Source organism: Calonectris borealis, chromosome 17, assembly GCF_964195595.1.
Source record: "Calonectris borealis chromosome 17, bCalBor7.hap1.2, whole genome shotgun sequence".
NCBI classification, from domain to species: domain Eukaryota; kingdom Metazoa; phylum Chordata; class Aves; order Procellariiformes; family Procellariidae; genus Calonectris; species Calonectris borealis.
Window position 1 is genome coordinate 12,930,586 of NC_134328.1, and position 288,358 is coordinate 13,218,943.

Here is a 288,358-nt window from a genome sequence, read left to right on the forward strand (position 1 = left end):
AGAGATGGAACGCGAGATTCAATGATGTGAGTGAGATATATGGAAAGCATAGGAGCTGCAGCAACCTGCATACTGTATGTATTCTAGTAATACTGCAGATGTTGATCTTATTGAAACACGCCGATATAGAAAAAAATTCATACAGTGTACTAGATGTAGGGGTGTTATGGTGATTACTACTACTTGGAATACATGTGTACAAATATGATTTACTCAGCTGTTCATTGTTCCATACATCCTAAAGAGTCTCTCTGTTCCATAACAGGGAAAAGACAGAGTATGTAAAAAAAAAAGTCTAGACTGCAACAGTGGATAAACCTAAGTGAAGTGTTAATGTCTAGCACTGATGTAAACAGTTTCATGCTTTGTCCAATAGCGTAGGGGATCACATTGCAGCTTAGAAGGAAGCCTTCCACCTTCTTCCTTCCAAACCACAACTTCTTCCCAGGCATGTACCCTCCTGTTCTTGGGACAAACTGATCAGAATTACTTAAATCAGACTTTCATAAGCAAGTGGCAAGCAGTCATTTTTTTAATAATCCAAAAATCAATTAGTAGCAGATGCCAAGTTTTAGCCATTTGTGAACTTCCCCCACTTAGTATACGAAGTCAAATAGCTTCCATCATTTTTTCTCTTCTTCAATACATTCAAGTGATTTTGAAACATAAATAATAGAAAGAAAATAATATATATAAGAAAAGCTGACAGACATAATTGCTCAATGAAAGCGTTGTGTTAGTGAAAAGCTCAGGTACTTCAGGCATGGCATGCAAGATGACAACTGGCAAAGGAAAGAAAAAAGCTTTGAAACATACTGCAACCAGGCAGAATGAAGAAAGGAGTTAAACGGAACAGCCAGACAGCAGCAACTCTGCCACAGAACCCATTAATGCCCATAACAGTTTCAGGATCACAGCCCTAGAACCATGAAATAGAACACCGTAGTTTTCCTAATGAAGTCTCAATTGGATGCAAATTATTCCTCCCATATTTCTTCTTTGCTAGACATATAAAGTGAGGAAGGTGACTAGCATGCTGTCCACAACGCCTTCCTGACACTCATTTCACTAATACCACCAAGCCTGGACTTAAGAGTACTCGGGCAAGCTAAGACTCTTACAAACCCTTCACTAGCATGTGTTGGCTATTTTTAGTGTGAAGAAAAGTCCATGATTTTTAGAAAATTCAGTTAAGACAGAAATCAAATATTCATCTGTGGATTGCTAGCTAGCAAAGGGCTAAACATAAAATAAATGAGTTTCCAGCTGCTTGGAAATCATTGGGAAAGCAGCCTTCCTTCCTCCCCTTATTAAGGAGGGGAAAAAAAGTCTTTAAACAGTTGATATGATCAAACTATTAACTAACGATACTTATACACTGTTATGTGGGCCTAAAATGTTTTCATAAAATGAGGCTCCTGATTCTGCGGAGCTAAAGTTAAACTCCAGGGTCAAATACCTGCCAAGTTGACATCAATCCTGGTGAACCCTGTCAGGGTTTAAACACGGCGCAGGTCTGGGATTCTCACGTAGAGCCTTTCCTCAGCCTCCACCCAACAGGATGGATGTGGCAAACCCCACGGAAAGCACCAGCCCTTGAGCAGGTTGTATAAAACCCTGGTAAAAGCTTAAACGGAGAGCAGGGAAGAAATCCTGTCAGGCGCGTACCTCCGAAGGAGCTTCCTCTCGGCGCCAGACGCCCCGAGCGCTAGGCTGGGCGCGAGGCAACCGCGGCTCTGAGGAGAGGCCGCTCCTCGCGCACCAACGGCCGTTACAGGCCGTGACGTCTCCGCGGGCGCGGCGCCACCTGCCGCTCGCGCCTGGTGCCGCGGGACAGTAGCGCGGTACAGGCGGCACGGCGGCTCCGCTGCGGGCCCCGCGGGAACCGGCGTCGTTCCCCAGGCGAAAGGCGTTTTAACGGGGGAAATTGCACAGGGACGGAAAAGGACCCCGCGGGAAACGTGACGCTGAGGGTAAAAAGTCAGCGGAAAGTTTCCCTCTCAGGTGAGGCAAGACCTCACCTGTGAAGACACCTCTAGGCCTAGAGAGTCAGGCCAGGTTACACCAATTAAAATGCAGATCAGACATGATCAGGTATTTTTCTCACCCTTAAATATGTCAAAGGACAATTTAGTCATTCAAAGTGGAATTCCCTAACTCCAATGGCAAACTTTTTCTGGGATCTTACAGTGCATTTTTTATATTTACAACAAACACCAATTTCTTTAAGCTATTTCTATTATCCTGAAGTCTAAAACCTCTACCACTTATGTTACAAATGTAACAAGAAATACTTCCTGGGTTTTCCCGTATTAATTCGTAGAGCTTGTGGGGTCTCAGTTACACTGGGCGTGGCTTTCAGATCTCCCACATCTGCAGTTTTTCAGTTTTGAATATCCGAGACCATGGAATACTTCAAGGATGAAAGTGAGGATGATAAGGAACCTCCAGCCACACGCCTTCTTAAGAATACTGTAAACACTGTGAAAAAGAGAAAGGTCTGTATACAAGAATATTCATTCCCCAAAAGGCAATGCAGAGGATTTGGACCTGCTAGAAGCTGTATATACGCCCCTTTTCCTCAGACATACTTAAGTCTAAGGGAAACAAAAAACAGAGAGGAAAATCAGATTTATCCCTTCAGAGTTCAAACTGGCACAAACAATACTTACATGGCACATTACCTCTAGCCTCACTGGCTTTGACAGCGCTGCAGGAGTCCTCCACCGTCTTCCACACAGTTGCCTTTTCCTTGCTTCTTACACACAATTATCATGCACTAATGACATCCCTGTAACTCTCTGTTGGCCTTGGCATGTCACAGATATGAGTTCCCTCCCCATAAACCGATACATTGCTGTTACTATTATAAGCTGCATAATGTGGAGTAACTGACAAAAGAGCAGAAGTTCACCTTCTCATTGTCATTGCACTGCTACCTAGAAGGACTTATGTGAGTGGAGCTGTTTGTCAAGAAGGCAGGCAGCTGAGATGACTGTCTTCCTTTACATTTCTCCCTGCCTCTTCCTTTCCTGTTCCTTCACTTATAAAATGGCAGAGCGAGCACTAGAGCTGTGAGAGAAAGCAAACGTGAAAATCAGATGGGTGATTCCTAGAATAGCTCTTGAGTATCACAGATGTTAAATGTGAATGTGTACATGAAGTCACCAACACAGAAGTCCCTGATGCTTATTCATTTTTTATTTGCCTTCCATAGTAGCAACTACATCATCATGCTTTGGAGAAGACATATTTCAAGGCTTTGTACTTACAAAGTTGTGACTGCTGGATGATACTTATATCTCCTCCCAGTGACATGCATTTATCTTCTTGACAAATAAAGGCTCAAAATAGGCCCTATGTCCTCTTTACCAAGAAAGCATCTGAGGAGAAAAAGAAACACAAACACAAAGTAAATACAGGCAAGAGCCTTTTGAGCATTGGAATGCTCTTCTTTATTGTTACTGTAAGCATACTGAACTACAACAAGCTGGCATAAAATCTAAAAAAATTAGGTTAAGATTCACAATCAACAGAACAAATGCTTTCTGTTGCTGCATCTAAGAAAATTGCTCTAAGCAAGGCTATTTGTCCCTTAGTCATCAAAACAATTTTAACATGAAAGTTGATATTGTCAGTCCAAATGTATCCTGAATTCATTTTTCCAAATAACAGCACAGAAAGATCAGAATTATGCTCAGAGATCACATGTAGGCTTCAGATTAATGAAAATGAGGTGGTTTAATATTCTGCTGATTCGAGAAAAACAGCACTGACATGACTCACCTCTTTTCTTTCTCCTCAGAGAATTACTCCTTTCTAACACAAGTTAGGATTTCTCTTTATATAATTAGATCATGAAACAGGAGTTCAGCTGTCTATCAAACAGAAAGCAAATTAATCAAATCATGCATACCATTTATACAACTGCATTTTAAAAAAATTTATCAAGGGAAGGCATATCAAATGGCCATGCATTGGTTTGGTTGTGGAATATGCATCAAGCTAAATGAATTTTATTTTCTCTTTTTTGTTCCTTCTGTGGATATTTCATTTTAAGAAGCATTTTTCTGCAGCTGAATGGATTCCAACTGCAGAAATATCTGCCACTAAGCTAGAAAAATCCCATCATAACTTTTCATCATAAATATCAAAGGCTAGAAATCCTCTGAGAGAGAAATAAACATCAGATCGTTGTTCTTTCTGGGAAAATGTTGCAAACTTGTTTACCACAAGACTGCTATAGTAAGAAAATAAAGCAAATAAAAGGAGAATCACGTTTCTACTAATAGTCACTCTGATCCTGCAAATATTTTTGTTGGTGACATTTATAGAATTATATCAAGTAGTAAAAGGGAACTTAAGGATAATTTTTCAAGTGTTTAGTACCCACAGCTAGAACCAGGTTTAGTTTCATTCCAGTTTCAGAGGGATTTACAAATCAATATACTTACAATATATTGGTTGGTGCATGCCTCCATCAACTTCTGTTTACTTCTGTGAAAATGCTGTGTTCCTTTTAGCATTGGTCCTTCAACATGAAGAAAAGACTTTGCCTCACATTTATTTTTCCTGTCAAAAGCTTTGCCCCCAGAAGGAATGCAGAGCCTGCTTTATGGTAAGGAAATGAAAAGTGCAAATAGATACATCATCACCATTATACATGAAACTTGAAAGTAAAAGACATACAGATAATCATACTTTTTACATGAGAGACATTATTTAGCAACATAGGTTTAAACAATTTAACACAATTTTTTTTTTCTTGTACCCCCTCCCCCAAACACGATGATGGTTCATTCAGAAATAGGAAGGTGGCCTAAGGACAGCTCCATCAGCTGGCACACACAGCACCTAGGATTCACTCCCAGACTAAGTCTCTTGATGCTTGGTTTGGCAGGAATGAGAGAAAATGAAATGTTTTAACTAAGTTAAAACAGCAAGGCAGATTCCAGCCTTGTTTGACTGATTTCTATCAGACAATATTTTAGGATCTAAAGGAACCTCTAAAGTGTCCTCTATAGAGGCAATCCATGTGAGTTGGTTAAAAATAAGCCAGTCTCATCTTGTGTGCTTTTATAGGGTACTAAAGCTGTCTTGGAGATATTCTTTCTTGGGTTAAAAATATTTTAATATATTCAATCTTGTACAAATGCTTAAATCTGATATGGAACTTTTCAACTATATATTTTATAAAAGAAATCAGTATCATTCTTCATTGCAGAAGGCAGGTATATCAACTAGTACAAACAGACTTTCACAGAATTCACTAGAAACCATCAACATTTTCTAGCATGACCTAAAAGCTATATAGAGAAAAACCATTTAAAACTTGCTACTTCCTCACTTTTTAGGACTAAAACCAGATCTGGCTTATTATTTCACTATGAAGCGGAGATTTCTTACTTGAAAACCGGGGCCAGTACCTATGTCAGACTGTGCTATCTGTTTGCACAGAAAAAAACATCTATCGTAAGTAATTTTTAGAGTTCATGACTCCCTTTCAAAGCTGAGTCACGGCAACTCAAAAGTTGGCTCGAGGTGGAAAGGACTACAAAATACATCCTGATCTCTTTAAAGCATCCCTTAAACAAGTATTTTGGATTTATTTGTTTGTTTGTTTCTTTGGGAATGTTTTATAGCATGATAAAAACGGTTCATTTAGCTTTTTGGAATTACGATGAGCTGTTTGAGTGGCAAGGCTTAGAAGAAATTACAAAAACCGACACTGAAAATGTATCAAGATGGCAATGTTAAGCTCTCAAAAAAACCCAACTTACAGAATGTCTTTGCTACCTTAATTTATTCCATTGCGTTATGATATGGCTTAGATTACACTACCACATGCTACTTTTTCCTTAGGATCTACCTTACACACAACAAGAACGGGTGGTACTCATTGAATGAGAAACTCTCCGATATTTTGCTTTAAACCCTTTGTTCAATTTTTGTTCTCATGACAATATTCAAACTCACTGTTAGATGCAGCAGGTTACCCCAGCCATGGGCAGACATTACCGGAACAGCCACACTCAGGTCTTGTTCAAACGGGGTCTTTGAAGAATTTTCTTATCAAGCTCTACATTAAATGCAGGCCCCCACACTTCTTTTTTTCAAAAGGTCACTAAGTTGACCAAACCTCAGGGAATACATAGCCCAAAGGTGACTCCCAAATGAGATGTGTGCAGGTGGCTAACTTTGAAACTCACACTTAAATTAAAAAAAGGCAAATACACTTCTCAATGTGATATGATGAATTTTGGATTAACCCCCCCCTAAAACACAACAAAGACACAACCCCACAGAACTACTTCATTTGCCCTTGCTTTCAGAAATGGCTAAACCACATTTGCTTTATATAAGATACGCAAAATGTTTTCCATGTATTTCTGTAAAAACGAGTATGTACATGAATGAATGACTGCATTAATGGAAAATTTTCTGACACAAAGTTTCATCCCTAAAATCTGGCATCCCTCACACCTGTCTTATGATAGGAACTCAGTCAGCGTCATGTAAAACCACCGCTCCTGAGTCAGCCTAAGAAATCTACTTGTAGGTATGTGTATTCCTTAATGCTGGCTCCATACAAAGACAAAAGCAATGGTTAATGCCCGCTCCTCAACGCTACCCCCCCATAATAAAAGAGGAGAGATCCTAACAAGCGCTAAACTGAGCATTCTATGGGACTTCACTGGGAAAGCGATTAAAAAGCGTCCTTGGTTTTTACAGGTCCAAACTGCAAGGAGATGCTACCCGGAGCACTGTGTGCACACAAGCAGCCCCTCTGCTGGCACCCACCGCAAGACGAGGAGTCGTCACCTTTCATTTAAGGAAAAAATCCACAGAAACAGTTACTCCCTTTTAACAAATTCCCAAACCAAACTATTTAGTCCGAGTCGAAATGCCCTGCTTCCCCGGCGTCACCGTGAGACACCCCCCTTACCGCGGGAGCACCCCCAGCCTAAGGGGCGACACGGGGCGCGCCCCGCCGCACCCCAGGGGGACCTGCCGGCTCCGCGGAAGCTCCCGCCGAGCTGCGCGGCTGGGCGGGTGCCCCAGCGGGGTGCGGAGCGGACCGCCGCGCCCCGCGCCGGGAAGGAACCGGCGCCTTCTGGTGCGAGGGGAAACAACACCCCCCCAGCAGACCCTCCTTCGGCCCCGGGCGCAGACAGCCAACGGACGCCGAGCCCCGCGGCGGCGGCTGCCCCCGTGCCAAAGGGTCGCGGTGAGCGAAGACGCCCCGAGGGGCGGGGCGGCCCCTCCCCACGCCACCAGTCACGTGCGCCCGGTCGGGGCGGAACCCCGAGGCCGCGCGCACCTGCGGCGGCCCCCGCCTTTGTGCAGTGCAGGTGCAGCGCCCGCCCCCCCGCCGTGACGTCACACGGCCGCTCGCGGGGCACCATGGGAGAATCCCAATGTTTTCCAACGGATGCGCTCAGCACCGCGGCGGCTTGAGGCGACTCCGGGAGCGACGCTCGGGGGGGCGTCCCGGGAGGGGGCGTCCCGGGAGGGGGCGGCGGGGGGCCGGGCCGGCGGCCCGCGCCCCGGCACTTCCCCACCCCGCCAGGCAGCATGGCCCACCCCCCTGAGGCGCCCGAAGCTGCCCCCTGAGTGCCCGGTGCCGGCGGAGCGCCCCGCCGCAGCCTGCCCACGGCGCCGGGGAAGATGCTGCCGCGGCTGGTCCTGCCCGGCTGACGCCCCGCCGCCGCCGCACCCCCGTCCCCATTGTCCCCCGGCCGCCTTCGGCTCCATGAGCGCCTCCTCCTCCCCCCGCCTCTGAGCTTCCCGCCCTCCACCTCATGGCTGCATCGGAAGAAGGGACCGGCTGCTTTCTCCCGCGAGGCAGGTCGCAGAGTGACCCCAGCATCCTCACCGACCCCGCGGGCCCCGGCGCCGGGGAGCACCCAGGTAACGGCCCCGCTCTCCCCGGCAGCGCTCGGGGGAGCGGGCAGGGGCGCGCCGGGATCATCCGCCAATTTGTAGCGCGCCTGTCCGCCACGGCCGGGCGGGGAATTGGGAACATATTTTCTGCAGTAAGCGCTGAAATGATGCAGCGGCTTAGCTCCGAATAGGATTACAGCGGAGCTCTTCCCGCGGCTTTGCGATCGCACCGTTCGCCCGCAAAGTGAGCGTGCGGGGGGCGCGGCTGGCGCTGGGCAGCCGGCGGGGTCCCTGGGGCCGCCCCGCGCAGACCGGGGCGCAGCCGGGCCCCGCGGCCGCCCGCGGGCAGGCGACGGGCTCCTCCGCCCCTGGGTGCCGCGCTCCGGCGTGGCAGCGGTTAACGCTGCAGTTGAGGTTCACACAGAGCTGATTTATTACTTTCGTGGGGCGGGGGGAAATAAGGTCTAATAAAGCTGGCTGTTTGCATGGGATCACCATGGAGACAAGGGGAAGCAGAGTCATAATTAAACGCTTTCTCCCCACAAGAAGGTAATTTTCACTTCATAGAGAGAAGTGTAATCTTCTTATGAAGTGTAGGCACAGAGGGTGGGTGGTGCTGGGGGGACACAGCCGAATCGCTAGTATATAAATAGAATATTGTGATTAGATTTTTTTTTTCTTTAACAATGGCTGATGATGTTTTCAGCTTAACTTCACTTTGAGGAATAATTCTAAATGTCTGTTGGTGACTCAGTAATTTCAGATTGTCAGAATCTAAACAATGATGAACCCTTTAGAAAAAAAAAGAAACAAATAACTACACTTTGATGTGATGTGATTGCATGGAAAGGCACAACAGCAAGTTGGAAGCAAAGGCTAAGAGCCAGTTTACTCTCAGTTTATCTGAATGGGTGGTCATACAAGAACTGGAAGGTTTCCTATGAGAAAAAGAGTAATCAAAACAGTGTAAGACAATGAATGGGGTGTTGATCATCACTGCCCATTACACTAAATTCTAAACTTAGAAATGGGTTTGGGTTTTGGGTCAGGCCCTATCAGCCTGGAAGAGGCAGTCCTTGAATGCAATTTTGGATTGAACTTTAGTTCCGGCCTTTTTCAGATTACTGAGTAAACAAAATATTCCAGGCTCTTTTCATACACCTGCTATACTGCTTCCTTCTAAGCCAATGAGGATATTAATATTTGTAACTATTCTAAGTTCTTCTGTTTATTTGTCTTATCAAGCAATTCTGAGCACCTTGCTCTGGAGTGAAATGCAAATTAAATTAAGGCAAACAATAGATGATTTATCTCTGATGCCCAACTGTTCTGATACCCTAAGTGAAGGGAACAAAGGACTCTTCTAACATGAACTGCTCGACTCCCTCCCAAAGGGGCAATCTTGACTGAAAGAGGAATGTATGTTTCTGCCATTTGATTTCTGGAAGCAGAAGTGACTAATGAAAGAAAGGCATATGCCATCTCAGTTTTAATTCCTCTATATTATTTTCTGCTAATTAATTATTTTGACCTTTGTGAAATACACAACAAAGAAAGTACACAACATGTCCGACATATAGACAAAGATATAAACATTATTACGCTTTTTGTAAGGAGAAAGAACTATCAATACTAAGTAGCATTTTTTTTCCCTTAATGCAGACTTCATCAGATAAGACAGTGTCCCATTGCATGGCAGAAGCTATACTAATATGCAAGAAAAGATGTCTTTTATGGTATTGTGTTATACATACAATATGTGGAGAGGAACAAAAGGTGATAAATACATATGTTTTTTGTCCAGGTAGGTATAAATAGGTAGTAGTAGAGTTAGCACGTTTGGTAAGCTTTTTTAAATTTGTTTATCAAATAGTATTGAAAATCTGTATGCTTCAAAATGATAATAAAATGAACGTAAATTACTTAATTTAAATAATATTTTACCCTACAGTGTTGTAAGTAATCACTTACTATGAGCAATTTCATACAATCGGCTACTCAAAAAACTGAAATACAATTTATACTATTGTAATAATTATGTATGCTAGATGACATAATTGTAATTTATCTTATTTTATTATTCTGGAAAATAATTTTATCATTATCATTATAATACCAACATAACCATTTATGGACTCTAAGTCAAAAGAAAGTCTTAGGAGCGCTAAATGATACATACAAACTTTGTGTTTATGTCCCAACCCTGCTCGCAAACAAACCATGTAGAGAAATAAGTTTGAACGTGTAGGGTTCTTTGTTAATTTAAAAACTAAATTAATTTTCATTATAGCTTATGCATTTAAATTATACAGGCAAATAAGCCAATAACAAACTATGGATATAACTGAAGGATCACTACAGAAACATTCCTACTTTTATATGGCATTTGAATGATACTATATTCCTACTGGAGATCTGGAGATACACTCTTGTTTTGCAACATTTTCTTGAATGCGGTCAGGGATTATTCTGCACCAATTCATTTGGCTATGTCTACTGTGGGAAAGTATATTGAGGTAGAAAATGTGGTAATAGATGAAGCCAGCCTATATTCTAAAGATTTTTCTGGTGTTCATGTGGGTTTATTCAAAGACATAATTTATATTCCTTTTCTTGACCTATACAATTACAGTGGTTTTTTTTTTAGTCCAGCTTTATACAGGAAATTTCAGTGACATAGCTGAGAATATAGAGGTGGCAGCATATAGCTTTTCATGTATTTGCCTAAGAAAATTCTCTGATGCAATGCTTCATTTTCCTTTCCTTCTTGAAACGCCAGCTTAACAGTAGTATTGACTGTACACAGTGTGGTTACAAGACTTGCTGGCTGTCTTGCACAAGTTCAGAAGCTTTTATCACTGGACCATATAATCTCTTTTTGGCTGATACTGAGTAATGTAAACATCAGATTCAAGGAACTCAGGATGAACAGACTGCAGATGGCAAGTGTTAGTTCACTTCCTATTGCTTTCATTCGCAATTTTTTGATGAACTATTGCTTGAGGTCAAATCTCAAAGGGAGTTTCCCATGTGAGAACAAAGCTGAAGTTGTTTTTTGGTGGTTTTTGGTATTTGTTTGTTTGTGGTTTTGTTTTGTTTTGTTTTTAAGAGGAATCCCTTTTCTTCCAGCAAGAGCACAGAATAACCAACTAACTGGCTGGTTCAAATAGCTTTAGGTGTTGATTTTTGAGTAGTTCTTGACACTCTCAATCCTGATGGATGCCAGCAGAACCTGCAATTACTCCAAGCCTTGAACAATCAGGGCTTCACAATAAAGTTTCTTATCTAGTGTGCTTTTCTTCACAAAGCATTCCCTGTAGAAATGAAAAGCTATTTTATAACCTTGATTTACTAGAACAGATGTAATCTTTAGACTACAGTGAATTTTATCACATGTAAAAAGCTTAAAAAATTATCACATGCCACTATGATCTTATTAAATGTTCCTGCAGTAAATAAGATAAACAAGGTGTTCAGTAAACTAGACTAGAAGCAGTTAATAGCTATTTTTTCTAAAACAGAGATACAAATTCACTGATTTAGATCCTTCACATGCAACTTTAGTTAAACAGCAGCTTCTCACAGTGATCAATTAAGACGTCACAGTCGTGGCCGGAGAAGAAAATATGGACTTCAGTTACCTGTGCAGGCTCTACTGACAAATAGATAATTTCCTCCAGCATTTAAATGGTGCATATAGTCCCTATTGGTAGTGTAGAGAATACTGGAAATAGTATAAGAAAGATAAGAAGGAATGAATGTTTCTTTTTTTTTAATTGAATCAGTTATTTTCTCCTTTAAGATAAAATAATGCATTTCAGCCTGTGATTTAAGTGAACTATTTTAAGGCCACTGAGCAATATTTTATGAGAATTAGCATAGTACAGTGAACACTGGACTTCATATTTAAGTCTTTATTTAAGCACGCTGTCACACTGAGTGAGCAAGCCTTAAAAAGGAATATGTCCTGAATTTGAGAAACACACATCAAAATACTTATGTCTTGCTTAACTATAGACTGTCTCTAGACTGTACTATTGTTAAGAAAGTGAATTTCATTTTTCTTATTGTGCCATGACTTAATGCCAGATTCAAAGGAGAAGAAGAATCACACTTAACACAACTTTCATTTGCAACTCTTCAGGAAAGAGTTCTAAAACCAGTAACATCCTTCCCTGCTGCCATTAAGATGCCTGTTCAAAGTCCCATTGTTTTTACTGAGTTTGGGAGAAGGCCAGAATATCCAATTTTGTGTATAAAGACACAACTTAATTGATTGTAGATCTGGGGTTAGCTCTGAGCTAAAAAACTACTCTAGAAAATATCATATCCTGCCATAACATCAAGGGGAATTTTTTGAGGCAGTTAAGAAAGTTAAAAAATGATAAAATACTAGTGAAGTTCTAATTTAAAAAAATATAAGGTGATGGAAAATGATTTGATAGCAAAAGACAGCAATTACTGAAGAAAACATAACGCAAAGAGGGATTTCATTAGTTCCAGAGATCTTTTTTTTTTTCCTTTCCCCTTTCTCTTTCCTCTCCTCCATCTTTCCAGGTAAGGTACAAGAGAGAAAGGAGAGTCTGTAGAGGGAGGGATATGAAATTCAGAACAGATTTCAGTATCACCATCTATTTGAGAGACAGTTGCAGGAAGCCAAAATACTGCTCTCATTATATCCTTCCAGCAGAGCATAGAAAAGATTGACAATCTCATTTGATTCATAGTCATAAAAGATAGAGCTCCACAGACTGAAGAAGAGCACACCATGTCAAAACTCCCTATTACTTGAGGAGATACAGACAACCATGACAATGTGTGAAAATGTCACACACACCCCCCCCTTAATTTTGGGATAATCCATTTTAATTTGCATAAGTATACATTGGTGCCATCACGTTTTGCTCTCTATGCTGCCACCTTTCCTCCCTGGCACCATGCAATTAAAGAATGCTTTTTCAGGATTGGCACTACTGAGTTCTTCAGTGGACCTTGCCAGTGGTCTTCCTTCTCCTCCAGTGTAGGATCTGTACCAAGGCAAGGAGTGGTGCAAGCAGTAGTGTTAGATGTTGTTAACAGCTATATTAGCATAATTTCTTAGCATTCTTGTTGGAGAAGACTGATGAATGGGGCTTCTCAGCCTCTACACTCTTTGCTGTGGTGTGCTTCAAGATCTGACAAGTTAAAGCTACTTCAGAGTAGTTGTGCCAGAGATGTACAACTGTGTCGCTGCCAGACACTAATGCCCTTTTTATTTCTATTGATACCATGTGTAATCAGCAGCACTGTGCACTGAATTAACTCAAGGAGAGAACAACTGCATAAAACTTAAAGCTCCTTCATCACTGTTTCTAGTTCTCATACTTCAAAAGTTTTGCAGCAGGAAACATTCTTGTAAGTATTCTTCTAGAATGCTAAGAAAAGAATTGAAGTGTTATGTTCCTTTTACATTGTCTCTTTTTGGGCTGAAGGATGACCTGTAACCCAACAGAGCCTCACAGGCAATATAAGGACATCAGCCATCTAAGTAATGCCTAGGGGAAGCCATAACGCAATAAAACATCAAGTATAGGAATACTCTATACTAGGGCTTTTTTTTTTCCTCTTTTTTAAAGCTAGAACCTAGCCTGAACAGTCTGCGCCACTCCCTTCATATGCCTACCATTGATTTCTCATAACTGTTTAGGGTTGATTTATGCTGCTAAAGATTTTAATTAACGCTTGTTGCTGACGTGTTTGTTCCTTCAACAAGTTTGCTCAGTTTGAGTCTTGTGCATAGAGTTAGGGGGCTTGTTAGCAATTGGAAGGCTATGCCTTTCCTCCTTAGCCATCAGGACACTACACTGGTAAAGTGCATGATGTTGGAAGCTACTGGCAGGGGAGGTTTGAAAACTGAAAAGCATATTAAAAGTAAAGTATAGTAGGTTTGGCCTGCAGATGCTTGTAAGGAACAAAGGGACGGCAAAGAGAAAGAGGTGTACAATTGGAGTGCAGATAGATTGGTGCCAGCTTTCTGAATTTGCTTTTGTCATTTGCTGCAAATCTATTCATTCCAGGCCCATAATTTAGAAAATCTTGTAACCGTGTGCTTAACTTAAAACGTGCTTAAGGCGCAAGGAAATTGATAGCAGAGTGAGCGCCAGGACAGAAAAAGATGCTTTTGATGCCCTGCCTGTCAGTTGGCTGGTGCAGTCAGTTAGATCACTGCAACTTAAATCAGGGACTTGCAGGCTTATTTGTGATGTTTTTAGTTGTTGCATAAATTTTCAAATTTGATACTAACACTCGAGCCAGGCCACCTATTAAATGGTTTTTTTTTCACCAGAAAGATTTTGGTTTCCATTTAATTGTCCTGTATCAACAAGTCTGTTCTGTTAACAGAGTTTGTTTGCCCTGCATCATGTATCTTCTGAAACAAGAAGTGTACCAGGTCTCCCACATCCTTTCCCAACACTATTAATTTATGACCAAACTTAAATAAGCTAGTCAGTGCTTTTGCTCCAGTTTATGACTTAACCCTATTTTTCATATATATGAAGCTTTGTGATATTTTAAGTTCTCTCACTCAAAGTCAGGATGTTTCTGTTCTAATCCAACCAAAGGGCTCCCAGCAGAAACTTACTGTTCTACCTGTATTCAGTTCCTTGTGTGATACCATGAGGAGTATACACAGGAATACTCAGTGGAGACTAGAAACATGCAGGTTATTAATTTACATTCCAACTAAATATCCCATTTCCTTTTACACTGAAATCCAACTTACAGCCCTATAAGGCTCCCCAAAACATTTGTTATTTGTGGGAAGGTACACTTAGAGTTTTTTGTCACATAGCACCAGAAGAATCATCACCATATCACCAAGTACTGCAATGCTAGTTATCCTTTAACAAATGGGCCATTGTGCTTTTGGGAAGATCTTTTTCTTTCTCATCAAATCCCCAATCCCTTGCTGGTCTGATCTAACTGGACCCCAAGTCCCTGTGATGCAGAGAAACTTCACTGGTAGCACACAACTCCCTTTTTTCCCTCTGTCCTGCAGTAGAGAACCTCGTCCTACCCCAGCAGCTCTCCTCCCTGGTGCATGACTCATCTCATATGCATGGCAGCTCTTTCCAGCATTTTCCAGGAGGGAAGAGTAATCCTTCCATTTCTGGAGAGGAGAATGGGCACAGTGCACTTGGGCAAGCTGCATAGGTGGGACTTACTAGATGTAGATTCTGTTGCTCCGAATGCATGATTTTGGTACTGCATCTATTTAGATTTGTGACAATGGTGTGGTATCATTATGTTGCATATTACTCAAGATGCACGCTTAACACAAACTGCTTTATGCTGGTTGCCTGGGTATTTTACTTACTGAAAATAACTACTTAGTTTATTTTCGGGGATTCAAGAGAGAGCTTGGTGCAGTTATGTTTTAATGTTACTTTTGCAGCAGTTAAATGAGATCAGTTAATAAGTATGCTATTCATGTTGAGGTTTGTTTTTAGGCTTTTCCAAGGTTTGACTGTTCTCAGTGTTTGGAGACTTATATTTAGCCAAATATTAGAGTTCTGTAAATGAAATAGAGACCTTTAATGGGGAAAAAAAAGTGTTTTACAGTTCGCTTTTCTCCAAAATCCCAAGCTGGCAGGTAGTTTGACTGTTGCTGAAAAGATTCTTAAACCATTTAAACCTCTTTACCCAAGAATTGGAAATACTGATTATACACCATCATAACCTGGACTGGATTTATGAGAGTGAGGTCATCATATCGGAAATACCTGGTGTTGTTTTATGAACTTTTTTTGCATCTATAATTACTGCTACATCCTTGAGTAATACCTGAGGGTTCTGTTTTCCTCCTAGCTTTACAATAATTTTCTTCTGAGCCAAAAGATTGGACAGAATCTCACTTGGAAATGCAGAAGCCTAAGGGACCGTCACACAGTGCAAATGTGCACTCTGCTCCCACATTACAGAGTCCCAATGCACTGCTATTCTGATATTCCAGATGCTTGTTGGTTCTCTTATTCTCAGTGCCACTAGCAAAACCCTTGGGTCTAAACTTGAGTATCAGAGTTAGAGTAGGTAGTCTATCTCATGTCAGTGAAACACTTTTTCACTAGTTATCTGATCTAACAGTTTCTATTATCCCTTGTTGAATCAGAATTAATTTATTAGTTCTAGAATGTCTTAAATATCTCCCCTAGTTCCTGGGAATCCTCTCTCATGCACCAGAAAGAACCTAGTTATGTGCACCCAAGTTCTTTTTTCACACTTATGTTGGTTGCAGCAACTATACCCTGGCATTAAAAGCACCAGGGATGACATTGCATTGTGCAAATAATGCAGGATTGATTTTTTTTATTTTTATATCGATATCTAAATAATGCATTTGCATCTTATTTAAGAAATTTTTAGGTCTTAAGTATACAACCATCAAAGCAAGCTGTGAGAGTGAAAAAGGGCTTTTTCAGAGTTGCAGTATCTCATACATCACACAAAGAAGTATTACAGGTCTCTTGTATACTCTCTACAAAGGGCATTTCTGTTTCCCTCCTTAACTCTTCCGATGTTTTCATGCATCATAAAAGAACTATCACAGAATACAAAAAAGATTCAGGCTCAGATTCTCCAAACAGATGTCTGGTCTGAGAAATACCTATGGGCTATATCTGAAATAATGCATGATTGTGTCAGCATATGAAGAGAAACTGTTCCCACTTTAACTAGTTTGCAATCTACTTTGAAAAAGACAGAAAACAGTGGAAAATACCAAGTGTTTCTTATATTTTACATATGGGGAATTGAGCTGTAATTAATTGCCTTCTCTGAGTTTCTGTAGGAAGCCAGTGGCACCACTGGAAGTTGACTCTGGATTTTGTAAGGCTCAGTCCCATATCTTAACCACAGAAATCATACATAGCAGTACTACTGTTGGGATAAATGCTGTTTATGTGTTTAGGTGTTTCGGAGTCTACTAGTCAACTTGTGGAAAAAATTGGAAGGGAGAAGAAAAAATATTTTGTATAGAAAAAGAAATCTGTTCTTATTGTAAGTTTTGAGAACTTTGATTTTTTATTTATTTTTAAAAATAAAGCTGCAGTTTCTTGTTCTATGGCATGCAGTGTTTCATATTACTAATAATGGAGAAAACAGTTTAGGCAAGTACATCTTGGAAATTTGGTGAATTAAGGGGAGAAAAAATTCTGAAACTCTGCTCTTTGCATAATGTTACACTGGGACAATTTAAAATCACAGGCAAGTTTGGTCTCTCACTTGGAGATTTAGGATAAGAATTTTTATTTGTTAAAAGTCTTCAGAGATTCAGTCTTTGTGCTGAATATTGTTTCACGTAATAGGAAAAAAAGGGAAACCATGGGCTTTTTGATGAAAGATGGACAGGGATTTCTAATTACCTTTTAGTACTTCTCCTTCCTCTTTGCAATTGATTTACCTTCTAATGACCTTTTTTGATATGAAGTAGAGGTAGTTGGGAACTTGACAAAGAAAAGTTAAATCAGAAAATATGTATTTGTCCACACCTTCCTGCCCAGCTTTAGGCAGGTATATGTACACTAGTTTCAGTAAGAACAGAATTTAAAGAAAAAAAGAAAAAAAAGAAGAAAAAAAAGATCAGTAATTAGGCAGAATGGGCTCTTGAACAGAATGGAAATGGTTCAGTCAAATCAGCTAGCCTATGGAGTACTGAAACCCTGTCTTATCTTTTTCTCTTTAATGTTACAGGCTTTATTTTAAAACAAAAGTAAACTCCAAATTTGATTGCATACATTAAGTACAAGTACTCAGACTTAATTTGCACACATAATAATTTGTGCACACAATTAGTTGCTTCTCTGTGCAAATAAGATAAACTCATATGTCTGTCAAATAATAAAAAAACTTCACACTTTGGCTATGAATGAAGATGGTTTAAGATTAGTCAGTCAGCTAATGTTTGCACCACACTTTGAAAATGTAATAAGTTACATAATGCTTGGAGTCATGTTTATCTGGAAACGTTAACTGTTTATTTTAGTGAGTAGTTAAGTAACAGTATTAATCTTCAAAAATCTTTAGTTTTGGAACTCTGTTTCAAGACTGCCCAATTTGTGCTGTAATGAGCAGGCTACACCATTCATTTATTTATAACATTATGGAATTTTTTAACCAAATTTGTGGCTTTGTATTTTTAAAATTTAATACATAGAATTAATTACCCTGGCTTCTCTAAGCAGGTCAGATCTGTAAATACCAAAGAGTAAGTAAAGTTAAATATGATACCTTCATTTTGCTTCTAAATGTAGCTAGAGGTTGTATGCTAATACAATGGATTCTTTGTGCCCATTAAATCCCATGCTTTTGTTTGAAATTCAAGGTGATTTATGGTCTAATGTATACACAATTTATACATGCCCTAGAGAGCAAATCATATAACTACTTGACGCAGGCCGGTAGCTTCATGCTTGAGCCTGCATAAATATTTCAGTGAGATGATCTTAATCAAAGGGTATCTTATCTTGCTCTCTGTAGTACAGTAATATCCTGTAATCACACATGGTTCATGCATGTGGACCTATGATTATAACTAAAGAAAGACATGTCCTTATGCATAAAGCACTTCATGATTGTTGCATATAATGAAGAGACAGTTCATGTGTTAACTTCCTTATTCTAATTTTTTTTTAACATCCTCAAACTGTTCTATTGCTGCATAACCAGCAACTGGACATAGATCACTGCATTACATCAAACCAGTGAAGCCTTCAGCCTTTTCCGAGGGCAGCCACACAGTCTTCTCTGTGCCTTGCCCATATTGATCCATTGTGAATGTCTGTCACATTTCATTCAGTTGCTCACAGAAGTCTGCATCTTACCTCTTAACTAAACAGCCTGCACCAAGACTTCATTTTTTATCCTTGTAAGAACATAAGAAATGTTCTACTGGGTCAGAACTGTGGTCCACCCAGTCTGGTACAGTGTTCTTGACAGTGGCAGTAGAAGATGCTATTTAGGGAGAGCATACTTGCCTAGCCTTGAAGCTTGAGACAGGCTGGACGCAAAGCAAAGGGTGGCTGAACGAACACACGTAAACACCAAACGAAATATTCAGGGTCATTCTTCTGTGTTTGAGTTCAAATAACATACACAAGTGTTGATGCTTTGGGCAAGTTTGCTCAGCATCTAGAACAAGCCCTGCTTGCTTGGGGGAACTCAGACAAAACATTAGTAGAAATCAGTCTCAAAGAGGGTTTCTTGGCTCTTGCAAGTACTTTTTAATTCTTTCATCAGGAAAGATATGAATCTGTGTGAAATATTTAGATAGAGCAAACATTCTCAACAGAAAGGTTAGCTACTATTCTATAGAAGAACTATACACTCTTCCCTATTTCCATGTCTTGTCATGTAAGAGATGTGATGAGATTGCTTTGCAAGAAGTCACTGTCTAAGCCAGAATACCTCAGCCTCCAGAGTTAAAATGCTTTCAGTTATATATGATGGGCAGAGTTGGGGAAGATGACAGCAAGTTTAGGACTGGAGTCTGGAAAATTTCCCACACAATACCTAGTGTCGCAACATTATTTCAGCTGGCCTTGAGAACTGTGGTGAGGAACAGAGAAAAGAAATAGTTAAAAGATTTCTTCTCAACCAGCACACATTATGGTCAGCTGTATAATGGCCACTGCTGAACATCCACTTGAGGGATCACTGAATTACTATTACTATACATTACATTGCAATGACTTGTTCTCTGCATTTTGAATGAGCATGGCAGAGTAAGACAGGTGGACTGAGAACCTTAAATCTTACCCATCCCAAGTTATTCCAGCAGCAGAGAGAAAATGACAGTACAAGTGAAAAACACACTCAACAGTGTGCCAGTCACCTCTAATGATGGCTCAGAGCAAGGGGGGATTTCATGAATTACTGCAGAAAAGGGGAGAAAAGTTGTACAGACTTTCACTGGCAGGCCTTGGAAATCACAGTTGTTGAGACTGTTTGGCAAATTTGGTTCGGTATGCTTGCCTTCTCTCCAGCTACCTAAATCCTCAGCCCCCTTTGGGTTGCTCACAACGCATGATAGTGAATGTAACACTGACTTAATTGTGTTTCTCTGAAGTTTATTCTTTGCAGGTCGGACTTCTATAATTTTGTAAGAAAAAATTTGATTTTTTTTTTTTTTTAAATAGCAGCTCTGCAGACTGGGTAGCAGCTTTCTGGGATTGCAGAGGTTTCAAGGGGAAAAGCATCCTATTTTCAGATACAGCAGTTCAGCTTAACTTCAGCTAAAATGTTTACTTCCATAACAGTTGCTTGTTTGACTTTGCTCTATGTTACAATGCCTAGAAGCAGAGAATAAGTACTCATATTAGAATACTAACTATGCAGAGAAAGCTCCAGAAAAAAGAAGATGGAGCCTAGTCTTTCACTCATGCGAATTTTCCACTTGTTCACTATGAGTTTTAAATGCCTAGTTTCTTGTTTAACTCTAGAAAATTAATGGAAAAATCAGAACTGGGATTCTGATTTTCACTTCAGATTTCACACATGAGATACTTAACTCTGGAGAACCTAGCAACCTGTAACACTTCTTCCTGCAAGTGAGGAACATAAGTGAACTTACTGTCATCTGGGAATCCCCTATGTTTAGGAACATAACAGAGGTCCTGAAGAACATTTTACGGTAAACTCCTGATACTAATTCAGAATTGAATGGCATGATACAAAAAAATTATATCCTCACTAAAACCAAGACTCTGTAAGAGGAGCAAATATCAGCCATTGCCTGAGGCTAGTTTACTTGAACCCTCGCAATAGTGGTTAACTTAACAGATGACATGATCAGATGCATATTTTCTTAAGGCAAACATAGGGTATGTGAACAACAGCTGTCAAGATAGATAGCAGATAGACTTCTTAGTGTTATGGTGTACATTTTCTGCTGTAATTCAACCAGAAGAATAAACTGAAAGGAAGCCGAGTGAAAGAGATCATTTTAACAAGTAAAAGTACAAAGAAGTGTCCTTCAAAAATCTGGAATATTGTGCATGAATGAAAATGTTTTAAGAAGGGGCTCTAACTCGTAATAGAAATGTATCCTGTATCTCTCTTCTTTAGTCCAAGAAAGTATCTTTGAAGACAACACAGGCTGATCCGGAAAACTGGCATTCCTCCTATCTCACTGAGTTGGTGCTTTCCTACATTCTCTTGCTCTCTTGTGAAAGAATAGAGCTTGTTGCAACTTTTTTTTACTTTTCAGTCTGTTTTCTGTACAGTTTTTTCACTTTTCTGCCATCTAGTCTGAGTTCACTCTGGTAGCTAGCACTTTTCTTCTGCCTTAGCAAATGCAGGAGCCCCCTGCTCCGGATGCCTTTCTCCCAAATTATTCTTCTGGAAACAGAATGGGTGTTACTACTGTAACAACAGAGAAGCCAGGAAAGCCTGCCTTCCTATAGTTTCATCATTTTCAGACCTCAATTTGATCTTAAACTGTCAAAAATCTCATTTATGACTTGTGACTTAAGATTGGATCCTCTATTGTCTGATGAAGTGTCAGTCTGACTGAAAACTATTCCCTTAGGGCATCTCTCCTGTGTAGACGCTTTGGCGCGTAAGCAAAACTGACCTCACACTGAGGCTTCTCCTAGAGGTAATACTCAATAGGGTCACTAGTGTCTTTTTTCATGAACCATATCCTTTGTTGAAAGTTGCCAGTAAGCTCCAAAGTTACTGTGGGTGACATGAGATGAAAAGTGATTAAATAAACCTTGTTTCTGAAAGAAGAACCTGGGAGCAAAAAATAGAAGAAGCTGTTTTCAGTAACTTGCTGTTCTATTTATATTTTTCTCACTCTTGCCCTCATAACACTACTTCTAGGATGTGTTTAGGCTTTATTCCAACACATCAAAGGTCTCTAGTTCTACCAACCTCTTCGAAAAAACTTGCACTATGACCTGGGGCATTACTCATCTATCTTATTTGGGAAATGATGTTTTATATAATCAGCTCTCTTGTGTCCTGCACCTGCAGAAAATTCATTCCACTTCCCATCCTGGAATTTAATATTTATCTATTCCTCTATTTCTTTGCCTGTTGAGCATTTTAGACATATTTTGCAGTAACTGATTAAAAAAAACAACAACAAAAAACCCCCAACAACATCCCCCACCCCTCAACCCAAACAAAAAACACTGCCAAGAGCTTATGCATTTTGAGATCATGGTTTGTTTGGCTGCTCTAATGAAGTGATTTTAAAAGAGTTAAATTGCTGAATATGCTCTTAGCAGCTTATACATCATGAAAATATCAGCAGAGAAATACACCCTAAATTTTTGAATAGGTATGTATGAGATGATGTTTTCACTCTATTCAAAAGGGCAGATCGCTCAGAAGGAGAATACACCTTTATATATATGTTTTTTTCTTTTTTTTTTCTCATCCTATTAAAAGAAATGGAAGGCTACTTCTGGTGGGTTTAATTAATTAGTTTTTAATTCAGATTCCCCTCCCACCCTCCCTCAAGAAATTCCCCTGCAATTTGCCATCACAGCATTGCAGAAAGCTTTTTTAGATCTTGGTAGCTGATGTAAAGTTGTCTGAGAACAAAAATTACTTTTGAACAGATTAATCTAAATATACATATCCAAGTAGAAAAAAAGTAGGAATAGATACCCTAGATCTTCAAAATTGACTTTCATTTTAAATAGTTTCTTGAAGAAAGAGGAGACCCTCGGGTATTACATCATGTCTTTTCAGAACTACTAATTTTTAAACACCAGAAAACTTTTTTTTCCTGCTTTATGTTAATGAACTGATTTTTAGCCTGATAGTGTCTGTTAAAATGAAATCATACAGACTTAAAAATATCTTTTCTGACAGAAAGAGACAAGTCTAAGCATATCAGAGCCAACGGGAAAGCATGCAGTTTAGGGATTTTATTATTGTTATAGATCATAATATTCTCATAATACAAGAGAGATTACGGAAATATGGCATAGTCTTGTTTTGTCTGACATTGTAAAGAAAGACAGACTTAAAGGATTAGTCTTGGTAACTTAGCTGTTGCTTTGCAATGTATTGTGATATAATAGAAAATAATGCAGTGCATATCCTGAACATGAAAGAGAGCCTCTGGTCAGAATCTCGTTAATGCCAGAAATGATTTAAAGCTAGCTAACAGTCCCAGTTTTCTGTCCCAGAAATGACAACACAAGATTTGACACCTCTTATTCTAATGCTACATAAGAGCATATCATGCATATGACTAAGATATCATTCAACACGACTAATTCCTCAAGATTCACTTCTCTTCATTGTTAGAAACCTGAGGACAGCACAAGAAAGCAGGATTAGGTTTTAGATGCAAGCTGCTACTTTGACAGGGAATGAAACTATCTAGCTACTTTCTTTTCCAATGTCTGTTGAGAGGGACCGGCTAAGAAGGCAAAGTGAACTGTTTTTCACTCAAATAAACTAAGCACCTCATTTACACATTCATTGGACACAAAGCTTCACTCACTGTGCTAACAAATCACCATAATGAAGCATTTGCACACCCACACACATTTATACACATGCTGTTGCTCAGCTTGCACCTGCAATGATGGTGAATAGATGTGTAATTGCATATATAAGTTGTTGAAAGAACAGCTACTAGGCAAGGTCTGTATAGCTATAGTAAGTGGCTGCTTTTTTTCTCCACGTTGCTGTGGTTGGCAACTTTTTGGAAGCTGTTTTACCACATAAATCCCGCTCTTCCATTATACAACTCTCAAAGATTTCCAAGGAGCCTGTATCAGCTCTACAGGTGTTGGTATTGAGTCATGAAAATGTTGGGTAACTGCTCCATGGGCTCATATCTCTTGCAGAGTCAGAGCGAGCTGTGAGTCTCCCAGCTCCTGACTCTGACAAGCTCAGAGCAAGGGCAAGTGCTAGAGGGCCAAAGTTCAAGCATGCTCAGATCTTAGAGCTAAAGGGTGTAGAACAGGTCAAAAACTGGTACTAGAAAATTCCCCTGAGAATAACAAACACTACATGTTGAAATCTGCAAAATTTGTCTTCTATGTGTTGCTAATGGCAGTACTGTATTTCCTGGCTTATAGCTTCCAAGTCAGATCTTACGGTCACTTGATACCACAAATCAGTAATCCCATCTTCAGAGGGTCCACTAAAATGCTGAGGTCATACCACTTCATTAAACATCCAAGTCATGTTCCAAACTTTAAAATCATGACTGTTATTGTGAAATTTTTAATTATACCTTCTCAAAATCGATTTTCTGTTCCCTCATTTCTCATGTAACATACATCTGTGCACAAAACAAGATCATTGATAACTCGGATGTTTTGTATCCTCCAGAGATAGCAGTGAGATGCCTTTGTAGGCATTTTACCATTGCAATAAGCCTGACTGACCCAGTGCTCCTGCCCTCATCTTGTCATTTGGATAGCTTTCAGAAGGTATGACTTCAAAGCAACTGTTCCAAAATAGTATGCCTGGAGTGCTTTTAAGTAGCTGCTTTATTTCATTGTTGTTCTGCCCGTAACACACACTGCCTTCTGAGATGCAAAGAAGGCTTCATCAATTCCACTGCCATCTAAGTCTACTTGAGGTGACAGCCTTGTTATTTAGGATTATTTCTCATGACAGATGGGTTATTTACAGCAATTGTTTCCCAAAGATGTACATAGTATCATTTTCATAAATTGTTGGCAGCTTTGGGATCACAAGTGTATTTGTCTCATCCATTTATCTGCAAATCAGCGAATTCAAAGTGGCTCCAACACCAGATTCCAATAACAATGATGTTTGAATAGTAATTATATTCTTCTTTTTAGAGTTTTGTCTGAAATTTAACAGTTCTAACTATAGTTTTTAATGGACATTTCATGTCTGTGTTTGATACCACTGTCCGCCAGTTTGTTTGACTGAGGATAATGGAAACTCACAGTGGCACATCTAAACCAGTGCATCACTGCAAAACTATTTGCACTATTTAAATGCATGGACACTAAACTCTGTCAGGTCTTGTGCTATCATATAAACCATATCCATTGAAAATTGATTTGATATGCATAATCACTGTTTCATTGTAGTATCTCCTAAGGCGGCTATTTTATGTACATGAAAATAATAGCGTAGGGCAAGTATGTGGTTTTCTCTAATAAGCACGCTATTCTGATTACCCTGTCCTAATAGCATAATTGCATTCTGTATGGTCTCTCCTCAGCAATAACTCTGGTAATTACAGTCTACGTGTGGTCCAGGTCCTGATGGGAGAGGAAGGGGTTTGGGTTTGGGGTTTTCTTGTTGCTGATGTTGTTGCATGAATCTGAATTTTTAAAGTATGTAGCTAGATTTTTTCTGCACTGCAGCTACGGTCAAGCTCTAGGACAAGCTTTAGGATAAGGGAGTGTAGCCATCAGGTTTTATTAATTTTTCAGTTTTTACCATTGTTGCTGAAAAAACAATAATTGCAGCCTTTATTGGTGGGGGGAGGTGGGAAAAGGAGAAATAAGGAGGGGATGGGAGCTGTCACCTGTTTACCTTTATATTTTGGTGCGTTTTCCTGTCAACATATTAGCTGAAAAGCACAACCCAAAGGGTAGTCTAGATATCCCACATTTCCTTTCTTCATGGCTCATGTCACTATAAATCCATCAAGCCTGCAGTCACATCCTCAAACTAGCTCTGAGTGAGCTTAGGAGAGGCCAACTTAGAGCACCAACTTTGGCCCTAATATCCATATAAGAGGTTGCTCAAACTTCAGCTGTATTTAGGACTGAATTTCAGCTGATCAAGTACTACTATAAGAGCTGTTTCTCTAAAACAATTTAGAATGCAGAACCAAGGATGAAGCCATTTGGCCATCATAAGAGATGAGAACAAAGCTTTTAGATTCAAGAGGATTTAACTGTGGAACAGTCTTTTAGAAGTGCCTGGGCAAATCTAGTCTGATAGCCCTTAAGAAATATTACATAACCATCCTCATTTTCCAGTTTTTTCCACCAAAAATTACATTTACAGTTTTAACACCCATTCTATTTCCAGAATATTCTTATCCTCCCCTCCCTGAAAAAGAGTCCAGAAAACCCAACCGCAACCAAAGTTTGGCCCCTCAAAAAAGAGAAAAGCCAGACAAATATGTCTGTAAGTAACAAAGTTATTGCTAATGGATTTATGCAGAAAGTGCTCAAATACTTGGGTCACAGACAGCATTAAAAAAAAGTGTATAACAGCCCTAATAGAACACCCAAGGTTTGAAGGGCCCCAAATAACCCATCCTGATGATGTGAGTAAGCCCTGATGGGAAGGACTGGAAGGGCAATTTCACTGCTATTGCATATGGAATCGTTGTTCTGTGAACAACAGAACCTCAGTTCTTCTGGGAATACTGCAGTCACTTCAAGAAAAAATATAGTTTGCAATTTGTTAGTTTATGATATGCACTTTGTTTACTATACAATAAGAGATTTAATGAAATGGCTTGGGGACTGAAATAGAATTTTTGAGCTATTCATAATTTTGTAGCTGATTTAACCATTCACCTGGAGTTGTGATGCAGAGCAAGTAATTGCACACGTTAATGGCAATTACAATAACTAACAGGCATAATTAAGTGGTTTGCATATGTACTCATGGGATTTTTGCGCATACAAATGATTTGTATATTTCGGCATCTGATTTTACAAATTTTCTTCATTGTATGTAAAAGAATTCTCTTTTATATATTGTTGCCATGCCTATTTCATTTTGCACAATATATTATACTAAAGTAAACATTCAAAGCATTTAAGCACACAATTACTACTGATATGTATTTCAACCAAATGATTGTAATTGACTGACTGCTTAACTAGATTGGATTAATAATGCTTTTTTTTTAATCAAAGACTGATTCTTATGTGTTTGTCTGGTTCTCTGGTAGATCAAGAACTGTCTTATTTACTAGAAATATATAAATTTTAGGAACATGGTTTTGTAACTGAACTTTGAAAAATCCCTTTATGTGTCTTTGGGGCCTTTCTTGAGAATCTACCTGTGGAAGAACCTAATTACTCAAGAGTTGATAGCACAGAGGCCAGAATTTGCCAGACTGCTTTTCTCCCTTTGGTTTTGTTTCATTACTTCAATGTTCCTTTTTTTATTTTAATTTTTTTTAAGACTGAGTAAGTCATGCTACTAAATGATTACCCCATCCCTGCTCTTTAAGTTCTGTTTTCAGTTTCTCAACATTCACTTTGTTTAATCTTGTCACAATGGTTTTAAATGTGGCAATGGCACCGATCCTGAATCGGTAAAGATAGGTTATTGCGCATTGGTTAAGACAGGGAGTGCTTATTCTGGAGCTGCATACCTCTAGGGTGTGATCATCTCCTCAGGAGCAGAAGAGAACAAAGTCTTCTCATTCCCATTCACAAAGGGCCAAATCTTAGTTTGAGTGGCACCCAGGTTGTCTGAATGAACCAGAAACACAAGAGCTGTCATTAAGCTTATCCACTTTCACTTACTCCTGGTTTCTCCACACCTAAGACGTTCCTTTCCACAGTAAGCCAGGTAGAGTCCTCCAAGAGACCATAGCTGATATGACTGTTTCATAGGATAAGGGTTTTTCTCTGTGTATCTTCACTTTTGGAAAATTCTGCTGGGATTAGCATTGAGTTATCTGCATAACCTATTTCACCATGAAATGGAAAAAAAGAAATGGGAAAGAATCCCCTAAATTCAGAGAACCAGCTTACATAGGAGGACAATCCAGAAAATTTTAGCTGTATCAGTTGTATGGTTTGGCAGTTTTATAATGCAGCTAGACTTTTTTCAGGGAGCAGAATGACTCACTGCAGAAGAGACAGAGCTAATGATGGTTGAAGAGTTCTAATGATGCCTTTTGTGTACAAAGTACAAATCCATTATATTCTGCTTTCATTTTATTAATTAGTCATTCATTACCCAATGCACTATCAATTAAGCCTCTCCGAAGAAATTCTTAGTATCCTCCCATTCCTTTTATTCATAATAAATATATTAGTCTCTGATTCATTAGAACAGGTTTAAAGGATACAACATAGTCCACCTCTTTACAGTATGATCCAAGGCTCCAATGGCATAATTAAAGCATGCTGTAGTGGACAGACCATCTACTCACAGTGTGCATCCTCAGGGGTCTTGTCCAAAGTCATAATGGTTATGGTTCAACCTAAAATCAATCCCCAGGAGTGTCTTGATATACACCCTACAGGAGTGTCTCAACATGCATATGTCTCAGAACACACTGAGTCAGCTTGTGCTGGAATGAAGCATGTAGTAAAATCCAATAACAATCCATGTTAATATTTAAATTCTCACAAGCAAGGTATACCAAATGGTCATGTTAGTCTGGGAACATACTCAAATGGTTCAATCTATTCTAATTTAGCTAATTTCTCCTAAAAGTTATAGTGGTCTCCCCCATTTAACAAAACTAGGCAACATCTGTATAAAACAAGGTTTGAATAACCAAGCATATGTTTTGCACACATGCAAATAACTTAATTAAGAGTTGCACTCAGTCATAGAGTGAATTGACATAAGGTATTGAACTAGAACTGAGCAATGCCACTTGTATTTGGCTGCTGAACTCACACAATATGCATTTTGAACACTGCAGAAATAATCTAGCAAGTACAAGTTGATGATAGTGTCAGGAAAACTGTAATACAATCAAAGGGAATATGCAGATAGAAAGTAAGAAGGTGCAAATATATTACTCATCAGGAATTATTTGCTCACCTATAATGGATATCATTGCATCTAACTAAAACAGTAAGGGCTGTAAAAACAAATTTGGGTCACTCTATAACCTTAATTAGTAACTACTAATCTTCCTAAATTTATTGCCTTCTCAACCAGTCAAAAACCCCCAGACTTTTGCCTCCAGTTCCCCAGATGACCTATACAAACTTTCAGATTGCATTTTACTTAACTGATGTTGACTTGAAACATGAACAAGTTCTATCCTTCTCAAAAAATATGGAAATAGCTAAAAATGAGAATTAGAGAGTAAGCCCTCCTTACTTCTTTTTATAGTCACAGTTTGAATTTCATGCATGGCAGTAGCTCTAAGGCATTGAAGCTATTAGATCATTTTTACTTCTACATATTATGTGAGTGGTTTTAGAAGAGAGAAAAACCTGCTCAAATATATTTAAAGATAAAAGCAAAACATGAAACACAGCATTTTGAATGTATGCCAGCATCTGCATCAATGACATTCATGAGCCAACTGCAGTCTAAAACAATCACACAGAGCCTGAATTCACAGCCTGAACTATTACAGCAAAACCTGCCAGTTTTAATGTATGCAGTTGTTTAATCTCCATTGTAGTATTGAAAGATGGCAATCATACATCTCAGCCGCAGTGCTTTTTTTTTGTCATTAGTTTACAACAGTTTTTACCAGTCACAACAGCCTAGTGCAAAGGGTGGCTTTATATTCAAATGGGAGAAAGTTGTTGTAAGGGAAAGCCACTTAGTTACATGCAGTGTGACTGGTACCAAACACACTTGGCCACCTGCGATTTCTAATGGGCTAGATTTTCAGCTGGTGGAAAATGGCTGTCTTCAGTGGAATTGGGATAGTTAAGCTGAGGAACTGGTGTGTTCTCTTTTCTTATCTTTCACTTTCTCCCACATACACCCCCATTATCTTTAAAATGCTTTAACTGCTTCTACTGGGCAGAGGAGGAGAAGAGAAGCAAGGTAGCTTCTTGTCAGAGTAATTGCCTTATTCTCTGTTTTAATTGAGATGATAGGCCTATATACCCTCACATTTAGGAAAGCAATCTTGAATTGCTGCTGAAGAACCAGCCTGGAAAAGTCATCCAAATATGTATAATGAAACATAAACTGAATGGGGTAGCATAAAAACCTCTAGTCTATTACCTTTGCAGAGGACCATTAATTCTTAGAACGCAGTCATGAGTATTGTGTCCACACCTGAGCTTGTAAGCATTGCAATGCCTGCTGCATTTTCTGTGGAGGTCTGGGATAACAGGACATCCTCCTGAAATAATGCTTGTTAGTACAAGCTCCTGGGCAGTGGGAAATACCCACATCAAATGACAAAGTTGTCTAGCTACTTATTTTCTTCTCATATACTAGAGGCAAATGTTTACCTAATAAAGTAAAGAGACAGCCTGTTTTTTTTGTCTGACATCTCTAACAGTATTTGAACCTGTTGTGCACCTTTTTCTATTATATTTGTGCTTCCATTTATTTCAAAGGGATTTGGGGGTGCTTAGTGCTTCGCAATGTTTCGAACACAGTGTATAAGAGGAATGTGGAATTCAGACTTTGGAAACTACTCCTGCACAGAGTCCTGTGAAACTCAACAGGAGATGGTCTTAGAAATAACCACTGCGTATTAACATTCTACTAGAAGGACTGCTTGTGATCCAATATGCTATCGAATTTTTTCTTATGCTTTCATAACCTGTGGGTATATAGGTTGTACATATTTTATATACACTGACTACTACTTTTAGCCAAAGGTATTTTTGCTTCTAGAAGCTCCCATAGCATTCTGATTGGCCTTTTCCTCTGATCTGTCACAACCTCTGGGTTGATGTCTTCCTGAGATACTTCCTTTACCTAAGTTACACATTTGTGAAACAAGAAATTGAAATGTACAGGGACTCTAGTGAAGATCCAAAGAATCCATATGTTAAATTTCATTTTTCAGTACTGCTATGCAAGTAAGAATAGAAAAATATTTTTGCCTGTCCTCTGAATCACGTGATTTTAGAGACAAAGACCTTCATTCTATAGATGTAGTAGAAAGATGGTAAAACAGATTTCTTGTTAAAAATTACCATTCACTCTATTTTTCTAATATAAGAACATGTGTGTTTTCGTGAACAGAAGTCACATGTTGCTAAAGTAAAAGCTGAAAAGATCTTTTAGTTTCCATTGAAGAAAACAGTTGAACTTCCATCTACCTCAGAGAATCTCTATATGTACTCCTGGCCATTTTAATGGTTCTCTCTAGTAAATCTGAAGGCTAGAAGATCAGTTGTCATGGGAACTGGCAACAGATGACTCAAGAAAACAAAATTAAATGTTGGCTTGATGTCAACAGCTAATCTAGTGCCCTGCCAGCTGAAATCATAGTTAACACGAACTATGCCTAACAAGCTGTGATTTGAATGGAGTTGCAGCCAAAGATAGAGTTTCTCACCCCATGAACAGGAGAACATTTTAAAAATTTAAACTAATGAGGGGACCCAACAAGTTTGGGAACAATGAAACTTAAAAAAACATTCTTTATTACTGTTGAATTAGAGCTTTAACAGGTATAAATCAGAGTTTCTTCTTTGACATCAAAATCATGATATCAAATTAATTACAATTTCAAGATCTGTCTTAGTGTTTTCAGAACCCATAAGATTGATTTGTGCTGGGACACAGTCCAAAAATTGTTCCAAATTGTGGTTTTAGCGCATCTGTTATCTAGAAAATCCAATTCTTATGCTATAAGCTATTTTGCAAAGGAACATCTTTAAGCATACCATTTTTAGACTTGGAATTTAAATAAATACTCTTTTTTCTAAAGAATCATACCTAGCTTCTTTTGTTCATCATCAGTAGACTTTAAGGCCTAAAGGGCAACGTTAAGGACTGTAATTCAGAGAATATATAAAAAATTCTTTTATATACAGTGATGGAAAATACAGTCTCAGTTAAGAACAATCCGCTAATACTCGGCTCCTCCTAGTGACTGTTAAATTAGCCCATATGGAGTGTAATAGAAAATAGAACAGCCTTGAAATAACACAAGAGTGTGTTTAGAGCTTGTTTACATAAACACGGACTATGAAAATCCATGCAGTTTAACTTATGAAAGTACAGTGGATTAATTAATTATTAAAATCTTTGTGGACACTCATGTCGAGAATTAAAGTGAGCTCAATTTAATTTAGCTTTATTCTTTTCCAAAGTAAATGAACCTAAATTGAATTAAGATTACTTTAATTCTAAGAGAGAGTATTCATGCAAATTTAGTGTGGTTTAATTAAGCTACTCCAAGCACACACAGTTAGATAATTTGGATTAGATTTTGTAAGCATTGCCATGTAAAAAAGCCTTTAGATTCATGTAAAGGACAACTTTTAGGCTGAAATGTCTTTGTGTGCAATACAGTATCAGTCTGGTTGCTTAGGTAAATGTACAGTGATTGACTTTTCTCTTTGTTTTGGGATTTCCCATATGCATTATTGCCATGTTCTCTCTAGTGATACTACATATTCCAGGCTACTACATTGGGAACGTTTTCTAACCTTACTGCAGTGTTGGCTTTTTGGACTATGTACCAGAATTGTCTACTACCACAACACAATAATCTACACAACCACTTTGAAGTTTTAGAAGTTTTATATTGTCAGTGTAGCTTTGTTGTCACTGGTGGATTGCCAAAGTCTTGTTCAGAACCTATGACAATTTGTTCTTTAAAAATTAAAGCACTCTTTGGCTTGATACATAATAAATCCAGTAGGACCTCGTCTGCCTTTTTACATGTGTAAAATATATAGAGGCCTTCTGAGTTAGCATTTCACATGCATCTAAATCAATTTAAGGTCAGGAATAGATTCATCTCAATCTACCCAATGCATCTCCATGTTTCAAGTCCACGCTCAAAGGAAATGTAAGTCAGCTAAACCTACACAAAAAGAATCTCAGGTTTGTGAAAGACTACATACATCTGTTTAAGGGAGTGAAAATGTATGTCTGTCTCAGTCATACAAGGGGGCATACATGCGATCTGTTACCTATGACATCTTTCTTCTCTGGAAGATGAAGTTGAGGAGTAGACAAGGAGAAGTGGAAGGAGAAATAGTCTTCTGTTGTAACAATGCGATGCCCTGGTTAGTGAGTGCGTCTGAGACATTGTAGACATGCTGTAGACTGCTTCTGAAAAAGTTAATTTGTGGCTGGCCTATCATGAAGCAAAGAGGGAGTTGTGCTACAATATCATGTCTTCTGAGATGATCTTTGTTCAAGACTGTGCCTAAAGGCACGATTTAGCCCATATTTTGTACATAGGCAATTAAAAAAAAAATAGATGCGAGTGCAGTGCACAATTCATCTGGCTTTTCTTCCACCACACATACCGGTAGCTGCATTGTGCATTACTAAGAGTAAATAATGTTACAAACTGTATCTTGCATCTAACCATGTGCATTATATTCCATATAGAATGTTCTATAAAGAATATAGCTAATGAATAAAATTTAAGGTTTAGATATTTTTTTAGAAAATCTTCTCTATCAGGATTGCTTATTTCCAACAAGTGTTTTATTAATTCAAGATTGCTTTATATTTTTGATGGGAGTTTTGACTTTTTAATGAATCAAGGTCTTTTTCTAGAGGCTGTGTGTAGTCCTGAGCTGACCTTGGTGCTGAATATTGGAGTGGTCTCTGGTATGCATTACTATATCACTGGTACTCCCAGTGCTAGAGAAAGATGTATGTTTGTGAGGATATATATCATGTTGGTATTTCTTACTCTTATTAGCTGATTAATGTAGAGCCAGTCTCAAATTCCTATAGTGATTTTTGAGGGAGGCTAATGAAGACAGGCCCAAAACAGCAGTCCATGAAAGCATTATTAGACAAAAATTCAACAACTCATGACATGCTGATTTGGATCTATGTATATGCATAAAAATATTAGCCACTTTTAGTCCTCAGAGCAATGAAAATATGGTTTCAAGGCTATGGCCTGTGCAATGTACAGTATGCTTATATTCAGTTGTTTAATGATTTATCCTGTATAGGATAATCCATGAATCCATGGTTTCAGAACTGACTGCGAACAAAATACATACTTTTACACAGTGTGCAAATTGCCTTCTCATTGATTATTCTCTTGAAAAATCATCACGATTTCAAATGAAAAGGCAAGAGAGATTGTGAAGTAAGGCTCATATAAAGTCAGAAGAGATAGGAGAAAAGGGGGAATTGCAGTTCAGTGTTACTGCTTTTTGACATCGCTCTTTTCACTTTCTTTTATGTTGGCTGGTGAAAAAATGGTCACCTATGTTTCAAGTGATGAATTCTGCAATGATGAATGTTAGAAGTTACAAGGATCTTATTTTAACAGGTGAGAAGAGAAATACACATTGTGTGTGATAGTAGGTAATATCTGTAAAGCTTCACGCAAAAATTTATTTGGAGCTCAAATTAGCAAGTTCAATTGCAAATACAAAAATTCAACCCAAGAAGTTAAACAATACCAGCTGTTGGTTATCAACAATTGTTCCACGTCTGCTGGTTGTATTTTTTTTTACTGAGCCAAAATGAACCTGACTTACTATTTCTTGTTTTACAAAAGTTACTCTAGCAGTCTAAAATAGTGGATAATTTATAGGCTTCTAAGCTTTTCCAACTTTAGTCAAGTGGAATTTTCTATTGTGCTTCAGTGTTTCTGCCTGAAGGTCAAAAACATACATTTGGGATATCTGTAAAAATACAGGTAAATAATTGATGGATGTGGACATGGATTTTATTTGTAAGGGTTACATAAACAGATCATAGGATCATAGGGTGGGTGATTCAGGTTGGAAGGGATTGCAGAGAATCATCTAGTCCAATACAAAGGTTCTTTGCAAGGAAGAGTTTCTAGTTTCTCAGAGGATGCTATGGTTGGAAAATAAACTGAATTATGAAGTTATATCTTGTGATTGCAGAAACAAGTGTATAGCATGATTATATTTCTTTATTCTGTCAAATACCTTAAGATGAGCTCTTATTCCTGTGGAAATCAGTGCCAGTGAAATAAAAAAATGCAATGTTAGGTCTTTCTCTTCTTTTGGAGTCGTACTTATGTGTAATCAGTTTAGAGTCAAATTATCCAGCTTTCATTCATAGAGTAATGCTTTGATGTGTAGATGATCACAACAATGGTCAACAGAAATATGTATGATTTAGTGACGTGAGTAATACTGGCAGAATCTGCCCTTTGCATTAATTGCAGCGATCCTCACATCTGAATAGCTGTATATACTGTCACAGTAGCTAATAAGCTGTATCAATGACAGCTTTACCAATTGATAGTATTTCCCATCCTCTGTAGTCATTTACAGGATTATAATGAGTATTGACAGAAAGCCCTTGAGTTCTGACATCAGTGCAGTTGGAATACTGCATTTATCATTCTCCACCTACACTGTTAAGACCAGGCTTAATGATTTTAATAATAGCTCAGCATTACACTGAGTGGCTTCTGTTTGAAAAACTAACCATGAAATGGAGCTAGCAATGGTATACTGTTGAAATAATGATTTCAGACCTATGTAAAACAGATCTGGTACTACATATTCCCCATTGGCTAAATTATGACTCTAGAGTCTTGATGGTGCTGGAAATAGGCAACAACTATCTACTCCTGACCTCTCAACATGAGGTACCTAATCTTCCATTCCCTCTTACACTCACAGGGTAACAAAGAGAGTAGCTATACAAAATCACTTATATAAAAGATATAAATACAAACAGAAAACATATTTAAATTCTCAGCCTTTCACCATTTTGCTGTTTCCCCCTTACACTAATTTCTGGGCTTGGACAGGATTTTATACAATTCAGTTGCATAACAACCTTTCAGTGAACCATTAAATTGCTTACACGTACAACAAATCTTTATGACAGATGATAAAAATAAAAAATTACAAAAGGCTTTATTGAGAAAACAAAAGGAACTTATTGCCACATTTAAAAACCAAAAATATCCTAATTAAGGCTGATGAAGGGACACAGGGATAGTGGTATATGAATTTTGTATCTTTTGAAAATACTTTTTAGGACATTTTAAAGATACTTTCAGGAATATATTGGAATATCTGGTCCATCTTTTTCTACTAACTATAACGTTAATGCCAAATCAGAAAAGGTTACAAATGTTAATTATTGAAGTAGTAACAAAGTACTCCAAGCATGTTAAGTTTATTCAAATGAAAAAGGCTTTAAAATAAGAGGGATTTCTTCAGGTTCATGATAATAGGAGAACAAATGTTTCATTCTACAGTATTTCTAAACCTAATCTCAAAGTTTCTGGTTTAAAGAGTAGTTATTTCCAATTTTTATGAATATGCCTCTTCTGTGGGTATTCATTAAGTCTGATAGAAGAAAGTCTCAAAATTGAGTCCAAACACAATTTATGAGTATTTAAGAAATACTGAATAAGTATAGTCCTAATTTCACCTAATTTAAAACCTGTTTAAGAGGGATTCCTCAAATGCCAATTTTTCTTCAGTATGAGTGTTTCAAAGAGTCTACTGATTCTATTTGAAGAGTTCTAAAATTAGCACTCAGCATTCTGATACACAGACAGATTTTCACACAATCATTTTTTCTTGAGAAACAGGAATCGGAAGCAAAACACCTTGGATTTTCAAGAGGTAACCTAGCCAATTTGTCCCCATCCACTCCTTCCTCAGTGGGGAGACAAGCTTTAGTATCCATATAGGGGTATGTATGCCAAGTTTGTGCTACGTCAATTGCTCAAGTCATTACCTGGTAACTTTGACAATTTAATCTCTTTTTATTGAAAGACTTTTAAACAAACTGCACAATAAAACATTGGAAGATGGAATGTTGCCCAGCTTTAATGAAAGGGGTCACCATTTGGTACCATCAAAGAATATCTTATATTTTAGCTGTAATCCAAAGATCATCTATGATCTCATAAATAAATGAATGTCTTCTAACACAGAAATGCACTGACAGCTGAAATGTCGAATATTATATCCAAGACAATTACCACATGCACACAATTTTACATGAAACATTTAGGATGCTTTACAAAATTCACATACTTGAAGTATGTTAGCTAAGAAATGCTTAACAAAAACTTAGTTCTCCAGTACATGGAGAACACCAAAGTGTACGAAGGGAGTTCAGATTCTTAAAGAGATATTTTTAAAAGGCATAAATTCACTGTAGAGATTATTCATTCCTGCAGTGTGCATTGCTGGAGGTGCTTCGTATATGGAAGTGTGAAAAGGAGAGTTCTGTGTCTCATGCAAAAAGGCAAGGGGTCCCGCTAAGGGTCCTGTTAAGGAGGAAAAGTTCTGTTTTATTTATGGCAATGGAAAATCTGAATCTGAAGTTAAGCCATTCCAAGCTTTTGGGGAATTTTGCCCATCAGCAAGAGTATAAAACATCAACTTTCTCAATATGTTCAGTGCAGTCATGTATCAAAAGTTTCGACTTGCCTTGGTCACTGCAGTCAGCTTCAGAAGCTCTCCAACATTACCTGTGTGACCATGACACAACTCCACTGGTTAACAACCAGTTCTGTTGGCCCAAAGAGTAATGACTCATATAAACTTCTAAACCAGAAAAGATCTGTTTTATTTTTCAGCAAAACGTTTAAGAAACTTTTGCCAGATTTTCAAACTTGTGTGCCTAGATTTCAAGTATTTAGAAGCTTAGCAAAAGTGGTTTTAAAACTCAGAGAAGCATGTTTGCGCATAAGGCATCTCAGTGACAGCTGAATCCTATTAACCCTGTTAAGACTACATACTTAAATTTAAGCACATGTTTGGGAACTTTGCTGGGTCAGAGTCTTTAATTTTTAATAGAGAATTTGCTTATTATTTTTTATTTACATTTGAAAGTTAGGCCTTTGGTTGTCATAACTTTTTCCAGAACTTCAGTAAGTAGAAGAATGAATTCTGTACACAGAATGGTGAGATAGTCATTGTCTTTTTTTTTTAATTAACTAAGGACTTCAATACAAGCAAGGAATCACACTTTTAGATACGAGGATGTTTGTCCTTTTCCTTGTTCGGCTTTATCTTACACTTTTCCCTTCTTTACCCTGCTGTCCAGTATTCTGATCAGAGCCTTATTTACCTGCCCAATTTTAGCATTCCTCCATTCAGGAATCATTCAGAAAAGGCTAGTCTTGCCAGCAACAAGGTGAAGAGATTTACAAGATGACTCAACATCCTTCTTTCTCTTATGATACACCACAGAAAGATCATTAGACTTTGCAGCACATGCCTGAGAGATTATAATAGGAAGAACCTACTGAATAACAATTAGATTAATGACCAGATACCAATTGATGGATCGGGATAATGCTCACTAGCAAACTTCTACTAAATACTAAAAGAAAAATTGAGAAATTTTTTTTCAACTTCTCATTGCATTTAATTCTCTAAGATATTTAATCTCTTGTCACATTACAGATGTAATTACATAAAAACAATCAGGAAAGCCAGATTTATCAAATAGCAAAGTTCTGAAATTTCTAGGCTGGCTCCCCCACTAGAGAGAATCAGATACTTCTGAAATGCAAAAATTATACTGAGAAAAAGTAAGGAAGTCCTTAGCTAGAAAATATATATATATACATTATATATATATGTACACAAAATTTTTTACCTAAGTTATGCCACTGACATTAATTAAAAGACTCCCAATGATGTAAATAGTCATTGAAACAGTACTTCATTCAACTTGTTCCTTAAAGTATCCCTCAGGGAATAAGTAACAGACTGTCCATTGGAGTCTTGTTTATGACTGAAAGTCTATGCCTCTGTTTTACATATGTTCAGTAAATTAAAATAAATCAATCTTATATTATTCATATAATTAGTGCACTTTTTTCAGAACAAGCAGTTTACCTGAGTTGCAATGGATCATTCAGTCACTGACTAAACTATTCTAGAAAATAAATGTGGGTGGTTGTAGAAGATGCATAAGAAGACTCAATAAGAGAAAAAACTGTTAATATATATTTCACGGGGCAAAAAAGACTGATTTAGTTTAAATTAATGAGATTTTTTAAAAATTTGTTTAGATTTCTCCCTGGATTTTGGAAGCTCACTAGCCATTTTAAGAGCAAGAGGTATGCTCAGTGCTCCAAAGTGGAATTGTTTGCCAGAACACTATTTCAAGAATTACATGACCTAATATCTACAGAAGCAGACAGTGCTCGGTTTATTTTAAAAATATTTTCTTTTAGAACTGAAAAATTATAACTTTGGAACAATGGTTTAATGCCGAACATTTCAATCTACTAACAGATGTAAAATAATACTGCTCGATAGTAGGGACAAGATATTTCTAAGCAGTCAACAAAGAGCTGAAGCAGCTGCAGAATGAGATTTCAACAAAGAACTGTGAATAGTGATTACATTTGAAAGTATACAAGAATTCGTGTACCTGTGGTTTTGGCCAGTTCTGTTCAGACACCTTGCAAGCAAAGAAGATCTCAAACAAGAACTGTTTTTCACTTTGATCTTATTTTCTGCATCATCGGCATAGAATACTTGAACAGAACAGTCATTGTGGTTTTAAGTCTGCTTTTGCCTTCATGCAAGAAAGCCAGTGTTTTTATATTTAGATAGTAATAATATGTTCCCAGTGACAAAATAATGTACAAAACCATTCTGAGATATGGCTTGCTTGAAGCTGAGAGCAATGCAGCTGTTCACTGAGAGTCCTCTCTTGTTTCTTTTAGATCTAGAGCATCTGCCTTTCCAAAACACTTCAATGTTAAGTTTCCCTAATGAAGGCATTTAGAATTGCAGGAAGGAAAAACTGTTTTCCTGCATTCTGGGAAGTATGGTTAAAACTGGGTGGGGAATAACATGAAATTTAAATATTCTAGAAAAAATAGTAAGGGAAAAACCCAGAACAGGCTTTCACTACTGTAATTTAAGCTGGAATCTTTTCAACCAGTGCTGAAGCAGTTTGCTGACAGTGCTATAAGACAAAATTGCCTTGGGAGAAAGGAATCACAGGTTTGGTGTGGTAGCTGACTGAAAGTTACAGTGGGGTTAGAGGCACTTTAATGACCAAAACATCTCCAATGTGTTTGTTTCTGGTATTAAACCAAAACTAGAGGTCTCCTCCAGCATTTCCAATTAAAAATCCGTATTGGTTAAACAGTGACTTCCAGTTTTTTCTACAGCAGAGAAAAAGAGAAACTTTTGCAACAAAGAGAAGTGGATTTGCAGATTTTCATCTGGTTCTTCATTTAGAAAACTGAGCCCATTACGTGGGTTTTCACAGTTGCATACAGTATACTATTAATGATCCAGGCGCCTGTCAGTGAAGACATGATTTTCATGGTTAAAAAAGGAAATGCATTCATCTGTTCTACATAATATAAACAGACCTGGATAGAGCCCAAAGGGTCCATTCTTGTATTCCTATGCAACTTGAAAAGAAAAAAGTGAAGGAGTTTCAAGGAAGAACAGTAACAGAGGGTGAAAGGAAATATCCATTTTCTTCCTCGGATTGAGCTGCTGCATTCTGTGTGCTCCAAGCAACAGCAGCACTCAGAGGTAAGTAGCAAGGAATAGAATAAATGAATAGAAAAATGGATAGATACTTACTTCCTGCTACTGATGCCTTATCTTGTTAAGCTGATCTATCATATTTACTTGGAGTTTCAACTGAGGTGAGTGGACATTATGTACCCTAAAGCTTTGGGCATTTTTTTAATATTTCTGAGATTCTATATTGAGGGTATGCAGCTAGCTTTTAACACTAAGGAATTAGGACTCCTATGATATTTTGCTTGTGATACAATGTGCAAGAATGTGTTATATCTGTGATCATTAGGAATATAGGAAAAAAAAATCCATTGGCTATCTTTTAGCTGAAAAAGTAGGATTGTTCTTTCATACTTTGTGCTCTGAAAATCGTACATTTCATAACGATGAATGTATTCTTCCAAAACTAGGAATCAGTGATGGTGCTGGCAGATTAATTGCATAACTGTCTATTACACGTGCTTCATTTCAATATTGATATATACACTTTTCCAATAGGGAGACGGATTTATGTCTACAGTTGTGTTGCAGAGAAGCTGGGGGGGGCAGGGAATGAGGAATTTTTCCCACTGCAAGTGTCACAATGCTTTTTAGTTTAAACGTGTATTGGATAGCTGGTCCCTTCCCTCCTGGCACTGATGAGAAAAAGAGTTTCTCTAAAAAATCCAACAGTGTAAGAAAGTTTATTTCTATGAAACCTTTAAATCTGGTCAGGTAATCTAACAGTTGTCCAGTATGCCTATGATTACATTTTGCTGTATAGTTTAAAGATGCAGAATGTTTTTATGCTACCTAGTACTTAAGACATTGATATATATTAATTTTCAACCTACAATTGAAAAAATCAGTTGAAAAGAAATGTATTATTTTGTAAAATATGAACTTTTTCAATAATGTATAAAACAACATTGAAGCATTCAGGAGGAGATCCTTTTTTTTATAAATTTGGATGTGCATTATGATTGAAATAAAGTGCCTGGTGAAATTAAATTCACATACTTAAAAAAAAAAGTCATCAATTCCCTTCCTCTCTCACTCTTCCTACACATTATTCATCTGGTATGTGAAAAGCTGTTCTGTGGTTTCCACACAAAAGCAAAGCGAAAAGAAAGCCAAAGATGTTTTAGTTAAATAACGATTATTCTTTGGGATCCTTTTAGAGCACAAACCAAAATGTTCTCCAGATACTGAGGAAAACATCACATATGTAGTTTGAAGTAATTGCATGTTATATACAGGAAAGCCAGTATATTAAGAGCACGTTATTAAGATTTTAAAGACAAGCACTAAAAACTTAGGTAATGCAGAATTATGGTTGCCTATGCAACCTTCATTTGGTTCCTTGTGCATATGCATTATGATGCAGCCTTTAAGTGCATGATCACACACTGCAGAGAATAACAGGGTAACTGAACTGAGCCAGCAGACAGGAATGAAGATGAAACCTTTACCACCACCCATCAGATATTTTCCAATAGAGAAACAGTGGTCCGAAATCTTGGATTCCGTTTGAGGCTTTAGACAGCAGTGTGCTTTGAGTTTAACTTTTTTCTTTCCCTTTAAATCTCTCCAGCTGAGTTTTGTCTCTATTGAAATTTTTGGCTCCGGATCTTTCTCTCTTTCGTATTTCTAATCCTACACTTCGCCACTCCCAGGCACAATTTTTCTTCTCTTAAATCTAAGCTTGGGACAGAGTTTTAGGACATTGCTTTGAAGGCAAAGCCAATTAAGAAGTTGTTCTGCCTTAGCTATTTGTTTCCATTCCCACATGTAGTTCATCATCCTGCACTCAGCTGCTTGTCTTTCATTTTTGCCCATTGAATGGTTTCTGAGGCAATGTGAAGTGTAGCACTGAAATAACCCAGGTTAAGAGCACCCTTTAAAAAAGAAGTTAAATTATACATATTAAAGGGCTAAGGAGACTTTTCAGTGGCTCTTGGGGGTAACATCTTTTTTAGGTAAACCTAGATAAAATATTTTAATCTCCCTTTAAATGAACAATATGTTTTTTGCCATTGGATTTATAGTGTTAGTCAATAGATTGAATCTATAATGTGTAATTCCTAGTAGCACCAATCCTCATACCTGTAATAATATAGAGTGGCTATGTTGTAAGCATTAAATGTTATACACAAGAGCATGCTATGAATGCTATATTATCATTGATATTATGAATTGATAAATTATACTTGATTAATTTATGGATCTCAAATGTGTGGTAATATTTTGTCCCTTGTTTTTGCTGGAAATCTGGCACTACTTTGCAATTATAAAGCAACCCTGAGTTAACAGAATGTGATTTATGTAGGTTTTAGAGGGTTGAAAGGGAGTTGATTCATAGTAGACCTCATATGGGTAGCATCATGCTATTTTCTTCAGCATGGTCTTGTCACAGTGACAACTACCCAATACAACTTCAGACCTGTGTGACTGGAACACTTTTCCTCACTCTCCTTGTGGTGTTAGAGGTGAACAAATCTAAACTGAGACTGGATAAAAGATTTCCAATTTTGCTTTAGTATTTTCCTGTTCTGTGGTTTTGACCTAAACACTTAACAGGCTCTTGTGGTAAAGAGAGTGAGTGGAGTACAGAGCTGTTTGGAGGAAGAAATCTACTAACCTGGGGAAATAGAAATGTTTTTCTTAATGAATGGACATCATCTGAAATCTGATTAAGCACATAAGGTATGAAAATCCCCAAGGCCCATGTGGTGAACTGAATTAGATTGCTGTTTGATTTGTACAGTCACTTGACCTTATTACTGCAGTTTGCTTTTTCTATTTCTAATTTCCGACAGTGATGTCTATGAGAGGTAACTTGCAATGGTATGACATTTTCCATCCTTTTTTGCACTTCAGAATAAAGACTCACTTTTCACTAAAGCAGCTGGTAAGGAACCTAATAGTGAAAATGCTTTAACTGAATTAGATGAATGACTGATCCGATTTAGACAACAATTCCTACTGTGACCTGGGAAAATTTTCTCATTGTTTCTAAGAATTGAAAAAAAAAGGTTCTATTTTAACATAAAAATTTTGAAAATTATGGAATTTTTCATGGCACAGGAAATCTTGTTACTATCTATTTCTAATGTTTATGAAAACATTTTCTTTGATGTATATTTTTTTACTTATTTTTTACTGGAGAGTCCTGTGGCAGATCCTCAGTTGATATAATCAATAATAGATCAAATGATTTCATACGAGCTGTAACAATTTATAACACTGATTGTGAATCTGTGCTTGAAAAATTATTTTTGAAAGTGCTTAGTTCTCTGTGGTAGGAAAAAGTTTTGTGGTTAGAATACTGGACTAAGAAAAGGATCTGTTCTATACCCAGTTCTTCAAAACTTTGGAAAAATCATTAATATCTGTGCCTCACTCTGGCTTGTAAAGTTTGACTAACCCTTTTTTTTGAATATTTAAATTGAAATCTTTCCAGAAAGACACTCTTATCTTTCAATTATTTTCTTGGTTGTTTTTACTGCTTGTATCTTGGAGTTGTTATATGGCTCCAAAAAAAACACCTGCCCTGCAATTTTTACAACAATAATTTTTTAATTCTAAGAGGCAAGTTGCAAAAAAACCAACCCAACTCCTTATTTGGCATGATCATAGAGCCCATCACTGTAGATAAGCCTGAGCCATATACAAATAGGGGCTGGTTTGCTGCGAGTAGTGATCACACAATAATCATGTTATGACAGAGATCTAAAACAAGAATGAAGATGTCAGAGCTACCTAGCAGCAAATGTAAATTTAATCTTAAGATAAAAGCATATCAAATATACCCCCAAGTGTCTTATTGCCAGAGATGCTAATTAGAAAAAACTGTATTATGCACACAACCATTTGTTCCAAATGGCTCTTCAGGGACCAGGTTAAGGAGGCGTTTCTTGTGTGTGGTTTGTTCTTGTTTACAGAGGTTGTTAATATTTGCATAACCATCTCAGTGAAAAAATATGTCAAGTGAATAAGATAGATTTAAATGTGACTCTGGAAATGTCAGTTTTTAATGAAAAAAACTTGCAAGAATTCAAGAGCTGAAATTTCAAGGAAAAGCTGTGAATTATAGACAAGTATCCATAGTAGAAGATTTCAGCTCTCCTCATATAGCCTGGATCACTGCCTCTTCAAGACAAGATGTAGGGATAAATAATTTTGGACACAGTAAATGACTGCTTCATCAAGCAGCTAATCTTAGAACCCACAAGAAAAGATATCATTCTGAATTTAATCTTGAGTGGTGCTCAGGACTCAGTGCAAAAGGGTTTAAGTGGGTAACAGCCAAAATACAATCGTAGGGGGATAGGAGGCCCAGTGCATCCAGCATACAGATACTTAATTTCTAGAAAAGGGACTACATAAAAACGAGGTGATTAGGTAAACAAGGAAACCATAAAATAAACAATCCAAAAAGCAAGATTCCTACAAGATGCCTTTAAGTCGATAAAAACATACTATGTTTGAAACCCAGGTGAAATATATGCCCATAACTCAGGATAAAGCTGTCCTAAAATAACACAAATGGCAATGGGAAAGTTAAGGAGATACTGTAGGGAAAAGGCTGGCATTCAAAAATTAAAGTTTGCCCAAATGAGGAGAACAGGATCACCTTAGAAACTCTGTGCATCTTTCTCATTTTCCCCTCACTAGCACTGTATGACTCTAAAGCCATCAGATTTCTCTTTGCCTAAAATGGTGCTGAATAGTTCCTGTCAGGGAAGGCATCCTCCTGCCAAAGCAACTGCCAGGAATGTCCTCTCTATTAAACAGACGCCCATCCATTATCATAAGAATCCAATGGACATTGCAAACGATAGTCATACCTTTCACAGTAAATTAAATTACTTGTGTCCCTTTTACTCAAAGAGGATAAATGAAGCCTAGAGGGAGGAAACAGGTTGCTCAAGGCCACCAGTGGCAGGACTGCAGTAAAAAAAAAAATCAACAGTACCCCCAGGTTGCGGATATCTTGGCCCATGCACACAGACAGGTGTTATGAAAAGAGAGGCAGGAAATGTAAATAGTGTCCAATTTATGGATAATTGTCTGAAAAAATCCCACACTGAAGCGCAAATACCACAAAACTTGGGGTAGAATCCTAAGCTGGCAACACTGGGTGTGTTAGAAGAATAATTAATCTTTCCTGATAAGGATTTACTGAAAAACAAGTGAGCTGCCCCTTAGCAACATTTTTTCCTGATATATTCACCAAAGCTAGTTCTGCTAGGAACCACTCTCAGTCATAGCAACGCCATAATTATTTTTGCTTAAGCATTTAGCAACTGTGTTGCCACTTGTCATTACAAATAAATAAGGCATCTTTGAAGTGACAAGTAAGGGAAGTGTGAATGGGGAGTTGTTAAAATCATTTCACCTGGTCGGCAGGCGACCCAACCTGGGCGAGGATGTTGCAAGCTGTCATTGGGGACCGTCACAAACAGAGCAGCTTCCAGCCCAGAATGTGCTGGAAAGATGATTAACTTTGTCAGAGAGCTTTTGCTTATCAAAAGCCAAAGGAACAACACAAACCTGATAGCATAACGGCATCTAGCAGAGAAAAAACCTGTTAATTCCCTAATAAAATAATGAACCATAAATGTTAGTAGACTGAAAGCCCAAGAGGAGGCTCTGCACATCAGCTGAGAACAACCTGACATTACCCAGCAGAACGAGTGGGCAGGGCAGTACAGTCTACACAGGTCTCTACTGCACACTTACGATTTCAGCTGCCTGCATTACAGATTTGTTTTCCCACAAGCTCTCCCGGGCTTGCAACACCACCCATTGGATAGCCGTACTGCTTGGGGAAGCACATTGCTTGTGAAGACCGCACCATAGCCATTCCCCACTCAACTAGCCAGTCACCACTAAGCCATGCAGGTCAGGGGAGCTATACTGCTGGCATTTCCTAAGATGAGAAGTCGCTGAAACGTCAGGGGCAGTTTTACCACATCCTTTCTGCCTCTTATGCAATGCAAAACCACCAAGCGCTGAGAAAGGGGATCCATGTACCTTGAGCCACAGCAGCTCCTGGAAGCACCTCTCTGCTTTTGCCCTGGGCTCTCGCTCACGTTCTCCTACTCGGCGTCACTCAGCTCCTAATAGGGCCAGAGCAGAGGAGTTCTTTCTCCCCATTCTGCAATGTAGGTGCACATGATGCTTTATTATACCTATCAAGGCTGTCTGTAACATACTTGCTCTTATATATCCAACTCCAGATTTACAGAGAAGCTGTGCAACCAGATGCCTCAGAGCAGTTTATATATACAGCTGTGAATCTACCCCATGGGCACAGTTATGACAATTATGCATGCAAGCTGGATAATGAAAAAACAAAAATATCTAATTAAACATGAATTTGCTATTATGCAGCAAGTAGAACTGTGTGAGTTTATAAATAGTGTAAATAGATCTCCCTTCCTGGATGACATAGGATTACTGCTGTGAAATTTTTGCAAACCTTTGAAACCTTTGCAAAATTAAGCAGCATCAGGCAAGTATAGAAAGAGGTGACAAAAAAAGGAGGAGCCTGAGTAGAGACAGTTGTGATAGAAATACGAGACTGGCCTTATTAATAGCTGAATTTTAACCTTTTGCAGAAGAACTGCAAATGTGATCTCCCATTATTTAAATACATTGTATCACAATCCCTTCTTCAGCCACACTACCTTCAAAGATGTTTCAGTTTTAATAGATTATCTGACATTTAAAAATACAAGTGTGGAGAGAGTTGCTAATGTATTTAGACTGGGGAGCTTCGTTTTGGTCATCTCTGCTTCTAGTTTCCTCTTAAAACATTTAATAGCAGCTTCATTACTCTTGGCTTCTATGAAGTGGGGATTTTAATTTATTTATGCTGATGAGGAACTTTTCAATATCCTCTTCCCATCTTGTCGCCACTACAGAGAAGAGGGCAATGATTTTTAAAGGAAACTGTTTTTTATCTTAAGCATGCAAAATTAAAAAAATACTGGAAAATGCAGCGTAATTCAGGCTTACAGAACTCTAGAGACCTAGTTAAAGAATACCTGTTAATGGAATTAATTTTTCATGCTCCACATACGCAGAGGAATGTATTTCAGGGAATGTATTTCAGGGAATATATAGGCCTATAATATAAAATCAGAGTCAATTTCAAAAGTGATGTAATGAAATGGTAGAAAGTTGACCTGATGATTTGTTTAAATATCCTGTGACTTGTTAATTGTACAACAAATGCGCAGCTTCACACGTTGGACAATGGTTGAAAAGGAAAATGCCACATGTGACTAATCTGACAGTTCCTTGTAATATTTAATGCAGCCAGCCCCCTCTCAGCCTTCTGGTTCTGGTTAATTTATTTATTTATAACTTTGCTGCCAAATATTGCTTTAAAACTAAAACAAAGGACATGATTCAAATATGAAGTATGGGTCACTGCCATCCCATCTTCCCTTGAGACTGCTTGTGCCGGCGTTCTCCAGATTTTGTGCACTAAAGTCCTTCGGAATTACTTCCCCTGTTCTTCCCTGTTCTTTAATTTGTCTTACAGAAAGTTCACCTTACTCCCCAGAAAATCTTGAGATTTTCTTAGAAGTCATGTAACTTAAATTAAACCATGGGTTTTTGAGTCTTTATGACTCACTTTACCAAGCCCTTCTGAATAACCATGTGGGCCAGAAAACTGATTAATTTCTATTGTCTCTTTCCAAAATCTATTAATATCAATGTCCTTTAAGAAGAAATAAGCTCTGTCACTCACAGAAAACTGAACTACCAGACCGTAATGTTATTTTTGCAGCACTAAATTTTTCCCTAAAAGTAGATCTCGACCTATTGCAAGATTATCCAGGCATGATCACCAAGCACCATACTATCTGGGCAGCACTTTGGAAGATGAACATACATATTCAAGTATTAGAAACTTCAAGAATGCAAATTTCTGATTTTCACTTTTGGAGAATAACCCTTGAAAATTTGATCCATGTGCTCCCTAATGGTTCAAAAACCAGACAGCCAAGGAGATCCCAGAATTTTCTCCCTTTCCCTTGCCCCTCTCCCACTGAAAAAAAAAGAGGGGGGTGCAAGTTTCAAGACAATGTTACAATTCAGTCACCTAGCAATAGTAATACAGGCAAAGGACTCTTTCTCTCCCCATGTCAGCAAGCCAAAAGTCTTCTCCCTCATTTTTAGTGCCAGAGAAATAGGACTGGGCCTATTTGTGTGGCACAGGCACAGTGCCCTTTGCAGACTGTAACTGGCGTGTTACGCCTGCACTGCCACTGGAAGTCAGCTATAAACAGCTGCACAAAGTAGAGAAAAACAGCAGGATCCTCTCAGCTCTTCCATTATCCCAGATAATGACAACTTCTCCCAGTTTTTCTTATTCCTCTCAGGAGGATGGAAGATAGGTGATAATTCCCTTTCAATACAGCATTTAACAATCATCTGGAAGGCGATAAATGCTATACTCCAGAGAGATTAGCACAGTGAAACCCAATTATAATGAATAAAATGAGACAGCAATTGCAACAATCTGCAAACGCAGAGATCCTTGGAGCTGTGTAAATAACTGATATTTTACTATGCTGGCAGTTCTGAAAAAGTATTTTAAAAATTTTCATTTGAAGGAAATGTTCAGCATTTCATATTTTGATAAACTGAAGGAAGTTGAAACAAATAGTTTTGTAACAAAAATATTAATCAGAGGTTTTTTGGTGGTGAATGGTAAGGATCCTCTTCAACTCAAAGATGTCACTGAAAAATTTTATCCAGAATATTTCCTCCAGCTCTAGCTTTTGCTGTCTCCAATGAACTGATGGCATAGGTAAAAAGCTTTTGGATCTGCAGAGTTGTCAACTAGTGTAATTTTATAGTGAGTATCACATTTGGAATTTGGGATTATAAAATTCTGGAATCAGGAAGTTGCAAAGAATCTTCAGTTTTCATGTAAAAAGCTGAACATTTTTTTAATCTTCCTGGTTGCAGACAAGAAATGAGGAGGCAGCCATTAGGCTAGAGAGTCCCTGAAGGCAAAATAAAATCCCAAGTCAATCCATCAGTCAATCAATCTTGTGATTCTGGATCTCCGACTCATGATTTTAAATAGTTTGATGTGAAGAAACTGGCTTTGGCCTTCCTTAGTACAGATGTTTACTGTGGATATGCACTTCTGTGATTATTCAGAAGGCAATTTGTGTCAAAAGACACACCATATTATTTTCTTCCAAGCATACAACAGAATGGCAACTTACCAAATGCCATTATGAATGCCAGTTACTGTTATTTGCACATGTATCAAGACGCACACATGTATCTGTCATTCCATAACTACTAAAACACAGTTTCAGGCTTTTCCCACCGGGCTATTTTTTTCACGAGTAGTTCATTATTCAGTATTCAGAATTCATAATAGAAGGCAACAAATCCCTGAATAACATTTACATTTTAGGAACCACCTGTAAATGAGGGGCTAATATATAAATTACCCACGGTGCAACTATATTCTGGTCTACATAGCTCTCACTTTTCTCTCAATTGGGAATGGAGCTGGATTCATAAGCAAACCAAGAAACAACCTTTCCCCCTGCCCTGGAAAACAGAGCCCTGTTTGAGAGGGGAAAAAACCCCAGGAAATTTGCATTCCTTTTCAGTACACAAATGAACATTGCTGAAGCTTCAAAATAGCATTTGGAAGATGCTTGTAAAGTACTTTGAATGAAATATTATACAGGGGTCTAAAAATGAACTCTGGTTATTCGAAGTAAACAGTGTAGGAAGAAAATTAGTATTAGTATTATTGTAGAGGAGAAAGGAACTGTTTACTTTTTATGTTTCTGCTCATTAAAAGTGTGATTAAATGGAAGAAGGTGAGATGAGATAGACCATGTGTCATGTATTTCCACTGAAGACAGCCAGGCAGCATCATATTTGACTTCAAAATAAATTCTCCTGTAGCTATGCATGCTAGTAGGGCTCGATTTTATTAAATGTCATGCTAGAAACTATTACTTTGCTGCGTTTGTATGAAGTAACTACTGGTGCCATCCCATCTGTGCCTCAACCCTCATTAGCCTCTGCTCTCATTTTCTACAAAGATTAATCTATTTTGAGAAACATCATGGCAAGACATTATGTTTGTATAGCAAGGTCTCATTCTGCAAATTGTGAGAACTGTGAAGTTGTCCTTCTGTTTGCACTGAATCTAAGGCCACAATGTCAAAGAGAGATGATTAAATGAGTCTGCAAAAAGGCGTATATTGACAACCCTTGGTTTTGCTTGTGTAACTGGGTGGTTACATGTACGTAGTCAGAACTGGCCAAAAATATAGCCATTATATGATTCATACATACAGCTGTGGCAACTATATATCAAATTAGGTCTAAATATGCACATACTTCGTGTACAGCTGCACACTACAATCATTGAATACATTTTTCTGTGCCTGTCAGTGCAGTCATTCTACACACCATTCAGGTCTGTTTAAAAAAACAGGTACATTATCCATTTGTGCACTGTCAGCTTGCACTCACTCCGGGTAGTACTGACCTCAAAGCTTCTGAATTCTTTCATGTTTATAGCAAGATAAGATATATCATGCCACTGGGCCACTCTGTAGAACTTCCTCAGCCTGTGACTGCGGTCAGAATTTGCTGGGCTGCAAGATTTAGCTCAAGAAGCTAAACGGCAGAGTGCTGGACCAATATTCAGAGGTGAAGGTTCTCTTTCTGGCACTGGTTCAACCTGAGACATGTCACACTACACGTTGTGTTTTAGCTTTCCTCCTTTGTAAAGCACTCGGATATATACTTACAAAAAAGTATTATGTAAGACTTGGCTGTTATATTAACATAACGATTGGAAAACATGATACTAATACATGATACTAAGCTATTTCATGTGGGGTTTTTATCATTTTTAATGACCATAGAGTATCCAGGTTAGTCTGTAGAACTAGATGCCTAGGACCACCTTACTGAAAAGTTTGTGTGTCTCAAGTGGCTTTACAGTTGCCATGGTAAAATTTATTTGCTGAGTGCCAAAGCGCATTGTGGTGGAAGAGAGTTGTTTTCCTTCCTAAATGGTCAAAACATAAGTTAAATCTGCCTTTAGGCAGGCTCAGTGTACCCTGCAGCCACCCTGGAACATTTTCAACAAATAAGAAAAGTTTGCAGTTTGAAACAGGAACATTTGCTGGTTTTTTTCAGCTGGCTTTGCCAGTTTTGGCTTGGGAGATGCTTAACTGTCAAAACTTTTCACTTTTAATGTTGACTAAATACTAAGTAGCACTACCCTTCTCCCCTTACCCTTCTGCCAACCCCAGGGGGAAAAAAAACCCAAAACACAACAAAAAAACAAAAGGAAACACAAAAATCAGAGGAAACAAATTAAGGAAAAAAATACCAGGAGAGGTGAGGAGAGCTAAAGAACCCTTTAACGGGAACTGCAGTTCAACTCTGTTCACAAACCTTTCACTGTGCATTTAGGCACTCAAGTGTTATAAATATGAACATTCAAGACAGCGCTGTAATAGATGCCAAAATTTAACTTCTAACTTCTGCTTCTATCTTGTTTTATTTGAAAGTTATCATACATGCTGGTAGGATGAATTAGGTGCATTATTGAGAATGGGTTAGAAACAGCATGGCTGAGCTAGTCAAACTTTGCACTGGGTTCTGCCAGGGCACATCTGCTAAGTAGCTTAGTTGGATTTAGAAGATACCTGATGCTGACTATGCCACCCTAAAATCAAGCTCCCAAACCCTCTCTCACTCTGACCTATGTGAGAAGTAGAATCAAATCCATATTACCAGCAGACTTCTTGATATTTTGGGTAGACTTTTAAAATGTAATTAAGTAATATAACGCATAATATTGCATGCATATGTACATACTGTATAGATATACTATGTAGATACAAACACATCCACCGAATTCGGAGAGGGTGGAGCATGCATACAGTAGTGCATAAGCAAAAAGCCCAAAGCCAAAACCAAAGAAAAGCAAACATGAGGAAAAGGGTGGTCTATTTTGCTCTGAAAATGGAGCTGTTCTGCATCACGCTGCTGCCTTGCTGGATACAGCTGCACAGCATAGGCTCATCCCCTGCGAAAATAACTCTCCTTGCTATTCATGTAGCACGTAAGCTGCTGTTGAAAGTTGAGGTCATTGAGCAGAAGTGATCTGTACAGAGGCTAGAGCCACCATGTGATGTCTCATTTTGCTTCTTGCCACCTAGACCTCTGTGCTGGGGCGGCAGGCAGAGACGTTCCATTAGTTTCACGTCACCTTCTGGCACCGACAGGCTCTGCTGTCGTACGAGAGGCTGATGTTAGCACCAGATCTGTGCACGATTGTCTTTAACAGCAGTACAAGTTTCATCCAGATCAGGCATGGGCAAATGATCATATTTCTGTCAAATCAGCCAGAGCTGCGATACAGAGTTTATGCCAGCTCTGTGCTTTTATGCCAGATTGATGCCAACTGTGGGAAGACAGACAATGCTTGATATGGCATAAAGTGCAAGGTGGCGCAGACAAATGATACCTGATCTAGCAAAAAGCTTGCAGGAGTATTTTTTAAACACATTTGAGAGGGCAGAATGAATTTCTACTGGATCTGCACTTTGTATCCTTGGGGCCATGATAGTTTTGATCTCATACTTAAATGCCCTAAAACTAGATTTATTGGATACCAGCCCAAGACTTTGTAAACCAAGGCCTACTTGTTTGTGTCTGTGTCTTCTAAGAGTTTATCTACCATATGGAAGAGAAGCTGCATTAGGGAATCTGAACTTCTGTATCTAATTCAATGCCATGCGTAGATCATGGAAATATGTAACTCCTTCCATCCAGCACCCCACTGACAATGCTTCTTAGCTCTCCGTTTTAGAGCTCATAGCTATATAAATGCTGCAGTGATATTTAAGCACCCTGGCTTGTTTTGATTACTCAGACATCTAGCACAATGCTTCACTGTACATTTTACAAATATCTCGTTTCCATTTCCTTATTAAACAAAAGAAAGAACAAAATCATAAGATGTGTTTTATTTTCAGCTTTAAGCATTTTGTTCTGGTTTTGGTGGTTTTATTGTGAATCACATGTTTTGGGTAACATACCCATGTGTTTTTGCAAATACGATCTCCGAGTGATCCCACCAGAATGCTCAAGACACGTAACACTCATAACTCTGGAATAAATTGTTAGAACAGCACCTGGGCCGTGTGATCCGCGTGTGAACAAAATCACTGAGCACCAGCACATGTCAAAGAAGTAAAGCCTAATGGATCAGGTGCCTGGAAGCAGGATATGAGCTATTCGGTATAAAATGTCCTCTTTAAACTCCTGGGGAGGTATTCTGTTTGCTGATTTATTGCGACAGGTATTCTTAGTCCTGTGCCCACACAAAATGTCATCACAGCTAGTATCAATTTCGTACCTCTGCAGGAAGATCACAGGGACAGACAAACACCTGCTCTGCTAATCATGGGCCATTTAGGTCAGGGCCAGGCTTCACTGATCAGCAGCGTGGGGAAGTTATGCTGCTTCATGAGCTGTGCCTATTTCTGTGCATGAAGAAGAATCTGTGTTTTTCAGTGCTGTCAATCCGATACCCTCAAATTTGCTTCTCTCAGCACTAAGGGACAAGCTGCGTAGGCTTCTAGCAAGTATGCAGCCACTGCATGCAACTGTGTGGAGAAGGGATGTCTTGTCGATCATTCTGCCTTGTTTCCAAATAAAAGTATTTATTTTAGAGCCACTATCTGAACTCATCATCCAAAGGCTATACCAATAGCCAGATGTCAGAATCATAATTTTTTATTCTTTCAAGCTTTTCCCCAGTAGCTTTAAATAGAAGAATAAATTTTCCACAGAGAAAGAATCTTCTATTAATAGCATTAGATCATTTCAGCACTTGAAAGGAAGAAATTAGTTGAGTTTTTTATGGTGGTTTTTTTTTAATACTTTTAAAAATATTGTAAGTTCTTTTATTGTGCAGGCAAGAGTGTCCGCCTTCAGAGTTTTAATTACTGGAGAAAAAAATTTTCTCTCTCTTTCTCTGAGTTCAAAACCCAAAAATGGTAAATGAGACTATGTGAAATGGCTTAAAAGAAACATCTTCAAACAATCTGGTCCTATGTGTCAGTTCTTTCTCATGCTTTGATAATCTCATCTCCGTTGTTGAAACAGACTTACACAGATTGCACAGGAGGCTTGAAGATGATTGAAAGGATTTCTGCTTATCCAATGCAGTGAATTGCCAATAAGAGGTGGTGTTCTGAAGGGCAGTCTCAACAGATTTCCTCACTATATTTTCTCATAACAGAGAGAATTTGGCCAGTTACACTTCCGTGATCTCACATTCTAAGATCTCTCCTCATTCATTTAAGAAAATGAGAGGAAAACAAGCCGTAGGCTTCTCTGCATTTTCCAAATAAACTTTGTTATCCTCTTATGTAAAACACTAAGAGGATATTCCAAGTGGCAAAGAGCTTTATACACAGCTTCACTTAAAAGCAAAAACATAAACCATGTTTTGTTCTGCAGTCACAGAAATTTCAGTCATTTATTTTAATGAATGGGCAATGTCAAAGGAACATATGGTATTTTTAGCTCTGCTTCATTACCCAATGTGGTAAACCAATCCTGAATACTTGTAACGTCTAAAAGCTTTCTCTAAGAAGAAAGGCTTTTCCTGCACAGTCTTGATTAAAGACAGACTGTTATTGTCCAGAGGATCAGTAAACTGTCCTGAGCAGGAAGAGAAGGCTGCCTGCAGGATAAGTAGTACAAATGGTGAAACGATAGCAAAAACCAGAGCTGGGTGTAAAAGCAGAATGTGTATAGAGAAGAGGAAGGGTAGCCCAGTGAGAAAGGGAATAGTCTCTGATGGGGACATGTCATTTCAGTGTGACAAACTCCTTGTCTGACCTTATGTTCAGGAATTTAGGACCGAAGCTCTATGTTAGAGGCAGAGAAGCTCAAGCTAACGTGACTGAAACAGGGCAGTATAAGGCATAATAATACATGCCTATAAATGCAATAGAGCTGACAGGCACATTTGATACCAATATCCTTTGTTAATGTGTTTCACAACATTTTTTTACTGTTACATTTGCTGTATGAATCCATTTGACCTGCCAATGAATTTGGCTTATGCTTGAGTAAGTTGACCTTTCTTTCTTTTTCGTCTCTTACTGCACAAGATCCTTGACCTGGTTTGATATGCTCTGCTCAGTCTAGACATGAGCCAAAGTATGAGGGATCTGGCTTATTCTAAACAAAGTTATGGGATTTCAGAATGAAGAATGTTTTTCTGCCATGAGCGTCCCCTGTTGTTTCTAAATACAGTATTATAGGTAGCTTCAAACAGAGATTTGGACATATCTTACACTGTACAGGAAGGAGCAGGCAATGATGAACATGTTAGCTTGGAATAGCACGGATCAGCCTGGCAAGTACTGAACACACTTCCAGTTCTCATGAAAGCCCATGGATTTTATAGTTTCTTGGAACATCACAGGATCAAATCCAAATTATGCCTAGACCAGTGAAATTCAATACCATCATTACACAAGACAATCTACAAAGTCAACAGCAGTCTGACATCTCTGCAAATGTCAAAGAACAATAGCATAAATTTCAAGACAGAGTGATACAGAAATCTTAAAATATCTCAGTTTTCATTACACTTATAAGTAATCAGTTTTTGCAGCTAAGATACTTCTTCTGTTAGCTCCCATGTAGGTTTCTGGCACAAAGAAGCTTCCAGGAGATTTTTGTGGCTTTTTAGTGGTATGCCCCAAAACACACACAGGCCTCCTCATGAGGAAGCAGTTATTATAATATTGTGGGGGGGGTCTTGTTTCCAGCTCTCCATGACTCATGCAAGCAGCTGAGAACACAGTTAAAATATGAAAGTTGAAAAGAAGCTGAGAAGAGGGAGTAGTTATTCCACTTCTCTTTCTCTTGGAAGAACTAAAAAATACATAAATTTAGGTCAGACAGGGTAAAAATATTTCATGCTGTTTTTCCTTCCATGCTATTTGGGCTTTGTGAGACTTATGAAAACAGGCCCAGGATATGGTTGAAATGAACAAGACTATTATTTACTTGTTTAATAAAAAACTCACGCATTGAAATAGAAATTCAGTTCATATTCTATGGTGGTTTTAAAATGATAGTTTTGTCACAGGTCTGGTTATCCATTTTGTGTAAAAAATAATAAAATAAAAAAAAAAAAAAAAAAGAGAAGGAAACAAGAGGAAAAAGTCCAAATATTCTTGCTAATGAAAGGCAAATGGTAGAAAAACATTCATTAGATGATTCCTTCTCAAAAACATGACCCAAATGAAAATCAAGAGCTGGAGACCAAAGAACTATCTGGGATTGTTAGTCTTAAAAAAACATGTGAATTTAAAACCTGTTACCAGTAAAATTAACAAAACTTGTCTCTACCGAGACAGAAGCTCTTGACATGCTTTTAATTTTGAAAACGGTAGTTATTTTTTGTTCTTTTGCATAAGCGCTGACCAGCAGAATAGGAGTGTAATCATGTGCTCCTTAGACACTTCTCAATATTGCAGAATCTCATCAATTTTTTTTTTTTTTTTTAAACACCATTACATTATAAATTAAGTCTGTAAATGTAGAACCGGGGCACTCTTTCCTGTTCAGACAAAATGTGCAGAACAGGATTTTGATCAGCAACTTCTGTATGTCTGTGAAACATGGTACAGAGAGGGTTTGTATACCAAGGCAGATTTAAGCTGCTCCACATCCACCATGCTGGCTCTGACCACTAAGTTGCCTTGACAAAGCCATGGGAAAATTTTTTAGTAGGAAATTCTTGTGCAACTCAGAGTTGCTACAGCCTCTCCTGTTTCATCTGCAGGCTGGTCTAGGGTGAGCAGGACAATGCCTGACGTATTAGCCACATGGTGACACTTATGGAAACCTTCCAGGCACATAAAGGCAGATGTGGGGAACCTTTACCAATGCTGCTATAGACTTTTAAATGCAAATGCTGCTAGTAGACTTTTAAAATATCAAAAAAGCCATTTCTCAGTAGTTATCATTTACATTTTAGTTTAGCTCATGGCATTCTTTGTACCTGCTTTGAATATGTTTGTGTGCTACCTCCTTCCTCCTCTGTTTATTTCAGTTTAAGGTGTAAGCACTGTAGTCATTAAACATCACGCTTGTACATACTATTGCCTAATATTCCTAGAGATAGTAACCATCTGCAAACATGTTGTTGAGGTTTATTATGTGATTTGCAGTTGTTGTAAGCAGTACAACCTAACTAGGCCACAAAGTTTCTCCTTGAAAAGAACATGAATATTAAAATGGTATTTAAGGCATATCTTTCCCCTTCTTTCAAATGTAACCATTTCAAGAAATTATTATTATGCATTTTCTGACTTGTTTTTAGCAACAATTGTCTAGTTGGTGTGGAAAGAATGTTTTATGAAGTCAAAAATTAATAAAAAACTCAGTTCTTGCACTGAACTGCATAAAGACTCATTCCAATTAATGAAATCAGTAGAACTCTGGTTAAATGCAAAGGCCTTTCTCCACTAAATTCAGTGCACTATAAACCTTAGAACAGAATAAGCTAAAAGAAACTCGTCCATCTGTGCGTTAGAGTAAATTTGCTTTTTCTGTCACAACTATAGCATCATTCTAGCAAGTTTGAAATTGTCATTATATCTTCTTCATTAATTTATGCATAGCAATTTCATTGATGCTAAAATGTCTTGCTGAAGGAAGATATATTCCATTCTGGACATAGGGATATAAAACAAACAAGTATAGTATATGGACATTTCATCTAAGCTGTAATATGAGCTAAAACACAATAGAAGGGAATTTTTACTTTACCAAAAATTTAAAGGCCAAAGTCTTAATGACAGTTAGTGACTTTCAGTACCAACAACTCACAGGAATTTGCATGTGTGTTTAGGGGCTTTTGAATCTCATAATTTAGTAAGAGAAACAATGATCTTTATCCTTCCTCTGGAAAGAAAATACAGGAGTTCTTAGTTCATTTTTGGAAGGATGGTTGTTTAGTTTGGTTGGTATTTTTGTTTTAAAGAAGAATCTTGTTTCCTTTGCACTTTGTAAGGAAAGAGCTCGTTCTCTGTCAAGTTAGGGTCATAAGATCACACTACTTAACAAATGTTGAGTCCTCAGCACCAGCTGCTCACAGACCCACTTCTAATGGGCTGCATTACTTGCTAATGTAGACACAGACAGTATATTACATTAGCAAAAGGAATAGCAGTTACTTTCATAGTTGTTCTCCCTGCTTGGCTGCTGGGTGACATAGAGAGTTAATGGACAGACATCGCTGTTCTGCCAAATTCTCATTTTGTTGTTGCCATGTGGGACATTGTCTCTCTATTCTTCTATTTCTTACACAGGGCAAGGATTACAACTCAGTAGTTTATTTTTCCTAGCTCCTATAATACAAGAAGAAAACAACCTGGAATGGAGTCATTCCAAGAGCTGCAGAGGAGAGAGCTTTATGTATTTTGAGTAATTTCCATGCTCATTCCTTGCCCTGAACATCCTGCCATTCCCATTAGGAATAGCTTGTGATCTTGTTTCAGACAAACAGTGATAATCACTACAGTAAATTTGATAAGCAATTATTTCTCTTGGCCCTCAACCAGTAAAGAATTTCATTTTAGAAGGCATATCGCTCTATTAGCACTTTAAAGATTGTTACCCAGAGCCCATCTATTTGGAAGCAGAATCTCAATTTTTAGAGCATGGACCTCCCAGGAACTCATTAATTTTTAAAGATACTCAGATCTCTACAGTTAAGCATGTTGCAGTTTTGTTAGATCAGTGCTTTAAAGCCCTTATCTGAGCCTTGAGATAGTGCTATGGTAAGGAGCAGGTAATACTAACTTTAACACAAGATTTAACAGGTGAGAAGTGCCATTGCCCATGGAGACTTTGTACTGCCTGACCTTCTGCTCTGTGTGTATGCACATGTGTGTGTGTGTCTTTTCAAGTATGCTGAGGACAACAGAGGGTTTGTCTTTTGAAGACTGCTGAGTATTTAGTATAATTGCCTCTTTGGAAAATACCAGTAGACAGTGGGACAAGTGGATCTTTAAAAACAATGCCCCCCTGAAAGCATTTCCTACATGTGTCTCATATTTACAGAACATTATGTGCAGCAGACCAAGCCATCTCTAGAAAGTATTTGACCATTCATTCAGGTGATACAACCTCCTAAGAAGGGTTTAATCAGAATTTACATACCAGCCAAATGTAGAAATCACTGGCAGCTTTATAACAGTTTAACAAGGAGCCAAATTGGATGCATAACCTTTAGACAAAAGTTGAATTCAGTCACTGTGGCTGTTTTCTATCTACCTTTCTCTGTAGCTGTTCTGGTTTATGTTATATTTTTGTTGTCTAAGTATTTCTTCCTCCAAATCTCTGTCCTATTCTGTATAGCAGACCTGGAGCAATCACCAGAGACTGTTGACTAATGTGTATTTGTTGCCAATGGCTGTAAGGAAAGTGAAAGTGCAAAGCAGCCGAAGTGATACAGGAAAAAAGAAAAAGGCAGATGTTCTTGCATTTCACAAAGCAGAAAGAATGTTTTCTATCTGCAATAGTGGCATTGAACAGTAACAGAGCACCAACAGAGAGCTGTGGTGCGTTCGAGGGAAGAAGGAAATGATGCATTAAATTACAAGGACGTAAAAGCGCATAGGACATGAGGATTTAGTTATTTCTCTAATATACAAGTTTGGATGGATATGAAGTGAGAGCTGATTGCTTGTCTGACAGACATAGACTCCCATAAACAGAAGAAACTCTAAACAGATAAATTCTGGGGCATGAATCCCAGAAAAAAGCAATGCATAGTTCCCTGTTAGCAAGCATGGTGCTCTTACACCGATGACTTCCCTGGGTGTTACATGTCCCTCTAAATGTAACTTCTATCAGGGAGTGAAATAGATTTGAAGGTGCCTCTTGGAGACGGCACAGGGTGTGTTTCAGTCTGCAGACTTTCTGAGGAAGCTATAAAAAACATCCTTTCAACAGGTTTGCAGCAAGGCTACAGCTAATTAAACAACTGCAGGTGATGAAACAGTGGTCCTGCAGTGCAGACAACAGCTTTACTACTGCAAGTGTATGGAAAGCCTAATTGAAGTCATTCCTGTATCTCTTGGGCATGGCCTCCCTTTGTTCCGCAAAGCAGCACCTCTCCAAGAGGCGTGGGGAAACTGCCTGGTCCTGGGAATTTGTAATGCCTGTGTGGTACAAAACCCTTTGCAGATGCAGGGTGGACAAGGCTGGGTGCACAGTCTGGCTCTTGGCCCTCTGCAGATGCAGTGCTCATTTAATTTTATTTGAATAGATTTTTTGTGAATCTCAGGAGATGCTGCTCTGTCTGGTGCCTGAGCAAGCTCTCACTGGGTGAGAGGCATGCAAATGTCAAGCGTCGCCTCTCGAAAGAAGATATTGTACAGGCTCGGGTAACTGAATTGTGATTATACAGCAATCCTTCATTAGTCTCATTTTCTTACTGTTATTTAGTTCTTCCTTATCCAGGTAAGGCTTGTTGTGGGTTCCTTTACGCAAACACTGAAAAACTTATTTTGTTAATGAATTGCTAATGTCACACTGTGCATTGTAAATCATGGGAAGTGCTATTGGGACTTGACACAATGATCCAAAAGCATGAAAGGTTCCTGATTAATTTCTTTACACCTTGGCTCATATGGCGGTAATGCTGTTAGGTGATATGTCAACTTCCCGAAAGAACATTTTCTGGAAGAAATCACAAACCTCAAGCATATAAAACATATTTTTATCTAAGAGATTTAGCTGGAGTTGCCACTTCCCTGCTCTCTTTCCTTTGATAAGTATAATCTGTTTCCCCGTTCATTTCAGTTAAAGCTCGTTTTAAAATCCAAATACTTTGAAGGGAGGCTCAGCATGACAGAATGGAAATAAATTTCCTTGGCAAGCACAGCCCCCTTCTACCACCCACAAATTATGTTTTGGGTTTTTTTTCCCTCCTTCAATTAAAGAAAAATGTTAAATCAAAATTTAACATACTAAAGAGCAGCGGAAAATACAGAACAAGGATTACATGGCAAACATTTGAGTATGAAGTGAAAATGGAAGCTCAGACTCTGGAGACCACACGAAGGGTAGAAAGAAAAGCACAGTAACTTGCATTTTCATTCAGGGAAGTATAAAAACCTAATCAGGATTCATACTACCTGGCTAAAAGAAAGGTGATACAGACCAAGAACAGCCTGTACTGAGTGGAAGCTGAACCTAGAGCTGTTTTGGGTATGGTGCTCATAAAGGACTCTATTCCCCTTTGTCATTCTGCCATTTATCTTAGTATTTTCACCCTGCCTTCATGTATCTCCATGAGTCTGAAGTCTGCACAAATTTACTGTGCCAGATTTTCCCCCCAAGGTAACTCAATGAATGACATGGTTATTGTGTGCATGAACCTGGCCCACTATCCATCTGCTTCCTTACAGGATTAAAGTATTGGGTGAGATGAAATCCAAGGTGGGAAATCATGAACATAAAGGATTACAATTTTGAGAACAGAGAGATGAGAATTCAAGCCATTTTTACCTACACCGTGGATCATATAAAACCTAAAAATTTGGATAAGTGCCTGAATTTGCACCTCAATCCTGTAATTTTCCCTACTTTGTTTCAATATTTTTCTGGTGTAACAAACATAATGTGTCAGGGCAACAATCTATGTCATGTCAGCAGCTGTGCATCCAAAATTAGCTTATGATTACATCCAATAATATACTACAGGTACCTTGCCTTTTCTAAATAACTAAACCGTTAGGAACTAGGTTTTCTGTTTTACAAAGGATTCTGTGTAAATTTTTCCAAACCAATGCAAAATAATACTGAAACATTCACAGCTTCAAATACAAACAAAGTCCTTCAAAAAATAAATAAATTTCAGGTTCATCAAAAGCTTTTTTCTCATTTCTAATTTTAATTTCTAATTTCTAACAGCCATTCAAAATTGGAAACATCAAAATACTATATGTTCAAAAAACTGAAATGGAGACTTCAAACTGGAACATTCCACTGCAGTTTTCTTTCAAAGAGAGTCAAGAAAGAGAGCATGTCTGCAGAAATGCAGGTGACAGAAAACATTTTTAGAACAAGGAAGAGCTCCATCACAGGAAACATCTAACTAGTGCAATAAAAAAGCTCTTCAGTTTGAATTCTGCTTCTCGGGAACATAGCAGAAATGTTCAAAGGTTCCTAGACACAAACAATTTACCCCTATCCCGCAGATTGAATTATTGTGATCAGTTCTTCCTCTTTTAGGATGCTAAACTAAGGAAAAAGGCGTTTGTTCCTGCTGCTAATTCTCTTTCCTAAAGCTCAGGATAGTCCCCACTCTAAAACCAAGGCAACCTTTCTGCCTTCTTTCCCCTGCAGGTTTCTCTCACTAGATAAAAAGTACCCTCTGTATAGAGAGAAGTGCTGTTTCTTGGCTAACCCCACAAACGTCTGGCTTGCGGGATTCAGGACTGACCAGTAGTAGACATGAACCCTTTAAAAGCTCAGCTCTCCCTGTGACATCCTCCTTAACATCCTTTTTAGAGGTAGACACTAATTCTAGGCAGCACTGAAAGTTTGTAATGGTAAAGGCACCTCTATCCTAAAAGCTGAAAAGGTCATTTTGATTCTACTCACTGTCTCTATGCTCTGGAGTGGACCAAAGGGAACCTTTTTTTGCTCTTTTAACTCTCTGAGTTGCAAAGACAGGTGCAATGACAACAAAGGGGAGAACACGCAGAGCTGCATTACAAACCAATTCATCATAAAGCAGAGCACGCCTGCTTTACAAATTTGCCTGCAGCTCTTGTCTGCTGTGTTATTTTTAAACTGCCTGCAGGTTGCAGATTTTTCAGTGGTCCTCCTCCTAACAGTGTACACAGAGGATTTAGCAAGGCACAACTTCCATTGCCATGAATTTAAGTTACCAAAATTCCCAGCACATTAAAATTCAGCATTCTTCATCATCCCATAAACTTCTTGCTGCAATTTGCGTCTTCACAAGAGGGCATCCCAAATCTCTTACAGCCTCTCTCTGTGGCAAGGTCAGTTATCTTGGCTCTGCATTCCTGATGTTCCCAACTGCCATACATCAGCTTGCAGAGTGCAGCCTGCAGTTGCAATAATCAGCAACCCAGGCATCAAGCTACAGCCTTTTTTGGCTCATCATGAAAAACCCAAGAGGATAGACCCAAGTGACTGAACCCAATGCTCAATTTCATGACACTGTTATCACCCAGACATGATCATCTCAGCACCAAAACCATCTGCTGTACAAATGAAGGCTGTGTGCAGGCATAGGGCACTCGTCCATCACACATCCAGGACTCAAACTTCACAGTAGTCCCAGCAAACCTACCCCACTTCTGTGGGAGGCTGGATGGGATAGAGTCAGGACTCGATATTTGTAAATGGGAGAGCTTCTATGTGCAGAAAAACTGCACGATCTATGCACAATTCCTATAGAGAAAGGACTAACAGGAATAGTATTCTATTTATGCCACCACAATATTTTAAAGAAGAAAGCAATGGAGCATTTTTCAGAAACACTGATCACCACAACTGCTGTTGATGTAAACAGAAGCTGCAGATGCTCAGACTTTCTGCAGGGTCAGGCCCTGCAGCCAAATGTAATGCATATTATGGTTTGTTTCCTTCTCTGTTGCCTGGTTTATTCTGCAGCCTGGAGCAGTAATGCAGAGCAATACCTGTCAGGTCAGAACCTGTCCTCTCATCTGATTTGGGATGTCTCAAGACATCAAACCATTCACACTCTTGACCACTCTTGGGAGCTCTAGAAATTACCCCAGCTAGCACTGTAAGAAGCACTTGCACAGCATCATCAGCAGGGGCACAGCCACCTTCATTTCCACGCCTTCGACACACACAGAGCAGATTACAACTATGTGATATATGAGGGGTTTGTTTTGGATCTGGAGCTCCAGCACAGAAGCCTTTGCCCTTAATAGGGTACAGTAGCAATTTGAAAGTAGCTTCTATATAAACAGCCAACAAGCTTCAATCGGAGCAAAATGCTCTGGCCCTGCAGGGCTGATGATTGTCTCCTTGTGGGACAGTGTGGGACCACTTGGTCTGTCTCAGCAGTGATGGCCAAGCAGAACCTGGCCTCGCTGTGTTGGGTAGGGTTAGGTTGCTGTGCTGTGGATTAAGCTTGTGCTCGCTTGACCCTTTGTAACGACTGCCCCTCATCCTTCTACATTACACAGCTAGTTAAGCTGTTGCTCATTTCTCCCTGCTGATAATGGAGAGTCTCGATTTGGCTCTCGGCTGTTTACATTTTGCAGACATCCTCTATGTAGTTGCATGGCCTGGCCCCAGGCTATCAGGCTCTGGGAGAAATAACCACATTATTCCACAGAGCAGTTAGCATAATTAAAATATTGTCTGCAGATTAAAAAATGTGCTGAATATTTCACAGAGTGGTTGGAGGGTTGGCAAGACTTGGCAGCTTGTTGGCTGCAGGAACTGGCTGATATTTAGGTGCACCTTCTCCTTCAGTATTCATTGCTGTACGTGGGAACTGCTTTTTGTGCTATCAACTTCTTATCTCCGAAGCAGCCAGCCCACAACCAAGAAGAAATGAACTGACTGGAAATGAAGAGCTCCAAGGGCTTTCTTGTGATTCTTATTGCCAGTGAGACCATTTCCTTGTTATTTATGACTTCAGGACATCTGTCTTACTGTGTCTCTATCTATTTTTATTTGTGTCCATCTCTCCAAATGAACAGTGTAGAAACTGCATATGGTGAGAATATACCAGGTGATAAAACCATTTGCTTAAGGACTGTCTGTACTATATGAGAAGCATTAATAAAGTTTAAAAGCCCACGAAAACCTCCACTGGAACATTTGTTTTAACTACTATTCCTTCTTTGACATTTGATTTCTATCTGTATTTCATCTGTAACCAAATTCTAAGGCATAAAACCCTTACATTTCCACAACCAAGAGGGCAGAAGGGGATGGAAGAAACCCAGTTGACAGGGCTGGTAGAAACTACAGAAGCACTGATCACTACAGGGCACTTAGGGAATTCTTAGTGGCTTTGCAGTATCTCCCCATTCTCTTTCTTAGGGGAATATCTGGGATAATAAACATTGCTAGAGACACACAGGTTTGGGTTTGAATGACTTCCTGGTTCTGTCTACATCCTCTGCTATCTAGCAAAAAAGGTAAAATTATCTCATGCTACCAATGTTAAACAAAACATGTGGATGATGCCTAAACCACTTTGCAGACACCTACATCCTGAATGAAACACAGTAGGATCAGTAACTTGCCAAGGTACTGCTTGAAATCAGCTTCTTATTTAATCTTCACTTACATGCTTGAGAAATTCCTGGGATGGCAGGAAGTGTTTGAGCACCAGTGCAGTCTCCACTGGTCTCCAGGGATGGCTAAGCTAAGGCTGTCCTACTCCTCTGTAGCTTCCAGAAACAAGGGTCTGATTTACAGTCTGATCTACAGCTCTTCTGAGATGAGCTGATTTTGTGAACATTTCCATTCCCACTCAAGGGATGTCACAAGAAATGGCCAAATGCTATTTTCTGAGGCTTCTATTACAGCTTTAAAGTAATCATAATAGCAAATTAATAGCAGATCTACTCTGCCATTTTCCATTCTCATTGCCATCTCTGTAATCAAGAGCAGCTCTACTTCTTCAAAGCTTATTTCTGCGATACTTCTCATTTTTGAATATGCAATTAAGAAAGGAGCATGATCTCTTGGCACTCCAGCTGTGGTTTGTAGGCTACTGCCCTCCTTCTGTGCTAGGCTCATTGCTAGTTTCTGCTCTCAACTTAACAGTGACCTCTAAACTGTAAATCATAAATATCACCTTGGGTAGACACCATTCTTTCAAAGGCAAAAATATATTTGCATGTACATTTTAAATCTCTTCTAAATTAAACCCCAAGATAAACTCTGTGGAATGAGACAAAAGATGCTCTAAATTCAGTACATAGGAAGAGAAATTCACTGCGCACGCACAATGGGGGAGGGCGGGAATTGTTACAGCCTTTTCTCTGCTCTGATGGCTCACGTGGCCAAGTTTTTAGTTTGTCTCCACTGAATGATTCATCTTTATTACTAGTATTTCCAAAATTAAATGGAAGAGGAGGAATGTGTTCATTCCCCTGCTGTGTTTAATAATCTTCCAAAAATTGTTTCCTGTTTACTTGGAAATCCCCACCTCCATGCTGTGATTTAAGCATTTTTACCCTGTTAACGTAAAACAAAGCCTAGAAGATGCTGTATAGTTTTTATCTGGCAGTCATAAAGCAATTTATGATAAATGTTGTTGTTCCAGAGAGAAATTACTTGGAAATGTGCACATGTTCATAGCGCCACATTGCTCATTTAAATCATAACTGATGGTTGAAAAAAAATACAAATTGTCATTCAGTTTTTATTCCTGTAACATGTCTGATAACTGATGGCAGCTTCTCTTTTAACAATCACTGTATTGGTGCTCAAATACAAAGCTCAGTAAAGCCATCAATAACCCCATTTATGGAACTGTGCTACTTTCTTTCATGGTACTGGCTAGCACACAACTGTGAATAGTCAGTATGTATTGTTTCGTGCAAAACTTGTCTATAAGCAAAACTTACAGTGTATTTTCAAGACAAAATATTAAAAATACCTAAATTGCTTTTCCAGCTGAAGCATTATCTCTGAGCTCCTGTGGCTTGGCTGAACAAAATGGAAAGAATTTTCCCTTTAGCTTCCTCAAGGAATAAATTTGCACAATAGTTCTAGGATTTTAACTTACGTAGCACATATCAAACAGACTATTCTTATATAAAAGATTTGCATTAGCTCACACAAGTCAGTGTGTTCTGTGTTAGCTTATGTGAAAGAGTTCATTTAAAAGGCAGCAATATCCTGTGGCCTGAGAACAGAACTGGAAGCTGGGAATTCAGAAGGGACCTGGGCTTTCTCACACTTCCTCTCAGCTTTTCATAAAGTCTAAATTTTTCTAAATGAACATTACATTTATGTGATTAACTGGAGGCCGCATGGGCCTGATTTACAGATGTGTTAAATTTCTACTGCTCCTATTAAAGCTATTGGGAGCTCTCAGCTCTCCTCGTTTCAGAAGGCTGTAATGCAGTTACACGCAGCCCTTGGGAGGGAGAGTAACACCATTACCTTGGTGAGTACCAGGAATGGACAAAGGTAGGAAAGCGATGGAATAAAGCATAGGGTGTACAAAATCAGCACATCCCCCTCTCTATGGGCCTAATAGCCCCGATTAAGGCATGAGGAAAGCAGCAGTGGAGATACTGAAATATTTGGCATCCAGACAAGTACTGTGCAAGACCGGAGTCAGGAGAGCAGCTGGTAGGAAGCACTGGGCTGGCACAGTGAGGTTGAACGCCTCTCTGGCTGGCGCTCCTCAGCCTGGCTGCTGGCTCCAGCAACGCAGAGACTTTCTTTGTAAGTCTTGCACTGCTTACCTCGGTGACTAGACTGAATGCTTGTTAGCTGGTGGGCCTCCATTTGTCTCTCCTTTTTAAGTCTATGCTGAAGCTTTTTGTCTAACAGTTGGCTTTCCTCTCTTCCCCTCCCAGATGAGATGGAGCAGTCCCCTGCAATGCGTTCTGATTACTTGGTCTCAGGGATTCGAACTCCACCAGTGAGGAGGAACAGCAAACTGGCAACACTGGGCAGGATCTTCAAACCGTGGAAGTGGCGGAAAAAGAAAAACGAGAAACTAAAGCAGACATCTGCAGGTAGGATGAGAACAAGAGAGTGATGGTGCACAGAGCAAAGCTTAGCTTGGGCGAACTTTGCTTACATAGGAAATGTTAATGGTGACCTGATCTAAACCTAATTCAGAGATTTCAGCATGTTACAGATTAATAACGTTTAAGGCTAGAAAGAGCCCATATAGGCTGACTTCCTAGATAACACAATATAGTACATTTAGAAGAAAAGGTCAAAATACGAGAGTGAAGCACAAGCCTCGACACAGACTGCTTTTCATGGGCTGTTCTTTTTTCAAAATAGGCTACATTTATGGCCCCAAGTATCATCACCCCTTTTATTTGGGGTGAAGATTATATAGGTCACAGTAACATTATGAAAAGTGACAGGAGGGAGCCACAGCATGTAAAATGCCTTCCCTAAAGCAGCTGTCTCTGCAGTGAAGGAGCCCAGCACACAGCACTGCATGCTCTCGCCAGTCTCCAGGGATGTCCCAGGAGATCAGTAAGGAGACAAACTCACTTGCCTTCTCCTAAGATAGGATGGTGCAGTTCCCTCCATTTGCCCCAATATCCTGTGGAGTGTCACAGTGAAGGACAAGGCATCCTGAGGCAGCTTCAACGTGCTGTATTAAACAGCATGAAGGCTCTAATATCCCAGTTACTCTGCACTCAGTGTGATCAGACAGTAGGTTAGATCATAAATCTCAGCTCTACATGTGGGTGATTTTACAGCTGTTTTAACAAAGGAAAAGGCACAAACAGGCTGACCAGTCCATGCTCCCCAAAACAAAATCCTTGCAGTTCTTTCCAAACACACAGTAGTTGAGACTAGAGGGAATTTCCACATTGCAACTTTCTCACTCCATTATATGAATACTCTGTTGTCGACTGGTGCTGTGTTATGCTACTACTTTGTGCAGTGCTGGAGAAGAAGATGACAGCACGACAAGGTCGGGATGAACTCATTAAGAAAGGCCTTCTAGAGATGATGGAACAAGGTAAGTAAAAATTCTTCATCTTTTTTATCAAAGTCTTTTTCAAGACAATAGGAAACAAATAACCAAAAGAAGAATCCTAACAATCAAATGAATAAAAAGGAAAACATTCAATCTAAACAGAGAGGAAAATTCAATAGCTGAATTAAGCACGTCTTTCTTCAAATTCCTCCCTGCTGCAATCAATCCATGCAGTTTAATTGTTGATGTTTTACCATCTTGAATGCAACTCCATCTTCGCTTGATTTATACATGGTGCAAATCTGAGCTGGTACGTATGTTTTATGCAATTGCTCGAAACCTACCTAAATCCTACTGTCAAGAAAGTCAGCTAAATCTGGTATAAATATAAACTTAAACATACAGATACATTCAGCTAACATGTACAACCCATGAATTCAAATCTTATTAAATGACACTAATCTGATGTTTTCATTTGTCTTTCCAGTAAACCAAGTTTGTGACAAAACATATTACCATTCTGCCTGTTTTTCATTCCATGGAAAAGTGAAGCATTTGGTAGTGTCATTTTAAAGCTTTCCTGAGTACAGGTTCAGTCATTGAATGAAAGATGATAAAATGTCAGAAACATGCACAAAGGATTGTGGTTCTGTATATCCCTGGTCCAAAGCCCTGACAGATGCTCAAGGGAGACAGAGATCTGTCTGACTGTTCTGCGAGATCAAGCGAGCTCCCAATGTTACGGACAACATCCCAATTGCCATTTCCACATAAAAAGAGATTAAAAAAAAAAAAATCCATTTTTACTTTGAAAACTTTATGGCAGAAAATACTGTCATGAAGAAAGATTGGCCTTTTGAATTTGACCAATCTGATAGATAGAAATTACGTTCTTTGAAACTAATAATTGAGTTTCTTTGTATAAAACAAATGCAATGCCTATAAATAGCCTGTGGGACAATACTCAGTGATGCTATGCTGGAGTGTAACTGAGCAACTGCAGAGTCAGAAAAAGAGCATTTTAAACAGGATTTTTTTTTCATTGCAGTAAAGCAATCTTCATATTATTTTATTGGATATATTTTAATGAGTTTCATGTTCAAGTTAAAAAAAAAATGTATCAAACCATTAGTTTATTCTAAAATGGGGAGTTTTTAGAAAGCTCATTTTTAATTCTGTCCATTGAACTCTTTGTCTCTCTCATAATTTTAGATAACTAGTTGCCCTATTAGCATATTAGCGCTATGGGATAGAAAAATACACCCCATTTCTGCTAGAGGTATGGAAGTTCCCCATAATGCATGAATTTGAAGACATAGATATCTAAAGCTTTGCCAAAGCACAGTAAAATAAAACTTCTGTAGAGCACATTAAGAGGTAATAATAATAATAATGAATCAATAAACTTCTTGTATGCATACAGAACTGGCTGAGAGGAAAACAGATGATGCTAAGTTGCAAGATCATTTTAACAAAACTAAAATAGTTTAAATAAATACATATTTATTTATGTATAATACATAGTCCAGTGAGAAGTGATGACAAGCTGTGCTTTCAAAAAGGCAGCTGCAAACAGCTCACCTGTCTGCAATAAAGTTGCATAGAGCTCCTATAAACATCAAACAAATTTTCAGTACCACTCTGCTGCCCAGAAAGGAAAGAATGGTTAACAGTCAGTTGAAGGACATTGCAGCTGCCTGCAAGTTATTTTTCTTCACAGTGTTGTGAATCTCCAGGGTTATTTTATTATATTATTAGTAGAAGCAGCTTATTAACTGGAATCAAAAATTGACCCAAATAATTCTCAGTGAATGATGAGTGCCCTACTTGGACTGAGCTGAAGTGGCAGCAGTTTCAAGGCTAAGTCCTAATTTATGCAGTAAGTTGCAATTGTCAAAGCAGCAATACTATTCTAAAAGACTACAGTAAATCCTAAAATCCCTCTATTTCATCAGGCTCTACTCCACTTCCAGAGATCTGATTCCTACTCACTTTCATAAGTAGCCCAAACTGGAATGAAGCTGTAATCTGAGAAATCTCCAGATCTGCTTCATGCATTTGCAATAGCTGTATCACACTCCGGTTTCACAGCACAAGGTCTGTCAAACAGCATTTTGAACTGGACTGTTTGGCTCAGAGCAAAACACAAAGCTAGCACATAATCTGCGTCAATCTGTGAGCAGCCCAGAGTGAAATTGCACCGTCCTTGCTTTGGTGCTGAGTCATCCTAACAGGTTATGTCGCCCTTTCTCCACACACAACCCCAAAACCCAGCTGCCCAGATGACATTGCACAGCCTGGGCCCCTTCTGTCTTCTCCTCTCCAGCTCTGCTCCCACAAGGCAAATACAGCTTCGCTCTAGGGAACCAACCTGCACTCTGTAAGAGGTTACAGGATGCAGGGTCTGGCATACAGCGGGATTCATTCCCAACTAAATTACAGCTCTACTTCATCTGATTACTTTGCGATACTCAAGACACACTGCTGCTTTTCTTCCTTAGATCCAGTGGATCTAAGGTCTGTGCTTTCTCCTGTCCGCAGACTATCTCTGAAATATGGTGTTGGGATCCACTGCCAATCAAAGCAGTACACCCACTTTGATCTAAGCACAAGCTGATGATTTCTGACCAGGAACATCACTGTTGTGAGTCTCAGAGACTCCTCAACAGAAATTATTTAACAGGCCTGTCTTCTTCTTGTCATCACTTCATTAGTCATTACACTTTCCATCGGCTGGGATCTGAAGGAACTCTGACATGTCTCTGACTGCAGTTTCATTGTGGCACAGCTGTCAGCAGCTTGCCTTTCTGAAGGATGTGAGGAATGTGCAAAGCAGAGTTACCTTGAAAACATTTAGGGAGCTTCCCCCGATATTTCTCCCCATTGTGAGCACAAAACTCATCAGATGTAGCTGTACTTACAGCACTGAGAGATAAGGGCTCCTTGTCAAATAATGCAGGCAGCTGTTAATACACTGATGATTATGTATAGGCTGCCTTCACAATGAGCTGAAATGTAGGCAATGAACTTTTTCCCCCTCCCCTTCCCTGTATCATAGCAACTGTGCTACTGCAGGGGCTATTTTAAGAACAGTAACTTTTCACCAAACGTGATTATGAGGCAGACTGAGTGAGCTCAGCATACAAAAATACTGCATCCCTTCCGCAGCATCTCTGGGCCAAAAAGTGATACCCTTACCCAAAAGGACAATAAACTACTCTGCAGATTGTCCAAATAGTATTAAAAAGGAGTAGCTGTGAATGCTAGCTATTTTAAATCAATGTTCAAGAAACTTATCATGATATCACTGCAAGAAAACATAGCCCTGTCAGGAGCTTCCAGAAAGGAGTGTCTAGGGCTGAGAAAGACAAGTTAGGAGGTCAGGGTGGACAGCAGACACGTCCATCAGCATGGAGTGCTGGCTAGAGCAGGAAGTAATTGCTTTCTTTGGTTTGCAACAGTGATGTAGATCTTGTAAATTCTGAGAGAGTCGTGAAGTAAAAGGATAGTTTGTATTCTGAGGACTCTTGCCTGAATAGGAGAATACTAGAAAAGCTTCAGTCATCAAGATGCGTACAGCTGCAGGGATCACTGGCACAAAAATCTTTCAGAGTAAGCAAAAGGAGCAGTTTCTAGGTCTGCATGAAGAGGGATTTGAATTTCTGATCAGCTCGATCACACAAGACACGCTTTTTAAAGCTGAGTAACTAAAACTATGCTCAAAACCTACAGTTTGGTAGGGAATACTAGCAGCCTTATCTTCGGCAAGGCTCCGGCATTACTGCTGGGGCAGCTGGATGGCAGCGTGTCGTGCATGGAGTCTGGCAACTCAGACACGTCAGACCAACCTGTGCACGTGCTGCACCATGAGCTCTGATCGTGCAAGGAAGTGCCTTCTCCCAGAGACCTCCGATTTCCCATGCTTGCACTCATCTCCCACAGAGCAGGTGCTTACAGAGTACAGTGGCCTTCCTGTACACGCACAATGGCCATTTGCCCAGGCTGCTGGATGCCCACAGAAAAAGGTGCCCTGTTGAGAAAACTGGGTGGATATTAGTATCCAGATGGGCTGGTCTCCACAAGTTTTGCATTACAGATGCTCAGCACTGTTAGAAATCAGGTGCTGCTCTAAGACAAATCTCAGTCCCCTGAGCACTAGCAGCTTTAAGACTCACTCTTCTCAAGAGGATAGCAGGGAGTTTCAGCTTCCACTGCTCATGGTTTAGTTAAGATTAAATGATTTGGTGTTTTAGATACCGAAGGCAAAGCCTGCACTGGTGATGATGCCACAAAAGCAACGCAGAGTGACCCTCCAGCTCCTGTGTGCCAGGCACTTGCCTCAGAAGAGGTGCAGCAAGAGAGTACAATAGCAGCCACAACGAATGTGACCTCGCTTGGTGAGGAGCTGCATTTGGACGAGCTGAAAGAAGATGCAGGTATTGGATATAAAAAGTTTTCAAAAAACTATAAAGTGTTAAAAAAACATTTCTGCTGACCTGCTTTATGAAGAGTCAAATATGTCAGTGCATTAAAGGGCCAGAGCACTCTGTTCGGCTCAGCCCATACTAGGTTAGCAATCAGTACGTAAAAACGGTGATTTCTGAGACTGCTACCAAACTGAGGGACCACACAAAGCTTGGCATAATGGGATTAGTTGGATTATGAGACCATCCAGTCTTGGCATGGTGCCCCTTTGGTATTAGCAGTGACTGCTGTAAAGGTGAAACAAGCTTCTCTTAAAAACATTTCTTAAACTTCTGTGCCAAGCCTGAAATTGCTTGTCCTGGCTTGGGAGAACACTGTCAATAGACAGCCCACACTGTCCATATCATCACCCTGTCTACAACATGCTGCAAATACAAGTGAAGTTCAATACCGGGAGCACAGATAAGCTAAACCAAGCTCCTTTCATGCAACTGTGCTCTGGCAGAACTCATCCATGATAGCAGTTCCTTGGGACCAGAGAAGCCAGGCACAACTCAGCAACTGGAGGGTTTCCATTCACTTCCTGACAACCAAGAAATGCAAAGCTGCCGAGATAATGCTTTATCCTAGTTTGTGAGGAGTGCCGTGTAGTGATTACAGATCTTCCTGCCCATTCCCTCCGGTCAATCTTCACACCTTCTCCATCTGCCCTGGTTCCCTTTTGCTCTCCATCCCACCCCCTCATGCCCTGGGGTCCCAGCCCCCCACTTTCACCAAGCCCACCCCTGTGGCGGTTTGCTGAGCAATGCTGCCTGCTTATACCCTCACCCTGCTTCAGCAGCTCAGAATGGAAATCATTCTCTGAAGGGTTTTCCATTTCTTTGCTGTATCCTTTCCCACTTCCTCCTGTCCTTTCCATCCCCATGACTCATGCAATTTTGTTCCCTTTTGCTGTTTTACTTTTATATAAAATTGTTGTTCTGGCCCATTTCTAGCTCCACTCCACTCTTAATTGCTTTGACAAGAGAAACTCTTTTGTCTCCCAAAAAGTATCTCTCCTCATGTTTGCTCATCACACGGATTTTTTGTGTAAGCTTAACAGCACCTTTCCATCACCCGTCACCTTCTTCATTTCAACTACCTGTGTTATTTCATCAGGAAATATCCCAAAGCACTGTATGTGGGCTTCTAAGGATTTATCCTCTCTCTTTTTTTTCCTCATAAAATAGAGACAAAATAGAGCATCGGACATAGACAGCTTCTATTAATACATGCCCTTAATGCTGTTTTCTTTTCTCTTCAAACTCTATCCTTTACGGCTGTGTTTGGTTTTGTATCACCCTAAAAATTATTGAGGCAAAACCCATTCATCTCCCTGTTCTTAGAACAACTAGATCAAGATCTTGACCAGAATCCTTCAGGCACAGCTATTATTAGCAACAATACTCTTTTCTAGACCGTTTCATTCCATATCACTAAGGAAATTTCTCTCTGAACTTCTAATTCTTACCATTGGGACAGGCTACCCTGGAAAGATGGCACTAATAATGTATCATGTATTTCACCTTATGGCTCTGCAAAACCTAGTACGATGATTTAAAATTTACCTTACAGTTTGTTCAAAATTGTGTATTGAGGCTTTCAAAATCATCCCAATTTCTTATGTCTCTCTAATCCTAGTTCCTTTTATTGTCTTCCTGGCACAACCTTTCCTCTCTTCTGTATTTCTTTTCCTCCATTTTTTGAGGTGTCATTTTTCCAGGTTCCAAAAAATATCAGTGGATTACCTTCTCCTGTCACCCTGGTGTGTGAGACTCCACTGCTATTTATTGGAAATCTCCTACCTCTTTCATCGGTGGCCTCTGGCTTTTAACATAATTATTGTCGATCTAATCTCTATGTGCTAATTTATCCCTGTCTGTGCATTCTAGCATTGTGACTCCGCCTTAAGGAATTCATTGGGTGGGAAAGCTCTTCAAAATTGTCAGAGTGTATTACTAAGTTTATTGTAATGTTGAGTTTATTATAACGTTTGTCCTTGGGCTCAATCCAGGCCCCGTGCAGTAGGTGTCCTTCCACAAATTCATATGAATATTTGACCAGATAGAAACAAAATGATTATATTTGTTTTATACCTAGTATGTCATATTTCATCCTGAGGATGTAGGGTGAAGGCCAGGGAGGGGAAGGGTAGGCAACAAAAGAAAATATTTGTAGACTTCATGTTTGGTTAATACACAGAAAAAGAACAGCCTAGGCAGAAAGGGCAGTTTTTCCCACCTCACCTAGCCAACGGGCTTGGGGGCAGTCCCAAAGGGAGGATTTCTACCTAGTAGTGAGATAGTATTTTGACAAGTGGCACTCCATGAATAATTAGCTACTCTGGCAAAGAGTCTAGTGCTGAGCACTTGGAGTATTTTCAGCAGGATAATATTCACTCTGCAGTATGAAATCTGTTAATAGGTTTGTGTATTCAAGCCTCAGCTCTGCCTTCAGACTGAGTCAAACATGTGCTGTTCTTACCAGAAACAACCACAGAAAAAAACAGAAGCAAACCGTTCTTTGCAGGGAATGTAAAATGGACATTTTTTAGACAAAAGTGCACAATGTCAGTTTGTTTTTGTGATCCCACTCTCAGAACAGGATGGAGTTCAGAAACAAAAAGATCCGTTTGACTGAGGCCAAGTGTGTTTCGGATCCACGTTCTCTATAGGAATGGTCCCACTATGGCTGCTCCTCTACGTCTGTGCCAAACAGCACTTCATGTCACAGAGAGGTCTACTGATTTAGTGAAGTTACTGCCAGAAGAAAGTATCACTCTACTCAGGGGAATGCACTCAAATCTGACTAATTTTCCTATGACGATACTAAACATCTACTGGAGCTCTTGATCTTTCTGTAATGTAACCCATTAGTGACTTAATTTTTCTCTTCCTCTATTCCACATTTTGTCTTCTATGCAGTAGGCACAAAAATACAAAGTGATGTCAGCCTGGAACAAAGCATTTCCCTAGAAGTATATTTAAAAGAAAATTATTTTCTTCTATAATTCAGGCGACTATCACATATGGCAGCTTTCCTATCAAGCCAAATTTCACAAGAATTCCTGTTAACAATGCATATTTATTCTACTTTCCTGTCTTTTTTGAATGATAAATACTCATTCCTCCTCTTCTAGGCATATTCATTAATCTGTTTGTCAACAAATTAAATACTATTATCTTGCCAATGCTATTGTTTCCAACTGCCTAAGTGCTCTGGTGCCTCCCCATGCACTCTGAACACAAGGATGCTGAATGTTCATTAATACAGAGAGTTTGTATTCTAAATGAGACATAAAACTGAGCCAAGAAAAGATCTGTGACCTGGCAGCTTTGGGTGCCCACTGCTGTGAGTTTTTAGGAGATGTCCTAGAATGGTTTGGAGGGAAGGGTACTTTGTTTAGACAATCCAGAATGCTAGAAGGAGTGGGATTTGCCATTTATCCAGCCCAAGCAGTTTGGACCTCTCTCATGCTCAGCACTGGTGAGACCCCACCTGCAGTACTGCGTCCAGCTCTGGAGTGCTCAGCACAGGAAAGACATGGACCTGTTGGGTCCAGAGGAGGCCACGAAAATGATCAGAGGGATGGAACGCCTCTCCTGTGAAGAAAGGCTGGGAGAGTTGGGGTTGTTCAACCTGGAGAGAGCGGCGGCTCTGGAGAGATCTTATTGCAGCCTTTCAGTACTTAAAGGGGGCTTATAAGAAAGATGGGGACAAACTTTTTAGCAGGGCCTGTTGTGACAGGACAAGGGGTAATGGTTTTAAACTAAAAGAGGGGAGATTTAGATTAGATATAAGGAGGACATTTTTTACGATGAGGGTGGTGAGACACTGCACAGGTTGCCCAGAGAGGTGGTAGATGCCCCATCCCTGGAAACATTCAAGGTCAGGCTGGACGGGGCTCTGAGCAACCTGATCTAGTTGAAATGTCCCTGCCCACGGCAGGGGGGTTGGACTAGATGACCTTTAAAGGTCCCTTCCAACCCAAACTATTCTACAATTCTATGCTGAGGAGAGACTTAAACACTGATCTCGCCATTTGGATGACTGCTTCACCTCTTAGGGTAGGAAAAATCACCTTCATGGCTACGACTGAGCCCGTAGTGGCTGGAAATGCAATTTGGAGAGAGTCTGGCCGTGGCTGGGGTCCTGCATGAGTCAGCCTCGAGCTTCTTTGTGGGTCCCCGTGTATGCCAAGGCAGAGATCAGGACATGTAACAGAGTGTGAAAGTCAAACAGCGAGGCACTGTGTGAGTTTAAGCACTGCCACAGTCAGCTGGTATCTAAGGAGGATTCAAGGATGTTAATTTTGAACTTCATCACTGAAATTCCACCTATGTCCTGCTTCAGATTCATGCCTTTCTGGATCTATTCCCCTGTGCCCTCATCACAGTCAGGACAATTTGGTGAACTGCTCAGTGATTCAGCCTGCACTAACTTTAAGAGCTAAGTGCTTTTGCCATCTTTCAGGAGACAATCCTGAAATGAGCACTGCTTCACCATCTTAAATTAAGGCTTTGGTGATTGAAGTTTTTTTTAAGTACTTCACCGATTCTCTGTTCCACACTAGCTGCTGAGATCCAATGGCAAATCTTTTTTATGGCAGGCTTTTCTTGGTTATCAACTTTAACCCCATGAAAGACTCAACAGTTCTGGAGTCAGGTACAGTAAGAGAAGATTTGGGATGCAAGTTGAAGTCATGTATTAAATAAGATAAAAATTAAATTGTGAAAATAAATGTGTACAACAAACAATTGGAAAGTCAGCTTTCATATAATAGTACCAGTTTGATACTCTTGGCCCTGTGGCTCTGTGTTCCTAGCACAGAAGAGTACTCACTCAGTAACTGTGCCACTGCAGCTGCATGCTGTAAGAAAATTCATTGCAGTTCTCAAAAGTTGCTTTGCCTTGCTGTCTTCATTATTAAAAAAAGAAAAGGAAAGGGAAAAAGGCTTTAGGGAAGTAAGGGAAGCTCAGCAGTTTTCTCGGGAACATCAAAACTAACATTTCTTCAATATCCTCATACATTTTATTCTATACCTGCCTTGGCTGGTTGGCTATTTCACACAATAATTATTTTCACTATGGAAAAGAAGTGCTTCTAGCTGTGTGCCATGCGTTCTGTTTTTCTGAGCGTTCCTGGCATTGTCCCCTGGCCTATCATTATTATTAACTTCATGTTCCATTAATTTTACTCATCTTCCTACTAGCCAAGAAACCTTCAGCACCCACGGAAGAATTAGAAGACGCCAGCCTGCCAGCATCTGAAGACAGTCCACAAGCCTTACTTGTATCTGAATCCACAGATTCCCCCCAGAAACAGACGGAAAGAAACCCAACACAGCTTCCCAGCCCTCCGTTGCTCCCAGCTCCACCACCTAAGGCAATCTCCAAAATCACAAAGAGTGTAACAGGTCAGTCATTACCAGTCAGTAAAGACTTTCCCATCCCTTATGTGTTGTTCACCTACACAGCACAGTATATAATTTTTTTCTTACATCCTTTTTTAAGCCTATTGCTGCAAACTGCTGTGAATGAAGCCAGTTATATTGAGTGAACAGAATACTAAAGATTTCCATGAACTGAGTGGTCTGGTTGCCTGATAACAACACCTTGATCTTTGTACTTCACATATTTATCTGAATCTCTCAGGGGATTATTTGTTGCAAGTGTATTGCACTAAACACACGTAAAACAAATCAAACACTGCAAACATCTGCTGAATCAGATGCCCATATTGATATGCCATAAAACACAAGGAAGATTTAATGTTTTCGTTACCTAGACTCCCACTGGATAACAGTACAACAGCCAAAATCAAGTTCAAGTCAATAGGTTCTGTAGAGGTTTCTGTCTGAAGGGTTTGCTCTCTAGGGTAGATCTAAACTAGAGCTATGAAATCTGGTCTTTTACACAGAACACACATAAGTGATACACCTGGCTTCCACAAAGCAATTGTCCGTGCCAGACTTCATTGAATGTTTCAAGAGCAATTCCTCTGGGCCCGATTTTCTAATGTATTGCCAATGTTGTTACATTTTCCAACATTCTGGCACTGCAGAAAGGGTGTTAAAATGAATATGATTTTAGTTTGTTCCAATTTTAGGGCCCCTACATATGGTAAAAGCAGTTAAAAGGCCTTATTGCAAATTAGAATAAAGTCCTGACATCTAAATGTCAGACCTGTTGGATATTTACACTGTTAAATGACAGCCATTATCTCAGCCTTGATTTGCATCCACACTCATCTACTGGCACAATGAATAGGGTTTTCAAAGTCACCAGGAAAAAAAAAATCAGAGGGGCATTGTGATCTGACCACTGGGGTTCATAGAAAATACTGAGGTTTTTAGTCTTTTTGAGGAAAATTACAAGTATTTGTTTCCCATGGAAAATATCCATATTTTGTCCATGTAAGCTGTAAGAGTTTAAGTGGCAGCTGGATTCAAAATGGTATCATAATGCTCCTTGCGACCTGCTATTCAGATTGCTTCATTTTGTGCTATGGGTCAGGCTCTAGCCTGCCCTTTCCACCTTGCAAGATGAACAGGCACAACCAGGATACCCTTTGACTTTGCTTAACTGATGAGAAGGCCATGCTCTGGATGAGGTGTAGGCTATTTGGAAAACCTGACCCATAGAGGGTAACGAGATTACAGCTCCACCATGCACTTCACAGCATTTTGAGTCCAGATATTCTGCTGCTTAACCAAAGTATTTCCTGTGACATCTAAGATATTCTGAGTTTTGGTATTTCATTCTCATCTAAATTTTCCACAAAGAACAACTCTCAGTTTTCTCAATGTCTCCAATAATTATAGACCCTTTTTCAATAGTGATTATACATTTGTTTATTTTGTGGATGTGGAGGCAGTGGTAAGTTAAGACTAAACAAATACTGTCAATAAGTGAAAGGGAATACAAATATATGGGGAAGGAGGAAAAGCGATTATGAAAGAAAAGGAAAATGAAGAGGTTGAAAAGCTCTTTTGTGTTTAGTTTTTCCCCCTTAACAATGTTAGAGATGCTGTTAGCAGAGGAGTGAGGAATAAGCCAAGCACCAATTAATCACAGAGCGAGGGGAAACAGGGCAAGGTGCCAAGACATCACTTTGCAAGATTATTCACTGAACAGCTGTCATTAGGACAAATAAGGTGAGATCTAAGGAAACTCTCAACTCTCAATATTGGCCCAAGCTGCAATGAGGACAAAATTGGCCCTTGACCTGTTCCAAGAACAAGCAGGTATAAAGATAAAACAGAGTCACCTCCCTTCCTGCTTTAGGGTTGAGCTGAACTCAGGGTTTTTGCTCTGAGAAAACATGGACACCCTCTCTCGCTGTGCAGCACTATAAAATGACTTAAGAGGTGGTTTTTTTCATCCCCTCAGGCCATGATTCAATGGGCAATAATTGATCATAAATGTCTTCTATGCATCTCCACAGCAGCACATAATCAAAATCTGGGTTCTGGGTTGGAGGGAGAGAAATCTGCAAAAATGCCTTCCAAAAATGAAAAAAAATGTTAGACCTTTCTTAGCTTAAGAGAGAAGATTTTATTGTGGATGCAGTTCTCCTCATTGAAGGATGCTCTCCTCCTCACCTCACAAATGTGAAAAAGAGACCAGGCTTAGTTACTCTCAAATTTTCGATGTTTGATTTTGGTTATGGCTACAGGAGCTCTTCTTCCTACTTGTGCTTTTGCTGTTGTCCTCAGTAATTCTGCCCTCCAACCTCCAGATGCCCAACTCTGTTCGCAGCGCTACACTTGCGGAGCTGTACCAGATTTCCAGCAGTGAACTTAAGAAAAGGCATGTAGTTGGTAAACATTATGCAGAATGCTGGGTCTGAGAGGAAATATTTAATAACTGAAGTTAGTATTCAAACCTACTTTTGTCCTCTCCAGTTTTCTAGTAAGTTAACCTGCTAATAGAAACCAAGTCCTTTTTACATGGGTATTTCAGGATAATCCTGGCCTGAGCAGAAGTTTTCCTCTGCTATGAACTGAAGGATTTATCTCAAAAGTAAGTGAAAAAAATCTAAATATGATCTGTGAAAACAAGTTTGTACAAAAGCTGTACAAGCTGTGTCAGTTTAAATTCCTATTTAAAACACTAGGTGGCAACAAGAGAAAAGAAATACTCTTTTGTATGAAGACCATTGCCTTTTTACACCCAGACTGAGCTATTGGTGTAAACCATGCCATATGCCAGAGGCTTGGGACGGAGATATAAGGGAAAGGGGAAGAGAACTGCAGAACAGAAAAGCTAATCAGCACCTTTTTCAAGCCAGATGTTCAATTATCTTAAGCGTGTGAAACTACCAAATTTACAACCAGGGAACTGTCTACTGTTTTTTGGACTCACGTGTCAGAGAAATGTATATATCAAAGTCTAATTTCCAACAAAATGCTTACATTGCATAAGAAATATCTGAATCTGGGGGTAAAGAAAGATTAGATTGCACCACCCTTCTTTTTTCTTCTTAGTGGTCAATACCACATCTTTCATTTGGATTTCATTTGGCAAGTTTTGTTATGCAAACATTATCCTCATATTATAATGATTTTGGCATTTCCTCAATTGGCCTATGAAAGACAGAGGTCTAAGCCGTGCAGCAATCACGGAGAAGCAGATAATAGACACTGGTACATTTTGTCCTGACTGAGAACCACAGTGCATAAATTTTAATACAGTCTGCCAGAGTCCAGCAGAGAAAGTGCTAGATTGGAAAGTCACAGCAGTACAAGCCATTGGTGGTTAGGAGGAACAGTACTGGCAATTAAGAATGCATTGGTGAGCTGGGAAAAAGGAGAATCTGATACTGTGGGAAAGAGGGGAAATGGGGGAAGCATCTATTTTGCTAGATCAAAGATCTGGATCTGTGTAGTATGAGCCTTTTGAATTCAGATAGTTACTCAGCTTAACCAGTTACCTCCTAGCAAGAACAAAACATCACCCTTTTCCTCTGTTCAATACAACAAATTAATTTCAGTGCAGACTCTCTGTGCAAAAAAAAAAGCAGCATTGGACAAACTCTTACCTTCTTGTGTTTTGACAGCAGGAAGTGAAATAGATGACCCAGCCATGAAATCTCCTCCTTCCACCATCCTGAAGAATTATGTCATTGTTGGTTCCTCCCAAATCTCAGGACAAGCTGCCCTCTTCCATCCCCCTGGCCAGAAAAGTTCAGATCCCCATGTCAGAGGACAGGTAACAACGCCAACCGGTTCCCCTCACTTGGCTGCCGTCCACCTGCCTTTACCTCCCAGCAGAGTCATTGAAGAACTCCACAGGGCTCTGGCCACCAAACACCGGCAGGACAGGTACCTACAGTCTCTTGGCCATATGGGTGCATGAGGAGAGTCATTCCACTAAATCGTTTTTCTTGGTAAATGTTCCTACCCTGTAATTAGCATTTTATTTACTCCTACAGCTTGGGTTTGCCTTCCTCTTGATGTCACTACTTTGAACATCCATCCCTGGTTAAAGTGCTTAATTTGGGAGTTACTTAAAAGTATGTTCTTTTATAAGGAGGCTACTGTGACATGGAAGTAGGTTTTCAAACAGGTAGAATCATTTGATAATCCTTGACCTATTGCAAAAGAAAATCTCCCCACAAGATACCAAGTTAGAGTGCTAAGGCATATCCTGCTCTAAATCAGTACTCTACGTATGAGAAATGCTACTATTTCAGTATACGTCTCTTGGTTTATACATGAGCATATACGGTATCCCTTTTTAATACAAATGCTTGTGTGGGAGTACATTGGGTACTTTGTCTGGTTTTCATTATAAGCCCTCCTGTGTATTAGAGAAGGACAGAGATAACCTTTTCCATCATAGAGCTTTAGAGTTAAGTTGGTAACATTTCTCAATTCCGTAACAGCTATTGTCATGGGGAATAGATTCATACAATATTATTTCCAGGCCCTGTTAAACCTTTGTCATGATCATAAAATATCAGAATGTTAATATTTCATGCCATGTATGTTTTACATTAGAAGGACGTGCTGTGTGTTTTTTTTTTAATCAGTACAGTATAGCATGTGGCTATATATCAAAGAAATACATTAGCCACCACCCTTCTGTACCTTATTTTTATGACAGAGATCCACATTAGCCATTCTCAACACAGTCTTGAGAATGCTATCCTGTGTTGTCCCACATTGAACTCTCTGCTCTGGCCTTTACGAGCTACAAGACATTCTGCTCATTCTCATATAACGATAAGTTCCCACTGTGGCAATAAAACAGTCTTTTGTAAAAACTGGGCTGTGCACCTTTCACCCACAGCTTCCATGGAAGAGAAAGCAAAGGCTCTCCAAAAAAAAGAGTGGATGTCCGTCCATCCAGAACATCTAGCATTGAGCGCAACAAAGAAAAGGAGAACTCACTGAGTTACAGCAGTGATTCAGAAAATAAGCGGAACTCAGTTAAGGAGTCGGATGAGAACAAAGAAAACATGATCATGAACTCAGAGCTCAAGGAAGACTCTGGTTTTTATCAGGATGAGGAAGTTTTGAATGACTCCATTATTTCTGGTAAGGAATGTCACTTATTATATTATGAAGATATACTATCGTAGCCTAACGGAATGCTCCAAACAAGGCAGCATTCATCAGAAAATATTGAGCAGTATAAATTCTCTGTTGTCGCATCAACTTTTTCAAGGAATCCTGGTGAAAAGCTAAAGTTAAATTTGAGTCATAGCGACTGTGATCATGTTTGTCTTGGTAGGTACTGCATACTAAGATGATGTTTAGAGTTACATTGATAAGTCAATGGATCAGCATGCTTTACCCTTTCAGTTACTTATGTACCCTACTTATGTACCATACCACGTAGAGATGGCAGCACTTGCAGACACATCTCGCTGTCAGTAGACAAAGCTTTCTGTATATTGGGTGCCAATGCTGTAGATGTTTTGGAAGCATCCCATTTTAGGACTATTATTCTAGCGCAGTGATGGTACAGTGAAAAGTGGAAGAAACTAATGAATCTAGGAAGGACAAACATCCCAAAAAAATATCTTAAAGAAGAAAGTTGCTCTCCATTTGGTCCATTTTACCCTTTCTTGAGACATAGGGGGAATGCATTGTATAATCCTGAGCAATTATTTAAGTGGGCTTTGGCAAAATAATCAGCTGTCATTAGAAAATTTATTTTTCATTCAAGCTTTTAATGTTTTCCATATTAGCAAGACAAAGATTCAGTCTGAAATGAATCCTTCAATCTCTTCATCAGTGCATTAAAAGAAGGCAGGCAGAGAAAAATTCATCAAAAAATAATTCTTATAACAGATCAAGGATGAATTTTAAAAGGTACCTATTAAAAAGTGTGAGCCAGCAGACAGGACACGAGTTCTGCTCCTGTGTCTTAAGACATCTAGTAACAGAACAGACTATTGAGATAAGGCAAAAGAAAAGAGAATCCCTTAATATTCACTGTGCATTTAAGAATAACTTAAAAAATAAAAATCACCTTTTAAGTTCTGTCTATTTTTTTCTGACTATGTGTTGTTCCTGATTATAAAGTGGTCTCCTGTGGTATAAATTCTAAGAGCTAGAGGCAGCCAGGCAAAAAATATGTTATCCTCTACTAGTAAAAACAAATCTAAATATTTTACTGTTGAAGATGAATACTCTATATATTTAACAAATAATTATTCACTGTCTGTGAAGACAGAAATTATGATGATAGAAGGGCATTGGTTATTGCACAAATTTCAGTGAAGAAGCAGCTCTTGGCTTTCTACAGTAAGTGTTAGAGTTCTGAAAAATTTCTGCTTACTACAGTTGAACAACAGTGGTGGTGTATTGGTCATGGCTTAAGAATGGTTTAAACGCAGCAAGTTTTACAGGGCAATATTAGACCAACTAAGATGGTGAGAAAAACGTCTCTCTCAAAGATATTTTGGCTTTATTGTAGCTGCAACAATAGTGCTGCTCAGCATAGAAGATACTGAAATCTGCCATTTGAAGTATTGGCTACACAACATGAAATAAAAAGAAATCAGACTGAACAGAAAACTTTTTCCCCTTAACTATATAATTTGATTTAAGAAAATATTATGTGTACGTATAAATCTTACTTCATACAATGGCTTATGTGTTGGGCATGATTGGTCATGGGTTATGATTGGGTAGGGCATGCCTGCTAGAAATTTAGAAAAATAATCTCTGATAGTAGAAAAATTATTAAATACATTTTTGAATAATGTGCAAGTATTCAAAGATGTAAAAGCTGGATGGAAAAGCTTATAGGACTAATTGGTGAATATAATGAGGTGGGGCTGATACATTCTTGAATGTTTTAGTGAGTAAGATTAATGGTCCAAATTTAAAATGTCAAGGGCCAGAACCACATACAGACTTGCTTCCCCAGTTCTCGTGATGGTGTGCTAGTAATAGAAGTGCATATATAGATATGTAGACAGCCAGTTAGATGCCTTATCTGAAAGGCTGAAAACTCAAAGGTTTGTTATGAAATTAGGTAGTGTGGTGATTATATACAAGATTAGTATTTACCTGCAGATGTACACCGAGGGCAAAGAGACCAAGCAAAGGTGGTTTATCGTTTGATAAAGAGGCCCCAGATATGAATATAACCCCTTTTTCCATGCAAAACACTTTCCAATTTCAACAAAAATTATTTTTAGGAAGAATTTTCTTTCATTTCTTTGTTTGTAGCTACACAGCCTTGTTCCTCGTAATTAATTTGTCTCACTCTTTGGCATTCGAGTCTCTTCACACCTAAACTTCAGTCTCTGTACCAAGAAGCCTGTTCCATACACCCCTAAAACTTACCCAAGTCATGATAAGACTTGACCTTTATACATAAGATCATTTTATTTAAAATGGCTGAAGATCATTGTGGACTGCCTTGCCCTCGCAAATTGTAAATGTGCATTTACAAAAGACCTAATTTCTTGTGCAAGCCTGGTGCTTGCTCTGCTGATGTTTACATTCAGGCACATTTTAGGGGCACAACAAAAACCCAGCCACGCAAAGTTTCAGCTGTTTGATGTCTAAGGAGGCTGCCATGGACGGGTACTGGGCAAGCTGCGCAACACAGCCGCTTAAACCACTGAAGTCCTAGTGTGCAGTGGTATCACCTCAGCCCTGGAGGAGACAATAGCTTTAGGGATGCTACCGCTGCCCATTTACTCAGCACAAGCTGGGACATAAGCAAGCATTTCTGGTCTTGACACAGGGTGGCACTGCTTGTGCCAGCATTCATTCAAATGCATCCGTTTGCATTTCAGAGAGGAACGAGAGACGCAGTAGTGACAGGGATAGCACCAGAATAATTTCCTGAAAAGCTCCAGATTCTTTCTAGTTTAAAAAATCTGGGCTGGTTTGCAAGTCAGGAGATAAAACCATCCATTAATGCAAAGTTGCTTTACAATTAGTGTACTGCCTTAGTATGTCACCAACTTTGCCATCGCCACTGCGATGCAGAACAGTACATCAGTGGAACAGCCCCATGGTTACAGGGAGATTGGTATAGATCACAGGTAATTCAGGAAAAAGTGAGGAATTGTATTTTGGCTTTCCATTAGCACCCTACTCAAAAAATAATTCTTTGAAACTTCTAAAAACACAAGGCAAGACAGGAGTCTTGTGCACGAGCTTAAAAAATAACGTAACTAGCATGTAGCCCACAAGCGATAACTAGTGTGAGCAAGGTCTTACCATTAGCATGCAGTATTAGGATTTGCCTTTTGCTTGATAGAAAGAACAGTAAACATACAGGAAATTAAATGTCATGATTCAACTGAGTTAAAACAGGAACTTTTGTCAGGAACCTGCAGACCAAGCATGAAAAGGGAGGGAATTTTCAAAGCATTTATTGTTCACCTAGCTGAGCTGCCATAAATCATGAAACAAGCCACAGCCAAGATCCTGCCTGAGATAGCTTGGTCATGGGGCAGACCAGCATTGAACGTGCCTTATTGACCAGGAAAAATAACCCTTAGGAAGAAAATACTTAAATAAGGGTATTTGCAGGTTCACCTTCTACTGAGATAGTGATCAGGAAGGAACTTGCCTCAGGGTGCTGAAAATGAATGTGGAGAAAACTAGTTTGGAGCTTTATTTCATCTTTGTTCTCTTGTTTTGTTTTATTTATTTGTTTATTAATTCTGAAACATCAGATATGGGTTTCTGCAGCAGATGGAATAACAGAACTGGCCATCAGTGGGCCAGTCAAGATGAAAACAGATGAATTACACGTTTCCCAGTATGTCTTCCTGAAGGGGGTAACATCATCTCCCTCTTTTCACTTTGTCGGGCAGGTGGTATTTTCAGGAATCAACCCAATTGGTCAGGCATGGGGAACGGCTCTTTAGACTAGCAGATCAGCTTAATCCAGATCTCTTGCATTTTTATTTGGTGAAATACCCTAAAGATTAATCAGTGCCCAGTGCATATGGACCATGGGAGTGGCTATAGCATAAGCCTTTTAGAAATCCAGACATCTGGATGAAGTGAGCACAGCTTATCCTGAGGGGGTTATATGCTTTCCACTCCTCTAATACAACAGCAAGATTTGGGTTAAAGTTGAGATTCTTCAGATACGATTTGTGTTTTTAATTTCACAAAGTAGTAGACTCTTTCTAAGTGTGCAGCAGAGCAGCCTGGAAGCAGTCAAGGCCCTGAAGAGCAGCTTCATTTTACTTTGTTTCAAGCAAAATCATTGCATTGTTCCATCTCACTTTGAAATACCAGCCTCTAGGGCATACAGTGAGCTAGCTTAAGCCAATGTCTCCACATCAGCTTCAAAACCTGACTTCTTGCAAAAAGGTCCAGTCTTTTATGTGCAGAGCATCAGTTTCAGCTGGCCTTCAATGAGATAAGGGACAGCAGAAAATGAGCCCTGACCTCATCTGAGCGATAAATCACTGTGATTGTAGCCCTTGTCCTCCCACAATTCAAAGATCAGATATAGTACAGTATGGCAAGTAGTTTTATAACAGCCTGAAGGGAGTAGGGATAGTCCTGCATGCTCATACCTTAGCTGTCACCAATGAATGGGAGAATAACCATTTAGGGTGCATCTCCAAAAAACAAAAAAAAAGGGTTTACTACACATGTAGAGCTCCCTTGTTTCCTTCTAAGCAGTTCTGGACAGAGACGTATGCATGTGCTGTATAGTGTATACATAGATTGCTTTCAGCGGACCCAAGATGCACTGAACTGCCTGCAAATGCACTACGCAGATGGCCAGCACATGGGCGGTACGTCTATCATGTTCTGGAGACATTGGGCTTAACGGGCACGTGCAGTCTCTCCGCAGCAATCTCCTGACATGACCAAATTCCTCATACCGCCTGTTTAAATTTTCCAGGTGAAAATGAGAACATGTTCAGGGATACCTGGGAGCTTGCTAGCCCCAAATGTGCTTCAGGTTGTTTCGAGAAGGAATTCTGTTGGTTTCTGTGCTGCATAGATCGAGCACTGCAAACGCCCACTCTGCACCCACTCCCAGTGTGGTGGAGGCTTGAAAAACCTTGACAGAGTCCCAAGTCTGTGGCTTTGTCAGCCAAATGTTTCTGATGGAGTCATATATTCAATTAGCAGAAGGCTCTGTGTGGCATCAGCCAAATCATTTAACTTCTTTACCCATCTGTTAAATGTATACCTACTACTTCACAGAGGACTGTGTGGTTTAATTTAATTAATGTTTGCAACAGACTTTGAAAGCATTATGAGGAAGATGCTAAACAAGGGCACAGCTTTTAGACTCGAAGCCGGGTTTTGAGATGATTATGGTTTCTAAAAAGTTTAATTTTAGATCACTGCAACTATCAAGAGACTTGTCCCTGCTCACACAGGGAGACCATAACTCCTATCTGCCCCAGTCTTCCTAAGATGTATGTGTGGATGTGGTATAGACTCCTCCCTTCTGCATAAAGAAATTTGAGATCAATAGTGATAATAATAATGTAGGTCCACAGATCCCTAGCAAATAAAACCCCAATATTTGGGAATGAGAGTCTATTTAGGATTTAGAATCTTGCCAACCTCCAGAGCATCCTTTAAAAAATAGACTTTAATCCTATCTCAAATGCCAAACAAAAATACCAATTAAATGTCATTTTCTTTAAAAATGAGGTGACCTTTTCTAGAAAAGGTGAAGCATTAAATTAAAAAAAACCCTTTAAAGTAAAGAGGAACCAAAACAAAATAACCTCCTATTACACACCACGTTCCCAAGATGAAGCGAATACAAAGATTTAACTGTAGTTCCTGCATACCCTGACAATACTCTAAACCCCACCCGACTGGTGCTACTCTGCAATGACAATTTTCAGACTCCGCTGAAGCCCTGGACTGGACACCAGAAAAGCCGGTACAGCACAGTAGAGGCGTGCAGACACCTGGTGTAAATTCACTTCCTTACAACCGACCTGTGACATGACTGCTGGAAGACTGTAGTCCTACCAGTATGACTCAGCAACTCACTGGTTTTAATAGCACTTCCCTCTTCTTTTCCCCCCATCATAAGCAAGCTACCCCTCATCAAATATGGCCACCACGTCAGACTTTCAGTCTGCATTGAAAATAAAGATGGCTTTCTACTTTACAGCCATTTTATTGCATACGTTTCCAAACACATGGCAAAATGGTTTTATAAGCTGAGGAGTCCAATTTTCATTTGTTTAGCCTGCTGAAGTCTAAAGAGTTACACCAGGGATACAGAAACACCTAAGCCCAAACACAGTTCCCTCTAGTAAGAGTGAAAAGATGTTTCTAATGTCATCAAGAAGGGCAGCATCAAGGACTCAACATCCAGCACACTGAAGAGCAGCAGACAGTTGCTGCATGTTCTCCTGTGAACAGTTTTTTTGTAATGGCCATGTTTTAGGTTGTCTGGTTTGAGGGAAGACACGTGTTATCATATTTTTACCATAAGCAGAACAGGTCATGCAATCACAGTAAGTATTTGTGTCTCTTATTGCCCAAATGCCCAATTAAGTTGCCAGCATTCTGCAAATCACCATAAAATCTGGCCTTTTCTTTCATTCCTTGGAATATTTGCCCCTGCTTTCTTCAGAGGGAAAGACCTAATGTCAACAGTATAGTATTGATTACTAAATGAAATTCTGTTATGACACACTGTCACACTGGACAGGATGTAGACATACATAATAGCTTACATTTAGTGTTAGAGTTACACACAGTGTATGATCACAATTCTGATTTTCTAATTTCTCATGCCAGAAAACCAGAATGACTTTTTTTAATATATATATTTTTTTTATATATATGTATTGTGCGTTTGTGCATATATACACACATGCCAAGCAACAACTTAGATTGTTTCAGTTACCATTATCTATTCCTGGTTATACCTGGTGACCCAGAGAGGAAGGTGTACATGTCCCGGCCACTGCTGCAAAGGAACCACTAAATGGTTCAGGAAATAGGGATTGCTCTGGGCTATAGGGATGCTCAGAGGACTGAGGCAAGATGCACAGCCTTTGACTTCTAAACTAGTGATGTGAATCATGTCTCAGCTGCAAATAATTTTCACCTGAGAGCACTGCTTGCTTATAATGGATACAAAGGTAACAGGAATATGATCCTTCTGCATTTGTAAGCAGTTTTGCGTCTGAGCCCTGCACAACTGTAGTGCTACTTGCATGCTAACATACAGATCACTGTCAGTCCATAGGTTCCCCACTCTTCATATGTTCATGTTTCATCTCCAGGAGCTGTCTTTCTAATAACTTTCTTTTCAATGCATGTCCCAGGTACTTTGCCAAGAAAATGCAAGAAAGAACTGCTGGCAGTAAAACTACGAAACAGACCAAGTAAGCAGGAGCTGGAAGACAGGAATATTTTCCCAAGGAGGACAGATGAGGAAAGACAGGAAATCCGGCAGCAAATTGAAATGAAACTCTCAAAGTAAGTCTACCGAAGAACAGGGAGGAACCTCCCTTTACAATGAAGTGTCCTCCGAGTACTGTCAGATGAGACACTGTTACCCACCCCCAAGTCCATTTCCTGCAGTGAATCATACACAAACTAATATAGCACATTTTCAGCTGTCAATCAGTCACATGAAAAAAATCTTAACTCCCTCTTCAGTCAGGATTCCCTTGATTTCAATAGAAAACAAGACAGAAGTCAATGTGGGAGACAAAATTCTGCCAAATCTACCTGCAGCTCCACTGATGTAATCAAGATTTAGAGGTCCTCCAAGAAGGCTAGTGCTTTAACAGAAATAATAATATAATTATTTATTAACCTGATTTTGCTTTGTCAGCACTAGTTGAATTTGACAATTATAGCTGCATATTTACTTGAATAAGGGAAAGCTGTTGTATGCATTCGTGGGTGTATTTCTGCTTTAAGGAAGAAGCAACTTCAGCAGCACTGCCCTCACATGGGTAAGGTGTTCGTGTAAATCCAGCTGCAGGGACAGCAGGGATGGTCTGGTTTTGATCAGTAACCAGGGCAACAGGGTAGAGCTATGAGAGAAATAGCATTACTGTGGCGTGTAGCCTAAAGCAAAGATTTAAGGTAACTGTGAGGCTCAGACTGCACCATTTGGTTTTTGTGTGTGTTGTTTTAAGAGCTACATTTGGATATCTGCAAACATGAATATTTTAGATGAGACAAAGTGGATTGTTAAATAATCTGTGCTGCGCCTGCCCACATTGGGACAGTGAGCACTGCTTGCCGCCAAAATGCTTGTAATCAAATTGAGAAGCATGAACAGAAGTTCATTTTCAAGGCTTATTAAATATTCAATATCTCAAGCCTCTCCTGAAAGAAACATTTATTGATATTTAGGCTAGCTCATTCATGTGTGTGCATTTGATTAAACTTTACCTCAGGGGACAGGGAATGAGAAGCACGCATATGGATCAGAGCACAAGTCCTAATGGACCAGAGTTTACAGAGGAAAACATCACTGCCATCACCACACTTGCCCTCAGCTAAGAAACAAGCTGCTGAATGAACACCCAAAGGAGAACAGTGTGTTGGGCCAGTGACTGCACAAGACAGAGCAGATGACAGTCCCTGTTACAAAAAATATGTACATCCCATACAAGTAGAAAATATCACATTACAATTTACATTAAGTTCCAAGAGTTACAGGCAGAGGAAGTCATAGATGTGCCACTTTAATACCCATCGTCTTAGGAAGGAAAGTGTGATGGACCTTGACCATGGCCTTGATCATCTTGACCTTGCAAGCCTTGTGTATTCACTTCAGGGAAATATTTCAAGCTGCACTCCAATATTGTTAATTCCAGTATTTTGGCCAGTCAATTGTTTGTGAAATGTCTTCATAGGTCAGGAGCCTAATTTTATGGCTCTAAAAGACACAAAAAATTATTTGCACCCCACTCCATCCCTAAAACCAAGTTGGACCATCACAGAATATTAACTGAGTGAGAAGATTATCTCATATCCAGCCACACCTCGTATTGCTGAAATGCCTAGCTCACATCTCCTTTCAATACAGCCTGACTTCTCTTAGGTCTAATGGAATTGCAGCTTCAGGTGGTTATCCCTTTCTTTATCCCTTTCTTTTAATTTACCATTTAGCTTGCTTAATAATGAGCCTAAAGAATTATTTTAAAGGAGGCATACTTAAAGTCAAGTGTCAGTACAAGGTCTTAAAAAGGAAACTGCTCTACTGGTGAAGAAAAGGGCTGGTCATTACTAGAAGCTACGAAACATACTGTGTATAGGTAAATGCAGAGAAGGAAGCCCCCATACTGTCTGCTGTGGGCTTATGGAGCAATCTGTGGTGCAGGCTATTAGTCTCATTGGTAATATCTAAAGGATGGCTAAAAGCCATCTTTGTTCCAAGTGCCGGAAGACAGGCTTTCATTTAGTATCTTCCTCCTGGAACATGGAAGATTCAGCGCATCTCGGGGAACAGACGGTGCAGAGATTGCTGGAATAGCCAGGAATGGCAAAACAGATTGGAAGCAATCTCCCACACAACTTCCAGCACATATGTGCACTGGCAGAGCTCCGCTCAGCTCTTAACTCATCCACCAGAATAAAACATGACCGTGCAAACAAGCTCAGGTGGTAGATGCATGCAGGAAAATATTTACACCAGGAAAAGCAAGTACATGTCAAAAAAAAAGAAAAAAAAAAAAAAGAAGTAAAAATGGGTACTGGTAAAGGCCAAAGAGTCAAAGCCCTAGAGATATCCCTCTGGAGTTTCTGAGCAGGACTGACTAGGTCTCACCCCACAAAACCCAGACCACCCCAGAGTCCTGACTCAGAGCACAACCCAGTAGTAGCATGGAAATGTAACCACACTGGGCAGAGTGAAAATCTTGTATGAAATTTTGAGGTCTTTAAATCCATTCATTTTACTGGTACTTGTGCAGCACGGTCTCTTTGTGACAACTTGGAAGTTTATAGCTAAGGAACGTTCTGCTAAGCGTTCAGGTGTAAAGCACTGACCGGGAAATAAGATCCATTAGAAGTGTCTGTTCTCTCTATGATTTTGCCACTACCTATGCAGGTAAGAGCATGTTGCTGCTGCTGCTGTACTAGTAACACTTTGATAACAGAAATGGGACTTGCCAGGTCAGTTATGAATCCACAGGCTATAGACCTGTATTTTAGCACAAAAGAATAATGTACGGGCAAATTAGTGAGTAGTTATTCGATGGCTGTCTGCATAAGAATGGCAAGTAAACAGGCAGTTGTTTTCAAGATCAGTATTTTTCAGCACATTTGTAGGGATTTAAAAGTCTATCGCTGTCTAGCGAATTGCCTCAGTCCAACAGCTAACACAGCCTAGCTCTGTACTCTAGAGAGAAAGCTGTGCTGACGTATATAACGTGCAAAATATACCGACTAATAATGTCCATGCAACTTCAAAAATGGGGAGACAAAAGAATAACATTTTCTCAAAACCACTGTATTTTTTAAATGGTTCTGGTTGTAATACATTTCAACAGTAGTTATGAACCTGCTGAGAAAACCAACTCTCTGCTATCATACTGAAGAGTGTTTATGCAGTCAAAGCTAAAACCCCTATTTTTCTTCACTTTCCCACTCATTCAATCTGAAAAGAGAGATTGAGGAATTCTGTTATATCTTTTGGGCCAGATTCTACTTTTACAGCAGTGCAAATCTACTGACTTCAGATTTATTATTGACTGACAGCAGCGTGAGTACAGATTCAAGTATTCATTTATGTGCATTGCTGCTTTTGAAAAGTCTATTTCCCATATTTCGTGCTCCCAGCCAATTTAGTCTACCACTTGTTGCCGTGGAAACATGCACGTCTCCCTTCTCCTCCATCCAAAATGGCAGTATTCCATCTTCCCCAGATTTCCCTTTCCAGTAGTGTTTCTCTTACTAATTCATGCATCCCCAATGCCCCAGGCCATGGTGTGCACTTGCAATATTCTACTGTGCATTAGGCAACAGGGCTCCCAACAGGTCTTGGTTCCCATTATTATGTCTTCGGAGTGCAGATAATAAGCCCTCAATGGAATTCAGTGAATTGAGAGCTCTTTGTGTCAAGAGGCAGAAAAGACATTTGCAAGTACGATTATTTGCAATAACTGCTTTCTGCCTTACAGACTCACTTTGTTCTAGAAGGGGTTTAAGCTGAAACCTGGGGGAGTAAAATAGTTACTAGACTGAACAGTGATGCAGGAAAAGGTTGTTTAATTAAATTTGGTATCTGACTGTTTAGAAAGTTAATGTTTGAACTGCCTGGGTGGCTGGTACTTCTCAAGTATGCCAATGTATAACCACAGTTGAAGACACTCCATTATTACTTAATGTTTCAGTGAAAACATGAATTCCTGGAAAAGATTATATTTGTAATTTTCACTTCATGTTCTGTTTCACCTCCTTGGATATTTGCATAAGTAGACACGATGCATTAAGCGGCACTTAAAAGATTATGAGAGAGGAATTCAGATACAGAAATACGGGCATCAATGGAGTCAGACAGGAAGAATGATGGTTTTGTGGACACAGGGCAGAACCAAAACTCGAGCACCTAAAATGATCTTTACCACATTGAAAATCTTGGCATGGGTAAGTGGATTATGCTGGGGCAAGGTTTCTTGGCAATGTAAGGTGAAAAAGGAAGTACCTTTATTCAGTACTTCACCACATCTGGAAATCTGTAGTTCTAGTGCTGCCCTGAGGTTCTTGGAAAGGCATTTTCAAGTTGACTTGCCCAGAAACTGCAGACATAGCTAAATGCACACTCAGGTTAGACCCTGGTTTGTACCTCAGCCTCATGTAACAGAGCGTGAAGTTCACAGTGCTGCTGGAGACAGAACAATACCAAGCAAACAGCACTTCAGATTTGCAGCCTAAAAGCATAGAGCGTGACAGTTCAACACAGAGCAATCATAAAGGAAAATTTGACCTATTGATGAAACAAAAGCTGTGCCCTGTTTCCCAAGAACGGCATGTCCAGTGCCACTTCCTCACAGAAACATCTCAGTGCAGCTTTGCTCACTGAAAAGGCATCGGCCCTCCAGACCGAAAGATTCAGTGGGAGACTGGGCTGAATCCACAGAACTTTGGGGAACGTTTTATTTGATTTTGACCAAAAAGGGGTGGTGGTGGTGTACAAACTACTAGTAGCCCTAATGCAGAAATTAAGTAAATACTGAACTGAGCCCAGATTAGAGACTAGCCTAAATTCACCTGGAGATTATGAAGGTTTTTTGCTGAAGCTCGGGCTGTGCTTGAACTCCCACTCACTGAACTAGAGATCAGGGAACTGCCCTGATTTCAGAAGGCTGGGAAGAATTGACACAGATTTACTCCAGAGACAGAAAGGCACGGGCAGGCACAAAGAAAAGATCAGCTGCCACCACTAATTAGCTGTGTACAATTTAATGCATTTCGTTCTTATTTGGCAGGTAACCTTGTCACTGATGCTAAAAATAACCCCAGCAAGCGCAGCGTGGGTGTCTGTGAAAGCCTCAGCTCCCGCATGAGATGGGAGCTATATATAGAGCTACAATTTAATTCTGTGGGCGTGCGTGTAATGAGGGAGTCTCCCGTTCTCCTTGCTCTGCACTAGACAGCAAGACGAGTTGCAGGCAGCAGGGGCCAGCTGGGGGGTTGCTGTTGGAGATTTGCATGTGGCTGCAGTATTTTATTAACAGCTTGCACAGTGCACAAGTGCATTTTAAACCTGGTGCTGTGTGAGCATTTGGGATTTTTTTCATGTTTTGTCCCTTTTCCATTATGGGCTCAGCTTTTCAGGCTACAGAAAAGAAAAATATTGTGGGGGATGGGGAAGAAGGATTGGAAGAATGGGGGAGGTGCAAGTGCTAGCTGCCATTTTTAGGAGTTGCCTCGAGGATTTAGATGTCTGGATTCCATAGGCATTAATATACCCCATGCCCTTCCTTGGTGTCAGGCAGTGACACACAGTTGGAAACGCTGTTATGTACCCAGTGACAGGCAGCACTGGCCTTACAGTCAAGGGGGCTAAGGTTTAGCCTCTGCTGCTAGAGTTATTCTGAGACAGTCTTCAAGGATAAAAATCAGGAGGAAAGGGAGAAAGCTCAAGTTTTGTTAACGTCTCCAAGCAATGAGTCAGTTTACCCTACTGTTTACGGCGCTTTTCAGGTCCAAGGGAACTGCAGTGCAGCTCAGATATGCCTATTAGAAGAGGTTCAAGTACATCTGTACAGGCCATAGCTTGACTACCCTGTCCCTTTCTCTTAAGGACTGATGAGCTCTTGGGAAAGGTAGCCTTTGTTCCCTTTCAGGTATTACACTTGCAAAAATAGAATGGACTTCACTAATGTGAATCCCTGGTCAGTAAGTAAAAAACATAACTGCCCTAAGTGTGTGATCATAACGGACCCTCCGAACAGAAGCTCTTTAACCAGAGGTGCTTGCTGGCTTCAGTAATGAAGCACAGTGCATGCACAATTAATTATGGAGCACCCTATCAGCTCTGGGCAAGAGCCATAATCTGCAGCTGAACCAGAAAGAGCAATTTGCTGTCTCAGACCAGCCCACAGCATGTTTGGCAAGAATTTTTGAACACACTAATTCATTTATAAAGGGTTGCAACAGAGAGGACTTAGTCCTGTGTGTTAGTTTTTGATTTGAACAACATGCACATGACTCAAAGCTGCTCTCAGTGCAGGTTTGTATTGCTAAGGATTCAGCGTGCACCTCCTGTTGAAAATGTTGGGTATTTACTTTGAACAAACATGAGGAAGTGTCATTGCAGAGGGCAGTTACTTCTGCCCAGGGACAAGAAAAAGTTTCATATGTCGGGGGAACAGTGGGTGAGAGATTGTGTTCTGGGAAGACACTTGCACTGCTCTGTTCTACTTCCCTGGCTCCAGTGCCGGGAATTCATAATCAAACATGTTTTCCACGGCAAAGTGAAGGCAAGGGCAGCAGGTCAGTGCACAGCAGGGGAAGGGAAAGGCAGAGCAGCAGGTGTAAACACAGAGAGGAATATCCAGGGCCTTTTCTGGGACACAGAGTCAATTCCTTGAATAGGTCTTCTAGCATAAGTGGCACATGTGAAACTAGAAATAAAAAAAATCAGGGTTCAGAAAGCTGTAATGTATCACAAGGGAGCGTAATTATGTAAATAAACTTGCAGGAAAACTGCTAAAGCAAGTGTAATTAAATAAGGAAAAAAACAATTTAGGGAAGAAAATAGTGCACTTGTTTTGCCCTGCCAAACTGCCTACAAATAGCAGCATGTGTTCAGGCTCAGATCCTCTCTCAAAATCAGGCATCTACACATGCCTGAAGATCTGGGCCCCAGCCCTGCAAAGTGACAAGCAGTCATAAAACAAAATGGAAATCTGCAGAAAGCCAATAATGCTCTGTAATGCTTCACCTTACACTGGATTATGATTCAGGTCCTTAAGCTCGTTTGGATCTGCAGCACAAGTAATTACAGAAAGAAATTACTTTAATTTAATTTGCAGAGCTTAATCGATAGGGACCAAAGTAAACTGCTCTGGTTGTCAGAGTCATCTGTGCTGTTTTGTGACAAAAACCTGACCAGAACAAGGTGCCGTAGCAGTTGCGAGCTACTGGTAACGCAAGGGTTGAGCAAGGATTCAGGCATTCACAGTGGCAGCCCTCACCATTTGTGGGGATGGTCACTGTGTTGCTGAGATTCCTTAGGATTAGGGTTTTTTTGTTTAAAACCCGTTCATGAAATTCAGCAAAAATGTTTTATGTACTTAATGCCAAGCACTTACTTCACTGTAGTTGAAACAGAAGCAAGATGGGATGGACAGTGTGTATCTGAAAGACTATGACTGGGATAAGCAAAATCTCAGCCAGAATGGCTTTTGGCTGCATGTTTTCCAGTTTTGACGTACTCAATTTCAGACTTACCTCTTGAAAGCATCTAAGAACAAAAGAGAGGGAGGGGTAGTTTTGGTTTTGTATTGGTTCTCCTCCCCCGCCCCCCTTTTAAACCTAGGCAACTTTATATGCAGACTGGATATAAATGAGTTTCACCATAACTGTTGCTGTGAATTGCCTGCAGAATACCAAAGCAGACAGAATTCACTTCTACAAAATTTCTAGTGTGGCTTTTAGGTTGGGGAAGGGAAGACGACAAAGCTTTCTTACTGTGTTGTGTCACATTTGCACACACCATACCTGGAGGGCGTATGGCTAGTACCACAGCAGTATGTTATCACTGATTTGTGGGGCAGATGAGTCATCTGCACCTTTGCATGAAGAACTCGAGCATGTTTTTGGACTCCCTTGCAAGAACTGGCTCACCACATGTGATCCAAGGGAACTGCAATTAATAGGGTGCAGTTGCTGGCCCTGCAACTACTGTTTTACAAATACTATTTACTGTTTTACTGAGTTACTACAGTTTCCTTCTCGGGCAGCTCTGAGCACAACTTCTGTAGCCTGGTTCATTCAAGACCTTAATTTCTCCCAGGAATCAGAGGCTTGGGCTTGCTGCTTTCATATAGAAAAACTAGGTCAGTCTAGCACAATTTCTACCTTTTTGAAACAACCTTAGAGAAGGCTAGGGAGGTGAAAAATGAAGGAAATATTTAGAAAACAGGGAGGGGGGGAAGAAGAGAAAGCAGGTCAGGACAGAAGGTCATTGTTTTTAATCAAACACTACTTAATAAATATTGTACAGTTCTATCAATTATTAAAATGCAGTTCTAGATAAATCTTTTTGATTCCATTGCCTGTGCCCACCTGGCAAGCTGCAGCTGTATGATCAGGTCTTGTGGGGGTTTTCCTGTTTATTTGTGTAGCTTGGGAGCTACTTGGGTCAAACAGAGCACCGCAAGTTTCCTTCAGTATCTGTTTTTCAGCATAATTAACTCATCCAAGTGGCCAGCATACTTCCTTGACCTCTCCAGACTCTGGAGAGTGTTTTTTTCCCTGGAAAGCACTCTCATTTTCTATCTTTTTCTTTAGCTGTCGCATGTAACGCACCAAAAGACAGAAAAGGACTCCCAGATTTATCAATCCATGCTCAAGTATTTATCCAGTGAAATGAAAAAGAAACAGACAACGCATTTGGAGGTTGAGGACCTCCTTCTGTTGAAAGTCCACTTATGCAGAGGACTGTATCAAGGCAACTAGGAAACCCACCTGCTTGAAGAACCAGCATGTTGGTAAAAATCTGAGTCTTAAATGGCATTAGAAACAGGTTACTTCAATCTACTTAGTCCATTGTTGTACAAAGTTGTGACAGTTATTTTGTTTTGTTAAAACTATAAAACAAAATACTACTCGGCCAACAGACAAACACCAGAATAAAATCATGAGTGCCTCACTGTTGGGAAAAAAGCCCTCAAAATCAAGACTACATGGCTCACAGATGAACAGCCATTGTCATTTGCTTGAGATGATCATATTAATTACACAAATTAAATTCTGAATGAATTAATACTTCATTAGTTTTTCAGAAATCATGTTAAAAAAAAGCCAGGATCTCACAACAGTCTCTCCAGATAGCAGCTGGTCTATTGCAAAGAGATCGGGCTAATTTGAGGGTGTCTGCAAAAGCCATATTCTGGCCAGGCTACACTGCAGCCTTATTATGATAATTATCACAGGGAGTTGCTACAGTACTTCCAAATACCACCCAACAGGGGAAAAATCCTCCTTCTCAAGAAAAGGTTAAACAAACCAGTAGTAATGTGGTAAGGAAAGTTATATTTATAGGCATCATGCAATTAAGTTTAAAGAAATCTTTTTGCAGCCTGTTTACAACATAAAGGAAAAAGATAATAGAGAATGATAGGCGTGTGGAAATACCAAGCTTAGGTCTACAAGGATGATCGGAGCAGGAAGCTCAGGGTTAGCAGGGACTTTCAGGTGGACTAGAGGCCCAGCACGCAAATGCAGCATCACCTGTACTTACTGTGCATCAGCTGCAATAAAAAAACCCCAACATGCTACAAAAGCCTAGAAAACCAGTGTATGATAGAGGTCATTTGCAGAGAGACAAGGCCTGTTCTAGCTTTGATGAAGTCGCTGCCACCTTACATTGCTCTGCTTAGCTTCCCCCATCCTAGCAGTCAGACAGCAGACAGAAAGCAACTCCAAGGAGACATGAATGTGGTAAAATTGAGTCCTTTTCCAAGAACACGAAGACCTCACAAAGGCCTTCTGTCACAGCCTTGCACTTCAACTGTAAAACACAATGTATGTTGTACCACAACAAATCATAGCAGCAATGTCAAAACGAAATGCTCAGGTCAATAGGAAATGTTACATAATTAAATTCTTACATTTTATTCTACTGAGGAACCCAGATTTCAAAAGCTGAGAATCTTCTGTCCTGACTGAAATTTGCCAGCAACCTCTATTTGGATTTACAGCACCATAACTAAACACAGGATCCTAAATGGAACTAAGGAGGGTCCCAAAAAGCTTTGGGGAAGAGCAGACAGAATATGAGGATGACATTTTAAAATTCAAATCCTCTCTGCATTTTCATGTAAGCTAGCCTGTCTGTAATGCTCAGTGTCACGCTTTGTGGCATCAAGTGTCAAGTCATACTCTTCACACCACCCAATTTAAAAAACAAAGACAAACAGAGTCACTAAAATACCATTTGCGGTGGGAAGTGAATAAATCCCTGGAGGGTCTGCAAGTCTGGTTTTCCAGACAAGACACTTTGCCACATTTTCCTATTCCGTACAATAGAGATAACCATATAGACCAGGTCTGCAGAGCACTGAGATCTGCTGGTGAGATAACTACAAAATAGATGATTATTCCTGTTGTTGCGACCAGGAGACTCGCACTCCTACAGAGTGCTTGGGCCACATCTTTGAGTTGTCAATGGAATTTCTCATTTCACTCTGCATGCTGATAGCAGGAACACTCTTTGCATTGAAAAATCAACAGATAACCTCACGAGAAATTCTGAAAAAAGTAAAAGATTAAAATAAAATAAATGGGAATGCAGTAAAGAAGCAGGATTCAGAGCATGCTTTGGGCAAAGGCTGCGTGGCCCTGGCCAGCCTTGGTTAATGACAGCACGAGGGCAAGCTGTTGGTCTAGCTCTGTGGTGAAAAATGCTGGGCTAACAATAGCGTGCACGAGAGAAACAGAAAATAGTACAACAGATGGTGATATGCTATCTGAAGGCAGGGATATCCCATCCTTTTGGAGATGCTGTGTGGGTGAGTGACAGAGAGAACTAGAAAGTACTTGCGTTGCCAGGGAGAGTGTTCCCAGAGAGATTCCTGCAATTCAATAGCAGGTGTGCAGTCATACATACGGTCCCAGCAGGGACTGTCTATTCCAGAAGCATTTGCAACTTTAGGAATCACTATCATTTAGTTTTTTTCTTTAGGGATTACACACAGCCAACAGAGCACTGCATTTTCCTTGATTTACTTCAGTGATTAAGAAAGCTATTCCTTGGTGTAAAGCCTGACATTACAACCAGTTTGGAAGGTGCAAGGGCATGCCCTCTCCTGCTAGGGTTTGAAGCTGCTGTGTTAGTAGGCTCACACAGCTTGATACCACCAGCTCTGGGGTAAATCCTTGCTGTTGCTTTATGCAACACCTTGCAATAGCAAATATGGCTGCAGATGTTTATTTGTCACTTCACAGACTTTGCAGATTGCCAAAGGGTCCTTCATATACAAATACAGGTGACAGAGAACAGTGAAGTATATTCTCCAGAGCTCACATTGCATGCGGAAATTCTCAGCAGCTTGTAGCCATGGCTAGAATGGCCATTCTCACATCATTTTGCATTAAATGAGGGGGTGGAGGAGAATTTACACACAGTCAGCAGAGGCAGGCTGACAAGCTATGCATACCAATATTTCTTTGTCTGCTCTCTGCAAATCCAGCTGTGCTTTCTTCCAGTGACCCAAATCCTACAGTTGTACATTGCAGTGGCATCTGTTGGTAGGGGCAACTGTTTATAGGTTAAGTGGACAGTATTGCAAGATCTTAATGCTAGCTGTCCAACAGCGAGCATCCTCGCTGAATTCAGGACATTTTGGGACACTTCCATCCATGTACAGTATCTCTATTTGATGGACTCTGAAACGTAGGTAGTGCTACAGTCCAAACTGACATGTCTTTCTGTCCTCCTGTCCCTGCTCCCTCTGACTGTGGTGGCTGAAATTGCATTCCTGGCTGCCCAGGAAGTTGAGTCATGAGCCTACAGACACTTCGTTTCTTACAGGGCTCAAGGATGGCTGGCAACCCTCTCCCTAGAGGAGATCAAGAACAAGCGTTGTATTAGGCATCATTTATACAGTGATGTTAAAACCTAATTTGTTTTTTCTGTTTTTCTTTTTTTTCTCTTTTTTCTTTTTGTACATATTGTTACCCAGTAAGCACCCAGGAGTATGCAGCTGTTCCACTAGGAGTTTTGGAAAGCCTCAGTAAAGTGGCAGACTCCCTACTGTTTCTCAAGCAGTTGCTATCAGAGTTGATTTTAGTATCACTTCAGCAGTGGCAGATGTCTTTATTTAAAATAATACAATGGTAATACATACATAATGGGATAGAACTAAAACCCTGGGATTTATATAATTCCTTTTGTTTGCTTGTCCTGAAGCATCAAACCCACAATGTTCTCAATTTGCCCAAATCAAAGATATGTAACATTGCTTTTTTTTTTTTTCTGTGGGAACACAGGGCTCCAGAGTTTTACTCCTGCTTCAGAGAAGAAAAAAAAAAAAAAAAAAAGAAAAAAATCTAATCTGTTGCTTTGCAATGAAACATTATTCACCATTTTCAATGACCTGCACAGTGTGACCTAGATCATAACCAGCATGTGGTTTCAGTTGGAAGACCCTTCAACATCCATTTTAATACACAGCCTTGAGCCCTCATCAGCCTTCAGCACAGTTGCACTGGGAGTCTGCACCACTTGCACAGTTTTTTGAAGAGTGTGTTCTTTCAGCAGTTTTTCTTGCTGAGCTATTTTTAGCTTGAATGTATTCCCCAAACCAGTTCCTTGCCCAGCTGCAAGGCAAAGCAGAAACAAGAGCAAGTGGTAGTGCTGCTCACACTGATATTGCTACCAAAAGAAACGCTCAAACTACGAGCATGTCTTTGGCTGAATAATCAGTTGTACTTTTGTCACCTGAATGACTAAATATTGTAATTCTTTTATAAACAGGACAGATCCAGCAGCTCTGTTAAACCAGAGAGTGGGGGAGCCGATGGAAGGGAGAGGAGAAAGCTCCTATTCTGAAATAAGCAGCTATTACATTTACACCCTAATGTAGGCCTGTTAGTTCTCGTATATTAACTAACGGCTCAACTGAAAATGAAAACCCTTATGTTACGTCGGTCCTGCAATGTGCCACAACATAGTCCAAGAGTCCTTAACTGCATGTTGAGAGAGGTATGAAAGCACAAGTCTCCTGAAGGTGATGGAAGGAAACTCAGCATCTTCACTGAACTTTGCAGCAGGCCTTTGAACTGAGAGACAGGCTCTGCTCTCCAGCTGTGTCTGGCCTTTCTTCCTCACACATTGAGGAAACTATGAAACCAAAGGTCAAATGCAGCAGGGCTTTCACAGGTGGTGAAAACAGTGATTACCGTAAAGCGTTCTCCATCTGAATCCTCTCACATAATTAGATACTGGCTCTGATGGTGTATTTCAGCCCACACAGTGCTTATCACTAAGTAACACTATGCAATAGCAAACCTGTCACAAGGATTCAGGGTCGTTCAGGGACAGTGGGTTATGATACAAGGGTCACGCTGGGCAAGTATGTAGTTTTTATTCCAACTGAAATCTGAACTCCTCATTGCAGGGCTTCTATCATAGAAATTATAATGATGGACAACTGTAATTGCCTGGGAGATGAGTGACAACATAATTATCTGAACTCTTGCTGATTTGCAACCTTGAAAATCCAGACAGAACTAAAGGCCAAACAAATGAATAAGATATGTAATTAAGGCAACACATATGGGCTCTGCATTTATCCAGTATCTTCTACTGGACACCCGACGGCAGTTTTCTTATTTGGATGCAAAAAATAGTTTATGAAGGAACATAGACACAAATATTGGGCAATTTTAAAGCAGTAACATTTTTGTGTGCACCTCACAGAATCTACCATACGGACTCACTCTTTTCACGCTGCTCTTTAGCCTCCTACTATCAGAGATTTGCAGCAACTATTCTCATCCTGTTACGGGAAACTGGCACATCACTCAGCTATCACTTTTTACATGCTCCAGAATTACCTTGGGGTAAAAACAAGTTTGTGTTTCAGCATCTGCCTTCTAATTCTGTACAGACTGTAAAAGGCAAGTCCCTCCTACCAAGGATTTACTACTACCCGTAATTGTACATCGCAAGCAGTACTGCACTGCCACAGTGCAGCGTGTGGGTGACTCAAAGTCCTGGCACACATCCTCTTCACAGCTACTTATAGGAAGGATGAAAATAAACTTCGTGTTGAATTGAACATGATGTTCTGGTAATAGAGATGCCAACTTCAGAGGCAGAGCCTTTGCCTCCTGATGGGCAGCAGACACAAGCTGCTTTATGAAGAGCCGGCACAGGGCACTCCCATTTCTCCTCCCTTTGCCTGGGCTGGAGCTCTCCTGTGAGAAGGATCCTCCCCACCACCCCCCTTCCCAACGCCATCTGCAGAACTACCTGTCACAAGAGACAATCAATGCAATTGCTGCTGGCTACAGCTCACTTACTGAAGGCTGGATTGATTGCTCACTTGTCAGTCCAGAGTCCACGGGTACATGCACGTGTCCCAGTCTACCCAGTCTACCCCTCCCCTTGTAGAAGATTATCAGAATCACATGGATCTAACAGAGGAAGAGCAGAAAAAGGATTCCAAAGTATGCCTTTTGGCTTCAGCTACAAATCCAAAAGAAATTCAATTTTATGACAATCATATATACAGATACTGTGCAACAGACTCCATGCAAACATATACTTGGAAAAGAAAGGAGTGCATTTTGGCGACAGATAAGAAACTCCATGAACCAAGAACGCGAGCTTTTTTGCACTGGATTCTGCTGAACACTTGCTAGGGTTTGCCAGGCAGGTGAGACTGCAGACTAGTTACAGGAGCTAGAAAGGAAGGACTGTCTGAGGTGTGGGAAGTCAGCATAGCCCCATACGCATACAAGTGCGCTGTACCTGTTCCAAGTTTCTCTCTCATCAGTTATTCGGTGCCCACACCTGCAAGCCGACAGCTTGCTGTGGCTTTGCTGAGATGCAGTTCCCACAACGGACAAAGCAGACACTGCTGAGGTTAACTATGAGGACAGAGAACTTGGCAGCATCTCCTGCTTGTAGGACATCTTGATGCATTGCCCATCTGATAGCAGACCCTGGGATCCTAGTGAAATGCAAATCCTCGGACTGCTGAGTATTCAGAGTCACCTGTAACAGTCCAATACCATCAACCTTGATGTAATGCTGGTCCCAAGACATTAATTCCCTTGAATGTGAAGGAGACAATCTGACTGTGTGAAGTAAATATTGATCTATTGATCAGCAGTCACAGGTACATGTGAGAGTCGCTGGGCTCACGAACACATGACCTTTCTCCAGAGGGAACAAGCAATTAGTGGTTTTCCCCTTGAGGCTGACTCTAGCATCTGCACTTGTGCACGTGTTGAACATGTTAGTTAACAGGACCTCAAACTGGACTCTTGTGGCAGAGGGCAGCAGCCCACTCCACCAGACCAGCCAACAGAGACTTCTGCACCCATCGGGCTGATAGGGGCAGTACTCGTTATCTCCCTGGGCAGCCTGTTTTGCTACAATTATACACTGCACATGTACCATCAAGGAAACAGCCAGACACGCATAGATTTATTGTCCCTCTCAGAGCCAGCATGGAGCACTCATGAACGTCACAGGATTCCCATGTGCACGTTGCATGGGGAAAACAAATATCTTGAGGCCATGTGCAGACTCTCAGCACCCGTGGTACTTCCACACCAAGACCAAGAGAGCACATGGCCGTACCTGCAGGGTGTTCTCGGGGCGAGCCACAGGCGACAGCTATCCTGCAATGACCTGCTCCTCTCACCCTCAGGAGTAACACTGCAGAGGACAAGGGAGCAGGCAAAGTCTTTGCCCTCTGAGAGGTGGAAATATATAAATTTATCCAGTTATCTTCCCGAGCCCAAATTACTGGTGAAAACATTCTAAAGGTAATCTGAAGATACCCCCAGAACACTCCCCAAACTTCAAACAGCTGAAGAACACCTGGTGCTTGAAGGTTTATGTTTGCTTTGCACAGAACAACAATAACACATAAACTTTGTTATTTTTCTGAATTTAAGAAATAGCTCAGTGTAGTGTTGTGTGTCTGTGTGTTGTCCTACCTCCCCCCCCCGCGCCCCCAACTTATGGTGACTGCTTTAGCATTATGATAAAATATTCAGCTTTTGGTGTCTATCCAAACTTGGAGCATCACTGACACATGTACGGCAAATTCTGTCTGAACTGTATCCAAATACCATTTACAGCAAAATGACATTGATGCCTCCAGTTCTGCTCGGTTTCCCTGAGGCACCTGCAGTCGCCTTGACTGAGGCGCTGCAGGTTCAGCTCCACTTACTTCTGCTCTTGGCATCCCTTGGTTTAAGCTAATGGAGAAGCAAATTCCTGGAGTGCTCTTAACATGAGACCATGGCAATATCAATGACAGTCCATGCATTTACACCATGGAGGATCTGGACAGAGATAGGACTTGCCTGCGAGTTACTTGAGAGTTTTCAAGAAAGTTTCAAGACCCTTCCAAAAATGGCTGGCCCTGCAGAGGTGCTCAGAGGGAGCACTCCTGCCTCAGCAGACAGTGCAAAAATACACAAACCTAGATTTTAATATCACCCAAGAACACAACAGCATTAATTGGATGCTTTTCCCAAAAGCAAGAAATAGATATCTAAATTTAAATCAACTGAAAAGAAACCATTATTGCGACACAACAGAAGTGGTGCACTACTTCAGTGCTCCCAGTGGAGCTTACAGTCACCTCCCTGAGGCGAGTCCCACGTGGGGTTATGAGTCCCTAGGTGAAAAAAACAACAGAACCAGAAAGCACAGAACTCACATGTCCACATTGCAGCAGTGCTGGAGTCTCATACCCACTTCAGGCCGTCAAATGGCTCCTGCAACCAGAGCAGCACGGGAGCACGGCACCCAGGCTGGATGCAGGCTGGCCCCAGGGTGGAGCCCTGCAACCACCCACGCTCAGGTGCAGGTACTTTGCTGAACCCACAGGAAACGAGCCAGGACTCTGCTTCAAAACGGCCTGTGGCTCTGTAATACAAAATCCTCTCTGTGCAAAGCTTGTGGCGATCATCCACAGTCCACTGAGGGGTCAGTTTTTAGCCTTCACAAAGGCTCCTTCATGGCAGGCGCCTGCTTCATCCTCCGGGATCACACAGCAGCTCCCCTGCTGCGACGCAGTCTGCTGATAATTGTTATTCAGCTGGAGTTTGTTTCTTTTAAACATAGGAGATTTGAGCATCCCCTCCCTAGAGCCTTAGTCCCTCAGTCCCCGCTTCCTGGCCTGCACTCCCCAACAACGGTGTGAGGAGAGCCGGCCGCCATTTCCTCAGGCCAGGTTTCCCTGAGGCGTGGCGGCGTTTCCGAGGCCATGGCGCTGCCTCTCCACAGGGCTGGACGGCCGCCTGCTGAGGAAACGCACCGAGCTCAATGCGCAGGGGGTGTTTCCTGCTTCTGTCAGGGGCAGGATTTCATGTTTTAACAGTTTCACAGAAAAATATGAAATAAATATCCAAAATAGAGCACTTGTTGCTCAGGAGAGCACACGGAGCCCCACAGGGCCCAGAGAACAGCTCATGCAAGCAGAGACACAAACTCATCTGAAACATTTTCTTACTTAAAAGCTCTTTTCAAGAGGGACGTGCATTTTTGACAGGGGTAGGCAGCTTCTCCTGCGCTACGCTGAGCCGCTGACCTGACAGGAGCCCTCAGAAATGTGTTTGTCCTTATCTCGCTCCAAGCCCAGGCGGGTTTTGAGGGAAGTCAGTGGTATCAAGAGGGACTGCGAGTCCCCTTCTGAGGAAACAAGGGGCTGGGGCTGCTTAGACCCCCGTGGGGGGATGAAGCACCCTCCTCCATCCTCTGAAAGCAGCTGAGCAACTCAGGCAGGACAGGCTCTGCTTGCGCAGTAAATACCCGCAGCAGCAGCAAGTTTCTTGCTACGATGGACGATCAGGGAAGGCAGCGCACTCCGCGCGCAGGCACGCTCCTCTCCGGACGTAGGAAAGACCCTCCTGCAGAAAGGGCCTCTCACGTCCCGACGTACTCCAGCACAGCTCAGCAGAGACGCGTGGCCCCCCGGCCCTTGCTCGCCCGGCTGGGCTGCGCTCACGGCTGCTTCCCCTCGTTACAATCAGCAGCCCTTGGTGGAGACATTGGAGTCCTTCACCTTCACCGACTCACGCCATTTCCCCTTCGCCTGGAGCCCCGCCACCATGCAGCACAGCTCTCACAGCGGAGAAAGCAAACGAAAGGGGTTTCTGGGCAGAGAGAGGCTCCTCCTGAACAGAAAAAATGATAGAAACAAAATGTCCCTACACCTTGGTAGCAACGATGTCAGTCGTGTGGCCACTTCTTGTTGTTTGATCATGACTCTTGCTGTATTTGGTGTTTTCACTCTATCCCCAGCTTCCCAAAATCCTGTTAGAATTCTATTTTGAAGGAAAGTCCACATCTAGTTTCGTGACTATGACAAAAAGCTTGGAAGTGTGGTCTGTATCTCTGAAAAACTCAGGAAAAAAAATGCAATGCCCTTTCGTGCATATATATGCGTGTGTATATCTGCACCTTTTCCTTCTGTTGTGGGTAAATCTCAGCGTGTACACAGAAATATGTTGTTGTCTCTGGGCACCTACCATGTGTCTATCAAAGCCAAAAGGGAAACAGGGTTTTAAATAATTAACCATCATACATATTATAACTATATATGTAAAAAAATATACAGAGCATTCATATACATATGCATTCTCATACTGCTTTAATCATTTCTGTTAGGCTTTTAATTCCCCAGTTTAAAAGGGGCCTCTGAAATCTAATGTACAGATTCTGGGAGAATCTATAAATCTCGCATGGAAGGGCTGTAATTAAGAATGGCTTGAGAGAGAGGCATGTGAACAGCAGGTTGGGTGGACCATTCATTTGCAGATAAGCTCTCCGAGTAAGTAATTCTTCCCTGATTTATATTATAAAATGCACATTAATCTCTTTCAAACAAAACCTAGCCAGAATTGTATCATTTCTGAGACGTACAGGGAAATGAGTGAGGAGGGAGGAGTCCAAGGGTAACAGGAATTAAAAATACATGTTTAAAGCCTTTAGTAGGGCATTTCAGCAGCATTCCTGTTTCAGTTTGGATTATTGCAGCTTCCACTGCTGGGGTATCCGACTCGTTACTCCAAAGAGAAATCCAGAGACCAGGAGAAAAACCTTAGGTGATACAAAGTGTTAGGTAGGAAGAAGAGAGTTAGGCTGTAGGTGTTTCTAAGCCCAAGAGCTCATCATCTAAGTTTTCTGTTGGTGTGAATCTGGTATAGTACTTGTGATGCCTTCCTGTTGCCAAAGATGAAAGCTTTCCCAGTGATCTCAGGGAAATTAATTAAAAAAAAGGATAAGGAGTTGCATTCAAATTTTGGGGTGTTGGTCTGATAACATATGAATACGGAGTTGATTTTGAAGGTATATTTGATAAGGCTTACAAAACAAGGAAAAATTAGAATCAGGTACTTTTACTGGTTCTTTTACAGTCTGTTAACTGTTACGTCATTTTTTAATCTCTTATATATTTGATAAAATGTAGATCTTGTTATAGCATCACTTTATAATCATTCCTTTATTTCCTATACACAGTAGAGGGATATCTACTGCAGCAGTGCTTTGCAGTGTGGTCCCTGCTCTGAGTATTTCTTTGTCTCTGTAACTTCATCTCTGGCTTGGCAACATCTGCTGGAAAGGAGACGATGAGAATCCTTAACGTTGCCAGAATGCAGGCCAGAAAGCATAAACTCTTTCCGATCTGCTTGCTGGATTATTACTTGAAAGCTAGCAAATGCAGCATGTGTGTGTGTCTGCCTAGGGGAGGGGTTCAATTACCTGAGATTCTCTGCAGATATTAGCAGTGTCTCGTGGGGAAGTCTCATTTAGTATGCAGAATAAAATCGCTGTGGCACTGATCATATGATTCGAAGACTCAATCCTGAAGCAGCACTACTGAAAAGGGGAGGTGAAACTGCATAAGACACTCCGTTCAGACAGCGTGAGGCTGTGAGCAGCACACGAATTTTATTCAGCAGGCAGGAGGAGAGCTGCTGGATTGGTCTGTTAGATGTGTAGTCGGGAAACCACAGGAAAGCTTTATTTCTGGCAAGTCTGCATTTTGTCAGGATGCACCACTGGTGTTACTAGAATAAAGGAAGCCTGCTGCTACGTGAGATTAAAAGGTAGAGACAGTGATAGCTACAGAAGATCACTGTGAAACTCATTTGATAACCCCTTAAATACCCCCTCAAGAGTGAATTTAACTGTTGGAGAGCACTGGTTCCAACTGACTGTCTGGAAAGTATGGTGAAAAGGATGCACGTTCTGAGGAAGCATTTCACTGACAGCAGAGCAAACTAGAGAAGAACTTCTACCTGCATTGCTGACATTTGGGAAACGTAATATAAGAAAGCATTCTGGTGCCAGGATTCTTGTATTTTTTTCCTTCCTGAGTTCTGGAGAGGGATTTTGTAGTCCCCTCCCTGAGGAAAACACCAACCAGAACTCAGAATACTGCAGACTTTCCAAAGAACCAGGCATGGTACAAAATGTGATTTTGGTGTTTTTCCGCAGGCGACTCAGCCAAAGACCTGCTGTTGAGGAGCTAGAAAGAAGAAATATACTTAAACGTGAGTATTTATTTTCCTGAAGTATTTTATGTGTTTGTTGAAACCAGTGTTGCATTTCTAGAACATATTATTTTTAAATAGACAAATTAATTCACTAGGATTATTTTCTGTACCTAAAAGTTTTAATTTTTCACATGTCCTGGGTTTCGAATGCTGCAGGAATCAGAATTTACAACTTGAGAAAGGCATGCAATTTAGTACAGAAAAAAATGACTTGTTCAAATTTAGGCTTTCAAATCATTTTCATTCCAATTGCACTGTTATGGATGTTAAGAGGGGAATACAATCTTAGTGTCACACAGTGCAATGAGAATTGGACTGATGTTTTTCAAGATGTGGACTGTCCCAGCAAACCGTACACTGAATACCACCAAGGCTGACGTGGAATGGAAAAAGCATCCTTGCAGAGGTGTGATTCTCCTAGCAAGTTCATATCATTAGAGGCCTTCCCAAAGACAAGTCAAAGAAAGATCATTCTGAGATACTAGAGTTATTAGAGGGACAGTTCCAGGCCTGTTATAAATGCTTTCTCCATTCCACGTCAGCCTTGGTGGTATTCAGTGTACGGTTTGCTGGGACAGTCCACATCTTGAAAAACATCAGTCCAATTCTCATTGCACTGTGTGACACTAAGATTGTATTCCCCTCTTAACATCCATAACAGTGCAATTGGAATGAAAATGATTTGAAAGCCTAAATTTGAACAAGTCATTTTTTTCTGTACTAAATTGCATGCCTTTCTCAAGTTGTAAATTCTGATTCCTGCAGCATTCGAAACCCATCTATGTAGTATTGAAAGACAAAAACCAGAATGATGTGAACAATAGTTTGTTTCTCAACATCTCTCAAATAAACACAAGGCAGAAACTTGCAACTCTGTTCCTAAAGATTGGTGTTCTGATCAAACAAGTGATGAACATAATCCCTTTCCTTACAAGTGCTGGGAATCCTCTACGTTAAGGGAAGGTGAGAGAGAGCTTTGAAATTGTCTCTATTATGGGTCTCAGACAGGAGAAAGGGGGAGGCCATCTGCTTGAAGGAAAAGTATATTGCTTCTGTTATTTTCATGGTCTATGTAGTATTGAAAGACAAAAACCAGAATGATGTGAACAATAGTTTGTTTCTCATTAAACAAGCATAAAACATAAAGCCACATAAGTTTATGTCATACAAGCAATGCTGCTTATTCTATTTAATTCATATTTAATTATTAATGTGATTGTAATTCGCTAGGAAAAAAGTTATCTACATTTTGTTACCTAAAGTTTAATGTCTCAGAACTTTTAGTAGTTCACAGAAAAAAGCTCATGCTCTTGCCATCGAAGTTAATTGGGGATTTCATTTCAGTTTTAACACAAAGGAATTCCACAGTCAACTTATATTTATTGGTATTTCCAGTACTGTTCCAATGCATATATAGCACATGGTAAAATTAAACGTATCATCTAACACACGCATAGCTAAATGAGAAAAAGGATACATTCTTTGCAAATGTGAATGGACGAACTTGGCCTAATTTCACCTGTCATCTACCACAAGAGACAACAAAAAGCAGTAACCCAAGATTCTGAAATATGTGGGGCCAGATTTTCATGGGTCAGTACCTAAGATCTCTGAAAATCTGTTTCCTTGGGTTTCTTCCTAGCTAAGGAAGAGCTGATCTCTACTGAAAAAATCTGTTCCTTTATGTTTACTTTTTGAAGTGTGCTGGTTACATCCTTAATCTGGGTTAAACTGACCAGCTTTAATAATAAAAAAGTTTGAATACATTCATATAATGAGCTTAGAGAGAGATAAAGCAGAAAGAAGATAAAGCAGAATTAAAGATATTTCCTGAATGCCAGCTAAACATACTGGTCTAGATTTGTATATCTCATTTAAAGAGCTCCCAGCATGGAGCAAATTTATTGACTTCAGTTCAGTTGCTCAGGCTTTATACAGGTTCAGCTGAGATCAGAACCACTTCTATTTTATTTACCTCTTCCATTATATAAAAAGCTAGGTATCTTGTAAAGAGCTAAGGTCATCACTTAGCTGTTTCAGTTGTAATTTTAAAAGGCTGGACAGATGCAACAACTCTAGCCTCAGTTTTGAGTGAATTTGGAAATTAGTAAAGTCACCTTTTATTAATAGGGATATCGACATTCTTGTTACGGACTTTAAAAACACCTGGATTGGGTCTGACATGCAAAGCTGTAGCAGTATAAATGCCCTTCAGTGAAATCATTACAACCTCCTCCAGGTTGTCAGGGTTTGTACAGTTGCATCCTATGTTTCCTAACATCTTTGATGTTCATAATACATACTGCTAACGGAAGCAATGCTACCCCCAAAGCTGCTTTGTGGACTAATAATTCACATTTGTACAACTCTGTCAAAATGAGAAGCATATTGCAAGTGCCTAAGTCCAACTACATTATTTTAAAACAAATCTCAGTAAGATTAAAAAAAGTGATTTCTTATCTCCCTTAGGGAGATGTTTCTGAGATAAAAGTAATACTTAAAAAGCAAACTTAAAGGCAACACTTTCTTACAACTTTGTTGATCTTCTAAGTCCTTTACTTTAACTATAGAAACACTGCTGGTTTACCACAAAGCACGAAAAGCATATGAACTAAAATCACGACCCAGGTGTTCACATGTGTTCTTCCTGTATTCAACAGAAAGCTGACATTCACATTCAAGAAGGCAGCATCTCTTAAATCACACTGTACAATCCCCCGCTCATTCTTAACACCAGGAATTGTTTTAGTGTCACGCACAGCTAAGAGTTCCCTGAATAACTCACAGAGCAGCAAAATGAATTACAGTACTGCACATGCCACTTCATAATTGGGAGTGTCTCTCTACTGAGATTTATAAAACCAGCCCTCACTAATGAATGGATCAAAGTGTAGGCAGAGCGATGTTGATGGGAAGAACCTCTCTGTAATAACGCCTGAGTTTTATAATGCCTTTGCTAGCATTTCCTATCAAATCTTGTTTTATATTTTCTAAAATAACTATTTCTTTTATTTCTTGAAGCTCAGAATAAGCACCGAACCTGAGTGAATGTCTCAGAGAAATGGGTCACTATACATGTTTAGTATATTTGGAAAAGCATTTCTTGATCAGAAATGTGTATTTGGTTTTTTTCTTTAGGAATTCTCTCAGTGTATATCATAGTCATATCTTAAAAAGGCCCTAAGCCACAGAAAATTCTCTTCTTTTAATAAAAATATATAGATAGGAATATCTACTCTAAAAGCGGTGAATTAAAACTCAGTGAAGCATGTTAGTAACTTCCTGCAGGTATCTCTACATCTTAGAATACACTCTACTTTTTAAAGCGTGTTCTCTTTTTAAACATTCCAGACTTAAATAGCTGCCTAGCCCTGACAGAGCACTAATTTTAGCTGTCCTATTCTCTTTTAAATTTGTGTGCCTTGCCACCGAATTGTAATATAGCACATTATAGCATTTTAGATTCGATTTACATTTCTGCTATAGCCAGTTGTAGCTATGCACTACTATGTTATTTTAAATAGATACTTATAATTTCAGTGTAATCTAATGAGCGTAAAAAATAAGGGAGAATACTTCATTACTAAAAATATCATTTTGGAAACTAATCTGCAGTGCTAGTGTTTTTTCAAGGCATATTAAAAATCACGTGTGTGCTTTAACACTGGAAATACCTAATGCAAGTGGTATAATAAACTTCACAGTAGTATCTAGAGAATCCCAGAATGGTTAAACATTTTTGTCTAGGTCTTCAGCTTTGTTCAGGTCATAGGCTCATGCCTGAATTTAGTAACAGATAGTACTAGAAATAGAAACGCCATTAACTGGTTTCCTAAGGCAAAGGATATATTTCACACAGTGTTACAGCACTCTAGTCTATTTTTAGACCCAGTGTGTAGGAGTTATCACGGCTTGAATGTTAATAGGCACAATACACAAAAGCAAGCTGGCTTAGGTTAGAATGGAATGCTACAAAAGAAAACCCCGTGAGGATAAATAGGTTCTAATGTCAGTGGCATATCCTGAATAGCAGAGAAAAAAAGCATGCAAGTCAAAGATAACAACTGTGGCAGTGTGACCATCTAAAGATGCAGCCTTAGAATAAGGTTATACAGGAAAGAACATAGTTTCCCTGGAGCTGCTGCAATAAGTCTTTTCACAGCAATGAATGGCTCCAGCAACGTGGAGAATAAAAAATGATAACTATGGAATATTTTGATTTTCCTTCTAAAGTTTATACAATTGGAGAGTTGGTGTGGCTGCTGTTGTTTTATTAAATCTCCTTGGAATTAGAGTTTAGAGCACAGGAAAAGCTGACACTGGCACCAGTACGTTGTCCTTACGGAGAGGTAACGATATGTTCTAATAGAGAACCAGAGAGATGTACTGAACTAACAAAACATACAACTAAGAACCAGATACTAATTTTTCTGTGCTCTAATTTTTATTGCCTGGAACTTTGGAAAATACCAATCCTCCTCATGAGGAAAGTCATCTTTTTTTTTTTGTATTCTCTGCAGAACGAAATGATCAAACAGAACAGGAAGAAAGAAGGGAAATCAAACAGAGACTGACAAGAAAGGTAAAATCTTGCAATACCTTCTATTAGTTTTTAGAAATTTAGCAAAGCTAACATAACATCAGCCAGTCATAGAGGCCATTATTATACAAAATCTCCCTTAATATACATCCTCCTCAGCAATGTCTGAGATAGTGGTACCTAGTAATGTGAATTACAAAAATATCTACCTTATCTCAGCTACATGAGATTAAGTAAAATATTTACATATAAACTTTAAATCAGAAAATGGGTATTTGCTTCCACACTGTGTATTTTGCAAGTATATTGCTAGAAAAGGACTACTTCGTTCTTTGTAGCAATCAGTAGTCGAGCTGACTCCCTGCTGAGCACCAGGTGTGCTCCCACAATAAATTTCTCTTTGCATTTAAGGTATTCTCAGGATCAGAACTAGATCTTGTTATTGTTCTGTTCCTAGGAATCCCTACTGAAATTATAAGCCAAATATGCTGATAACTTGTTAAAGCCAAATTGAAATTCTTACAATGGGTTCAGTCCTGAAAACCTTACACAGATAATCTGCCACTGACTGTAATAGAAAACTCCTACAGCATATATTATACATAGATCATAACAAATTCATTATGATTCCTTTTACATATTGTAAATGCATTTTATCAATATCCAGGTTAAAATATTTTTCTCTTTTGTCACTTGAGGTTAAAGCCACTGTGCTGTAGCCCACAACTCCATTTAAACCAGTATTAGTCTCCTAACAATCCTCTGAAGGATTGAATATTTCCCTGGAATTTCCAAAGGTTGGGATTTTTTTCCATATACATAAATGTACACTAAGCTAAGATGGGAAGCAGAAAATGTTGCACATTTTATTGATATTTTTGTCATTAACACTGGTTTTATTTTACAAAACTATTTAATTCAGCTTAACCAGAGACCTACAGTTGATGAACTAAGAGACAGAAAAATCCTGATTCGATTCAGTGATTATGTGGAAGTGGCAAAAGCACAGGACTACGACAGGCGAGCAGATAAACCATGGACAAGACTATCAGCAGCAGATAAGGTACTGACGTAATTAAAATGACATATTACTGCTTTCTACCTGCTTTGTCTATAATGATACATCAGATTCTGCACAGACATTTAACCTCGGGGACATTTAATCTCTGTAAATGTTACCATTATTTTTTATGCTGAAACCACACTGACCAATGCATACTGTCATAAAAAATGCTATTTATAAAAATGCCTATTTAGCACTATAAAGGCTTCTACCCAGCCCATCATAGGTGGGGGGGGAAAAGGTGGATACAATCTTTCTTAATGCTTTAGGGCTGCAACTCAAAAACATTTCCAACCAATGCAGTATTAACATTTATCCTCAGGCTGGAAGTTTTGTCCCAAACATGCAAATATCCTCCACTATGTTTCTAAACACGCAGATATTTCCTTTCCTGTTTCCTATGAATGCTCAAGGAGTCACTTGATCCCACATTTTCACGAGCATAAACAAACACTTGTTTTTGTTCCATCACATACCTGCCACATAGCTGATTTACATCCTAAATTAATTTTCACATTTAGGTGCTTAAGTAGTAGGAAAAATAGTTCAGCATGATTCCAGATAGAACAGTTGCTGAAGAAGTTTTGAAGTTTCAGGGCTTCAGCAAGCAGAAAGATTAGGGATGCTGAGATAATTACTGGGTAAAATGGCACATACAGGACCGTTACTTACTGCTTTGTTCCGAGATGTGGAGGTCGAACACTTCATTCTCCATTCCAGTGTCTCCTCAGCAAAAAGTTAACAAATGGTTTTAGAGGACTCATATAGAAAAGGAACAATGTATTTCTACTACAGTAGCTGTTCTCCTGAGCTCACTAATATATTAATCAATGGAATAATGATTTTGTATTTTCCTTGTATGTACTGGGTATGTATTAAAATTAGGCTTTTCCTAATTTTACTGGTTTTATATTGTTAAATAGGCAGGTTTATAAGCTAAAAAGAAAGTGACAGAGTTCAACTGCATATACTGGTGGCATTCAGGAATTCAGGGTCAAGACTCTGACCATTGCATTTGTGACTGAAAAACTTCTCTTTCAGAGTAGACAAATACATTATTTTTCCTCATTTTTCTTTTAATAAGCCAAATGTCTGATATAAAACATGGACATGGGTACAAGCCTCGCAATTTTAGGTAGCTAAACTACGAAGTACCAAATATATAAGAATCTCTGAAAGCACCAGTACGTTCCAGTTCACTCACAGTTGCCATTTAAACAAAAGAATGCTCTCACTTTTATAGTCTTGAATTTCATTGTATTAAGCACCAAAAGAGAACATTTTCCTTCACTTACGACTCTGCAATCCTATGGATACAGGTGATAATACAGTCTGGACTGGTATTTGCAAGTTGTGATAAGGCAAACAGTCTGACTTTTATTAAAAAAACGACACACATTGAAATTCCATAAAAGTCAGTTGACCAGCTGATCAATTTCTCAGCAACTTCTCTTAATCTTTAATAAATTTTAACTGGAATCTTATTAAATATGAGACAATAAGCACTGTGGTTTTATTCTCCTGTCAGAATTGCTTCTAGACAGAAGTGACCCTATCAGCAATCAGTAATGAATGATAAGAAGGATCGTATCACCAATCCATATAACCTAAATATTCAGTATCTCTACTGGCATAGTATGCTTTGCTATGCCCAATACCTATTATTTCTACTTTAGGAAACTCCTGTTCTGCTCTGCAAGTCCGGTATTTTACAATGCTTATAAATACAAAATTATTTGTTAACCTTCTTCTATTTTCAATTCCTAGGCAGCAATTCGGAAGGAACTAAATGAATACAAAAGTAATGAAATGGAGGTACATGCATCAAGCAAACATTTGACACGGTCAGTTTTCCAGCTATTTATTTCCACTGCCTGCTAAAAGCAGTCTGCTTGAGTCCTGAATCTGTAGATTTTGCTCTTATATGCTGGATGTGGAGAAGAATATGCAAAGGAAGCTTTACTTTAAAAGAAAATGGAAGTATTTCTCTTCCTGTCCAGAACCTGGATTTTCTGACTTTTTTTTTTGTTTTGCTTTGACTAGCATGTACTGAGAAGCCCCCAAACCTTCTCCAGAACATCACTCAGCTTGCATTCTTTGCACTGAAGATTCAAAAGCGATGACAAAAAATTAAATGTAGGGTATAACCTAAAAAAACAAATGTTTTTTTCTTAAAATAGACAAACAACTTAATACACTATATAAAGGTTTTTGAATTAAATGTACTTGTGTGCAACCTTATTATCACAAACATTGCAACTTCCCTGCTAAGAAATACAAAATTCTACATACCATAACAAGGCATACATAATGCCCATAATACATTTGTTCTAATTGGATTTGTTCTAATGGATTCAGCCTGTAGACTTCAGTATCACTTGAATGTCAATCCAGTTGCTATTGGAAGGAGTGTAACCCCCAAAGCACACTTAATGGCAGTCTAGCGGAGAGGTCAGGAGAGAGAACTGGTTTGGACTCTTGTCACTCTCCGAGTGGTTGGGCCAGCGTGAATCTAGTCAATCTAGTGCTTGCTTCATGTGCCAGCACTGATGACAGGTACTATGTTTGAACATGCATGAAAACATTCATTTCCCTTTTCTAAGTGGGAAAAAATGTGAGAGGCTGATTCCACAGCCATTGTTACTTGCAAAAAGACCTTGTTAGTTAGAGAAAAACTGAAAAAGCAATCGGTTATTTCCTATAATTTCTATTCGGTCTCTTGAGCAAGTCCAATTGCTCTTAAAACACAATTTTAGGAGTTGCTGGGAGCACAGTGTACTCTTGCCACGTCTGTAAGCATTCTCAGGTGTGCTTGCTGCTAAAATAAGTTGCCTAACGCTGTGCTAAGGAACTTGGTGTGCAGTCTCGCATTCTGGAAGGCTCACTGCAGCAGTGCCTGGGCCCACATTTCCATGCTTATTTCTGAACTCAGAATGAATTCCGGCTTAACTGAGTATTAGATGTTCAATGAAAAGATGGTCTAGGCAAATACACTTGAGTCATAAATGCGATGTACATTGATTAAATGCTATATTTATATAATTCTAGACTGTTCATGCAATTGTTGGGGCCTTTTTAACATTACAGGACTCAGACTCAATGTTTATGGCAAGACATCACTGCACTGATAGAATGAAATATAAGGAAAACAAAATAGGATGGCTGCAGTTTAAGTCTGAAAGTGAGATATACCTTCTCTAATTGAAGCTACCTGGGGAGTTTAAGTAGATTATAATGATGTATTTTGAAATTTGTTCAGGATATTAGGAGTAAACAGGCTTACAATTTACAATTAGTGCTAAGGCATTACAAATGATTGGGACTTTAATTACATACCTCAGCCAAAAGAACAAGCCTACAGAGCAAGAGTATATTTATTCCAGACAGACTCTTAAGACTATTGTACATTAAACCAACAGTATGTCCTCATATTTTCCAAAGCATCAGCTCAACATTGCTTAACTCTTAAAGAATAACAAGATCACTGCACAATAAAGAATATTTCTACCAATGACAACCTGTGGCTTAATTCCTAAAAGAAAAAAACTAAAATCAACCCCACACCTGTATTTGCACTTGCACTCCCAAATAACTGTAAACTGGTTAGACTGGGCCCTGAGGACTCTAACTGCACTACAGTCACGGCATATATGTGGATATGTGGAAATGTGTTGGTGAAAATTAAGACTTAAAGTCGCTAATATTCTTCAATACTGTTACTTTACTTTTAAACAGAATGAATACTGGTTTTTTAAAAAAACAATTTTTTTGTTAATCTAACACAGAATTTTTAAAAATTTTTTTTTTTTTATTTTAAAGTGGTTTGAAAAGTGTCTCTTATTTCTCCTAGATTTCACAGGCCATAGAAATTTTCTTCTGAGAAGAATCTGTCTTTACTTTTTGATATTGCTGCTGAACACACATCAGGGAATATGTAAGTCTTTCCCTAAAGTTCAGTCCAGGATACCTTGATGTTTATGTGAAAGAAGGACTCTGCAGATGAAGTCTCTGCAGCACTTACATACAGAAAGAAACACCAGAGATGTACTTCGCTCTGAAGTCAGAAGAGCGATGGCTTGTGGAGTGGGATGATCTGCTGAAAAAGACTGAAGCAAAGCTACTTGAAAGAACCTACTACTCTCCTTTAACACTTGTTTTAAACTGTTTTGCAGTCTATCTTGGAAAAGGAGATGTTGTGCATGTACAGGCTTTACCATTCCAAGGCCTCTGACATAAATGGACATGACACACTGTCATTCAGTATTATATTGATAAGACATTTTGAACTTACCACAATTAGTTTGTAAAACACTTAAGTTCATGTTCTAAAAACTAATTTAATGTATTATAATTTCATTCTTTTTTATATAATGTCTAACAGAATCACAGCTGCAAGCATTTTTGATTCCTGTTACTTTTGTTCTTTAATTAAATGACTACTTATTGCAGGAAATGAACATGTTTCCTAAAGCTCTTTTTTTCCCCCCAGGGACAATGGGAAGGGAAGAGATTACAATTATTATGCACCAGATCATATCGCTTCTTTATCAACACAGAGTCTTCAAAGGGATGATCTTAACTAAGGTTTTCCACCTTGTGGAATATTGATGTTTTGGACCAGATCCTAACCAGCATAACATGATTGTCATTCTACACTAGTTGAGGTTCTAGCCCTCTAAAGAATGACAATTAAGTTCACTGTTATTCTCATTCAAAATTACCAAATTGGACAACCATGGATAGAAATGTAACAATGTACTTTGATGTTGAGCAAACAAATAATTTTAATGCTTTCTTGACAGTAAGAAGAAAAAAGTTACTAAATGCTAGTAACAAAGCAAATAGAACTGGTTGAGAAAAACGTCAAGCCAGACTTTCTAATAATGCTTGACATCTAGAAGCATCTGAGAATTCTACTCAAAATACTACTAAAAGGGAAAAATTAGGAAAAAAAAATAACACACTGATAGCTGGAAAGCATGCCTGACGAGACAGCAACAAAATGGCACATACACTCACAAGACAAAAATTTCTCTGCAAGAATCCTAAATGCTATCCTTTTAGGAAGTCATTCAATGTTAAAAACTTGAAAAAGGCACTCTTGATCTTGTAGCTTCATTGAGATGATCTCCGTGAAGCGTGAAAATAATAAAGAAAATAAGGTATGTAAAATTGTTTGTATAGACTAGTACTGAATTGCTGCAAGATGGTGAATAGAATCAATGCAAACAGTGGATGGACTAACTTTCAGTTCTCTTCTGCTGCTCAGTGTGGGGATGAAGTAGCATAAATACAGTTATTGGATAAAATAACATTTAAGAATGGAAGGTAAGAACATACAGCGCAACATTTAAAATATATGTCAGTAAGGGCAATGCTAGAAGAAATTGAGGAATCATGGGACATGTGGTGCCAGGACCAATGAAGCTTGCTAGCTTCGTTGTAGCTAGCTGTAATTTTATACAACTTTTTAATGTTTGACTTATGTGACTATCAGTTGAAGACTTGAATTACCCAATTACTTGATCCAAAGCTTTTTTTTTCCTATTTATTGCAATTTTGTAACTTGCTAGCTTTTCACAGAAACATGTAACATTATAACTAGCCTTTCAACATACTGTTAATTATATTTATCAATCATTTTAATTTTATTATTAATAAAATACTATTGATTCTAAACAACAATATAATGATAGGTGTAATATACAAAAAGGGTAAACAGAAAGGAGGGAAAAGTTTCTTCAGCAGAAGAACCAGTTTTAGTTTGAGAACAGTAGATGACTCACTGTTAACTACAAACTTGGCTAATAATCCATGCATAATCCATGTAACACTCCTATTTAGCAGCGATGCATACTTTCACTGGTAATAAAAATATTGTATAAACAACATTAAAATGATGTTGAAAAATATAATAAACAAAAATATTTTAAGGGTAACTTAGAGCAGCTTTTAAAATTTCGAACAATGCCTATGAGCTGTATTACTAATGCGACTTAACCGTCTTGTAGTTACGCAGCAATACGCTTCGCTTCTTCCCCATGTTCTCAGCTGTCCTTCCATCACAAGCATCCCAGCCTTTTTTCTGCTTCAGTCTGGTAAGAGACAGAAAGTTGTGACTAGTTCAGAGCCAAACGTGATCATTGTCAGCTAACTACTGTCAGCTTACTGGTGGGCAAGTCTATCAAGTTGTTCGGAGACTGCATGCATCCACTGGGCCACGTATTGTGCGCAGTTACTGCTGCAACTTTGGATGGCAGCCACTGAAGGCATGTTTAGCTTGTGCCTCTTCTTCCCAATGGAAGAAAGAAACAGGCCTGCAGTGCACAATTCCTCTCACTTCCTTTAGGTGTCTGCTTTGAATGACCCCTGGGGTTTCCCATCCACAAATAAAAAAAAAAATTAATAAAAAAGCAATCTCCCTATGATGAATTTTGCATTTGTGAACACTCCCTTGTGATATGCCTCACATTTTTACATTTGTTAAATTTGACTGTACCTGCTCAAAGCTTTCAGAGGCTAATGGGGTGGGGTAAAGACTGATAGGTGGACAGTAAAATTTCATTCTTCTATTTTATCATGAGTCCTCACTAAAAATAGCAGTTGTATTGTTTTTCCAATATACACTCAGTGTAAGAAAAGAATTTAGGCCTTGCAGTGCACTTTTTAAAACCTTGTACAGTTAAGAGAAAAATACTGTTTCATATACAGATAAAATTCAATTAGACCAGTAAAAAAATAAGTTTAGCATTTCATGAGGTCCATCTAGTGGAGATGACAGTGATCACAGGCTCAAAAAAAAAAAAAACAAACACAAAAATCAGAGGCTCAGAAAAATTAGAAAAGCACTAAGTACACCTAACGTAGATGGGATGAGTGGACCAAACTATTTCCTGGCAATTTCAATATAATAATTTCCAGAGACAACACAGCCTTGTGTTTTTAAAATTAATTCATAAGAAATATATTTCATTTACAACTATTTCTGTTTACAATAAGCCATTTCCCATCAATGAAGTCTCAGAACACCAATTACTCTGCATTCTAGTCTCAGTGCACATTGGATAGAAATTTATCACATCCATTTCTGATCTACGAAGTTGTTTTTTAAAGATGGTATTTTCACTAAGGATAAAAGCAATCTTCTTCATAAAGTCATAGATTAATTTAGGTTGGTAAGAACCTATGTCCTTTCCCAAGGTCATTGAGTCCCACCCCCTGCTTTGAGCAAGGCAAACTTTGAAATTACAGTAGGTTGCCCAGTGAGTGCCAAGTTCAGGCCACAAACTATGAGTATGGACTTTTCTTTTTTCTTTAATTTAAAGACAGTATTAATATAAAGATACAGAAGTAATTCAGAAATCAATAGATTTTCCCATTTTCGTTGAGGACCTCTGTCAAAGAGTTTTCTACCTTAACTTTGCCTTAAAATTCAATTTAAAATCATGCCATTTTTCCCTCTGAAAATAAACTTTAAGAAATAGTTACTCTCAGAAATAGTGAAGGATAAATCAAAGATATATGAAGTGCCTGTACGACAGACAGATTGCATGGGCAAACCAAGAAAGAGTTAATAAGTGGAAACTGGTTAAGTATCACCAAAAATGCAGATAGTGGTGTGGTTCAGCAGGGAACTTCTACTGGATAAATATTTTGAAAAAATGATTGGTGGGCTTGAAGGAAGTCAAATCAACATAGGACCTAAATAACAGCCAGCAACTTAAAATGATGAAAGCCAGTCTATTAGACTTTTAAAAAAATATTAGACAATAGCAATATAGCATAATAGCTGCATTCCGAACTAGCTGGAATGAAAATAAATAAGAGAGATAGAGACTGAGTGGTTTCAGTAACATGAGAAAAAAATTAGATTAAAGAACACTACTCTAAGTAAAGGTCTCTGTGTTGATAATAAAAGCAGTATTAGGACTATAGAAAGGAAACTGAGAAAAAACAGAGGAGTTCAGAGGGTAGAGAGGATAATGGAAGAAACGACAGAGAAGTGTGTATGATGTTAAAGACAACCAAAGGACAACATAAGAGGTATAAGGAATGTAAAACAAGGGCTATAAAGTAATTAAGTTGTGAAGAGCTGTTACCCCAGAATTGGCTAATATATTCTTTTTGAGACCTCTGTGGTCATAACACCAGCTACAGACAAGCATGTACCCTCTTCAGCCTTGCTCCAGGAGCTGTGAAGTTGTGTTAGTGTGGTGCTGAGTGAGCTCAGGCTCCTGAGATGCTGGTAGTGTTACTCTGGAGTCAGTTCCATGGTAAAGAGGCAGCTCTGCGTGTGGTAATGTAGACAAGCTCCAAGACATGCACATTCTATGAGTTATTCTCTACATCTGTTACTTCTTGATCAGCTCTAAGTTTTTAATCCCCATTTTTTAAGAGAACTTAAATGAAAAATATTAAAGGTATCGTTCTGAGCCTGAAAAGTTTACAGTATATACATGCAGGATTGCAAGTTAAAAAAGATTAAAAGGTTGCTAAGGAACTATACAATACAAGGTAGTTTTTTGTTTAATTTAAAAGCAATTTAAGAGAAATATTAGCTTCGAAGTTGCACATCATAAATATTCAGAAGAAACCTTCTAGCTGATACGTGGTAACATACGGGGAGTATAAATTATGACTCACTGGTCTTTTTCTTAGAAAATCTTCTGAAATCTAGTATATGGAATAGATTGTATTAGTATATAGGATATATTTCTGAGCTACAGATAGCAGACCCTCTTGCTATCTGTTGTCTTACACGAAATATTTGTGCAGCAGTAAGTTTTATTTAATTGACATACAAATATGTGTTACGGATTTAAAGCAAAATAGTAATAACATCATTTAAAAAAAAAGACAGACAATATATATTTTTCTTGAAATATTTAATAAAACTATTTGCAACGTAGTTTCAACCACAAGTGTTTAGAGTTTCGTTTTCTTTTAGAAACTCCTATTGAAGTCTAACACCACAGACAAATAGGACTGAGATCAAAACAGGTGATTTGATCCCTAAATAATGTCTGACTGTATTCTGGATCAGACAAAAGAGGTATTCTGTATACACAGACCCAAAACATAGATTCAAAGTGAAATTCAAAGTGACTTCTCTGAAAGTCATGAAATAACCTATAAAAATTGTTAAAGACTTCTTAAAAAATAGCATGTGCTAAAAATCTAAAAATTTACATACTGCATTTTAGCAGATTCAGTAAAATAATTCCAAACCTCACGTGTAAAAGGAGAAGTCTTATCCACAAAGATTTTAATAATATTAAGGAAAATATGCTTTCATTACAATAGTTTCCTTGAATGTAAAAAAAAAAAAGTTGTCAAATTTTACATTATAAAAGAGTGTTCATATTCACCTTGAATTTCAGGAAGGTATCTGAAAATATTACTTCAGAAGTCTATCTTCTGATTGAAACAATGTCTGCAATCCTCTGCGAACATTACACAGTTCCTCTTCTTGCTGTGCAAAAAGCATTAAATTTATCACATACTTTAAATAAAATCTTCCTTTTTTTTTAAATATAGTAATTCTGGTGCATAGTATATGCTGTTTTTAACACATCAGATATGATACTTTTCTTTTCTACATCAACATTCAACATATTAAGACTCAGAACTAAAACAGTATATCCATATCTACCTGCTGCTTTTATCACCCAGGTAAGGTTTAAAGTATAACGTGTCAGTGATACTTGGATTCTGACTCATTTTTATTTTTGATAGGGGACTAGAGATTACAATTTTTAGTAATTCAGTGTTCAAACAGCTATAGTTAATAAATAAAAGTGAGGACAAGATAACTTCATTTACCATTTCTTTAAGAAGTTTCTCTTGGAGTCCTTTTATGTCTTCTTTCATCAGATGCATCTATAAAAAGATACTGAATGCATCTTCTCTGCTCACAATTGGTAACCCATTTTCAAGACGACAATTACATCCCTAAATGGTTTATAACCGAGAGATACAGATGCACATGCATCCACCTGCCTAAGGAAAGGGACGTGTGTTTTAAATTTGTTCTTTCTTGGATGATTAACACTGGTAAACAAAGTCACAGAATAAATCTTGCAGCAGTTTTCCAGATAATTGCACACAACTTCTAATGGGTGAAATCTAGCCCTAAAACACTGAATATTGTTACATTAAAGGATACTTTATGACAATGAAAAACTATAAAAATACTTATGTGGCATTAACACAATGCTGAGGATAAAGACTTTCTTTGGGGAAAAAAGTCAATACTGGTATCTGTTGGTAAAATTAAAGAATTAAAAATTATTAAAAACAATAAAGAAACAAAAGTTCATCATACCTCTGAAGTAAAAATATGTTCTTCATAGTCAACAGTATGGTAGATGTTCTTTTCAAATGAAGTTTTAAGAATCTGAATTCTAAAGAAATAAAAGGCAGTTCAAATAGCTTTGCTACGTATGAACCTTCCACACACATCATAAATACATCCCATTATTTGTAGTCTATTTGTACTTAAAAGCATGGATAAATATTACCATCATTGTTACTATTGGAATAGTCCAGCAGGTATGTGGAGAAATTTACATGGAGAATAATTACATTTTCCCTGTAACACAACATTTTAATCCCCTTTTCTCATCTAATATCTCTATTTTATGGAAATCACATAGAGAATAGTAGTTGGACTAACACCTCAAATAAACAGAACACAAATCTCCACCCAGGATTAATGAAGCCTACTAACCTCTGTTGCTCATTTTTCATGTATGTACTAAAAGTATGTGTATGTTTTTTCCAAAAGGTCTGGAAAGAAAAATATTAATAGATAATCAGTAGGAACTAATATTTTCTGAACTAAAACTGACTGCTATCTAATATGAATAAAATAACCTACAACCACAGACTCATCACAGAACGGGTAGGAGTTATACAGTTAATCAAACTTTCCATATAATTTAAGCCATGCCTTCAGAGTAAAAGAAAAAAAAGTGAATATAGTCTTGTGTTTATATAAATATTTGTATATTGATTTTTACATTACAGCAAGTAGCAGACCCATAATGTCAACTGGCTCGTTGTAGAACACACAGCAAATCAGGTTCAAATGCCTACATGCTGTTCCTGAGACACAGGCCAGCTGAAAAAAAGGCTCATGAAGTGGGGTAAAAAGCCCATTAAAAGTAGTAGTGGTAGTTTATTCTAGGAAGAAGAACACATAGCAGTGATCTAGAAATTCTAAGAGTATAGCATTAGCTAATCCTAACACCTCAAATTCATTATTTGAAATTTGACCAAACTTTAAGCAAAATGATAAAGGCTTTTAAAATCAGAATTAATGATCTGAAGTTAAAGATGGTATGAATAATGTATGGTTCCGTAAGAATTCACTTTTCTCCATGATCAAGCAATTAAAATACAAACCGAGAATTCTTTTTCCAAGTTTTTCAGGGACTGAGAATCTTTTTCAAAATTCTCAAGTTCCTCAAGGAGAGCAAAATGAAATTTGTCCAGCTGCCTGATCCTACCAAAACAAAATGAGTTACTTTTAGAAAGTATTCATTGCATTTTAAGGGTGTTTTAAAATAAATCTTTTGTTACAGACCTGCATTCATGGAGCTGGTAACTCATTGTTGTCAAATGCTCATGGGCAGCTCTTAATGATTGCTTAGTAAAATGATCCATTTTCCGTGAGCGGCTCTATGAGGATGTTTTAACATTAAATTCAGATTATTTTCACTTTAGGAAAAAAACCTGTAGTATATGTTTAGTACTGTAATTGCTTAGTATCACAGATCATACTGAGTAAAAAAACCTTTTTTTTTATCATCTCCCTATCCTTTAAGGAAAAGCTTTCTGTTAATGAAATGTAAATAAACACAGGTTTATGCTTTTGATAAAATTCTACCGAACTTAATTACAAGTACATTATTTGAAAAATATATTTCCTCAAAATAGAGAAAGTACACACGGAATGGATGATGTGTGCTTACAGCTGTCTTAGATGAACAAATGCATTATTCAGGCTCATGTTTTGTTTTTTGGAAATAGATTTAATTAATGGGTTTGACAATTTGAAAAAAATCAAAATGCAGTACGCTTATTACTTTAGATAGATTAGCTTGTTTTGAGACAGGATAAAAAATAAAACAGACCTGGGAAAGAAAATCATTGGAGAGTTACGTATGTAAAGGAACTGAAAAAGGCATAAAAGGAAACTTGAATTCTGTCATTTCGTGAAGTTCTACGCACATAGCTATTTTCATATCCTGTTAAGCAAGTTCTGTGGTGTAAGACAAGCTATCATTCATATGCACATGTACCCACACAGACAATAATGTTGTATATGAAATGTCTTGCCTCGATTTTCTTAGTAAATTCTTTTTGGAGCTTCTGACATATACTGATAGTTGAACAACCAGGTTCCAAGATTTCCCCATCCAAAACAGACAGGTCTTTTACAGATACAGTAGATATGCTTTCAGACACTGAAGAGAAGTAAAAAAAGATAATGTCACAATTCAGTATGAAAAAGTATCCTATCTGAAGTTACAACAAGGCTTAAGACAGCTTTTCTTATATATAGATTCTTATATATAGATTAATTTCACAGTTAGATGGCTGAGACCAGTTTCTATTTTCATACCAATTTTCTGACTTTTTAAATGAATATAGTCTCTAAACATTTAGCATTTCTTTTTAATTCTTTTTTGAAAGATGTAAAATGCTTTTTTACAGATATTATCTTTTCTTGCTAAAACTTTAATTTGTTACATTATTTTAAACTTTTGAACAACTATAGTCAACTTCCACTCCATAACTAACCCCTGTAAGTAACAGCGTCATCTGTTTTAAATAATTTTCTAGGCTGTAACTTTGTTCTGTTTCCTTTCTTTTCCTCCTCTTTGCTTGTTTCTACTTCATCAGAATTGCTTTCTGTATCACTGTGGTACCTTCGTTTGAGAAATGTCTGTATAGTCGGTCCTATAATAAACATGAAAACAATGCTTAATTTTAGGATTATTTAGAACAATGACATGGGAGGATGAAGACGACTTTATTGACCCTTTGGATCCAAACTCTAGGAGTATGTGTCTTGGCTTTAATGCTTGAGAACTATATAAAAATTAATAAGCATTACATTCATGGATGGCATGTTCAGTAGGTATGAGAACTTGGTGTAAATGAACAACAGGATTTCAATGGAACACAGAACTCTCTGACCCATGCAAGACTCACTCATTAAAGAGATTCACCCTAAGCCCTCCTTTCCTGATAATACCATTACCTCCCCTTTTTTTCCCAGTATCAGTGGGAATGCTTCTAACTCTTTCTTAAGAGCGCAACTAACTCTTTGCAGTAACTGCATTTTGGAGCCAAATTTTCATTTTTTTGGGGGGTAATTAAAACAGTAAAGAAAATGAGAAAAAGAATAAAAATGGAGTAATACTGAAAATGTATAAAAAGAACCAAGATTAAAATACTTGGGCTGTATTTTTATGCCAATTACACATTTTTCTTAATCTTTACGGAGACACATAGAAAGTCTTTTGCTTTAAATTAAATGTTTGTACCTGACTCATGTATGGGGCCATAAGGTTCTTCACTCCAAGACTGTACTTTACTTCCACTGGAAACAGACAATGGAGATGCGGGTACACAATCCTAAAAGAAAAGTCACTGATTTATCAGCTTCCAGATTAAAGCACTTTTAGAAGTCTTCATCAGAAATCCGTATTTATGTTGCTTTTCATTAAACTAGGAATACAACTACAGTAAGGGAAAAAAAAAAATCACTGCATGAATTACTACTAGGTGTCACTAGATGGAAGAATAAACAAATTCTTCACCACAATAATTAGGACGAGAGGAAATGGCCTCAAGTTGCACCACGGGAGGTTTAGATTGGACATTAGGAAAAACTTCTTTACTGAAGGAGTGGTCAGGCCTTGGAACAGGCTGCCCAGGGAAGTGGTGGAGTCCCCATCCCTGGAAGTATTTAAAAGACGTGTAGATGAGGCGCTTAGGGACATGGTGTAGTGGGTATGGTGTGTTGGGTTGACAGTTGGACTTGATGATCTTAGAAGTTTTTTCCAACCTTAATGATTCTATGAATAATTAATGATAGCAATAAGTCAAATGACCAGTTAAGGTCTAACTGTTTCTTGCAATAGGACACAAACAAAATTATTTCTTAGAGGAGTCATTAGTGCTTTCTTCACCAGAAAAAGTACTTACGAGAAGTGGTTTGAAGGTATACAGCAGTTTTTATTTATTTGCCAATGCTACAGTAGCTATTATATTGAGTAGTATATTAATGCCAAAACTATGAGAGCGCTTCTTCACCTCAAGAATTTTTCCATGCAGATGTCGCAATTCTTTAAATTTGTGAAAAATTGTTTATTTTTTATTGAAAGTCAAGAAGAAAATATTTACTCCCTGTTACATTTTAAGATATTAATTGTTGGGATACAATTCTTTCCTTGTATCCATATGATAAACAATTCCCTAATTTATCTCAAATATTTAAAAATTAACTAGAAGGATTTTCCAAGAAGGTTTCAAGTAAACATTATATATAGTGTTTAACATTAAGAAAGATGCATTTCCCTTAAACCTCACCATCTGTAAAGTAGATAAAACAGATGAAAAGTTGCAGCTCTCTTCTGAAGAGCAAAGGATTTAGTAACATACCTCTTCTTTACTTTTGATGATAGGTTTAGTGATATCTTGCAGTCTTCCTTTAATAGAAAGTGTGTCTGAAAAGCAATGTCTGAAACTTGAATCCTCATTATTATCATGCGTTTCAGATACAGATCCCTTTGCACGTTTTCCACTGACAGTTTTATATGTTGTTAAGCTGACCTACACATGAACAAAAAAATCATTATTGAAAGGAGATGTACAAAAGCATAAAACAGTTGGCAGCTGAATGGAACAATTTCAGTTAAAATAATGGTAAAGTATCTTTAATATTCTTACCAAAGATGCTTCAGTTAAAACTGGTGAGAAACTTTTATTTCCAAATGTTAACTTTCTAACAGTTGTCTCAGGGGATTGGTTTGGAGATGTACTTTGAATACTTTTTTGTGGACAGAAATTATTGGGAGAGATTCCTTTCTCAAAGTTTAACATTTCCCTTTTTTCTAGTGCCGACTCCTGAAGATCAGGTGATATTTCGCTGTAAGTATGCTCTTGAGTAACATCTCCTTCTGATGTTCTTTTAGCACCTAGAAAACAGTTACTTAACTGTCAGCATGAGGAACGAAAGGAAAAAAGGTTAGTTAAAGCCCCATATTGCTAACTGTTCCAACTCTAAGTATTTGCAAGTCTCAGATGTGTGGAGTTTTACTTTAAGCGTTGACATACGACTTGCCACGCTTCCACTTTTTGCGCTCTCCGCACCATTTTAGCTGTTACCAGATTCATGCTAACACTTATGTATTGCACTTTTATATTATGCTGATGTCAAATAACGGTACCAACCTATAAAAGTATTAGTGACATATTAATACACTTCCTTAAATTATGTGGTACACACTGAATTAGGGGATATCTCTTATTTTAAAAGCATGAAATAAATATAAAATTGCACTACTGTGATAATCCTCATTTAACCTCCAACTTTTGATACAGTATTTATATAAATTAAAAGTCAAAATACCTACATCTCATTGTCTCAAGAGATGCAGGACTCTCAGATGAAGGCATTTCAATTTCCTTTTGTTCTGCAGAATTCTTTGATTTAACAAATGCTTTATGTACATAGGTAGCTATGCTCTTTGGCTCCATAGATACAATATTCTGGGGTTCCTTTTGCTGATTATCATCCTTGTTTTCTCTATTCATATGTTTCTATTAAAATACAAAGGTTATATAAACATTATTTGTAAACATACGGCAGTGTATATATATGCAGGTAAAGACCATATTATCTACATATACCATTGAACAAGCAGAAGGTCCAAAAAGGAACATCTTTAGAAGTACTTAAATTCATAACTGTATCAGGTGTTCTAATATCAATAAGCACTAAATTTGTTTAATTCAGCACCCAAATTTCTATTCTTATGAACTTCTTAACTATTAAAGGCAATTACCAATGCTTCAGGATTTAATCAATGAAGTTTACAGACCTATCCATATACACTGAAATGTTATGCTTAAAGAATGAAAGTGTTTTAGCACCCAACATCATTGCTTAATTTACTAAAAATCCTATTTGGATATTCAGCAAATGTATTGACATACCCTCTATCAAGTCAACATTTTCTATTGTACACAGAATAGGCATAGCATTATTAAAATCACATTACCTAAAAGAACAAAATTTGGCTCACTAAAACCTCCCATTTAATAGACATTTTCAAAATATCATTACGTTTTTAAAATAAAGGACATGATAGTTCTTTGCAGCAGAATAAATTTCATAAATAGAAACTGAAATACTATTATGACTGAGAAGATTATTTAAGACTAATTTTCTTAGCATCTAAATAGTCATAATTAAAAAAGGGCACTACTAGAAATAATAAGTAAAATTCAGTTCAACTTGCTCATGTTGGGCACTTAAAATTCAGAGTACTAAGTACAAAGCAGACCAGAGTTTATCTTTAAAAATATGGTAGAAGTGGATTTTTAAGAATAAAGTGCAATTGTATACCTTTATTTTTGATTTCTCCTCCTTAGAGGTGCATGCTGAAGATTTCCTTTCACTTTCTGACTCTGAACTGGAAGGCTCTTTGTAATTTTTTGCTAATGCTGCTCTTCGAGGTCGTTTTGGTCTGGTGGTTTGTTCTATCGTTTCATCAGTTCTTGAATTCTGTTTTTTACATTCATTTATCTTTGGAAGAATAAAAACATCTTCAGTTTATATCAGAATGATTAATAAATAAATATATAAGAATAAATGGCAGTTAAAACGTGGTTTAATTACTTGAAATCCATTATTTTAAAACGAATAAAAAAGCTTAACTTTACCAAAGCTTTACCAAAGCTCAGAAAGTCCAACCATGAGTCTACTAAGCATTTTGGGAGGATAATTTTCACTTTCACATAGGGCACAGTGCAGTCAGGAATGTAAGAATCAAAAAAGCGAAGAGGCAAAATAAATGCCATTTTTGAACTACAGCAAAGCTGAAGTGGGTTTCCAAAGCTTGCTCTCTGAAACGTGTGCACATTTAAACTGGACTGTAACTGGTTTGAAATAGAACAAAACCAAAAGCCTGCATAGTGAGCAGGAACCAGTATCCTAGAATCAGTCTTCCTTTCTATCTGTCCCCCTTCTACATTGTAACTACTGCCACTCCCCCTACTCAGCAGTCAATGTTTAGAAATAGAGCAAAGCATGTTCTCACTGTAAGTACCGTAGGGACCTGACATCAGAAGGGATGTAGAAATGTAAGTGCAATGCTTCTCAGACTAGGAGATATTCTTGCCTCCTACTCTCTTGAACTTGCTTGGGTAGATTTGGGGAATTTCACTACTAAAAAGGACATATTTTAGTAAGTAGACCAATTCAACATTGGGCAATTGAAACCCTCCTCAGCTTTGAAGCCCTGTTCAGAACTGAAGCCTTCTTCAGTTTTGATTTACATGGACTAGACATCACAATCAATTCCTACATGTGGTGATCATATTTTCATATGCATGATTTACATTAAAAGCTTCTATATAGCTTTAAGCTACTAACATTAAATAGATTTGAATAATTATTGTACAGTCTAAGAGACCAGAGAGTAGTCTGGAGGGGACAGGGGAAAGTTTTGGGGTTTTGGGGTGTTTTTTTTAACTGTGGCTTACAAACGTTGACAAGCACCTTCCATTAACATGTTCATAACCACGTATAATTTATTATACTCCCAACTTTAATACACTTAGAGTATTTTGCAATTATTATTCTTTCTTAACATCTATAACATTTTTGTTTTTGCAGTTTTACTACGTTACATATATTCATTTAAAGAAATTATAATCTCAAAGATATTAAAATTCAGTGAAGCACATTAGACACATGAAAACCCTCACTGTAAAGCTAATGGCATATTCAATGGAGCAGACAGCTATTAAGCAGTAAATAGACATAATCAATAATTTTAAGTAATAAAACTTAGAAAAGCATCAATGTATAATAATAATTCTAACTCATAGCTAGTATTATGCCTGAAATACTAGCTAAATATTACATAAAAAGAATATAGTACCTGAAAAGAACAAACTGTATTTAACAAATGATCTTGAAATAAACATGGAGAAATGGCACACAATTATGAAAAATTATTTAAAACTAGTTTCTTCAGTTAAGACATTTTGGATATGTATTACAAGTCTAGTTGCAAATTTGTATTTACCTTTTTCTTATTTGCATTTTTGCCTTTAAGTTTATCCACGTGGCAAGCAGGTTCAGAGAATTTATCTGCTGTTACAATACATAAAGTTAGAAAAATCAGCAAAATATTCAAATGTTTGATATTTAGCTGCAAAATCACAGCATCGCTTTTATGCCTGCAAACTTACTGATTCAGTAAACAGCTTTCAGCACATTATTTTAAAAAGTCAAAGGTTTTTGCTGCTGATAACATCCTCCGCCTGCCCCATCCTCCAACAATTTTCCATGTTAAAATACAGACTTTTGGAAATTAACCTTTATAAATGATTAGAACTAGTTTGAAAATTCCTTATGCTTGGAAATAAGACAACAAAAACATATTGTATCTGCAACACAGCACACAACATGCTGTGCAGGTAATATCTATGGACAAACTTATTGCAGTATTCTTAAGAAATATGAAAAAAGTTTCTTACTTTTGTCTGTGCTTATTGGTTTCCCTAAGTTTTTATTTCTACTGTAATCAATTATCTGGGCTTTAGATTTTCTACTTGATTCTTGTAGCCAACTAATGTCTGTCTTGCTGTCATCACCTCTGTACTCTGTGTCTGTGTCACTAAAGAGATGCTTCTTGTTTTGATTGTTTCTAGTCTGCAAAAACCAAAAAAGTTCTTCAGTTATTGATTTACTTTTAATATACCTTTCACTTACATAATTGGTATTTAAAGGCAGGAAGACGAGGTATATTGATCCACAAAAATCTGAACCTTACTTTTTTTCTTCCTTTCACTTCAGTGCTAGTTTTACCGTCATCTGCATTCCTTAATTAGAAAAAGAAAAAACACCTTTAAATGATACATTTAAAAATACTTGTTCTAAATCTTTCTACTATTCATGTGATATGTGGACTAAGGATTCAAACAAATGTACCTACTTTTGTTTTCACATCCATTTTGGAAATAGCCACCTTAAACCCTAAAGGATGTGCTTATTTGCTAACGATCAGTAAGAACACACAGTAACAGTATGTGCCTTTGCAGGCTGATCATTAACAAAAAACTACCGCCCTCTATTCAGGAGTTTATATCCCCGTAGTGTTCCATGAAGAGAACTAAAGCTGTTTTCTTCATGAACCACATTCTTTCCTTTTTATCAGCTTCCCAAAGGAAAATCACAAAACAGCCTAGGAGACCACAGCAGCTATGTTTATTGCTTGAAAAAACACAGTCAAGATAATATTGTCAGGCATACATTCCCTCGATTTTCATAATGGAATGCTGGACAATGCAGACAGTACTATTCTTGATGACAATCAGCAGACTAGGACACAATATAACATCCCTACCCTTTTTTGTTTGGATCTGTATGAACACTCAGTTCAGTAACATGCAATTCTTGGATCTAAAAATGTAAATAAGAAACAAATGAAGGTTTTCATTTGTTATACAATTTAAACAAAATTAAACAGGCCATCAGACAGTAACAGGTAAGTGCTTTTTTTGCTCAGTTTTTATACTCAGCAATTAACTTATGATGATTAATTTCTATCTTAGAAATTATTTAAGAGAGCTGATAGTTAAAACGAACTGGAACTGACCGAAGTATCTCAAACTAATACATTAGTTTCCATCCACTTGATTCACTGCTTTCACCAATTCAGTGGGCTCCTCTGAGCCATAAGAAGCAAAACTATCTTTTGTTGCCTTTTGCTTTATCTTAGCTAGATTTTCTTTTTACTCAAACATCTGGGCAAAGATGTTTTTACAAGGGGGATTGGAAGGATGGTAATAATGCTTTCAAGAAAACAGGGTAATTTAAAAATAATGATACTCCTAACAAACTCTTTTATTCTTAATTCAGGAAAACATCACAATAGCTTTAAGTGGCCAGAACCTTAGGATAGCATATATCATTATACATTTGAAAGTGATGGCAAACTTTTTTCCCCCACTTAGTTCAGTGATACAACTTGAATTTTTAGGATGTTAACTATACTTTCAGTAGACATAATTTAAGTTCACTGAGCTCCTTTATATTCTATTCATAACACATCAGTTTCAGTTATATTCTTACTCCAAGCTTTATTGTAGGCTCATCAAACCCACTGATGTTAAAGTTGTAGACATCATCCCTGTCAAACAGACACACAGATCAACAGACTGAACTAGTGAACATTTCACAAAGTTAGGTATGGGTAATTAGAAATTTTGTTTGAAAATGTTTTAACTACTTACATAATACGACCAGCAGTTATATTAAGAAGAGTAGTGGTTTTCAGGTTTCTATCCTGAACTGCTTCCTATACATAAATAAAAACTCCTATGTCAAATTTGGACTATGCATTCATACACACTCTCAAAAAGCAAGTTCTTCATCATTAACGTATGAAAAAACCAGCAGCTGCTCAGACTTCCACTTGATTAGCAACAGAACAATATGGCAAAAGGGGAAAAGAGCTAGTAGAAACGAAATCTTTCAGAATTTATCCTTTAAGGATATCAACAAAACCTCAGAATTTTTTTTCCCGCCAAAACATTAAGATTATATTTCTGGCTATATTCCATTTAAGGATTCTATAATCTCATTTACTATAATATTTTTATTCTACATATTTAGCATTGCCATGTGCAAAAGGAACAGATTCAATTATATAATATGTAAACAGAAATTAATTTGGATTTCACTGGCTGATAGCTGCCTGTAAAAAGTATTATTCTACATAATTAAATATTTAAAAGGTGTTTTAAGTATATACAGTCAATGCATAATTAACATTAACATCTACAGATATTTAGCATTCAGCAGTATTTGTGAACTTGTGCTTTACATCTACTAGCTACCCCCATATATGTACATTGATATGAAAAAAACTTCCAACAAAACCAATAACATGTTACCTTAGAGACACAGGATTTATTTAAATGTAGTCTAAAAAATAAGGATACATTTTGTTAAATGCTAATTAGAATATATGCATTACAAAACTGCTTATATAAATAAAAGCCTTATCAAGCACAACAAATTTATTCAGGCATTTAAATACAAAAACAAGTGGATTAAAAAGAGATCAGTCCCTTTCATTTTTGGGCTCTAGAAAAATTCATTCCACATCACACAGCTATACTGTAGGTTCTGCATGTCTTCCAAGTCCCTATCCAAAAGGTTTAAAAGGTGGCGCAGCCTAACTATTCCAGTCCTTTGTCATCCAGTTACAATCAAACATGGAGAGCATGTAATTATATGTAAAGTGTATCTCCAAGCATCAGTTCCAGCAAGGGAAGACTAATTTGCTTATTTAAGAATTTGAAAAATTTAAACTCTCTAACAATCAACTCTTTCAGGAAGAAAGAACTAGGAACTTTAGATAATTTATATAATCAGAAAATTGATGACTGAATCCAAGTTTGACCCCCAAACTATAATAATAGGATGGAGACACTCAACATGTGCAGTGCCCATGAACTATCCCAGTTAAATTCTCTCCAGGAAACATGTTGTGGGTGAGTGAGTGAAAGACCACTGAATAGAGTTTCTAACAGCCTTTGTAGTTATTTCAACTACTGGAACTATTTGACTACTAGTCTCCTACTCTCCGGTACAATAGGGTTTATCAGAAGCGAACAAACAATTCAGATGAAAGCAGGATGTGAAATAACTGTAGACAGAGGAGTAGATCACAGACAAAGCCACATGCACAACAAGAATAAGCACAAAAGTAAATAGTTCACATCATACCTGTTAGAACCCAAGGAGACTCTTGCTTTGCTTTTCTCATCAGTCTTTACTTTGTATCTGTCACTGATTTTACTAATTAGTGATTTTGTTGCATCTGTCATTTCTTTAGACTTTGTTTTCTATAAAAATAGAGTTTAAGACTCAACTTCGAACCCATTCAGCAGAAGGGCAAAGCTGCGAACAGAACTACAGGTTCCCAACAATCACCTACACTTCATTAAATATCTTCTAGATGTACTAAATCACGTTCCTTCGAAAACCGTTTTCCCTTGCATTGCCCAAACAGTGAGCAATAAAGCATCAGTTTAGCAGATATTTTCTTGTAAATGTTGTGGTTTTGTGTACTATAACACTGGAAAGTGAATGAAGAAGTGCATGGAAAGCACACGTTGGTGCTTATTTAAGAATTATGTTTTAAAAAGCTGATTTTAAAAAAGAAATTCAGAGTAAACTAATCTTAAACAGTTCACACTGAAAAAGTAAACAGTGAAGCGGACATTATTTAATTCACTTGGTATTAGTGGAAAGTCAATTAAAAATAAGTTTGTGACTAAATGAAAGTAAAATACAAATTTTGAAACACTGAAAATTTGACAATTCTATTAATTGCAAGTCAAAGAAATGAAGGTAAGAAACTCTCACCGTCTTTGATTGTTTTGGGTTTGCAGTCTCTTTTCTAAACAGAACATCAGGTTCCTCTCTTGTAAAATCAGAATGCAAAGATGTTTCGGACACTCTAGCTGAAAGAAATGTTTTAAATTATGTTTCAGTAGTAGTTTCAATATTCTTCCCTTCTGTACTTAACAGTTTCTGTTCCAAATGATTAACACTCTGACCGTCCACTAAGTCTTTTGTAGTTTTCTTCCCTCATGGTATCAATTTAGTTTTCTTGGTTTTCTTCTCTTTTTTGATTTCTTTGTTTATCTGGAGAGATACTTCTAAACTGAATAAAAAGCTTTTTGTTTCACAGTTCTTTCACTAACAATAGAAGCTAACACAGGGGAAAAAAAAAGCATAGCTGTAGGTTAAAAATTAATCTGAAACATTCTTAACACTACCAGTTAACAAAGTGTGAACATAACCTGGATGGGATGTACGTGCCAATGATGGATTCAGCTTTTGCTTGTCACCAGTTGTTATATTCTTCTCAGGAACAGAGCATGCTCTTTTTTTCCATGTTTTGGTTTTATCAGAAGAACTCTCCAAAAGACCAGGCAGCCTAACAAAGATAATACCATCTTATTATTTGTGAATTGCAGAGAGTCTTAATTATAATAAACATGCATCACAAATTAGGAAAATAGTGATATCTTGTAGATATCAATGCATTTTACATTGGTACCTAAGCCTGCTTCCATTGTTCAATTAACCAACACATTGTAAAATGGCAAACCTTCAGAAATAACATATATTTTTAAGTCAACTTCAAAAAGGCAACAATATTCTATGGCCATCATTAAACCTTGAACCTAGATAACTCCGTGGTGTGTCAAATCTACTACTTTTTATGGCACAGTTCACTCATGTAAACCCATGTGTCATTTGTATTTTACCTTCTGATGTCATCTGAAATAATTACTCTCCTTGTTACTACTAAGGCTTACTTAAACTCCTGCTCTGATCTTGTTAATGAGTACTATTTTCATAAAGAGATTCACCAATTTAAAGTTTTTAATTAAGACAACAGAATAGTATTGTTCATGAAGTAGTCTTAGCAAATATATATAAGTGCTGCTTTGGTGCCATGAATTTCAGAATTAAAAAATAAAATTACATAATAAAAATGACCTGACTTACACAGCCAACAGTTGTTAATGCAACTCTCAGGGAAGACAAGACAATTAAGTTCTGGCATTTTCTGAAACTATGCAACAAAATTTCAATTCTGGCAATACTTCAAAATACTCCCTTCAAAGTAAGTGACGACAACAGTGACTTGCTATTCTTTTCCAATACTTACAAAGGCTTGTTGCTTCTCCCTACTGGCTGAGAATCGGGAACAATATCTAATGCTTCATCTAAATGAGACATTAATTTGGTATCAATTGTTATTACAAAAGAAATGGAAAAATTAAAATAATTTTAAAAGTAAGGACTATCAACACTTGTAAAATTACTTGCCTAAAGTTTGCTTTTGTGTGGCCTCAATTTCTGCCTCTTGTATCATTTCTAAAACTTCTTCAGCACACATTCGCTACAGCGGGATAACACCCAAAAGAAAATATTAGCGTAGGACTATAAGCAGTATCACCTCATAAACTTGTATTTTCCCTAATGAAATATGAAATTATTTTTTCATTTCATAGAAGTGCCCATTCCAGTACCTTTTCAGGTAGTTTTGCCTCATTTCTGATATTTGACTTTCTGATCTTCTGTTCTGTTCCACAAAATTCATTGTCTAGCATACATCTTTGCCCACTCTAAAAAGCACAGTAAGTAATACTGACAATTACGATCCATAAAAGCAAAACTAGTAAAATCCTCCTAGAAAGTCAAACTTGAAATATTCTAAACTACACATTCTTTATGTTAAAGCCTTTTTCTAAAGCATGGCTATATCAAAAAATGCTTCAGAATCCCATAGTCCGGGATTTGACCTGAATATGACCCAGAAAGACATTTAGAACCAGAAAGAAAATGAAAATGTTACTCTGAAGTCTTTGTTCAGCTGGAACAGAAGCAAAAATACATACACTTAAACTGCAGTTCAGTGACACCTATGTAGTTTTGTTTCATTTTAGTGAATGCCTAATAAAAAATGCACTTAAACCAATGCCATAAATGCTATAACCTGAAGACATTAACATTTCACAACTATGGCTGAATGTATTATATATTTTTAAGAGTATTTCAACACTGCATAATTAATCTGAGATTCTATGCATACACCATTCTCATATTACACACAAAGAAATAATTGTGATTCTAGTAAAAGCAAGTTAACTCTGGGGTCAGAACTGATGAGTGAATGCAAATTTTGGCTAATTTTGTAAGAGTTCAGTCTGACTTTAGACATATTAAACCTGAAATCCAGAGGACAAGAAAACATTATGCAATAAAGTAAAACACTATTTTGTAAAAGTGAATTGCTGACTGCAAAACTCTAGCTCTTTGAAAAATGAATTAGGAACAAATTAGAATAGAAATTAATGTTATTCTAAGTAAAAGATTTAGCTACAGATGACATGCGTACTCCAGCAGGTTCTTGATAGAAATTCTTTGTTCTGGTTTCATTTATTGCATTATTGTTAGACTTTTCAGCAGAGCTCATCATTTCCAAAGGTAATTTAAATCGTCCTTTACAAGGCGTGGCTGAAAACAAACCAGAGACATGTTAGAATTCTACCATTTCTTCTATTACGATTACTGTGCTGTCTGTGACATCAATATGAAGAGTTTTGCCCATGATCACATCTATGCCATGAACTTTAAAAAAAGTTGGCTAGTATTCATATCAATTCACTATGTACCTTTTATAATTCTATTGATTTCAACTAAGTTACACGCAGGTTAATGAGCCCATAGACTCTGGATGTCTGGAGGCAAGCAATGCTTTTTACAGCCTGGCTCTGGTAGAAAATATCTGGACACCTATTTAAAGATTTTACTGTAATATATTGTTGCTGGAAAAGACGGTGTGGTTAAGTTCTAAATAAAAAAGTTACCGAAGTTCTCTGCCTTGTTCCATCCTAATCTGAAAACGCTTTCTTTTCTAGCCTCTGTTACTCTTAATTTATACGTGATACACGGACATATGTATCTAAGGATACTGATGCACTTGAGACAGTTAAAGCAAGAAAATTAAGTTTATTAGTCATGCTGTTCTGCCACTAGTTGCATCTCCAGCCTCTACTGGTCTTTGTCTTACAAATCTCTCCCTTGCAGAAAATATTAAGTATCTGTTACAGTAAGACTATTAGTAGAAAAGTGATGACTCCCATTTGTGATAAAGTCTCTTCCTTATCCTTTCCTCTGTAATAAACACTTTTGACGTAAACATCAGTAGCACTGGCCCCATGTCTCAACCTTGCAGTAGATTCCACCTTGCTCACTAGCCATATCATCAGCTGCCCCTTGAAGAAACACATGCAGTTTCTAGATAAGAATAAAATGCAAGTGATAGATGTACACATTGGAGAAAGCTGATTTTCCAATGCAACTGCTATAAAAGCACTAACTGCTAAGAATTCTTTAAACCAAGAGTGTATGAGGAGAGAGATGAAAAAACACCTACGTTTTCGGTCTTCTAATCGATTGCTGACTTCTCAACTTGCTCCAGCAGAAACAGCTGACTAACAGCAGCAGTAAAAATGATAGGTGGCCTTCAGCTGTTTGGAATGTATGTGCAGCTATATCCTGCATCATGTCTATGGACCAGTTTATTAAAATTTAAATTTAAATTAAATTTAAAGCACCTTCTAAGTATATTTTATAAGGTCTACTCTTAATTTCCAGCTCTGCAAAGGATCACAGTTCATGCTTGTATTTCAAAGACGATTTATAGCATATTTTTACCCTGAAAGTACTTGAAAACTTACATGCGCTAGCAAATGCCAGTGGACTCCTTGTGGAAAATCTTGTACTTCCAGGAATAAGCACGGATGCTTCAGACACTTTCCTTTTACAAGATGTAGTTATCTTGAGGAACAGGAAAAACTTGACCATAATACACAGATTTAGGGATGACAACACAAGATTTTAGAAAAATCTATTTCCAAGAGTCTTTTGACACTTTCTATCATTGGACTGTCAATTGCTGTTGCTGCACACATCAATATGATGTGATTTTTATGCAGTTCCCTTTTTAGAGAAAGTTCACCAAAATTCTTGAATTATATAATACTTAAAACTAATGTTTTTAAACTGAGATCAGCAATTGGTGTTTTCTAAATTAATTCAACGAAGTATGGACAAATCCTGTCCCTTGTTAACAATCAAAGTAACTAAGATGATTCCCAGGAGTTCCTGCAAAGCTACCACATAAGCTATAAACCAGCAGAACCTCAAAAACAAGTTTACTAGACTACTGCTAGACATGGTGACATTGCTTCATCTTTTCCCCCCTCCCTAGTAGAATCATAATACATTTATAACTTTAGAGTAACTGTGGGGCAAAAGAAACACCACGCCTAATGAATTGAGGTCCTTTCAGTTTAAACCATAGAATCAGCTATGCATAGGAGCAGTCCCATGAAATTGTGATTTCAATAACCAGGATACAGGATTCATCCTGACAACCACATACTTTTTTGTAATCATCAGTCTTTGTGAATGCCAAGCCTATAGGACTTGCTCTAATTACAGCTATTACTATTGCTGACCATTAGTAAGTCTCCAGAGGCTATACTAGACTTTCTAAGCATATCTTGAAAACATCTATCTTTAAAGAGAATTCTCAGAGCATAATGGTCTAAAGAATGTTAACAATTGCTTTTTATTTTTGTCACATTGTTATAGTTTCAAAATGCATAATAATGAGAAATCTTTTTTGCAAAGGGATTTATATAGCTTAGTGTCAAGTCATAAGAAAAATAATCAAACCCTGTATTAATTATATTCCAACTGTAAAATAACAGGGTTTTTATATTATAAAATATGGTAAATATTTAAATTGATTTGTATTTTTGATGTGCTCTTTTCTATTTTGATAATCCTACTTACCTTGGAGGAACCACGTCGGCATTTTTCTTGATTGTTACTTTTATTCAGAGTCCTCAAAGTTCCAGGAAGTTGCTGGGTTTTGTACTTACTGAGTTTCTCCTCTTCAGATTTTTCTTCCAAACATGGTGACAACTGACTTTCTGGTACCAGAACCTATATAATATTTTGAAGTTTTTAAATTTTTATACAATATTTAGATTTTATTATTTTTTATATTTTATATTTATACAAACACACAGAGAGCAACTTCTTTACCCTAAATAACACTTTCCTCACTGCAGATTTTGATAAACTTCAGAGCTTATATACTTTTAGTTTGAAAAGCATCCAACCTAACTGTTATTTTCGCTAACAAGGACGGGTTACCAAATCAGAATTCACACAAAAGAACTTCCTCTGTGTATATTTGTCTAAAGTATTCTATGATTTGGATATCAATATTATTATCTCCCCAAAGATACAATACATACTTATTAAAAATCACTTAACTGGTTTTAGAGTTATCTTTATTTATTGCCATTTTAAAAGTCCTTGTTTTTATAGTGAATGATCATAAATTAGCTAATAATCAGACTAAATATAAAAAACAAGAAAACAACCATCTCAGCATACTGAAGTAAAATACCTGTGATCCGCTTTCATCAAAGACGATATGTACAGTTGTTTTGGCAACTGATGCAGACTGCTTCTTACTAAAGCCCTACAAAGTGAGTAACCATCTATGTAAACTACACACTTTGCTCACTATTTTTAAACAAGAAACAGAAAGAAAATATTTACGTCAGAGATTATAAGTGTCTGAATTCAGGTTATAGGGGAAAACAGATTCTACAAGCTTATAGCAGCTCCATTCCTCATGAGTTTCTCAGAGTTCAGGGCAAAGTAGTTTGTTACAAGCAGTAAGAAGTAAGCTATGGGTTGCTAAAAATTTTTTACTAAATGAGTAAATTCATAAAAGTGGTAAGTGTACTGCAAAATGGGATAGCTAATGAATCATTTCTGAAAGACTTCCATATTTGTAAGCATCCAGTTCTTATGTTTCTGGAAAGTTATATATGCAAAAATTGACATTAAGCTATAGTGATCCCTTTCCAGCCAGTTAATTTTTGCTGCAATTAATTTTACATCTTAAAATCATAGAATCATTTAGGTCGGAAAAGACCTTTAAGATCATCAGGTCCAATCATTAATCTAACACTGCCAAGTCCACCAATAAACTGTGTCCCTAAGCACCACATCACGCATCTTTCAAATACCTCCAGGGATGGCGAGTCAACCACTTCCCTAGGCAGCCTGTTCCAATGCTTGACAACTCTTTCAGTGAAGAAATTTTTGCTAATATCCAATCTAAACCTCCCCTAGCACAACTTGAGGCCATTTCCTCTCATCCTTATTCGGCATCTTTACCGAAGTTTAACATATTATGGGAGAAAAGCTGTTCTGTAGCAGCGATGTTAATCAGAAACTCTTGGTATAAATAGAAACCAATAATCACAGCTATAAGAACATTTATATGGCAATGAGACATTTATTTTGAATCAATTAAAAACTATTCAAAAAGGTGTTTAAGTCTTACCTTACATTTACTAAATCCATAAATCTTTCTGATTACGTCTTTGATTTCCAAGATAGAATCAAAATATAAAAAAAATTTCTCTCCTTCTTGATTACCCACATTCATTGGGCTTTTTAGAGCTATTGTTAATAATTTCTTTGAATCTTTTTCTGGACAAAAACAAAATTTGAAAAGTAGTTTCATTACAATTTAACATCATCTCATATAATGTTTGTAAATACACGAAACTTACTTGTATTCTTCAGTTCAGCTATTAAAAAGTATATTTTCTTTATTTCACTCTAACCTACAATAAATGTTATTTGTGAAATAATTCAAAATTCAATCTTTTAGAAATACTTATTGTGTATATTATCCTGTAGAATTTTAAGGTTATTTACTCTAGCTGCAGACAAATTATAGATATTTACAAAACTATTCTAACTAGTTTAAAAGGAACATTATTAAATGTCATTGTCTTATGCCTTATTTTGCATTGAAATAACTATAAGACATTATTTTAAAATTATTTTAATAAAATCACACCTGCATGCCTAAAATGCAAATGTGACTGCAGTGCAATTTTTTCCTTGATAAAACCAGTACCTATAATATTTTAAGTGGGCATTTTGCTTTACTGAGAATTGAGTCAGTACTTTAGGATTAATCAGTTTGAAAATCCAAGTGAGTGTGTAACAAAAGATCACATTTTTGAGTGCCAGTACCTTCAAGGCTGTACAGGTCTACCTCTTCTTCTGGTATAATGACTGTTTCCCACTGATGATCCTTACATGAAAAAAACATTTTTAAAGCTAGAAAAGTATTATATTACAATTAAATGAAGTGCAGTGATCAGAAAGTTACTCAGCGAGGACAAATTTTCAACTTTTTAAATCCTGTGTTACAAGGAGTGACAATGAACATATGCTTCCTTGATACAGCAAACAATATTTCAGAAGAGCTTTGGTAAAGTCATTAAACAGTTGAGTCTCATCTACAAAAATTATAACTGCAACTTTGTAAATGGCTTCTTGTTCCCATGTGCGTATGTTAAACTGTTCGCAAACAGTATTAGAAGGTCATTACTCTGAAATTGTTTAATCTAAATATGTACACCAAATCTAATTTTTTTTTTCCCCTTCACACTATACATGAACACGTAACTTCCACATGTTGATGTGGGGAAACAAATTTAATACACTTGAAAGAATGTGTATCTACTGCCTCAGAACAATCTAGTATGACAGACAAAAGTTAGCTTACTGCATCATCTGCTGCCACATAGAAAGATATACTTCTGCTACCAACGTTGAAATCAATCCAAAATTCTTCAAGATTTTCATCCAATGGTATCTGTAGCTAAAACAAAAAAATTAAGATGAAAGAGTACGAGTGGAGAGCAATGATTTATACCAGCTAACAGGCTTTGTGTTACAGTCTGACAAACTTTATAAACACATGCACATCCATACACTCCTGAAAAAAAAAACATTTTCTTACTTGATCCTTATTTTTTTCTTAACTAGAAAGCAAAGAAATTCTTCAGCTGCACAAATGAAAATCTATGGATATATGATTAACCCTGTAACTTACCTCATATTTATCAAGAGCTGCTGACAAACACGGATATGTAAAAACCCTGTAAGAAAAGGGTATTTTGTCAAGTATCCTAAAATGCTGTAAATAAATTTTGCATATCTGAACACAGCAACTGGATTGTGTTTTCAGCACTTGTGTGCTTTAGAGACTAAGAGATCACAGCAATCAGAAGAGCAATCACTTGACTGCACTTCTTCCCCAAAGGAAATAACATGAAATTTTATATATCCTCACAATTAAAGCAGTGGTCTCAGACCTCTTGTCACTACATTCATACTTCTAGCTTATCTCCTGATATTTGAAGAATGGTATTCAAACTGAAAATACACCTGATATAAAAACATACCAATCTCTTTGCTGTCATGACATGCAAAAGTAACACGCAGAGCATGTGATCATATAGATAAGAAAAAAGCTCGTATTTTCTCTTCCTTTTTGTATCCTATTTCTCTAGCAGATATTCTCATTAATCATTATCTCAATGTAAATATCCTACATCAATAAATAAAGGAATATATACCAACAGATTACTAGCTATTGTTAGATGATATGTTTATTGAATTAATGAGCATCTCAGGATTTTGCAACAGAACTAAATAGAATACAAAAACTAGCTCCTTATAAACATCTATTAAAGGAAGTGTAGCATACGCTTTATATTGTTTCAGAATCTTTTAAAACGAATGTTCTTTGTTTAGTGAACAGTTTCTTCAAGCTGTTATCCAATAATCTGAAACTTACATTATGTTTGTCTTTGTTCCAAATATGGGAATTACATAAAATTAACATCTTGATAGAGAATATTTTTGTGACAATGTGCCAAAAGATGGTATTATTCAATTTCTTCACTATCTAATATTTTAAAAATATCTTAACTCTGCATGGTTCCTTGACTTTATACCACAGCAACATTAGTCTTCTTTGCTTGTATTATTTTAATTCAGAGTTCCCAAAAACAGTTCTTGTGATACAAAGGCTACTCCTGATGAATGGCCATGAAATAAAAACAAAACAAAAAAAACCCACCAAAAAAACCAAAACATGAGCTTTAAAAAATTCAGTTTTACCTTCTTTTGTCTCCAAGCATGCCATTGACCTGGTTAAGAAATTTTCTGCAGTCCTATTAAAACACAGAAATTTCTTAAAGAATTGTAAAATGAACATTTACCTCCCTGGAAATATTTTTCGTATGACTTACTGTTTCAAACTCAGAATCTTTAATTCCTTTAAATGCATTGGACACAAACTCCATGGAAAACCACTGGTACGCCAGTTCTCCTCTTTGTTTCTCAGGTATCATTCTGCATAAAGCTTCCGTAATGGCTACTTGCAGGTCATAGTCTACAGCACAATACATTATACAGGAATAGTAGTTTTAAAGATACTACTGATGTGAAAAAAGTATTATGTAGGAAACTGGTATAAGCAGCGCTGAATGTTTCATATTACATATCAGATTATATCCAAACGTAACCCATAAAGGATATATAAAGAACTAAGGGAATAAGGATGACTAAATGACTTATGTTTCAAAATGAAATTTCAACCAAACTTTCAAGGAATGTCAAAGCAACACTAGGCACATAAGCAAGAGACATGTTCTCAACTTTCACCTGTCTGAACTGAGAAACTATTGGATACCAAAGTGATCCCTGAGAGAAGTTCTAGTACTACTAAATACTAGCATTTCACTATCCTCAAAGACTGACTTCCTTATGAGCTTTTGCTATTTTAAAACTTATATTCTAGAGAAGAAAAGGACTGGAAACTTCAAAGAGTTAGCCATACACTGCATGTATCTGAAACATTCCAGTTTGCAGATTGTTTTCATGCAGTATTTGTATTTTTCAGAGGACTGTAACTGCAACATTTTGCAGCTTCTAAATGTCTTCTCTGGATTTTTAATGGGTCTGCATGTAATTTTTAAAAAGCTCAATACTAAATCGTTTATTAAGTCCCATGCTCACCTCCAGCATCCAAAATTCTCCTCCCCATGTCACTCCTGCCAAACAAAGTAACCTTTCATCAAAATATGACAGCAACACAAAGTATAGAAGAAAAGTTTATTTAATTACAAGCTTTCAACGTATGAGACGAAACCCCGATTCCATTAAACTGTTAGTTTTCAAAGGGGTAAGTCTGTTATGCTAAGGATATACATCTGAAAGCACTACTGTGGAAGTGAATCACCTGATATATATAATTTTTGTTCTATTTATTTTTTGAAATGCTGTAAAAAAGTTTCCCAGTGTGAATAGCTTGTCCTTCCAGTGACTGATTCACTGTGCTTTACACACATTCTTAAGAGTTTAATTATTTTAAGACAACTGGGATGAGAAGAGGCCTAACCTAAATTGGGAAAGAGGTAAATTTAGGCTTGTAATGGAGAATAACCCATGAAGATACCTGCCCACAGTCACTACCACTGGCAACACAATAGCAAATGCAAAAATGAGTTAAACAGGAACCAATTGCATGCATTATAAACAGCCTTAGTAAAAATTGCCTTCCCAGCTATGCAAATGATGTAATGATATAAAAGTTATCCTGATGTTTATTTACATGACAAGCAACATTTCCTTTGTAGAAAATATCTTTTTCCTGGCATCTCGAGGCGTGTTATCAAGCATTAAGTTAAGTTTTCTTACTACCTAAGAAAAGTGGAAAAAAGGGAGTAAGATTAAATATAAAATAAGTTGTTAAAGTTTAAGTTATTCTTATTTCGGGCCCTTGTAATATATTTCATACCACTGAAGAAAATAACATGCTTAAATAATTGCAAAATGAGAGAACATAATGAGTTCTATCTGACCTTAAATGGTATTTATCTTAATATAACTACCTCAATTTCAATAAATTGCATTGGCTTTAATGTGAACATCAGTTGTTAAAGGGTTATGTTTCTTATTTGCACCTTTAAATATAGGAAAAAAAAAACTTTCAAAGCTAGCGTTCGGTCTGCAGTTGATTGCTGAGCTAAAGTGTACCTTAAATTTGCATTAAAAACCCTTTCCTTTGGGGAAAGTAGCCTTTACAGAAGTCTTTTTTGTAACTTTCTCTTTCTTTAGAGAGGAAAAAAAACCTGACAACCTAAGGTTACTAAAATAAATAGACGAAATTTGCAGTATATTAGAAGGTATACAAATTTCCTGCAAATATCTAAAGAATTTCCAACCAACAATCTTAGTCCTATTTATAGCAGTTGTAATAGAGCATATTATTTCCTATGCTTTTATACAGCTTTCTCACCGGAATCTTAATACCACTGTTTTGTAATTTACTGCCCAAAACAAAAATTATAGGTCAGTAATCCGGAAAAAACCCCAAAACCCCAACATATAAACGACAACACACATTCCCAGAGAAACATTAAATCACCCTTCTGATACTAGAGCACTACAATATTCTCTTTTTTGTAGCATCTGTACAGTTAAATTACTATCTTCACAAAGTCTGTTAAAACACTAACCAGAAAACTGTGGCTTAGAAAGAAGAATGTTTACCTCCTGCTGAACATAAATACTAAGTCTTACATCAGCGATGAGGGTACATGTTCTCAGAACAAAGTTTTCTAGTATTTGCATTTTACCTGATGAACAGGAAACAAATAAATTAGAGTTATTGAGAGTGTATGAGGGTGCCCCCTCATCAGCATTTGGAAAAAGATTTGTTTTCATTTAGAAATAAAATACAGTATGCCTTCCTTTCCATATAGGATTACTGACATTTAAAAATAAGTATATTAAGCTTCATGGTTAAATGCAAGACAGAATAGTTACTTCAATTTATAGTAAATATATGGCTCTTTATGATGTTTCTATTCCTGTGCATCACTGCATAAGTCCCCTGGGCACGCGATCATTATTTTTAAAAAATAATCAGATCAGTTCTGTAACTTAGCTCTCTGAGATATAATTCAGATCCTGGAATTTATCTTCCCAGGGACAAGGAAATGAATCTTTCATTTTGATCGTGACAGCATAAAGGTCTGTAGTGACTTTCTACTATACTGAAAGGTAAGAGCAGCGTGATATTCATGATAACAAGGTCAATAAAGAAGGACTAGTGTGCTATGCTGAGCTATGACAGTAGCTTAGAAACAATGTTCTTTTTAGGAAAAACTCAGTTCAGTTGCCATCTCTGAGGAGATACTATCCTGGTTTTTTATTACTGACATCAGCAAGTTACAAGGAAATCTGTCAGTACAGAAACCTCAAATTAAACAATCAAAGTTACAGCTGACATTCAAACTTTTTTCATGTGAATCAGAAGTGTAGTCCTTTGCGCAGAACAGCCCTCTTCTGAGGATAAGCCCTTTTCTGTTACAGTTTATTAGCTGAAGCATATAGATCTGGTGGTATATTTACATTAGATCAAGAAACTTTGTACCACCCTCATTATACATGTTCTTCTCAGAACTACCTTGCTTCAAGATGGCTCCACAAGTAGTAAGAGTTATTTTAACACTGATAACTTTAAAATGTCTCTTTCAGGACACTTTAACTATCATACCTAGGAGACACTTTTTTTAAGCTCACCTTCAGGTCTGCTATCACATATAGCCTACAATAAAAAACAAACCAAAACACATTATTTTGATGATGTAAATATTACAGCATAAAAATCAGGTAACATGTACCTAAAGCAAGTAACCAAAAAGCATTTAAGATTTTAAAATTATTTCATCCTTAATGAAGAACATAAGAGACTTCTTCTAATACCAAGTGTGGTTTCTCAAAACTGTATTTCAGTTAAATTTATGGAAATTTTTTCTCCAATGACAAAAATTTTTATGAAAAGAAGAAAACTCACAGATCTTATAAACCCGGGGTCCTGGGATTAGCATACCAATAATTTACGTAATCAAAATTAGACCAAGATGAAATTTTTTTGTTCATTGAACACTTACATTGTTGGGTTTTTTAAATTTTATTTCATGATGCTAAACATGAACAGAAAACAAGTGTGAATACAGGCAAACTATTTATCCAAAAAGACTTATAATCTATTTCAGAAATCATTGTAACATTAACTTTAGAAGGATATTAAACAGAAACACATTTGAAAGTCTTTTTGTTGCTAAACTAGTAATAATTATTTCGACAAATACACACAAAGTATTTTATTAGCAATATATTTTTACCAGCAACATGTTGAAGAAATCTTCAGCCAGACTTAAAAGCATTTCATTCTTTTCATTTCCTCCAAGGATTAAAATTCCTTTTACCTTTTCAAACCAATTAACCATGTAAAGGAAAAATAAAAGTAAAACTATTTTAATAGCATGAAAAAGGACAATGGTTTGTATTACACTTAAGTAAAATTATACAAACTATACAAAGATTAAAACAACAGCAACAACATTACGAGTCTGCTGAGCATACTTTAGCCCCAGACTGAAAGTTTTCACTCACACTGAACGAATGTGGATGATTTCAAACTAATGTAAGTAATTTCTGTAGCTGACTTTAACACAAAACCTAAAGATCTACTTTTACAACTGCCATCACAGACAAAACAGGTGAAAATGGATAATGGCTGAATGAAAAAGTGTGTTTGTAGGTGTGAATATAAGCATGCAGTTATCACCACACTTTTTTTTTTTCATTAAAGCAGTTGAGAAGGCAATTGAGTAACATTCATCTGACATTGCCATTGATTTTCTTCAGTGAAATCTCTGGTGAAAGCAATAAGGAAGTGGTGTCTATTTTTCAGTATATGTATTATACTGAGTTACAAATGATTAATGCATTTAACGTGCAGGTGGAAAGAACACAAAATAATCAGAATAGCACTATAATCTGTTGAAAGAACAGGCACAATATTGCTGTTGCAAATATTAACAAAAAAATTATTAAACTGCACCAGGAAATTCCAATTCCTGACTGAAAAGCAGTATAGCAAGCTCATATAAAAAGATATAATCTTCTTGTAATTGCTATAAGCATATCTAAATTTATTATATATTGCATAATTTGCAAAACCTTCACTGAGATAGAGCAGCATCACTTTATAAGGAGTGACTTGTCAAAGAACATTTAAATCTGAATAATGTTTGTTGCAAAGTTATGGGAAATTCTTAATTCAGAAACAATCAAGGACCAAATCGAATACTAAGCTGTTCAGCACTGAGGCATTACTTATGCATGCTTTATTAAATTTTTTTTTTTTTTTTTAGAAGTTCACATATGCTTTATGGTTTTACTTATCCTTCCAATAAGACCATATTTTATCATTGCTGGAAGCCCATCTTCTCCTGCTATGCTGATTTTTTTCCCACATTTCTGAATAGAGTTTAGTAAAGTGGAAATGCTTTTGACTTCTTGTTTGTCAAGTTCCTGAAATTGAAATTATAACACAAGCTTTAGTGTACAGTTCTCGAAGAACCTGTATCTAATTAATCAGATGCCTTTTTGTTCTCAAAAGCCACCTTAATTGCAGCTTGAAGTAGAGATTTCGTTCTTAAATTTTATTTCAGTTTTTCAAATCGACTGCTGGTATAAACCAAGCCAAATGAAAAAATGTTTTTCAAACTATTACAATAACAGTACAGATGATTCTGATGTAATGACTACATTACCCGACAGAGAAGCTTGTCTAATTTGTTGACAAACTGTTTGCTGCATTTGTGAGAGACATTTTCACAGTCTTCTGTTGCCAGAAATTGTTCTAATAATTGGAAATCTTTTTTTCTTGTAGCTTCATCAATTAACTTTTCAAACTGTCAACAATAAAAGAAAACAGCAACTGTATTACGGTATGCTTAACACTGATACTGATTTAACAAGATTTAACATAGGTTTTATGCAATCATTTGTTGCATTCTAAGCAAATATTCTGAATCACAAAATCATCAAATGTAAAACCTGAAGTACAGAACACCATATCTAATACATTAAACATGCAAATACTTATTCACCGAGTTTTTAATTATTTGCCAGTTTTCCTTCTTTCCTCATCTTACAAATAAATGCTTACATATGCTCATTCTTAATACCTCTTCCTTAGTACATTTAATATTTTGCATTTTCTAAGTTATCTATTAGTGATTTTTAAAGATATTAATATATTTGAGGACTTCTGTCTTCCTCAACTATTTTGCCTCTCTATTCTTTCTAAATCAATTATAACCAGATTTCAACATTTTCATCTTAAGTATCATCCCAACTGATTCATGTATGTCAAATGCATATGATGTATTTTCATCAGTAACAATTTCCAATTCCTCTTGCTTTCTACCCAGCTACTTAGCATAGTATCTTCCTACCACATTCTTTGCCACACTGCAAATTAAAGGAGTGCTTTAAGCTAGTAATTAAAACAATCAATATGCATATTCTGGTCCATAAGCACATACCTGCATCTCATTCCTGGCTGCCATTTTTGCAATTCATCTACTCAGCTGCATAAGAAGGGAATAATCATCACTTGACCAAAACACAATTCAGTGACATAGACTTCAAATAGGTTTTGCAAACACGTCATACATTACAAATTCCAAAATTTGCCACTAGTATAAATACTATTTAAGAAATTAAACTAACTGGGAATATAAGGAAACATCCTTACATGGATAAACAATTGCTGAAAATAAAAGAGTGGAAGGACCGATCAACTTTGGCAATGGAGTAACAGAGGGTCCTGCATCAGACTCTCAGTATCTCTCAGCAAGAAAAGAACATGAGGATGGCCAATTATACTGTGAACAGCAGGTTATTCAGAATAGGTAAATCAACAGCAGAACTCCAGAAGGGCCTCATTATAAACTGGTAGATTAAATCATTTAAGAAAAATGTGATAAATGCATGCAGGGAAAAAGCCTGCTTAATTACACTTACAGTGATGGGCTCCGAGATTACTATTACCACCAAAAAGCAGGATTTTGAAATTATACTTTTCTGAAAAAAAAGTTGTCTTGATACTCAAGAGCAGACAAAAGTATTTTGAGAGTTAATGTGTAAAAAACCAACAAACTTTTTCATGTTTTGTATAAATTAATCTACATCAACCAATCTACCACATGCAGTTTTGGTCTCCCCATCCCAGAAATTACATTGAATTAGACAAAGCAAAGCAAATGGAAATAATGATTAAAAATAGGGAACAACTTCTGCAGCACGAGCAACCGGGAACACACACTAGCCATTTCTGTACTCCTAAGTAATACAGAAGTAAGAAGTACAGGTGGGTTTTTAAATTATTTTTTTCAATACAAGAATGCAACAGCCTACATTGAAGCCTTTGCTATCACCTCACAGGTCTCTTGTCTCCTGCCTAGTCAGACAAGCCAGAGTAGAAAATATAAACCCCTTCCAGGTGCCTCCTTCTCGACGAGGGAGTGAGACCTCCGCCCTCGAGACACACGTAGTCGCTGGCATCTCCCCCAAGAGTTTTGTTACTGAGAGGAAAACGCCCCGTAGTGCACCCTGCCTCCTCAGCAGCGGGGCGCGCCCCGCCAGGAGAGCAGCAGGCCTCAGGGAGGCGGAGAAGCCCCCGACAGCATGGCGTCCCTCACCTCACCGCCGGAGCAGAAAAAAGCGCCACTCCCCGCCGGCCAATCATTCCCAGCGCCGGTAGTCTCCAGCCAATCACTGAGCGCGAGCGCGGCAGGCGGACCAATCGCCGTCGGAGGTGCGGGGCGGCAGGCGGGCTTTCCTTATCCTCAGGCAGCCTCGCACTGAGGTTTCTCATCCCTCCGCAGCTGGCACGGTCTCGCCCAGCCGCCGCGGAGGAGGCGGCGCTTTGCCGCGGCGGTGCGGCAGCTGGGCGGGGAGGGGGCGGTGCCTCCGGGCGCCTCAGGGCGGCCGCGGGGAGCGCCTCCGGCCGGGCCGCGCCGGGCTGCCTTAGGCCGGCCGGCGGGCGCTGCCTCCGGCTGCGCTGGCGCCTCCCGCGTACGTGATTTCTGACCCCGTTCGGGGGTGGGGGTGCGGATGGGGCCGCAGCCGCCCTAACGGCTATGACAAAGCCCGCCGGCCCCCGTGGTGGGGCGCCTGCCCTTCCCGCCGAGCGGGTTGTCAAGGGACTGCACTTGCTTACCCAGGACCTCCACTGTTCTACTGGGTTTATATTACAGATGGTCTTTATTGATATTTTTAGAACACTAATTTCAGTGCATAGTGTAGACGAGACTTACTGAGCATGAGTTTGCTAAGCCAGTGTAATTCATTTGTATGCTTAATGCAGAAACACTTTCACTACCATTAAGTGCCCGAGTAGGTAAAAGAGATACAGAAACTCAGATACAGAGCTGTTGTTGATAAGGGCTTCTACTGACATTCGTGGTCTTTATTGTACAGAGAGAACTGGGTAACGTGTTCAAATGAAATCCAACAGTTCCAAAGTGGGGTTTACCTGGACTGGTGTGATACTGGTGTATCTACCACCTGTATCACAAATACAGGTGATAAAATTTAGCATGAATCTCACATATTCCAGTGGAGTATCAGAAAGCATCTCCGTTCACACCTAGAATAAGCAGCAATAGTGGAGCATCTAGGAGAAGAATTGCTTTCACAGCAGATGAACCTGCAGCAATTGTAAATAAAATAATACCACTGACTTTCTAAAATAAGAAAGAAAACAAATCAATACTATAGAAGGCAAAAAAGCCATACAGAAAGTATTTAAAATACCACCAGATGTCACTGTAATTCAAGAAAATGACAAGTGGTATGAGAATTGGAGTATCTCCACTGAGGCGTTGATCCCATAGAACAGAGTAGTGCTGAGCACTTTGCAGGAGGCATGTTCGGCTAAAGGGATTAACGGCAGCGCTAACTGCTGACACATTTGCAGTTGGGATACTTTATTAGAAGGCAGTGGATGATCTGAAGCCGATCTGTAGAAGTAGAGCTTTACTGAGAAACCTATTAGGGACAAAACTTCGCATGAGGAAATTGGAGCATCAAAAGTTTTGTATAAAAACTGAATTCTGAATTCTACTTTCATCATATGAAGCAGAAGTAATAAAAGCTAATTTGCACTTGATGCTTTCCCTTACCAGTCACATTAGCATACACACAGGCTTCGACTATCCACAGATTTTCAGATCGTATTAAAAAAACAGCCTTACTCATTCTATAGCAGAAGAAAAGCGAGCAATAAAGCACGGGAGAAGTGGGTCATACACTTTCCCTCCTGCACTAGGTACGCTGACGTGACTGGGAGGCTACTGTATGTTCATTTCTCATTCTCTAATGTGTATTTTGTTTGGTTTAGCAGAAGGAAGGTCCACAGAAAGCAGAATTTTCATCAAGTTATGCACTAAGTCTGGAACAAGCAGTGAAATTATTTGGGCCACAGATATGGCAACTACACTTAAACATTTCGGAGAAATGGAAGCAAAACTGTCTTTAGGGTAGGGTAGCACTACGTACAGGGACCCTTTCTTCACTACAGTAGCAGAAACATTTACCTTCATAACAGGTACTGGAAGACATTGTACTCGTCAATATAATCAATCTTTGGCACAGCTGCCATTGTTTGTAGAACTGAGAAGGGTCAGAAGCGTTGACGCCAACAGTTTTAATATCAAGTGTCAGCTGAAATAGTTGCAGATCTGAGATCATAGGGAGAAAGCCAAATGAGGAAAGAAGTCAGTACTAACATTAGACTCATGCTGACAAACGAGTAATCATTTAGACTTGCCATTCTTTGTCTTTACCAGGCAATGCTGTAAAGTACATATAACGTTGTATTGAGCACTGATGATATGCTAAATTAAGTACTGTTATTCCAATTGACTGTTAGCATATTACTTTTACTACAAGTTGGAATTTAATGCTTTTTCTTTTTAAGATAAATATAAAAAAACTATGAATTTGAAACTAAATGTAAAAATAACACCTATATTAGAAATAACACTAACTACCTGTAAGATAAACCTGATGGTTGGATGTCCACAGCAAAAGCCAATCCTTCTCTTAAATACTCTTACACACATCCCCACACATGCCCCACTCCCCAGGCTAAAACAAATTCACATTGTTTTCAAGTGATTCGTTATCTCTTATCATACTCTAGGTAGATGTATTTTCAAGAAATCTGTGGGTGAAAAGAACATGGTTTGAGAGAAAAGACTGCAGCAATGAAAACTGAAAGAAAAATGGAAGAAAGAATAACACAACTCTGAAATTAATGAGTTAAGAACAGTCTAGCACAGCTTTGGAAAGTGCTGTTAGAAGAAAACCCCTTTCTCTTCTTTTCCATGAAACCGTATTAGAATCAACTGGCAGTGTGCCTTTTCCCAACATTAATCCTGCAGATGCTGCATGCACAGAACTCTGAGCTGAAATGACAGCAAATTCCATGTAAGAAGTGGCAGCCTGGTCGTTTCTGCAGCTATATAGACTAATCACTGTGTTTTTATCAAGTGCTGTTCATTTTTTAGCAACTCGAACCCACCTTACTTTTCTGAATATGTTGCTCTGTAAGTGACAACTCAGCACTAAGTTGCCTCATAAGTTTTCTTAACTATTAACAGGAGTACCATTGACAAAAACAACATAAAATTGTGAAAAGCTTTTATTACAATCTTTTGTATTACAATAGCCATAGTTTTATTATTGTTTTTAAAATGAATTAAGCACTTCGCAATTTTACAGCTCTCCACTAAAACAAAATGACCTTTTGTCTAGCATATGTGCTTTATTGATATACTGTGTAATGTACTTTATTCTGGACAAGATGTTTAATCAGGAAAGACAACCCCTTTTCATTTACATGGATTCCATATGTTTATTTAAAAAACATGCTTGAAAGAACCTTGAAACTGTGGACTACTAGACATTAATTTATTGTATGACTATAATAAATACAGTTTGTTAAAAGTGCATTATATGGCAATAACCCTTGTGAAGAATTCACTTTTACAAAATCCTCGTTATAAGGGAAGTGCTCAATGTGAACACAGTGCAAGCAGTCAAGTTGTCCTGAGAATTTATAAAGGTAGTCATAAGTTTACATTTATGACAGGTGCATATTACCACTATTTAATGGCTTAATCCCTTTTTTGTCAACTAGAATCCTTTTGATGTTCATTACTGAATGCAACAGGAAAACATAACTGCAAATTTAATCTTTCATGTGACAGGTGCCAGTAGTCATGTGTGAATGTTTAACAGCTTAATCCAGAGATACTCTCAGTTCTGCTATAAGGTAGGCCTGCTCAACTCACAGTCGGCAATGCCAGACAACTGGTTTAGTAACACCTACTGTCAATTCTTTTCCAGCAGTGCAAGACAAGCAAAGAGAGAAAAGGCAAACTTGGAATAATGCTTTAGTATTCAATATTTTGCACATGCAAATACCCTGAGAGGTTGCAGAAGGAAGACAATACAAGCCAAACTCATATTGCTGAGACATTAATTTCTCACCTCTCTGACACTGTGGTATACATGACATCAACCTTTAAAGTGACAGCCTTAGCTTTACATCATCTGTCCCTGCCTGCAATAACACTCAGATGTGACATTTGCTAGCACATGGAAGAGTCTCTCCCAGAAGATGGCAACAGCGTCTTTCTGCCAGTAAGCCAAGTATTGCATCAGGCTCCAGCAACATCCATTGAAAACTGGTGTAAAATACCAGTCTCATAAGAGAGGGATTTTTAATGGTATGCCAAGAGGCAATTCAGTGGTTTTGCTGATGGAGGAAATAAGGTAATTTGGGAGGGGGAAAGAGGGAAGGAACAATACTTTAAAATAGTGCCTTTTATTCAGCACAAGTGCTTCTGTGCGTGTACTTTGCTGACAAGTACATAAAATGCTGCTTCTATGGACTTTAACAATACTGGATAAACTTTAATGGAATTCCTTAAGTGAGCAAGTTGCACCAAAGGAAGGGTATGCAATTTCAATTCATGCCAAGAAAGGTTCTTCTGCAGTCACTGAAGGCGTGTTTCAGCTCATCTAACTTGACATCTACAGATTCTGGCATAATTTGGCACAACCTGCACTAATGCTGAGAATCTCAGTATGGCAGAACTAGTCCTGCAGCGTTCTCTCTGCACTCAGCAGAGATGACACAGTTTGTCACGCCACACATCTCCATTGACTATGAAGAACATATGTTCAGATATGTTCTTCATATGTTATGTCCTATATTGTCATGCGTCATTTAGTCATATGAAGCCCACCATAGGAGGCAAAAAACCCTTGTAATTAGAAGGCGCTCCTTCTTACAGAGCTCTCATTTTTTGTGCCATATGAAGAAGACTAGAATTCCAGTCCCTGCATTGATTTTTCTAGGAGACGGGAGTTGCTGCCAGATCGGTAATGGTCACTCCTCTAACCCAGATACAGAAAATAACGCAGGTGGATTGAAAGCAGGCAGCACTCTTTCCTCTCTGTAGTTGGCAATTGCACCTCAGCCTCACTTACTCCTTCAAAACAATTTCAACTTAAACATTCCACCTCACGGTGCTCCAATACAAAGTTAAAGCAGACAACACAGTCAATTCTCAAGTTTCAAATAGGATTGAGTTTTCTCAGTACTCTTGCAAGAGGTGCTCAGCAGCTCATAGAATCATCATTCATGACTTCAGTTCCTTTGAAAGCCAAAGACTAACGGAACCAGGCAGCTTCTTCACTTGAAATCCTAGCTTTGCTAAATGGGTATCACAACTAAGTAGTAACATTAAGTTGCCAGACACATACATTTTGGCAGCGTTTCTGCACTTCCAGAATTACTCAGTAGACTTTTTGGACTAATATATACTTGGCTGTGGGTTGCTTACAACTGTGATTTTAAAAACAACTTGTGATTTTGATGAATAAGCAGCAATCCAAAATAAGATGCCTGAATAAGTGGCCCGATTTTCATAGTATAATCCTTCTAAAAGGCAGCTTTTCTAATACATCCAGCCAGTCAGTTTTGAAAATTTATGCTAAGCGTATAGAGCTAAACTTTGCATGCAGTGATGAATATGTATGAAAAAAATCATGGACAATCTCTTACTTACTAGATATTTAAGCCTGTTGCCAATCTTAAACCACACTGAAAACCATAGAATGAAAGTGGCAGAGCAAGAAGCATGGGAAGACTGCATGTGTTACTCTGCCCTCTCTGCTGCAGAAGTGATTCTGTTTATGTTTCCATGTAAGTATCAATTTACCAGTAAAATCATCATTTTGCTTTGAAGTGCCCACTTTGTGTCACAAAAGATGCAGTCTTGGAGTTCAACTGGTTAATAATGAGAAGCAGTTGATTAAAGAATTCAAAGATACTACTGCAGTAGTACTGGGATGCTGGGCAACACACAGACAGGATTCACGATTCTAGTGTACTACTCCAAGGCTCTGTAACCAGCTCCCTGTATTGTCTCTTTTTATATATATCTATATCTCATATCCGTTTCTTGATTTTTAAATTTACCTGTTTCAGATAACAGTAGAAGATCATTAGCATTCATACAGTGCTTTGAGATCTTCAACTGTAATTGCAACGCAAGTGCAAAATTGCTCTAGTTTCCCTTAGTAAAAACAGGTGCACAAGGAAAGGACAATTCCTGTACCACCACCTAGAGAAAAAGCCTACTTGTGCATCATCACCTGAAAAAGATGAGAACTTCCCAAGATCTGCCTTACACAAACTTTGGTAACAATCCTTCCCTACAGCAAATCCTGCCTACAGCAAACATTAGATATAAGAAAAGGCACCTTTTTTTTTTTTTTTAAGGGAAACAGAGGGGCTGATGGGACATTTTCATGTATGTTTTGCTCATAATAACATTTAATTTCCAACCCAAATATTAATGGAAATATTTAACATGTTTACAGTCTTAATTTTATATATATATATAAAGTATTTCTCTACAGTGTCTGCCATCCAAATTATGCATAAATAGAATAGTGCCCAGACTTGGTGAGATAATTAGAAAAAAAAACAGTAAAGCCACACTGTCCATTTAGAAAACAGACAGTACAAAACGGTAAAATAGAACAGTTAGAAATACTCTATGCAACCTAGAATATTACTAGCAACATGAAGTGTCTTGTTTTGCCTTCTGGTAGTCTGACAGCATCCCTTGGAACCATTCTGCACCGATTCATACGCTACAAGAAATGACTTGGCCTTTCAACAGATGTAACTCAATACACATTTTGGCCCTTTTTTCTCTCTGAGAGGTTTAGAACAGTTTGTACGGGTCATTGGCTACTTCCCTGCCCTGGAACACTTTGCCAGGTTTCAAAGAGGAGGCTGTTGCCATAGGAGCAGAGAGCCACGCCAAGGAAGAGAGCGCCACCGAGACTACTGACAAGCTGCTCTGCATCCACTTTCTTCATTCAGATGAAGTGGATCCAGCTCTCCTCACATTCTCTAGGTATCTTAAGGGGGTGAGTCCGGCAGGTAAGACTGTAGTTTTTGCCTCTGTTGTTATCCCAATACTCCTGACCGTTGACTTGGTACCTTGCTGCAAACTGGACAACAGAGCACAGCTGAAGGAGGAAAGGAGGTACAGGAAGAAAGAAAGTGAAAACATCAACCTGATCCTGGCTGTTTTTCTCAGGGATGCTACTGTGCCAATGAGCACACACTTCATGGAGGCTTTTCCACTGGTTGAAGGTGTATCGCACAGATACCTGCTTCTCAAAAGCAACATTGCGAACCTGGATGGTGCCACTGAGCCCCAAATCTGAGCTGGTCACTCGTTCAAGACACACCTGCTGCTCCTGAAGTCGGGAGGAGAAATCCATACAGTCTGCAGGCTGCTGGAAGTCAGGGACCAAGCACTGCATGGTAAACTCCAAGTCCGAGCTGCTGTACCAGAGGTCTGAGTTTATGGAGAGCCTGGAAAGGACATGCAAAGGGATCGACGGATCCTCCCCAGTCTGGAAGACTTTCACTTCAGTGAGCTCCAAGCCCAAAGCATCAGCAAATCTCACCCGGTTCATACGACTCTGGCATCCAGGAACTTTACATGGCACTGCTGCCCGCTTCCTCCTGTCGGGTGATGTAGGTAAAGATCTCGCTCGGCGGCGTATGATAGGCCGTAATGCCGGATCACAGCTGGAAGAAGTGCTGCTCTGAAGTTTATTTGGCTGGGGGCCCCCCTTGGCTGCGGTACTGCTCCAAAGAGTCATGCTGCTATTTGTATGGACTGCTGGGGGCTGCTGCTGCCCTTGTCCCAGGGCTTCTTCAGCCCGTAACATGTTCTGATAGAGATCAGAGAGGTAGCTGGGATTCCTCCGAGGACCACGTACCTCCATTCTTAACCGATGACAAAAAAATCAGTGTTAACGCTGCAGGTAATAATGACCGCTGCCTCTCTGAAGCACGTAACTTGGCAATGGCAGCCACGGACGGTATTTGAGGTTATTGCAGCAAAAATCAACTGGAACAACGTAGCCTGCTGAACGAAGGGCAGAAACCTGGAAGCTCTCTCAGTAGCTGGAGGTGAACTAGAGGCTAGTGCATTGTATGGGGAGACGAAGGCGGTCTCACTGGCTGGTAAACTCGAGGTCGCTGTGCTGGCTGACGGACCCGTTGCTCAGGCTGGAAAGGGATTCAAGGCTATCACTCTTGATGCTGAAGGACCTGAAGCTCTCACACAGGCTGGAAACTGACTGGAGGCTGTCGTGCTGGACACCGAAGGACTCCAGGCTGTCAGAGAGGTCACTGGATGCCTGGGGGTTGCTGTGGCGCGCCCTGAAGCACCCTCGGTCGTTACACACGGTGAGAGCGGCCTGCAGGCTGTCCTCGCAGACGCCGACGGACCCCACGCTCCTGCAGCAGCAGCAGCAGCAGCAGGGACACTCCAGGCTGTCACACTGGATGCTGGGCGACTCGCGAGGGCTGCGGAGGCTGGGGAAGGCTTGGAGGCTGTCGGGCGGGAGGGAGCCGGAGCCGAGGCCGGGGCTGCTGCAGAGGCTGGAGGGAGCCCGGGGGCTGTCGCGGCGGGGGCTGTCGGGCGGGGCTGTGGAGGCAGGCTCGGTACTGTGGCTGGAGGGGGAGGGATCCGCGTTTGGGGACTCCACAGCCCACATCAGCTGCACAGTCCTCCCTCGGCCCCGCGGCAAGGCAAGGCGATGCCCGGCCTGCCCCTGCGCCCCCGGCCCCGGCCGGCCGCCCCGCTCGCCCCGCGGCGGAGACGGGTGCGGCGCACCCTCCCTCACCGACGGCGCATGCGCGGAGTCTCTCCCGCCCGCCCCTTCCCCGCACCAGCGAACCGATGGCCTGTGCGCGCCGCCGCCGCGCGCTTGCGCACTGCCCACCTGACGTCGCTGCCCCCGACTTGCCCTTAGTTGCCGGCGGCGGCTGAGGCGAAGGCAGGTAGCGGGCGGGGGCCTGGCGGGGCCGAGAGGCGGCAGTGGCGGGGGCTGGGGGCGTGGGGCTGAGGGGGAGGAAAGCAAACGCGTGGAGGCGGTCCGTCAGTCAACGAGCTGCCCTCCGGTCGTTGTCGTTACGGAGCGCGGGGGCAGTTACTAGCGGGAATCGCGGGCGCGTCCTGGGAGAGAGCGGAGCGGAGCGGGGCCCGGCTCGGCGGCCGCCTGCGGCCGCTGCGGGCACAGGCTGCCATCGCAGCTCGGAGCCACGAAACCAGCCTGCAGCCGCTGTTGCATTACATTTGCTCTTCTTTGGTGGTGAGCTGCCCCGCCGGCGTCGTGAATGTGTGGTTCTGGAAGCCCAGGGTCCCGGTCAACGGGGATCCCACACGCGCCGGAACAAGCATCCTCCCCTGCGCTCCCTCCTCCGCCAAGGAGACGAGGGGGAGAGCGGCGTTTCAGAAATGTGACAGGATCAAACGTAGATAGGTATAGATATGAATATCAGTATAAATATATAAATAGCACTGCAACAAAAGTAAAGGTGGGTAAGGAGAGGTATATAGGTGCTAGTCATCTGTCACCTTTTGCAAATCTGTGCACCCTGGAATGGGAATGCAGTTTCTGGAAAATAAAAGAATGCTACAGATTCTGCTCTGAGTATTTTTAGTAGGAGTTTATGAGTACTGACAGATTTGTTTTGGAAAAAGAAAACAATTAAGTATTTGCATACAAAATTTGCATATATGAATATAGGAAGAGCGCATTTTCTGACACAAAAAGGACAACTCAACATGCACAGAACATGGGTGGTTGATCATCTGTTCTTGTTAAATTAAGAGCAGAAACACCCACCACCATTTGACTGTGATACTTGGCTCCAGTCAATACATGTAATGCTGCGCAGGAGGAACAAAATGATGATGAGCACATTACACAGTGAAAAGTAGCTCTTCTAATGCCGCTGTACCCTCATGTTTTCCTGTATTTTACCAATAATCTTTCAGGGACGGGCTTGTAAACCACACGGCAAGAGCTCGGTGGTTTGCGGGGCGGCTGGCCCAGCCTCCCCTGGTACCGATGCGGTACTGGGGCTGGCTGTGCCCGGTGGCTGCAGCAGCAGCAGGGCTTCCCACCGCAAAGCCCGCGCCTGTCTCCCCTGGCTGGCTTTGGCCCGCTGTGCTCCGCAGCTTTAATGGCCAACCTGTGCCCCTGGGAGGAGGAGCACGGCTGCTCTCCTGCTCGGCTCTCCTCTCTGTACCCGGGGCGATGACAGCTCGCCATGGATCGGCAATAGTAAGGCGAACGATGCTGGTTCCCATTAAGTGAGCGCTGGGGGAGGGGACAGTGTTTTCCAGTACTGTTTGGTAGCTGATTATGTTTATCTTACTGCTTTAAAAATAAATCACACTGGGAGGAATCACATGGTGTTTGTTTACTGCATCTCTAGGACGTGGTGATGTTTGCATTTGATACGCTGTGTCTTATGAACCCAAAAGACTGGAGTCGTTTGAAGATTATGTAAAAATAAAGGTGCAGATACCCTTTAAAAAGAGTGATAATGGGACCAGGCATCCAAGAATATCCCTTACTACTGCACAGAGAGACACAGAAAAAGGAAAGCCAAATCAATGAAAACCACAAAGGAATGGTAAAGTAAGGAAATTATTTTCTCTCCTTCTAGTCATAGAAATCTCTAAATACTGTAGATTAGTTAATAAGTGCATGGCTGTACTATTCAGATTATCATCCTCTCCTCTGATTACAGCAACAGAAATGATTGTGCTTTATGATCATGCAGGTCACAAAGTAACAGAGGTGACTGCATCAATGCTGGAGACACAAGACTTATTTTCATTCTTTTATAAACTCTTGAATTCGTAAAATCATGTTTTTCAAAACAAAATCTGACTATACTGACATAAAAACTGTGAACAAGGTGTACAGCCTGACAAATTAACTGAACTGCAGTCAAACTAGATTAGACTGGGAGGGCACAGTGTGCTTATTCCTGTTCTAAAATGATATTTAAAAACTTTACTTTTTAAAATTAGTAATATTTCTTTGTTGTAGAACAAACACTGTTTTCTGATTCTTACAGAATACACTGATTTAATGATTCTGTGTGCTTACACAGAAATGTATCTGATTTAATTGAGGAAATATGTATTTTAGTTTTAAGCTGTCCAGACCAGTAATGCCATTCCTTTTGCTTGCATATGAGTTTTTCTCCTACTAATATTTCCACAACTCCAGTATAACATGAAATGGTGAATTTTGTTTATGCCTTTGTTGTGAAATAGTTTGTATTAATACCAGAATAGACTGTATGCTCTCTGCCCACTTCCACTCCTTAACTTCATAGGAATAATCCTTCAAATTTTGAAGTATGCAAATGAGAAAGGCAAGCAAGACTTGGCTTGCAGTGACCTTCATATTGTACTTCATAATTAATTTTGTTAAATTGCAGTAGGACCATGTACCAGACACTATAGAAATTAGTAGCTAAATATGTAGTCTCTAATATTTACTATTTATTATCCCCAAAGTAACTTTGGGATTCTCTGACAGAGAATTCTATGTAAGGGCTAAGTTCTATTATTATATCATCTGATTGAATTATTCACTTTTGCATTAGTAGTATTAAAAATATAGTGGTGCATCAGTAGTATAAAAAATAAAAAGTGACCATGGCATAGTTCTGATGAACTGTAAGTCTAAGAATAGTTGCAACCAACCCTCTCTTTTTTAAACTGAATTGCACTCTAAACTTTTATTGTATTTCTATTCTGATGATCGTATATGTTGCTATTTATATGTGATATTCTGTTTAATCCTTGCTAGTTACAGTAATGGAAAAAGCCATCCAAGCACCAAAGGACTAAATAAACCAATTTCTCATATGAAATCTTCTCCTGGAAGATTGGGCAACAATGTATCAAGCACCACTGAAAGGGTAAATAGTTCTTTTTTTTTTTTTTTTTTTGTTTACAGAAAAAGGGTTCTTAGTTTATGTCAGCTTTCTTAATAACATCACATACTTTCATATCTTTTCAGATTTCCCATGACACTCAATATGGTAACCAACCAAGTATTTTTAAGAAGGGAAGAAACCAGCTGGATGACAATACTCAGTCAAAAAGGTAATGTCATGTTGAGAATGTCTGTTTAATTTGTAGACACTTCAAATTGGTATATAAAATGCTTGTGATGAAATCATGGCTTCTGTGTTTTGCCTTTGGCTTAACTGATCCCAGAATTCAGCATTTATGAGGACAACAAATTTAAGTTATCAATCTGGAAACTTACTTAGTTTCTTCTTACTTAGCTTCTAAGGCAAAATCAGAATAAAATAAAACAAAAAAAATCGGTAGTAGGCAGTGTTACCTCTGCCAGCAGATATTAGTTTTACCTCATTACTAAGTTTCCATGCAAATTTTAGGTTTATTCCTGTAGATCCATGTCCTTGAAGGAGGTAGCAAGACCTTTGTAAACTGTTGTTCCAAAGATATTAATCATGAGGGTGGTGAAACACCGGCACAGGTTGCCCAGAGAGGTGGTAGGTGCTCCATCCCTGGAAACATTCAAGGTCAGGCTGGACGGGGCTCTGAGCAACCTGATCTAGTCGAAATGTCCCTGCCCACGGCAGGGGGGTTGGACTAGATGACCTTAAAAGTCCCTTGCAACCCAAACTATTCTGTGATTCTAACAGGATATGACTTTTCTTTTTATTTAGGATCATGAGTGTTTGCACATCACTGCACAGAGTACAAGGACCAAAGATGAGTCTCCCAGAAAGAAGGCAAAATGAATCTTTTCTGCACAGGATCCCTCCTAGTATAAAGGGCAGCACACAAGGTAGCTTCTGTAGAGTTAAAGATGTCCCGATGCAACATTTTTATGGCAGTAAAAAAGAACAGTTGGAAAAGAATCACAAAGAACATGTTGCTGAAGCTGGTCCATGCTCTTCTAAATGGCAAGAAGCATCTGTAGATGAAATGTTTCTTGATTTTGAATCAGTACAAATTATTAAAGAAGACGCTGAAGATGATAGTGCCAGTGATCTCTCTGATTCAGAAAGGATTCCCATTCCTCCATCTCCCTGCACACCACCAGAGCTCATTCTCAGAGCTGAAGAAATTGATCCAGTTTGTTTGGAACATGTTCCTGATACGGGTTTTAAAGAATCGGAATATTACTATCCCGACTTCCTCCCACCTCCTTTCAACTCATGGGACTTGAAGCAACTGGCCATCTTTGTTAATGTAGAGGGTAAAACTGAATTTCGACCAAAGCCAACAGGATTTCTTGAGAAATACATTGATCGCCTTTTGCAGCTGGAATGGCTGCAAATGCAGACTGTACAGAATGAGAAAGGAAAGGCAATCAAAGCCAGACCGCAGACTGCTCCCAGCTCCATCCGTACCCTAAAAAGCCCTGGCAAAGGCAAAGCATTGCTCAGCCCTTTGCCTAACAAGCAAGTGGTTCCCCAAGAAAGTGTTACAAAGCTGCCCAGAAGCTATTCAGGTCACAGGGGAGATTCATGCTGTGAAGAAGGTCGCCAGTTATATTCTCATCCAGGTCACTTGAAACTTTCTGAGAGAATGGGATGTGCAGTGTCTTCTCAGAGACAATCTGGTGAAGTAAGGAGTGAACTGAAAAAAAAACCAACTGCAAAGCAACAGCTCCTCAATATGCAGCCCTCTGAGAACAGTTCTAAAATTCAAAGCGTTGGTAATATCAGACCGCCTAAGCAAACCCCAGTATTTCATGGTTCAGCTGCTCCCATCAAAGGCTTAAAAACATACACGTGTACAAATCCAAAGAAAAATGGCAATGCCAACAATTATGTTCCTTCTAAGAAACCATCAGGGGACAGGAAAATAAAAACAAATGGCATGAAGCAAACATCATGCAAATTTAAATGAAGAAAAATTCATGAGTAAATGTTGATGCTTCTTGACTGCTAGAAAGCATTTGGCCAATGCAGAAGGGGCATGTTTTCTTCATGGGAAGATCCCAGAAAAATATGTTCTTTATGCATGGTTCTAAGTCAGCACTGTTCATTTCAATACATTCGATGTTAAGCCAGCAACACCAGCAGGAAATCTTTTCCCTGAAGGCAAGTGTCTTCCATTGGTCTTTCCTCAAAAATATTTACAATTGCTCAATGAAGATAACAATAGCAGAGTATGAAAGTTTAGAGAAATGTATCATTGTAACATGTCCTCCTATTTGCACCAGTTGAAGTCCATTGAAGTCTGTGGTGTTTCTTATGCTTAGCTTGATGTATTTGAGAGAATAGGATCCATGCTCTTTTTCTTGAACAGATGTACTATTTTGTGAGACAGGTTTGATGGTGGTGTTTTCTGAATGAAAAGGGCTCAACTGTGTTTATAAAGTAATGAAGCATGCTTATCTATGCAAAGTCAAATTCTAATTCTTCACAGAAGATGATGAATTGGATTTTTTTGATGAATTAGACACTATTTTTTTTATAAGAAGAAGAATGGAGATAATGTTTTGAAATATTTTAATGCAGAAAGGATTCTTTTTAAGACAAAAAATTATTAGGGAGCAGACAGCTTCAATAGTGACAGATTAAGAAAATTGAATGCATATTTTTATACCCAGAAATCTTCACTGTGTTTACAGACAGCTTTCCTTGAAGTTCATTTTGTAAGCCTTGATGCTTTTTGTCATTTAGAGGAAATGACCAAATTTCAAATTGCATATGGATATATATGACTAATACAAAATGAGGGTATTACTAAAGACTGTGTGGCCTAATTTGCAGAAGTGGTAGTCTCTAAAAACATAAAAAATAGACTCTTAGGGGATGAATTTAAAGGCTGTTGTAAGTTCAAGTAAAGATATATTTTGATACAAAAGATACCTATTTTCAGTCACCCGAGATGACTATTATTTATCCCATGGTCCGGTCTACTTCAGTTAGCTTGGCTTCTTGTTTCAAGATTTAGTGAAGTGACATGGGGCAACACCCTACAGAAAGAAATTGTACAACCAGGACTGGGTCCTGTCCTCGGACCCTCTGTTTTCTTTTGTGTCTGTGAGATACAAGAGAATATGAAGGATAGTGTAGTGAGTATTCAAGTGTCAGTTCATCTGTTACAATTTCAAATCAAATCAGCTGGGGACACGATCTTGTTAAAGATGAAATTCTAAAGGATGTTTTGTACCTTCATGTTAAAATGAAATACTGAGCAGCATTAACTTCATCCTCAGCCACCAGTCACAATGAACTGTTTATGAGAAGTGAGCTGAGGTCTGATGGACCAGATTTTACAAGTGGATCCTTCACATTGTGATAGAAAATGAAAAAGTAGCAAATACTAAAGAGTACATTATGTATATAGTTAAATTGCACTTCTCTTGTTGATTTCATCCTGGTTTTAAGATGCTTAGCTGTTTCTATTCTTTCATTGTGCCTACCAGATCTTCAGCTTTGTAAAATTTCAAAGCATGGATTTATATGTAGTTTAAAATGTGAGAATATTAATAAATGTAGTAATAAACTAGAGTATTTTACAGTACATAAAAACATTGCTCAGGAATAGTCTAAGAAATTTTTTAGTGTTTTTTTCCTAGTCTACTGGAGACCAAATGTGAAATTTTAAATTGATAAAGGAAACAAATATAATATACAGTATTATATTTCCATATTCAGTATTTGTGAAGTTACAGTTAAAATGAATTGTAGTTGCATGTACATTCAGCTCTATGCAATTAAAGTGAAACTTAATCTGACATGCTCAAAGATCAAATAAATCGGCTGTGTCAGCGGTGTGGTGAAACTTAGAGGATGGCATTCAACACCAGCAACTGCAGAGGACCAGCACGTTCTATTGTTGCTATTTCATCCTTTTGTTTTGTTCCGGACTCATCATCTATTTTAGCTGGTTTTAGATGAAAGGTTCTTGCATCCAGTGCTAGAATTTCAAGCTCTGGCCAAATTCTGCACACCTTCATTAGTCAAGTTTTCCTGATTCACATTAACAGTAGTGAAAGTTAGTAGGACTGCTCTTGCCAGTAAGCACTACTTTAGTGCACGATTTTAGTACGCTGTTTTAGTGCACTATTATAAGCATCAAAAGCAAGGTGAGCTGGATCAAGTCAATAATCAGAATAGCAGTTTTTTTAAACAAATTCTGTTAAATGCAGTAATTAATTTAGCATGTTATTATAGCACTGAGTATTAGTGTATGCTAAATTTTCCTCTGAAATGTTACTCTATATTGATGCTTTCCTAGGTTATAAGGAAGGCGTGTAGATACAGGCACATTTTGCATGATCACTTCTTAAAGAATAAATAAACAGTGTTTCAGTCAACTTTGACTAGAGCAAAGGTGATTGTTACTGAGAAAAGTATTTTCCCACAGACCTAGGAAAATTTTGGTTTTATGTAGTGCTTGTGATCTGGTGGATGTCAATTTGTTGTTGGAGACTAAAAAGTTAAGCAGGTGGAGATGGTGATGCCACCTAAAATAAGTCTGAGTACTTGTTCATCATTAAGCTCTGGCTGTGATCTGGTCAAGTTAGTTTGTCTCACATGATAATCACACAAGTCTTAATTTTTGTTCATTGATTTGACACTTCTTACGCAGTCTTCTTTGTTCACGTACAGAAATAGAAATTCTGTGTTTTCCTCAACAAACAGCTCTTAGCATCAGCAGACCTGCAAAGGTTGGATTTTATCCTGCAGCACTTTTGCTTCCATTTTAACTTGACTATGTTCTGGGCCTATAGATAAAAAGAGCTCCTTTTATGAAGAGGACTATGGTTTATGTTTCCTTCATTTTGTATTGATGGATATTATCTTTAGAAGCACTTCTGAATATAGCAGAAAAGTTTATTCCATCAAATACATTCAGTTTGCAATTAAAATACTTCCACAGCACAGTGTTTGTGTGGCTATTTATATTTTTTTCCACTATGTGTAGCAATATGATCCTATGTGTGTCTAAGCCTAGCATTGATGATGCTTACTGTGATGTGAGATACTTAAACAGAGTGATTTTTTTTTCCTAGATAATTCAAAGGTTCAATGTTCTGCAGGACTACCTACAGAACAAATAGGCTCAGGTTGCATTTTAAATAAATAGCCAGATTCTACTTCAGTTATACTAGAATAAACTTTGAACAACTCTGCTGTTTTCAATGACATTACCCTGTTACAAAGATGTGAAGAAACAGAATTTTACTCAAATATGTATAAACTGTTTTCCTTAGTAATGCTAAACTGTATTTTTAATCCATAACATGAAATATTTTAAAACAATATTGTTTTTCTCTTTACATGTTTCTTTTTTCTCCATTACTTGCGTCTCTGCAGTGAAATACTGTGGTCAGTTAAAAGTTTTACCTCCCCCGCACCTCCTCACACCTTGTAGTAGCTTTCAGTTTCTGCACAATGCCTCCAGATCCTCGTTCTGTTGCAGTACAGGTATCAAGCTTTCTGCAGTTACTCAGTTGCTCCAAAGAGGGGTTTTCATTGTGTGAGCGATGCATACCATCCTGGGAAGAGGGCTTTCACATCCTCCTCAAGCGGAAGAGCCTTGCAAGAAAGACTCAAATCAATCCCTACTGCTGGTTCAGTATCCTAAATCATGGCGTGGCCACTTGTTAAGGCTGGTAAGGTGGAATGTATTTTTCTTTCCAAATGAGGGATTACATTTGCTGGTACGCATTCAGGGTTGTCGGGTGATAGTGCTTCTCACGGAGGCAAAAAGGCTCAGCAGTATTCGTTCTGAGAAACTTGAGTTTAGAGTAACGGGTTGCCAGAAGTAGGGAGCTCACATCTCCCACCGATGCCTGGCCCAGGGTGCTGTGACTGTAGCTCCCAGCCCTACCGCCTGTGTGCTGCCAGTGCCCCTCTGCCTTTGCTGCTGACCCATGCCCAACAGGATGGCGGAGGGGTATAATGCTGCAGGGGCTGGTTATGCTTATTTCGTTGGACTAAACTGTCTTGTTGGACTCCAGACTGCTTAATTATGCCGTAATCCCGTTACTGCTTGTGTCCTTTCTGTGTTTCATTTATTGTTGCTTGAGGTAACTTTTATCTTGTATTTGCTATTTAAAGGATCTTGTTAGAAGTTTGAGAGTATTTTGACAGTTTTTTCAGTCAGTATGTGATACCTTTTTTGGAGCCTATATTATAGCTGTAATTTCTACGGTATGAAATTGCCTATAATGTACTATTTTTTGCCTTATTTTAAAGGAATTGAGCCTTTGTTGCTCCCATTGGCATTATGGGTTTTCTTCTGAAAAATAATTAAACAGACCACTCTATCTGGAAAGACTAGAACTCAATTAACTGAGAATTTGCAGCCCAGCTTTTGATGTTGGTAATCATGTGTTCTTATTTATTTGAATTTTTTTTATGGATATTTTTGCTAGTAATTTCATTGGAAAGTGATCTTGTAATTCAAAGTTACTGTATATTTACTATATTAAAAGTGAGATACTGCCTATTTGTTACTTAGTTGTGTTTTTTTCATCATCCACAAGATGGCTCCTCTGAATTTTTCTTTTAGAAAATTTCTTCACTGCAGTGTAGGATAGAGCTTGTAGTTCAGCATCCCTCAGCTATATTGCTGCTGATGGCCAAGCTAGGTAATTAAAGCTGTATGATTATTTCTACTCGACACGGCAGTCACTTCTGTAATGGCTGTGTTAAGGCATCGTAACACGTGAAAGTAACAGGAAAAATGTCCTTCATTGTATTCATACCTTTTTTTTTTAAATGCACTAATCATTGAGTTTCACATTCTCCGATATAATCTCCATGACACTTAGAACATGATCCAAAGAACAGCAAAGACATGTGGGTAGATGCTTGCAGAGAAACACATTCTCATGTTGCTGGTATACATGGATAAGTATGCTTAACTTAATTTCACACAGTGCGTGTTCATGTGATCAGCTGAGACTAATCAAGAGGAAAATGAAGGGAGAGAGATTCAAAGGGAAAAAATGGCATTTCCTATTGCTGAAAATGCCTTTGCTTTGCTATTTTTGTAATCTTTATATTAAGCATTACAAAACAACTCTGTGAGATACCACACAAGAATTTTACAATCACAACATTCTACTATTTGAGGTTTTCCTGACATCTAAACCATCCTATCCTGCGCTGCTGATAGGATACTGTTATTTTGTCCTGTTAATAGTGAATCTCAGAAGATCACCTGCCTTCCTTCCTCCCCACAATACTGTTATTTAAAACATTGTGGCCTATTTGATGTGATCTATTGCTTTTCTTCTCTCCTGAACAGAAGATCGGTTCTTCCCCAAGTCTTCCGCTCACAACTTCCAGAACACTAAATTAATTATTTTCCAGTTCTAAAAAAGAATAAACAGCTTTGTGCCCAGTAAAAGCAACACAGGAGAATGGAAAATGCTGTAAAAATTGTTTTCATAGAAGCTGGGGCCTTCCCCATACTCTCTGCCGCTCAGTCTTCCTTTTACGTGGTTTTACAAGACTTAATTTTTCATTTCCTGCTTCTTTATGTACTTTTATTTAAAATGTATTTTACACAAGCTGGGTGGGAAGCTCAGCTTCAGGTACACAAGTTCATACTTGCTTGATGGCTTTTGAGTTGAACAGGACAATCTAGTGCTGTTATCAGCTTTCAAGTAAGCTTTTACGGAACTTGTTCTTGGTTCAAAGTCTGAAGTAATATAAAAGTAGCACTCCTGGGCATGGCAGATAAAAATAGCTCCCAGTAAATGTAAAGTTGTATGTTTGCATTTTTGTAAACAACTGTGAAGTTATTAGGAAATGGCATTTCCAAATAACTGCCAAGGAAAGCCACATGTTTTATTCTAGCTGTATAATGGTAATAAAACTGCAGAAATGGCACATTTGTTTTGTGTAATAGTGGAAGTGGCAGTTGTAAACTGACTGAAAAAAGCACCAAAGGAGGATTGAGCTTTGCTTTGAGTCATTTCAGTTTTACAGAATCAACAGTTGGTTTTTTTTTTTGGTCTGACGAGGCAGAAATACTCGCTTGTCCTCTGGGACAGCTCAAATGCCAGTGAAACCACAGGTAACTACTTAGTGAAAAGAACTTCGACTGTAATAAGCCATTGTATAAACTTCCAAGGAACAGGTAACTGCCGCCACTGCCCTGAGCTCCTCCTGTGGGCCGGCCCCGCTCCGCTGCCCGTGTCCCATGGAGCTACTCCCGTGTCCCATGGAGCTGCTCGCCGCGCTGCTTCTCCTGCAGGTAGGTGCGGCGCGGGGGCGAGGCGCTGCGCGCCCCTCCCGCAGGGACGAGGGCTCCCGGCACCCTGCGGTGCCTCCGGGAAGGGGGGGCTGCTCCATCCCCAGGTACTGGGCTCAGGTCTCGTGGAAGGAGGTTTCCAGGAGCGAGGCCCTCTGCTCCTCCTGCTAGGGACACCAGGGTCCTGGCAGAGCACCCAGGTGCCTGGTGGTGGCTCTGCTGGATTAATGATGCCCTGCAGTAATTCAGTGGCATTTCCAGGAGTGTTTCTGTGGGGTTGGTGGGCCTGAGCTGGGTTGTTCCTTTCTAGCACTGGCAATGTCTGGAACTGATACGGCAATGGCCTGAGTCATTGCTGTGCAACTGGTGCACATGGAGGAGTGTGGAAGCCATAAAAGACAAAATTAAAACTTCCAATATAATCAAAAGTGGCCACACATAGACAAAGGGAAAAGCAGCTTGTCTGGGGGGTCCAGCACAAACAAAGTTTAACCAAGCTGGCAGAGCTAAACCTGGAACAAAGCTAATAAATATTACATGCAACTGCCAAGTTAAAGCCTTCCTTGCTGTTTTTACATCACAGAGGTTTTCCCCAGGTCATGCCACAGCTTTACAGAATAGCTCCAAGGCATTACTGGTGAGCCCCCGTTGCTTGGCAAGTCTATAACCATGGCAATTTTATAAGTATTTTGTTTCTTCAGAGAAAGGTCACGGGGTAAAGGCCCAACCTTCACCCAAGTCTAGGCAGGAAGAGCTCTGCTTCATTTTTTAAATGCCACTGGAAACATTTGATGGAATGAGTCACCATTCTCAACAATTTATTTTACTCATCTGGATTAGAGACTTTGGTCCAGTGTTCATCTTCTGGTACATCAGCTATGTTTGGAACACTTGGAGTCACAGGACAGACTCTCTGAGAACCTGAAATACCGCCCAGACTTAACTTTCTTCCAGTAGTAGGTTTATGTCCTGTCAATACCAAACAACTTCTAACGGAGCACTAGACACAGAGAGACAGAGGGGAGTATTTTAAAAACTGGAGATACTTGGTTTGAGAAAAGCCATAGAGATAATACCACGGACTGTTAGATGCAGTGTTTGCATGTTTCTGGGACTGGCATCACCGGACCAGAGAAATTAGTATCCAAGCTCTCATGCCAATTCATTTGGAATGAGATGGATGATATTTGTGGAGTTTCCAGGGTCAGATACAACTTAATACAATGCTGTCAAAACTGGATCAATATGTTTCTGTGAAGCCAAATTCCTCCTAGACAACATATCAATGATTTCTAGTTAACCACACTTCTCACAATTATCTTTTTTTTTTCCACAAGGTTACTGCTGCCAACAGTTTTTCTCATGAAATTGAAAATTTCAGTTTAAGACAAGCCATGCAAAAGAAGAGTATTCAGGTTTGTAGTCAATATTCTATAATAATAGATACACAACTGTTAATATGTAAACTATGACACTAACTACACTTCTTTATCCAATAGTGGATAGATTCTTATCAGTTAAACAGTCTACGTCCTCTACAGCGTACAAAAAGGAGCTGGGTTATCACCACCATTGATGTTCAAGAGGAGGACAAAGGACCATTCCCAAAATATGCTGGACAGGTACAAACATCCTTTTAGTAGAAGTTCTTCTTGAACCTCAGTAAGGTATTCATCACCACAGATTGTACCATAAAATACCAAAGGTAGGAGAGGGCAAGAATTGTGCATCAAACAGCAACTTTTTAAAAAACTTATTTGTTCAAAGTTGTCTTATTTACACAAAGTTGAGTAGAATTGTGTGGTGTGGGGGGTATACTGCTCCTTTCTATGGGAAGCTGCAGGCGTACTCAGGGGAAAGAAGACTACATATCAGGAGAGGTAAGAGAGTCATTGCACAGAGCTGTGTACCTGCACACTGTGCAGAGAGCAGTGATGCTGCAACCCAGAAAGCTGTTGAGTTGGCTGAGACCAAGCCTGCAAGCCAGGCCCCATCTGCAAAGAGAAGGTGAGCAGGAAGAGAATTGGTCTAAAGTCTTTTTATTTCTGTTCCATCTTCCCTACTCACACTGCATTGTGCTACTTCTCTTTTCAAAAGCTGATCAATAACAAATCATTTAATACATCAGTAAAATATGTAATCAGTGGACCTGGGGTAGATGAACCTCCAGAGATTGGATTGTTTTCTATAGAAGATGATGCAAATGGACATGTGTATGTACATCGTACCATTGACAGAGAAAAGACCCCAGCTTTTCAGGTAACACGCTTTAAAAAAATACTTAAAACTGTTTCCAAATATTAATTGCTTTCTTATGGCTAAATGCTTCGCAAGAGACACACCTATAAGAATTTTAAGTGTGTATTTTTATGACCTCTTTTTCTTATTTTGAACCTCTAAATAAATGCTAAGATGATTGTCTCAGCAGCGACCAATAGGTAACTCCCACATCACTATTGATTATAAATCTTTGTGGCATGTTTGGACTTCCACAAATATCTGTACACTTTTTTCCTATCTTTTTTTTTTGTATGACCCTTGATCATAATCTAAAAAATGAAAAGGTTCTCCTGAAATTCAAAGTATGTTACACCTATAGTGGCCAGAACACTGAGTTGTAAACCCAAAAACTCCTAATCAAGGGAATGGAAGCAAATAGTTATGCGTTACAAAAAAATGGATAATACTGGAGAAGCTGCAAAGCTGTATTACTGTAACTTTACATAAGAGTAAGCGTATGTTTCTCCTTAAAAAGCAAAAAAGTGTTCATAAGCAGTAAGTGTAATGAAAGAAATGTGATAACAAGTGTATGAATGAAATATGCGAGTGTGGGTTTGTTTTCCTCTTGCAAAAAATCTTCAATTGTGGTCTCCTTACGTTTATTCTGTGATGATTTCTAGTTGTGTCTCTGTGGATTAACTGTACGCAATTGATAGTTACTGTTCCATGTGGCTTTCTGTGCAAGGTTTGCCTTCCATAAGGAAAAGATAAATTTTGGAGAGCTTTCTGTTGCCCTCACTGGACACATGGCTGTTCCAGGGCAGACACTCTGGGCTTGGTTTTAAAGCAGAAATAAGGGTAGCAAAGGAGAATCCAGCATTCAGAATTGAATCCCCCGCACATTCATGGATATGGAGCCAAAACATCATGGAAATGCAGCTAGAGAAAACTGAATGTACTACTTAAATAAGTACTTCAGAATTGAGAGGCACATGTGAAAGCATTCTTTTATCTGGCCCCAAGGATATTTATGTATTTTATATTAGGCGGTCATTTCAAATAACCCAGATCCAGCTCCGGGTACTGATTTTTTTTAAAGCATTGTTTAATGCACAGGATGACCATTATGAATCTACTACCTTTGAAAGGTGAAATAATGACTTAGTGATGCAACTCAAAGCCAAATGCTAGCCAAATATGACTGAAGCAGCTTCAAAATTGAAAGTTTTTTGTTCCATTCTGATGTCTAAATGATACCATTCATTCCATTCTGATATCCGTGTCGCTACTCATTTAGATACGTTTCGATATGGCGTACAGAAAAACTGGTGAACTAGTGGTCCGCCCTTTATTTTTCAATATAAAGGTTAAAGATATTAATGACAACGCACCTGAGTTTCCCAAGGAGGAATATAGCATTACAATAAGAGAGAACCACAGTAAAGGTAAGTGCCATCCAAACAAGGGTATACTACTGGTTTGTGACTGCTCTCTTTTTAATTCCTTTGTCTTTCTTTTTCATTTCTTACTAAATCTGTTCTTCTCCCTAAGTTTTACTTAAACACTCATGGGTTTAAGGACTATTTCCTGTGAAGGACTATTTCCTATCTCTTGACTTCTTGTCTGATTAGCCTCAGTGTACATTAGCATAACATTGGAGACATTCTGGAAAAACTCCTAAGATATTTCTTCTTAACTACAAGCCAAGACTTTAGCAGACTAAACTGAACTGTGGATTTGGAACCTGCACATGCACACTGCTTCACAGAAGATGGTCAGACACACTGTTTTAGAAATACAAAGACTTAATCTGGGTGTGTAGACATTGGGCATGGTGCCAACTCCTCAGGAGCTGGCTGAGAGCTGGCATAACTAACTAGTGAATGGTTTTGATAAAGTAAATTCAGGAGTGTGGTATCTCTCTCTGTTGTCTAACAGTACTTTAAGCAGATTTGTCACCCAAATGAGGTGGCAGCCAGAGATAACCAGGGATAAACATAGCCACGGGAGAAGTTATAGGTTTTCTTAGGACTTGTATGTTCAAGAGCCTGCAAACAGGCCTGAGAAACTCCATGTTGAGTCTAAACACTTCTAGTAATGTCTCGATTCTTCATCGTAGATGAGCCAGTTTTCCAAGTTACTGCCTTGGACAAAGATGAAGACGGCACTGTGAATTCTCAGGTGTCCTATTCTCTAAATATGCAAATGCCCATTCCAGATGGATTCACATTTAATATTGATCCTACCACAGGATCAATACTTCTGTCAGGATGCCTGGATTGTAAGGTGATGTACAGCTTCTTATCATTTAATCCATGATACGTGTTCACTAGACGTTAACCAGGTGTAAGAGGAAGGAGAGTCTCATATCCAGCTTTGTAGCTGTGACTGACAAAATGCGGGAACTGCTTCTGAACTAAGTTTGGAACTTCCTTTCTTCTGTTTTTCAGACTGCCAACTCTTTCAAACTTCTGATTAAAGCCAGTGACCATGGAACTCCCCAGCTGTCATCTACTGCAACAGTGAATGTAGCTGTTGAAGATGCAAACAACCACCCCCCTGTATTTACTAGTGATAATGTAAGGAAAAACATTATTACTTTACTGAGCCTTCTAAATACAGTTCAGTCCTTAAAACCGCTAAATACACTCAGCAGTGGAAATGGGAACTCTCAGACACTTGCAGAATCAGGCCAGAAAATGTGCAAATGAGCTTTATGTGGACAGTGAGAGAATGCTTGACTATTGACAGTGATAAACTTGGTTAGTTTTCTGTGTACAGCACTAGAAGGTTTTTGTCTCGCTATTAGCATAAGGATGCTGACAGACTAGCTTATTCTAACATCTGAGAAGCTAAGGTGCTGATTTCAATCTACTCTTGAAAGATCCTAGTTCTGATACATGAAGACCTCAATGGCCTTAAACCTGCCTGTCTACAGAGGGCAGTTAGGTGTGGTAGCAATGCTTCTGCTGTCAGATTCTGTGAGGGTGCTTGTAGAGCGTTTGCTGTATGAATGGGAGCAATTGAGCTTGCTGGCAGGAAGAGGGGTCTGAGGAGTTAAAAGCAGTGAATGGGTAGACAGCTAAACTTGAATTCAGATAAGAGCTATCCATTTTCAGGCTCTGGTCGCATTAATAGCTTAGGTTCCAGAAAGGCTGTTTTTGTAATTTGCATGTTGACACGTTGTGGTTTAACCCCGGCTGGCAGCTAAGCCCCACACAGCCGCTCGCTCACTCCCCTGCAGTGGGATGGGGGAGAGAATTGGGAAGGTAAAAGTGAGAAAACTCATGGGTTGAGATAATAGGTAAAGCAAAAGCCATGCATGCAAGCAAAGCAAAACAAGGAATTCATTCACTACTTCCCACCGCCAGGCAGGTGTTCAGCCATCTCCAAGAAAGCAGGGCTCCATCATGTGTAACGGTTACTTGGGAAGACAAATGCTGTAACTATGAATGTCCCCCCCCTTTCCCCTTCTTCCCTGCAGCTTTTATTGCTGAGCATGACGCCATATGGTATGGAATATGCCTTTGGTCAGTTGGGGTCAGCTGTCCCAGCCATGTCCCCTCCCAACTTTTCGTGCACCCCCAGCCTATTCACTGGTGGGGTGGGGTGAGAAATAGAAAGAGGCCTTGATGCTGTGTGAGCACTCTTCAGCAATAGCTAAAACATCCCTATGTGATCAACACTGTTTTCATCACAAATCCAAAACATAGCACCATACAAGCTACTATGAAGACAATTAACTATCCCAGCCAAAACCAGTACACACATCCAGGGTGCAGAGTCATGTCAAGCACTGGTATGTGTAAGTATTTGAAGTTGTGAACAGGAAGAGTAGATACTGGGTTACAGCAGTGGGTACAAAGTCACCTACAAAAGCAAACACTCTTACCAGCGTGTTACTATGGTAGGTCTCCGATCTGCATCTGGTGTTTGGAAGACCTGAGGGAATAAAGTTAGATAATCTGCCAAAACAGGTTTATTCAAGAAATCTGTGCTTCATCATCATTAACTCCAGTCTAGTAAAATTCTGAGCCTTCTCACAGCTGTGATTTGTTCCTTCTATCTGAGTACATGTATTATTCTTTACAGCATTTTTAAAAGTTGTGATGCAAGAACAGTATTGTTTACATATTAGAAGGCAAGAGTCTGAATTTTCAGATCTCAACCTGTGACCAACTTGTATGAAGAAAATAAACACAAAAAAATTACACTTTATTACCATCTCATCTTTTAAGACGTATTTTTGCCTTAGGTGGTTTAATTGGCATTTCTTAGCCTGTCTTTGGAGTGCTAGTTAGACAAGCTGGTGGCTACATTGCACCATCAAAAACTTAAACCATTGTGAAGAAATTACCTAAAATCTCACACATACGTTCTCTCTATAAGGTCAGGTATGTAACATCTGCAGACTAGTTCTGGCCTAAGCCGTAAGCACCAATCTCTTCTACATGGCAGAAGACAATCCTGGATGAAAAGCCCTTATGGGCCTATTGCTATAGTCAATATTAGGAGAGACGAGTAATCTCCTGGTTTTAGATGAAGATCAGATTTAGTAATAAGTCCTTTATGAAGTCAGTGGGAATGTGTTGGAGGAAAGTTAGTTCTGTAACTCCCATAGGGGTTCTCTGTCACTGAGTGGGGACACAGGAACCACTGCGGACAACGACAGTGTGTGCAGAAAGTAGCTCCACATGGTCTGGTGGTGGAACTCTGGCTCAGAACTGGCTAACAAGCTTCTTCCTCTTGGAGAATAGAAATAGTCCTTATTTCTTTCCTTTCCCCTCCCAGTACCAGCTACATATTTCAGCAGGTCAAGTACATCCAGCTGTACTACGGCTCCAAGTGGAAGATAAAGACTCTCCCAACACTCCAGCTTGGAGAGCAAAATACAGAGTAACAAAAGGCAATGAGAAGAAACAGTTCACCATTGAGACGGATCCAGACACAAATGAAGGCATTTTGAGTATTATCAAGGTAAGGAGCAGTAATAGATGAGCTCCAGCATGGCAATGTGTAGTGTGGCCAGTCTGATTACAACACCAATAGCTTGGCATCTTAGCTGAGTTTGGTGAGCCCATCTCACCTCTGAGTTCCATATATAGAGGTGACTGCCAAACCAAAGGTCATAGCTGCTAATCAGACTTTTGTCCGGGATTTTCAGCCTTTGAACTATCAAGATGACTCTGAGATGAGACTTGTCATTTCTGCCTCAAATGAAGAACCTTTCTTCTTGTGTAAAAACGGCACTGTGATGATCTCAAGCCTAGAATCCACAAATGCAACTGTGAACATCAAGGTCTTACAGTCACAACATGCTCCTAGGTTTCATCCTCCTATACTTATTGTCCAAAAAGAAGATTCAATGAAGCCTGGGAGAGTATTTAGAAGGTATCCTGCCACATATCCAGATAATGTGCCAAATAAGATAAAGTAAGTGGAGATGCTTCTAACTCTCAGAATAAGAAATAGCTTAGGAATATAAAGAGGTTTTCAAGTTTAATTTGGTATATGTACATATATCAATATACATATGCATATATATTTACAGTTATATGAACATATACATTAGAGGTGCAGGTTTAATATTGATGATGCTGCAGATCCAGATAGCTGGTTCTGTAAGATACAATTTAAAGGTGCGGTCAGTCCTTGGTTGCTCAATGTTTCTGCTGTCTTCAAAATAGTTTTGCCTAAAACCAGGTTGCATTATTTATGTGTTACTTTTGACGACAATTTTGATGCCATAGAAAGAACTAAGGTATGCCTGGCTGTAAGAATGGTAATCTTATGTGGAAATTAGATTCTTTCTTAGCCCCTAGGAACAGTTTGGATGAGCCTGTACAAGGTATGGGGACTTGTATGGGGAACTGTTTGTTGGCTGTGTTGAAACACACAGCTTGTCATAGAGTTAACAAAAGTAAGCATCATTAACAAGTAAAAATACCTACAGAGCTCAAAAGGACAAAGAAAGATGCAGTAGAAATTTTATATTCTTCAAAATCCATTTAAGATTGTAACTTGTAACTTTTTCCTTTCTTTGCAAGATACAAACTAGCCCATGACCCAGATGGTTGGCTGAGTGTGGATGAGAATTCTGGAGTTCTTACTGTGGCAAAAGAATTTGATCAAGAATCCCCTTATGTGAACAACAGCCTGTACACCATTATCGTTCATGCTGTTGATCATGGTAAGTAGCCAGTCAGAAAATACTCAAGCAGTATTTGGACTGTTTGAGATGAGGTGCGTGTTAGATATAAAATGATAGCAAGACTAAGGATCTAAGAGAATCTAATGGTAATGCAGAACACCCTAATGTTTAAAACTTGTGTTACGTGTGACTAGTAGGATAAACCAGACCGAGATCCTGCCAATGGACTGGCTTTTGTCGATACCCAGTTGTGAGTGTTTTTCTGTTTCTTTTGTTCTTATCTAGGTATTCCACCACAGACTGGTACTGGCACCATCCTGCTTTACTTGTCTGACATTAATGATCGTATGCCAACATTAGTGGCTCCTTCTTTAGATGTGTGTGACAAAAAAGAAGGGATGCCTCTCATTATAAAAGCTAAGACTGCTCTGGTCCATTCACATTCTGGGCCATTTACATTTGAGCTGGCTGAGGACTCTGAAGATGTGAAGCATAACTGGAAATTAGGAGGGAACACTGGTGAGTTCTTCCTTTCATGTCCTTCATGAGAAGTTCATTGTCAGTTATGTGCCCTCTAGTTATTTCATTGTCTCTTACCTTTATGGTTTGTTACTGATCAATCTCCATGAGACTGAAAGGACATGGAGGAACAGCTTTCAAAATATAAAGTTACTGCAATTTGAAAAAAAGTTACATCATTCTTCATCTCTGCTGAGGACAGGACCAGAGCAATGTGCTCAAATTGCAGAAAGGGGGATAAGACAGCAGAGGAACCACTTCTGCATTTGATTAACTACCTAATGAATTTTAGAGGTTATCAGTGCAGCTATGCCAGAATGCAGCAAGACTGGGACAGATCTCTTTGCCCAGAAGGCTCAGCAAGGTGATAAAGTGGGATGTCATTTTGTCCTATTTACTATGGTGCATTAAGGCTGGAAAAAGTATTTGAAATCGGGGTGCGAATGAGTTTCCCTTTGATTATCAACAGAAGGGACTGTAGAATATCAGCCTTCTTTCTATGAGTCTTGAAATCATTTGCTTGTCTTCTTTTTAGGGGATTCAGTTGAACTTTTAATGTTAAGAAGCCTCCCACAAGGTAGCTATTTGGTGCCCGTCATTATTCAGGACAGGCAAGGATTTTCTACAAGGCGGAATCAGCATGTTAGGCTCTGCTTTTGCCCAGATGGACATACATGTGAAGATTCACCACTTTCACAAGAAGCAGTGAGACTTGGAAGTGGTGCCATTGCAGTAATACTGATAGTTTTCTTATTACTACTGGGTAAGTAATCTCCTAACTTATGCATGCAAGTTATCTGTCATCTGCCCATTGGATCTCATTGCAATTGCAGCTCATGAACATGTGCTAAAATCTACCAGCCTTAACAGGAAAGGCCATTTGCCTTAATGTGTTAGAGTGTAGTCAAGGTGCAAGCAGTTAATACTTGCACTCTTCATGGCGCTTCCATCCATGTGTCCTGATCCATGACCCTTTCTCTCTTCAAATTTTAGGAAGACCTTAATTTTACAACACAAGACATTGCCATTTCCATCTAGTAACCAAAGAGATCTTTTTTTATAGCCAAGAAAACTTTCAAATTACTAGGCATTATGATCCAATGAGTAATGCAGAGGAAGGTGGTCTCCAAGGCTGACAACACAGGGTAAAAGACACTAGAAAGATCGGTGAAACTTATCTGCAGTCATGGTTGGGATGTGAAAAGGTAAGGACTGTGTATTAGAGAGAAGTGAAAAAGGGAAGATAACATAGATGCATGGAATACTGTTGTACAAACAACAATAAATACAAGTATGTAACCTAGGAAAAAAGAAAATATCTAAACTGAAAAAAACAGAAATGCAACATTAACGGGTGGAATTTTTCAGCTTGTTACTTTTGAAAATCATGATTATATTGTGGCTAGAAGATGACTGGCAAATCTAAATATGTTGTTAAACTGAACTCTAGTACAACAAAGTAAATATTCTTGTTTGCATTGAATAAAATGGAATACTTGACTTTTTGACGTTAACCATGTACTGGCTAACTGGAAGTAATGACTTTCTCCCATAAAGTTACACTACTCAGTACTTGTTCATTATAGAGCGGCTTCCTCTGTAACGACTTATGTTGGTTACTGCTGAAGAGATGAACTACTGATTCTTTATCTGAAGCAAAAATTAATAGATTATGTGATCACTATTTCTCTGGTTACCTGTGAGTGATCTAGTATGTCTGCCTGCTCAATGCAGTGCTCTGTAGAGATAACAGCTTGGCTTTCTGAAGCAGGCTAACTACTCCAGGCCAAGCATTGCATCTGCACAGCTACATTGCTGGAGGTTTCCGAGTTAGCTTATTTGGAAGCTACCCACTGTACTGAGCCATACAGATCTATTCACAATGCCCATTTCACCATTCCCTTTCTTGTTTCAACAGTTTCCAGTATTCTACTTTGCCGGTTTTACGTGCCAGGATCTAAAGGCAAAGCCATTGTTCCACCTCAAGAAGGTGAACAGACTTTAATCAACTATAATGAAGAGAGCAGAATGTCTTTATCTCAAGTAAGTGCAAAGCATATATTCACATTACCCCACCAGTGTTGTGTGGCTGAATCTGGTACTAGTCATCTCTTTTATTATGTTTCCTCTGGTTTTGGTATTGAGCCTTTTTTTGCCACTAAGCATATCTGGGGAGTGGTGTTCTGCATGGACTGGATAATGCTGCTCTGGTGACAGACTATTATCACTCCTACCATTTTTCAGTATCAGCAGGACCTTCCCAGGTGCCTCATCCTACTGATGAATCCAACAGATGAGGAGGCACGTCATCTCTTGTCACACTGCACATACTAGTGTTTTCAACAAGGAAGTAAATGAAAGTGAAAAAGCGAATATTCTGCAAAAGTGTGATCCTTCACAGCCTAATTCAGTTTCTTATTAATACCATGCCTCTCCCTGTGTGCAGGCTAAGCTGGATATTACAGATCATGCTGCTCTACCACCTACGTCTGTGGAGCCTGCAAAAGAAGTGATTGCTGAGGTAACTGCCTGTTTCCTTATGTAAATGCCCTTTTTTGTACCACAAAAATTGGTAACCTCAAGAACGAGGTTTGGTATTAATAATAGTGGAAAGAATAATGCAATATAGTTCAATTAGAAAATAAGTGTCACTTGTTGGAGATTCCACCGGTATTCAAAATACTGTTGACAACTTATTTTTTTCTCACAGCTTTCAGTTTGAGACTGACACTTCTTTTTGTGAGTTATTGTTCTAAATATTTGGAAGTGTAATTTCTTCCAAAATTCTTATCACAATACCTGAACTGATAGGCACAAGATTTTATTCAGTTCTTGGCATAAGTGAAATGGAACCATCATTCTTCAGATATCTATCAAAAACATGCTAGTCAACAACTTCTACTTAACACACTGTAAAAGTGTGGACAGGATTTATGAGTATTTTTATGACTATAAGATGTACTTCTGGGGGTTTGAAGGCTTTTGAGTTTGTTCTGTGGATTTTTGTACTGTATTCTCTAACAGATGTCTATTTTTATTGTAAGGAATGCCTGAAGGAAATTCTAGTCTACATCAGTAGGTGACTGCTGTGTGTTCTGTTCATAAGTACGTAGTGATCACCAAGAGACTCTAAGAACAATCTCTGTCTTACAGTAGGCAAAGAAAATGTAAAATAGTCTTTTTTATGTATCTGAGAACCCAGTTCCATAGTTTGGATTACCTGTGAGTAGACATTATACAGTTCTGAGGTCACGTTTTGTGCCATTAATGAAAAGGAATCCAATAAATTTAGAGGAAGAAACATATTTAATTACTGGAGATTATGAAGAATGCCTACAGTTGGTGACTCCATGTACATGTGGAGTATGTACTCATAAGAAGAAACAGTCCCTGAACAGAAAAAGCTGCAATGTAACTGGAGAAGACAGCACAAGAGAAATGGATGTAACAGAGAGAAAGATAATTGTATTTATTTGTATCTGAAAGAAATGTTAGTAGGTGACTTTATGCTGGTCAAACCTGAGATATTATGTCTGTGTTCCAGGATGGCCTGTACGCTAGTTATGAGACATTCCAAGTAAGACACCTTGATTGCATCATACAGACAGTGGACAAAATACTGGGTCAGGTACGAAATGAATGTTGAATCCCTCCTTTGTCAAGCTGGCTTGTAAGAATAGGAAAAAAGGCTTGCAAAACTGGAAAGCTGCTATGTCTTCAGCTACTCTCTCAGCCCACATCTAAGAAGCATTACAATCGAAAGCAAGGGATATATTTGATGGAGAAACATTCAGGACTCTTCCTTGTTGAAAATGCCTTGTCTCCTAGACTTCTTGCTGCCTCTGTCTGGTCACCCAGCAGTTACTGCAAGGCTGGGGTCTGTCACCTGTAACAAATTCTTCAAGATGGGGGGCTAAAATGCTTTCTGTTGCTGTGCAGGGTTAAAGTTTGATTGCCTGCTCTTTCACTTCTGTGCTATCAGGGAAATCCTAGTTCCTCTTGCCATGTCCTGTCTGGCCACTGCATGTTCACAGGCCTGTCCTCCATGCGTCCTGGGGCCAAACTGCATGGCTCCACGCAGTCATGTGTACTTGATAGCTGTCTGGTCCAGGACAGATCAAATGCTCTTTTCTGCCTCATTTGTACTCTAGGAGAAGTTCGGGCTCTGGTGCTTATGCAGCTGAGAGTTTCAGTAAAACTTTTCCTTGTCAGAGAAAGACTCATACTGTAACCTCCTGGCATACCTGTCTAATTTGCATGCCATGAATTCCTTTAATTTCCAAAAAGGCAGTAGGAGCTTCCATGATGATTTGCATTGTTTCTTCCCTTCTTTAGAAACTGTATTACCAAAACGCACTGGAAGATTACGGGGCCACCTATGAACCTTGCAGATATGCTGAGGAAGGAGAACTAGAGCGAAGTAACTCCTTCTGCTCTGTCTCCACTGGCAGTGAGGAGTTGCCTGTTGATTTTCTGAACACTCTGGGACCAAAGTTTTCTGCTCTGGAAGAAATCTGTCAGAAGTGATTTCCATCATTGAATTAATTTCAAAAGGCTGTAACTTTATGGTGTTGCAAAGGCTTCTGGCAGAAGCACTGATAAATTCTGAAAAAAAAAAACCTAAAACATCTGCACTAGAAAGCGTTGCAGTATGTTTGCACCATGAGTACCTGGCCTTTTATTCTTCCTGCCTAGACTGTTCGCATACCTGCGGCCAAGAACATGACATGTCTGGAAGGTCCACTCTGCTCTGCAGAGATGATGAAGTCATTTTGGCATGTTCTGTGAAGACTTATACAAATAGAAGATCTGATATTAAGGATCCTCAATTTAGTAAGCAAAGGAAAAAAACAGATCTACTAGGCTAGAAATTCCAGTCAAAGTTCCATATGGAAATAAGCCAGTTTTGAATACAGAAGGCAATTACCAGCTAGGCCAATGATACAGTCCTTTCTCCAGTAAGCAGTCTCTTTAAATCCAAGATTAACTTTAGTACAGTGCTACGCGGATCTGACTTGATAATCAGATCCTTTATTTCTATATGACACTCTTAGTGTGATGTAACCTCATAATGACCTGAGAGCTCTGCACCATCCTTGACTTTTAGCATAAACCAGGCACTTATTCAGTGCTTGCATGCTTATGCTGGCATCTGGTGGCTCTTAGTATTATTACACTATTGTAAATAATACTCTAAATGAAATTAAATTCATTTAATTGTTGACAGAGAAAGAAAGAAATTGTTGACAGAGGACACGATATGATTATTCCTTTCATTCAAATAACTGCCTTCTCTAAATTAGCTACAAGTGACCGTGATGAAGAAATTAATGGGTTTCCTCAAGCACCATTGATAAACAGATGACATGGTAAAGATAGGGTGGTATCAAGTTTCCCTATACAGAAACCACAGATATATTACTTTCGAATTTTTGTGATTTGTGCGTGTCTGAATGTATGCATTTGTGTGCAAATGTGTGCAATTGACCTATGCTCAGATATAGCATGAGGTGTTATGATACATGAATGAGGAAAGAATAGCTCAGAAGATAGTATTCTGCCATTAGGTAAGTTACACAGGCAGTAAGAGATGGAATTAATCATAAATCTTACTTCTGTTCTATTACAATTCTGTGCTAAAAGAAAAATGCTTTGCCTAAGGCAAGCACTAAGTCTGGTATCTAAGGCAATGTTCTTCTTTTTCAAAGTTTACTTAAACAATAAATTATGCTTTTGCTCAGATGTTATTAACTAATAATTCAAAGCTGGAAACTTCAGTCAAGTGTGATAAAAAAATTTGGCTGAATGGCAGGCAGCTAAGTTTTCCTAAATGCCAGCAGCAGGATCTGTTTACACAATAAATCACTGCTCTGATAAACTGTCCTTAACTTACAATTCCAGATGGAAGACTTCAGATCAGACCAGTGATTTAGCAGCACTGCTAATAACCAAGATGGCTTTTTTATTGCAAATTATAACCATATTGGTAAGATTAGGATTGTGCTGTGTTTTCCTATTTCTTCTAAAAATTATGGAAGAGTAAAAATAATAATGAAAATATTCTGTGTGTTTATTGTTCCTGTAAACTTGTATTGGGTCTATAGCACACCATGCATGCAAACAATTAGATGTCATCAGACCCACAGTTGCTAATGCCGGAAAAAGTTGTCTCTCTCTTGAATGGGAAAAAAAGAACTGTTTTAATGAAAAGCTATTGTATAGCAAATGAGAATGTTCACTGGAGGTTCTTACAATCATATACAATGTGTCCATGCAGGTAGTAACATTCATTATTTCAGTGTCTTCAAGGATTTAGAAGACTTACACACACTAAGCTAATACAGCTTCCCAGCACCATTGTGCGGTAAAGATGTAGTGTTTACACTTTAAAGAGCAGAGCTTAAAGCTGAAAGAGCTCCTTGGCTGACCACAGTCACACAGAGCTTGCAGCAAACTAAGGAATGGCACTTATCCATTGTGCTCCGTGTATATGCCTTTCACCAATAATGTTCACCTTTGCGGCAGCTTTTTACGCCGTTCCTTTTGACCAGACCTGAGGGATATGCGGTCTGCTATGGTCATATCAAAACAGTACAAAATCTTTAGTGTATACAGTCTTGGAGCAAACAGTGATGGAAGTAATAACTAATTAAAGCCTTCATTTTACAATAAGGGACTGATGCACAGAAATCATAAGTCAGCTCCCATAGTCAAAAAGAGACTTGCAGAATGGATCTAGATTTTCAGAATCCCCTTTTGGCACTGTAATCATTGAAGTATCATTATATCCATAATTCCTGTCAAGCCCTGTCATTTATGCAATTATCTGGACAAAAAATATTCCTCCTTTTTCTCACTACGGATTTGCAATCACTCCACCTTCTTCACACTCCCAGCAAACCTGGGCGGAGGGACTGGACCTTTAGCCAAGGCAACTTGCCATATTTCTTCCCAAGGCCCCTCTGCTTGTGCCTCGTGCCCCCCCTCCCCAAGCCAGGCAGACAGCTCGTGCATCGCCCACAGAACCGCACAGAAATAGCCATTGCTCAGGGGACAACGCCAGGGCTGGTGTCAGAGCAGGGCTGTCTATGCAAACACAAGTGTATATTATCGATGGCCTCAGCTTATGCTTTGCTCGTATATAATGGCAGAGGGACTGTGTGAAGCTCCTGGTTTGTTCAGGGTCTACTTTAAACTAAGTACCTTCATGGCTTGCTGTTTCATAAATGCTGGTGATGGGCTATAGTGTTTCAATTACCTGTTCACAGTGAGAGGTCTAATCATGATGCCTGTGAATCCCCATTACTTCTGGCCCCTGCTGTGCCCGAGTCAGTGGGAGTCCCAGCAGCACAAATGTTTATCTCCGCACAATCTTCATCTCTGTCTTTGTTTTGCCTCATTTATAAAAATCTTACTTAAAAGTAAATGACACACAATCAGTAAAGGGGAAATTAATCACACTGGAACCAAACTTCTGACACTGAGTTTTAAAGGAAACAAGAGAGACTGATCATAGAATGGTCCTACAGAGAGTGGATGTCAGCACGTTAGCAATAAAATCTTTTTGTCTCAGACAGAAAGCATTTTCCCTGTCTGCTATTTCCTCTACTCTGCTGAGTGATGGCAGATCCCCTGAGATCTTTAGGCTGCCACAGAAGGAGTATAAGTTTTAATCAAATCTTTCTGTGCCAGTTTGGGGTCATTTTGTCCCTTCTGAAGGATCCATTTTTCCTGATTAAGGTATTAGAAGAAGTCATTTAAAGGACAAATAAATGACAAGAGATTTTATAAGTGAAGGGTAAACCACGTGCTAAGTGGGCTATAATTAGTTCCTTCTATTAATGCCTTAGGTGGTGGTGTATTTTACAGTCCTAATAATTAAACACTTAGTAACAGAGTGTTGGATTAGTGTTTTAAAAAAACCCATAGGCCAAGCTGGGGAGTTTTCTCAAGGTTTTCTGAGAGCAAACAGGGAACAGCCTGTAGCACTCGTGGTAGTGGCAAAGTTTCTCAACTCAGTTCAAAAGCCACTATCACCTTCACAGAAACTGAAAATGGGCTTTTTCTTTCTTAACATGTGCTGATGCTGAAGACTGAGAATAATGAGAGAATTATGCCATTCCAATGTGGCTTTCCATTTTAGCCTGTAATTGCACTTGGATGGGAAAGCTGGTGATTGGGGAAAAGTGAGGGACGACACATGCAAAGCACAGGCAAGCAGATGCTCTGCCATCGCTTCCATGTGCCATTTCTGCTCTTCACACTCCCATTATTTCACACTTTTCAAAAGTGATGAAAAGTCTTCAAAATGGAAACCTCTACTCTCCTGTGCTAACCCTGTTAGTGAAACATGGCACATTGACCTGGATCTGACCAGGATACTTTCTTGATGTCTAGAATAACATAATTCACGGTGTCTACTGTAATTACTTAATTCTATCCTGAATGCACATTTCTTAGGGACTGGTACATTTCTCAAGAAACAGAAGGCACTTGAAAAACTTGATCATCTAATATTTCAGATGCCCGCTTTGTTTCACTTAACGCTTGTGGTAGGAGTCCACTATTTCCAGTTACCCTATGAGGTGTGAACTGAAACTCAAACTCACAAAACATGCTTTACTCTGAAGGATAAATCTCTACATTTCTTCTGCTCTGCCTGTGCCACCTCTCTCCTGCTGAGGACGCTTCAGTAAACCCCAGTTTGCAAGATAATAATTCTATACTATGAAAAATGAAGCAAACTGAGGCTACAGAAGAGAGTGGAGGCCCTTCAGCCTTCTTTCCTGTCCCCTAGACAGATGCAATTACCCAATGTGAGATTTGGCAAGAGTGATTAAATGAATAAATAGAATAGCAAAGCTAAAATTTCCAGAACCTCATACAACATCATCTGCTCTTTGCAGGTTCTTCTACCACTTGCATCAGAATGGTAACCGAGTGTCACACAGCACAGTTATCTCCAGCAACATATTATGCAACATGACTAACATCTATTCCTTCTTTCTGATTATCCCCAAGAGATAAAAACCCAGTCTTTTGAGAGAATGGGGCTCTCATTCGTAAAATATCAGTATAAAAGTATTTTTTTGTACAACATAACTTCACTAAATATATCAATGTTGTTGGGACCACACTTACAAAGATCTTTCTTGTACAATCTACTGATTATTCATAATAGCTGAATATGATACATTATCAATAACTCAGTAGTTTTTGGTTTGTTCTAAATTCTGTAAAATAAGAAAGAAAATTACTTCAGGGATTCAATTAGCAAATTATTTCAAGGCACGGATAATTATTAATGCTTCTTGATAGAGGCTTTTCCTGTGTAAAGACGGTTCTGTAATTATCCAGAAGATGGCATAAGTAGGCCAGTTATCGACCTTCCAATACCAAGAAGTAAAACTAGGGAAGGCTTACTAATACCCTATTTCAAAACAAATCTACTTATAAAAATCTATATTTTGATATGGTCAGTGAGAGGAGTTTTCTTTCTTAAGACATAGCCCTTTCCTCATCAGCATTGTGCAAGGAAAGTACCACTTAATAGCTACACAAAAGTACTGAGAAAAAGGAATGTGAGGAGGCTAATATGAAAATCAGTTATTTATGTTGTGTTTTTTTTTTTTGCATTAGGCTATGTCCATTATATAGAAATCTTTTTATTTGTCCACTGTTTCTTTCGATGAAGAGACAGCGATAATGACTGATAAGAAAGATATCTCAGTATTTTTGCACCTGTATTGTACTCTGTAGCTCATTTCATTCTGTTTGCTTTTCCAAACGGTTTGAGTCAAATGATTTCTAAAAGTATAGGGCATATGGGAGAATCCATTTACACCAGCAAATGAACACTTTCGAGCACAAAAAGAGGATTTATGCTTGCAACTGGCCTTCAATATGTAACTTTCAACATGAGCAATTTACATATTCCAATACACATTTTCAGTATTCAAAGCTATAAATCCCATAAACAGAAAAGATGCTCTGCACACTGCAGTAATTGATACTTCAAAGAAGAAACAGAAATTAGGGGAGATCAGTTTCCCTCTCTTCATTCAGTGTTTTAAATGCCTAAATCGTGGCTCAGGGAGACATCTGATAGTGTCAAACTGTAGTTCTTGATGATATGAGTGTACTTGGGATTAGTATGAAATTTGCTAACTTGAAATCTGCTGTCTGTCACACTAAGGTTATTGTCCAGAAGTGAAACCATGGAGAAATGCAATTAAACAAACAACCCTTCTTGGACGTTGAGTCAAATCCTGATTATGCAGATGCTGAAAGTGATCTTGATAGACTCTGCATTCACATCTTTTTTTCTAGGCATTTGCAAAGTGCACAGAAAGTCATAGTTGAAGCCTCCCTCTATGAAAGGCCAACAGCTGAGTTAGTAGAGTTGTTGCAAATCAGCTCTGAGATGCAATAGTTCAGTTATGTTGGGAGATTTGTAAACAGCTGGCAAGGCAAGCGTCACATTTCTAAGTTCTAAATTAATTCCAAGGAAGTGGATACAGGTAAAATGTCTAGGATTAAAAGAGATGAGCATATTAATAGAAAAGAGAAGAAAAAATATTAAACTTACCTATTTCTTTCAGAACTGTGGACCATCACTTCACCATCTTTCCTGATGTCCATCAAACATCAATGAATCTTAGTCTACATATTGTATGGGCAGGTGTCATCTTTTATTCCTTGGTAGAGCCTGAAACAAGAGATTTTAGTCCCTAATTAGGGCTCCCAGATGCTTCCACAATAAAAGTACTAACAGTCAGACACAGAACTACTATTTGTGCTTTTGAATTTTTTCCCAACATATTTTGCAGGATGTCTGTGAAAGGGTATTTTTTTTATCCTGCAATATTTGTCTCCTGCCCAGAATAGCTTCTACATAACCAGAGATAAGGATCTCACATTTAAAAAAACCCCATGTTTTTGTTTTCAAACACTTAGTTTAAGAAACATCAGCTGTGGCCACAACTATCATAAAACTACAAAAACTCAGTTCAGTGCAGCTTGTCATGTTGCCAGGAATGCTGCTTATATTAATACAAACACCATCAACCTATTTAATTGAATTGCATTTAGAAGAGATATGGAAAAGAATAGAAAGTGATTGTGGAAGCTGTACCAACAAATCTTCCAAAGAATGTTACAGATTTTTCTATGAAAAATACAGATGTACTAGCACTCACAGTTATTCCTAGCAAAAAGTCAACATAAAGAAATGGCTTTTAGTGTAGAAACTGGAGTGTATTCCGGATCCGAAAAAGCTGCTGACACAGGCTGTAACTGATGGAAAACCAACAGAACCTGTCATCTCCGTGTTATATTACTGACAGTATAAAAGGTATTTTCATTTAGAAATTCATTTGAAAGCAGTAGTGACAAGTGAGTTCGTATTTCCCTCTATGGTGGAAAGAATTTCTCACTTCAGTGCCTGATCCTTCTTTCCGTTATGCTGGGACAATTCAGGAATGATTCTAGTAAAGCCAGTGTGATCAAATGAAGCAAATGGAGAGGATGGGGCCACATACATTTCTTGGTCAGAGCATCCATGGCTGTGACCAGGACATTCTACTTACGGATGCCAGCATTACGCAGGAGGACCAATATGTCTTGTTGAAGAGAGGACATTTTGGAAAGTATATATTCAAAAGGAGATAAACTTACGGGATTTGGAAAAACAAGCTAAACTTTCCCAATGATGTCAGAAGTTGAGAAAGCTTGGGCTGTAGAATCTGGGCACCCTCTTGTTCCTAGAAATCACAGTATAAAATGGTATCTCTTCAAATCCAAACTGAAATGAACATGAAAAAAGAATTCTGGAGTGACTCAACACTAAAGCTAAAAAGGCTTAATATTGCCTGTTGGCAGAGCACTGTATTGGGAAGGGTGTAATGCAAACCTAGACATAATTGTACTAGAGAGGCGCTGCGTCTCCAGAGCAACTCCATACGTGGAAGAGTACTCAAACTGCAAAATCCCTCTCCAGACACAGCAGTGTCTCTTCCCAAGAAAATCAGGACCTCAGGTGGAGGAGACAGTTTGTGTTTGCATCTTGTTCCCACAGAACAGCAAAAGGTGACTGGAGCATGCATCCATCATAGGAGCTGGGAAGCGCTGCCAAAGCCAATAATTAAGATATAATCTAAGTTTTCTTAATTGAAGATCCAGGTGACTTACTCCAAAACAGAGCTAGAGAGCAAGCTACCACTATAGATGGATAATGGGGGAAGTTTTGGCTCAAGTTTGAGCTGAAAACCTAAGCTAATACTGCTATATACACCTAGTCATGGTACTCAAAATAAAGTACCCTCAGCATGAAAGGAAAATCAGGAAGCCAGGCGTCCCAACAGGTTGATTGCTGATCTGCAACTCTGAAAATCATGCTTCATGAGATTCCTCTGTGACCCTGGCTCAGTTACTTGCAGCCAGATTTTAAAAAAGTATTCAGCATCTACCTCCACTGGAATTAGTGGAAATTAAATGTCATAAATCTGTCTACTACATCTCTCCAGCTGTGAAATGGGAACAATGTCTCAAAGAAATACTTCCAAAGATTATGAAGTGTTTTGACAGGACAGTAATAGGAAGTGTGTAAGTATCCTGAACAGAAATATGAAATTGTCCTTAATTGATGCTATGCTGACGTGCTGAATAAATATTGTCTTTAGGTTTTCTGCAATATTCAGGTTTATGAGCCAAATGAAAGCAAGGCATGGATGATATTTTTAATGTGATGAATAAATATTCATCAGGATATGCATTTTTTAAGCTAAAGATCCAATATTATTTATAGTCTGCTTTCACGTAAAGAAGCTAGTTATGTCAGAAATGAGGAGGAAAACTGACACCCTGCTATGAAGTTGCTGGATATTTGCTAACAAGACCATGATGAGGGTGAAACAATCATGTACTTGACTTGAATGGAGAACGTGGGAGTTCAACACCTCTGAAAACCTGCGATTTATTTCAGTATACTGTTGAACTTCAATGGTTAACTTTAGGCATTCAAATAGTTCATGTAAGATACTTGGCAAACATCACAGAGAGAGACATTGTCAGAAACAGGCAAAAAACCCAAACACACACATCTACTGATTTAAAATCCCAAGATCTTTCAATGTAGGTGGTTTTAACATGGTAGAGAAACATAATTTTTGGGAATTTTGTCTTACGCTCAAAATGCAGACTACATTCTTTGCACTTTCTGGATTACTGGAGGGGGGAAGGTGTGTTTGAACAGGAGTTTAAGTGTTTTCTCTGTTTTACTAGATGAAGGCAATCCCTACAATCAACAAGTGGCAATTCACAATAAAAGGAACAGCATAGTTCCCAGTTTTCCTTTTCAGCTGTCATTTGGTTCATGGAAAATTTTTAGAACCATATTCTGAGAATTAAGTATCTAGTTCCTTTCTTAGATTGGAATACTTAGAAAGTCCTCAGAAAATGTACTTCCAGGTTTTGATTTCAGTTTATTAGGAAGGCTTATGTAAAGCCAATAGCAACAGTGTCTCTCCTTTCCCCATGACTCCTCAGAGACTGCTCTCAGCATCTATGCTATTGTATACATTCCATCATTATGTACCTCTAAAAATGAAAAATAGGTCAAGAAATTGCAAGGTGAATGAGTTAATACATAAACCATTATCATATTCAAGTGCTATACAACTGAATATCTTCTATTTAATTATGAGGCAGTAGAGTCAGTACAGTGTGGTGACATTAATCATTACAATACCGAAATTTTGTTACCATGGTGTGTTTTTTAAGAGGAAACTCTTTTAAGATGCAAATTAACTTTGTCTTAGAATTTCCCTCCTCACACCCTCAGTCAAGCAGTAATCACTGTTTATAGGCATTGTGTCAAAAGGATATGTTGAGCTGCTAGAGCAACTCAGAGACCTTATTAAGTATTCCCATAATAGCTACTACCATCCTTATTTTGGCCCTATTGCAAAGGCATTCAATTTCCTCTCTGCCTCTTTGCACTTTTTAGCAGACATTTTAGTAGTCAAGGAATATTATGCAACGACAGCTATAAAGTTTAATATCCTTTATCTAACATGAAGAATTGTAAACCAGGCATTTGTCCCTGCCTTTGGCCAGCCCAACTATCAGGAGAGCAGAAGGTGTCTCTAAGCCCTGTTTGCTCCTTTCTCCAGACCTCACACCAAATGTAGCTCAGCTGCAGAGGGAGAGTCCCTTTTGTTCACCTGCAGATATTTATTAGAATTTGCTCCTGCAAAATCTACTTATGAAGCCCACAAGACAAACTGGATCTTTATCTAACACTCCAGATCCATCTCCATCATGCCTCACCCTTGGTTTTATGTCCTAACATGTAATTTAGACTCTAAGAGCCGGACAGCAGCAGTGAGATGATGGACTGGGGTGTTTTCTGGAATCAGACCAATTCCTGGGGAAAGGGAACTGGGAATAAAGTCTGTGAGGCCTTGGATCAGGCCCGGGTTAGAGATGCTGAGGAAGCATTTCTGGGCTGGGCTGAAGGTCTGCTGAATAGATGAGGGAGCAGACAAGAGGGAAAAGTTTTCTGGATGGAGAAGCTGGAGCAGGCGATAATATCTTTTAGGCAGGAACTTGTGATTGTAAATCTGTAGTAAAGTCAGCACTTCCACATACACAAAGCTGAACTTTCCATTGAGGTAAATTGTGTCAATTATCCTGATTTTGACCACAAAATAGTCCCTGGAAGGCAGACTAGATTATTGTTATGGCTATGTTATTGTAAAGGGTAACCATTTTGTGCTTTCTGAACTGAAAGACTATTGTCAATAAGTTACGGTTAGAATTCATAATAGAGCCTGAGGGAGTCAGACACTCAAATGCCATTGAACTTCATAAACAGCTGATGCTTACATCCTTTAGGCTCCTCTTGTAAATCCTTCCCTTAAATTACAAATCTGGCCTATAAACATAAAAATCTATTAGATTGAAAGAAAGGTTTGCAATAAAGTATGGATCCTTCCTAAATCCTTCGTTCACGAGATGCTGATCAATATTTATTAAATATGCATAGTTCTATTGTGTTAGCTCATCACTTGCAAAATCTTTTAACCTTGAACCTGTTTTTACTTCTTAATTTCCCTTTTTTCTTTTTTATTGCCAACTATCTGAACCAAAGCTCTCTGCAATAAGAAAAATAGTATTATTAATTCTATGGTCATTGGCTCGGACTCTAAGCAAGGTATGTAAACCTGTATCTTTTTGCTTACAGGCAAATCCCTCTTGTAGAACAGTGGCAAAGTTTTCCGTGTAGTCATTTGAAGTACATTTTCAGCTTCTAATCTCCCACTGGAGTGAAATTCAAAGGACAACGGACTGACTAGAATTCCTTTCTTGAATTCTTTTTGATTGTAGTGAAACTTCAGCATTTCTGCCTTTTGATTGGAATCACTTTGTCCTGTCCCATCCATCAGAGAAGTCATGCCTATCTCCTTTTGGCAGGCAGATGCCATTTTATTGTGAAAAATGAACTGCATGCAAAACAGCCTGCATTTGCACAACCTCTTTGGTAACACTTTGTCAAGAAACCCTCTCAGTATTATTTCCTGAGACAACAGTGCTATTTCTAAGGATGCAAAACGATAGCTCTGGCTGGTACATTACAGAATCTTAAATACATTATTAAATCCAGTTTCTCCTAACAGTATTCTTCTAGTATTTGTCTTCACACATTCACTTAAGGGCTTGTTGAACCCCCCCAAAGCACATTTTCTGAGAATTACCCATGGTAACGAATTTTTGACAGGTGCCTTATAATCTCTTTTTCCTGCTTTGGTTCATTCAGATGATTATGAGAAATATAACCATGTTTTATTTTTCTAAATATCAACACTGTCAACTGCTTCAGTACTTTTACTTTCTGATCTTAATCAAGGTCTGACCACAGCATATCTATGGAGCCTTTAACAAAAAAATCAGTGGCTTAGTAGTGGGAAGTGTCATGGTCACAGCTTTTAGATTCCCTGAAGCTCTTTACCTCTATTTATTAGGTGCATGACCATGTAGGACAGCTGATGAAAGAACTATTACTTACCAAATTTCCATACACTTGCATAGAAATTTCAGTCTATTTTCTATCTATTCTATGAGATGATTTACATATTGTAAGTCAGAACTAAGACATTGGCTCTCATGAAGATGCACTTTTTTGTATTACTACAGAGTATTCTCTTTGTTCAGGTGTACTCATGTTAAGTTATGAATTCTTGGCAGTTCCGAGGCAGTGAGTGTACAGTAGGTGGCACTCACTGTCTTGAGGAGATAGACAGTATCAGTGCCCCTGTAATTAGAAAAAAGAAGGCAGCCTATCTTATCACTTGCAAAATTAACAGCCCAGAATAGGTAATCACTAACTGTGGATCAATTTAATTAGCGTCCTGTCAACGTGTGCAGTCACCCTTTTGATCTATATCCATATGCATATATCTGACATATCTATCTCGTGGTTTACAAACTGGGCATTAAGAAAAGAGGAATCGGATTATCTGACCGAAGCCTTGACTGTGCTGGGATTAGGGGTCATCATTCATGTTAAACTTATTAAACATATATGCTATCAATGTTGTGTTATTGCTCAAACATTAGAGTCATCCTCTGTCTCCCCTGTCAGAGATACTTGCAATAAATTTAGACAACACGAGAATATAAAAGGATTGTTCAATATAAAGTGGGTGCCATTAAACAATCATTACTTAACAACACACTGTTGGAAACCTGTACAGACAACATTTAGCAGTGTATAAGTCACTTCCCAGTTTGAACCACTTTTGTTTTAAGATACTACATTTTAGTAATCTTTGCCTGACAACTTATAGAACTGTTGGAAAAACATATAAGAGACCAGTAACAAACCCCAGTTGCTCACACTTGACTTTCCAGGAACCTAAAGGAAAAACTAAATTGTATTTTGTTTGATAGATTAAGCCTGGTATGAAAGTGGGTGCACCCAGTTGTTTTGTACAAAGTCGTGACAGAAACTGATTTTATAAATGTTGCATACAGGGTTGGTCAGAATGAGAGTTGATACTGATATTGAAAAGCTAATATCAATAAAAATAAAGATTAAATCAGTAGGCATAGTTTGATTTAAGAGCAATGTACATGAAGATAATATCATTTTTTTTTTCTGAGAATGTCTTAATGAAAATGTGGATTTTCAAAAGGATTCAATTGCTCCGTGTATCAAAATTAGTAAGAGCTGAATTCTACCAGCTTTAACTGTGTTTAAGAATGCCACTAGAGCAGCTGGACACGCAGCATACTTGTCGGTGATGAGAATGTTTTTCATGCACTGTAAATACAAATCCTAACAGCGCAACAAGCATTCTTTAAAATCCGTACTAAAACCAGAAAAAAATTACTTGCCATATTATCTGTCCACAGATATTATTTTAACTTCCATCTTATATTGAGAAGTAAACCAGCCGTGCAAACAAATGAGTTTTCAACAAACTCTTAAGTAATTTACCCACTGGCTGGTAGCCTTGTGCTTCTGGCTATTCACATGCAACCTATGACACCTGAAGAAGAAGGGACATGGATCCTCTAAGCTCTCTCCTCTCCTGAAGAAAAGCTTCTGTGGTATTGGAAGATCTATTCCTCTCATTACTTATGACATGGTTTTTGAAATGGAAAGGCGGACCAAAGGTACAGTATGGAGAATGGGATGAGATGAAGGAGCTGCAACCTGGCTATCATACAGCACATATCTTCTTCACAGGCATTTGGGAGCATCTTTTTCTGACTGAAAAAAAAACATTTTTTTTTCTTTCCCCACCTAACAGTTGTATTGTTAGGTGGGGAAAGAAATTCCCTTTGGAGAATATCCAAGTTCTGATGTTTCATACAAACCTGATCATACTGTCCGACGTTATTGATGTTGACAGCAATTGTAAAGTGAATTTGGAGAGATTAAGTGTATAGGGGTATTGTCTGTAATTTTTAATAATCCTCTTCTCTTAGATTCTGAAGAAAAGGAACATGATTGTTGTGGAGGTATTAATGGAATCTGCCTGTCAAAATAATGAAATTGAAAAAGCTTTTATTTGGTATGTATATCATAGAAATGTTAGCATTATATATGTCCCTTGTGCCAAATGTATTACCACAGCAATAAGGGGAGAAGCATCAACAAGAATACAGTATAGAACGATGCTTAAAAATCCCACATATATTGACACTGATATAAAACTAACCAGGTCAATGAGCCATATTCCACCAAATAAGTTGTAACACTTTCTATTAGCATTTAATATTTAAATTTTTCTTTGTTTTAAGTGTTATTCTAATAGGAAATTATTAAGAGGCCTGGAATGCAAATTCAAAGTCTTTGATGTCAGGTGCAGCATTACAGTACCCATTTTCTCCACTTAGCAAACTTGATCATGTGAGGTATTATATATCATACAGCTTTTCAGCTTGAGACTGAGGTTTTCCATGTATGATTGGCCAGTCAGATACCAAATGTAAGATGAAATCCAATCAAATAATTGCTAAGTATTGTAGTCAGAAAAGTATATAACAGGCATCATAACGCAGAAGGTTTGTGGGAGTTACAGTGGGACCATAAACAATGTGGCAGTCAATAAGGCCATGTTATTACAGAAAAAGATAAAATAAATACAATTTGGTTAAAATACAGATAGTAAGTATTTATTTCCAACCAGCACTAATGCTTCAGCTGAAGTATATTATCTCTGGATCTAAAATTCATGCTTTGGGAAAGCTGTTGATAAAATGAAGAGAAGCCAGAGGAGAGGGACAAAAATGGCAGTAGATGTGAATAAAGCACCTGGACTGGTTTGCTGAAGAAAAGAGAAGACTTGAAGGAGAGATGAGGACGGCAACGCTTTTCAGATATATTACCACTGAATTGTTCTCCCTGTCTGTGAAGACTAGGACAAGAAGGATATAATTTCACTTTCATTAAGGGAAAACGAAAAGGGTCAGTTTTCTAATGTTAATATGGGAACAGATTGCTTAAGGATACAGTGGAATCATCATCTTTGAATAATTTAAAACACATCTGGTAAGAATGGTCAAAATATACCTAATCGTCAGAAGAGGAGAACGGACTAGATGACAGGCTCCCACACTATGAGTTGCCTGTAATCTGCACAGCCACTGCAAATGGCTTAAAGGAAATATGGAATCCCAGAGCAAGGATGAATTTTTGATGTCCTTTAGTGCAAAGACTTTTTTTCATTGGTCGTGGACTTTATACTGCTAGTACTATAACACAGGTTAAATAAATGTTAGGAATCAGAAATTGTTGTTAGGATAGGAAACTGGCAGTGGGAATTTTTTTTCTTTAACTTTTTGAATGGATTTTTGCGAACAGTAACTCAACTATTTTCAGTGCTTTTAGTGTGCACACACATAAACTAGATTATGTATCTGCAGGAAATTTGCATGCCTGAAGATGAAGGATTTCATGTCAGTGTTAAACAGCATGTAATGTATGACACCACCACCCTATCTTCAGAATTTGTGTTCTAGTTAGGGAGTCTATAATCAGGAAATTCTAAACAATGCGGGAAGAAATGAATGTGTCAGCCCTCAAATATCAGGTTAGTGAGTCAAAGTCAGTCTTGGTAAGGTAGGAGACACTTTTTTCTCATCAGACACTTCTAAGAAAATGAAATAAAACCTTTGCACTGCAGCTGTAAATTGACATGTTAAATAGTGCAGTAGAGCTGCAGACATGCAGGAATGGAGAGGTAACATCCCTTTCATGGCATATCATGCAGCCCAGAGGTTGCTTGGAACAAGAACCTGTGTGAAGCACTTAGTGCTCTTTGCAGGTGGGTTTGTTCAGAAACTCACTTATTTTTCTTTCCTTCCAAGAATGACTAATTTCTGTCTCTTCAATGTAAAACAGCTGTTGCTCCTCTTTTTTAATGACATGATGGCAGATATCAGGGCCTGCAGTCTCCGTGGGCCAGACTGCCAGCGTGACTCCTCCTGGTACGTAGCACTCTTACTGCTGAACCTGAGGAGCTGTGAAAGTCAGTGCAATGGAAGTGTTGTGTTTGACTCTGGCTTCCAAGGAGGAGAGGATGCACAGGCAAATCCTGAAGCTTTCCATTCAATTAGTGAACATCCCTGCCGCTGGCAACAGGAATGAACTACAGCTGGTACCAAAGAGCTAAACTCAGATGTCATTTTGCCATTCGTATACATGTGTAGTGATTTGTTCTTGTATATGTGAATATTTCAGAAATGCCTAAAATACTTGAAACAGCTATTCTGCCTCAGCCTAACTTCAGCTGCTGGCAACCATTAGATGTTTGTCTCTTCTTTGTTGCACTGGCATTGCTGGGAGCAACACCACTGGCATAACAATAATTGAGGAGGTGAAACAGGAGCAGCAGACCACAGCTCGCCAGGCAGTCTTCAGGAAAGGTGAAGGGACTTGTAAAGCGAGCTGGACTCCCTCTGATGGGGAAAGGGCAAGGCATGAGGGCTGAAGAAGAGAGGAAGGAAATGTCTATGTGGATTTGTAACCCTGAGCAGTGGCACGAGCTCGTGTTATCAAGTCAGCTCTTTGCCATGGAAGGAAATTATGTGAGTGACTATTCTTTTTGGACTAAAAAATGAGAATTACTGTGGTGCCTAAAAGCATGGGAGACTTATTTGCATGCCCTGTCATCTGGAACATGTTACCTTCCTTTCCACCCTGGGTGCTGTCACGTTTTTGATACCATGGCTCAGTTCTTACCAGAAAACCTTCTGATGGACCACTTATTTCTTTATTTATCCCTGCATGGGCTACATTTTTGCTTCCTCTTGGGAAGATACTATTCAGATCCCTCTGGCAATTACAGCAGCTCCTTAAAAGCAGCCAAGATCATACCTCTTAATCCAGCTGTTTCAATAAAAAGATGGACTCTTTATTGCCATGATGAATATGAATGCACAGAAACAAAGTAAAATAATACCACCATCAAGAACAAGGCTTTGAGAAACTCTGTACCACCTCATTTTAAACATAAACCTAAATACTAGGCTTGATCCCTGACCTGGCTCTACCTACCTCTTATTCTCTCTCAGTCTTCATTATAGAAACATGGGCAAGCAGTTCACGCTTGCTGTGGGAAGAAAGGGATGTATGACACAGGAGAAACATTGTCATTCTCTAGTACTCACAACCTGATTTTCCTTCTGTGTGGACAAGCTTTCCTTCCATATTACCACCATCATTTCTTTATTCAATGATAAATGTTTTGCAGCAGATATTGCATCTTTGTATTTGCTAACAAGGTAGCAGGACAGATGGCATACCTAAAGCGTACCATGAGACATATGTTTTTATGTAAGTACTTGAAGATTTTCAGTACACCGGAATGTATATTTATTTTTCTTAGTAAGAACTGTATATGAATATTGGTCAGCTGATGATCTGGCACAGCATCTATAACAATTCATGAGACAAAAGTTCTAAATTCCAAATGGCTACCTAATTTTTAAGGCTTAAATTAAAATGAGCTATGCTACTCAGTAACAGGAGGTTGATGAGGTGTTTGTGGTCTTGTGTTAATATTCAGAGCCATGCGATATGACTTGAAGAATGAAAGTTTCCTGTAAATAATTGGTGTATAGACAATGAAATAAGATATTTAGCCTTGCCAGTCAGATTTCAAATACCTTATGGTAGCTGAAAAACATGAAGGGCAGAAATTCTGTAAAATGCACTTGTGGCTGAGGATGAGATAGTAAGAGAGGGAATAAAATAAAACAAAAACACAACATGCTTTTGGTTGGGGAAAAGATCAAAGGTAAAGGCAGTGCAATTGCTTTTGGAAATCTCTTCAGGAGCAGCATTTCATGCAGACACCTGCTGGGTGCCGTCTGCTGCTCTCTGCATTTGTATGGTCTATGCCAAGGAGACTTTTGGGGAATGTTTACAAAAATGTGCGAGTTGCTGATATAACATACCGCAAAGTCAAAAGTTTCGTTATTTTATTTACACCAACCTTTTGTTTGCATGAATCACGTTTTCCTATGTAGTCATAGCACACCTAGCATATTGGAGTCTGAGCACTAGCAGAACCTCGGAGTGCTACTGTAGTACAAGTAATGACTCAGTACAGGTTTTTCTTCACTGATTCTTAAAATGAAACTAATGCCGTTCAAAATGGCCTCAATGATCTCTAGGCTTTTGATGGTTTACAAGTGGGAGATACTACAAACACTAGCTAGAGTCACTGGGTTTTCACAGAGCGTGAATCTAGACTGTTTTTAGGTATCCATCTTCCAAGCAGAAAACAGAAGCATCTGTGGAAAATTTTACTAACTTCTGACATCATGTGAAATATTTGACCTGGATAGCTTGCGATCAAAGTGGCAAAACTAATTTGTCTTATATTTTCCATATGCCTAGGTTATCCTACTATTGAAATACATAATTTTAAAGTACAAATGGTTAATAAGAAATATCTTTTTAATTGTTCTTTATCAGTATCCTGATTGTGATTATTGCACAGTATTTTAAAGACAATGTGAGATCTGGGAGCTATAAATTTTTTCAGCTCCTGGATGAAATAGAGACACTCTGCAACAGGGATGCAATCTATAAATACCAAGGCTCTTTTAAATTATAAAACAAAAGCTGGCCAAGCAACCAAGCCTTCTTTTCATCTTCTTGTCAGTCCAGCTGAAGATGTAAATACCCTGAGTGAGTAATACATCCTTAGAGTGACAGCCCCGGGCCATCACTCACTTGTGAAAGCCACATAAACTGTAGCTCTGATCAGCTGCAAGAGGAGACTGAAGCACTGCAGTTCTGCTGAAGGCAATGCAGCAAAATGTCATCTGAAGTACAGAGGAACGGATTCTCAAAGCAGCGTTAAGAGTTCAAGTCTTCATGTAGACTGCCAGTAGAAGGTGTGGAGATGTCTATATCTACCAAAAGGACATGAGATGCTAGTGGTCTTTTTGGCCACTAGGCCTACTAACAGGAGGACTATGCTACTGCAAGGTGGCATACAAAGAGGAAAAAAAGGACCTTAATTAAATATTAATGGTCTTTAGTGCAATGTATTAGGGTTCAAGAGGAGACATGAAATTGTTTTTTTTTTTAATACAATTGATGTAAAAATGCACTGAAAGACCCAACAAACCTATCTATAGCCATAGGCTGCCATGAGGACCTATTTGATCACAGAATATAACATTGAGCACTCTGCCTGTTACTGAAGGAACCTCTTATAGTAGTGATGGAAGTTTTTTCAAGCTGGTCTTCGTTAGAAAGATGTGACACAAGATTTGTTTATCTACCTCTCAAAGGATAGGGTTTGCCTGGATGTACAGTACTCAAGTATCTCACCATCACAGAAATCTCAGGGTGCGATGTGTAGTTTATGCCAGCCCTTTCAAAGCAGCAGAACAGACCCATAATGCTAAGGAAGATTCCCCTTTAATGATTTACATAAACAAAAGTTAGTCAGGGCCTAAAGGAACCCTTCAAAATAGATGAGATTGTTCTTCTGCAGGATTTGGCTCTAGTTGCACAACTGTCATTAAGCAAACACCTATCCAGATTCAGATTAACCAGATGATGCAGACAGAAGAAAGGCATTTGCACGCTAGATAGATTTTTTGTACGTGGTTTTGGCATCTTAAATATTTTGCTATTTCTTCCTCTCTGAAAGGAGCATTATAGCTCTTCCAACAATCACAGGAGAATTATCTAAACAGCCACCTACAAATCTGTGAGGCCCCTCATATCTTTCATTCCTTTTGCACAGATCCGGCATAACCCCTCTGTCTCTCACACTTTTAGGGTTTATAACACCTCCTTCCTGCTTCACTGAATGTTCTCACTATGCTCTTTTGCCAGCCTTGTTCTCCCATTCCTCTTGCACATTTTGGACTTCTTACCAGAGCAGACTAAGCAGAACAGCTGCCTCTACAGAAATCAGATTGATGCACATGATTACATGGACTGTTAACTTTGGTTTAAAAAAATTATTTACCTGCCAACACTCACAGACACCTTCACAAACCACTTGCTGATGACACTTCTGTTCACCTTGGAAAGGACATGAAATGAAGAACACAGTGTGACATTCTTAATAGATTGCCTAGAATTTACCGCTGCGCTCATACTGTATGACTCATGTCATGTCCAAGAAATACAACTTTTCTAAGAAACTGAAAAGATTTACTAAGGAAATAAAGTCTATATGTCTGTATTATTAAAGAACTTTCATATCTTAATTCTATAGTGCTTCTCTCAATTCCATGTACAAAACATAGACATTTTAAAGAAGGTAGCAAAATACCTATTCTGCAGTGCAAAACCACTTATGACTCAATTTTTCCACGCTTGGTACAATAGTTTAAAAAGCACAATTTTGGCAAATAATGGGAAACTTTATATTATTATTTTATTATCACATTTTATTGTGATCTGCCAGTGCACACTTGTATAAGTGGACAAAAACTCTCAGAAAATTCAGCAGAGAAAAGAGCCTAGCTGAAAGAAGAAATTATCCATTTTCACTGGAGAAAGTATCCAGAAGTCTCCAAATCTGTTCAATTACTTTTAACCAAGATAGCATCCACTGGTAATTCCGCCTGGCTTTGGTGGTGTTTCCTGACTGAGACCACATATCTGAAAGCTTCCCTATGCTCTCCAAATCTCCTGCGTAGTCTTAGGGGATTTCTGTGGACTTCATTACTATTGCCTATCCCACGTGTTACAAATTCCATGAGGAAGCAAACAACAATGAGCTTTAAAAAATGAACTTCAGCTTCTCATTTTTTGACCATATGGACCATATTCTCAAGACTCAAACTGTGAAGACTAGAATTTTTTTTTTTTTTTTGGTGAAAGCTGATAAACCCCCCATTCACTTGACTCATGGGTTTAGGGATTAAAAAAACCCCAGAAACAAAATGATGAGTCTCAGTCATAGTGAGAATTGGTAACCCTGGCTATTCTTTTGAAGTGGAAGTGTAATTACTCACATGGAACTAATTTTGCATAAATAAATAAATACATGTAGATTAATAGATGTTCTGTAAGCCAATGCAGGGGAATGCATCAATGATGACCTCACAAACTTTGTTCTAGTAAGTAACTTAACAGAAGCTCAAAAATACCGCATCCTAAAATGGGAGCTTCTGCAAAAAACAGTTTCTACGAAGCTGGAATCAAACATTGTAAAAAGGTGGAATTGATGCTTTCCAAACGCACTCCATTTTTAGCACTATTTTATTTTGATGTTGTAAGGAACAGTTCTATTTAGGGAAACTTAGTGATCTTCTAAAAATGGGATGCATTCATTCGCTATCTCAGATAAAATGTGCCACATTGGAAGATAAATGTCTGTGATCTCTCTAAGAGAAAACAAACAATTGTTTTGCCTTTTGAGAACACTGTTTCTTTGTCATAGAGAGATTGAGCTCTGTGGATCTTTTTAATCCCCATGAAGAATTTTGCAAATATTTGCAAGACGTCAAAAATAATTAGACAAAAGCAGTTTCACCATCTTTGGTATAAATAGTACATACATTGTAGAGATCAAAGGACTTCAGTTTCTCTCTTGTAAATCTAAAAAAAAAAGGTTCTTTGAAGAAAAAAATAGGAAACAATAGTAAAGAAAAAAGAATGCAATACATTCATCTATTAGAGTAACTGATTCTACTAAAACTGTGTCAGAAATAGGTCTGGATTAAAGGCAGTTGATCTCAAACATAATGAAGCGCTGAGCTCCTGCAGCATTACTGTGTGCAGTAAGACTTGCTGATTCTTAGCAAATATTTAGAATCACTCAAGATTTGTCCACTGATTCATTTGTTCAGGGTTAGTATCATGTGATATTCTTTGAAATGATGCTTGCCCCCCTGAAATATTTCAACAGAAACAGAAATTATTAAAATTGCACTTCTTTCAAAAATATTTCTGTTATGGTTACAAACAATATCTACCCTAAATGAAACTGAAAAAGGGGAAACTATCTATTGTGCCTGTCAGCTGACTTTGTACCTTTGACAGCACTTTGTGTCTAGCCTGTCTCATGTTTACACTATATGGTCAACCAGATTCCCTCTGTTTGTGTAGGTGCACTGCATAGCATCACATAATATAACCCCATTTTAAACAAACAGCATCACATTGTTTATTATTGTTCAGCTAGGCACATACTGTTAAAAAAGACAAAGAAAGTCCAAGGGTAGATAAGGTATCCGAAATCCCTTTTATACTCTTGTTTTTACCTCTTTGGCTCACTATCTCCTCCCTGGTCTATCAGTCCGCCATTGGATTCCATTTAAATTTACCAAAACATGGTTTCTCCTCAGTAAGACATGGCTGCAACAAAACCTGACAATAGACTGGCAGTCCTATTTTCATAAATCAAGAAACTGAGTGAGATCATACAAAGAGACGATTAAAAAATACACACTTTGCAAAAAAAAAACACGAAGAAAATTAATATGAAAGGAAAAAATATTAACATACTATCTGTCTCTGTTAGGGCATATTGGCTACTTACATGTGTTGCATTCAGTGCACATACCAAGGAAAAAGAAAACCCACATTTCTTTCTCTCTCTGATCCGTGTTCATATTTGTGGAAATCAAATGGGAGTAGTCCTCTGCTTAAAGTTAAGCTAGGTACATACCTAAATATTTGCAGGAACTAGACCTCAAACTAGAAAGAATAAGGAGCTTTTCCTACAGTACATTCAAGTTCTCAGCCAGACAACTCTTGTGTAACAATCTTCACTATCAGAAATATCTTATTATAAAATAGTGAACTGCAGTGTCTTTCTAGCATCTCTCTCTGCCCCTAACACTTCGATGCTCATGGTCAGCACTGTGTGTTTTCTTTGTCTCCCATGTAGGGACAATATATCAGTTTTTAACGGAACATAATCTCTCATGTTCTGAGTACTTGGAAGATGTAAAGTGCAATTTAATTGCTAAATATTACTACAAACTATAGAAGCTTCCAAGCGCCTACAGCACAATATGCTAATTCAGACACCACCCATTTAAGCAACGTTAATCATACACACATCTCTCAATTCGTCTTCAGTACCTGGGTGGAGATATGTCAAATCTGTCAGGATAGTAATTTATTACTACATCTGTTCTACTTATTTTCTGTTAACTCACCTATCACAGCAACCTTATCAAGACAAAACAGAATCAAAATATCCACTACTTCACTTTTTATTATCAATAGCAAGTGAAGGACCCTTCAAAAGCTGTAGTTATTTGAGTAGCACGTCTCTAATGTTTTTGCTTTTGAAATACAAGAAAAGATAACAGAAGTGAAGGGCAGAAGAGCAATAGCAAATAAAAATTGCATAGATCTCTAAAGCCTTAATAAAAGACGACAAGACAGACACTTCATTTTACAGGAGAAGTAACTGAGGCACAAAATGGTCTGTTGGTGGAGCTACATGACAAACCACTAGGACCTCAAGGCTCTAACTCATCTTCTTCTCCTAAACATTTACTTACCTGAAACCTTCAAATATATTTTATTGCACTTTGATCATCATGCTTGCATGCACAACTGGGATATGAGGCTGTGTTTTAACTCTAGCTAGAAAATACACGATTCACAATGAAGAGATGGGCAAAAATGGATGAATAAAAGAATGGATGGTAAAAATTGCTGAAAGTACTCCAAAGCTCTACAAACAACTGCTCCACAGCCTGAGAAGTGCAATTGCAAATGATTCTTCAGTACAAACTCTACCAGTCCAGCCCAAAGCCCAGTTAGCTCTGTATTCTGTTTCTCACAGTGAACAATAATAGGCAGCCAAGAGATAGGGTAAGAACAAGGTAAGACAAAGATGCTTCCTCAGTATATTATCTTAGCTTCCAACAAGTGATACTCTCAACCTTATTCCTCTGTCACACTCTGCTGAAATTGGACAATGGACTTAAAACTTACTGGGGGTCATGAATTGGCATTACACAGATACCATATAGTTGAATTAGCTGCGTTTCGTTAGGAATGCCTCACTAAACCTGCAACTTTAGTAATGTGGCGAAACAATCACTTCTTGGTGCTTACCCTGTAACAAGGGGGAAAAAAATGATGTTTAGGCAGAAACTGAGACAGAGTATCTGCTCAGATCTAGTATTATCATACAAGTTATGTTCTACCTGTAATTCAAAGAAAAGAAATGTCAATTTAATGACATAACAGTATCTTAAGAACACAACAGGATTAAACAAAAGCAGGCATACTTGGCAACTACATGCAACCTCTTAGCAACATTTACAAACATTTATGGAAAATTCTCACCAGGTGCACATATGCTCATTTCAAATCTATTCATTTATCCACACCAGGTTATGCCTCATGCTGCTCTACTGAATATGAGTTTGGCTCAGACATGACTGAAAAGTAGTGCAATAATAGTAATAGTCATGACTCTTACTACTGCCCTTAGCTCTGGCATCTTAATTTATCTCTACTAGGTGAATTTTTAAATAGTCATGTAGACATCGATTTCCTATCTTGGCACACTATTAAAGCTATAATAGTCAGTATCCCTGTCCTCCATCTTCCTCTTGTTTTTACTACCACTTCCCTCCTCCTCACATCCTATCACTATTTAAGTGAAATCCCCTTTCCATTTATGAATGACATTTAAATTTGAACTGAGGATGTGACCCTGCACCTACGAAGTCATTGGCTAGCTCCTATGGCATAAATACTAAAAAGTTTGAAGTGCAGGTCAGCAGGTAGCTGGTACTATCCAGAAGAAAAGGCAGAATACTGTGATTGTATCATAATTTGTTCCACTTTTCTTTCTCCTGGGGAAGAAGTAAACTCTGTCAGTTCTTCAGACTCCTGGGGTGTTCTACACTTTGGATATAAAGCAAGGTCAGAGAAGGTTTATTTTAGAGGCAGCCTTGCACTAATGATGAGAAAAACTTCTGGAATTTCTTTCCTTTGTAATTTTCTTTTAAAAAATCATGATTTTGTTTCATTTGAAACTTTACATTGTTCTTTAAAATGATATGAAAGTTGTTGATTCCAAAAGCTTGCTTACCCTTCTCAGTGGAAGGTAGGTAGACAAGGCAAGTGACTGCGGGTTTTTCTAAGCATTATTTTGCTAATTTCAACATCTGACAAAAAATGTTTCTGCAAAATATGGTTTTGTTACAAGCAACTTTTTCCCCCCCAAAATAAATTGACCCACTCTAATTATACTGTTTATATTAATGAGACACTTTTCTACGTGTTCATCCTGCTGACGCTATTTTGCATATTAGGCAGAGACAGCCTGGGTCCTGTGTCTCACAGTGGAAGATCTAAATCCATTATTCTTTTTGCGTATTCACAGTACCCCAGGCCTATAATGATGGATCAATTATTAAAACACCCCAGTTGAAAACTACGAACATTTGCCCATTATAGTTTCTGTGCAGTCAGGCATTACTGTATAGAAACATATGGCAGAACATTTAAAAAAATAAGTTGTTGTTTTTAAATAATTGCAGTGAATTTCTTTTAGTTAAAATAATGAGAAACTGAGTTGATGAGCAGATGCTTTATTAAGCACTTACCAACCACCTGTAGCCTGAGTAGGCATCAGAAAAAATCACTAGAGGTTTAGCAACTGCTTTTTGAAGTCACTTTAAATTAATAACTAACAGCTTGGCTTTTTTCTTTTTTTTTTACTTCACTGATTTCTAATCACTTGTCACCAAGTTGTGCATGTGTCTTTGTTTTTTCTGAATAGCTGAACTCCCTATTTCAACCAAAATGTTTACAGGTTCTTGTTTGAGAATTTGGGACAACAACATAACCTGATCTGCTCTGAGTAATGGTGATGCACAGCTGCATGCTCCAGGAGCACACAAGATTAAAAAAACCTGCTTGGAAGAGATGCAGTTACACCACAAAGAAAACTGCTCGTTATTCATATAGATCAGTCTGAGGTGACTTTCCTGTCTAAATGAGTTTACTGTTGCTGCGCTTTATATACAGGTGTCGTCTCTAGAGTTTGTCTCCAATGCTAAGTTAACTGAAATTATAACTCAGCTATAGCTCCTTATTTGGTTCCCATCTAAACATAACATGCCAAAGCCTAAATGTTTTCAACTTGCATTGATTGACCTGAGATAGGTTATGAACTAAAGCCTCATTAAGCACAACTTCTCAGCTGCTTACCTAAGCATCAAGCAGACTAGAGCTGGCCTAGCCACATTCAAGTGCAGCTAGTCTTCAGAACCTTTGCACAAGTGCCATTTGAGGCAGAAGAGGCAGACTGCATCACGCAAACAGACTAAATAGGGAAGTAAAAGAGCATAAGCAGAAGAAACAGCCTTACCCATCCCTAACACACGTGAATAGAAGTAGAATCTCCAAGCTTTATATTCCAGATCACATAATATTTTATCATTACATGGAATTATCATTACATGGAAGGCATTGTTTTATAAATTCAAAGACAGTACTTTTTAAAAGTGGCTACAAAATTCTAACCTCTTTCCATAGTGACATAGAATATCTAGAGTCTTTATTTGTACTAATTAAAAAAAAAATGTTGTCCAGAAAGTGCTTCTAAAGAGCTGCAAAAACTTTCCAAATATAGTATTTCTTGAGACGTATGACAGAAACATGTATCTACTAAATATGATAAATATTATTAATAGAACAAACATGGGACAACACAAACACGCACTAGAAGTAGATACTGGATTTTTGGCCCCTGGCAGCAAGAGTATGACTACCTGTGGAGTGAAGGACATAAATCTTTTAGGTGGCAACTGCAATAGGCTCTTTATCCTCTGTGCTGACCATCTGCCTGAGGGATTACAATCCTCTTCCTTAGCATAAGTACTGAAGATATTCTTCCCGCACCATCCATTAACTTGTAATTTTTTTTTCTTTTGCCCTTTGAACTTGTTGTTTTGTAGAAAAAGCCCACACCATTAGCAACCTACTTTTTTTTGTTGTTTTTTAACCAATTTGGTAAGTCAGCCAGTAACAGCACTCTTTGGTACTCTTTTCACTGATGTCCTGTTTCTGGAGCTTGTCCTGCTCTGTATGGTTATGACAGTCCTGAATAGTTTTCACTGACACTGCAGGGAATTTCTAGCCAATACTTGTAAATTCTGATCGGGTGAGGGAAGATGGTGCTCTTTAAAGTAGCAGTTTCTAAAAGATTATGTTTCCATAGTGACATTACTGGTGTACTCTATTAAACCATTTAAAGGTGTCCTTTGGCTCCTTGGGTAAGCAAAGAGAAAACTGGAAGTGTGTCATGGTCACAGTCTGTTCAGACTGGGGATATTAATCTCTGCTGAATACATCTATGATATAATTTGAGAGCTTTAATCAGAACTCTGAAAGAGGTGGCTATGTAAATATTATGCAGCGTCAAACGGATCACAGAGTTTGATATGAACTCACACCATGGTGTTTGATCCTCCAGGGCACACTGCCCTTCCAGTATGATTTCATATCCCATAAAGGATCTTTGGTGTGAAAACAAGCTCCCTGGATTCTTTCCAGTCCTCTCTTGCATATTACACTTGCTGTAGAACCACTGTAATTTAGCCAAGTCTTTAAATGTCTTCAGAAACCATCTTGATTTTTGGCAATGAAAGAAAAAAACTGAAATTGCTTAACCATCTACTGATTGCAGCATTTGGAGCTGGCTTTAGTTCTCACTCTTTATTCAGTTGATACCTTAGCTGAAGCAAACACAAAATAGAATTGTCTATGCTTTGTTAGAATTGCTAGCACAGAACTTATCTCTGTGCGATGGTCTCTAGCAGCATGTGATTAACTCGGAACAGCTTTAAAGTTAACCTGTCACCATGGCACATTTAAACTGTACATCAAGGCAAAGTGGGATGGTACAGAACTCATCAGCATGAGAACAAGATGGAATAAAGTTTGCACTGTAATTAATACAGTTCATTTAATTGTTAGGGCTTATCACTAAATTTTCTAAAGATAGGGACAGTAATGACACAAATAATTAAACTATGCTATCTGCAATATCTTCTATCTGAAAGTATCATTCACTGTAGAATTAATTAATTAATTAAACCTTACATGAACCTCAGTGAAAGAAGGGAAATGTGTTCAAGACTTTTACTGAAACTCAGGGAGCTTTTATGGTTGACGTGATTATCTGAGAGCTTGGTGGCAAAAGTGAGAACAGAAGGCAAAAGCCATGGCTCCCAGTCCAATGAGCATTCCAATGAGCAAAGGCCATTTTATTCTAAATAGAGTATTCAGTTTTCAAGAATCATCAGTATAACATTGCTGAATATTGACTAAGAGATGAAATGCCAAAGCAGGTACATCTATTTGTTTGCACCGTAGTTTATTACTGAGGTTGAAAGATCATTGTGTTAAGTAAGCCTTGCAGCTCTTCAGGGAAACAGCTCTTTTGCCATTTCCATCACAGATCATGGGAAAATATTCTAAATAACCCAGTGCCTCAGCAGGAATAATCAAATTCCTATCACAGTTTTATATAAGCAATGGCCTTTGAATACTTCTAATGCCAAATAAAGTCTCACTAGCCATTAATACATTAGAAGTTTCTATTTAAAAAAATAAAGCAGCTTCCTAATTTGATCATTTAAAAATAACATTTAGTGATATCTCTATTTGCTGTCCTCCCATGAATAGTTACCATATGTTGGAGTTAATAGAAACATTGCATCATCTTTTATGAGTGCATCAAGTTATCTGCAATTAAGTTTAGAATGTCTAATAAAATTCTGTGACATTTTAGCCTACAGTTTATTTCCCAGTAAAAGACTCCTCTGAATGTTATTACCATAAGAGTTCATGTAATGACTAAAGATAAACCATTTTACTTCAGGCTGGACAGACAAATATGTCAGCAGAAAACAAAACAGGTAATAGATGAATATACAGTCAATGAGGCAACCGAGACAAGGAATTCTCTGAATGAGGTCCAGCCAAAGCTGCACAACCCAAGAAGCTCCAGAATTGTTTAACAATAAAGGAGAGAAATCTATGGAGTTAGCAGTTTTAGCTTTGTGTTACTCCCAATCTCTGTAGAAGTGCTTACTGTATATGAGAGAGAAAGACAATGAAGGACAAAGAATTTGCTGAAGACAGACTCAAATTCTCCTGGCAATTTAATAACTGTTGTGTCCATCACCTTTAGTTGCAAGAAATGACAGACTAAGACACTTAATTTAGAGCTCGATCTGGATTCCTGTGCATTTGGAAGTTTGTTGTTACCCAGAATCTAGTTTCTTGGAAAGTCTTACCACAACCTACCAGATCCAGTCTACCTTGAGTTGGAGGTCCACTGAAGACTACAATTTTTTTTGGCTCCTGCCTCAGTAAAAAGTATGCATATAGTGTTTTCTTTCCCCAAACAGAGCACTTAATGGGAATGGATAAATTCAGTGTTCCAGTCGATCCCTGGCTTGTTGAAAGCATTCCCAAAATTGCTAATTAATGCTTGTGCAGACAAAATTGTATTTCTGGATATGGATATCAAACGTGGCAAAACTCCTAATTTCCCTAAGGATATTTAGACTCTGAAAGCACAGACTGCTGTAACAGACCATTCCTCAGCACTGTTCACTCTCCAATTTAAAAATCCTCCCCCTTTGCTGTAAAATTTACATTAGTCTACCTTTTCCTGAATGTCACACATTATTTATTTAATTTTAAACCCTTGTCTTCAAAAAGAAAAGGATAAGAGAGGAGGAAACTGCAGTTCTGGGAAGGTTGATAGACAAGGATGGATTGCAGCCAAAACCTGATTGAAGAAAATCTGTCAATTCTCCATTTAAAACTAAAAGCAACTTTCCGGCTGAGGATTCATCTTCAAACATGAGCCTAGTTCTTTAATGAAAAAGAGAGCAAAACACACTTTAAAGAACTGTCCTGAGAGACTTTGAAACACTTTGAATTTGTCACACCAACCTAGATTAACAAATGTTATGGATGAACCTTTTGTTATAAGACAGAACATGTGCAAAATCCTCCATGATCTCGGGTTTTTGAAAATCTCTCTGGAACTGTTTATGAAGCAAGTTCATATATAAAATATCCTGGTCCTCACCTATTGGCATTTTTATTTTTACTTTAGACACCAATGTCTAACCGGGGGGGAAGAAAAAAAAGAACAACCTGCTACAAAAACTTTAGGATCAGTTTTGCTGTGGTATGTTCATCTAGATCTCAATTAAAGTGAAAACAAAATTTCAACACCATGCTGGAAGTCTGCATGCCAAAAAAAAAAAAAGCAGATATGTGTATGAACCTTCAAATCATGTCACTGCTTGTTCATTACTGCTTTGGCTCTAGAAATTGAAATAGCCATGATACAGATTATCTTTCTTTGAATCGGCAGAATGGACTTGAATGACCCTCTCAGGTCACTTCATGTTGTATTTTTTTCAGAATCCTACCCATTTCCCTGTTTTCAAGCAGAGCTATAGCAAAATGCACGTTGTTTTTTATGTAGACCTTGAGCTTCCCTATTTGAAATGCATTATCTGAGAGTAACAATTTTTCCACCTAACACCTAACTGTAGCTGGTATGTTGAGAGAGCCACACAAAGACTAAGGTTTCCCTAGCTCTAGTAGAAAGTGGTGACTTAATGCTAGTAAATGATTTTGAACATAAACGCTGAATATATAGTTGTGTAAATTATGAACACATTTTAAAGATGGAAACTGTATCAGTATTTATCTAGTCCCTTTATATGATTTCACTGTAATGTCATGACACATATAGCAATTCCTAGAAGCCAGTCATGTCAGTTCCACCAGTTTGACTTCTTTTACAAATAAATATAAATACTACTCCATGGCTGAGAGCGACTCCAAGCTTACTAGAATAAGAGTAGTTAGAGGAAACAAAACAACAGCACAATAAAGCCAAAGCACCTTCCAGTGTTTTGTGAGAAAGTTTTTCTACGATATCACTTCTGATAGTTTTATGATTGGAAGTACAGACTCCTCTTGAGACACTTTTCCAGAAATGATCTTAAACTTCAAAAAGATGGACAAAAATGTCTGGCATTAAACTTTCCCAATTCTCTCTCTCTGCTTTTCCATAGCATGGCATGAAGAAAACTTCACTGGAGGCTGCTCATTGACGCCTTCATGTGCCTTCAAGAATGAAAACACCAAAAAAAATTTGGAGGAAAGTTACATTTCCCAGTAGTCTTTAAATGTAAAGTGGGTGTAATTTTAAAATTTCTCTTACTTCAATGAAATTATGTATTATTATGTATCCTTGTAGGTAATTTAGTATATTTACTTTAATAAGGCATAATAGGTGTTTGAATCAGATACGCATTTTAATAATATTTGTTAACAAAAATATTTACAAGGTGTAGCCATTTAGAGGGGAGATATATTAGCCATAAAATTAATAGACAGTCCCTTCCCTTTGCTTTATTCAATACAATAGTTTAGTTCTTTATCTGAAATACTCTGTTATTCAACTTGCAATAATGTATCCAAATGATTTTTACACAACAATGAGCTGCATAAACCTATCACTAATATTTAAAAGTGATGGATGTAAACGACTCGTCCATATTTCATCCTCTTGAAATATTTATTCAGCAGAAAAGAGGTGCGGGGTGGGAAATGAACTTTACAAAGTAATTGCTTTTGATCTTGACAAAATCTATTCAAAGGCCTTCAGGTAAACATCAGTTTGATGAGTGCACTGTGGTTTGCAACAGTTATGCGTCATGCTTAATGGAATTGTGATGTACATTAAAACTAACAGCTGGTCCAGGGAATTATAGAAAATATTTAGAAAAAACAATGTGAACCAGTCGTAATCTATCCGCTGGAAAATCAGCAGGAGTTGCTTTCTATTTGCTTTTATTTTTGTGAAAGTAAAGAGAATGACTTAAAACTATAGGAAAAAATGCATCAGTTCTGCTTCTAAATGCAACTAATAATAGATGAGGAATATATGAATTAAAAAGACAATCAATGGTAGGTAACAAAGCAGTTACCACATCTAACACATGTGTGTATTTAGCCCCATTGTCTTAAAAAGAACTATTTATATGCTCGTATATAACATATGTTCCAATATTTTTAAAGACTGCTAGGAGAAGTCCTCTGGAGTTCTAGATATGATAGTTCTATAAACAGTAAGGAAACAATATTGCTTTTAATATCTCCCGAGCCCCTTCCCAAAACAAAAAAACCCTGCTATTGATGTTCAGAATATGATCAGTTCTCAGCCTTTTTGGACTGAGAAAAGTCCTTTTTTTACCACTAGTCTTATTAATATTTCCATTAATTTCCATAGCTCTGCCTGCTTATGTGAATATCTGATCTTGTCTTAGGAAGAGTTTGCAAAACTTGTCAGCTGGATATGGCTGTTAGAAAATAATGTATTTTACATAATAGCTTCAGCAGAACTAACTTTTTACAAAGGTAAATGATAAATCTACATCAGAGTGACAGTTTGTACCCTCAAAAAACTATCTTCATTTTACAAAAGAAATCAAAATACCATAAATATTACTTTATCATGAGGCCACAAAGTGTATTCCTTTCCACTCCCTAGCAACTCTGGTACTGGAATTCTGCACTAGCATTGCTTGGAATAGGATATCCAGATCATTGTGGTTATGAGTAGTGGACTTCAACTCTGAAAACACATACTGTGTGGTTCCATTGCAGTTGTGTCTCAGCATTCACTGTGCATTTACAGAAGATCTTGCAGCCAAAGGAGAGCAAAATCAAGCTGTCTACTGGGGGCTCATGAGAAAAAGAAAAGACAACTGTGCTGTAGGAAGCCGTTCTGGTGATTGTCAGATAGGAATGTGGCTGTCCAATTTCTGAAGCAGGTGCTGAAAAGGAGACCTTGCTGCAGGTACCCTTGCAGGCAGACTGACAACAAAACCAGGCCAATCTAGCGGTTCTCTGCTCCTGACACGTAGAGTGTGCTGCTTCCTCTCCCCTGGCTCCCAGCCACACAATCAGGCTCCTCTTGTCCTGGCTGCAGGCCGTAAGTGACCTTTGGTGAGTTAACTCAGTTCACTTAACCAACAGAAAATTATACTTCTTTTTCTTCTTTTTGGATTGATTTTCTGGATTAACTAGGTGAACTTGATTGGCTCACCAAAGGGGTAGATAGGCATCCAGCCAATATAAAAGCAGCACTGATGGAGTATGTGATTAGGAACAAAAATCTGTGATTAGTGAGGTTTCTACTTGTCTTGGCAGTGAGTTGTGGGAGTTCAGTCCTTGCTATGAATTCACTCCTTCAGTGCCATCATGACTAAAGACTTATTTGTACTTCTATTAGAAAGGCATTATCTTGGAAATTATGAGGAGCTATATCCACCCTACAAACATCTGATGACATTGCTGCTGGATACTCACTTTCAGTTTGAAACCACATGTGTAATTGCTGGATGCTATTCAATAGTACAACAACCCACATGAAGTTGGCTGCATTCTACATTTCTTTATATAAAAGTCTGAAAAGCACATTTGGATCATCCAGAATGAAAGGCATTCTGTAAATGTAAGTGATTATAAATTGGTGTGGCTGAATTTGAATAAAATTTACGGTGAACAGACTTTACATCTCTTTCACACATGCAAGCACATATACATGCAAAGAAAACTGAGCATAATGGAGCATTCTAATGGGAATAATTAGTATCAAATAGGACCACAAGAAACTGAAAGCTCCATATTACAGTAAGCAACACTGGAGAAGTTAGTAGGAAATGTTTTATATGCATATTTTCCTTATTATACTTTAAGCACACAAAAAGGTAAAGTAAATTTTGTTGCAGCAGTATACTTGGTATGGTAGTTGTTTTACTACTCTAATGATTTTATCTTCTAATTTCTTCATAGATAAGCAGCAATAAAGAAAAATTGATCAATAAAATTACTCCTTCATTTTTTGCATATGTTGCCTACTCTAGGTTACATTCTCAGTGTTCCTACATAAAAATCTTCTAATTTAATGATCTCTGTTATTGGTTGTTATGTGAGGAAACGGAGCTGAGAATTCAAGAATGAAGAGTCTTCCAGATGGAGCTTACACATTAACATTTAATATTTATGACATGGAAAGGCCACCACACAAAACTTTATACCAGCTGAATGAAAAGTAAATTTAGAAATTAGGACTAGCTGATGCTCAGTTCCTGCTGTGGATGTTGCAGTCTGGGAAGTGAAAAGTAAAATTTGGGTTTCAAGGAAAATGAAAGAGATTCACACCTGGGGTAAAAAAACTGATGAAAATATTGTTTAATAGTCTGTGCTGCGCTGGGGTAGGGACCCTTTTGTGAACTACAACATTATCACACTAGCTGTTGTACAACTGTAGAAAAACCACCTATGTCCAAGGAGTCTGCAAACTAAATAGTGGATAAGAGAAATAAATAGAGATAATAAGACAGAGGGCAAAGTTCAAGGAAACAGTTCAAGGAACTGCTGTTCAATAAGAAAAGTAGAAGACTATGCTTGCTAGCTATCTACACGTTATCTCATATTTTGAATTCTTATTATATGTACAGATGAGATCTGAAGCATTCCAACGTAATGGTACTGAGTTCCAAGCAAGGTAGACTTGTCCTGGGCCAACACATTATGACTTGCAAGAGGTGACAGATGGGAGTATAGACCTCAAATAGAATGTCACTGACATGCTCTCATACAGAACTGAGAACTGGAGTTTGAAGAGGTTGCTGTGCAGGAAAGGCATGAACTTTGGAGAGAAGGAGAATGTTCAAAAAATCCTGAAGGTATTGCAGACTCATTTTTTCTAAAAGCTTGTTGTTTTAAAATACTGTATATTATCAATCAACTCTACTAAAAAAAAACCCAAACCCTTAAAACTATTAGAAGAATCTCTCTGCAGGTTACTGTGGAAATGGAAGCAGATTAAAAAATAGTTCCCAAACAGTGGGTCTCAAAGTATGGGAATGAATCCTCTTTAGTGGTATGAACGTACCCTGGGAGAGGATCCTGTGGCAGAAGTTCCTGAAAGGCTCCTTTTGCCTTTGTCTCTCCTTTCCTTCCACTCTCTTTTGACGTTTGCTTTTCTTTGGCAGCCATGTGAATATTGTAACCTTTATTTTGAGCTAGCTGGAAAAAAAGGATGGCAGTTTACAAACTTAGACTCTGGTCTAAATTTTCAGCTTCTATTTCCATTCTCAGATACATCTTTTCCTCCAGTTTATTTGCTTTTATATGTTACATTTAGTTCTAGTTTTGCTCAAGTGAAACCTCATAAAAGAAAAAGTGATGGTTTTATATATAACTTCTAAGAAGTCTTTTCCTTTGTGTAAGGGATCTGGAATAAGCCAACAAAGTACAATGATTTGTCTCAGTCTCACTTAAGTGCTATGTTTTTCCTTATTTACTTGTTTCTCTATACAAAAGAGAAAGGTGAAAGTGGGGAAGTGAGGAAGAACATAATGTTGGGAAATAGCAGTGTTTTGTTTAGGAGATAATCTTTAAGTATTACTCACGGTTAATTAAAAGCAATATTCATGTAAGTGATCACTGTGACTTACTGCTTGCACAAGTGAAGATTTCCCCTTTAACAGTACTGGCGAGTCCTTGGGAAACTCTTATCTACTATTGTCCTGGTTTCGGCTGGGATAGGGTTAAATTTCTTCCTACTGCTGTGGTTTGGATTTAGCATGAGAAGAATGTTGATAACACACTGATGTTTTCAGCTAAGTACCCTCCTAGTCAAGGACAGCTCCCATGCTCTACTGACCGAGCTAGGTGCACAAGATGGGAGGGAACATAGTCAGGACAGCCAGCCCAGCTGGCCAATGGGGTATTCCATACCATGTGATGTCATGCTCAGTATATGAGTGGTAGGCGTGTTCCAGGAAGTAGTGATCGCTACTTGGTTATCCGTCAGCGCGGGTGGTGAGCAATTGCATTGTGCATCACTCATTTTGTATATTCTATCATTATCATTATTATTTTCCCTTTTCTGTTCTATTAAACTGTTTTTATCTCAACCCACGAGTTTTTTCTCACTCTTACCCTTCCGATTCTCCCCCCATCCCACTGCGGGGGGAGGCGGGGGAAGTGAGTGAGCGGCTGCATGGTATTCGGCTGCCTGCCAGGTTAAACCACGACAACTATGTAAAACACTAGATTGCAGATGACCCTAAAAGGAATTTTCTAGTGTTGATATTGACATAACTGTAATGAGAAAATTGCTGATCTTTTCATCTGTTTTGCTCTTACAGCTTGAGAAGCCTTCCCCCTCTGCCAAAATAAATAAGTATTGGTAAGATTTTGTCAGCTTCTCTGTATCAAAACCACAAATATGCAGTACTGCACATGAAACTTCTCACCTTCATGCTTTCTTCCCACCACAGCAACACAAGAGGGGCAGTGCCTGCAAATCACTGCAGGTGAGGCAGTGACAAGCCCCACAGGACGCAGTGTGCGGAAAGGTGTGAGAATGAATGTCACAGCATGAAAAGAGCCTTTTGGTAGTGGTGAGAGCATTCTGGTTTAATGTGTTTTTGAGATGTTGTTAAAAGGTGAAAAACACTGTGGTACTGTTTCCCAGCAAGCAGTAAATGTGCATATTATCAAGTGCATAGAAACATGCAGATGACGTATATAAACTTCTGATATGAATCATCTATGCACAAAATAGGATGTGCCCTATGAGGTTTGGGAACAATATTGGGGCTCCTCTTTTGATCTAGTGGGAGAAGGAGTGTTTTGGAAGCTATCAGGATTGTAAGAGAGTCAGCAGTGGGAGGTAGGGAGGGAAGGAGGGAGGAAGAAAGGGAGGTAAAAAGGAAGGATTGTACTGTAAAATTACATAATAGGCTTGATATGAATTCATAATTCCAAAAATATGCAAATATTATTAGGTAAGCACTGCAAGGCAATGAACAGCAAGTCATTCTCAGCTGTCATTTTTGTGACTCAGATCAAACCAGGCCAGCTTGATAATCTGGTTTTCTCTATTTGCCTGCTCAGAAATTTGCCTTTTTCCATTTAGTATTCTCTTAAACCTGGTATTAAAAAGGAAGGACATATATGTTTTGCCTTTCAGCTAGATTCAGAATTCCTCAAACAAGAAGACAGAGTTTTCCCTACAGAGTCACTTTTTCAGAAGGGTAACCCTTTGAAGGATAAAGAGGTTTTCTCTCTACTGGGGACATGAGCGCATTGCAGGTAGAAGCTGCAATGTGTATGTGATCAGTCAAAGCATCCCCATGCTGGCCCCCAAACCAATGCTACTTTAACCTCCCTCTGGTGGACTTTCTGTCTTGAATGCTGCTTTGTTCCAGTATCATCAAAATGAGAATATGGCCTTGTGGACATGTAATCCTCTAATAGAGGTGATTATGGTTATTGCCATTTTCACAATCTACACCAAAGGCCACAAATTTCTGATCATCTAGTTAAAAGAAACTGTCTGGGAGCAAATTTTATATCATTAAGCAATTGCAGTAAGTGGAGATATTCTGCTAATGCCATCCTTTCTGCTATTTAGACACCCTTAGAAAACAGTTTGCCATTGTAATGGGTTACCTGGTATGATTACAGAGGAGTTTTGGGAAATCAATCACATCTAAACCTATTTGATACTCTTGTCATAGTTTGTACCTAAGATAATTAACTGAGTAAACTCTATTCAAAATTGGCTTTAAAATTACATAGCAAATCAATTGATAACTTGGTCGCAGTCCTCTTTTCCACACCAACATTGCATTGACATGTGCAGGTTATACTGAAGTGCATATAGCTCTGAGTACACAAAGAACATCACTTCTGGCAACTACAATAGCATAGTGGCAGGCATGTTAGAGCACAGTATCAGCTCAGGTCCGGGATCAATACATCAGCATTAGGAAGTTTATATAGATAACAAACTGCTATGATGTCCAAATATAAAGCAACCTCATTTTAAGGTAACTCACACTTTTCAAAAGATAAAAATAATAACAAAATACAGAAAATAATAGTAAAATATTAAGCTGCAGTACTGCTCCTCTGTGCAGCTCACTATCTAACGCTGTATGTAGTCTCACAGGTCACCTCCTCCCACTTACCTAGACTCATATTTCTTACTATTTCAACATCTTATTGACACGGTGCTTATCCCCCTTCTTGTCCACTTGTCGGTATCTTGCCACATGATCAGCTCTGGAGTCAAAGTAGAGACTAAAGCATTGAAAATCTGCACCCAAGTAGTGTTGAACAAACATTCATGGGTGGAAATAAAACTTTTTTTTTCAACATTCCATGTTAACAAAAAAAGTTTTATTTAGGGTTAATCCAAGCAGAATTTATTTTTCCCTCAGTTTGGCAGCTGAACCAAAAAACCTATCAATTATTCACGGACCCCTAAGAGCCTTGCTGTAGCCACCAGGGAACAGTGCTCCACTAACGATTTTTTTGAGTTATTTTGGCTTAATAGTAAAAAGGCTGCATCTGAGTTGAGCCATGAGCCTTTTGTAAGGTTTGTGTGTCAGCATTACACTGCCTTTATTTTCTCTTCTCTAAAGTCAGATTGTTTGAAGCCTAATACTGTGATCATTTATTTACACATAGCCCAGAAGGAGGCAGTTCTGGTTGTTTAATATGCAACACAGATTCTGCAAGTGATTGTCTGTGGGCTGCATTTTCCACATTAGACATATGCTGTAAGTTTATTGTGCAGAAAAGGCTGCTGTTTTCACTATGACATTATAATTTTGTAATGAACTAATTTTCATCTTAACCTACTCATGGATGATCTATTGGTAGTGAATATAACTGTCAGGCCCTTCTGAGCTTTTCTAGAGCTATCACAAGAGCACTTTACAAGTACTGAGCCTGTTGTTTTCATGCAAACCATGCTAGCAGAAGAATGAATACTGGAAAAAGAATAATTCACATGTTACTTCCCAAGGAAAAAAAAAGGTCTTTTTAAGAAACAGAATCATTTGAAGATAAGAAACTGTAATGAAACACTCCTAAAAGGTGTATGACCAATATTTTATGCAGTATATGCTGAAACCAATGGAGCTGTCTTGATTAACTTTATATGCAGAACTGAACTCCAAAGTTACTACTCAGTTTGGATGAATAACACAGACCATGAGATGCTGCTGCCATTGACAAATACCAGCATTGTACAAACTTGTGAATACAATTAAGTTTAGCTGCAGAAGATATCCCATTGACAACACACAAGAACTCTTTACAAGGACACATTTACCTATATTTAATGTTTACATTAATTAAGAGAAAAAAAGTCAGTGAAAACTTCAGTAGTTCTTTAGCCACTAAGTAACTGACTATTTTGGAGTTGCATGCTTTCTCTGAATTTTTTGGTTGATGAGTTTTGGTCCTTTTTCTTTTTTTTTTGCAACTGCAAAAATTAAGTTTCTAGCTCTGGTGAGGGTCACAGTTCAAGAGCAAGAGCAGAGGATGGGTTAACAGGCAAGAAATAAAAAGCTGAGTTCTGAACATTACCTCTTTGCCTGTGGACAGAGGTAAGAGAGCAAGGAGAGCAAGAATTGGGTGATGCATGGATTAATTACCTCTGAAGATGCACCCCCATCTCTTCCCCTCCAATAACAAGAAGAATCTGCAGCAAAGTGAGAATTCATACTGTGTTACTTTGACAGTTACCAAATAATTTTTATTTCCTCCTCTTCTTCATTCCTTCCGTACGCAAGTTCAGTAGGTTCTCTTTCAAAACATTGCCTTTTGAATTTCTCATTTCATTAGTCTACAGTCATGTTTGGAGAGGGCAGTGTATTTTAAGAGAGATTCCAGTCAAAAATTGCAGAATGTCTTTCTCTGCAGCAAAGATTCTATGAAGGTAGCTGTGATAATTAAAATGATAAAGATCGTAAAGTAGGTCTATGCCAGTTTTGTGCATTGAAATCTGGTAGTCAATCAGTTACCCAGTCTGATTCTGCTTCTTTGCATTATATATATAAACTCTAGGAAACAAGAATTTGGTCAGTAAGTTAAGAATCTATCTTGAGAATAGCTGAAAAAATGGCTTTAAATTTTTGTTCTGTATGTAGGTTAGTGACATAATGTAGGTTTTATTGCTGTATCATTGGTAAGATGTGCTAATTTATCTTGAATCTTTTTTCCAGTGTACTTGTCTTGTGGTATTTCCAAATGCAAAAATTGTCATAGCTGATGCTTGCTAAATGCAAATTATATGCAAGCTGTTAAAACAGAGCCTTAAGGTACGCATCAGGGTGTTGAGGGTTGTACATGTTTCGTTTGGTTTGAAAGAAGGGAGCAATTATGTATGGGATTGATTCAATTTATATACTACACTTAATACAGCATAACTGACATTTTATCAGCTATTTCAAGAGTGCATCTCACTAGTGAAAACAATGTGAATTCTAATCCCAAATCTCATCTGCTTTCACTGGAGTGCTGAGTAAATCCTCTGAAGAAGACTGTAAATTGCCTTTTTTCTTGGTGGAGTTCAGCAGCCTCGTGCAAACTGGTACTCAGATAATTTATCTAAATAGCCTCCTACCACTGAGGTCACAGAGAGACCGGAATATTATATATATTAAAAAAAAGATTTGTTGTTTGCAGGAAGAAAGTGGAATTAATTAGCTGTTTCAGGAGTGCTGTGAAAAACAACTCTCTCTACGGTTCTTTGTTATCTCCATCTTGTGTCTATAAGCACACTGGTCTTGGACGTGTAAGCCTATATAAGCATGCACACGCAGTTTACATAATTATGTTATTTCTTGCTAAAATTATAATGTTCATAAACCATGAGAATTATGGTTTAACTCAGGAATAAGCCAACTCCTTGCTAGACATAACCAACTAACGTGTTTCCTAGAACTGCAATGCTGATGAATATAATATACACAATGTTACCGGTGATTTAACAAGAGGATCAAGGTCACAAACCGGAAATCAAGTATTAGGACCATATTTTAAAATCTGCAAGCATTTTTGGAAAATTTTACAATTCTGAGGTGAAGATTTAGGTTAGTCTATATCCATTCAGATGTTATGAATGGCCGTCTGTTGCGTAATCTTTTGCTAGTTCTGGTGCAAACTCATTACTCGGTTTCTGTTTAACTTTTTAAATTCAATTTTAATTTCATTAAAAATACTGTTTTCCTCACGTTATCACCCAAGCCATGTCATCCCCTCCATCTCTTTTCCACTCATGCCAAGCAATTATTTTGACATATATCTGTTGAGGATCTGGTTCATTATCTCCTGAAGAACATCTTTTTCTCAAATGTCAAAACAAAAGTTAGTATGCTCAGCTGTTCTGCAGAAATTTGCAAACTAATGGACCTTTCACTCTAGAAATAAAGGATGGTAATAGGCTGTTTTAATGTAGTTAGGAGGATGTGGAAGATGGATGAATGAAAGTGATATGTCTTTTGCCAACAAAGAGTAATGTTGAAAGAATGTAGGGGGAAATGCATAATTAGTTTCCATTTTCATCAGAAAAGATACTTAGCTTCCAGAAGGTCGGAACTAAAACAATTTGGGTATGTAACATTTTCAAAAGAAATTTTTAATGCTCATCTACTGCACAAGTGTGGTGAAAGATGGTTTCCACAACACATATTAAAAATACCACAAGTTGGATGTATTTTTGCCAGACTTTTCTTTAATCTAAAATGTTTCTATTTTCTTTTAAGGGTAAATTATTTTAAATTATATTTAGGTGCATTCTTATGCTAATGGCTTTCAGGAACAGCATCTTTCTAATTTCCCGCTCCGATAAGTCTTTGTCATGGGATCTCCTGCCCATGAAATGAATCATGTTGTATGCTGCTACCAGCGGGCTTGATGTATCATAGCAACGACCATTAATGTGAAAAATTCAAACAGAAAAAAGACACTTGACAAGCACTCATATTCTAGAAGACCTCATAGGAAGTTCCTCAACTGTTTATGTTTAAAAAAAAATTTTTTTTTTCAAAAACAATTTCAGCTTCTACTTTCATAGAAACCTTATGTCTAAATTCTAAGCCAAACATCACTCTCTCTATACAGCAAGAATCTTAACACCAGGAACTTCACCTCAGTGCAGAATGGGGACGTGAGTGAAAGAGGCTTCCCATAGTTGGAGAGCAGGCTGCATGTTGGATCCCACACGTGCATGAGCCAAATATCTCAACGATCAAATTAATTTTGGGGAATAGATAGCAGATAGCTAGTTAAAATTTTCTCTGTCCTTTTCACTGTTCTGAAAACTATGCCCAAACTCTATGAAGTTCAAAGAGTTTTTGAGTTTTAAAAACTTAATCCATGTTTCTTCCTTATTTTTGGCATGTCTTTATACCTCATTCTGAAATAAATTTGAGCACAGGTGTGCTGATGTACAGCCAAAAGAAGGATTTTTCTATGTTACTTCTCATCTGTGAGGCTAAAAGAATTTTCTTTAAAATTAAAATGTGATTTCTGCTACATATTTCTTAAAAAATACCCCACAACTATTTGAACCCACTAGCACTCAAATGACTTATCTTAACTAGTGGTAAGAAACTGGCAGAGGCAGAAATGGGAATCTTGTCTCCTGTAGTGCAAGATTCTAACCATTAAACCTAATGCCTATCCATTTGTTTTTCTGACTCATTTTGTAGACTTTATTTTCCTGATAATTTTGGAGCGATTCAGAATCCATCCAGACAAAAGAATGGTAGAAATGAAGGGAATTTGTGACTGATGTGGTCAACTAAGACAGCAAATACAGAGAGAAACACAGCCTTTTCCCAAAAATCTTGCAGCCATGTCCCGTCATAAATGTTTCCATCACTGATTCACAGCAGTCCAGCAGTAACTAGACAGACTATAGACCACTGCTGCAAAATCCAAGAAAATGTAATGAGAGACCCTTCTCACCAGTGCACCATCTGTTCTTTCTGTGCAAGGATATAAAATTGTTTTGTTATTTACATTAAAAAAAAAATCCAGCAAAGATCCAAATGATGGTGATTTGTGTTTATTAAGATCTGATGTATTACCAGGGGGATTTTCAACATAACTGGAATGCAGATGCTCAAAATGTACTTTAGAAAAAGAGAGCCCTATATGGATAAGGAACATACTGCACAGAGTAGAAAGAGTCATTAATACATTTGGCTGGTTTTTCATTACAACATGCTGATTAAATAAGCTTGTTTGTGCTTCATTCCTTTTTAATTTAGCGGGGCTTCTTTCCCAATCATACAAACGCCTTTCAGCTGATCTACTGTGGGTCAATACTGTCAAGTGGCCAAAAGTATAATATGGGCATACTGGGACTCCTGTTTTCCTTGGACTATTTTATCTAATTTTTACTCTCTCTAAGATCCTATGATCCTAAGTCCTGAAAATGCCCTGAATACTAATGAAAAGAGCTGAAGCTCTATTTCTTGGCTTAAGAATTCTGCATTAAAGAGCAGAATGAGTTTGTCCCTCATCCCATAGCAAAGTTTAATTTCTCATGCTACTGTCATTTTGATAAAGCAAAACAAATGTAGAATTTTGCTGTTTAAGTCTTAAATCTCAGGAAAGTTGTGGCAAATTGAAAGTGAATACAATTTGTTCGTTAACACCTAATGTTTTGAAACAATTTATCATATAAACATTTCCTGGAAAACAAAAGCCACTTACATGCAGGCAACTTATAAAATGTTACTTGTTTATCTAATAAACTACCCTGGGGCCAACAAGTACATTAGCATTGCACAAACTTTCTGACTTATTCATCATCACTATTTATTATTAAAACTTTATCTGTTTCAACTTAGTGAATAGCTGCCTTGGGATACACTGCTCAGAGCAGAAGCAACAAAATAAAGTTTACGCAATTTGCATAATACTGTACAACGGATATTAGCTTAGAACAATATGAATCCCCTGGATCATTTGCACAGCCCCTTTGGTGTTTAATGTTGGTAAATATTTAAATAACAGCAAGCCTATATAATTATGAAGATTCCTCTTCCTAATCCGCACGAATGGTACAAAATGTTGTAAATCATGTCTATTACACAGTCTTAGCTAGACTAAGAATAGAGGGATGATTTAGATATGCTTGTTATCTTTTCTGGGAATTTTATGACCCATCATTCAACAACATGTTGGCTTACAAGCAGAGCATACACACAACTGAGCACTGCATAGTATGTACACCGCATGTGACTTAAGATAAATGATAACAGCATGCTTTAAAAGCTGAGGACCGTTTTCTTCATTGTTCTGTTGTGTTTTTTTCATTACTACAAATCATATGTAAATCAATGCTGTTCAGGTGTACGAGAGTTTTACACTCACTCTGTATTAGTTTTGTACTGATGTACAAAGTGCTGGGTAAAATGGAATAGGATGAGTTTTTTTCAAAGAATTGGGATCACTCTTGGAAGGGGATGTCACCATGCAGTGTAGATTAAATTGTTTAGTACTGGGAAACTACTGTTAGCTTGTAGATACACATTTAAGGGCCTAGTTCTCAAAACTGCAGAACACCTTGAGATTTATGATGTTCTGTGGAATGGCAGAACTCTTGTAAAACTTAACATCCTTCCTGAGACTCTGATTATGAAATTCATGGCCTTCATAAATCACTTCTTTGCACATTCACATCTTTTTTTTTAACATTTCTTTCTATGCTATGTTCAGTCAAAGGTCAGTTCCATCCACTACTGAGCAAAGGCAATCTCCACTAATGTCAACAAAGCTGGGACGTTTTCTACATTACGTAAAATGCTTAGTACCCACAAGGATCAAGTTCAGTTTTAAGGTCCTCTGAAAGTATGGTCTGGTGGGTTATGTACTGGATAAAGACGCATGAGACCTGGGATCTATTTCTGACTCTGACACAAATCCACCTGTCATCAAGTGTTCTTTACTTTCCCCATCTGTAGAATGAGATTAAAAATTATAGTTTAAAATCTTCAGTGTAGTCACGTATATGCGTCTTTTTGGGTCTACAGATAGTTGAACACACCTCTATTATTGTGACAAACAAAATTACAATCAAATCAAGATAAAAACAAATCAATTTTAGTGGCCCAATATCACCATCATATTTTTGAGACTGGTACAAGATACAGATAACTATTTTTAAAACACAGCTCCTCTTTTCCATGTCAGTCAGTGGTCCATCTCAATGGGCTTATGTTAGTTCAGTAGACAAACCTGGTTAATCCACTGCTTCCATCATGGTGTTCAGGAAAGCGAAAATAAAAGAAAGGGAGAAAGAGATGTTTTGATGAATCTAACATATTTGTCACCCTTTCCCCTTAAAGACACACAATGGGATTTAAATAGAGATTCTTTTTTGTTGTTTTAAATAGACTAAAATGAATATCTGTGGAGTAAATAGAATATCTCACCCTTGAAGAGCGATTATGTTTCTTTCACTTATGAGAAAGGCCTTCATAATTCATTCATACCTGAGGGTCTTGTGAGTTATGGGTCCTTCACACTCTTGAAAGAAACATAATACTCACCCTTCATGGATGACGTCTCCTATATGTATTTAAATTGTAAAATTAAACTGTAGAGGTTTTGAAGGCATATTCTACATGTAAAACATAAATGCAACCACAGAATGTTTCCCTCTCCTGCTTGAAGGGTCCGTGAGACCTTAGGAGAACACGACAACATGACATATTATAGTGGAAACAAACATAAGATGTGCTGTATGCAAGACAAGAGAAGAAATAAGAACTTAAGTTTTGCATTCACCTATGTCAGCAGGATGCACTGTTATAGCTTTCTTTGCAATGATTTAGATGTATTCTTTTATACTTTCAAATTACTAATAGAATACGAGAATTTCACCTAAAAGTATCAGCATTATGTCAGCAAAACATCCTGATATCGAAGAAACATTTTAAGCACTAAAAAAGCTAGAAATTCATGTGTAGAGGAGAGTGAGAGGACATAACAGAGTAATAAGCACTACATAGACTTTGCAAATATTATACTGAAAATATCACACAGGTGCCTCATTTTATTGAGATTTGAACACAGTTCACCAAATTTCCTCTGTGTTCTACTTAACATATATAGTTAACTTTTAGTTAACTATCACATGACACTATTTAGATGCTTAAATTGGTACACTGTCCTTCAAACTAATTCCTGAAAGCTCTCATAGAAGAGGAAGATAATGAAAATACACATTTTAAAAAAATCATCCCACAGATGCTACACAGACATGTCACCATCACTGTCTGCTTTTCCTGAGGGTTCAAGATTATATGGATGTCAAAAGTATTTAAAGGTCACTGTTCATTGGTCCAGCCATTGCAGCTGTTCCAGGAAAAACACACATCGCCCACCAAATACTTGTAAAAAGATATGTATAGCCAGTGAAGGTAGGGAATTCATTCTGTTGCGGTCAGAGTCTGTGGTTTCACACAGATTGTCATACGGGCAAACTTGATACTTTAGTGGGGCTCCAAGGAAGAAGGGGCAGACTGTGCAGAGCTTGCTGCCTGAATCCCTCTGCATAGCCACAGACCCTGTTATTTCATTAGCTCCTAACCTGTAATCTCATGTGACTTCATTACCCTGAACAGCTCCACTGATGTCAACTGACAGGAAAAAAAATTCGCATGGCAATTAAGCACGCATGTAAGTATTTGGAGAGCTGTCCAAATAACATTTTACTGTCAATAACACATACAAAGGTTTTCCTCAGATACAACTTGACTGCTCATGCCCCCGTATGCATCACTAATCATGGTGATGCATATGAAAATACAGTATGTAACCAGGTGACAAATGAGCACTTAGACAGTTTGGAGTAAAAGATGAAGGAAAAATAAGGGGACAGATGTTGTGCAGAAACATTTTAAATAAATGGACAAAGTGTCACAGTAGAAACAGAACTGTCAGCTTAGAAAGAGACTAGATTATAGACAGAGATCAACTGTGAGACTACCAAAGACACATACAGGTTAGCGTCACATGGCTGGAAACATACAGAAAGTCATAAAAGAATAGTGAAATCTGGAAGGAATTCCAGCTCAGAAATAAAACAATTAGAAGGAACAATTAACTCATCCATTTTGTGGAGAAGTCTTGTCAGCACATAGCCCGAATAACATTAAAATGGTAGTTAGCAGTGATTCTAATATATTAAGGCAGCATAGAATAATTCTGTTTTATTGAGCTCATTACTGCACTTCTGTGTTCCCCACACTTTAATCTGTTACTGGCAGAAAATATTAATGCAATCCTTCAGACAGAGCAAATCAGCATTGTCCTTTTCTAATGCCCTTAAGTCCTCCAAGTTCTCTATATCCATGATAAACTACAGGACCTGTATTAAGGTTTGGCTAAAGGTATAAGACAGAATGTGTCTGGGTAGTCTCAAGCTGTTGAGACACACATAGCTGTGGTCATAAGTCTGCATACCAGAAACCAGGACTCTGTACAACAAAATAATACTAAGTTAAAGGCGGGGTGGGGGGAAGGGAAGAAAAGATGAGAACCCTGACTGGATTTTGCTAGTGTTAATCAGAAAGGGAAGAGGGTACCATAAGCTCTTTCCCCATTGCCTTAAGATCAGGCAGAAGAGAAAAGATTAAATACTGTATTTTTCTGTCTTTTCTTTCATTTACGGTGGTTTTAAACAAGAGATGAGCCAATGAGGGGCATCTCTTGGTGGTGAGACAGGGGCAGAACTAGATGGAACATGAGTGGTGTCATAGAGATGAATTAACTCTCTGATCCAATAACCTGTTATTGGTATTGACCAGGAACAAATTGTATTCCCTTTGTGATGTGTGGCAAAAAAAAAGAGAAGAGAAGGGACTGTGATCCCAAGGCTCAACATAAAAGATAGTAAATGAAGACTAAAGTAGTCCTTCTTTGGTCCACCTGATAGGAGAAAATAAAAAGTCTTTTCACTGAAGAGAATGCTGATAAAAGGAAGGAGGAGAAATGGAAGCTTTTGAGGAGAAAACAATACGCTTCCATTTTCTTAGGGCAGGAGAAAGTTAGATGAAGCAGAAACAAATCCTTCTTTTCTTATTTCCAGGGAAAGAAAGGCTGCAAGAATACTCCATAGTCCCTGTAGAGTGCCCTGTTTAAATGAGGAATGAGTATGATCGACTGATGAGCTGAGATGATCAAGATCTTTTATTTTTAAACATAAAAAGTATTTAAAATGAAGGCAGATAGATTATGGTAGTATTCGCTTTTAAAGAGGAAGGCTTTTGTCTTTCAAATTTTCCAAGTTTTGTAGAAAAGCGTAAACCACTATGCATTATATAGGAAATTTATTTAATTTTTTGAAATATTTATTCCTCAAACAAATTAGCAGAGTTTTCTGTAAACAGGAGAAGCAGCAAATGTTGCTTTGGCAAGATTTGAAAGGAAAATAGTAGTGATCCAGAAGCATCTTTTTGTATATATTAAGTCTATAACAAGATGTCTCATACAACATTTATAGTTTACTCTTTTCTTAAGACATTTTGCACCTGAAGAGAACCTATGAAATAGTTGTTTGGTCTCACCTTTTGACTCTTACTCTATTGTCTTACTGTATACTCTTTCCATACAGTCACTGAGACAACACTCCTTTCATTAATCTTTCTCTCATGCCCTTGCTTGAAATAAAAACAACAATATGATGTACTGTAAGGAATACATATTATTATTGGATGTAGATTAGAGCAGGTAAAAAAGGAGGAATTCCGGAAGAGTTCAGTTGGTGCAATATTCTGTCTGCAAAGCTGCCAGGAGCAACTTCTTCAGACACAGAGGCAAGTAAGAAATTATCTTCCTCAAATATAAGTTGCTCAAAGTTTGTTTCTTGTTTTCTTAAATGAGAGGTTAATTGTATCATCTACCTTCTCTGTGGGAAAAGTCTCCTAGATACAAATTCTTCTCTTTTTGGTCCATATATAGCATTTCTATTTTCAAGCAAGTGAGCCTTTTTAATGTGCAATGCAGGTGATACTGTAACCGTCCTACATTCTTGTAGCTTCCACAGCAAATGTGCTCTTTAGTAGCATGGCAATTAAATTTAAAGAGAGTGGCTGCCTAGAATCAGAAATCTACACCATTTCTAAATTAAGCATATGGTGGGGCATTTCAAGAGTATACTTGAGGACATACATAAATAATTAAAATCAGAATTTTTATAAATCTGTGTCAGAAGTTGTGAAATAATGTGAACACTGTAGAAAACAGAAAATTTGAACCTAACACAGAATTAGTGCAGATACTTTCATCCACTGAATGATAAAGAAATGTAGAGTTATGGGGTCTTTTTTCTGTAATAAATTTTATTTCATATATCAATTTCCAAATTATAGTTCTTTGCAAACATATACTTAATAAAAATTATCATAGCGTAACTCTGAATTTTATTTTTAAAAATTAGGTTTATTTTTGATGATACAGTTTATCAAATAGCAAGGAAAATTAAAAATATACTAGAAGAAAATGAATTGAAAGATTTCGAACAGAATTGATCAAATACTTCGGTGTTTTAATGTAGACCTTTTACTTTTCTAATTGAACAAACAAAAATGCTGGTGTGAAAAATCTAATGAAACCCTTAAAGAACAGAGTTGGGATGGGAAGGATGTATAATCATGTCAGTCCAACAATATTTGTGGTCTTTTAGCTGTATCTGAATGTGAAAAATAAGCCTGGGCTTCCCTTTCACTGTCATCCATGGCTGCATTCTGAAACACTTGGAAGGATTTGCTCTGAAAACTGCAGGTCTGTTCTTACTGATTGAAAACACCTGGGGAATGCAAAGGGCTCACAAAGACTAGGAGGTCTTGGAAGCTAAGCTCAGATGAAACTTTGAACACTTTCATCAGACTTCAGAACAAGTGAGGGAAAAAAAAAATATCACATGAGCCTTTTTTTTTGCAATCATCTTACTTTTCTCTAAAAGTCTAAGGGTGAATTCACATGCGTCCTCTATTATCTTTTACTGAACTTCCTTGACATATCCTACAATGAAGGGGATGTTGAGTCTGTCCTAGAGATGGCACTGTTGCATTTCTGTGATTTCTGGTAGTTTGGTAATGGAAAAGTCCTAACTGGGGGGAAAAAAGGAAATTAAACTATGCATCAACTGTCACATTACAGTATTTTCAATGTTAAGTTGCTCCTAGAGATCAAAATTCCCTCACATTTTTTCCTGTCAAACTCAGATAACTTTGTTGGTCTACCTAAACTGAGAAAAAAGGAAAAGATTATATTTGACTGTGTAACAAATTACGGCATTTTGCTCTTTGAAAAATGAATTTCTTCAAATAATTATCTTAAGTTTAATTTTTATATGAAAAAACTAACTTAGAAAGATGAATTTAAATACCAAGACTGTAGTTACATTTGTTCTACTGCTTTAGACATTACATTTTATTTTTATGCATGTGTGGGAGTGGGCATGTAAGTGTTACAGACTGAGCACACTAAATCTGAGACACTGAAGAACACCAGGAGCTTAAGCTTCCCACCTTGGTGGTGTCATTTAATGGCTGACAGAACAAAGATGTAAAGCAATGCAGAATTAAAACTTGAAATTTCAGCTTTTAAAACCCATAAAGCCCAAACTTAACAGTTCAGATTCTTGTTCTGCGAGCTGCCCAGTTTTCCAAAGTGGGAAACTCTCCTTTTGGAAGTAGGCATCTACTTGGCCGGTTACAAAGCAAAATCCTTGCTCTAACTGAAGTGATATCAAGGTATTCCCATAGAGTGCCTTGCTCTTACATCCAGCTCGTACTCGGAAGTCCTTCATAGGCAGGAACAGGCTGAGTGATAAATAAGGCTAAGGAAACACGCCAAACTTCGGAACCAGTAGATAATAGAAACGGTGGGGGAAGTCCCCAAACCCAAGCTGATTTCTCAGAAAGAGGAAGGATCAAAACCAGATCTCTGCCTCTTGGCTTGCATGAATAAAAGTGACATAGCAAACAACCAGAGCAGATCATGTGAAATCTTGCTTTTGCCTGCTTGTCTGGAAAGCAACACCTGACCTTGTGGCTTGTCTGTTAGTTACCTTGATAAAACTGAGTTCATTTGCCAAGTAGAAGAGATATATTGTGGGCATGAACTGATCAGCTCAACTGTCTCAACTCAGCCAAGCTGTCTGCAGAGGTACAGTTATTTCAACAACTTTCTTTAAATAAAATATACCATTGTACGCTTATATTTAAAGAGGAATTCAGTGATGAGGTGACCTTGTACAGCCAAGTCAAGCATATAAATCACTTAAAAGTATTGAAATCCTTGGAGGACACACTTTTTCTTGCTTACATGTGCTTAATTTTTTCCTAAATATGATTTAATGGGGCATTTACAGACTGATAGCAGCCCTTTGTTACAACTCAGTGTACAAAAATTAAATACCTGATTAACTGCTCTACAGTATCAGATCCTCAGTTTCATATGATTTAAAAGAAATAGCTCCTGTGGATTAAAGACATTAATTCAAAGTTTTATCAAATTAAAGTTATTAAAATTTTGCTTATAAAATCACTATGTTAGAATTATACATGGTTGGTTTGTATAATTTTTAGCATATACTTAGCACATTAAACACATATAGTGTTTTAAAAGTGACAGCTTTCCCAACCAAGCAATAGGGTTTTTGCCCAAAGAACTTAGAAAAATGATTGCATAAAAAAGTGCAAATTTTTATATGACAGTAGGCTACTGTCATTAAAGCTGAAATGTATCATGGAGTAGGCAGGTATAGGAAAGCAATCTGTGTTTTTTGGCAGACAGAACTAACAGGTGATTCTTCTGTGTCCCTGATCTTGTGTTCATGTTGGAAAGCAACTGCACTGCAGCATCAAATGTGGACTCCTGAAGCCTCTGAAACAGATTGTTGGGCTCTAAAATGTAACCCTAACATGTTATTAAATATGTATTGAATACCAAGGAGAAGATATGCTTCCATTATAACAAAGTACGGAATAATGTGTTTGCAAGATCTTTCTGAACAATGTGTCCTCTCAGAAGTACATAGAAGAACATGGTCCGGTACCAACAGCAATTCTATGTGCCATGAAAAATGGTCCCTACATACCCTGCTTACGGGTGGAACAGGGAACACATGCAAACATATACATTTTCTTCATATATACAGATCAACGAGTGCAATGCTTGCATTTTAGAAGAGCTTGTAGCTGAAGGTTCATAACAAATTGTGTAAGACACTGCAGCCGAAAAGACATTACCTTTAAAGACAAAGGCAGATGAATAGCTTCAAGGCATTCTGTCCCCTCTAACCTATATGTCCCCTATTCCCCTTAATGCTGTAGGCTATTTTATCCATAACAGATAAATACAACTAACTTGCTAGTCCCAGGAAGCAAGCACAATTCAATATCGCACCTGTAAACAGTTATGCATTTCTATAGCAACTGATATTTGCCAGTGTGACCAAAGAATTCCCTTTATTATAAAAAAACCAAACAGAACAGTAGGGGGAAAATGCATTACTGAAGAAATACCCAATTCCAGGTAGAAAGGTCAGAATCGCTCCTGGGTTCTCAACATTGGATGCACATACCTTTGGGCACTTCAGCAATCCACTGAAGTGCTCAAACCGCATTTTTTTTATACCACCCACAGGCTGCTACTTGAGGAACAAAATTTTTCACAGTCTTATAAAGAATGACATTAGAGTAAAATCCGATGGACTTTAATGATCATGTAATTTTTTTACTCTCCTTAATGTTTCAGAGATTCTTGAAAGTGGTAAAAACAGAACCTTCATTAAAATGTGGTAAGGTAGCCTGTGAATGTAAAGTTTTGGGAAACAACTCTCTGAGAACCCCTCATGGCCAAAACCCTGACTGCCTTGTTTGGACACAGTATAAACAATTCTAGTTTGGTAGCACAAGTTATTAATTATGAGCCCCAGCACTTCAGCTGTTATCCATACGGTTTCCATGGAGTTTAACACAATGCATACTCAAGTCCATGGAGAATACCAGGGGTGTTTTGTAGAAGCAGTGCAAATGAAAAATAATGGAGAAGGTTTTCAAGTTCAGAATTGGTACAGGTCTAGTAAGAAAATCATGATGCCACAACAGGTTACTCAGTATCTCCTTGCCTCATCTGTATCCAGGAAAAAATTGCAAAGTATATAAAACACAAAGCACAGGTCCTGCCAGTTCATGCTAATGATCTGTATTGCTACTCCTTGTAGGGTAGGAAACAGCAATTCTATTATTCATAATTATGCCTTATCTATTTCCCACTCCTGTTTTACTTGGAAATAGTTTTAATTAATCTGGTTTCCTTCTTACACCACACCTCTTAATAGAATTGCTGGGCAGCGTTAAAATCACGTTACAAGTGTCTGTCTAGAGACCACTTATTTAGAAGGTATTGCATATAATGGATGTGAATAATTTTCAGCACTTTTTGTATTCAGGATTCAGGTTAAAATGGTATTTGTTAGGAAAAAAAATAAGGACAAAAGCGTCTGCATTGTCACAATCTGGCAAAGAACTGTTGATATATTAGCTGGGCAGCGCTCATCGGAATTGACTGACCCTTACAGATTTGAGCATGGCTTGTGCCGTTCAGTCCCAGAGATCTTGGAATATGGAGGCAGAGGTCAGGGCTGGTGCTGTATATTTGAACTGAAAGGAGATTCATTGCTGAACTAACGATGGTTTGTTTTAACATGCTGTATGCAGTTAAAAACACTATCCTGTGCAAGACTCCATGAATTCTTACTTGATTTCAATAGGACTATGAACAAACCTATGCCTGGCAGAATATTATGGTTTAGCTACAAAAGCAGTACAGTTAAGTCAGCATGGTGTCACTAGCAGGCTAATTTGTCTTACCAAAGTTGCCATCAAGTACCATGCTTTTGGTATTTGGAGAACTGTAAGACAGAAACACTTTGCACAGTGTAGACAAATCCTACACTTCATAGTTCCACGTAATTTTGGAACTAGGAATCCAGAGAACACAAGTGTTTGCTTCAGTTTTCATGTTAACCACTGTCATGAACTTGTTCAGCAATATGAATATGTACAGACACACACTGCAGAGACATAACTTCCCTGCAGTCATGCCGATATCTCAGCGAATGCAGGTATAATGTAGACTAGGAAAGGCAAAGCCTGTAATTTCTGAGGTAACTAACTGTAGAATGGGAATCAAAATCCAATGTATTTCATGTACTCAACTCTCTTCATATCTAAAACCTGGTGATAAAGATAAAATTCTCCACATGGACAAAGGTGTATAAAATATTCTCGATTAGCTAAGGTGAAGGATGAAACATTGGACATTACACTGGAAATAGTTTTAAGTGGGCTATTTTTCAAATGCAGTCTGCAAGTGTTTCAGCAGCAAATATTTTGGCCCAGATTTTCAACAGTGCTGAACACCTTAAAAACCCAGTGATACTGAGTATGCTTTGCTAAAATTGATATTTGTATCAATTATAGCACATGGTATTTCCTTCTCTAATAAAATCTAGAGATTTTAGAAAAATCTAGAAACCTGAAATAATTCCAATCTAATTGAGAACAAGTTCAGGATTCCCTAACTTTATGATAAGAAACTACATTACAATAGACAGAAAAAAACCCAAATCCTTCAGTGAAACAATACACAAGTTGTACTCTTAAAAGGCGTTCCCATGAAGAAATACTTTGTCTCTAATACTGTGCAAATACCCAGCATCTGGATCCATATAAATTGCCATGAAGATTCATCATGCTCTCTTGAAATGTCCCTGTAAGAAACTGCAGTTGTATGAGTTGTCTGGTATGAGATACAGCTACAAATAAATCTGACAAGCAAACAGCTACAGCAAAATGGATTGCATCTGATAGAGTGTCAGCTTGCTCAGTAATCTCTGGTCTTTTATGGCTGAAAAGAATGAAAGAACAATTTTTGCGAAAGAGTAAGATAGCTGATATAGTCGGTACTTAGGTACAACTATTTTAAAACACCAAGTATTCAGTATATTCTTAACTGCCTGGTCACACAGTATGATCAGTGAATCCTAATAATACTGAGGTCTACGGTTTAAGAACAAATCTGATAGATCTGGGTGTTAGTCTGTGTAGCCTGAACTCTATTTTAAAGAATGCTCTAGAGATACAAAACCCCCACTTAATTATGCAAAGTGATACCTAGTGTTTTATTTGTAATAAATTCCCAGGAATGGTAATTTGAAAACGTACTTTAAAATATTTATTAAAGTGATAAATGATCTCTGACCCTTGGATATTCTGTCTCAGAAAGATTAAGCACTATTATATGTATAGCTGTATGTGTGTGAGAATTATCTTCTCTCCCTTTTTCCGGTGAAAAAATGACTATGGGTTGACTGGTTTCTTTAATGAAATATGCCAACTGAAAAAGATATTCCTATACCGGATTGAGCATATCCATTCTGAAGTGCTCTATCAGTTTGATATAACTGGTGTAAAATCACACCTCACCTTCTTCTGAAATAACCTTCCTGTATACCCCTGGAATCTTCAGTTATCTTATAATACTAAAACAGATTCCAAACCCCAATTAAGGATAGCATATCAACTTTGAAGTATAATATTAAAGACGCTTTTTAGACTCAATATTGAAATTGTTTATTTTCTGTCTTGCTACTATTCCTTATTTTGCAGGCATTATGGGGAAATCTCTGCAGGTTTGGAGCTATTGCCCTGTTCATATGAGTAACAAAATGTTGAGCTGCATTTCAGAAACCATCAGTGCTTTCTGAACTACTCTTATTCGCAAGCCTAGGCTGGCAATGCCCTGTGAAACTTGTAACGTTTCCAGTACTTTTGATTACATCTGGGCAGAAAGGATAGCAATGTTGTGACTTCTGTGCTTTCACTTTTAGTTAAGAGTGACAATGGAGAAATTAAAAAAAAAAATATTGAGAGACAGCATGAAATATTAAAGAAAGCTCTAGCCTTAGATTCAGGAGAGCTCAAATTTGCTTTGGGCTCGGCTATTACTGGCCTTTGCCCGTGAGTGAAGGCAGCTGCCCTCTATTTCTTTTGACTATTTAGATCATATGATGCTGTGAGCCTGATGTGTTTCTCATTATACCCTGACCTTAGCACAGCAAGGCAATAATCTTGGATTAATGATACTGTACTATAAATAAATAATACTTAAATATTGACTCTAATTAAATTTAAATTAACTAGTTTGACTGAGCCCAAAAGTCCATTCCAATATTAGAGATATGAGCAAATAATCAAACTAGCAATTCTTAAAGCTATCTTATTTTTAGTCTAAGTCCAAGGTCTAACACCAAGGAAAACAGTACATATTAAAATGTCTTAAAACACATTATATAATAAATATTGCGTGTGTTCATTTATGTGAAGAAAATATTATTCCGATAATAAAAGTGTGAAACAGGCTATTGGAATACGTTGGATGTTTATGCAACACTTCTTACATCATGACTATGCATTTGTTCCTGTGATTACTGTAAATTATTTAAATATATGTTAGATCGATACAAAATATTTAAAGAAAGATCAAGGAAATTCAAACATCAGAACCATTCTTAAAAAAACCCCTGGAAATATATGTATCCTCATAGAAGATTAAGCATTTAAAAATATAGTCTATAAACCCAATATAAATTCATAGCATAAGATTAAAAGTTTTGAGTATACCTAATTCAAACTGGGTCATAATTTAAGCATTTTCTCATTGTGTTCTAGCAGCCAAATATTAATTCAATGTGTGCACATCTGCAAGACTATTTAACAAGAAGAGGCAGAAAAATAATTCAAATGACAGTGTGTTTTACTGGGTATTTGTGTGTATAGCATAACCGCGTGTGAAATGAACAAGTATTTCTGCTTTTGGCGAAAATATAGGTCCAGATTTATAGTCACTGAAATTAATTCTAGATACACAATAACCTGGCCTTTTTTTTTGCTTTGCTTCACAAACAGAAGCCTCTTGCACAAAATGCACTTTGAAAGCAAAATGTACTATTCTTAAGTATTAGAAAATAACATACTTATTTCAGAGGCAGAACATTAGTCACAAATATTGGCTATTTAACAAGGGATCTTAAACATAAGCCTGCTGAACTACTTTGTGTCATTTTTCCAAAGAAAATGTATGCTCTTCAGTAAACTGCATAAATCAGATTGAAGAAAATATATGAAGAAAGAAAAAATAAAGTCCAATTTTACAGTCCAATTTTATATCATTACATAGCTTTTTGTAGTACAATATATATATAAAAAGGCACTATAGTGACGAACATTTGCATCTCAAAAAAAACAACAGCAAAAAAGTCACTTGCCTGCCATTCGCCCCTCTGGAATGACAGAGATCACCCTATCTTTAAGAGTGCATTGCATACAAGGCAGGAAGACATTTTTTCAGTCACAAGTCTGTGGAGACCAAGCTGTATATCTGAGTTTCCTGCAGTAATTCCCCATCCCTTCCCCTCTACCAGCACTAAAAATTATTTGCTTAGAAGGGCTTTGTCTATACAACAAATAATTGGGTGTGAAAGGAAAGCATCAGCAGAACGAAGCTGTCAGTGTTAAGGTTCATTTGCTGAAACTGTATGCAGTTTGGGGTTTTACTTTGGACTGAATTTAGCCTGATCTCCTGGATCCCTCCCATCACACATATAGACTGAAGCCGCCTAAAGGAGCAAGTGCTGGTTTGGACTTAGCATCCCCACTGATTGTTGGATGGCATGCGGTCTGCTTCAGTAGCAGAGCTTCTGATTTATTTTTCTCAGAAAAGAATCTAGTTTGGACTTCCAAAACCATTCTGCAACTGAACCAAGACATGGCAAGTGGGGACAATGGGAGAATTAATTTACAAACTGCACTGCTGCTCTGAACAGATAGGCTAATGGAGACGCGGCCCGTTAGTGTGAAACAGATCGTTTTCTGGGAGGCTGGGAAAAAGCAGAATATATCTGAAATTACATGTTATATTGTCAACAGCAGCCAGTTCAATGAAGCAACACGTATGGTGCAAGAATTGAAACCACTGGGGTATATTCCAGTTTTGGAAAGTGACAACAAAGAATATGCAAGATGAAAGTAACATCCTCATTAAAATGCTCATTCCTTCGGTAATAAATAGGAGATGCTTGGTGATTGAACAGTATTACGCTGTGAGCTTGAGACAAACATTTGGAAGCAGGTGAGGAGGAACTCTTTAAAATAGAGTAAAAAATAGCTGGGAAAGCATTTCTGAAAGATGTTACATATAAATATTGTAGTATAATACTCATCTGAAGCATGTCCTGCTTTTATGTAATAAATGAAATCTGTGAATGGCTTTTTTTTTTTTTTAATTCATTTCTGTTTGTTGGATTCCATATGCATTCCACACATCCACCAGTATTTGGGTTAGCTTTGTGTCTTTGGTGCTGATGCAACAGGTTTTCCATTTACAAGGTTAAATTTCCCTCTGTATAATAGAGCGGGAATATAAAAGTCTCTGGAAACATTAAGATTGCATTGAACTATGACAACTGTTCTTGCTAACTTTGCTGCTTACCAGTGCTGAGGCTTTCTACTGAGCAGAAAATTAACATCTGCTGTCACAAGCTGATTCCAGAAGTGACAGTAAGTTGCAAACTGAAAAACGTTAGCACGATTTCTCTGTATCCCTTACACTGAAGACAACTTACGGAATTCACTGACTATGTGCGAGGGAGACAGTGTTCAGTAATTAATGGCATATTTAAAATCTGTAGCAACATTTGCATTTATCTCTAGAGAAAGAGTAAGATGACAGCATCTAGGTAAATACTAAACAGAATTTCACACTTACAGAATTCTTCCGTCTCAGTAATCTGCAAGCTTGCTGTAACCAACTGAAGATTATATTTTCCCCACTGGGAAAAAATCATCTTTATTAAAAAGTTTTCTGACAGTTTGTGCTATCCTTTTTTTTTTTTTTTTTCCTTTCAATTAATCAATTTTCAATTCAGGAAAAGAATCTAAAAGAAGATTGGAACCTCAACTTCCAGGGGATGGCATGAGGTGGAGAACTGACTGGTTCATCCTCTGTCACTTTTACTTCTTATTTTGAAATCTACTGGTGGTGGTGAGTGGATACTATCAGTTCCTGTGAAACTGTCAGGTTTTCAGAGGTCAATAAAGCCTTCACTTCTTTCCAGGTGAATAAATGATCCAGAATGAGAAGTGACTTAAATGATCAATGCTCAGAAGTAAGAGCCAACTTTGAAGACTGACATGTTTGTCTTACTACATTTGGCTCATTGATGCAACCTGATCGGATCTCTAGATAACATTAATAATTAAGTGAAGAGAGCCATCTGTTCAGCTGTCTATAGGAAATGAATCGGTAACTTGAGCCCAGCTATAACTGCTCAAAATACCTACATAAAATTTCTATTAAAGAATATGAGGCAGTTGTAACCCCAAAAGGCTTCATGGCTGTGTCAGGAATACACAGCTATCTCATACCTGTTATTCAGCTGACTTGGACCAGACTGCAAGAAACATCAGGGAAAAACCTGACTAAGACTAAATCACATCTCCTCTGCCAGTGTGGTGTCTCTCTTTGCTGCAGCTATTTTAAGAACAACATGGAGAAACATCCCAGTCACACGCATGGAAAAAAGAGGGAAGTCCAGCTTCATCTGTTTGCTCTCAGAAGACATGGTAAAGCTGTCATTTCAAATTATATTTTAAATAAGTGTGTGGGAGTATGTGTGAGACGGAGGAAAGGTAAGAGAACTTACACTTAGATAAGACAAAGACAAGCTTTTCATATACAAAACCTATTCTTTTGTTGCTCCTACTAGTTCCGCCTCCTTCCCTCTGAAGTTTCCACTTCCTTTCACTTGTTAACATTTCCTACAGCCTCAGGTAATGCACTCTGGCAAAATGCTATGCTACCCAAGATCTAAACTTTAAGACACACAGAACACATCAGTAATTTCACACAGGAAAAACATATTCAGCAGGCAGCCTTCAACAATAAGTAGCATTAAGTAATAGCTTCTGAAACCTCCCTAGTAGAATAAAAAAAACCCTGACTGACAATTCATTCCTCATAATATGGTAAGATTGATTGCCTTAGAAAGCTTATGAAATCACGTTCACAGGGATATTATTTGAAGGCTCTGTATAATTCATCGGCCACCCTGTCATGCATTGTGCATGTGATGTTATATTTTGGACACACTGGGAAGTACTAGATATAAAATTACTTTGTATGATGCAGCCCAGACGTAAAAAAAGTGCATTGCTTGGGACTACATGATTCAGTGAGAAAATATAAATGGGAAATTACTGGACCTGAAATTTTATTGCAGAGTAATTTATCTTTGTTATTACTTTCTGAATCCTTTTGTGCTTATTGTTTGCTACAACAGATAGAGCAACTCTTACACTTTAAGCTGAGGATTATGAAGGTGGATGTAGTCACTGCATACCAAAAAAGAGATTAACATGTGGTCCAAGTTGGTGTTTATTCTCCTAATGCCTGAAATTGAATTTTTGTATGTATGTATATATGTTTATGCATACACATAGACACTCTCACACAAACATATCTGTTCAGTCTGACTAAACAGTTCCAGAATTACACTGGAAGTGAATAGTGATGTATTATTTTAAGATAGAAAGATGTGAAGACTACCTTACTTTAAAGAAATTTTTGATTGTGAGAAGAAGAAATTATACACATATATAAATGCCCTGGCTCTCCATAGATTTCATAGTTAGCAATGCAAATGTTTATACGAAAAACATATCCATTCATAAAGGCAAAAATATATATATAGCTTCTAGTTCTGTAAAACATAGAGCATGCTTTCAGTGTCCATCATTGTAATGGAAGCCTGTCTTAGGACTTCAGTCAAAGTGCATCCCATGTACAATTTAGTTTGTCAAATTAATTTCATGTTCATGTATGTAATTAGAGCACTGATGTTCTAAAATTTCACAAATGGGCTTTTATTTGCATCCTGAATGTAACCACTGACAGTCACGACTGTACTCATAAATCAGTCATGTCATGGCACTACACGACCAAGTGTGCAACTAGATGCATGCGGATTTTAACTTTCGCCTGGGCCAACTTTAGTTTCTGACCGTTTAAACTTCTGAACTGTCTTTTCATAAGACTCTGACAAATTACATGCAACAAGCTTGAAGAGAACAAGTCATGAGAGAAATATGCACACAGTTTGCAGTGAGAAAACAATGAAGCATCAGCTGACTGCAGTATGCTACCATAAAACATCTTTGCATCACTAATTCCAAAGCCATCCTTATTTCTCTTTCATAAAGGTTCCCAGCATGTGATCCATCCCTCTGGAAGAAGACGGAAAGGAAAAGGACATTCACATTTAAATATCATAATCTCCAACTGGATTTCTCTACTATTAAGAGGAAAGGGAATTAGGGATTTACAAAGGAGGCTTCAGCATGATATAAATCTCCAAAGGCTTGCCCTTTGCTCCAGCTACTTCCCCAGCCGAAGCTGAGCAGACTATAACTCATGCTGGTTTGAAAGCATCTTCAACAAATATGAGAAAATGAATTAAAAACAGGACACGGAGAATCCCATATGATGCAGACAGCTGAGCTCCTTGCTTTATTTCTTATTCTCTATAGTCTGAAAGGATTACAATAATGCTAATTTTTGTGAAGCCTCATCATGGCAAGTTGAGAAGGAAGCATATACCACATAGGTTTATGTGGCTATAACAGAACTTTCCGTAGCTCATAAAAAGAACCTAAAGATTCCATGAACCGCAAAGCTGTTCATATACAGGATTAGCAGCAGAAATCCTAAAGTTTTTATATATATATATATATATATATATATATATATATATATATATATATATAAAAGGAACCAGATTTACCAGAAAGTAGTAAATATCCTGGGCAACGCAGAATCTGGTAAGCATGTAAAATGTGAATACAATTAAAGAAGAAATCACAGCTGTATGTTTTAAACAAGATACTTGCAAAGCTGTGCATGCTTATAGTTTCACAAATAAGAAACTTCCAGCTGGCAACTTCATTGTGTATTAACCTTTGCTCAACGTATTGCTCTTAATCGCGATAATATGACAATAATGTTAATTAAATTTAATTTGTCTCACATAGGTATTTCTAAGGATCTACATACTAACATGGAAGTGCAATTGCATTCCTGATAGTGATGTCTTGGAAACAAATCTAAAAATTGTATTAAATCCTTACAGAGGGATCTCTCAGCTTCAGGGAGAAGAGTTTTGTGATGTTCAGAAATAGGATTTTTTTTTTTTCCAGTGAAAAGGTCTAATATGCTGATTCAGAGTAGTTAATGAACAACTAAACACATTCCGCATGTAATTAGGGAATATATATTTGGTGTGAAAGTGTATTTTGAAGCTAAAGGGTAGAGAAGGAGAGAATTTTTGATTTGAAGAAGGTAATATCACTGAGTGCTTAGTACCAAAAAAAAAAAAATTATTTCTGGCTTTTCCCTTGCCCGTCATTTTGCTGTGCATGTCAAGTTGTGTGCAAGCCTACATAAATCAGCTATAATAAAATCCAACTCATAGAAATGGTATCAAGTTATTTAAGCATGCCCAGAAAGAAGACATACGAATGACAAATACTGCTTGTAACAAGGTAACACATTCATATTGGCTACTAATTGGTGCAATTAATTTATATTTTATTAAAAAGACAGATTTACAACTGCATTTTCATTGTCGCAAATCCAAGTGGTATACAAAAAGACAGAAAAATGCCTATGTTTGGTTAAGACATAGATTGCTCAGCTCTTTAACTGAGTATTAAACCAGAATTTCTTACAATTCAGTGCCATACTCATTTTTGTTCAAAAACTGATCTCGGAAGTTTTAGTCCTGCATATATCTGCTGGAAAAATGCATTAGTACACCATTTAATGAAAGGGAACTATTTTAACCTTTTGTAAAGTTAAACCCATTTTCCAAAGGTTAATATTTAACATGGAATGAGTACTGAACAAACTAAGATTTTACCCGAGCCACTATTAGCCGACTGTTTAAAAACCACTTTTCTTCATGAAAGGATGATTCCAAGTGACTAGACCCCAGGTATTCAGCTAGTTATTTAAGTAAATTCTTCCATCTATCTTTACGGAGCAAAGAACTGAAACACGCTTACATATGAAGTCATTTTAATAGCAGAATGTTCACAGTGGTGGATTGCTGAATTGGGGCTTTTCCCACTCATCCCAAACTACACCTTTATGCTCTCGCTGATACAATTTTTATTTGAACTGAAAGAAAATACATCTCCAGAACAACTTAACTGTTTATTTTGTTACAGCAAACTATGCTTCAGTCTCCACAGGAAACAAAAGCTGGACCCTACATGGAATTTTCAATACTGTAAATATTCATTGCTATGTAAGATTAATTTCTTTTCTTTGCCTGTGCACACAGAGCCCTTCAAAGAACATTCAAGTGCCATGCAGCTAAAAAAATTTAATTTCTCTTTACTCTTCCTCTTTTGACTTGGATTTATACTTTTTTTTTTTCCCCCCTAAAAAAGGACAATTTTTAATTGGGCTATCTCAGCATGTATTTTTTTCTATATCACTGCAGCCATGTAAGTGGTTGCCTTGTGAAAAATTGCCCTAGATTAGTCCAACCTGAGTTTGCGCTAATTTCTTTTGTATCATGAGCTAGACTGGCACCTTAACCTGAAGAGACATGTCCTCTAAATGTGTTCTTGCTGTTGATTTTTTTAAATATTACCCTGTACAGAGGGCTCAGTAACATACTCTCAAATCCCACCTAGCTCAGACACACAGCCTCATAAACATTGACAGTTTTAGGAAAGAGCTGTAACGTTTCATTGTCTACCTACCTCACCTTTCTTCATAAAAAGGAAACTCTTTATCTATATTCCTATATTTTACAAAATATTTTTGGTTCCATACCGACTTGTACCAGTATTTTAAAGTAAACAGTATTTGGAAAATACAACTAAAATATTTATGTTAAAGAGTGGTCCTTTGCAGCATTATAAAATTTCTTAATTTTGTGATTGCTTATAATCAAAGGGCCAAGAAATTGGGCTGTAAGCTGTACTCCTTGAGTTCACAGCCCTGTTTGTGGCTCTGCCCCTCATTTAGCAGCTGACCAGGAAAACAATTTCCTTTGTCCACAACTCTACTTTCCCATTTCTGAAATCCTGAGCCAGCAAGAAGCCCTAATTAAAGCTTGAGGAAAACTACCAATAAGCACAGACCAAACTACCTGGGCATCTTACACTAGACAGCCTGTGATTCACATTTGAGACGTTATAATTTTATGCAATGAAAAGCAATGGTTGCTCTAATGGTGTTCTAATTAGTTCACTATTGACTGCAAAGGAAAGTGCATATGTCTCTGCATGTGCTTCTCTGACAGGTATATGAAACACAAAAAGCAAAGAGTAAAAGTACAATATTTTCAGATATTCCCAGACATACTAACCAATATATCATTCCAATAAATTTCAATTTTCAGATGAATATAAAAGCTGAACACATTCTATAGAATAGCTCTAGACAAACTGCCAGAAATAAAAAGATCTTGAATTCCGTGTTTAATATATGATCACATCTCCAAGTAGAGTAACTTAGAAGTGGGAGGGTACTGAGGGAATGTTAAATGTAGGGCATTATATATTAATATAATTTCTTTCTTTCCCCAAGATAAAGAATATTTTTGCTCATGCAGCCTTAATTTAGATGGCCTGTCAAGTCCTGCTTTCTGCAGTGTCATGATGAAAGACATTGATGTGGGCCAGCAGAGGCAGTATTGGGGCTTTTCAACTATTACTGTATAAGTGCTAATGAATCTCCACCAATAAAAGGCCCTAGCAAGCTCCCTCATCTAGACCCTCCATTACAACATCCATAAATTATCCATTTGTTTGCTCGTGCCGAATCTCAGAACATTTTGGGATCTGCTGAACTCAACATAAGGACTCTCACTGATTTCAGAGGGTGCTGTAGCTGTCCTTAATGCCTGGATCCTGCGATGAATCCACATTTGTAAACTGGTTCTGCATTAAGGTCTATGGACTCTACACGAGTTCAGCTAAGCAATGACAGTGGATCTATGGTACAATGGAGATGCGAGTTCAGCTAGGACTGTGCACACCCAGTCTAGCTAACACACTTGCAGGGTCAACCCTAGGCTTAGGGCAGGAGCCAGATGTCGGGAGGCAACAAAATTCCCGTGACACTGCTACCTATTTTGCCTGCGTTAGAGCCCCGGAAAGCAAGGCAAACCCAAACGGCTTTGGGCATAATCCATATGGACTGTGCTGTGGGGGCAACCACTATCCCTGGGAGGGGGCTGAGCATCATCAGTGAATGCCACCAGCAGTCTTTCCATTTCCATACGAACAAACAATCCAGCTTTCCCTGGGTCTCTGTCTCACTCAGCATTACTCCTGTCAGGTGAAAGCCCATGTCTCAACCTGCCACACAATAAGCGTGTTAGGGCCTTAGCTCCTCTGGGGAGTCATAATCCAATTTTGCCTACACTGTTGAGAACCTGAGCCTGCTCTGTGCAGTTAGCAGTGCTAACTGAAAACTCTGAAAACACTGACATCTCTGCCTTCATCTTCAGTTTTGATTACACAGGTGCCTTATCAGAGTATGTTACAATCACAACTTTTTTTTTTCAGAGTAGACACATCTTGATGTTTTTCCTGTCATATTGCAGTAGAAATTTGCTGGTTTGACCATCCTAATTAGGCAGGTTTTTTATAACCACACATTGCCACAGTACAAAGCAGTTTTAAGCTCTTTTACAAATAAAACAGTTTATCATAATTAACTGCACGATAGGATAGAGCTCCCTAAAGAGAACTATAAATATTGTTTCCTAGCTACTGATACGCTGGCAATGAGGATTTGCCACTAGGCAAAAGAAACATCTATTTTTTACTACCTCAAGTAGTGGTGTGGGCTAACCAGCGTAGTAATTGCAATGATCATACTCTTTACCTATTGATTTGATTGTGCAGAGAAATATGCAGTGACATCACTCGAGAGCGGTCTCTGCTGAGCAGGATCAGTGGTGATGCAGCAAGGACTGGAATGTTAATAACTTGCAGTAAAATCAGCCTATTTATGTCCTCATCAATCACTATCTCCACAGATACCAGAAATGCACTAAAAGAATTTTCATTGAAAGACTAGCTTTAATTAACTCTCGCCCTCACTCAACACAGGAAAAACCATGCCTGATTCAAAATGCTCTAAATGTGCTTTCTTATGCCCGCAAAGTGGTTTGATTTAACAGTGTGCATGTCTCAGGTGGCTCATGCAGACCAGTGTTCCCAGCTGGGAGAGCCACAAGAAGGAATCAGAAGTCAGGAAGCTTTGAAAATTTTACTGTAATCTAAATCAAAGGCAATCATGTTCATCCACTCCCTTTACATCTTTTTTATACTTCAAGGTCAAGTATTTTCTGTAAACTTTTCCAGATACACCCAGAGAAAAAGATACAGGCTTATCCTGGCCACAGAGCCACTTTAGCTCTTCCATGGTAAATGTAAAGAGTGCAATGAAAAATGCAAGGAGGGAAACGGAAAGGCTGTGGGATCTGGGGTCCTCAATCAATATGTAGCATGATAGCCATTTCCAGTGTGAACTATTTCAAACTAGATCTCTCTGACTGTCCGCACCTTCGTTTTCAGATGAAACTCTGAAGCCTAACTCCTACAGGATCTGGACGCCATGAGTACCTCTGAAAATAAGGTCCAGTGTGCTCAGACTTAGAGATAACTTCCCTAAATGGTAGCTTTGAAAGAGTAAGAAATCTTGTGATGCAGAATAGTAACTCAGCCCCAGGAAAATGGACAGACAGGCAGCAGAAGAGACAGTAGGCTAAGCCTGGTCACAAACCACAATGGTGTTTTACCTCCAAGAAAGTAAGTACTAAAAAACAAATAAAATCTTAAGAATGAGAAAGCCATCGGCTCAAGATACATCACATGTTCATTGACTCAGATCCTTTTCTTATTTTCATGCCACAACCCTTAATCCCTGGTGTCAAGAATCTCATCTAATTCTTTCATCTTCATCCTGATGCTTCTTGAATATATTCTCTTACATTGTTACGCAGGGGTGCATGCTCATTACTTGCTACATGAACCTGCCCTATATAGTTTGTATTTGACTCCTGATTTCGTAAGTCTTCAGATTAAGTCCTCTTATTGTTAGGCTCTTTTGGATCAACTTTATCAAGATTTTTATTTCTTCCTTGAGTTACTACTTTATTACATTTAAATCTTTAATAAAGTCTTCTTTTCCCCATGACAATAAGCTTAACATGAATAAACTTTTCTCACAACTTTTCCAATTTTCCAAGCCTATTATTTTCTCACTCTAATCTGAAAGATTTCCACATAAGATACATCATTCCTTTAGTGTAAAAAAGAAATTTAAAAAAATCTACACCAGAGGTAGGAATTGTGAGTGAAATTCCTGTCTTCAGCATACTGTGTTCTAGGATTTACACATGATATCTAGTCTGTTACTGAAATGCCTGTACTGGATTAGAGGCAACTACATCTGTGACAATGTGATTCCAATTCTTATTGATTATATACACTTGTGTAAGCAAAAGCTGGCTCCTCAGTTATGTTTTGCTTATGTATGCTTACTGCAGAGTCCTTGTCACAGACTCTAGTATTTGTGCTAATTGACAATGGCTTCATTTAGACTGTGACAGAATAGAACAAAATAACATCCTGAGGAGTTCTTTACCTTCCCTACTAAATAATGAACTAGGGCTTTGTTTTGACTTAGGCCTATTCTTTCACAGCATCTAGTTGCACAACATGGCTGCTTTGCTGCTGTGTCGGGAGGGGCGGTTACTGATGAATCCAGGGGAGCAAGCAAAGACATCCTTTTTTAAATGGCAGGCTGCACTTCTTCAGGAGCATAAAATCCATGTACAGTAATACAAGCAACACTTGCGGTGCTGGGGACTCCATTATTCTTTGGCTAGTTTCCCATCAGACTTGCAAGTTAACCTCTCAAGTATAAGCTAATTAGAAATCGCCCATGAAATTATCCAGACAAGCACCTCACATCTCTGTATTCTTCCTTCAAGCACTCTTGAGAGTATGTTGTCTAGATCTAGTGGTTTGTCAATTGGAACTCAAGACTTAGTGTCTTTAATTAGGGATATGCCAAAGTACCCGAGTTTAATGGACATGTCTAGCCGACAGCTCTCTCTCCATTCCACTTCTATTTTAACGGTTTCATTACAGATGGATGTCCACAGTGATAGCCTGTATACACTTTACAGAACAGCTGATCTATTGAAGTGCTGCTGGTTTTGATTTGTGTCCCTGTTGCGCTGTGCCACGTTACAACACTTAAAAATCCCTATTATGCTGGGCCACACAGAGAGTTGATGTGATATAATGTGGCATGACACTGCATAAGCAAATTAATAGCTTAATAACATGACACCTGGTGTCCGCAATTACAGTGGCCACTGCTTATAAGTTTGGCTCCTGGAAAAGGCAGGGATAATGAATTATTCATCAACTACTCTGATCATCAGATAATTCAGTACTCATACCTCCTTTGCCTTCAATAAGCCTTTTCACTGTTATTTATAATCATCCTTTTGCTGTGTAAAGATAAATGCTAAGTAATTGTTAAATATCTCTGCCATTTCCTGAGTTAACTGAAGATACTGAAAAATTATACTTACTAATATATTTGCAGTATATTCATTTTTTAATGTTTGAATTAAACTACAAGAAAGAAAAAGGAGAGAATATCATGAAACAAGAAACCAAGAGGCCCTGATCAGTGTAAAAGTAATGCCTTGACAAAGAAAAATACTGATTTGTTGGCATCAATATTTCTTATAAGTCAGTAATGGTATTATTGCGTTCTAAATATGAATACAAAATGCAGTGGCTCTTAGTCACAAATTAGATGAAATGTTGATGCCATTTGCTTTAAACTTCTGTAACTATTATTTGGTTATTTAAACTAATACATCAGAGATAGGATCAGTAACTGCTACATATGCAGTCCCCACAGTGAATTCTCAGGGCCAGTTTTGCTACGCATATTAGACCAAAATATGCTAATAAAAAAAATCTGAGTAAAGGAATATTGCATGGGGAATCTCATAAAAGTTAGAGACAATTTTATTCCAGCTCACTGTAGCTGTTTCTATGCTAATCTTTGATGTTATTGTGCCTCTTACTGAATACTGTAAGCACATGTTCATTGCAATGGAGATCTTGGGTAACAAAAGGAATTGAACCACTACCTGCTGTGCTGAAAACATGTCTTTGCCTTTTGAAAATCATATTCCTCCTGCCCTCGGTCTACAGAGAACACATACAAGCCAGTTATAATGCATTAAAAAAAAAATGCACTTTTTCAGCTTTCTTCTGGCTTCTTTAAATTCCACATTTAAGCAGCTACGTAAGTCCGAGAGTCTAATTTTTAGCATCCAAGTTTCTAAATATTTGTCCAATTCTACTGGTCATGACCTGTTCTGAGTCTAACTTGTAATATAAACCTCCATTTGAAGTCCATGGAAGCAGAAGATAATATTTTCATCGAGTTCAGTAAGCTTTGGATTAGGGTTATTGTGTAAAATAATTTAAGTCATTTAACAATTCATAAGTTTTAACCCGTAAGAACTTTGATCAATTCAGGCCTGACTGTAAGTTCTGAGCAATTCTTGCTTGCTTCAAAATCAATAGGTGGCACAGCAGCTCTCAATCTCTGTTAATTTGATCCACAAGTAAGAGCTTAAGAATTTGACCCCATAAGGTAAAACTTTTTCTACATAATCAATATGCAAGACAACTGCCATATCCAAGATAGCTCTGCTGCCCCAAACCCTGTTTAAAAATTGTATCACTGCCTGTGCTGTAGATAACCTCAGGCTCTGTGGAATTTCAGGAAAGCAGGCAGAATTATCAAGTACATAGAAATGGTTTTCAGAAATGATAAAATGGAGCCTTTCATAAATAGGAACTTTCTGCAATACTGAATTATAAATTACTGTATAATAATATCTTCCCAAAGACAATACCTCTCATTACTGTGTGTTTGTGCCTTGTTTACTCTGGTACCAGGATCAATAATGTCCTATCAAGCCTAGGAGAAAAAGAAGGGAATTTTCAGAAGCCATAGCTGAACTCTTTTCAGGACGACAGCACTTACTCTTTGATACGACAAAGTAATAAGGTTCTCTACATTGATGCAAATGCATTCCTAAAGGTCACCTTAAGTTTAAAGAAAGCGTTGTGAGGAAAATCTGATTTCTCAGTGCTGATTCAATAGCACAATGTGTTAGCACTTTCACAATGTGCTAGCGCTTTTTGGGAGACTTTGCCACTGGCACTTGCTATTTTTATCTACCCACCAGGCAGCTCAGCAAAACCCAAGAAACAATTTAACTTTGTTCATTCTTCTCCCTTGTGTATATAATAATATAAGAAGAAGAAATAAGGCGAAAACATAAAATGATCATTAAAAATGAATGAGAAGAGTGAGGATAGTAGAATTATAGGTAAACGGACTGTATCCTCATTGGCATGACATTTTTTCACTTTGCTGTAGGTTAAACAGAATATTAACTATTTGCTCTGATTAAAGCGCATTATGTTGTTGCACTGGACGAACAACAGAGGAATAAATTCTGAATAGGAGATCAATACTGTGGCTGCTGCCTCTCCTCTCCAGGGGAAAGGGAATTATGTACCTTTTGTTCTGCAATCTACTTCCATTCTGTGCTAACTCAGTTACCTGGCACATCAGGTGGAGCTATGACTCTCTACTGCTTAACTACCTGCCTGCTCTTTACCCACCCATGAAAAAAGTACACACAGGAGTACAGCATGGTCTTTGCAATCTTTTTCCACGTGTGCAAGTGTTTGGTAGTTTATCGATCTGTTCTTAAAGCCAGTACATGAAAAGATCACTGTGTTTTGCCATTGACTTCCATATTACGTTATGGAAGATTACTATTCCAATACTACTACGACCTCTGGAACGTCTAGCTAGCAAAATACATAGTTACAAAGCATGTAATTTCAACTGCAGAATAGTTCTGCTGCCATCTTTGGGAGTACCAATGTCTTTTAAATGGTTTGTTGCATTGCACACCAAGGTTATAATGACTAATCAAAAAAGGAACATAGGTTTGGAATAGACGTCCCACACTACACTAATCAACAGCCTAAAGGCTCTCCTCCTTGAAGAAGGAATAAGGACATCCACATCAAGCCTTAGTGAGCAATATTTTGTTCAAGTTCACACCCGAGCTTATTTCACAACTGCTCTCTCACACAGATAAGCAGAATTCACAAAGGAATTCAGGCAATCCTCTAATAGAGTTAGGATATATGTAAATAAACAGCCTTTACATACCTTTGTGGTAGAGAGGAAATTAAGGATGCCTTTAAGATGATAACGCTGAAGATTCAAGTAGCTACATGTATCTTAGCATAGAAGACTCTTGGCAAAATTTTAGAAAGACCAATTTTCACTCCTAGTGCTCTGAAGGAGATGGTCACTAAGTGGCAACTATTTTGCTTTCTTTGTTGTTTGCTATTGGGAGCCTTGACTACAACTACTACAGCTTTCTTAAACTGATGTATAGCAGGAGTTCAGACACAAACTGTAAGCCAGGGAGCATTTCTAGTTCAATCCGTTCTACAACTGCATGATCATACTTAACACTTAGCCAGCATTTAGTTCTACAAAGTGACCTTGCCACAGCGGTTTCAGTGGTGTTCACACAACACTGATATTACAAAGTAAAATTACAATTAATGGAATACACTACTAGCTTTTGAAGGCATTCACGAGAGCACTGAAACAATAGAGCAGCACCATAAAAATCCAAAAACCCCTTTAAGGCTGTTGAACGGTAGGGCTTTAAAATTGCTTTAATTCCAGAATGATACTGAAACAACAGACGATTTGACAAACATTTTCCAGAAGTGCAGTTAGCTGACAAAGCGCATTTCTTCCCCCTCCCCTGCCCACTACAACTTAACTGTTGACATGAAAACAACAGAGCTAATAGTAATACTCCAGAAGGAGAGCCCCTAAACAATACACTGCATGCCAATGTATTTATAAGGTGTGTTCACTAATAAGAAAGCTGCCACAAGCCTCCTCTTCTGCAAGTGAAGGAGGGTCCACCTTCCTGTGCTGCAGATCATGCAGTATTAGGTCATCTCAAAGCCTCCCAAACTGTACATGGCCACCAGTACATATAAACTACAAAAATGTTCTGTGTGGAAGAATTTATGCCCAAGCAGAGATCTCAAGAAAAGTTTGCAGGAATGCAGCAGTAGGATTCAAACGATTACTGCTTTAGCTAGTAACCAGATGGCAGCAATAGTATGTCTCAGAAATAAGTGACCAGAACTGCTCAGTGCTAAGCATCTCTATGGATTATTCTATCAAGAGGAAAGCACCTACTCTTTACACATTTGTTATACTTATTTTTCACAGAATAGCAAGAAGGCATGTGGGAGGGAAGAATACATTGTTGCTTAGCAATGAGATGCTCATAGCATGGTTGATTTTTAAAAGCTTTTGCTAAATATACACATATAAAACAAAGATAAAACCACCTCAAGTACAATGGAAAAGTAAAATTGCATTCCTAAGAATGGAATTACTTGGTTAGGCCAAAATTCCATTTCTCTCTGTATCTGGTATCCCACAAAGTAAATACGCAGGAAAAGAGTATAAGAAATATGACAAATATGAAAAGTGGTCATTTCCATGGTATTCTCTCTTAATTGTGTCAGCAATTTCAGGACTTGCTGAGCCACAAAGTGCATCCATAACATTACTGTATCCTCATGGAAGTATCCTCCATTAATTCACAGTGCAGTTACACAATATGTTAAAAATACTTACTTTGTGTTAAAACTGCATCCTGGTGATTTCATTGTCTCCTGGCTCTTTCATTGTTCCTCATTCATCTTCTCCTAACTAGTAGTTCAGGCATTGTACTCTAACAAAATATCTCCTCTGAACCACTTTGTGGCTCAGGATTTGGGACTAACCACGCTGCTGGGTGTGCAGAGAGGAAGGAGGTACGCAGGAGCATCTCCAGTGCAGATGCTTGGCTGGGACCTCCAGCTGCAAGACAGTGCGGCAGCACCGCCAGCGAACGGGAACTCTGAAGCTATGATCTGGCCCCCAGACCTCCCAGTAAAGTAAGATGCAAAGTTTTCCTGACCAGCTCTTCACTTGAAAGTATATATTCAAATACTTAGGAAACACATAGATTATACACCTATAATTTGCTAAAAGACCCAAAGATCCTACCAGAAGACCCTGGCAGTTGCTAAGTATATAGGAATGCCAGGTTTGGTAAACTAACAATAAAAGCACCTATATACAGAAATACCTGCAAAATTTTCCCTTTTCTACAAAATTAAACAAAGTACATAATTTTTACTTAAATGTACAAAAAAATCAATTTATATTGAAACACCAATGAAGATTTGGTTCCAGTTTGTATTTCTTTTCTCAAAAAGTTTTTTTTTTAAATCTTAAAGTCAATAGAATTTACAAAAATATAAGTTCATGACTTGTAATATGTTCCATAAGATTCTTTTCCGCTATGATTCACTAATATTCATGCTGATTAAAGAAAATCTTATCTACTTTTTCTGCCTAATTAAAATGTGAAGAATGCACAAAAAAATCAAGAAATAATCAAGCATATTTTTCTGGTTCTTTTTTGCTGGAATAACATTTTGAGAAGAGGTCCTTCTTGTTTTTACGCTATTAATAATCCTCCATTTGCAAAATCATCAATGTCTGCACAATTATAAGACTGTAATTTCAATTACTGGAGTATGAACAAGGGGGATGAAACATGAGTTATGAGGGAGAAACACTGCTTTTTCTTCAACATTTCACTATTAAATCAGGAAACTAACAATCTGTGAGTGGTAAATGGACTTATTTCTAAACAGAACATTGGGTAAAATTAGATTACACAGGCAAGTAATTTCTGAAGCTAAGCAGATTTGAAGTACTATCAGCTGGGTGGACAAGTTGCACAGCTGGTGTTCTTATGGGAGATTCTAAGCACTGGCAAAGAAGAGATACTCAAGTGAATATACAGTACTTCAAGTATTTTGGCTGCTACTCTACTGTGATTTTCACCACATCTTCTGGCCTCTGTGATGGAAAGAGGGGAGGTGAACTTCTTTCTTACACAGATTAGCAAAAGGCATTGTTAGAAGTTAAGTGCAATTGAAAATAGCCTTCCTTTAGACACTTAAACATCTCTTCTGCAAACAACAACAAATAGTTGCCACCATCTAAAACACAATTGTACATAAGCCTTTGTAGTTGGCTTGCCATGCAAGTTGAGGATTTTCTGAAAGCCTGAAGTAGTAAACACAAGGGTCTGTGCACAGATTAATGATGACAAAAGTGTCTGCCTTTTGGGAGAAAAAGGAGAAAAGCTAAAGAAACAGTCAAAACAAAACACACCACCCAGATCTCCCTTGTTTTTCTTCGGAGTTATCTATGGACTGGAAAGAGCAGAACTATGAGAAATTGACTCTAAATAAGCCCTGAAGTGTTGAGGGAAACAGGGTTTTCATCACATTTGGAAAGCACAAAGCATAGCATCTGTGAGACTCCAGAACTGTAGGAGCACAGGATAGTATAAGAAGTGATAAAAATATTTGATTTTCTGTATGTAACCCAGTATAATTTCCTAAAGATCTAAAATATAATCAAGCTACAGCACACAGTTTGCTAGTACCGGTTTACTTGCATTTGCTGCAGCAACTTCTGAAAAAGAGAGGACAAATTTTATTTTGGAGTGCAATGAGATACACGTTCTCATAATCAAGCTCTCTTCAAGGCAAATATCTCCTGTGGGCAATTTAAGAACAGGTAATTTGAATAGCATTTACATCTCAGATTTATGATCTGTAAGTATTACAGATCTTAACCAAAAAAAAAAAAAAAAAAGGAAATGACAAAACCATTCATGGTTGTAAAAGCCTGCCATTAGCAACTAGAAATATTTACTGTAACACATTTGATTTATAGTATCACGTCTTAAAGACTGAGCTATGCCAGAGTAGCTGGAGCATTCCAGGAACTAAAAAAGATTTGACTGTTTTTGGAACTGCTACCTTCGACACCAGAGAAGTATTAATTTCAGCAGAAAAATGTTCTGAATATGGTTTTTCAAAACAACCAAGTCACTCACTATATTTCAGTCAAGTACAAAATGACAGTATCTAGCGCACAGCAATTGTCTCACAACATTTTTTGCTGAAGCAAGAATGACAAAAAAAATCAGCCATGAAGTAGTCATGCAAAAAAGTTTTATCAGTTAGTTCAAGTATCTCCAAAACAAGTTTCACAGCATAGCAGTCGGATTGATTATTGCATCAGTACAAATAATCTGCTTAAAAAAGAGCATCTCTCTCTTCAGAAATAAGGCAAAAAGGTAAAAACTGTGTTGGGTATGTACTTTTTATATATATAAACAGCAATTTTGTTGATCAGCACCTTCCAGGGCCTTTTGCCTTGCAGATACTATTGTCGCCTTGTTTTCCACTTCCTTGTGCTACTTTCCACAAGATGATCCAATAGTCTATTTCCAGACAACAACAAAAACTATGATAGATCTTGCATGAAAACTGACTGTATGGGATATTTCACTTTCAGAATGCAGGTCTGAGGTTCCACACCCCACCCCCCTTGAACCGGACGCTCCAAAACAGACATGCAAGAGAAATAATAATAATTAAAAAAAATGAGTAATTTTTAAAAATATGGACATACATTACAATAACTATTGTCTTGTGCTCAAAGGAGAGCATGCATCTGATACTTGCCATTAAATTATGTGGATGGGTATTCCTGGTTTTGAAGGTATGCATTGTCATTTATTGCTGGTATGTTTAAAAAAATCAAGTTCTAAATAGCCTGAGTGATTTTTGCCCTAGCTTCCACTTCCAAAATAAGAAAAACTATGAGGGGAAGCTATTGTGAATTTGTTTGAAGAAGAAACATCACTATTGTTAATCCCTTGTCCTAAGAACAAACTTTGCACGTTTTAAAATGAAAACTGCAGCTTTGCAAAATGGAGCTTACAACTTCCAGCATTCTAAATTCTCCTTCTTCTGTGTGCGGTGTTAATAATCATACAGAAGACAGATAATTAAACCATAGAAATCACTGCATTTCCACCTCCCATCCCTTCTTGCTTAAAAATGTAAGAAAAACATAGCAAATGAGATTTTGTCTCAAGTGTTTTTCCCCTGCTATTAAAGATGCTTCTCTGAAAGGAGCACTTGCTGGTTTTATGCTATTAATAATCCTCTGTTTGTGACATCAGCCCATCCCCACAGCAACACACTGTGTTTCAGCTACTGGCTTAAATCCTCTGGCTGGTTTTAACGAGAAGATGGACTAAAATCACGGAAGGCTGGATCCCTTTTATACATGAGGTTGGGAATTTGGCTAGTCTGTGTTTTTCTTCAGTAGGCTAGTGTTTAATTAATAAGAGGAGTGTTCATCTATTTAATGAAGCAAATCTGCATAAAAGTTTACTGATATGGTGCCCATTTGCCCTTACATAAGTAGAGATTATTTGGATCAGCCCTATCATTTGCTAGTTAATGCTATCTATCATCTGGTAGCAGCAATGGGGAGAGGATTGATGCGCCTAAGTGGGAATTTGGACATTTTGTCATGTGCAAACCTATAACGTTCTGTACAAACCTCTCTCTCGGACAAAAAAGAAAGGAGGAATAAAAAAGAACAACCCCCCATGCGATATTTAGACTTCTAGTGCTGCCGCTGTTTAAATCTCTGAAATACTGTGTTCAGGAGTTCTCATTAACATGGATTTTAATGGAAGATATTTGTCTGAGCAGCTAAGTCGTTTATGCTTACATAAGGCTGCCATTTACAACAAGAAGTATAATAGCATCTTTGAGCTTTTTAATTAAAAATTAATTAGGAAATTTAAGAACAAACTCATTGGGGGTTACTGTACAATAACATGTTTACAAAATTAGGTCTGGGCTTTTTGTTTTTGTTAAGTGTTTCAATCAATTCTGTGTCTATTAAATATAATTACGTATGATGCTTCCTCAAAATTATAATGTAGCATTTAAAGAGCAGCTGGGAAAAGTCTGTAATTTTAACTTCAGAACTAGGGTAACCATTAAAATGCAAATAGGTGGAAACAGCAGTTTGTTGATGAAGAGAACCCTCAGCATAAACATTTTATCCATTAATCTTGAGATTACAAAGATTCCTTCTGTTTTATTACTACTTATTACTTTTGCCAGTTAGGTTTCCTACAAGATGTCAGATTCCCTCGAGAATACTTCACTGTTAGGAATAAAAGCCTGTTCTTACTACATAGGATAACACAGATATAAACATTCAGTTCTGTACATATACGTACACTAAGAGTATGTTATATGGAAACGTCTACAGCAAATTAAGCAGGGGAAAAAAAAAAAAAATTTGTTCCTTTTTCATAATAGACTTACCGTTTCGGAAAAGAAGTTAGGTATTCCACTTCTACCCTAGCTTAAGAAAGTAGCTTAAATGGATCAGACTTCAATCTTCTGGCCTGATTTAGGAAGGCATTCAGCCATTTGCTTAATTTTATTTTAAACAAGGAAAAGAAAGAATGCGCTCAGGTTTCAGAGATGTATTTCTGGCCTGGGGATTTATTTATTCCAAAGCTTTAAATGGAGTTATTCTAATTTGCTACTGCTTCTGTGAGAAGAGAATTTGATCCACTGCATTCTTCAGTGGAACTATATGGATGAGCAAGTAAGTAATGTATATCTGTTTGAAATAACTTATTTCACAAATTTAAGTAAGTTCAGATTAACATCAATTTATGCAACAGACCTAAATCAATATAGAAGTTTGAATAAGACTACAATTATGGATGTCACACTGTGTTGATATCGAAAGAGATTTTCTAAAGGGTGAAGTGTAAGAATTGTGCATAGGTAAACAACAAACCTAGCGATGCAACAACTCAAAGCAACGTGTAAATCAAACATGCCACTTTTGTGAATGATACCAACACAAGCAAAGTATCAGACACTGTGATATTAGTGTGGCCAAGCAGAGCTTCACCCACACTGTGGCTTTAAAGCTTTCCCTCCCAACATACATCAGGAGAATATATTATTATATGGTTCTACCCAGTCAGTTCCTACATTGTGATTCCACTGTCAAGACACTGAAACATCCAACCAGCCCCCCACCCGTACATACACCCTCTTGCCATTCAGTAATGGAGGATCATATACTTGGTGTTTTGATTGTTTTCCAAGGCTGTTCGGTCATTGTTTTCACTGTCAGCATCGTGATCTTTGACCCTGTTAAGCCCATTTCTGGGTATCTTTCTGTTAAAACCAAGACGAAGTATTCTACCCTCATTGTTACCAAAAAGAAAACAAAACCCCGTACTCTTACAGTTGATCAACGAAAGGGTCCTAAACGCTAAAAAAAGATGATGTCATAACTTCGGATTGCTTAAGGCTGTAATGTATATCACACAGCGCCTTAAACACTGGAAAAAAAGAACAGAGTATTCCCTTCATTCACATATGCTCTGCCGCAAGCATGTTCTGGTCAACTGATTCATCCTAACGGTATCCATTCTGCTTTCTTTTTATGTAAATGTTTTCTGTAATTATTTGTTCTCTTTTTATATACATCTTAGGCATGGTTCAACAAATCTCCATCCCACTGCCATATCATGCCAGGCTATTCATTCTTTGAGAGGTCATTTCCTTGAAGGCATTGCTTAGACTTCTGATATGCAAAAGCTAAGTGAGGGTTGTGCAGCGAACAAAGAACTTAATTACTCAACTAACCACAAAAGGATTCATATCTTGTCTGATAAGTTTGTGACTCAGCCAAACAATTCATTAACAGACAGATGTTTATATTAGAGGTTTCTGGGGGATGATGAATCATTATTACACTTACAACGACAATGCTTGGCTTAAGGCAACCAGCCTTAAAATTTCATGAGTTCTAGATTCAGAAAAATGTCACCCAAAAGGAAGAGGGAAGAAAACAGATTTTGCTGATAGAAATCCAAATTTAGACTAACACTATGACAGACAAACTTGTTCAGGGAGAGAATGGAACCATAAAGAAAAAATTTTCATTTCACTGAAGTCAGTGGGAGCTTTTCCTGAGTTGGCAGCATGAAACCAGAAAAGTAACATTCTGGGATTGATTCCTCCACCCCTTTTTGCCCCCAAAGACATAAATTTTTCCTGAAATTCGAAAACGTGATTTCAAAGTGAAGATCAAGAGGCAGCATCATTACAGTGGATGAATACCCAGAGGTATCAGGAGAAATGATCTCAAATACAAGCTGGCTACTGATTCTAAAGAGAAAGCACAGGGGGCTGTGGAGATCAGGGGAGATTTCTGGGGGCTGGAAGAAAGCAAGAAGGGCAAGGAGAAGGATCTGAGGAACTACAGACTAGCCTCACCTTGACAAGGACAAGAGCACTAACTGAAATGCAGGGAGTTCCATTTAAACATAAGAAACAACATTTTTTGTTTACTGTGAGGTTAGTCAAACATTGGAATAGTTTGCCTGGAGAGGTTGTGGAGTCTCCATCCTGAGAGATATTCAACCCCTGGATGGACGCAGTCCTGAGCAACCTGCTCTAGTTGACCATGCTTTGAGCAGGGTGGTTGGACTAGATGCTTCCTAGAGAGAGATAAGATTTGAAATGTGACAGATTTTGTAGCTCTCTATTAGACTACTTTATTTATGAGCTCTGTTACATACTTATGAAGTAAAAAGATGACTTTTTCCTCTCTGACTTTATCATGTAAGATAGTTCCATATAATCAGCATTTTCAATAAAGTAACAATTACTGAATGACACATTGTTGTCCAAGTACAAGCCTTCTGCTTGTCTTCAGCTGAAAATCAAATTACTTCAACAGCTTTATTGAACTTTAAAAGGGGCAGAAATAACAGAACCATTTTAAAAATTGTTCTTTAAAATGGAGCAATTTCTTCATTCCTCGTTCAGGTTAAACTCCTATTGCAGACACTCAGAGAACAGAAATAAAATGAGAACATTTACTCAAGCCAAAAAAGCCTCCTAAAAAAAAATGAGAAATCTAAGTGATGACTTTTTTTTAAAGAAAAAAAAACCCCCAACCAATTTTATTGATGGAGAACTGAGTCAGGCAGATTTAAAGCCATACTTGGAACCTCAAAAGAAAACAGAACTAAAACATAGAATTGAATTTTTGGAACTGAACCTTGGTCCAGTGCCTTTCCAGAAGTAACCTGAAAGTCAAGTTTGAATCTAGTGCAAAGAATGCAATCAAACCAAAGCGATAAATGCCAATTGCAATAGAAGTGGAGTGTGGGCTCATAGCAAAGAGAATTTTAAACAATTCTCCTTACTTTAAAATTCTGTGGAGTTTGTTTATCAGGCTTGGGACACATTAAGTAACACAACATTTGCAGGAAACATCTTTATTGCAAACCACATTCTTTGATAATACTGAAGCTATTAATGCCTTTAAAGAAATGACGAAACCTGCAACAGATTTCTACTGGCCTCTGAAAAGTAGACATTAAAAAAAGTACAGTGAAATTGTACATTGCTAAAAAATGTCTGTTCCCTTTTTTGGGAACAACTGGGGTTTTTTTTTGTTATTTTTAAAACACAGCCATTATTTCCTTAGTGTTCAAAGAAAACCAAAACTAATTAGAAGAACATACAGATAAATCTAATTTTTTAAATTTTCCTTTCTTCAAAAGCAAATAGTATTACATTTTGCTATTTTTACCAATTTTTGCCTCTTTACACAGAAAAGACTTGCCAAAATTTTCAGAAAGTTAGTAAAGAAAACAAATATGAAAATATGGAGTTGTCCACATGGGAAAATGAATTTTTTTGTTCTAACTTGCTTCCATGCATTAATGCTGATTTTCATCTGGCTGTCACCCTCTCAGTACACTAACCTTTGAAATTAGGATTCTTGGTTGTGCCTTTAGAATAGCTGTAAGAAGACATTAGTTGAAAGGCTTACAAAATCTCAATCAAGATGCAGAACAGGGTAGGCGAGAAGAGTAAAGAGGAGGAAGAGGTTATGTGTAGGCCTTGTGCTGTGTGAAGCAAGTATTTTTTAATCAGTTTCACCAGGGGATGGAGCTTGTTGTTAAACATTCGATTTTCAGTGCAATATCTTTAAACCAAGGCTGCACTTCTCCAGGGTAATGAGTGACTTTGCCATATAGTCAACTTAATTTATCGCACTTAAGTAGCTACCATAATTAATAGTTTAATTATAATTTGTAGAACCACAGAACAACAAGGAAAAAGCAAAGTTTAATAGTTTTGCTACCAAAAGGTAATGAGCTTTGGCAAGTATTCAGCTGATACAACCTGTCATTCTAGAACAAATCACTGCATGCAGAAAAGTCTGTACTGTTCTTTGCTGCAATTCTGATAATATGTAGGAGTAAGGACAATAAATCACAAGACATTACTAACTTGGGTAAAGGCTGATAATGCAACATTTACTGAATTAAATCAGCCTTTAGTGGTTAAATGGCAGATAGTAGTCTGTGTTCCTAAATAATCACAAGTGCTATCATGCCCTGGGCATGAAGCAGATGTGGCCTCCAAGTCTAATTAAACATATCTTAGACTGAAAGGTAAGATTCTATCAGATGATCAGAAAATACAAACACCTACACAAATCTGGGAGATTCGGGAATTCTACAACACAAGTTGTACAATATATAGATGAAGTATTAAAAGAAAATTGCTCCAGCTTTCACTCCCCCAAAGAAAATAATTTTAAATTCTCATTTTCTTTCCCATATAAGTTTCTGGGTCCCACCATTTCTTTAGCACTATGGGAGCTCTACTAAACTGTTTAGAATCAAGTTATCAAAAAGATCTTTTATGCCTCATCTCTAACTTGCATTTATATTTTGGGCCCAGAGAGAGAGAAAGAATATTAGTCAGCCTAGTTAATGTTCTGAAGAAAGTGTCAGTCCCAATGAAACTTAAGACTGCCACCTAATTTTCAGCAAAGAGTCTGTGCAAGGGAGAGTTGTGTTCTTATCTTTTTCTTTTCAATAGTCTGCCATAATTAAAGAGAGTTATAGCCTCTTATTAAAAGCTCAGTTTTCAGAAGTAGAACATGCATCCACAGAAATGTTTGCAGCAGCCAGAATCTATTAATTTACTGTTATTCACAGAAGTCAAAGGCATGCTTTTATTTAATATTGTGAAGATAAAGCTGGTCGAGAGAAAGGTATTTTTCACCTTGAATAACTGAAACCTTTGTGAGAAAAAGAAAAGAAAAGCCTACCTAGAACAAACTTTTATCATGTGTTGAAAAAAAAATCCCAAAGTTTTGGCAGAAAAGTCTACAACTACTTTTTTTTTTCTTCCCCTGGCAAAAAATTTTGGTTAAAAATGTATGCTTTCTTTGGTCAGGAGACACTTTCTGCTTCATTACTTCATATTGCAGATTTTCCACAGAAACAGTTGAGATGAAGCAACGTTCAGTAAGAGCTAGCTTTATAGGGAGCTGAGCACTTGCAGTCTTTTGAAATGAATATAAATGGCAGCAGAAGGTGTTGACCACCTTTGAATAGCAGACTTACAGAAAAAGTTGTGTACTTGCTGAGGTATCAATACTTCATCCTTTTTTCTTACATATTTGATTCCCAAAACACCACTTCTAGGTATGTAATCATTAACAATTTTAACAACAAGGCTACTGATGCAAAGTGGCGTAAGTACCAAAAATGCATTTTACTTGAACAATATCTGATATACATTTCATTTCATACAGTTCTGCTATGGACAAAAACATTGGAGGTTAGAAAAAGATAAGATTAAAGACTGCAGTTTTATACACGCAATTAATATTTTTGGGAATTCTTAGTGAATGGTAGTGCCACTGACATCATTATGAGGTCAGTGCATTTGAGGCTTGTAGAACTGAACTGCTGAAACACACCATCTACATAATGATTAGACTTCTACAAATTGTATTTCCTTGAGATTCAGATCTGAAGTGTTCAGGATTTGTTATTGGTTATACTCCTCTGCTAAATTCCCATGGGAAGAGTTTATAGGAATCCATCAGAAAAACTATCCAACAAAGCTTTAAAACCTTAATAAGCAACAAGATCTCAACCTACATTCAAACTATAATAGCAGTGCAGTTACCAAGTCATTCCATTTAGCAAATATGCTGTTCAGTTCTTTCATCTACCATTTTGAGACTGTCATCTCCTAGTTCTCATGCCATTTCTGCATATGAAGACATTAGACGAAAAATTTCAGGATGTTGTGTGAATTTCTGACTTCTGTACTTCAAAGTATGTGAATTAATGGAAGCTACTTCACATATCTGCCTGTAAATACTGACACCCACATTGCTGACCTGCTAATACGGCCTTTTAACCATTATCTTAGTAAAAGTTACTAGGACAGGTAGTTTCAAGTCAGACATACCCGGTGCTGAATATATTTGTATTGCAGCAAAACGATGAAGGAAGAAGTTGGTCACCGAAAGTTCAAAGCAAGCATCCTGCTAGTTGAGCTAAAAGGACTTGCTGGGTACGATTGTGAGGAATGATTTATACTTGATCTGTATGCAATTTCTCAGTTCCTGCAAAAAAATCCAGTAAGGATATAAATTAGTTATAAAAATATGAGTTATACAAAACCAGCTAATTATCTAATTTTGACCCACTGAGACTGTTAATGAGTAACTTCAAGGGAATAGCATATCTTGTAGCAAATGGTACTCCTTGGTACGAAATTTGCAACAAAAGGACTATGACAAAGCCATATATTGCAACCCAGTAGATTATTCAAAATCATGGTAAGTAATTAGGAGGAAGAACTACACAAGGCAGACATATTTAATTGTCTTGTAGTACTTTGTTTCTGCAAGATGATGTAACATTGTTTAATCAGTAGTCTTAATATGTGCATATACCCATTGCTAAAGGAATAATTTGGACAAGATTTGAGTTTTATCTCCTGGAGTCACAATAATATTCCACTTTCAGACCTGATGCAGCCTAAGTGTCTGGAAGACTTAGTTTTTAGGAGATGAAATATTGCCTATGTTGATTATTTAATTTTTTTTTGCTTCCCCTATAATAAAAAAAGATACATACAGCATTGAAATGCACAATTTATGGGAACACATAAAAAGAACACATTTTCCTAGCAAGTCACCGAAGTTTAATTTAGTGATGGAGAACTAGATCAAGGAATATATTTTAAAGCCATTTTTCTCTTTCTCAAGATTTATGCATCCTTTTCTTTCTGGAAGCAACCCTGGTCAGTGCAAAGCTGTGTTTTAGCATACTATACAGAGCTGGAAAGAATACACACAACTGGGATAACTTTAGGTAGTGAACTTACATTATGGATGCAGAGTTTCCATAATGTTCAGTGATTAGAAGTTATCTGTTAAGAATTCTTCTCAGCCAGAAGTATTAGACTGATGGTATTATTCAACAGAACTCAAAGAAGACTTAAAGAAGAGTCTGACTGCATCTTTATACACTCCCACTGGGCAGCTGTAGACAGCAATAAAATCTCATTCTTCATATTTTACAATTTTTTTGATTTAGTTTTTGTTTAGATCCATTCCATGTATATATGAGATGAATACATGTATAATATGTAACTATTTACGAGTCTCATTAGGGCTTGGAATAAAGAGCTAAGGAGAGCTGAAAACTCAAGCTCAGGCTAAAACTAACCCCTCAAAACTCTGTAGAAACACTTTTAAAAACTAGCACCCGTGAAGACAAAAATAGGAGTTTCACTGAAGAGCAGTAAAGATAGACAAAAGCTTCCAATGACTATTCAGAGATTCATTCACAATCAGTGCAATTATGTGTGTGCAGAGCATTTACTCCAGCAAATGATTGTAAGAATGCCATGAGATAAGAGGATTCAGAAAAATGTGATTATGCTTTTAAGATTTTGATGATTTGTTCCCAAAAATATCATGTGAGGTATGGTAGTTTCCGAGTTCACCTAATCTCTTTTCTAAAACTTCGCTATTTGATACATTGCCTTTTCTTTGCCACTATGTTAACAGTGAAACAATTTTATTTTCAGCATGCCAGAAGTGACATGCTCTGCCATCTACTTTAGCAAGGTCAGATATTATATCAACAGAATCAAATTAAGATGTGATTTTGGAGTGGCTTAGACACCTAGCCAAATTTGCTTAGAGTCATCTTGGATTTTTGAATAAACCTATAAAAACAAGTTGAGGAATTAATGGAAGGAAATAATTAGATGAAGTACAGTTATCATACTAGTGAAGTTTGTAAGGGTTTTTAAAATTCCTTTTGTCATTTGAGACCTGCATATATCTTTTTTTATACGATTCAGGATGGAGAAGAGAATGCTAAGACCTTGTGTAAACAGAATGCTCATGCCTTCAAAGAAGTCATCGAGAATACCAGCTCTGCAATGATATAGAAGTTTTGACAGGTGCTAATATTACTGTTTTTCTGAGCTGAAGCTAGAACTTCGAAGAAAAGTGTAATGAATTAAGTTGGCTAGAGTAATCTGCAAGAAATAGGAAAATAGGAAACAGTTTTATGATTTCCTAGTGCTTGATAGCTTTTATTAATTTCACATAACTTTTCTGCCAACATGTAGCTTGATACAAATTAAAGCAGTCTCATAACTATGCTAAAACATGTCAGTCGTAGAAAGCCACAGAAGGTCTATAGAAGGGAGATATTCCAACCAAATGGCTTGTTCAGCAGACTCTCCACTTAGGCTGTTCTTATGCAGAGAACTAAGACAGATACTCAGGTGGGCAAATCTCAGGGGATTCAGAGAAGCATATGCTGTTTTATATCTCTGATGCTTACTATTGTCCAAGTAAGATAAATGAAGAATGCAGAAGTTCCCCTTTTCACTTTTCTCTCCAAGCACATTTCTGACAATTGCCAGGACAGATACTTCACTGAAATTTCCAAATAGATGCTTTACTGCATCAAAGGACATCATGGCTCAGCTTGCTCTGATGTACCCTTGAAATGCCACTTCACAGATTCTTGGCACAATACATTTTGTGAACTCAGTCCATAGCATAAATAAGCTATTAAATAGATCATCCCCAGGACACACTACGAAACCTTCCAAGTAGCCATTAGGGTATATTGTGTCAATCTGCCCTGTGGAGACATTTATGAAAGGCTCTTTTGCAGAGTGCAATGTAATGGCTCCTTCAGGGAGTGTAAAAATGAATAAGATTAGTCACAGATGGAGTCTTAATAGTATGAAAAAGTGATATATATTAATGCATTATGATGAATTACCATGAAGGGAGAGCAGAGAATATCTAAACATGGTTTGGTTTATGTTACATTTTGGTAAAAGAATTCTACAAGCATTAATAAAATCACCTATTTACTTACAGTGGACTGAATCCTCGGTTTTGGGGTTTGGATTTTGTTTGGTTTTTTTTAATTTTTTTTTTTTAAATAGATTTTAAAAAAGCTGTAGTTTTGCTCATTTTTTACCCTGGATATCATCAGGGTAAATATCATCAGAGATTAACTAAAACATCTGGGGGGGTGGGGAGAGGGTGGAATATCATTTATTATATCAACCACTATCAGACTGGTTTATTCAAAGCAATTGAGTCAGTAATTACAATGAAAGTAAACAAAGAAAATCATAGTTTGTTTGCTGGAAAGCTTCTGGCAGTAGTCTACTTGAGACTTGAGGGATTAACTGTGGGTAAAAAAGAAAAAAGCTGTGGATATTGATCTAGTAATTTTGAATTAGGGTTTTCATATGGCATTTGCAGAGAAAACATGTTTACTTTAGCCTAAAACTTGCTGTCACTGGGATGGAACTTTTTCCCAAGGAGATTTATGCATGAAATTCAAACATGAAAAATTTCCTTTTACGGTTTATGTAAGCCATGTACAGAAACCTACATTTTCAGGTGTTAACTTATTCATAGATATTTTTAGCTTTTCATTGGATGTAGGGGAATATTTTCAAAGCTACAAGTAAGGTTTGTTTAAAAATCCATCAAAAAACTATCACTATGTACTTTTTTTGGGTTGATGCAATAAGCAACATGCAAACATCTTTGCGTGAAAGCATTTTAGTTTGAAATATTGCACAGAATTTCCAAAAGCCAGGAAGATTGTAATTCTCTATAATATGTGACAGAGAATCTACCCTTGAAGATGCAATACAGGGGAAAAAAAAAAGCAACTTCCTATACAGTAGATGAGGTTAAAACATGTTGCTAGATGCTACCTAAAAATACTACAGACATAAGACAGATGGCAAAGGTGAGGCATCTTCCCTTTCTTCTGCAGAACCATTCTGTAATATTAAAATTCACAGTACACATTTTCATGAAACTGACAGATCCTACACATATTGCTAAAATGAAAGTCTCTAAAAGAAGAAATGGCGAATCTCATCAGGCAGATTATGCTTGAGTAGGTTTTCTTTTAGGGTATTCCTTACCCAAGCCCAAATCTGAGAAGTACCTCTGTTCAGAACAGGTCTTAAACAGGAGATTTCTTAAGGAGGCAGACTAGCTTGACAGTCAGGGAACTAGCTTCTCTATACCTACTTTCCCCATCTATAGAAGTGAAGAAAAATTACAAGAAAACGGGACATGAAGTAACTGAAGAATATTACAGACATTGTCCTTTCTTACAGACAAGAGGAAGTACATACAGCATTTCCAAGAAATATATGTACAGTATATTTAAAAAAAAAAAAATCCAGTGACAAAGAATTCGTAACCTCCCTACTGAGGCCATTGCTTATCTATCCTTACCATTAAAAAAGTTTTTCCTAATGTCTGTTCCTTGCTACAATTTAAGCCCATTATTTCTTGCCATTTCCACCATGCCTTTTATTTTATTTCTCTCCTTTTTGCAGCATGTAAAGGGTAAAAACTTCACTTTCTAGACTAAATAATCCCAACCTTTCAGTCTTTCCTGTACATTTTTGGTCATTCTTGTCCCTCTCTGGCCTGTCTACAATTTGAAGTGATGTGGCCCAATAAGACATATTACCCCAGGTGAAGCTCTATTAAAGTAAACCCTATCAATATATTAAGAACAGCTGGGCTTTCCCTCAGAATGCATACGGGAGCATCCACACTTATTTCTCTCCTGTCTGAAAACAGAGGCTGAGGATGCAATAGACAAGGGTGAAAACTGCATTTCTCTGCAGCGAAACAGAAGCCCTCTACGTTAGAAGCACAAAGGTGGAAACTAGCAGCTTCTGCTGATCCAGATCTCCTTGCAACCTACATATTGTATTTCAACCTCCCCACCCTTTTGCTTCCTTGGACACAACTGCTGTCCCAACACTTCAGACCTACCCCCCTGCCTGCTCCTAAAGACTACTGGCAGCCTGAGCTCTCCCTCTACCTTGTCTTACTGCTGTGAAGCTCTTAGCTGGCAGAGGTGTGCCAGCAGTGGGTGTCTTTACACTCTTCTACAGAAATCCAGCAGCAGAGATGTAGGCTGTTCCTCTGTCTGATGCAAAATTTAATATGAGTTGCAACAGAGTTGGCTGAGTCTCTGTGTCCTTCTGTCCTTTCAGAAGCATCTAGTTCATGTTCCTGTTCTAGTTTCCTCGCTTTGCTTGAGTGCCCAAATGTGCACAAAATGAACAAACTTTGAAAGCTAAGCCAGTCTGCTTCTATTAATTGCTAGAGCACTTTCTGTTTCTATAGTTTTTCTTAAAGAAGCAGCAAAACAGCAAAAGGCAGCCTTCATATACAAGCATCTGTAATTGACTTAATGCTAATTCTTACTAACGACTGAGTTACATGCAGCAAGTTAGCAATTAGGAACAAGGACTACAGGCAACACCATTTTCCTCTAGCTAAAAATTAACTCATACTAAAATGAAGCATTTATTTGGGACAAAGTTATGTGAACGTAGGAACCAGTTTAGCCACCGTGCCATACAGAAAAGCAAACAATGCCCCATTATTTTACTCTCAGTAATAAAAACAGTCAGATAGCCTTTACATTTCCTATAGCTACAATTAAGTTGATGGCAGTCAGGGTGAAAGATATCTATCCCTGTATTGCTACAAATTAAACAAAAATCACTTACAGAAAATTGTGAACAGAGCCCTGGAGAGCCAAAGAGCAGCTTAGCACATTTCAGAAAGTAATTTTCTGTGAGAATATTGCATGGGATAATAAAACTGCAGATAAGAACCCCATTTTAGTGCATATCTTTTGCCTCTGCTGTGTTGTTACCTTAGGATTATGGTAGTGTTTTGGGAAGATAGGAGACAAAGAAGAAACCCCAAAGAAGATATGTGTCCTCATTACTCACACATTGTGATGAGGGGTGACATAAAAATGCCTCTACACAGTGAATGAGATACTTGGTGGAACCCTTCTGCCAGGTGTTGTCAGGTTCAATTACCTGGAGGCTCCAGCTGGAAAAATTAAACAACTCTAGCATGAGCCCCCACCCAGTAAACCTGAGAGAACTAAATTACCTCCCCTAGGTGCCCTTGACAAGTAATATTTCTGAAAGCTCTGGCTTTACTGACTTAAAACAAAGCATGCTGTATTGAGAACAAAAGAAATTTCAGATAAACTACAGACAAAAATTAGCCATTTCTCCTAGGTAAAACCCCGGTTCCCTAGAGTATCCTGCCAGCAATTTTAAACCCCCCCCCCAACTCTCACACTCTGGAGTAGATAATGAAGTGATGCTTATAATGGTAGTTGCTCTCCTGTCACACCTTCTCATGCTGTTTGTCCTCCAGTACTGCCTGAACTCATCAGATGTCTGGGTTAGGGACAACATGTCTCAGCTAGAAGTTACCTGCACTGATGGAAGCCTGGTTGCTTGAATAAGGCCAGTGCTCCTGTGGGTCTAGGCCAGCTCTGTAAGTCTGTCCTGAAACACAGATAAATCCACATCTCACCTCTAAGGCATAGGCTGCCTATGACAGAGGAGGAAGCTTTGATCTGTTTCTGCTTACAGCTGTAGAGTTTAGTGCTTGATTCCACTTATATTAAAGCTCACGACAAAGGCTTCAATTATTTCAGGTGTGTAGAATCAGACTCGTAATCTCTCCACTCAAGAGACACCAGCTCCAAGAACAAGGTACACACATAAGGACATTTAGAACAGGCGTGGGAGAAAAGACATGATGTTTGTCTCAAAACCACAATATAGAAAAGGATTAAGAAAGAGATGCTTTCCCTATTCTTTCTCCACCTGACCTGTTATTTTTGCTGCCTCTGCTGTACCACATAACAATGTGAGTGATGCAGAACCAACATGCGCCTAAGCTGTACTGCAACACTGCCTCTGTGCAGAACGTTTCTTCCTCATCCTTCAATTTTTCTTATCCATCTCAAGGAATCAAGGCAGCACTTTTGCATAGGGACTGGCAAGTAAGTCCTTTGAACATGGAGAATGCTGACTGTCTCAGGACAATAGTATTCTGTTTTTCAAGGGGTACCCTTTTACTGTGCATTTCCATAGTGGCACTGGGCAAATTGGCAGCAGCAAAGGCAGGCTCAGTATAAGAATGCTTCTCTCCTGAAAAGCCTACAGGAATAAATCTCACAAAAAGTATTATCTTTCTTCCTGGTGGTTTCAGTCTTGATTCAGTTGTTGCAGTTAATGAACTGTTTAAACTTTAGTGAAATACAGTGTATAGATAAAGCATATGTGTCCAAAATTATACAGAGAAGTGGCACTGTTTACTTAAAGTTCCTGCCCAGAGTGCCTCATCTGTAAGATGTTTTCTTCCTGTTTTGCTCTCTCATTGGTGTCCTAATCCTTACATCTCTGTTGGATGCTGCATAAACCACACTAAACTTTCCATGTTTAGGCTTGGAAAGTGGATTTTGCCTGTTGCTAGTTTATAGTCTTGCGTGTAAATCTTGAGCATCTAAACAATGACTCCGGAAGTATAAATCTCAAAGTACTGACAAATATTACAACCGCCCCCAAGGTTCAGGGAACTGAGCAACTACATCCTCTGAAATAAAATTAAAAGCATCTAACGCACCTCACTATGCATGCTTTTACAACTATATTACCAAATGCTAAAAGAAGGGTATGACAATAAGAAGGGCAAATAAATTTTAGTAACAGGGAAATTTTGAAAAAGAAACTGTCTCATAATGGTACCAAATCATGTAATTTTATTGAAAGTAATATGATTTTGTTTTTAAAGCAAAACCATGGATACAATGGAAACCTAAGCTTCAGTTAAATGACATTTCTAGTTCTCCCTATTGCTAAGAAAGGCTTAAAAATAGGATAATGAAAATAGAATAATCATAAAGCAAATGAACAAAATGCAGACAAAAGAGAACATATATATTAATTTAAAGTAAAGCTCAGGAAATCTGGCTGGCATTATTCGCTCATGTCAGCCATGTTGTAACTGCATGGAGCAATACCTTAGTGTTTGCAGAGGAAACTACAAAATCTGTGCATGGAACAAAGCTCCAATGTGGCAATAAATAATCTTGCTGGACTTGGCAGAAATTTATAACTGTACAGCACAGAGGCCTGGAAACTGAGCAAATCTTCGCTATCCCAGTAATAAACAAAATAAACAGTGAGCTAGGCTACTAGTTTTCTACTCTGAAACACCAAAACCAGAGACTTTATGCAAGTGACATAAACCTCCTACATGGAGGGGCAGGAAAGTCATGCTGTGGCCAAATCTTGCACAATAATTAAGAGGGGAATAAGGGTAAGAAAACCTGTCCCCAAACAAGAACTCAGGATTTCGTTTTAGGCAATGAAAATAACTCAAATTCAATGAGCAGTAAGATAATGTAATGAATAAAGGGTTATATTACAGATTGAATACTTTTCAGAAAAGGCCTAAAAATAATATCCCGTACATTAATAGACATCTGCTTTAATTTTTGTTAAATTAAATACATGCTAGATTCAACTGACTTGATCTCCTGTTTGCTTTGAGACCTGCTTAACTGATAAGAAAAATAGTCACTTTTTGCATGTCTTCTGGCTTTTGTCATGGGAGTAACTTAATATGTCAGGTTACATTGTAACACATCTATTGTGTGATTCTGTGCAACAGATTGTAGCTTAATAAGGTAAGTCAGGAAATTCAAGATATAGGTAAGGTCTTTTGTGATTTGGCAATGTCTTATCTGTCAAGCTACTGGCTATCTGAGCTGAAATAGAAATGACAGGGAAAGAAAGAGTGTAGGACAAAGATACAGTTTCCATAATGCTGATTTAGTAAATATCATCCTGCGGATTGCTCAGGCAAAGTCATTAGTGTCCCCAGGAGCTATAGGTTAAGTCTGCCAAAACACAGAAGAAAACCTGTGTTGCTCCTGTTGCTGTCCATAGCGAACAGACTGACAGCATCAGGGACTGTGTCTGGAATCAAGGTATGCAGGATGCTAGATCGTGGCATTTGCATCATTGCTGTGAGCAGGGGAACAGAAAGAAAAGGAGATCTGACTAGCTGTTTGTTCCCCTTTTCTCCCAACAACACTTAGGTATCCCATTCCCTCACCCAGCACTGAATGATGCTACTTGAAGAACAGGAGTATTAGGGATGGGATGTCCTTGTAAGCCCATGCAGCAGGAGGCCCACATTCTGCCCAAGAGAACTGGTATTTTGTTCTGTGACTGAGATGGAGCTTCTAAGGAAACTAATCATCCATAGTCCTCTTACTGCCTGAAATACTTGGCAAGCTATCCTAACAAAGAAACAGTGGGCAGGGCTGATGTATCATTCAAGCTATTTATTTTCATTTATAGCTCAGAAGTAGAACAGTAATAAACAATGTGCCAGCCTTAATAGAAGAAATGTCTGAACATTTACATTCTCTCCTTTCTACTGCTTCATCACCAGGCTATGCCACTACTGCGAACTGCCTATATGGAGAGGTGTTGGCAAGGGTACATGAGGTTTTCCTGTTGGGTCAGTATCCTCCTAACGTATAGGTCTGGCTCAATTTTATCACCTGGCTCAGGGCAGAATAGATGCAAGGAAGGAAGATGGAGAATAAACTGGCAGATCAGGCTAACTACAAAAAACCCTTAAACTATGCTATAAGCTGCTGAGAGGGAAAATATATCATAAACTATTTTCTTTGTTAATCCAGAACTCCAGTATTATATATTAGAAATTTGTCAATAAAGCCTACAGTTCATCACTGAATGAATGCAGCTTGTTGATTCAGCAAATTGTATGTAGTCAAAACTGTGAATGACACACTTGCTTTTCCAATACTGACCAGGAAACCGGAACTAATACATTTAATGCAAATGAGACTTGGATGTTCATGTAGGAATCTATTATGGGAGGTCAGATTGCTGAAGAAATGTTTTGTAACTGATCCAATGAGCATCTCTAGAATACCTGTTTAAAGAAAGCTGCACCACTAGCATCAGAGAGAAATCTTAGCTGAGAAGCATGTTTATAGTTACTAACTAAACTAAATAGTTCTAAACAAAAAGCTGTTCAAGAAAACTACACTACAGGACCTTCTAAGAAAAACAAATTTGTATTTTGTTCTCTTCTGGACTTTTAAAAACCAGACCTGACAGCTACTGATTAACTGAACTAATAGTACATATCTATGCTGCCTATTAAAATCCTGATCATTATATGTCAATTGATAGATATCAAAAGGAAGGACATATACACTGAACAATTCTCTAATACTCTGTGAGCTTGATTCCATATGTTTCCTAAAATTCCTTATGCTATATTAGTCTCACACCATTTTTAAAGATAACACAATGTCTCTCTCTCATGGTTTAGAGACATTTTTCCTAACATGCACTAATTCTTTATTTTTATTTATTAAAAACGATACATTCTTTGTGTGACATATCAGCATAGCTAAATAAATAAGTCAACTCTAGCACATATACAGTCTTAATGGAAAACATGTTTATTATGCATGAGAAAATACTTTCAGAATATGCTTTAATGATACCCTGAATAGCATTTTACTTTCAATCTGAGAAACATGGTTGTCCTTGGTATAAATTCAAATTAAGATTAGTGACCAGCATTGCCAATAAAATAAATGAATAGTTGGGGAATATTTAGATCTATCAGTGGAGTGCATGCTGTACTGAAACAGCATTATGTCCTTGCAGGTATAGAATTTTAAATCAAAGTAACATTATTATCAGTGTGTAGCTTCATGCACTTTGCTTCACAGACACTATTACGCATTGAGGAGCAATTAGTGAGTCACCAGGGATACCTTCCTAGACTCTTCAGGTCAGAAAAACTAATTAACCTTCCTCCTGTGTTCTGAGCAGACTAAGAATAATCAGTGCCAAATCTTATCCTTCTTTTTTTCTTAAAAAAAAAATCCTGTTTTAATATATTGGTGGCAAATTAGGAAAAAATGTAAAGAAGCTCTCTTGATAAAAACAGAAAATCCGCTAAAGAGGTCAAAGAGCTGAAACTGTGACACAAGTTTGTTTGTTTATACCAGTGATTCTTTGTTTAATAGATTTTTTACAAAGCTCTATGAAGGCAATTTAATTAACTATCCGTTTACACTACAGGTAACAGCAGACACACAGTGGTGACTGACATGTGAAAACAATTGTATTTGCTTTGACATGGTGTGCAAATGCAATGACATTTGCAATAGCTGCCCTTGGAAAGAAGTAGCATCTAACCGTCCAGGCTGGTGATACAAAGTGACAAAGGTATTGCATTATATCAATAGGACGGTGTTATGACAGGTCAGGTGGCATGACACCACTGGAGATGAACTAACTCCATACAGTGCTATCATGCTGTATCTGCTAGTTTAAAGGAGATAGTACTATATTTTGGAGGGATTTACCAATAGGTCAACTGTAGCAGCCAGTGTCTCCAAACAGGTGGCCAGAATGTCGCTTCTTAACTGATGGGAAATATTGGTTATGTATATTGGAGTCAAGAGGAACATACATCATTTTTGAATAGTTTAATTCTATGTTTAATACCTCATGCAAGGAAATACAGTGCAAAAGTTTATGCTTGCACATAAGCAACTACTCCAGAGAAGCAAACTGACAGCCTGAGCCTTCTTCATGTAATGCCTGTATGATTTTCTTCGTGGCCTCTTCCCTTGCAGTTCGTTCTGAAAATGATGACACGTATTTTTTTTTCTTCTATAGTTGCTGTTCGGGCCACCTTGCAGATCTTTCCTTTAACCTATGACCATAATATACAATGATCTTCCATGCAAGAAGGGGAAAACCTCCCAGCATTTCAGAAGCAATGCTATGCCACCATAAAAGACGACTTGCATAAGAATCTCATTTTGACCATAATTTCAGCACCTTTTGTACAAACTGCCCCCGTATTTTATTTATCTTTCAGAAGCAGAGAGACAAGTCAAAGCAAATCTGGCAACACTTGTCATCTTGGCAAGTCAGCTTTCTAACAATCGGCTACAATATCCGGATGAATCCATGAATTAAGGAAAGGAGTTGCAGTTTTCCCTTGTTTCCCATTATGTGAAAGGCTCATATAGGAAACTGCTACATTTCACTGCAATTACATTAACCAGATTACAGCCATGGGGTGGATTTAGAAGGGTAAAGTACATAGCACATCACTTGAGCGGGTCAGAGGATGTTGTCAAGATTTTGACAAAAAAGGAAGGAAGAAGTAATGTGTATGTGGGGAATAGGTTAGAACAGTTTTTCTGCAGCATTTAAATACACGAAAAAATCTTCAGATCCCAGTGAAATGTACCAGGTGAACTTAAGACAATCAATTTAATGTTTCCAGTGTTTTGCTGTGCATCGAATAACCTAAGTCTCAGGACTTGAATTATATTAGAACAGCCTGGCATATCTGTAAAACTAATGTTTCAAAATCCTGTGTGATAAATTAAAATCATTCCACTCATCATACTGCAAACAACTAGCTGTTCAGAAGCCTTTGAAAAAGTACTTTCAAGATAAAATATGTGCTTGTTGTTTCTGTGTCTTTTAAAAAAATGCTGTATCTTCTTCACAGCTTCAGTGGTAGAAAAATATTTCATGTAAAATGTGTTTTTCTCTGACATTTAGACGTCTTGCAAAGTGGTTTATTATAGATCTTGTGGACATTTGGATATTTAATTAAATGTCAGAAACATATTCTCTGTCCTCATATGAATGAATATGAAGAGTTTATTTATTCATAGTCTATTTGTTATTCTTTTTCTGTTTCTCACACAAAATTATCAGTTGGAAAGTAAGTCATCAGAGACACTTAAAATTTTTAGGGGTCAGAAATCTAATTAACCTCAGCGACTGTGCTTAAAATGGTGAATAATATTAGACAAGTTCTTACAGGAATCTATAGAACCATTCAGACTTAGAGGTAATTTTGCAGCTGTTTTTTCAACTGACCTTTAATGTAATTTTCAAAACATCCATGGAAGGCATGATGTAAGAAGCTGAGAATACAGAAACCAGGCTAGTATTAAGTTTAGTTCTTAGCAAACACATTTAGAACTTTACACTGTGGGCCTTAGTCTGAATTGGGTTTATTTCCAGGAATAATTCTGTTAAAGTTGTGGGCCAATGCTGTAAGCCCTGCTAAGAGCAAAGAGACTTGAGAGCTGTCAGTAAGCTGTAGTGAAATGAGATATTTGCTTTTTTTTGTATTTAATGAATGAATGAAGAGAAAAGACGCAATAAACTGTAGAAGACTGGAAACTAATAATCTGGAAAGATTTAATTTATTTAGGTTAGGTAGATAGGAAGTAAATTTCCTGTTTTGTCTTTAACTGTGAAAATTTTGACCAATTTGGATAAATCCTAAATTCTCCTGCATTGCAGAATATACAATGGGAAAACATTCCTTTTATTTTCTGTTTTCATCACAATTGATCTCTCTGTAATGGTGACATGGGAGAATATATTTTTCTTTCTTTTTTTTTTTTATTTATTGGGATATTATCTATATATCTATATTTTTTTATATTTATTTTATCAGCATAAACAGTGGCCTCTGGTTACTGCTGCCTGGTACCATCCTATAGGGAAGAACACATATCTCAGACCCAATAAGCTGACAAACATTAAATATTGAACAAAGCGGACCATGTGATTGTAAATTTCCCAGTAGAATAGTGAAAGAATGTTTCTTACAATTTAAGGCGAAAATGTGCAGATGGAAAATTGAGCAAGGTAGATAAATGGTTTTCTTTCAGGAGAAAGGGATAATACTATCAATGAGTGCTTGTTTTTGTTTCTAAATATCTATTTTGTTTCTAAATCTCTGATTGAGATAACACCCATTCATGCATCAAAATTAATAACATTGTATGTGAACATTACTCATGGCTTGGGCTCAGAAATGTTTTTAAACCCTAGTGTACTCAGGCAAAATGCTCAAGTATTTGCTGAACCATTATGTGGCTAGTTAAGAATATCTGGTCTAAATGCAGTACTGCAGTAACGACAGGTCCAAATCAGACGTGACCCTAACTTCAAAGATAATCAATTCTGGACAGTTTATGTAAGGGACCTTTTCTGTTTCACAGATCTTTTGCCTCATCATATGGTCTGAAATAGGATTAACTCTAAGGAGAGGAAACAGATACATTTCCAGACTGAAAAGCTATTCTGATGAACCTGTTCATGAGTAAAGATTTACACAATTTATGTCAAAAAGGTTAACAATGCCAACTGGTATCTCCAGCATTATGAAACAGAGATGATCACTGTCTTCATTGATTGCTCTGGATCGAAAAGAAGGATGTTAGAATAATATTGTAAATAGTATACAAAAATTGTGTCAGAGGTCTTGAAAAGAAAGACCATAGTATTTCTAATAATGTCAAAAACCAAAAGGTTCTTCAGATTACCTGGTTAATGTTGCATTGTGTTTTCTACATTCATGATAGAAACTTTCACTGAAAATTATTTCCACATTAATCCTTCTTTTTACTGTCTGTAATGAAACAAAATTGATTCTAATTTATGCAGCTACACCCTGAAAAACCATTCAAAGTCTGCTGGGAATAGTTGACTAGTTTTTGTATTATTTTCCACCAGCCTATTCAGTAAAGTTTACAGCACAGGAGAAGACTTAATTGTATTGAACATTAAAATCTTGTATATGTTATACTATAATCTGCATTGGATTTTAAGAGGAGATAATCCTTCAATATTTGTTTATGTGTGGCTTTTTTGTACTCTGTGGTACAGTAATTGTTTAAGACTGCCAATTTTTAGACTTGCTATTTTCATTACAAAAGTACTGAACAACGGAGCTAGACATTCAGTTAGGTATAATTTTATTAATTCTTTTTTCTACAGTGGCAGATGAAATCATGAAAAGTAAAATTCCAATCAAGCATCTAATTGACTAGGCACTGGAGTGTGTATGTGTGAGGACATTCAGCTGCAAAAGATAGAAATGTACTACCTGAATTCTGTTCAGATGGGAATTACCTATCTTGTACGCTTTGAGCTTCCTTTATCTTTTCAGGGGTAGTTAAACCTAGGAAGTTTTAAGCATGTAGGACCTGTGATCTGAGTATAGCTGAGGATCAAAGGCTGAATCAGAAAAGCTTTCTGCAAATTTTCCTTCAAGTCTTCCATCATTACAAGCTATATCTGTTACAATTTTGCATCTAGTATCAGTG

At 38.1% G+C, this 288,358-nt stretch overlaps 5 protein-coding genes across 14 annotated transcripts; 3 read left to right on the top strand and 2 right to left on the bottom strand.

The window, feature by feature from the left end:
• The first annotated feature begins 7,440 nt into the window (after positions 1 to 7,440).
• PHACTR3 (phosphatase and actin regulator 3) lies at positions 7,441 to 122,345 on the top strand. 6 transcript variants are annotated; one of them, XM_075166632.1, is made up of 13 exons: positions 7,441 to 7,911; positions 67,871 to 68,032; positions 68,929 to 69,006; positions 73,218 to 73,400; positions 78,738 to 78,845; positions 82,490 to 82,754; positions 83,725 to 83,972; positions 91,190 to 91,343; positions 111,754 to 111,809; positions 116,333 to 116,394; positions 117,275 to 117,415; positions 119,183 to 119,259; positions 121,266 to 122,345. In XM_075166632.1, exons 1-13 carry the CDS (start codon positions 7,803 to 7,805, stop codon positions 121,279 to 121,281), a joined length of 1,659 nt encoding a protein of 552 aa, XP_075022733.1. In that variant the 5' UTR covers positions 7,441 to 7,802; the 3' UTR covers positions 121,282 to 122,345. The 6 variants fall into 6 exon arrangements, with proteins under 6 accessions (XP_075022733.1, XP_075022730.1, XP_075022729.1 ...); XM_075166629.1 differs by having other exon boundaries at positions 7,522 to 7,911; positions 78,642 to 78,845; XM_075166630.1 differs by having other exon boundaries at positions 7,523 to 7,911; positions 78,642 to 78,845; positions 82,493 to 82,754.
• Positions 122,346 to 122,958: 613 nt separating this feature from the next.
• SYCP2 (synaptonemal complex protein 2) lies at positions 122,959 to 157,710 on the bottom strand. The gene is made up of 46 exons (XM_075166635.1): positions 157,627 to 157,710; positions 155,633 to 155,677; positions 154,856 to 154,996; positions 154,485 to 154,613; positions 153,419 to 153,523; positions 152,814 to 152,838; positions 151,779 to 151,864; positions 150,838 to 150,926; positions 150,243 to 150,277; positions 149,474 to 149,616; positions 149,343 to 149,395; positions 148,270 to 148,315; positions 147,940 to 148,035; positions 147,402 to 147,462; positions 146,698 to 146,846; positions 145,747 to 145,821; positions 145,122 to 145,274; positions 143,999 to 144,098; positions 142,654 to 142,772; positions 141,785 to 141,880; positions 141,582 to 141,654; positions 141,421 to 141,478; positions 140,543 to 140,679; positions 140,103 to 140,200; positions 139,461 to 139,579; positions 138,623 to 138,653; positions 137,960 to 138,024; positions 137,799 to 137,856; positions 137,071 to 137,126; positions 136,498 to 136,546; positions 136,202 to 136,376; positions 135,748 to 135,815; positions 134,061 to 134,240; positions 133,066 to 133,252; positions 132,380 to 132,627; positions 132,092 to 132,262; positions 130,972 to 131,062; positions 130,223 to 130,381; positions 129,758 to 129,885; positions 129,003 to 129,097; positions 128,822 to 128,921; positions 128,145 to 128,203; positions 127,740 to 127,818; positions 127,238 to 127,294; positions 126,784 to 126,887; positions 122,959 to 123,510 (listed from the first exon to the last, which is right to left on the bottom strand). The coding sequence occupies exons 2-45, from the start codon at positions 155,654 to 155,656 to the stop codon at positions 126,813 to 126,815; spliced, it is 4,341 nt and encodes a 1,446-aa protein (XP_075022736.1). The 5' UTR covers positions 155,657 to 155,677; positions 157,627 to 157,710; the 3' UTR covers positions 122,959 to 123,510; positions 126,784 to 126,812.
• Positions 157,711 to 162,954: 5,244 nt separating this feature from the next.
• PPP1R3D (protein phosphatase 1 regulatory subunit 3D) lies at positions 162,955 to 164,726 on the bottom strand. Its single transcript, XM_075166634.1, has one exon. The coding sequence runs from the start codon at positions 164,481 to 164,483 to the stop codon at positions 163,560 to 163,562; it is 924 nt and encodes a 307-aa protein (XP_075022735.1). The 5' UTR covers positions 164,484 to 164,726; the 3' UTR covers positions 162,955 to 163,559.
• Positions 164,727 to 165,477: 751 nt separating this feature from the next.
• Positions 165,478 to 173,457, top strand: FAM217B (family with sequence similarity 217 member B). Of its 5 annotated transcripts, none has more exons than XM_075166637.1 (5): positions 165,478 to 165,542; positions 166,990 to 167,195; positions 168,384 to 168,495; positions 168,597 to 168,682; positions 169,276 to 173,457. In XM_075166637.1, the coding sequence occupies exons 2-5, from the start codon at positions 167,101 to 167,103 to the stop codon at positions 170,465 to 170,467; spliced, it is 1,485 nt and encodes a 494-aa protein (XP_075022738.1). In that variant the 5' UTR covers positions 165,478 to 165,542; positions 166,990 to 167,100; the 3' UTR covers positions 170,468 to 173,457. The 5 variants fall into 5 exon arrangements, with proteins under 5 accessions (XP_075022738.1, XP_075022742.1, XP_075022739.1 ...); XM_075166641.1 differs by having other exon boundaries at positions 165,500 to 165,542; positions 166,990 to 167,190; XM_075166638.1 differs by having other exon boundaries at positions 165,513 to 165,546.
• Positions 173,458 to 178,134: 4,677 nt separating this feature from the next.
• CDH26 (cadherin 26) lies at positions 178,135 to 186,679 on the top strand. Its single transcript, XM_075167065.1, has 12 exons — positions 178,135 to 178,200; positions 178,285 to 178,407; positions 178,883 to 179,044; positions 180,303 to 180,450; positions 181,125 to 181,291; positions 181,456 to 181,584; positions 183,797 to 183,982; positions 184,170 to 184,438; positions 185,053 to 185,195; positions 185,442 to 185,675; positions 186,211 to 186,438; positions 186,669 to 186,679. Exons 1-12 carry the CDS (start codon positions 178,180 to 178,182, stop codon positions 186,677 to 186,679), a joined length of 1,821 nt encoding a protein of 606 aa, XP_075023166.1. The 5' UTR covers positions 178,135 to 178,179.
• The last annotated feature ends 101,679 nt before the right edge of the window (positions 186,680 to 288,358 follow it).

What these genes read in the sequence shown, in the direction of transcription:
- SYCP2 (XM_075166635.1), bottom strand. Translation starts at nt 155,656, where the DNA reads ATGGCAGCCAGGAATGAGATGCAG. An exon ending in ATTTCTTCAACATGTTGCTG is followed by an intron (nt 152,839 to 153,418) that starts GTAAAAATATAT and finishes TTTTTATTGTAG; the next exon opens with GCTATATGTGATAGCAGACC. An exon ending in ACTTGGAAAAAGAATTCTCG is followed by an intron (nt 128,204 to 128,821) that starts GTTTGTATTTTA and finishes TTTTCTTTCCAG; the next exon opens with ACCTTTTGGAAAAAACATAC.
- FAM217B (XM_075166637.1), top strand. Translation starts at nt 167,101, where the DNA reads ATGGGACCAGGCATCCAAGAATATCCCTTACTACTGCACAGAGAGACA. An exon ending in TATCAAGCACCACTGAAAGG is followed by an intron (nt 168,496 to 168,596) that starts GTAAATAGTTCT and finishes ATATCTTTTCAG; the next exon opens with ATTTCCCATGACACTCAATA. An exon ending in GACAATACTCAGTCAAAAAG is followed by an intron (nt 168,683 to 169,275) that starts GTAATGTCATGT and finishes CTTTTTATTTAG; the next exon opens with GATCATGAGTGTTTGCACAT.
- CDH26 (XM_075167065.1), top strand. Translation starts at nt 178,180, where the DNA reads ATGCAAAAGAAGAGTATTCAG. An exon ending in CAGGATGCCTGGATTGTAAG is followed by an intron (nt 181,292 to 181,455) that starts GTGATGTACAGC and finishes TCTGTTTTTCAG; the next exon opens with ACTGCCAACTCTTTCAAACT. An exon ending in AATGTGCCAAATAAGATAAA is followed by an intron (nt 184,439 to 185,052) that starts GTAAGTGGAGAT and finishes TTTCTTTGCAAG; the next exon opens with ATACAAACTAGCCCATGACC.
- PPP1R3D (XM_075166634.1), bottom strand. Translation starts at nt 164,483, where the DNA reads ATGGAGGTACGTGGTCCTCGGAGGAATCCCAGCTACCTCTCTGATCTC.
- PHACTR3 (XM_075166628.1), top strand. Translation starts at nt 7,803, where the DNA reads ATGGCTGCATCGGAAGAAGGGACCGGCTGCTTTCTCCCGCGAGGCAGG. An exon ending in CGAGCTGAAAGAAGATGCAG is followed by an intron (nt 73,401 to 78,641) that starts GTATTGGATATA and finishes TCTTCCTACTAG; the next exon opens with CCAAGAAACCTTCAGCACCC. An exon ending in AATCACAAAGAGTGTAACAG is followed by an intron (nt 78,846 to 82,489) that starts GTCAGTCATTAC and finishes GTGTTTTGACAG; the next exon opens with CAGGAAGTGAAATAGATGAC.